This window comes from Gouania willdenowi, chromosome 5 (assembly GCF_900634775.1).
Source record: "Gouania willdenowi chromosome 5, fGouWil2.1, whole genome shotgun sequence".
NCBI lineage: Eukaryota > Metazoa > Chordata > Actinopteri > Blenniiformes > Gobiesocidae > Gouania > Gouania willdenowi.
In genome coordinates, this window is record NC_041048.1 from 35258512 (window position 1) to 35546869 (window position 288358).

The 288358-nt window shown below is 38.2% G+C and overlaps 3 protein-coding genes and 2 pseudogenes across 4 annotated transcripts; 4 read left to right on the forward strand and 1 right to left on the reverse strand.

Moving 5' to 3' along the window:
* Positions 1-6774: 6774 nt before the first annotated feature.
* On the forward strand, positions 6775-86109 carry slc25a26 (solute carrier family 25 member 26). The gene is made up of 11 exons (XM_028446973.1): positions 6775-6926; positions 10420-10576; positions 12583-12701; positions 26591-26695; positions 28227-28274; positions 59961-60005; positions 67830-67899; positions 72931-72963; positions 73050-73123; positions 76107-76189; positions 85710-86109. Exons 1-11 carry the CDS (start codon positions 6894-6896, stop codon positions 85825-85827), a joined length of 885 nt encoding a protein of 294 aa, XP_028302774.1. The 5' UTR covers positions 6775-6893; the 3' UTR covers positions 85828-86109.
* Positions 86110-93652: 7543 nt separating this feature from the next.
* Positions 93653-144577, reverse strand: lrig1 (leucine-rich repeats and immunoglobulin-like domains 1). Of its 2 annotated transcripts, none has more exons than XM_028447281.1 (18): positions 143386-144577; positions 124558-124629; positions 123098-123172; positions 116590-116727; positions 116274-116417; positions 113814-113957; positions 112631-112774; positions 110471-110614; positions 107855-107935; positions 104638-104709; positions 103940-104011; positions 103664-103827; positions 103179-103535; positions 101774-102055; positions 99018-99452; positions 97699-97833; positions 96146-96382; positions 93653-94289 (listed from the first exon to the last, which is right to left on the reverse strand). In XM_028447281.1, exons 1-18 carry the CDS (start codon positions 143586-143588, stop codon positions 94084-94086), a joined length of 3105 nt encoding a protein of 1034 aa, XP_028303082.1. In that variant the 5' UTR covers positions 143589-144577; the 3' UTR covers positions 93653-94083. The 2 variants fall into 2 exon arrangements, with proteins under 2 accessions (XP_028303082.1, XP_028303080.1); XM_028447279.1 differs by having other exon boundaries at positions 96146-96409; positions 143386-143588.
* Positions 144578-227181: 82604 nt separating this feature from the next.
* LOC114463826 (bromodomain-containing protein 2-like) lies at positions 227182-267579 on the forward strand (annotated as a pseudogene).
* On the forward strand, positions 234576-238255 carry LOC114463827 (zinc finger BED domain-containing protein 4). Its single transcript, XM_028447643.1, has 2 exons — positions 234576-237271; positions 237476-238255. Exons 1-2 carry the CDS (start codon positions 236028-236030, stop codon positions 238152-238154), a joined length of 1923 nt encoding a protein of 640 aa, XP_028303444.1. The 5' UTR covers positions 234576-236027; the 3' UTR covers positions 238155-238255.
* Positions 267580-286869: 19290 nt separating the features above from the next.
* Positions 286870-288358, forward strand: part of LOC114463831 (bromodomain-containing protein 3-like) — a 7997-nt pseudogene continuing 6508 nt past the window's right edge.

A 288358-nucleotide genomic window follows, 5' to 3' on the forward strand; every position in this document is an offset into this window, starting at 1 on the left:
TCTCTACTTTTCTCCCTTCTTTCCTGTTGCCACCTCCCTACGCCCTGTCACAGACCCATGTAGCCTTTCATCCCCAAAGCAAGCACAGAGTTACCTGAAAGGTGCTTTGTCATATTTGCTCGCATCTGTGCTGTCCCGGTGATGCTAATGTTGGGCTGGCTAATGAGCAGACCCTCTGTTTCCTGCTGGAGCATGGGGCGCCGTTCAACCACCTTGTCTCATGAATAAAAGCACAGTGTCACAGTCAGAATACGCTCGTCTTTCAGTTTGTGAGTAATCACCATTACAGATGGTGTTTGCTCAAATTACATACAGAAAAATGACAAATGTTGATTTGTAACTGGGCTTAAAGACTCAACGTAGCCTTAAAAATGCAAAACCAGAATTAAGTATTTTGAAAGGATGCAACCTGTTCTAAGACAGAACCAGGATAAAAACTCTGGAGACCCTCTCATCTGTTTATTCTGGGTTCGTTCTGTCATTTCCACGCCTCTGAAGGTGAGAGGAAGCAGGTGCGTCTCACCCATGGGGGATGCAGGGGATGCGACACCCGCACTCTCAAAAAAAAAAAACAATATTCATCCTCTTCACTTTTTACAGAGGGATTCATTGTTGGAAACGTATTGGTCCAGTTAGATTGATTGAATGGTGATTAAGCCAATCACATTTGAAGAAGCCGCCGTTTCCGAGAAGGTAAACAAAGAGTTAACAGCGATAAGTAAAGTGTAAGAAAAGTGACAAAAAATTGTCCAAAAGTGGCAAGAAAAGAGTAACAAGTGACTGAAATGGGCCAAAAGCAGTCGAGTGACAAAAAAAAAATTCAAAAAAAGGGAAACAGGTGGTATGTAATGGCAAAAGGTAGCTTAAATGAGCAAAATGTAGCAAACAATAGTGAAAAAGGGCGAAAATGTGGAACAAAAAGAAGCAAAATTTAGGGAAAAAAGGAAACAAGTGCTTATTGGGCAAAAGGTAGCTTATTTGTATGAAAAGTGGCAAAAAATAGTTAAAGAATCCACAAAAAATGGATAAAAGTGTCAAAAAGAACTTGCAAAAATGGACAAAAATGAAGAAAAAGGGATATTTATTTGCAGAAGGAAGCGAAAATCTGAAAAAAACTAAAATTTTTTGTGGAAAAGAGACAAAATCAGGACAAAGGAAGTTGCAGAATAGCCAAATATTGAGGTAAAAAGGGTTAAAAAGTTTCCCCCTTTCAAGGTTTTCTGGGGAAATAATAATTAAAATGAAGACATAAAGAGCCACATGTTGAATATCACTGACTTAATAGCAGCTTTATCATGGTTTCAGTAAATTAATGTAATAAACTAAATTGGGAGTCGACGGTTGCCCTACCCTTAGAACATCCTCACTTTAAAAATCGCTGTTCCACCCCTGAGAGGAAGCAACCCAGTATTATTATACAATAAAACTCATGGCTGCTGCTTACATTTCGTGGCTTAGTCCGTCTCGCTTTTTGCCCTTCAGTTTTTCAAAGACAGCCTGCAGGCTAGAATTGCCCTTTGCTGACTTGCGGCTGACAGTGAATAAGTTCCTGCTCTCGTCTCCTCCCTTTTATCTCTGAGATCATACTCAGTGAGTGGCTTAAGATCAATGGTGATCCCTGCAAATCTGCCTCGTTCTGGTTGCTTCTCATTGACCTTACACAGGTGTAACAGAGCACTCCAACTCACAGCTTTTTGCCTCTTTTTCACAGGATAAAGTCATCTACACTTAAGGTTTTTATGAATCTATTAAACATGGACAACTGGAGGCACGGGGACCACATGATTGGTCTAATTATGTGCGGACCCCAAACTAAACGCAAAAAAAAATCAAAATTAGAGAAGTGTACTCAAAAAGATAATAAAGTAAAAATACATCAAACAACAAAAACAGTACAGTACAGTACAGTACAATACAAAAAAACACACACAAGACAACTTAAACACACAAAAATAGAGAAATACACGATAGCAGAAATACACAAAAAATAACCAAAACTTGCACAATATGATTAAAAATACACAAAAAGAAAATGTATGGAAGAAAAATTTACAAAATTACAACATAAATACACAAAATGATGCATACAAAGGAAAATACACTGAAGAAAAAGAAAAATAACAGGAGGATTTATTAAAACAGCAACAGAATACACAAAAATAATCAAATATTGTGCCAGATATAAAATACATACAATTTACAAAAAGACATCAAAAAACAACCAAAATGACTCCAAAAGCAAAAATAACAGAGAAATAAACAACAACAAAAATACAAAAAAAAAACAACCAAAAATTGCACAATATGACTAAAAATACACAAATGTGTACGTAAATGTACAAAATTCCAACAAAAAAATACACAAAATGATGCATACAAATATACAGAAAAATACACAAGAACAACAAAAATGACAAGATTTATAAACATGACAAGAGAATACACAAAGTTAACCAAATATTATGCAAGAAATTTAAAACATTTACAAAACAATAACAAAAGTAACCAAAATGACTCCAAAAGCACATGAATTTACTCCAAGAAAACTCAAGACGACTCAAAAAATAACAGAATGATCCCAACATATATACAACCACAACAAAACATTCAAAATTACAGAAGTATACTCAAAATGACAAACACATAAAAATACATCAAACAATAAAAAAGACAACAATTAATATTAAAAAAAAAACACACAAAAACAAAAAAATACACAAAATTAACAGAAAGCTTAACAAAAATGACAATGCAAATCCACAAGAAATTAACCAATATTTGCACATGATTAATAATAGACAAAAATAACAGAAACATTTACAAAATTTCTTGAAAAATACACAAAATTACTTAAGAAAAGCATACAATTATACAGGAAAATACACAAGAACAACAAAAATAATCGGAACATTTATTAAAAAAAATGACGACAGAATACACAAAAGGAACTAAATATTGCGCAAGATATAAAAAGATATACAGAAATGACAAAAAGATCCAAAACATGTAAATTTACTCCAAGAATACTCAAGGACGGCTCGAAAAATAAAAAATAAAACAATCCCAACATACGTACTGTATATGAATAAAACCACAACAAAACAACACAAAAATGACTCCAGAAACAAAAACACACACAAACTCTTTGTTCTTTCCTGCATTAAAGCTCACATTGATCATTATTCTAAATGCTGACACGAATGTTGATAATGTGACCCTTGATTTTTTCTGTATTGTTGTTTTGTCTGTACTTCACATACTTTAAATACATACTTTTTTTTCAACTCATTTATATGTGGAAGTGTATTCTAGGACACAAAAATGGGGCCCTGAACTTGAATGAGTTTTGACACCCCTGGTACAGGCCTATTAATCCTTTATGATACTACAAGTACGGTACACGCATGCAATTACTACATTACCATGACAGTAGTGTCAGATAAGCAATATGGAAGCTTCCTCTTTAACTTTGTGTAAAGTTCACCACAGGATTGAGTGTTAAACTCGTACACATAAACAACCGTGAGTGACACAAGCTTAATAATCATAGGCATGCAGTGACAGAGTGATGAATGGCTTTACATGATGGAACAGACAGGACCTCGGACAGTGCACGGCGTTTGACAACAGTGCATTAAAAACCCAAAAAGAAATCAATTCCAGGACTGGGATAGAATTAATGTTGGTGAGGCAGTGAGGAGAAGATGAAGTCTGCCTATAAGGAGGAGAAGAAGCGATGTATAATCAGTGGCACATCGACAAACCATTAGATGTGTTTGTTGGAGTGGAAAAACAAGCAAACCACACGCAGGAAAGTCTCACAATTATAATAGTTTTTCAAACTCGGGAGTGTAGACAATGGAGAGTATAAATACAGCTGGTTTAATACAGGTGAAGGCGGCTGAGCCCAATCCACCTGGGGCTCTCATCCAACAGGAAATCTTGTGAGACCTCCTTCAATAAGATGGATGACGGGCACCGAGCTTCAAACTGAGCGCGCTCAGCCCAGACATCATTGAGTCCGGGCTGAATAAAGAGGTGGCGGCCCCTCGCCTGCTCTCCCCTAATAGGAGACGCTGCATGGCTGACAGCAGCCCATAAATAACCCAGTCAGATTGTTGCTGGAAAAGTACACACACACTCACCTGTGCACAGTTACTCCTCCAATGCCCTGCAGACTCTGCTGTGCACAAATTCAATAATGCATGTGAAGGTCGGCTAACAAATTAGGCCCTGATATTTACGTCTGATACAAATATACTGTGTATGGCTGTGTTGGAACAGGTGTCCTCTTAACCAGGGGTTCTCAACCTTGGGGTCGCGAGACCCTAGTAGGAGATCACAAGATGCCTTCAAGAAATTAAAAATGTTTTCTGAACAATTGGAGTCCATTTTTAGCTAATTTTTACCCTTTTTCTACAACTACACCAAACGAGCCATATTTTTACTGCTTCTGGTCACTTTTTCATGCCATATTTTTTCTCCTTTTAATGCGTTTTTGCTACATTACTCCCATTTCTGCCACTTCTGATGAAATTTTAATGCCTTTTCTACACATTTTTTCCATTTGCAAGACATTTTAGGCACTTATAACCCATTTCCACCACTTTACCACTTAATGTTACATATGTTGACCCATTATAATCACTTTTAACCCCTTTTCACCGTATTTCATTTTGCCTATTTAACCACATTGATGATTTGTCATGCCTATTATTTATTTGCCAGTTTAAACTAATTGTTCCTACTTTTTAAATGACACTACCCCAATCCTCCTCCCCCAATTTCTGTCATTTTTAAGCCGATATTGACACTTTGAACCCTTTTTACCACTTTTCTCTCCATTTTTGCCCACTCTAATTTGCAACTTTTAACCAATTTTTTTGGTTTTTAAAATCCCTTTTCACCATATTTTCCACCATTTTTTGTCATCTTTAGAATGACTATGTACTATGGTGCATATACATTTTCTTTTAATCAGTAAAAAGTAGAGCCTGAAGGCAGCTTGTCTAATATGCAATGTAATGTGTAATATGCAAATATTACTGTTGGATGCTGTGACAAAAGATGCAGATCAAATATTTATTTAGATAATTACCCTTTAGGTCTTTGTTTGCTTGTGCCAAGCAAATTTGAACTTCAACACTGATCGATATGCTTCATTAGGAAGAATGTGATTAGTTTAAAATAGACACGGGCAACATGCCGCAATCAGCTTCATTTTGTGTGGCCCCCAAAGCAAACCCATAAAATGACTTCAAAAACACAAAATGAAAGAAAAATACAAAAAGGACAGCAAAAAAACACAAAAGGACAACAAAAATACACAAAATGACTTCAAAAATGACAGAGAAATACACAAAAAGACAACACTAATACACAAAAGGACAACAAAAATACACAAACTGACAACACAAAATACACGAAGGACAACTAAAATAGACAAAAATGCCTCCTAAAACAAAAAAGATGACAGAAATACACAAAATGACTCCAAAGACATACACGTTTACAAAAAAATACACTAATAATGACACCAAAAACAAACAAAACAAGAAAAATATGCGGAACGACTCCAAAAACACACGAAATTGAAGAAAAGTTTACAAAACAAAAATATACAAATATTGCAGAACAATGTGCAAAATGACAACAAAAATACACACAACTCTTTTTTTTCTCCTGTTTTAATGCTCAGATTGGTCATTATTCTGAATGCCGACATGAATGTTGATAAATGTGGCACTCGGATCACATGATCACATGTTTGTGTGATAAAAGTCCATCTTTGGTCTAAAGGTTTACAACTGTATTGGATTTAAAGATTAAAAATGTGTTGTCTAGATGACCATAAGGTATAGACGATATTCATGCAGTAGCTGTACATTCTTAATTATAAGGCCAACTGGACACTTTGGCTTATAATCTAGAATTATGTCACTGTATGGTTTATGTAAGGAACTTTATACAATTTCATACACAATTAGATTACAGGGTCCCAACTCATACAAGTGTGTTTACTTTCATAAGAGTTTGTGTCTGCACAGTGTGAAATTTTGATATTTTTTAGGGAATTTTCTAAAACATGCAGGACTGCAGTCCTCCAGGACTGGACATGCATAACCTTGGGTCTGTGCTGTGCAGAAGGTTGGTGTCGTTCTGCAGTTTGAGTAGGAGTCATTGATTCATGTAATTTTTATTCATTTATTTAGTATTAACTGTATAATGCATCACTCTAACCTCACAGCTTGATTGTTGTATATATCTGTATCATATTAGTATATTTGTACACAAATTTGTATATTATTATTATTATCTATCTTACTTTATTTTTTACTACTGTAAATATATATACAATATTTTGGTCAATCATCAGCCCATAAAATGTTGAAGCAAGTACAAATGGGAGGTTTTTACACGCAATTAGCTTTGAACTAATAAATACTCGTAAAGCTAAGTAATTAACGCTTTCTTTCTGTTCATTTCATGCAGATAGTGAAAATATCCAGGAACGATCGTCACCAAATCAGGTTTTTGTGTGATTTTTTTTTTTTTATTTGTTCTTTGTAGTACAGTTTTTAAACAAAAATAAGAACTTTTAAATTATTTTTAAATATATTTTCTTTTAGCGTTAGACTGTCAGGAGATGACATGTACATAAAATCATCGGTACGTAATTGTTAACTTACGTGTAGTGTTGGTTTTGTCTGTCGTGTCTCTTTAAGAGCTTTTCCGGCCAACACCACGTGCACAAACACGCCGTTACGTCACCCGGAAGTCGCTCAGCAAACATGGCTGCGTCCTTGAGCGGCATGTTTTGGTTTCAGTAAAGCGTCGACAGCGTTTTTCTGTCACAGCGGACACACAAACTACACAGAGTGTGAGCTGAAGACATGGAGAGGAGAGAGTTCATGGCGTCTCTGGTGGTGAGAGACGTTTTTAACATGAATTCAATTTAAGCACCGCTATGAATGAGAATTTATGTTGTTCTTCCTTTTTGGATTGCTTTTTTTTTTGGAGCGTATCATTTACGTTTTGGGCTCTGTCATTGTGTTTACCTTTTCGATTATTTAAATTGTAACATTAAAAATAACATTCAAAATCTACTTTTACTGTTAATTGATGAATATTTTAAGCTAATGTTGTATAAAAATAAGTTTTAGCAAAGGAATAAAACTATAAAGTTATGTCTTAAAATATTTCCAACTTTTCTTTATATATATGTGTGTGTGTGTGTGTGTGTGTGTGTGTGTGTGTGTGTTCATTTAAATTGCAATTTTCACTATTGCAAGAACACACTCACATTTTTATTCTGTTATTTGTTATTGTTTATTATAAAAACTACCATTTCAGTTTATTCAACAAAATCCATTCTTAATCCAAGTTGCAAGGCCGTTACAAAAAAACAAATAAATAAAATACACAAAAAAATAAAAAATGCTCAAAAAAATAAACAATTAAACAAACAGAACAGGGAAAATAAACAATAATTTGAAAAAGTAGGGAAAATAATCAGCTTATCCAGAACATTTTTATACACTAGATTCATATTTATTTAATACAATTTACTCTCCCGTCGTTCCATCATAACTGTATGTGAGTCCATATTTCACTTTAAGAACAGTTGTAACCATGTAAAGTAGTGGACTCTTTCAGACCTCTGTAGGTGTGTTTTGGTTTCTCTCACTAAATAATATTAGAAATTAGCAGCAGATCCATAATTTGCTATGAAGTTTGCGTGCTAAGGACTCTACCAAAAACATTTAATGGTTATACTAAGTATATGTTACAAAAGCCAACATTTCTCAGCAGAAATATGCTCAAAGTCAGTGGTTCTCAACCTTTTCTAAAAAATAAAGGTTCCAGAGACCGGGGACCCCCACTGTACCTGAAGGTGGTTGAACACAGGCATGAACATTGAAGAACAGCCATCTATAAGGGGGAATAAAGGGGAGAGCTTATTGGGGTCCATCCATAAAGTCAGCAAAATGATGGTCCATTGTTCTATGAATCTGTGATAACCACATTTATTTATTTATTTGAATAATATCCACTGTTTTACAGGAAGTGTATTATTATTTGAGCCATAATATATAGTCATCTTAAAGATTTATATCCTTGTTTTAATCAGAAATAAAATGGGTTGAAAGTGACAAAAAAATGGTGGAAAAGGTGGGGAACTGGGATGTTGAAAATCACAGAAATTGGTTAAATGTTGCAAATTAGAGTGGGCAAAAACAGACATGAAAAGTGGTAAAAATGGTTCAAAGTGTCAATATTGGCTTAAAAGTGGAAACAATTAGTTTAAACTGGTAAATAATGGGCATGACAAATCGCGAATGTAGTTAAATTGGCAAAAATAAGCATGAAATATGGTGAAAAGAGGTTAAAAGAGAGAATAATCAGTCAACGTATGCAACATTAGGTGGAAAGGGTTTATAAGTAGGGCTGCAAGGTTTATCAATATCGAATCACACTTGAGATTTGACTACTGCAATAATGTAACCTCAAGAGGGTGAAGTTTTTTGTTTTTTTTCTCTGGCGTGACATAAAGCCAAATATTTTTGAAAGTAGATTAATGTGTTTTGTTCTCATGTGGGGCAATTTGAGCAAGAATATGTTGTTTTACAGTCTACAAGTAACATGGCTTCCTTCACTCCTCTTTTTAGCAGTTTAAGCATTTAAATGTATTAAAATTTAAAAATCGCAAATCAAATCGCAACATTGGGCCAAAAAATTTCAATTAGGTTTTTAGTCTAGGGCCGGTACTGATTATTTCAGGGTTATATCAGGGTTAGCCGATGACCGATAGAGATTGCTGATTTTCTTGAGCCGATACTACTTTTGCTCCCTCAATTTACATTATAAAAATTAAACAATAATGATAACAAATGGTACGAGTCTCATTTTTTAACAAAAAGAACATTTATTGAAATTAACAAAGGTGAGGTTGAACAACAACAAGTAAAAACTATTTAACAAATATTAAAAACAGCTGATGTAGAACAAGTAAAAAATATTTCTGCTCTCTGTAAATAATGTGGATTGGCAAACGCATCGGCCGATGCCGATAAAAAAAACGCAAAAAAGACCGATAATATCGGCTGGCCGATGTATCGGTCTATCACTAGTAAAATTCTGATGCTTGTTTTTCCTTGTTTAGAATCTGTCAGGTTCTCTGACCATTTAGGTCCAACAAGCTGTGAACATTCTATCAGAACCACCATTATGGAAGCTAGTCTGTTAAATTGGAGCAGGGAGGGTTGCTTTTGAATCCTGTGCTTCACTAAGCCGTAGTTGCTTATGACCTTGTCACTACTGCCCCATTTTACCATTTACTATTGAGTAGAGATGTAACGATTAATCGTAAGGCAGTTAAAAATCGATTCATAGGTATCAAGGTTCACATCGATGCTGTGAAAATTGAATCGCAGTACTTTTTTTAACCAGCAGAGGGCGCTAACCAGAAGTCATGGCGGCGGGCGAAATCTGCTAATACTTTCTTTCTGGCCACCTTCTACTCTTAAACATATTCATAAATGATTCTTTACAGCTTTAGCACCAAAAGAATGTCTGTAATATTAAGTGAATATCTGTAAAAGTCACGTTTTTCTATTAACTCTGTCTGCTAGCATAGCATCTCTTCTTCACTGCACTTAGCTGCATGCCAACCGACCACTGGGTTAGCATCGCCCTCTGCTGGTTCAAACAAATATCTGACGCAAATATAGTGCAGACTGTTTTTTTTTTTTTTTTTTAAGGTTCAATTGTTAAGTCACAAAATACATTTTCAGTTGCACTTTAAAAAAAAAAAAAACTATTATGCAGTTTTGTATTGTTTACTATGGAACCAGAATTTAAACGAATAGGCTTCTTCATTTGTATTATTCCTGTATTTATTTCATTCAAGATTTATTTTTAGTTAAATTGCATTGTTTGAATAGTTCATCAAGGGATTCTTTTGACAATGAAAAATAAAAGGAAAATAGTAGTATTTTCTAGTTTTTTCCCCCCCAACAAAATAAAGGAATATTTTTCAGTCATTTAAGCACAGTCCCATTTTGTAAAATGAATCGTGAGAGAATCGTATCGTGAACCCAGTATCGTGAATCGAATCGTATCGGGAGTTGAGTGAATCGTTACATCCCTACTATTGAGCCATTATGAAACTAGCTTAATGCTAACTCATTCCCTGTCTGGTACTAGCATCAACGTAGACCATAGCACCAACTATGGTTAAACATATTAAACAGGAGCTTGACAAAAGCTCCAATTTAACTTACCAACTTTTTCTATTTCTGTGCAGACAAAGCTGATAAACTAGCATCAATACACGACATGTGTGAGCAGCTGTGTTATTATCATGTACAGTATGTTGTATGTAGAGCCTTATGTCTCACCTAGTGCTGGTCCCTGCAGGCTGGAGGCTGTGCTGGGATGTGTGTAGATCTGACCCTGTTCCCCCTGGACACCATTAAGACCAGGCTGCAAAGTCAGCAGGGCTTTTACAAGGCTGGGGGCTTCAGGGGCATCTACGCCGGGGTCCCATCTGCTGCTGTCGGCTCCTTCCCCAACGGTAAGTACCGTAGCTCACGGTGATGGCTGGATGTAGGGCTTACTAAGAACTCCCCCTCCCAGAGGTACCTTTTAGTAAGTATAGAACAGAGATGGACATCCTTTATCACAGCGGGGACCATAATCATGTGATTGTCTGCTCCGAGGGCCACATTATCAACGTTGATGTCAGCATTTAGAATAATGACCAATCTGAGCATTAATACAGGAAATGGTTTGTGTGTGTTTCTACAATTATTTTGTGTGTTTTTTTTTTTTGTTGGTGTATTTTTTTATTTTGTGAATTTTGGATTTCTGGAGTCATTTTTGTGCATTGTTGTCTTTTTGTGTATTATTCTGTCATTTTGTGCATTTTTGTTCATACCCCCAAAACGCATTAAGGTCTGCTGACCAGTTTTGCCTTGTCATCCCTTAAACCAGATTAAAAATGAGGGGTGACCGTGCCTTTTCAGTGGTAGCTCTTAAATTATGAAATGAGCAACCCCCCACATCAATAAGGTCCCCAAACTGGAAACTCTTAAATTCCAGCTTAAAGCCCACTTTTACTCCTTAGCTTTACACTCACAATGAGTCAACATGTCAGCCTTTAGAATATTGAAAATCTGAGCAATAATACTATACATGTTTTTGGAGTTATTTTGAATGTGTTTGTTGTCGTTTTGTGTTATTGGAATCCTTTTTGTGTATTTTTATTGTTCTATTGGGTATTTCTTTGTTATTTTGTCTGTTTTTTGAGTCTATTTGTGGATTTTCTTTGGGGGCCACACAAAATGAGGCTCAGGGCTGCCAGTTGCCTTTGTCTTAACCATGCACAATAATGTGACCATGATGGGAAAGTTAACTATAAGCCCCATTCTGTAAGGGGAGAAGAAAAATGCAATGTAGTTTTTAAACAACTGTATAATACTGGGGTTTTCAACCTTGGGGTCATGACCTTATTTGGGGTTGCGAGACACTGGGAGGGGGTTGCCAGATGCCTTCAAAAAACTAAGAATGTTTTTTTTTAACAATTTGAGCCCATTTTTGCTTATTTTTACTCTTTTTCTGCAACTACATCAAACTTGCCGTATTTTAGCTCCTTTTAATGCATTTTTGCTACATTACTCCCATTACTGCCACTCAATGCATTTTCTGTGCAAATTGCTTATTTTTAAGACATTTCAGGCACTTATAAACCCTTTACACCACGTTTCCCACCTAATGTCACATATGTTGACCCATTATAGTCACTTATTTTTGCCAATTTAACCACATTATTTGCCAGTTTCTACAAATTGTTCCAATATTGACTCTTTCAACCCTTTTTACGACTTTTTCTGTCCGTTTTTGGCCACTTTAATTTGCAACATTTAACCAATTTCTATGGTTGGTAAAACCCCATTTCACCAACTTTTCCACCATTTTTGGTCACTTTTAACCCATTTTATTTTAGATTAAAACTAGGATTTACATCTTTGAGATGACTATATATTATGGAGCAAATAATAAACTTCCTGGATGACAGTGGATATTATTCAGATAAATAAATAGATGTGGTTATCACAGATTCATAGAACAATGGACCATCTTTTTGCTGACTTTATGGATGGGCCTCAAAAAGCTCTCCCCTGTATTCCCCTTATAGATGCCCCTGTCTCCACATGACTGTTCTTCAATGTTCAACCACCTTCAGGTACAGTGGGGGTCCCCGGTCTGGAGCCTTTATTTTGGGGGTCGTGGACTGAAAAGGTTAAGAAACACTGGTCTAATAGATTTCTGCTACCTTAAAAAAAGAATAAAGATCTTAAACCAACTTTTAAATCCATTATGATTAGTTTATTCCACACGACTCACCTAACTTTCTTTGCCCATTTTAGAAGTTCAAACACACACACACACACACACACACACACACACACACACACACACACACATGGTCACACCCTGTCACTTCTAGTGAGGGATATTAATCGCTCCATGCTGGTTGACTAATGGGCCTTAAATGCTTGTGGTTCTGCTTGGTTTCAGCCGCTGCTTTCTTCGTCACCTACGACTACACCAAGTCCCTTCTTGGGGCGGGCGGAGCACTGGCAGCACCGCACACAGCGCCCGTCGCCCACATGCTGGCTGCTTCTCTGGGAGAGATAGTGAGTCTGCCCGTTTCCTCCTGTGTGAATGCTGACTCGGGGTTCAGTGTTGTGTTTTTGATTATCTTTAACTGACCATCGTTTGTTCTGACTGTGCAGTGGGACAGGTGCTCAAAGATACAAAGTGCAAGCCCTGGGGGATGCTTGTGAGACACATATTTTTAAAGAATGCTTTGCCAAAGGGCGACGGCTGTGGAGTTCTATGTACAGTGAAACATCATCAGACACAGTTTCATGCAGGTTGAAAAATATTCTGCGTGCCATAATTTATAGAATGCAGCTCTTTGTGAAACAAGGCCTGTGTTATTAACTAACAACTAATACATAGCTTTTTATTACAAATTCAGTGCATTCTGACCGAGCTGTACGAAGTAATCACTAGGGATGTCCCGATACAACTTTTTCATTTCCAATATGAAAACAATATTGCATCCTTGCGTATCGGCCTCTACCGATATTGATCCGATGTGATATCAGCATGAATCATACATACTTTTATTCCTTTTTTTTTAAATAAAAAAAATAATAATTACTTGTTTTGGAATGTGGAACGTTAGAAAAGGCTTGATCAAGTGATGTTACTCAAACAGAGAACAATAGTCAGCAATACTAGGTATGAGAAAAACTGACCTATTTATTATTAACAAATTGGTTACATGCATTTTAACCTTCATCATTATATTTACAGTATTCTACAGTTAAAGAAAATAAATAGAAAATTAGTTTGCAAAAAAAAAAAAAATTTGGAAATTTGAATCCGATATTCGTTTTCAGGCTGATATCGGACCGATATCGATTTCATATTGGGTCACCTCTAGTAATTACACACATAATAAAGGAATAAACACAAAGTCCAAGGCTTCACAAATTTGCTCATGTAGGGCCCTATAAAGCCTGTTTTATTTTTCTCAAATTCTGTTTTTTCCAGTTTAATTTTTAAATTTTGTTTTTCAGAAAATATTAGTTTTTAACTCCTGTGGGGAAACAAAAATAAATAGTAATAAATAAAAAAACCTCATAATTAAACTAAAATGTATGTCAAAAATAAAGTAAGATACAATTAAAAGGTAGATATACCGTAAGTTGTACTGACATGGACTATTCTGACTGCTCCTTTTAATTATTTATATGTCATATAAAGATGTATGAGAACGGCATTGATGTCACCCAATTTCCTCTCAGGGATCAATGGTTTACTGAATCTGAGCAGGTTTATTGATTAAGTTTTGATCAACTTAGTTTAAATGATCCTATCTTCTGTAGCTCTGATGAGATGTTGTTAGAATGTAACATTCTAATAACGTTGCCCCAACCACCGACTTTTATTTTGTTAACAGGAAGTTTCCACTGAAACGGTTGTACTTGATGTAACTTGCTGTCTGTGAATGTGTACCTACGACTCTATGAGGCAAAAGGATGGAATAAAAAGAACTAAAAGACAACATGGACTAAGTTATTCTTAGTTAGCCAGGCACAACAGTTTGAACACTGAGCAGGTGAAGATGATTTAAAGCTGATCACGTTCTCACAGAGCACCGCTGCGCTACACAAAAAATGGGCGGAGCTTCACAGGCACAGCAATGGAGTCAGTGATGATTTGGTTTTTTAAGACGAGTTAAATGCAGCCAGAACAGGAGGGGGGAGAGCGGTGCACCTAACAAGCGCTCCCCGGAAACATTTCTCCATAAAAAAACAGTTTTTTGCCACACGGTGACGGCGTTTCATGCCGATTTTGACAATTTCCACGTTTAACTGTTTTCATTGGTCGATTCCGTTATTCCGTCCGCAATTCTGTTAACGCGGATTTTATAGGGCCCTACTCTTGTTCCATCGTAGAATGAGCTATAGCAGGTGTGTGCGCCTGGGGGCCATATACGGCCCTCGACCTAATTTTTTGCGACCCAAAGTAAATCCAATCCACCTATAAACAAGAATTAACCAAAGTGCTGGACTGAAAATTAAGCATAAAATTAATAAACATAATAAACAATAAAACATTTAAAGGTAGGGTCGGTGATTTTCGAAAGCTAGCATGATTTTGAATGTAGCTTCCCCAACGTTTCCGCCTTTATCCCCCTCCCCCCTCCCCTCTGTGCTCCATCTCACTCACATGCATGTGCACAGCTGCTGCAGAAGAGGAGCTCAGCTCATCACTTGTATTGTGTAGAAACTTAGTTGTCTCATATCTCATTCAGCAGTAAATAAACAATAAACTCTACCATTATATATGTTAAAAAAAAATGACCAAAAACTCTGTTTTAACTCTGTCAGCGGTGACGTGCTTTCAGTGTGAGCTCGTGCATGTGAGGGATGGAGAACGAGCAGGGAGGCAGAGAGACGTGATTGGTTAAAAAAAAAACTAACCATTTTTTTCCCAAGTTTTTACTGGTTTACAGCTGCGACAGTTGACATAATTTTTTTGTTTCTTTTTCAGAACACATAACATCTTAATTTCTGACATGAAGACAATTTCAACCAAAAACTTAAAAAATTTATGTTGAGAAAATCACCTACCCTAGCTTTAAGATGGGATTTAAACATTTCCAGTGGGGAATGGTTTTTTAGTTTAAGAACTACCATTGAAAAGGCGCGGTCGCTCCTAGTTTTTAACCTGGTTTTAAGGATAAAAAGACGTCAATGCTTTATGAGGGCATGAAGAAAAATGCCCGTACAAATGCACCAAAGGACAACAAGAATGCACAAAAATGACTTTACAAACCCAAAACACTGACATAAATACACAAAAATGACTCCAAAAACAAACAAAATGACAATACACAAAAGAACACCTAAATTACACAAATATGACTAAAAAAAAATGCTCAAAAACAAGAGCACTCTGAGAGCACAACTTCCGTCGCGCACCAAATATCCTCAGTGATCCTGATCATTGTACTATGATCATTCACACTTTATCATATTTTTGCATGATCCATTTTATGCTGATGTACAGCTATTGCTGTTGTTTTTGTTTTGGCCAATTCTTCTTCTTTTAGTATTTTTCTTTCTTTTCAGGCAACACAACACTTGATGTTTTCATAAACGCTTATATTCAGTAGGCTGTTTAGTGTTTATCTATACCATCCTAGAAACCACAGGTGCTCTAAAACTCCCCAGCCTTTTTAGAAACCAAATGTTCTTTCCACTGGTTAACAGAAAGTGTTTGACTGAGATCAAAATAAAACCACTTTAGTGGACCAGTTTCGCTCTCTGCCCCAACAGTTGTTTTTATTTGTCTCTTGATCTTCCCGCTCTATCAGTCAAGCGGATTCCTTGGTTCTTTCCCACCAAAGTATATCCCAGATGAGCACCATCGCATGTCTTTTAATATACTTGCTTTTTGAATTTAACGCTTCAAGAGGCCAGCGGAGAAGGATATGAGTGGGGAGGGGGTCGAGTATGTGGTATTGGCTCGAGGCCTCGGGGTCCAGCTGGGTGAGCTACGGAATCTTCCTCAGGAGTTGTCACAGCATTTCCTCACCAGCTGGGTAAATAACATCTCATTACCGCACATTGACTCATCTACTTTCCCAGCACAGACCCCCAGACGCTGCCATCGCACTTCAGGGAGTTTAGCTTGGAAACCAACGAGGAGAAGAACAATTTCCTCATACGTGGTCTCTTCCAGTCCTTTGGAGTGAGCCACGGGGTCCGAACCCTATGGGGTGTAGAGGTATTATTCACATTGGACAGATGGAGAGTAGTAGGGATGCACTCACTGCTACATCCCACCGATGTGTGAGAAATGGTAGACCCTCAGTATTCATGACTTTCTGAATGCTTGTAATTTAGCCAATGTTTACATGTTTATGAAGTAGGATTATTCCACGTGAATGAAGACAGTTCACCTCAGTGTGTGATTATTGTGCTGCGATGGGCTCAGAACCAAACTGTGCTAAAGTGAGAGGAGTCAATATTCGGGGACACTTTACTTGAAGTTTTATACATAAGGCTGACATTAATTTGTCATTATTATGACATGACACCTGTCATTAGCATGAACAAGGTGTAATGAAGGCTGTTATTATTAAGTGATGTTCATTACCCTAACCCCTGCCCTACCTAACCTCAATAGATAACTCCACCTAACCAAAAATTGCCAACATAGCTCCAAAGGTGTCATTTAGCGAATGACACTCAACCTTGGGGTCAGGACCCCATTTGGGTTTGTGAGACACTGGGAGGAAAGAAAACTTCAACAAACTAATAATGTTTTTTGAACAATTTGAGCCCATTTTTGCTCATTCTTACCTTTTTTCTTCAACTACACCAAACTTGCCATATTGTACAGGGTTCTCGCCAGCACTGTTGAGTGTAGGGGCCCCAGACGTTGTAATTTTGCACCTTTTAATGCATTTCTGCCACTTCTCCATCAAATTTCAAGGCCCTTTTAGCAAATTTTTGCCACATTCAAGACATTTTAAGCACTTATTTTTAAGACATTTTAGGCACGTATAAACCCTTTCCACCACTTTTCCCACCTATTGTTGCATGTGTTGACCCATTATTGTCACTTTTTTTTTTACCTCTTTTCACCACATTTCATGCTTATTTTTGCTAATTAAACCACATTCGTGATTTGTCATGCCCATTATTTGCCCGTTTAAACTAATTGTTCTAACACTAACCCTTTTTACTACTTTTTCTATCTGTTTTTGGCCACTCTGCAACTTTTAACCTATTTCTGGGGTTTTTAAAATCCCAAACTGTGCTAAAGTGAGAGGAGTCAAAATTTGGTAACACTTTAAGTTTTATATATTAAGGCTGACATTACGTTGTCATTATTATGACATGACACTTGTGATTAGCATGAATAAGGTGTCATAAAGGCTGTCATTAAGTGTTGTTACCCTAACCATTTGTTACCTTAGCTAAAACCACAGATCCCTCCACCTAACCCACAAAATGCCAACATAGCGCCAAAGGTGTCATACTTTAGCGAACAACATTTAATGGCATCCTCCATGACACCTTATTCATGATAATGACAGCGTAATGTCAGCCTTATGTATAAAACTTAACTGTTACCAAAAATTCAATTGACATCAGGTCTTGTGTCTAACATTTTACAATTCAGACATCAGTTATTGTATCATCAAAGTGCAAAGCGATGCTACATTTTTCAGGCTTTTTAAGGGTCAGGTGGAGGTTGCAGCTACCTTTAACCCCGCTCTGGATTTGAGCACATCAAACGCACAAATCCTGCCGAGTACGGCTGAGCAAAGCAGAGGCGGTATCCCACTGCACTCATGGCAGCCCGAGCCCGTCTTGTTTCCAAAGATGGTAATCTGCAGGCTTAGTGTTGAAAGGCCTACCCCAGCGCTGACCTGGGTTTGTGCCGTGCCTTAGCGTCTGCACCGTGATGCAATCGCTGCTCCATGCACTTCTGAAGCCTCATCAGACATTAACAACTTTTACTGGTTGCACAGTGAGAAAAGCCAAAATGACAGGAGTTAAGTATATATAATATGTAAATTACGTATTGGTAATTTTATGAAAGTAAAAATATTTGAGAGAAATACAACTTGTGGCAGATTTACTAAGAGCTCAAATAAAGTGTGCTAAATCTCGTGCATGTTTAAATACTTTTTCCTTACCTGCTGCGCCTCTTTTACGAGGATTGCAGCGCAAATTGGTGCCTGTGCAGATGTGATTGCGATCGCTCTATTTAATAGAGCATTTTTTACGTTCAACATAGAGGATACAGGAGCACTGGGGGGGGAGGAAGGGCCAACCCGTTGAATTGGAAGTGACAGCCTCAGGTGCATAAACACTCATTTCTTTTAGTGAATACATTGCTTTTGTTAATTTATGAAGGCTACAAAACAAAGATAAGTAAACGGCCCTTTGACTTGAATGGACCAAAAGACGTTCTAATGTTATTTTTTCCACATTTATTGTCCCATTGGCCCTGCACAAATCCATTACTGGTTATCATCCAGGAAGTCTGGTGTTGTCAAAAAGTAGAAAGTAGTGCCACACAGGCTATTTTTTTCTTTATACCGCAGACATAATTTTTGATACGGTTTTATTCCATTATTCTCCATCATCTATTGTTGCTTCTAAAAAAAATGGTTAACCAAAGCGCTAAACATATGTTGTGTTCATTTCCCGTGTATACTCTGCTAGCAAAATCACTGCAGACTTCACTGTGTGTAAAGCTGTGAGAGTTAGCTAAGTTTATGAGCAAAAAAGGCACCAAAAATAGCTGAAGGTTTGATAAATGTGTCTCCCCATACTGCATTAGTGTATATACATTTTATCCTCCATATTACATATTCATAAGTAAATGCATGTGCGCACTCAATCCAGATTATGTGGGGTTTGCACCGTTGATCAGTGCACGTAGTGACGTTTGCACACATTTCTCCAGCTGCAAACCTTTAGTACATCTACCTCATAATGTTTATATGCAGTGTCTAAGTACTTGTACAGTACTGTGAGATCATTCATTCATTCATTCATTTGTTAGACTCCAATTAGACTAGCATACAGACAAAAAAAAAAAACTAGCACAGGTAGAACATGCAAACTCGACAAAGGAAGATCAGACCCAAGGTAACCAACTCACAATCTTGGGATTTGTCTGTGTTTATTTTGTCCTTCTTTATTTTATTTTATTTTAAATTTCTGTTTTTTGTTTATTTATTTGCAAATGTGTTTAGTAGTTTTCCGATATGGGATCAATTACTTTCTATCTAACTCATGTGGCAAAGAAAACTGCAAAAAACTGGCCATAATGCTTTTATTTATTTGATCATTTTAGTGTAGCACTCACCTGTGATCAAACCAAACATGCTCGGTCAATTCAATTTACAGAGAATTGCCATGAAAGCCAAGTGTGTGATGGCTTCCTTTGTTGGATTAATTTAAGCTTGAACTCAGTAACTCTTTATCTGGCTTTTAAAGCTGCAGTCCCTTCCACAGGAGTACATTTAGTGTAACTTTTTCAACTTCAGTTCTAATTTTATCTCCCTGTGTGGATGATGAGCCTCATTGGACTTTAAGTTACAAGAATGAGAACTTCATTGAAAGTCGATTATGGTTCTATGAAGGGGGAGGTGTGGCTACAATAGGAGTCCTCATGCGTAGAGTAAGGGGCAGGGTTTGAAGGCGTTTACACTTAAATCAAAGCTTTAGCGAGTTTGGTTCAACAGATGCTCATTGATGGAAACGATGTCGACGTAAACAGCAAAGCCCATCACAGTAACCCCCCCTCTGAGATACATAATATAGCTCAATTACCATAATTACATTTAAAGAAATAAATTAACCCCCTAGAACTAATTATGTACTTAATTAAACCTCTGGATCACTGCTCTTCAAACCTCCTAACTTAGGGTTTTTCAACCACATTCTCAGGTATGTCGTGGGAAATAATTCACTTTCACCTATTTGGTCTAACTGCCTTTCCATTACTCTTGAAAATGCACAAAATCTAAATAGCGCAATAGAAACACCCACATTTTTACAAAACACTCAAAGTTTTTACGCTGTCATGAGGAGGTATTTCAGACGTTTTGATATTGAAATGTGTCGCAAAAGCGCTATGGAAGCACTTTTTCCACAAATACGCAGGATGTGACATACCTGGTCACATGACCACTTCTTTCTGAGAAAATATGACGTGGTACATGAGGAGACCGGGACATTTCTTAGCATTATACTTGAAAAAATATTACTGCCACATTAGACGTGAAACAACAAAGGAATGCTGTTGTAAGGAGGTTTGGAGCGTCTGTCTTTCTGCGCCGAAGTCTTGCAGGATGAGATTTCACGGTGGTTGCGAGGCTACAGCTCCAAACAACGTTCAATGGAAACACGTTCAAACCGCAATTATACTGTACTTTGTCAACATTTGAAAATATTGCTTTTATTTTGCAAAATTCTCTAATGGAAACCCAGATACTCTTAACGATTTACAACACAGAACAAAAATGTAATTCTAAAATTGTATTATACATTTATTTATTGATTATTATTATTATTATTATTATTATTATTATTATTATTATTATTATTATTATTATTATTATTATTATTATCATTATTATTATTATTATTATTATTAATAATACAATCGTTTTTTTTTTGCTGTTGTTCATTTGATTCCTATTGAGTACACTTGTGCAGATTAATTGCACTTTTTATTAGAAAGTAGAAATCATAAATATAAACATCATAAAAACATCTTTCTTTGTGTTTATTTGATTCCTATTCAACAAACTTTGATTAGAAAGACTGTATCTTGTTAATATGGGCTACAAAGTTTTATTTTTTCACATTTTTGGTTGGTGATGTGCCTTGGGATTTTTTTCAATGAAAAGGCACTTTCCTCAAAAAAGGTTGAAAAAAATCTGTGTACCCTTATTTTTATTTTGATTTGGTTTTTAAATGGAATAACCAGTGTGGTTATTGTGTTTTACTGACTTAAAAACCAAAACAGAACGATAGAAAACTCAAAAACCAGATAAACAGTGTTTTTTCTGTTTTGAAATTAAATCCTTCTTCTGTTTGTGAAATATTTGGATATTTTAGAGAAACTTTGGACGAGAGCTTCTTGATTTAATCTCACCACACAGAGGGGACCCACAGATGGGGGTGGACTTTTACTCTGTAGCATGTTGTCCACCTCACACCGATGACAAAGAGGTGCAATTTGTGTGTCGATGACATTTCGTTAAAGAGTTATTGATGCTTGAAGTCCGAATCTGTGAATATCATGCCACCTTTACGGAACAGTGTTATGGTGCAAATAGTATTCAAAAAAACTGGTGACTGACTATCGACTGTGAGGCTGGTGTGAGGAATATATGTTAGAACTTTTAAGATTTGACACTTTTGCAAAAACAATTCCAGCTTTTTTGAGGGCAGTAAAAACATTTATTTTGCACGTTATAATACCACTAGCTACGAACAGCAGTCGTCAAAACACACGAGGTTGATCACAAGAAACAAGGAGCACCATTGGATTAATTACACCACCTCTGGTACTTTTAGTCACATCATGAGCAAATTTTGTTTTTTTGTTTTGGTTTATTGATGTATTTATAACATTTCAATTCACCATTTCATCAGTAATACGACTCATGTGTTGCTCCTTTTTTGTCCAGGAGTAAAAGTCCACCCCCGTCTGTGGGTCCCCTTTATGTGGTGAGATTAAAACATGAAGCTCTCATCCATAGTTTCCCTGTAAGTATCCAAATATCACAAACGGAACAAGATTCATTTCAAAACAGAAAAACGCTGCTTGTCTGGTTTTTGATTTTTCTGTATTAGTGTTTCGTTTTAAAGTCACTTAAACAAATTAACCACACTTTCTTATTTTGGTTTGGTTTTAAAACGGAATAACCAAAGAACTAAGGTTACACTGATTGAAAAACACTGTTGTAATTAATGTTTCTGTATTGGAGCGACGGCACATCGGGCTTGACACAGATGAGCAAAAGCAGGATAGAGAGAGTCAGGAGTTCTGCAAAGAAAAGATGGGCGATGGGGGGGAGAATGCAAGAAATCCCCAAACTGCCACCCCACGTCCTGCCAGCCACGAGCATCTCTATGTTTGTGCAACTGCATTTGTCTGTCAGGCTCTAGCAGGCTGTTATCCAGCCATTAGATCAGATTTATCTTCATTCCCATTCGCTCGACGTTTGCCCTGAAAGCTCATTTGTCAAGGCCAGGCGGTGGGTTCCCCCCCCCCTCCCTACCGCCACCACCACCACCACCACTATGCCGTCTTTCCTCCCCAGCCCTCACCGCCACACGTTGGAGGGAGGAAGTACTGGAAAATATAGTGTGACATGACGAGTAAGGAGGACAGTGGGGGGGAAATAAGCACAAGGGAGCAGGTTTTTTTTTAATTTTACCAAACTGGCAGCCACTTTTCTTGGCATCAAGGATTAATCCATGCATCGACCTTCAAGTGGCAACACACGCTGTGATTTATTGGCTGTTATTTCAGACTTGGAGGTGTGAATTTCCCTCATCTCTTCCCCCGTTTCTACATGATCTTTTTATTCCCCTTTTTTTGTTCGTCTTCATCCGTTTGTTTGCCAGGTTTCTCTCAGCCAAATGTGACCTGTTAGTTGGTTCTTTGAATTACAATCATCTGATACATGAAACCAACTAAATGACATAACAGCTGTTTGTTTCAAACTGGATGTTGTGCTGCCAAATGGCCCTGATGCACATTGACCACTGTGCCCTTATGTCCAGGCGTACTTAAAGAGGGATTGGGACAAAGGGATGAAGAGGGAAGAGGAATGTAATGACTCCGTCTGTGGATTGATTAAGTGACTTTGCCGATTATGCGCCGTGAGTCTCTGTTAATATCCCATTTCTTCTTGTGATTGAGCGCCGTGTCTTTTTTACCTTGTTATTGTTCGATGACCAAGTGCCAGGAATGAAATGGCGGCTGTTTTACTTTGAGTAGTTGACGAGGAATGTGAAGGGCTTCAATCACAGACAGGCCTCGTCCTAATGAAAGCTGCTACATGATTCCAAGAGCTCGTAAATAAAGATAAATGAATGCAGGAAGTTGGAAGCCAATGGTTTTTAATACGTTTACTATAGCCAGAGGAAAGGGTGGAGGATGAAGGACAAGAAGCAGATGTCTGTTCTTTCTTTCTTTCTTTCTTATTTTCTTCTCTTTTCCTCTTTTTTTTCTTTATTTCCTTCTTGTCTTTTCTCTCTTTTCCTGTGTCCCTTTCTTTCTTTCTTTCTTTCTTTCTTTCTTTCTTGTCTTTTCTTTCTTTCTTTCTTTTTCTTTCTCTCTCTCGCTCTTTCTTTTTTTCTCTCTTCCTCTCTCTTCGATCTCCACTCATCTCTCACCGTTCCCTGATAGTCTCTCCATCCTCTGCAGTAAATGTGAAAGTGCTTCAGAGACTCCACATTAGATCTGTTATCCTCCCTGCATTCTTTCCCCACTGCTCTCGGTGCAAATTACTCTCAAATAAACACTGTCTCTAATTTATTTGGTATAATCTCCGTCTCATTCCGCCATCCCCGCTGCAGTGACAGCAGCGGAAAGGTTGTTTTAACTCCAAGCCTCCCATCCAATTACATCAGTAATTGCTTGTCATAGCCACTTTCTTTCCATTTAGCCGCCTTTTTTTGTTCCTTTGCTGGGCCGCGTAGGGAGTACACATTATGTATGTTGTATTATCAGCGGTAACTTGACCAAAGAGGAGAACAAATGAGAGCTCAGATGCTGATACAGTCAGCTCGGTAGTCATTTGGCTCACTGGTATCTCCACTTGGTGGTAGTGTTGCACCACAAATTCTTAATAGAAGCTTATTGAAGATGGTATATTTGTCTTTTTTTAATTCTACTTTTGACAAGGACAAGAAGAATGGATTTGCAATAATGGTTAGGTACCCTACCCTCCTCTTCAGTCCTCTCAAACTGGACTGTGAGCAGTGGTGGGTTTGTAATTGGAAGGTCTCCGGTTTGAATCCACCACTGTGGGATGTTGAGCAAGTCCCTTAATTCTAACTGCTAGCGTTGTACAGCGCTTTAGTTAAAAGTGTCTGCTGAATGAAGTTGGAGTGTTGTAAAATACAGTAAAAACACAAAAATGTATGACAATACTCAAAATGAAAACCAAAAATAAATGAAAATGGCCAAAAAAAAGTGTCAAAAACACACAAAATGACAATAGAAACACACAAAACAACAGAAATGACAGAATTTAAGAAAAATTACAGCAAAATGACAACAAAAATACCTAAAATGGCTCCAATACTGCACAAAAGGACAACAAAAAACACACAAAACAATGCATCCATAAATACACAAAAAGATCCTAAAAATGCACAGGACAACAAAAACAAAACATACAGAACACACAAAATGAGTGAACAACATACAAAACAAGAACAAAAACACATAAATCATTTGTTTTTGACTAGAAATGGCCTAATGGTTAAGGAAGCAGATCGTAGGGTCGCTTGTTCAAATCCACTGTGGGACCTTGAGCAAGTCCCTCAACCCTTGTTCTTAATAACCTTTCTGGTTAAATAAAGGAAAAAAAAGAGTATTAATGCTTAGAAAATTTAGAAAATGTGACCTGTCGCCTCAGACAATCACATTTTTGTGGCCCTTGCTGTGATAAAAGTCACTGCACTATGGACCTAAAGTCAACAATATGCATAGTTATTTCATGTTGCCATTTTCTCCCACTGGTGCTATTAGGTCCTATTTTGTACAATGTCTACTTCTGTTTCTTTGTTAAATTTAACCAAATCTATCAAATTGTGTGTAAAAATCAGTTGATTACGTAATATTATGTGCATCACAATTAGTAAAGAAAGAAAGTTTTCCCCTGTTTGATGGTTTGATATTATAATATCTAGGGTGTGATATTGAATGAGAGCTGGTGAGACAGCAACAGGCCATCAGACATGTTGGAACACTTTCTACCCCCTCCTAGCTAAGGAGAACAAATGCTAAATTAGCATTGTAAGCAGAACAGGGAAAGGGATGCATTTCTTTTCTCCTGCATTGGCTCCATCCTCTTCTATCTTCTGTCTCTTTGCTTTCCCGGCCGCTCAGCATCACAGTGATGACAGTGGCACTAGCACACTGACATCTGTGTGAGTGAAGGGGGGAGGCGCAGCAGGAGGCGGAGGCTCACCAACCGCTCTGTGTGATTGCTCTCCGTTCGCTGCCGCGATTTCCACTCTGATGCAGGGAAATCAAGTCGCCAGGTGGGCAGCTGTGCCCGCCCCCCTGCCTGCATACCTGCCTGGCTTTATTTATGCAGCATAAATATTCATGCCCATCCTCCTTTTTTAGACTCATGGTGGATGGGTTGGAACACCAGCAGGGTTTGCATGTGCGTATTATGTGTGTGACTATAGCTTGCTTTTTGGACACTGATATGACCTTTTACAGGCAAACTGTAAAAAAAAAAAAAGGCCTTTCTCTTGGTCATCTTTAATGATCTTAAATACATATTTAGTAAGGCAGGCATTGTTCAGCCAGCTTCACATGTTATCCAATAGCTACAGAGCAATACAGACAAAATTACAAAAATACACTAAAGGCCCACAAAACAACACAATATGACTCCAAAAACACATAAAATCAAAGCAAAAACACAACATAAAAGAAACGTTTTAAAACAATAGCACAAAAAACTCATTAAATGGCAGAAGAATACACTAAAGCACAACAAAAATGACACAGAAAACCCAAGACGACAACAAAAAGCATACAAAATAGCCCAAAACATACTAAATGACAGAAAAATGCACATAATTGACTCCAAAAATACACAAAATGACTGAAAAATACACAAAAGGACAATTAATATTCTCAAAACAACAGAAATACCCCAAATACAAATTGAAAGAGAAAATACTGTTAATACAAAATGACACCAAGAACTCACCAAATGACAGAAAATATACAAAAGGGCAACAAAAATTACACCAAAAACCCAAGAGGACAACAAAAAGCACACAAAAATGACTCCAAATACACACAAAATAACCAAAAACATTCTTAATGACAGAAAAATACACATCATTGACTCCAAAAACACACAAAATAACCCCTATAATACACAAAATCACTGAAAAATGCACAAAAGGAAAACTAATATTCTCAAAACAACAGAAATACCCCAAATAACTCTAAAAACATATCAAAATAAGAGCAATTAAAATGACAGCAAAAACACAAAAAGAGTGAAATGTTATGCAGTTTCTGAGTCATAGAGTCATTCTGTTAATTTGTAGAATCCACTTCAATCATACACATCCTAAAGTGAACACGCTGTATCCCTGGATGATTTGATACGATGACTGCAAATGTAGGATTGAGACAAGGACTTTAGTTTGCTTCTTTTTTTTTTAAGCTAAAATGAAGCTTCTTCTTCTCACAGGTGGCATGTTTGATCCGAGTGCCCACAGAGGTCATCAAACAGAGAACTCAAGCGTCTCCTTCATCCAGCACTCGCAGCGTGCTGCTGGCTACACTCAGAGAAGAGGTAAGAAGACTTGTTCTCCAGTCAGGAGTATTGACTTTCACAAAACTGCTTTAACAAAGTATGCAAAGTTTTCATGGTTTTTGAAGTCCTTTTGTGTATTTTTGCTATAGTTACCTCCTCCAAGCGCGAAGTGCAGAGCGGATGGTTATGTTTTACCCTGCGTTTGTCTGTCTGTCTGTCTGTCTGTCTGTCTGTCTGTCTGTCTGTCTGTCTGTCTGTCTGTCTGCCTGCCTGTCTGTCTGTTAGCAAGATAACTTGAAAAGTTATGAACGGATAATGGGACAAGGAACAGGTGATTAAATGTTGGTGATGTTCTGATTACTAAAAATGATAAAATACCACTCGTAGAAATCACATTAAGCGTGGATGTGCCTGCTCCTTTAAGCATGGTGGCTTATGGGTAATGCACAATGGCTTATGGGTAATGTAGTAGAGGTAGGGAAGTGCGTGCTGTACTCTTTAATCACCTACAGCCAATATTTATTTAATCAATGCCTTAAAAGACATGGATATAATGAAAAGAGTGGATGTACACGAAGGCATAAACGTGAGCAGATTCACACGGACTTATTACACACACACACACACACACACACACACACACACACACACACACACACACACACACACACACACACACACACACACACACACGGACGTCAGCAAACGAAACAGGCTTCATCGAGGCATGACATATAAACTCTCTCCGTGTGCTTTTCTAGTTTTGTGTGTTTGTTGTCATTTTGTGTGTTGTTGAATTTAATTTGTATTTATTTTGGGGGCAACACAAAATTAAATTAAGGGCCACATGTGAATGGTGTAGGTGTCTACGAATATGATGCGATCAAGGAAACAAAGCCCGTTATTTTATTGGTTAATTATATCATTGGACAAATTTTACTGCATTCTCTAGATCAGAGAGGGGCAACTTTTAAGAAAGCGGGGGCCACAAATAATGACCGTCTGATCCGAGGGCCACATTATCAGTATTAAAGTGAGCATTTAGATTAATGACCAATCTGAGCAAAAAAAAATTTGTATTTCTATTGTTATGCATGTATTTGAAATCTTTGTGTTTTCTAGCGTTTTGTGTTTTTTTTTTATTTTGCTTGTCCTTTTTTTTTTTTGATATTTTTAGTAATTTCTTATGTTTTTTTTGTGTATTTTTGTCATATTGTACGTCTATGTTGGAGGCTGCACAAAATTAGACCAGGGGCCACATGTGGTCTGTGGGCTGATCGAGACATTATTCAGTCCAGACATTTTTTTTTTAGAGTGAAGCTGTTCATTTGCGCTGTATGAAATGTAATATATGTATATAATAGAAAACAGTTCTCCTGCTGTTAGTGCGTACTGGATGAAAAAGTAGCAAACGATCATTTTTCTTTTATCTTGACCTCAATGTAAATTCTTTTGATCAATGTGTCTTTGATTCAGTTACTTTCTGTTTGTATTTATTTTTATTTTTTTTTTTACTATAAATGAAAATCAATATTGTTCCTGATTAACGTGTGGTGTTTTCTGTGATCAGGGCGTCCGAGGCCTGTACAGAGGATATGGCAGCACAGTTCTTAGAGAGGTAGGTTTCATTCATTCATTCTTTCTCTTTAACTCCCTAACTTTACATACAGCTCTTTGTCATTTCAAGTAGTTACAGTACATTTGCCTTTGGTCACTGCAGTATGTTTATTAAATGGATCTGAGAAATCAGCTCACAGCACAAATGGCTATTTAGCGTAGAGAATGAAAGCTGCTGGGGACAATTAACATTTATTTTATAATACAGATAAAGACATAGTGTAGGGCTCATCGATCAATAAATCAAAAGTAGACTTCATGTTACTGGCATTTCTTGTGTTTCATTCATCAGACAAAGAAGATAGTCATTTGTTTGATGTCTTTTCTGTTCTGGTTTGTTTATGGAGCTCCAAGTAATATGACGTCACTCCGCGACACATACAATTTTGCCGGATTCAGGTGTTTCCGTGGAAACCACACATATCAAAATCTGCCATTGTTTTGGCCCAACTTTCAATCTCTGAAAACACTAGAAATGTCACTTTGTCAGTATGTTTAGGGTGATGTTGGCATCAGTAATGGATAACGACAACCTTTGGGGGAAATACAGGTACATCAAAAAATTAACAAATAAACCAAGTGAAGTTAAAATCAAGTCTTTCCACTAAAGGCTTTTTATTGATCATTTTCTGAAATTGATAATATTGACTTATTTTCTGCTGCCTCTCGTCACACAGCATCTGTTACATGTCCAATATGCACTGTTGATGTTCCACTGATTCTTCAGTGCAGATATATGTGCTGCTAAACATAAACATGAGCTCCAGTTTGCTATCTTTTGAGAGTTGCTCACTTTTTAGATAAAAAAAGACATTTTTAATGATGAAGATGCTTTAGCTCTTCACGATCAGTAGATTCATATACACGCTAAATATTAAGCAGACGAGCTCACCTTCAGTCAACTAATGAATTTCAGAGCTCAAACCTCCACAAAGCACCAACTTTCCTCTTTGTCAGTTATTGGCAGTTATTTAGATGTGATCCTCGTTAATAACCATACAGTACATCAATAATGTATGGGAGCCTCTATTCTTTTGAAAAGTCACGATAAAATGCACAATCCAGATGTGATCTGGATTAAACTTGGTGTGGTAATTGAGGAACTGACTCGACATAACTGAGCCAAATTTCATAAACGTCAGTCAATTACTGTATGAAACGAGATAAGAATGTTTTTCATTTTCACCAATGATAAGGATTTTTTGATTTTGAAGCAATCCAGAAATTATATATATATATATATATATATATATTATATATTGATCTGGATTCCCTCCAAAATTCAATGTAATCTTCCATGGCATAAGGTCTATCTTTGGTTTGGATAAGTCACCCATTAGAAAATGACTTGAGTAAAACAGTTCACCTTTAATGGACTTAAGCATCAAAAGTAAAAGTAAGGTAAAGTTTTTGAAAGTATGGATAAAAAGAAGCAAAATGACAATAAATGTTCTCCCCTTGTTCTCTTTATTTCACCTTTAGCTAAATAAAATAGATGTGGTATGACAAAAGAAACAAAAAAATACCTGAGCAAACACAGTGTCTGTCTGAGATATTGATTGATATTGTCTGTAAAGAGCAACTCTTTAGCTTTCAGAAATTGGTAGTATTTCTCCGATACGGAAAATATTAGCGCAGTTACGGTTTTTTAAATGAATGTGTTCCCGAGATGCGTTCATTGTTCCTGGAAAACCCTGACATTTTGATGAGTTTGTAAAATTTGTTATAAATACCATCTCATTCCCAGCGTTGCCGTCAATCAGCGCCAGAACCAGAAGTTGTTGTTTTCGTGCTCTCGGACATGCCCATTCCAGATTAATTGCTTTCATATTTTTCATTTTGTAACGAGTAATGAGGTAGCAAAAATAAAAGTAATGAAGCAAAACTATGTTTTTTAACTTTAAAATGAGTAAAAGTAAAAGTGCTGATTGAAAAAAAAAAAAAAAAAACAAAAACCCCAAAGTACATTTACTTCATTACTATACATCTCTGCATTAATCCTGCAAAATGAAGAAATTTTAAAGATGCTTTAGTTCCCATGTGTCAAACTCAAGGCCCGGGGCCCAAATCCAACCCTTTTAAACATCCAATCCGGCCCGTGGGGTAAAGTAAAAATGACTGAGAAAACATGAATCATTGTGTAAATTACTAAATAGTTTAGTTGTGGATATCTCAGTAGGTTTGCAAACGGGTGTAAAATATCTGGCAAATTTCCACAGCAACTTAAGCTCATAAATTTTGACAATATAGAAAAAATAGAAACTTTGCATGGGAATTATTTATTAAAGTCAATCTTTTTGATCAATTTTGATACATTTTTATTTTAACTGTGTCCTATCCAAACATAAATATTGGCATCCATGCAATATAATACACTTTAAAAAACCGATTTATTTGGACGTAGAACTTTACAATTATTAAAGTAGAGTTCCAATTCAATGAAACTCACCAGTATTTGCAGAGGTTTCCAGTTTTCCCATGCTTGTGTAACACGATGGAAGTTTAATATCAATCTACTGAACCCTCAGAAAAATTTAAGAACAACAGACTTCATTAATACTATGTATAGCAACTCTCTTTTTCCCCTTATTGTTAAGCCAACCAGAATTACCACGGACACATCAACGTTAATAGATAATATATTTACTAATCAATTAGCAAGTCAAATTACAGCTGGAGTACTTATCAATGATATCACTGACCATCTTCCTATTTTTAGTATTTTTAAACAATTGCAAAATATTACAACCAAAATAAATGATTTCAAATATGTAAGACATCGAACACCTGAAGCTATTGCTGCTCTCAAGGGGGACTTATGTGCCCAAACTTGGGAAGAAGTGTATGCAACTCCTGACCCTGATAAGGCATACAATGCCTTCCTACTTACCCTAATCCAATTGTATGACCAGCACTGTCCTTGTAAGAAATACTATACTAAAAACAAAAACAGCCAGGATAAACCATGGCTAACCAAGGGCATAGCTAAGGCTTGTAAAATAAACTCTATAGAGTACATTTAAAGCAAAGGACTAAACAAACTGAAGAAAGATATAAAATGTATGAAAATAAGTTAACTCAAATAATAAGATACAATAAAAAAGCATACTATCACAAATTGCTGGAGCAGAACAAGAGTGATATCCAGGGTACCTGGAAGGTATTGAATGGCATTATCAGGAATGGAAGAAAAAAGGAAGAATATCCAAATTTCTTCACAATGAATAATTCAATCATCAGTGAAAAAAAGGAAATTGCTAATGCATTTAATAGTTTTTTTTGTCAGTGTTGGGCCGAAGTTAGCCAATGAAATTGTGTCACCAAGCAATGCCATTGAATTTGAAGAAATGAATATTAAAAATAATCTAAACTCACTTTTCATTAAAAGTGTTAGTGAGAGCGAAATCATTGAAATTGTACATTCCTTCAAAACTAAGAGATCAACAGATGGATCTGATATAGATATGGTCCTCGTGAAAGATATCATTGATTTTATTGTTTCTCCTTTCATGTATATATGTAATCAGTCTTTCTCAATGGGTATCTTTCCGAGTAAAATGAAAACTGCCAAAGTAATACCTATTTTTAAAAGTGGAGAAAAGCAACAGTTTACTAATTACAGACCGATCTCAATACTCTCGCAGTTTTCAAAAATACTGGAAAAGCTATTTGTGAAACGACTTGATAGCTTTGTAGACAAGCATAACCTGTTAAGTGAACATCAGTATGGTTTTAGATCCAATAGGTCCACTTCAATGGCAGTTACGGAACTAGTAGAAAATATATCAACATCTATTGAGAACAGTGAGTATGCTGTTGGAGTCTTTATTGACCTTAGCAAGGCCTTTGACACAATAGACCATTCATTGCTTTTAAATAAATTAGAAAGGTATGGTGTCAGGGGCTTAGCACATGATTGGCTAAAAATTTATCTAAGTGACCGAAATCAGTATGTACATATTGATAATATCAACTCAATGGAGGCAAAAATAACCCACGGAGTTCCTCAGGGCTCCGTTTTGGGACCTAAACTATTTATTATGTACATTAATGAAATCGGCGAAGTCCTCAACAAATTACAATGTATTCTATTTGCCGATGATACCAGTTTGTATTGTTCGGGAAAAGATCTTGAGCTGCTTTTGAACACAGTGGGAACTGAACTTAAGATACTTAAAAAGTGGTTTGAAGTAAATAAACTTTCCATAAATCTGCATAAAACTAAATATATTGTATTTGGAAACAAGGAAGTAAACAAACCATGTCGAATCAAAATTGGGGAGGTAGAAATTGAAAGGGTGTATGTTACAAAGTTTTTGGGAATCAATATTGATAATAAATTAAATTGGAAAGCACACATAAATACACTAAAGACAAAAATTTCCAAACTTATTGCCATACTGTATAAAATAAAAACCTCTGTGAATCAAAATGCATTATATATACTGTACAATTCCCTCATCCTTCCATACCTTAGCTATTGTGTGGAAATATGGGGGAATACCTATAAAACTAATATACAACCCATCTTCTTATTACAAAAGAAAGCAATTCAGAATACCTTGCTCCAACAAATCCACTTTTTATTAGATTAAATATCTTAAAATTGCATGATCTTGTTGATGTCTACACAGCAGCTGTGATGTACAAGGCTCACAATCTCATGCTTCCTCACTGTTTACAAAAGATGTTTCAAACTAGAGAATCAAGATATAACCTCAGAGGAACTGATCTGCTACAAAAACCCATGGCGAAGAGTAATACTAAGAGGAGGTGTTTATCAGTCAAAGGAGTTGATCTATGGAACGGTCTACCTATACAACTTAAGGGCTCCAAAACTATTCATGCATTTAAGAAAATGTACAAGTTAAATATTATAGAGAAGTATAGAACACTTGAATGAAACATTAGACAAGAAGTTGATCGAGGATGCTTAATATAATTTTGATTGTTGAAGTTTAAGTTTTGTGCTTACATGTTACCATCGTTGGTATGAGAGAAACTGTATAATTGTGTCATCTTTGGACATACAGTAGTGTTTCAGTTGTAAAAGGGGTTAGGCAAAATAAGTCTAGACTTCAGCTTAAACCCCTTTCGGTCAGGCATCATTTAGCGGTTGACATTCTTAATGTATACATTTTTTTTTTTTTTCCTGTCGTGTAATGTGTGGGATCTTTGAATGACCTTAGATCTGGATGTTCACAATGACCGAAGAAATAAACTAACTAACTAACTAAGTCATTTTTACTCTTGAATTGTTTTTCCAAAATTCTGCACAATCCTCAAATTATTTGACAAATTTCCCCAAATTAAAACAATATTGTCACTACCTGTCACCTATTGATTGAATATTGTCTGTACCTTATATACGCTACATACATGCTTTTATATCATTTACACATGGAAATGCAAAGTAGCACTTATGTTTACATTTTTTGATTCCCAACCTCTGACGCCCACTTGAGATCAAAGTTGTCCGTATTTGGCCCCTGAACTAAAATGAGTTTGTTTTAGCTCTTCATGATCAGTAGTTTTATATGTATACACATGCTAAATATTAGGTGGGCAAACACACCTTCAGTCTACGAATGAGTTTCAGTGGAACTGATGAGGAAAATAAGAAAGGCAGAGCAAAGTGTATGAAGGTGACACTTGTATTTATTCTGTTGGAGGCGAGCTAGGTGAGGCCGTAATCTGGATCCCTCTGCTGTGCGAGCCTGTACTTATTTTCTGCCTCACTAAACTGATGTTATTCACGCAAATTCCATCTGGACAGCCTGAGAAAAGAAAAAGAAGGACAACAAGACAGTGTGATTTCTCCGAGGGCTCTGAATAAATGAATACATTTGGAGTTTGGCACATGGCCCATGTGCATACTAACACCGGCAAATGAAACAGCCACCATGGCAGCGGGACTCTGAGCATGGGATGGCGAAGGAATGTTTGCTGTGGATTGGCTTTGACGCGTGTCAAGAAGGCAATTTATTTTCTTGCAGCTTTTGTCACTATTCGTGCATCGTCTCCTCTTTTGGCCAAGATGCTCTGTCTAGATAAGGTTACTCATACATCCTACTAATTAAAGCTCTTCTGTCCTTCTTTATGCATTAAGGGCTCTATTCTCCCGTCTAGACTTAGCGCTTTTTTACGCACCTGCAGTTATGCGCTTCTCTTTTGCTCGTATTCTCTAGTCCAGGCTCCTGTTACGCCCACCACGCATAAATTAACCAAAAGTGCATAGTCAATGAATGAAGGCTCTCTGAAGCAAAGGAGGCGGACTGAGCCTGGGGCTGTTTAGAAATCATGCAACATGAAGTTTTCCCAATGATTGTAAATGTCATTGAAATCCATGAAAATGATAAAGCTCACTTTTAATTTGAAACGCCTTCGTTGATAAACAATGTAACAGGTTAATTTGATCAGATTATTGCAGTGTGAGGATTGGACACATTTTTCTAACCGAGCCACAGTTAAATTCTATATTAACATTTGTTTGTGTGGAAAGCCTGATTTTATTAACTTTTTACATTCCTGCATTCAGAAATGATCAGCGTGTATTAGTCGTCGTCATCATCATCATCTGCCATCAATGTTTCACTTGTTATTTACTCTTGTAGTGGATCAAACTGTGGCTTTACATTGTACACAGTGTAAAATAGTTAAAAGTCAGTCTGACGTCTGTCAGAGTTTTATTGTAATGAGCTGCAGCAGCCGAGGCGCGCACCGCAGCACACAGCTGATCAGCTGCTCTCACCCCCTTCCAGGACAACTCTATTTTCCCAAATTACTGCAAATTATTCCATGGAAAATCTTTAAATTTAATAAAAAAAATGGTCATAATCAAGGATATTTAATTGAAGATCCAGCAGGGAATGATATCTGTCACTTATTGCTTGGATATCATCATTACCTTACAAACTTTATATTTTATTTATACATGGAGGTGCAAACTAGGCTACATTAATGCTGGGATTATCATACTTTTTTTCCCGCCTAAAATCTGCGACCCACTTGAGATCAAACTGCTCCATGTTTGGTCCCTGAACTAAAAAAAAGCCTGACACCTCTGCTCTCAGGCAGGGGTTCTCAACTTTGGGGTCAGGACCCCATTTGGCGTCGCAAGACCAGATGCTTTCAAGAAACTAACAATATTTTTTTAACAATTGGAGCCCATTTTTTGCAACTACACCAAGCTTGTTATGTTTTACCTATTTTCATCACTTTTTCTTGTCATATTTTTTCTCTTTTTAATGCATTTTTGCTACATTACTTCCATTTCTGTCATTTTTCCTTCAAATTTCAATGTCTCTACTGCACATTTTCAAGACATTTCAGGCACTTATAAGCCCTTTTCACCACATTTTATGTTTTTTTTTTTTTTTAATTCAACCACATTCACGATTTGTCATTCCCATTATTTGCCAGTTTGAACAAATTTTCCCTACATTTTTAAATTCCAATTTTTGTGGTTTTTAAAATCCCATTTCACCACCTTTTCCACCATTTTTGGTCACTTTTAACCCATTTTATCTCTGATTAGAACAATGATTTACATATTTAAGATGACTATATTATCTGGAGCAAATAATAACAAACTTCCTGGATAACAGTGGGTATTATTCAGATGAATAAATAAAGGTGGTTATCACAGATTCATAGAACAATGGACCATAATTTTACTGACTTTATGGATGGGCCTGAAAAATCGATGTTCATGTCTGTGTTCAACCACCTTCATGCACAATGGGGGGTACCCAGTTTCTGCAACCTGTGTTTTGGGGATCGCGGGCTGAAAAGGTTGAGAACCATTACTCTAAGGAATGTGGAAAAAATTAAATGTGAATTCATCGCACAAGGCGGCAACAGCTAAATCAATCTTTCTCAAATACACTATATATGGTTTAAAGTTGAGTAAATACTTTTAATGAGTCAGCAGTAATAAGTGAGACTCATTATTTATTGGGTGAAACCACCTTTGTAAAAAGTCTATTATAGAAGTGAAACAACAGCAAAGGTTTATTAATTAACACAAGCACGATCTGGTTCATGACACTCAGATGCTTGTTGCAGGCCCCACATATTAAACTGTTGACACATTAATTTGTATTCATTGTATGAAAGCAGCCATGGGGTAATTTTCCAAGTCTAATTAAAGCTCTAATTATGTGCCATTATCTTCTGACAGCGTCTTTGTTTTATGATCGTCTCCTCTTTGGCTGGTGCTAGTGTAGACTCTGCCACTAGATGGCGTGGTAAGATCAGCGCTGAGACCACCTCAGCTCTCTCTTCACTCACTCTGTGCTCCACCATCCTTCCAAATCCAGCTTTATGGCACATTATGACACATGGTGTGTCTTTTATTGCAGGGCCTTTTCTTTTTTGCTGCTCTAAACAGCTTTGATATGATCTCAGATTTGATCTAAACTGCTGGAGTAATGAGCCCTAGATGTGTCATTACATAGTCATTTGGTGACGAGGTGGCAGGAGAGCTGTGTAATGATAAGTGTAAGTGAGGATGACAGCGTACGCTCAGACAGCCTGATGATGGTTTAATTGACTAAAACATATAGCCACTCTCCATTTATATCACCCCCCACTTGTGCTACGCATTCAGTCTTAAAAGCTTTAAACTGTGGCCCATTTTTAACTGTTTGTGTTGTGAGGGGAAGACATGGGGGATAAGTGAGCCAATAGATCTGCTTTCTGCTTCTTCCATTCGAGGGTTTGCCTGTCAGGAACAGTTTAAGAACCTGGGTTCAGGTAGACCAAAAACAGGCTAAGATATTCCCACAACTTGTTTTAAAAAGTATGGAAAAAAAGCAGAGAAATTAAAGAGAAAAGAGTGCGATTGCAGAGTAGAAACCTCTGCCAAGCACCAAATCTCCTCTTTGCCAGATATTGGCAGTTTGCTGGATCAGTGATCCTGATCAATCATATTTTAAAGGCTTGGAAGAAATTTATATCACCATTAATAATGATACAGTAGGTTCAAATGTATTTTTTTTTTTGAAAAATTGCAGTTAAATCATAATCTGGATCCGATCCAGATGAAATTGAAGAACTAACCCAACATAACAGCCAAATTTCAGAAAGATTAATCATTTAATAACCGAGATATGAGCTTCTGAAACTTGGCCGATGATGCGATTTTTTTAATTTTTCAAACTGATCCAGAATCAGTGTATTGATCTGGATTGGATCCTCGCCGTAATTTGATGGAATCTTCCATGGTGTAAGGTCTATCTGTGGTTAAAAATGTCTCAAAATCCATTACTTTTGACGTAATCCTGCTAATAGACAAACAAACAAATAAATAAATGCCGATGAAAATATTACCTCTTTGGTGGAAGTATTGAAGCATCTTGCAAAGCTTTTAGGCATTTCATAAACTGTTGTGTTTATTGTTTTCATAATGATGGTTATTGTTGAGGCAACAATTTTCAATTTAGAAATTACGTTAGAAAGTTGACTCATTTCCGCGTGAGTTTACCTTTTTCCGTTTTGTTTTCGTTTCATCGGCTTTCCCGAACCAGATATCATTTACTGGCTTTTAAAACTTCCCGATATCGTTCCAAAAGACTAATATAATAATACAGTAATTAACTGTTGTTATTAATTTCATATCTCATCGTTGTATTTGCACTGAATGCTTTTGCGCTATGTTTTTGTGAGATTTGACGCCTGTTTGTTTGCTAAAGTTGCTTCACATTGGATCCCCTGTATTACAGTGGAAAATTGCATGTAAATGTGTGATATTGTCCCAAAATACGTTGATGAGGGTTTAGCCATTTGTTCTTCAGGAGGTGAACTCTGTCGTGTTACATCAACTTTTGCATGAGAATAGACTTTCAGTCTTTGTCCACCCGTTGCCTCTAAATGCGTGATATTGCCGAAATCATGCATGTTAGGGATTACTCCATGTCATCTTAAAATTTGCCCTTAATTTTGTTTAGAAATAAAAAATAAAAAAAAAGCGTTTTTAAATAATGACAATATTGCCATTTACATTTCAGAAAGTGAATTCCGTTTTTTTTTTTTTTTTGGTCCGTTTTCCACGATCAAGGATAATCAGAGCTCTACTTGTGTTCTGACTGTAAGTTTCTATGTGTTACATTTTAACACCTAATTAAAATGTGTTGTAAACACATTAACATGTTGACAGTTGTATTGTTGTAGTGCAGGGGTGTCAAATAAATTAAGTAGGCCACAGATTTTAGGCAAGAAAATTACTAATTTAATCTTCATTAAATTCAATAAATGATAAAATATGTACAACACTGATAATATCAAAGCAATAAGTGACAGATATGAGTCCCTGCAGGATCTTCACTTTCATGTTATTTAATTTTGTGACTCATTTTAATGTAATTTGGGGAAATTCTGTGGAATATAATTTAAGAAAATTGCAGGATTTTGGAAAAATTGAGTTATTTTAATAATTTGAGATTCCAACCATGTAATATAAGCACGGGAAAATATGAGCTATGAGATATTTACAACTGAATAAGTTTGTAATTTACACAATGATTCATGGTTTCTTGGACTTTTTGCTTGCTACTGTGGGCCAAATTGGATGCTCTAAAGCAGCGATTCTCAAATGGTGGTTCACGTTCCTGGACTGGATGGGTCGTGGACAGCTGGTCAAAAATAAATAACTACTTAATGGCTCTCATGTTGGACTTGTCTTTTATTTTGAAAGAAACTTTTCTTTTGACAGGCATGCTGTGAAATGCATGTTGCACAAGAAAATATATAGATATATGTTTAAAAAAAAAAAAAAAATGACATTTTATGTGTGTTTCTGTGTTGATTTTTGAAAAACTAAATTTGGTTGGTTAAATTCTAAAAGCGAAGTCTCTTATTCCTTTACACTGAAGTTAAAGTTAAACTCATTCGTCCAGGCTTGCAGCAGAGCTCAGTTGACCTTTGCACGGCCCTTTACTTGAAGAAAGCAGCTGCGTTTTCATGCATTTTCACAGTCTGTGCTGCAGGTTCAAACGGGCGAGGTGAGTGGGGATTCACTCTAATATCCTGTCTCGGTACGCACTGATCCTCAGAGGCTCACGTTAGTACAGCCTCATATGACGAATACACAGCAGATGGAGGACAGAGGAGGAGAGGGCAGGGGAAGCAAAGGTTGTTTGTTTATCTCTCCGTACGTAAAGGCAGGATTTATGTGACACGTGTGAAGGAGCGACGGCTTCCTCCTGCCTTGTGTTGTTTAGCTAGACCCCGATAAACCAGCTGGAATTAGTCTTACAGTCCCAGAGAGCAAACTAAATCTTCTAGATGTTTTAAACATCAAACATCCAACAAGCAGGACCAAAAAAAAAAGTAAAACGAGCTGAGAAAGTGCTCTGTTTTGTGAACATGGACACATTTTAACATTTAATATCAGTTATATTTGTTTTTAGGAGGCCAAGAAATAGCGAAATGCTGAGCATTATCAGTCATTGATTTAATGTACTGATAGATTCTGAGGTAATCCGGCATGCTTTCATGAATGTGAGCCACTGCTGTTCCCCTGTGTGCAGCTGAAGATGGATGAGAAAACCTGTTGTCTGTTGACCTCTTGAGATTTGATCCTTGACATGACTTGACCTGGAGAGGTGCATCAGTGCTCTCCAAACAGTAGGCCAGTCAGCAATGTGGGGGCAGGGATTTTCCTGCTCGACTTTGTGTTTAGGCTGACTTACAGTAGACTTGTAACTAATGTTCACTGTCTAAGTATGAGATTTTACTGAAATTATGGGGTGTTTGTGTTTCATACAGATTAATGGCGAGCAAGGGGAAGTACTCAAAAAGTGACAATTTCAGTTACTTGTGCTTAAAGCTGCTCGGGATAATTTTTTTTTTTTATCAGATAAAGACATAGTGTAAGCCTCAAAGGTCAATATATGGAGAATCCTTTGTTTGAAAAAAAAGATCTTATTGGCATTGTGTAATACTTCTGTGCAATATGTTTTATCTTCATCATATTTATAAATATTTATCTTTTTATCCCTATATTGTTAATGAATTTGCACTTTTTTACTAACTGTATTGTATTTGTATTGTATTATTTTAACATGTTCTGCACTGTAAACAGGAGAAGCTCCCAAATCTCATTATACTTTGTGTAATGACAATAAAGAAATTGAATTGTCAGAAAATTTTCGTGCATTGTATTGCAGGATGTGGGCTCCCTAAGAAAGATGCATCAAAGTGTTTTTATTTCATTCTTAACATGTATTCTTGTGATTCTTTGCCAGACGTTCAGGACAGTTATTCAATTTTGGCCGAGTTGAGTTATTTCTGTGTGAGCCCCAAAATAAACATTCGTCAATGATTTGCCACAACTTTCAGTGAAAACACCAGAAATGGGTTGGAAAGTCACTTTCATAGAGTTTTTGGGGGAAAACACAAGAAATCACAGTAAGAATAAAGTGTAAATACTATGCATCCATCTACGGGACTCCACATCCCACAATGCAATGCGTGAACATATTCCAACATCATCTTTAAGAGAGTGTTTACAGTGGAGATCAAAACAGTGTTTCGAATTGCAATTTCAACCTTTTTTTAGCAAATGATCTTAGATTTATTGATTTATGAGGTCTCCACTAAGACATTTCTGTTAAAAAGTTGAAATTGTAGATAGAGGTTAAAGGGCAATCTGACTCTCTTGGAGGTGTCCTTGTAGACGTTTTTGCCTCCAAGAAATGGATGCAAACCTTTTTTGTTTCCGACAGTTATGAGATTTAAAGTCAGACAAACACATCCATTCGGAGCCCAAAGCTTGATATAGCAGTTTAACCTACATTCATCTTTTTCCTTACTGTCAACCTGTGTGAGTTATGCCAAATGCTTTTTAAACGCTGCCCACTCTTGTGGGTCAAGACAACCCTCGTTAGACGAGTGATGACCCTCTTAAGCTACCTCCTGCCATCACTGGATGATTCATATCAGTTTATCGCAGAAGCCACTTTAAGGATTAACAGGTTTACTCCCACTGACAGTGTGGATGACAGACAAATAGATTGTGTCACAGCGACTGGCTGCACCTGTCGTTTACATCAGAATAAACGGGTGGATGTTTTAGCGTTTCTCGAAGTTTTTTTGATGTTATCTACGAACAGCATCCAACGCAGGCATTGTTGTCTGCAAATGTAGGCCTTTCTGATGCTTTCAGTCCCTCTGGGGTTCACATTGGCAACAGGACATCTGCTGTAAATCTGGCTAAACCTCCGTAACCTTCCTTAGATCAACATGTGGTCTCATTGATGAGTTTTACAGTCGGAGTGGCTTAAGGAGCAAGCTGCCAGGCTGTCAGACCCCCACTTTTTCTATGGGCTCCGTGCTTAAGTTTCTCTTGGCTAGTGGACAGCGTGCAGCTTTTTCTGCTTTTCCTAGCTCAGGATGATGCATTTCAAGCTTGTACTTGCGCACTCAACGTAAGGAAGGTTGTCCATATTTTCTAAAAATCCACATTATTAATTGCACCGAATGCTTTGCCCATTGCTTAACATTTTCACTTAAAGGGGGAGTATTGTGAAAAATTCACTTTATAATGGTTTTGTTACAGTGATATACATTCCTTTAGACTCATTCAGAGGGCCAAAGTTGAAAAAAGTTCTCTTTCTTCCATCCCTTGTTATTCCACATTTTGTAAAAAGTCAGCTCCAAACGGCCGAGTTGGATTTTTCTTGCATTGTGACATCACAAGGTGGAAACTCCTCCTCCTGACAATCCTGGCTTCTTCTACCCTAGAATGTGAGATTGTGAGCTCCTTCCTCTCAAACTACCTCATGCTCACAAGTAAAACAAATATAGCGAAGGCCGGTTGATATTACAGTTATTATGACAGTTAATATCTTTATGTTCAGTACAGGCTGCTCAATTTATCAAAATTCAATTACGATTACAATTATTACATCCAACGATTACATAAACAACATAACTGAAAAAAACCGATTATTAAAACATATATATATATATTTTTTTTTTTCTATATATATATATATATATACATATTTTTTTTTTTTTTTTTTTTCACTAAATAAAACAAACCCACTATTTTGGACATCTACAAATAATAAAGCTTGGCACGCATGTTATTAATACTAACTTTGAGTTGTTTAATCCACGCACATGCAAGCTCCTCCCCTCTGCCCCGCCCCTCTCAAAGCCAAAGCAACCCTGCAGGCCAACACAAGGAAAGTTGTTGCTTGTTATTTTGAAACATGGCAGGAGAAATGCAGCAAAAACTCTTAGCAAACAAGCAAGGCAAGTCAAATTCTCTTATATGAGAACACTTTTGGTTTGATGATGAAGACCTCGAGCAAAGACACATCATGTCCAAGAAGTGTTTTGTGCAAAGTGTTTGAAGGATCTTTTTTATGTTTAAAGAATATATTTTAGGTTTTTTTGTCCAAAAAACAAGTAACTTTGGTTGACGAATTATCGTTTGAATAATTATGATTTCAATTATGATGAAAATAATCGTGATGAATATTTTTTCTATAATCGAGCAGCCCTAGTTCAGTATATAGATAAACCAAAGAGCGCTCACAATCAGTTCCACTTTTAGTAGCCGTTATACCACCTGGTATCACCTTCATGGGGTGATCTGACGTGTTTGTGACACAATGCAACGCAGCGGTCGGACAAAACAATGGACTATCATCTTAAATGGACTATCTCTGTGTTCAGAAGATGTAAGGAGGAGAAGGAAGACTGTTAATGATTTTCTGCTGCTGTTGCTGTGATAAACCAGCGTGTGTTTACGCCTACTCATGCATATGCATGAAGCCCCAAAAAACAGCCTGTTTTTAGGAGCGTTCTAAAAGTGACTTTTCAGAGGACAAAAACTCCAAAAAATACTGTGTACTGGACCTTTAAGACTTATTACACTGCCAGAGACGAGGAAGCTTGTACTACTGAGAACTCACACACTCATGATAAGGAAGGTTGTCCTTATTGAACACTTCTAGTCTACTAAAAATCCACATTATTCATTGCACTGACGGCTTTGTTCATTGCTTAACATTTCCACTTAAGTCTTATTACTGCTATCTACTGCCAGAGACTATTGCCTGACAGGGATGGAGAGCTTTCTGACAGCTGTCTTCTTTTTTGCTGCAATGCCTATTTCTGTGTGTACTGCTGACATGACACAATGGCCTCGTCAGCCTGCGTGTCCTCCAAGTCCCAGTCCCATGTTTGTTTCCCACAACTTCATGCGTGTTTGTCTCAATCCAAGCAGAAAACTGTTACTGCACCCCATGTGTTTCTAATAACAATCAGGCCGTCAGCCTGGCAAGGGATCGAGATTGTGTTTGCTTGAAAAGTGAAGTGGGTGTAGAATGAAGGGACGGCTAGGGTGGAGAGGCTATGTTTTGGATGTTATATGAAGGGAAATGAGGAGTCTACTCCCTGGATTTTGTGTCAGTTTGCAGAAAGTTGAAGTAATGCATTAATCTCTGACAGCCATGCAATGAAGATTTAATTTGAATTATTTCTTTGCAAGTTTGGCAGGTATTACTGAAACATAATATCCAAACAACCTAATTATGGAACTTCCACACTACTGTAATCAACAGTGATTAACGTCATGATAAAATTGTGGGTCAATATACTGTATATAGTCTGCATAATGACTATGCTTTTTTTGATAAATATATCCAAGCTTCTCATTCAGGGAGTTACTCACTACTTGAGTAGTTTTACTCTTACTCAAGTACTTAGTTTATGAGTACTTTTACTTCTACTCGAGTAATTAAATTATGAAGTAACAGTACTTTTACTTGAGTATCGTTGTTGTTTACTCCACCCATGCACCACTGGCACTACGCCACCGTGCGCCCAAAATTGGAGCAAAATTAGACAATTCTGGCAAAATATTAAGTGTTAAAATGGACTAGATTTAAATAGAGCTTTTATGACAAAGTAGTTCCAAAGCTCTTTACAATATCAGGTCATTCATACAGGAATATCACTGAATATGTGCAGTAAATACATTTATATTGTTATAAAACAAAAAATTAGATAGAAACAGCAGAAACCGCATTTTAAACTGGATTAGTCACCCTTTGAGGCAAATAAGAGCTTTTAGTTGAAACTTCCAGGACAAAAAAAAGTAATATTTATGCAACATCTTCTGAACATTGGTCACAAAACAGAATTGTTATACAGTCATTTTCAGAAATATGTATTACACAATTACAGTGTAAACACTTGTGAAACAGATATAGCCATGTCATGTTAGCCTTTGTATCTGCATCTATGTTTATTTTGGGTTGTGAGTTTGACAGATACTGTATATACAGTATGTTTAGATTTGAACTATTTCATCCTGTAAGAGTGTGTCTGAAGACGTTTGAGAGACCAAGCATTGCAGTGTAGATCTATCACATGCCCTTTTTTTAATACTCTTAACCAACCAAATGAATTTTTCTCTCAATGTCAGTTCACATGAATGTTTCTTTAAGGCTGGTCATGCATAACTAACCTGCTCTCAACTGGAAATCAATCAGCATTTTCAGTCATTTCCTGCCCTGACAGAATTGCTTTAGTTGGCTGTAGTTAAAACCTGCTGCTCTTCAGCTCTTTGTGTTTTTCTGTTGCATAAAATACTTTTTTTCCCAGTAACTCAAAGTGCTCCAGGAAGCACACACCTGCTGCCGTCACACATTAACCGGCCATATGTCTGTGTGTCCGTCTCACCCCCCACTGTTACCATCATCCTCACCCTTAGAAATACTTACGACCAAAAAGCATCTGGAACAAACCACCTCGATGTTAAGGGTCACACTGTGATGTCACTGCTTAGTGTCTACTGGGGGGAAACGACAAGCATTTACCTCACTCAACCTCAGCAGAGGTTAGAGGTTCAAACCAAGTCATAAGTCAACCCTCACCTACCTTCATTTTCTTCTTCTGCTATTGTCTTTTTGCTTTGCTGTAATTTTAACAAGAATGCCTTGTTTGTGGATTTGGGTAGAGGTTTGTTAGATTAATTTATGACGTATAAATATGAGAACGACGTAAGGATATACAACTTTTACCTTTTTGGACACTTCATATTTTGCTATTTGTGTAACTTCTTTTTAAATCAGTTGAACAGATCAAACAAAATATTATTGGGTTGTAAAGAACTGCATGTATTTATTCGACAGATTTATTTAAATTATTGTCTCAGTGTGAACCTTTGGTGCTTACGTGCCAATTCCATGGCTTAAAACATATTGTACATTTACAGAAAATAAAGAATGTTAAAGTTTTGATGGACGTAAACATTTATTTATTTATGTATTGGTACATTTAACAGGGACAGTGTACATTAATATCAATACAAAAAAGTTTGGATGAACTACAGCAGGGCCCGCGGAATGTCTCCGTGCCGAATAGCACGTACTACATTCCTGAGACTTCAGTCAAATGACTCGGTTTCACCGAGTAAAAACGGTCTCCGATAGGCTCTTGACATCCACTCATAGAATATCCATGTCAAATTACAGCCCTATTCAACGAACATTAACGGAGGAGTCGGCATAGTAGTCAACTGTGGCAATATTTGACCCACAAATTATTGAGAAGATAACTTTAATGGAAATTGACCGAGTCAAATTCCTCGTGTGTACAACATACACTTGGCCAATAAAGATGATTCTGATTCTGATTCTGATTCTGAATTGCCAAAATTGTGAGAGTCATAATCATAATCATAATCTATATTGAATTACTTTTGAAACGATATATCACGCGATTATGTTCCCATAAATTTGCCCCCATTTCATAAAAATGGCTCCGAGCATCTCATCATATTCATTCATAGAGTATTCATACCAAACTGCATTTCGATCTAACAAGAACTAACGGAGGATTATGGGGCCACCTGGTGCCCCCGTGACACATACGGGGTAATGGGCCCCATTTATATATTGGTATTTGCCAATGATTCTGTACTGCCAACCATCGGAATATTTGACTCGCAAATAATTGAGGAATCAACTTTATTTATTTTTTTCTTTTGGAGCCCCAAATTGAAAATCGGGCTCGGAGCGTTGATGCGTACACATCCATAGATGATACTTACCAATTTTCAGCCCGATCCATTCACGAATAACAGAGGAGTAGCGATTTTAACTAGTGTACGCAACAACAAGAACAAGAAGAAGAACAAAGTGAGAGGCGTTTTGACTCCGGTAGCCCAACCTAAAAAATGTACCAGATTTAACCAGAAAGCTAGTTTTCATCTCTAGTCCCTGGACAGAATGTTCAATTGTCACCCTAAAAGAATACAAATGATAGGAATCATACAATAAAATATACAGTGAAAAATGCAACCACATACAGTAATAACATACTGCCATTTACATATTAAAAAACACCAGTATTTGATAAGAGACAGTCATCAGACATTAAAACATGCAAATTCATAAGTAAGTTCTAAATTACTCCAATATATTTAGAAATCAAAGCTGTTTTAGTTAAAACTGATTGATCACGTTTGAACATGTTTCCCCAACTTTTATGATTATGTTTATGAATCTGCATATTTGTACGGTTGGTTTCATATTTTGTTCTGTTTGAGATAAGACTTATTTTTAAACGGATTGATTTGTTTTTGGACATGTCAGGCTTTGGTATCTGATTTGATTTTATGCCAGTTCCAGTTGGGTTGCTGTTCTTCTTGTTTGATTCCCAGTTAATTAGATTCACTTACATCTGTTTGTCAGCACGGAACAAACAAAGCAAACTAAAGGGAAGCATTTCTTTCTGTCTTCAGGCTGTGATTGGTTATCGGTCTGGATTTCTTTGCTTCCCTCAAAGTCAATGTCAGGTTGCACATTGTAAGTGTGTTTGGCAGATCACACATTATAATATAATATTATAAATGATTGATAATCTTTGAAACAAATTAACACGGAAAAATATGATTTTAGTCACAGGCCTGCTTTAACACTGTACGATCTTACAATCCTACATGCACACCCACTCCTTCACCTCTGCACCAGCATGTTTTCACTCCCTCCTCTCTCCTACAGCTAACTCTCAGTTTCAGAGACAAATCCTCGGGCTACCATACATCTCTCTTCCTGTCAACAGCTAATTGCTTGACCCTCAGGGCATCCTGTATCACAGCACATCACCATTCACTGGCTAGTATGCACCCACTGATGTCATCCATCAGGGACTATGACAAATCAAGCCGTCATTGCTTCTTTAACCCAGTGAGAGATTAAGTATTACATTGACTTGCTCTGCAGCAAATAAAATACAGATTAGGCACTTTATTGTTTTTCTTACAGTGATATTTAAGAGTTATTATCTTTTGCCAATATATTTTTATGTCTATATCTATCGACTGGAGGAGCATAGGGCTTCAATTTGAGCATTCTACTTCCTCATTCCAGGATAGTTTGGCCTCCAAGTTTCTTCGACACTTCGTCACATCGTCGCCTTCAGGCAACCACTTCTACTCCAGCCTCATGTGTTTCAACATAGAATTTTCCAAGAGATGTCTTCGGGTGGTTTTCAGAGTGTGGCCAATCCATCTTCAGTGTTGTTGCTTGATGGTGATAGTGATTAGCTCCTTGTTGGCCCTATACAGGTCCTTGTTTGAGATGTTTCCTGGCAACTAACCCCTACGATATTTGCGATTTTGTTAGCCATATTAATATAAGAGTCATTACCTTTAGCCAATATATGTGTATGTGTCTATTTATCGACTAGCAAAGCATAGGGCTGCAACTTGAGCATTCCACTGCCTTGTTCCAGGACAGTTTGGCCTCCTCCAGGTTTTTTTGACACTTCATCACAACGTCACTTTCAGGCAACCACTTCTACCCCAGCAGCCTCATGGGTTTCATCAAGTAACTCTCCAAAAGATGTATTTGGGAGGGTTTCAAAGTGTGGCCAATCCATCTTCAGCATTGTTGCTTTATGGTGATCATGATTGGCTCCTTGTTGGTCTTCTTCTACAGGTCTTCATTTGAGATGTTTCCTGGCATCTAACCCCTATGATATTTGCGATTTTGTTAGCGATATTAATATAAGAGTTATTACCTTTAGCCAATATATCTTTATGTCTATATCTATCTAGTAGAGAAGCATAGGGCTTCAACTTGAGCATTCCACTTCCTCGTTGCCTTGTTCCAGGGCAGTTTGGCCTCTTCCAGGTTTTTCTTTTTGGACACTTTGTCACTATGTCACTATGTCACTATGGCTGCGTTCACATTGCAGGCAAATGTGACCCAAATCTGATTTTTTTGGTGGTCAAGTGACCAGATCGGATTTTTTAAAAGCAGTGTAAACACTCAAATGCGACCCATATCTGACTTTTTCAAATCAAGATTCAGGCCACTTTCATATGTGGTCGTGAATCAGATACAGATTGGATCTTTTTCAATGTGACCTCAGTGTGAACGGTCAAGGAGAATTTAATGCGCATTTGATAAGTTGACGTCATTATTAACGGCTGTGGAGCAGAGAGGGACAGGCACAGACTTGGGACATCCACTGTTGAATCGATCATTTTTCTGTCCAAGAACATGGATTATTTGAATAGATGCACTCATGTGCGCACTGCGCCTGTGTTTGACGTGCGCTGATCTGATGTTGACTTTAACAGCTGTCTGTTAATAAAAGAAGGCTTACCACTAAAAGGAGTGTAAAAAAGGAACAAAATAGGTTTTAACTGTCGGTTTCAGGTGGGGTGCGGGTATAATTATAGTCTGTCGGACCTGTCGGTTTCAGTTTTGCTCTGTCGGGTTTGGGTCAAAGCTTGAAAGTTCATATCATAAGTGGTCTATGTTTAAAAGCAAATTGGCACCACAAAAAGCCAAAACATTATTTGGCTCTCTTTTTCTTTTTCTTTCTCCTCGTCCTCCTCTGCTCCTGCTTATTCATTCTTTGGCTCCACTGCACAAAAACTTTGAGACAAACGCAACAATACGCATGCGGGACAGATTGGAGCCGTATATCCTTTCACACCGGAGTCTGATACAGGTCACATTTTAAATGGTAATGTGAACGAACAAACACAAAATTGGATCTGAGCAAAAGAATCGTAATTGAGCATTAAGTCTTGCAGTGTGAACATAGCCGACGTCACCTTCGGGCAACCACTTCTACTCCAGCCTCATGGGTTTCATCAAAGGTCTTTCCAAGAGATGTCTTCTGGTGGTTCTTAATGTGTGGCCAATCCATCTTCACCGTTATTTATTGATGGTTATCACAATTAGCTTCTCGTTGGTCTTCTTCTACAGGTCTTTATTTGAGATGTTTCCTGGACACTAACCCTCATGATTTTACGCAGCTGGCGTTTGATGAAGGGTTGTAATATTTTTATGTCTTAGTCTATATTGGTTTCACTTATAAAGCTATAGGAGAACATTTTTCACTTAAAATAATATATTTTCTGCACATTTTGCTGCATCATGTGTGCAATATGAACATGCTCTTCATATTGCTCACAGGTGGGAAGAAGAAAAAGTCTGGAGCACAACATAAATATTATGCTGACTTTCTGGGAAGCCCTTCTCTAACGTTGATGGATTTGCCGTGTTGACTTGTTGCCAGCGCACTGTTGCTCTCTCCCACCACCCTCAGGCTTTTCCTTTCCTACTTTGCCCCTTCACCTCCGAAACAAGTCCTAATTCGTTTTGAATGTTACTGCCCTGCCTGCGTATACCCTCTGCAGACGGTGGTGACTAATGGCAATTGGGAGCATGCTCTGGTTTGTATGGCGGCACTGATGGATACCTGCGTTGAGAAATCTTCAGCCACAGAGCCGCACAAACTTCACACGGCCCTCGGCATTCAAAACAATCGGCTGGAATTCTTCAGCGTATGCAGTCACACTCGTGCTGGTTTTTAAAGGTCAAACTGAACTAAAGGTGTTAGGATGAATCTATTCACTGTGTTTTAACAGTAGCTCACTGTAGGCCATTAGGGACATGGAACCACTGATCATAATTCTACATTCCTTAATTTAAGCCACATTCGTTTAGAATTGAGCTGAGTTTTAATGATAGTTATGATTTGTAGGCGGTAAAGGCACTTAACCTGAGGGGGTGTTTGAGGACAGCTAATTGTGTCTGTGTGTGTTTTCTGCTGTTAAGAAGTGGGCTTTACCAACTAAAATGGAAGTAATCCAGACGACCCCTCCCCCCACCAGCCCCGCCTTCTCCTTCAGGCCTCTGTGATGAAGTGAAAGGCCAAGCACAGGCAGATCAGTCTCCTATCGATTGGGTTTTTTTATGTGTTTGTTTATTTATTTAAAAAGACCTGAACCTCTGCGTCCCAGAGGTGTACTTAGTTACTGCCCTCCCACCCCACACACACTCACGTCACACACACACACACACACACACACACACACATATACTGACATTTTACTGGATCGTGCAGACACAAATGATCCTCTATATCCAGTGTTTGTTCAGGGTTTTAGCAAAGCCTGTAGTGTATCATCACCACCATACTGAGGTGTGAAATTTGCACAAATATGTGTAAATCCACAACAGAGGATGTTTGGTTGCTTAGTAAAATGACGTCCAGCCATTTTAACACAAAATAATGCACAACCCTGTTTATTAGGTCGGGAGTGTAACAGAGATGTAGCTGAATCTTTGTGCAGCATTCAGACAAATGTGCCGTGTAAGCACAGGCAGATTTCCACTCCTTCGCGATTACATTCCCAGCATTAGTGAGCCAGCAGTGCAGCTGCAGAAAGAAGAAGCCGCCCAAACACCTGCCTGACCCAGTTACCAAAGATTGCTTCACCCCATCAGCTGTCAATCACAAATTCAGACAATAATTTAAAACATAATTAGAGTAGACAATCATTCACATGTTTTTTGGGGAAAAATAGTGTGTAAATGTGTGATATGGTCCCAAAACATCCATATAACATATTTCTGAGTCATTACAATTACAAGATTACAATTTGATTTTGCAGACTCTTTTATCCAAAGCGACGTAAAACATGAGCAGTTGGGGTTAAGGGACCTGCTCAACAACCCAAATTGATGACCTTGGTTGAATTCAAACCAATGACTCTCAGATTGCAAGCCCACTTCCTTAAAAGTTACGCCACTACCGCCCTAAATATTTATTTCAAACTTAGGCCTAATTTAAAATGAAAACAAAAACATACAGTTCACATAGCTTTTTCCATTTCAGAACATGAATTGCACATTTTCTCAGTCCCTGATTTAGCTTCACTTTGCTGTTTTTACTTTTTATTAGTCCCCTTTGATATGCCAACTGAATAGAGTACTGGCAGTAGAGAATGTGACCTTTTTTGTGGCGATCAACGTCTCTTGGTAGCTTGCCAAGCTGTACTATAATGTCCTCAGAGTTTACTGTAATAGGCTCAGGACAATAAAAATCAAAAAAAAAATATTGACCATTAGTTAAGAGGTGGTTGGTTGACTCTCTGGACATCGCTGTTGTAATTTTACTCTTTTTTTTTCCTTTCTTTTCTTGTTCTCCTGCACAGGTTTAGTTAGGTCATTGTAAGGTGTTTGAGATTTTACTTTACCATAAATTTCTCAACATTTTTGCAGCACATTTATTATTATTATTTATTATTCATTGATATTTATTGTGTATAACCACCTGATGGAGTATATATTTACAGTTGGTCGTAATGTCTAAACGACTTTTCCAAAACAAACACATTTATTTTAACTTCTTGTATTCAGGTGGATCATTTTAGTAATAGTTTCTCCATTCCTTTCATCCTCTGTCCTTGCGTGCGTGTTTTGTTTTCCTATGCCGATTGTCTAACAGGTCTGTCTTCTTCTCGTTCTGTACTGTTCTCGTACTGAAGCGTTGGAGGCTACCTGCGTCTGTGACATGATTGATGACTTGTATGTGCTTACCACATTATAAAATCTGATCAGAGACCGTTTGCTATCACCGTGTCACCACAGTCATTCTTCCATCATATTTCTATGACACATGATGGATGGAATGTGGGTGTGTTTGAGTGTTTGTGTGAGAAAAGTCTGTGCAGGTGTGCGTGTGTACCTTTGGAAAGTGAATCTGGCTCACAGACTAATTATATCAACAGATATTTAATGTAGGCAGAGCTTGAGATTGTTGTCTGGGTGTTTTCTGACCCCGTATTAGCTGTTGTTAAATCTTTAATGTACATAGTATTGTACGTAGTATTCTTTGCCATCTGACACCTATGTGGTATACTGAAAACCTCTCCTCTTCTACAGTCTTTAATTCTTACAATTCATTCTTAGAAATTTAATTTACTTTATTTTGGTGTTTTTAAATTAAATTAAGTTCAAGCTGAATTGAAACAGGGCATATGTTTTAGAGATGTTACCGAACAGATAGGAATTTTCTTTTTAAAAAATCAAGACGACATCCTGACAATCTCATTCTGATCAAGAGTCATTGGGCCTCATCCACCAAGCCATAAAATAGCAAAAACTTGAGAAAAATCTTTTGTATTTGAGATTTTGTTTTTTTCCCAACTTACAAATTTTTTTTTTTTTTTTAAGAGAAAATTCTACAAGTGATTGTGAGCACTTTTACAAAGATAAGGCAAGGCAAATGTATTTGTATAGCGCATTTCATACACAAGGCAACTCAATGTTCTTTACATGATCAAAAAGTGCAACAGAAAACATTCAATAACTTACAATCTATAAGAACATTAAATTTGGCAAAAAAAAAAAAAATATTTATAAATATATGTGATGCTCACTTCAGCTCTGCTGGAAGTTTGTTCCACTTCTTTGCAGCATAACAACTAAAAGCAGCATCACCATGTTTACTGTGAGCTCTGGGCTCCACTATCTGATCTGTGTCCATAGATCTGAGAGACCTGCTGGGTTCATACCTGACTAACATCTCACTCAGGTATTCTGGACCAAACCCATTCACAGATTTATACACCAGCAGCAGAACTTTAAAGTCTATTCTGAGGCTGACTGGGAGCCAGTATAAAGACTTTAAAACTGGAGTAATGTGTTCTGACCTCTTTGTTGTGGTTAAGGCCCGAGCTGCAGCGTTCTGAACCATCTGCAATACTACAATCGTCCAGTCTGCTGGAGATAAAAGCCTGGACCAGTATCTTCTGATCTTTCTGAGTCAGATAAGAGAAAACGTTACAGCCTATATTAGATGATTGTCCACTGCACAATAAGACATTTTGCGTGTGTAATCAAACCAGGAGGAACCAATTGGAGGGTCTGTCACTTGGTGCCAACAACAACTGCTGGTTTACAGCGGTAAAGTCCTGTGTACAGAGACGGCCAATAGAGTGTCCTGGTTCAATGACACCCTCATGTTAATACGGACACACAGATTGGATTACACACAGACACCTTTGTTTACAAATCCTAACTCTACACACATGGATTGAAACACACACACGGATAAAGGTATAGACACACAGATTGGATTACGCACACACAAATAGTTTTGTTACAATAATGGCCCCATACGCTCTTCTCACACACACACCCCACCCCACCCCCATCCCATCATGACATCACTTAACCCCCAGTTTGGGAACCACTGATATAGGGTATGTTGGTATATGATGATATCTATGTTTTGGCACAATAACACTTGCCCTCATATGGTGTTTAGTTTCAACATTCAGCACACCTGGGCAAGAGCAGATTTGGAGGTTAAGAATGTGTGATGGATCCAAAGTTGATCTCTGAAAAACAAAGTAGAGCAAAATATATGAGAGATTTATTAGAATATTGCTTCATGTTACACATCTGTTTGGGCAAAGTATTACAAGTGCTGACTCAGTTAGAAATGAGCAACTGTTTAATAAAGAGACGCTGTGACCCTGCTGAGAGAATTTAATAAAGTGAAATAATTAAAACTTTCTCGCGGGAGTAGCAGTGGCTATTGCACAGTCTGACCCGCCGTCCTTCCTGAGAACCAGCAAAACATTCACTGACACTTGTAAGAGAAGCAGGATGGAGAAGGTGTCAACAAAAAGTTCCTAAGGCGGGATTTAAACCGCCAACTTTTTTGTTATTATAGCACTTCAAAACTGGCACTACAATTGCTATCTTGAATCAAAGTTATATATGTGTTGAACATACCATAGACTGCTAGAGTAAAAACCTAGACTTAAGGTTATATTGTAGCAACAGCGCACAGAATCCATTAAAATCAAAGGAGAGAACTCTTAGATCAGATTAAATATGTGTGTCATCTGTTGCTTGAGACACCTGTGTAATCCTATGCCTGTCTTTTATTTTCCTTCTCCTTTTTTTCCTCTCCTGATGGCTCATCAGCATACCGAGGCTTCCACTATAACCTATTAAAAGTAATTTGTCAAATTGCAGCCAACTGGCCTGCCTGCAATCGGCCTCAATGTGAATATATTTTGACATGTGTTTTTCCTGCCCTCCGCTGAGCTCCTAAGGACCTGTGACAGCCCAAAGCTTTTCTGAATACTAATAAAGTTAGCAGCAATCCTTTTGGCAAGGGACACATATGCACACACACACACACACACGCACACCTACAGACTCGCACAAACAGGGTTGCACTGTCAGCAGAATGACACAGCAGATGAGTTATCCATATTTGAATTTATCCCTGCAGCTGGAAGTGCACGAAGCGCCCTCATCGTTAACGGTTTAAAAAATGGAGAAACCAGGAAACATAAAATGCTTCACACGCACACATGAACTTCAGCAGTGCTTGTGATTATACATGGCTGTATGGGATACGTACAGTATGTGTATGAAAAAGCACCTGTTGGTCTACATGGAGGCCTGTTTTTGTCTCCCCTGTAGTTTAATATGCTGTCATAAAGTAAATACTGCAGATTTGAGGGAATATTGGTTGTCTGTGTGGTTAGAGAAATGACTTAATGTGCCCTCGTGACTTTAAATGCATGCTAAATTCTTTGAAATTGAAATTCTCATTTGAAAAGAAGCAACTAGGGATTTTTACATTTTCCAGTAGTCACTGTGGGGCCTGCGCATTTATCGAGCACTAACACCAAATTAACTTTTTAGATCACCAGCCAGCATGGCTCGTAGAGTCTTAAAGTTTCCAGCCAACCAGATTTTCCATCAGCCACATTTTTTTCCAACCGCAGTGTTTGATTTACCCTGTGAGGTAGTTTGAGAGGGAGGAGCTCACATTCTTGTTGGGTAAGAGGAGCCAGGATTGTCAGGAGGAGGAGTTTCTGTGATGTGACGTCACAACGCAAGAAAAATCCATCTTGCCCGTTTGGAGCTGACTTTTCACAAGATATGAAACAGCAAAGTAGGGAGGAAACAGAACTTTTTCAACTTTGGTCCTCTGAATGAGGCTAAAGGAATGTACAGTATATCACTGTAGCAAAACCATTATAAAGTTAATTTTTCATTATACTGCCACTTTAAGTTGCCTTCATGGGAACGGGCTTAAAGCAGAGCCCTCCTTTTAAAATCTGAACAATGCCTGTGGTAGTTTGATGCTCAGTCGTTTTTAGGATATTTTCTTTCATATATTGTTGCTGGAGGGAAAGCCAAATAACCTAAGCCAGTATGATTAATCAAGCAATGACTAAGGGAAATCTTTAAAGATCCCTTAATACACATTAGATCATTACTCTTTGTTCAACATTTAAATCCCTTGCTTTACACATGCTTTGAGAGGATATGCTGTTTGCGTGTTTAGAAGTTGTTTCCCCAAATAAAATAATCCCGCTTTTTTATGGGTTTTAGTCTTTTGGTCAAGATTATTTTAGTGTACTAATGAGTTCTGTGCTTTCTGACTCGAGCAGGAGCGAAGTACGCTAGTAAAGTTTTATCAGGGTGAGAAGAGCCTCAGTCATTTTTGTAGACATAAACATCGCTGCTGCTTTGCCTTCAGGGAAGAAGAATAGATTCCTCTGCTAACTATAGGTTCACATAAAAGCTACAACCTTTATTATTGAAAAAAAAAAAAACATTATTTTGTATGGTTTTTTTGTTTTGTTTTTTACTAGTTTTATGTAGATCTATGATTTGTTTTGCTAGGGAGGCTAACAATATTTGACATCCTAAAAGGAATTTATGAGGCCCCGTTCTGCCGTTGTTGGTTAACATTACGACCCTGGATTGAATGCCAGCCGCCACACAATTGAGTGTTTCACGAGGCAGGAAGATGGGACTTATTCAGAAGCTTGGATCAATGTGGAGGATATTTTATACCAATGCTGCATGGAACATAGGCTTGGAGTGTAGCTGCTTACATTAATGTATGTGGTGTGACTGTGTTGTCATGTACATAAAAAGTGATCGCTCGTAGGGGTTATGTCTATATATATATATCTATATAGTCATATATCAGACATATCGTCATATAAATCAAATCTAGAGTATTTTGAGTCTCTATAAGGACTCAGGAATGTGTGTTTGTGTGTCGGAACAATGAAATACAATCACTACAATCAGAATCGATCTAGTTCAAATGAAAGCCAAGATATTCAACCACTGTGCTGTAGGAGAGTGGTTCTTAAACGTTTTTGGCTCAAGTACCCCCTTTCTCTTATTTCTGAATTCAAGTACCCCCTCTTTGTCTGACTAACATTTTGCTTTGAACTATTTCAAAACAACTATAGAGCATAATGATGGAATGAACGAGTGATAACACACATTTTAAAGAATCCTATTTTGTAAATAAGTGGAAAGAAACAGTATTTAGTGCAGTGGCTCTGAACCTTTTTTGCATTGTGACCCCATTTTGATATCAAGAATTTCTGGCGACCCCAAAGACATATTTTCCCAGATTTTTTTGTTTAAAAATTATTTCAAAAATCTTTAAACTTTTTAGAAGTTTCAGGCGACCCCATATGGGGTCCCGACCCCAAGCTTGAAAAACAGATTTAGTGGCTCCCGAATAGATTTGTTTCTATATCTTTATGGTCTTATGCTGGGTGGAACCCAGACTGACACTTTCTCTCGTTAATTTTCCACTCTCTCTCTTTCAAGTGCCCCCTTCGTGCCATCACGTACCCCTGGGGTACACCTACCCCCATTTGAGAAACACTGCTGTAGGAGATCGTCAGATATTCCCTGTTAAATTGTACTTGGTTGGGTTAAGGATGTTATTTGAATTGATATTCCAACTATTTAACCAAAGTAAAAGCCTAACCTTGTAGGAGCAGACATTAAATGCTGCTCCGTGTCAGCAGTTTGTACAGTCAGGATGTGGAACACTGTGGAATTAAAAAAAAAAAAAAGATCCTTACACTGATTAACACTCAGCCTGTAATTAATTTCATAGCTCAAATAAATAAACACTCACAGCTGGACGTTGTCATATGTCATGTCCAGGAGCGCTTTCAGATGCCTGGCTGTGTCTGCTCTCAGCCTTGTCTAAGCTATAAATGACTTATCAATTATAATCACATCGCATGCGGTTTTCAGACATTTTATCTGGAGGGCAACACATATGCACACACACACACGCACACACATACAGTATACACACATGGAACGGTACTCACTGTGTGCCAGGGGTGTCAAACACACTCATAAATCACTGGTGGATCATTCTTTCCAGATCCTCTGCTGGGCCCATTTGTCTGTCTCACTCTTTTTCTTTTTTATCTGCACTCAGGACATGCAAATTCAATGTATGAAGCTTTAATTACAGTGGCATAGTCTTTACAAACAGTAGATGTACTATTTGAATGTACAGACAGTCCTCAACTTGTGAACATAGAAAACTAACTCAAACAAAAGATTTCTGACAATATCAACAAACCAAACACTGTAAACCAAGTGTTTACAGTGGAGATCAAAACCGACTTTCGAGCAGCAATGTCAACCTTTGTGAGTAAATGTTCTTTTATGAATGATTTATGGATTCATGAGGCCTACACGATGTCTCCAGCAGCTTTAATCTCTGTGGATTAACTGTGGGATATCACATGGTTGTTAATTAAACCCCAGTTACACTTGAAATGTGCATATTTTAGTGGCATTATGACAATTATTTACTGAGGTGACCTTGTTTTTTATTTAGCTGGGATTAGCCCAGTGTGTTCTGCTCATCTATAAAACCTCGACCCCCCCCCCCATCCTGCTCAGAAAAGCAGAGCTCATCATAGGGGGTAATAAAAGACAGGTGTGCTCATATAACACTGTGTTATGAGGCAGGCTGGATACCAGACTTACAATATGTCAAAGAGCATTTTCAGATAATCTACCTGGCCTAGGAGAATTTGCTGTGTCTGCCTGACACAGCAGCTGGTTGAACACAGCTGCCTTTTTTTAAAGTCTGATTTACACTCACAATACTCACAGTAAGTGTATAAAGTTATAATATATAAGCATACATGAGAAACTGTTACGCAATATATATATATATATATATATATATTAACATGGAGTCACTTGTTTTTTTTTTATTGTGAAACAACCTGAAAAAATAACTTAAACATCCTAAACTTGTTCATTCACATTATTTATTTTTTATTTTGCACATTTTAAAAATCAACCGCATAAAGAAAAACATTGGGAATGCTTCAGAAAGACTCCTAAGTTATAAGAAAATGCTGAATTTCAAATAATAAACAACAGAAAGAATGCTTCATATTTAGATTTTGGTTTATTGAATTAATTTACAGTGAATCAAACAAACATAGTTTTCTTTTGTGTTGAAAAATTAATTTAAATAATTATTTTGTAGGAGCCAGATCATTTTCATTTATTTATTTATTTCCTTTTCTATACAGTTTCTATATAGTTCACCAAGTCAATTCCTCGTGTGTATGACATACATTACTTGGTCAATAAAGTTCCCATAATGTGCAAACATACGTACTTTGCAATAAATAAAAGAAATTTGATGATAAGTCCTCAAACGGGAGATAATCTGTTTGGTTCTGGACGGTGTTTCTACTTTCTCACTCTACCTGCTCATTAGGAGCCATAACAACTGCTTGAGTCGTCTCTGGCGTCAAATAGCTTACATTCAGCATTACATTCATAGGAATATTTTCTGAGCAATTTGAGCTCATTTTTGCTTTTTTTAATTTTTTTAATTTTTTTTCCCTTTTCTGCAACTACACTAAACTTGCCATATTTACCTATCACATTTTTCTTTCCTTTTTGTGCATTTTTGCTCCATTACTCCCATTTCTGCCACTTCTCCATCAAATTTCAATGTCTTTTCTGCCCAATGACATTTTCTTATAAACCCTTTCCACCACTTTTCCCACATAAAGTCACATTTGTTGACCCATTATTGTCACCTTTAACCTATTTCACCATATTTCATGCTTATTTTTGCCAATTTAACTACAATCACGATTTGTCACGTCCATTATTTGCCAGTTTGAACTAATTGTTCCTACTTTTTTGACACCTTGAACCCTTTTTACCACTTTTTCTGTCCGTTTTTGGCCACTCTAGTTTGCAACTTTAACCATTGTCTGTGGTTTTTAAATTTCCATTTTACCACCTTTTCCACCATTTTTTTCCCCACCACATGACTGTTCTTCAATGTTCATGTCTGTGTTCAAACACCTTCAGGTACAGTGGGGGTCCCCGGTCTCTGACACCTTTATTTTGAGTTTCATGGGCTGAAAAGGTTGAGAACCACTGGACTAGATGAGTTAACAGATAGGTGGATAAAGAGAAAAGTTATTGGATTATTAAAGATGACGCTCAACCACTAATATGAACCCTTTTTTGTTGTTGTTGACATTCCTTTTCTTTTTCAGATCCCATTCTCACTGGTCCAGTTTCCGCTTTGGGAATATTTAAAGGTATGTATATCTATCCTCTTTATCTTGCCTGGGTTGTTCTTTCTCCCTGGACTCCTCAGACCATCACTTACAGATGTTTCAGCTCTGTTACACACACTGCATTCAAAGTAACTGGACGTTATGGACTAGTTTTAATGAGTTGCCTTGACTCCCATCAAAACGGCCGTTAATTTATTATAAGCACTAACCATATGTAGCACTCCTTCTCTTTTTAGCATGTTTTGTCGTTCTCTCTGTGTGGCCCAACGCTCAGAAAGTTGTTCTGCTAATAAAGAGCATGTTTTTGTCAGAGTGACATCATGTCTCAAAGGGTGAGAGAGGTGGACAGTGGAGCATTTCGTCAATGCTCGGGAACAATGCGGCGCACAGCTGTGTGTTCATGCATGTACGCACATTTGCAAGAGTTGGATTCTGTCGCTCACAAGTGTGTCTTTGTCTCGGGGTCTAAAGGCCTTTCTCTCTCCAGGCCATCTGGACTCATCCGTTGGTGGAGGTTTTTAAACTGCTGGAATCCAGCCTGTTGCTCTTCCTCGCTTTTCTTTCTCGTCTTCCTCCTCTTTGCTCTCGATTCATGCCATTGCTTTTCATTTAGTGAGTGTGAGCAGCTTAGAAGCACTCTAGAAAAGAAAAGTACTTGTAAGCAAACACTGGTTTTACTACCGTTTGTTCCCAATGGCCACCAGGAGGTTCAGAGGCAAAAATGATGGGATTCGGTTTGGAAAATACCAGAGAGGAGAGATTTGAGAGTGTGTGTGGCATGATCCCCCATCTGTTTTATGATTTGTAATGTACTGCGTTATGATATTTTCTTTTTAATGGTTTGTCGCTCAGAGCCAGCACAGCTGTTGGATGTGGACACGGAATTAAGGGAAGAAGGAAAACCCTCCAAACATTGTTGGGAGAGGTGTCAGCAGCTGAAGCTTTTTACAGAGTAAAGTCAGTTTAGAAGTTGTTTTTGTATTTCTGGCACATCACATATAAAACATGTTGTGAGCACAGAATTGGATTGATTCATATACATCACGGGTTTGTTACATTACATACATACATTTGTTATCACACGTCATTATTTATGAGAATAGTTCATTACATATACACAAGATTGTAGTTTCTTCTTATGCTTATGCCATTTGTTCTGACCTCCCAAAATAATTTGGTTAAGACTGAACACAGACTGAGGTTTTTACATTGGGCTGATTATCTATGATTCCATCTTCTAAATCAGTGGTTCTCAAACTATTTTGGCTCAAGTACCCTTTTTATCTTATTTCTGAATCCAAGTTCCCCCTTTGTCCGACGACAACATTTTGCTTAAAAAACTATTTAAAAACAACCATAGAGTAAAATGGTGGAATTAATAAGTGATAACACGTTTTAAAGAATCTCATTTTGGAAATCAGTGGAAAGAAACAGTATTTAGTGCAGTGGTTTCCAACCTTTTCTGGATTGTGACCACATTTTGATATCAAGAATTTCTGGCGACGCCAAAGACTTATTTCCCAGAATTCTTTTTTATTAGATTTTGATTGTGTTTGAGCTCAGTTTATTTTTTTTCTTTTCTTTTATTTATTTTTTAAACTCCATTTTATTTGAACCAGATTTATATTTCACAAAGTGAAAGTGTAGAAATACAGTTTTTTAAGATTGTGTGTTGTTTTGATTAATAAAATAAAGAACAATACATACAAAAATTCAAAAATCTGTTACAATTTTTCAGAGATTTCAGGCGACGCCACATGGGGTCCTGACCCCAAGGTTGAAAAACCCTGATTTAGTGGCTCCTCAATAGATTTATTCTATAGTTTTTATCGTTTCCGGTCATCTCACGACAAGGGTGGGACCGAGACTGACACTTCATTTGTTAATCCCCCCACATCTCTCTCTCTTTTTCTCTCAGTACCCCCTGTAGTGCCATCATCCCAAGGGGTACACTACCCCCATTTGAGAAACACTGTTCCAAAGAGACCTCTCTTGATCTGGGTTGTGAGGTACTGGACTCCATCCGTGCCTGCACTGGGTGTAAAGGATTTACAAGTAGGAAAGGTTGATAACCGAGCAGCCAAACAAGCCTGAATCATATTAAGTCTCCCAAAGGATTAGCCCCATGAAGCTCAAACTTAGCTTCAAAATTGGGGAAATTTCCCAAAGACATTCATATTATTCCACAAAATCTTCCAAATTAAATAAAAAATTGTTCAAATAAATAAATAAATCAAAGGACATTTAAGTATCTGTCATTTATTGCTTAGATATTGTTGATGCCTTCTGTACTTTGTCTAATTTTGTAACTGGAAGTGCAAACTTGGGCACGTTAATGTTGAAATTGTTAGTTTTCATGCCTAAAACCTGTGGCCCACTTGTGATCGAACTGGTCCGTGTTTGGCTCTTGAACTAAAATGAGTTTGAAACCCCTGTTTTATGAGTTAAAGACATAGTGTAGGCCTCATAGATCAATAAATCAAAGATCATATTTTAAAAAAAAAAAAAGATATAAAAGGTTGAAATTGCTGCTTGAAAGTTTGTTTTGATCTCCATTCTAAACACTCGATTTATTGACATTTTGTAAAGGTTTTGTGAATTGCATTGTGGGATGTGGAGTCCCATAGACAATTGCATAGAAGTCTTTTTACTCATCTTACTGTGATTTTTTGTGTTTTTTCATTAAAAAAAAAAAAAAAAGGCGGACAGTGACTCACTTTACTTCATTTTTGTTCTAGTTTGTTGCCGGCATTCCCCGTGATATCACTCACTCCTCCGTGAGATGTTCAATTTAGGCTGGATTCGGATCTTTCCGTGTAAGCCCTAAAATAAACACCCACCCTTGTTTTGTTCAGTGAGAACAGCAGAAATGTGTTGGGAAGTCACTTTGGGAAAGTTTTTTGGGGCAAACACAATAAATCACAGTAGGAATGAAGTAAAACACTTCTATACACCAGTCCCAAATTCAGGAGAAAGGAATGAAGTAAAAACACTTCTATACACCAGTCTGCAGGATTCCACATGCGCAAAAATTTCCTGAGAATGTCAATAAACAGTGTTTACAGTGAAAATCTAAACAAAAGTTTGAGTGACGGATTTCAATCTTTTTCATCTCTATTTTTTCTAGCAAATGATTTGTTATTTATTGATCTATGAGGCTTGGGCAGGGCAATATATTGAGTAGGGATAGGTCGATATGGATTTTTTTAGGGCCGATGCTGATACCAATTTTTTTTCTTCCATCAGCGTTAGCCGATGACCGATACGGACCGCTGATTTTCTTGAGCCGATATCTGGAGTCGATACTACTTTTACTCCCTCAACTTACATCATAAATATTACACAATGATGATAACAAATGGTACGAGTCTCAATTCTTAAAAAAGGAACATTTATTGAATTTAACAAAGGTGAGGTAGAACGACAAGTAAAAAATGTTTAACAAATATTAAAAACAGCTGATGTAGAACAACAAGAAGTAAAAAATATTTCTGCTCTCTGTAAATAACGCAGATCGGCAAACGCAGCAGCTCACATCGGTCGATGCCGATACACGTAAAAAACGCAAAATATCGGCGGGACGATATATCCGTCTATCACTAATATCGAGATTCAAGATATATCGAGTTTTCTGTTTTGGCGATATAGAAAATTACAACTATCTATCTATATATCTATCTATATATATATATGTCTATATAAGTATATATATGTATGTATTGCTTATTTTGTATTAAAATACTCATTTTAGGAGTCGCTGCTTTTGCTTCTTCTCAGAACAGCATGAAAAGCTCAGTTAGATGGATTTCTGAGTGCGTCCTAAACCACAAATTCCCCTAAACAAGCCACACTACAGAATTCACTCACACATGCTGTCCTCTATTGGAGAAAAAGCCCAAAGTGGCACATATTGTGCAGCTGTTTGTTAATAAATGTGCCTGTGTGACATTTTGAATCAGCTAATTTAACCCTGAATTGTCTTTCTGGTAAGAATTTATTTGAATTTAAAATATCGAGATTTATGTCTTTTATCTCCATGTTTGGTCTATATCGCCCAGCCCTATATGAGGCCTACATTATGTCTTTATCTGTTAAAAATGTTGTATCCAGTAGCTTTAGGGGTTTTTCCAGAGGCTACATAATGTATTTTAAGTTAAGGCTTGAGCACGTACACACACACCACACACACACACACACACACACACACACACACACACACACCACACACACACACACACACACACACACACACACACACACACACACACACACCTCCTTCCTGTTGGAGCCTTCCAGGTGCAAAGTGTGACCCTGACATTTGGGTTCACAGGTCAAATAGTTTTTTTCCCAGGTTTACTCCTTATTATTTATTCATGAAACGGAGACAAAAGGAGGGGGAAGAGAAACCGAGGAATTCCCCAGCGTGGGGTCTTTGATGTGGTGAACAAAATCTCCTTTTTAATCTGCTTCTCTAATAGAATACACACGACCCACTCTGAGCTCATTCACTGTGCAAACTTCTGTATTTTTCTTCATGTTTCTATGTGTGCGTTGACTTGTTTTCCACCGAATACACATGCATGCACACGTTCTTCTGTAGATGTCCATGTGTGTGCAGGGTGGGTGGATAATAAGGCAATAGATAAACGTGCTAGGGGAGCGTCGAGCCAGGCCAAAGGAAAAACTAGTAATTGCTCCAAGCTGTCGCTCAACGACTCTCCCTCAGAGTTTATCATACCTTCCAGTGCCCGAAGCAGGACAGCTGTCCACATGCTCCCTACACTCAGATACTCACACTAACCCTGCATAGTCAGCCTCCTCTCATCTGTGGGTGGAGGAGAGGTGGAGGCTGCAAAGTCATGCAATTAAATCTAACCCAGTAACAGGTTATAGTTTGGAAGGCTGTCCACTACTGCACTGTTTCTCAAATGGGGGTACGCGAGAGAGAAAGAGAGGGTAAAATTAACAAATGAAAGCATTAAAAATGTGGGATTTTATGTTTATTTTTAGTTAAAATTGATAATCACCCTCGAATATTACCAGCAACTCACAAAACGACAACAAAAACTCAAAAAAAGAGAAAAATATACTGAATAATAACAAGAACAGACGAACAACAACAAGATACACAAAATGACACCAGAAACACACACACTAAGAGAGAACAATACTCACTATTACCAGCAACACACAAAACAGCAACAAAGAAGAACAAGAAAATACACAAGATCACTACAAAATACACACAAATAACAGTGAAACGTACAAAATGACAAACAACCAAACGACACCAAAAACACACTAATATGGAATAATTTAATTTATACCAACAACACAAAAAAAGACAACAAAAAACACAAAAACACAAAATTAACACGAAATGATGATAGAAATGATTTTGATTAGAACATATACTGAAAATCCAAAGGTCAGTGTTGGTCCCACATCAGGAGGGAGATGACCATACATTATAAAAACTATAGAAATAAATCTATCCAGGAAGCTATAAATACTGTTTCATTCCACTTATTTACAAAATGAGATTCTTTAAAATGTGTGTTATCACTCATTTATTCCATCATTATGATTTATAGTTGCTTCATAGAATTCTGAGCAAAATGTTGTAGTCAAACAAAGGTACATGGATTCAAAAGTTAGAAAAAGGGGTACTTGAGTCAAAAAAGTTTGAGAACTCAATTGTAACAACCTTATTGACCACACCAGCCATAACATTATGACCACATGACTCAGATTTAGGGATTTGGACGCTTTGAGGCTCCAAACATCAAATTCACACTTTGAAGCTGGTTAACCACAAAACTCACATTTTAAAAAATGTATATCATCTAAATGTTGTTCTTATACATCACACATGTCAAACTCTACTCCCGCTGGTCGAATTTGATCATCTCGTCCAGTCCACAGAAAGATTTAGTTCAAAGTAGAAATTAAGCAAAAATAGGACTTTTTGTAAATGACCATATACTGTAAGTTGTAGATAAAATACATTTGGGGTTGATATTAAAACACAAATATTTTTTAAAAGCTGGAAGATTTTTGCAAATTATCCCACAGAATTCTGACAAATTACATTGCAAATTTTGAGAAAAGTTGTTGTGAAGTCAGTGAAATTTCACTAATTGTTTAACATTCTGAGTGTTGTTTGAATTTGTGCATTTTTCCTTCACAAAAACATGGATTTTTCTGGTCCGGCCCATTTGGGTCAAACATAGTTAATCTGAAATGGATCACAAACGAATGTATAATGTGGAAATGACAAACATCATTTGTGCATTGCATTGTGGGATTTGGAGTCCTGTAAAAGAACGTAAAGACAGTGTTTTTAAGAAAATACTCTTTCCTTACAGATATTTCTTGTGTTTTTTTCACTAGACAAGGAGGACACTGATTTGCGTGCACAATTTTTTGACTCGTTTGTTTCACTGTTTCCTGTGATATGACGTCAGTCCATTTTCAGGTGTTTCAGTGGAAGCCACAGTATCAACATCTGCCATAGTTTTGGCACAACATTCAATCTGTGAAATTGTAAAAGAGTTTTTGGAGCCACATCGGCATCAGCTGTGGATGAGAACAACTTTTGGATGAAACACAGAAACGGTTTTAAAAAATTGTGATTTATGTGGTTATAAGCAGTTTTAGACTGTAACTAGTATTGTTAGGCACACATGGCCTAGTTTTCAGTCCTAATGTATAGAAATGACTCATCACTGTTCAAGAAGGAGCGCTTTACTCGTGATTTTACAGTTTATGATACAGTGATTTGTTTACATTTTGAATTCCCCTTTGTTTTATTTGACAAAACTAAGGACTATGAAGTTAATGGTAGAATGTTGAAAATCATTGTGTTTTTTTCACCTCAAACTCCACAACCTGAGGACAAAATATTCACTGGCTGCCTGAAAGTCTTCATCTGCTCACACGTGTCATGAAAAACAAAGTGAAATACTTTGCAATGGTGATAATGTTATCAAAACTGTACTTTTGTGCTGTTTTGGGGATTTGTACACATAGGCACTGAAAGGACTGGCCAGTAATACAGGGGACGGTGAAACTGTCCCGTAAATTAGTTTATCTACAGTTTGTGTGATTTCCTCAATTTTTTGTGCTGCTCGGAACAAATTTCAAATTGACACATTTTAGCTTGAAACGCTGAATTAAATGGTGTATAAATTAAGGGTAAGAAATGTAATAAAATCAAACCTCTTATTTGCAGTGGCAGATTAAAAAACTCCAAATAAAACTGTTTTAAATGGTAAACAATAGATTATTCAAAATCCCCAACAGAACACGTTGGGCAGGAATCTGCTTTTATTTCATTCTTTTATGGGAACAAAGAATTTTAAAATTAAAATTGAATATTTTTTTAACTTCAAAGAACAGTCTTTCTAAGCTTTTCTCTTAATACCTTTCTGTGTTCTATGCAAATAGCTGAAAAAGTATTTGTGAAAATGTAGTGACCTTTACTTGACGGAATGTGTTCATGTTTTACGTGATTGAGTGGGAAGGTTTTAGCACATATTGTGTTGCCCCTCTTTTCTTGTCCGAATCCTTGGGAAACGAGTAGCATGACATCACTGGGGAAAAAGGCAACACAAAAATAGCTGGACTCGTTCCCAGCTGTACACGGAACCTTCTCAGACCAGATCAGAGTTCACAATGTGCTTTTAATGTGTCCGATATGTGCACGAACTGAAGTATTTTTTTTTTTTCTCTTTGTCTCTTTCCCCTCTTTTTTCCCATATTTTTTTAATTTTATTTTTTCATCATTTTCTTCTGAATCTCTCTCCCTTTCTTTCCGTTTGTCTCTCTCTCTCTCTGTTTCAGACTCTCTGGTTGCGGAGACAAGGTCACACGCTTCACTCTTGGCAGTCTGCAGTGTGCGGAGCTTTTGCAGGTGCAGGGGATTATATGTTGCTTTGGGAAAGAGTCAGCAGGGGGGGGGGGACTGGTGTGTGTGTTTGGGGGGGTGGGGGGGGGGGGGGACAACTGGACGGCTAGCTGGTTAGTTAGTGCAGTGGTTCTAAACCTTGGCCCTTTTTTGCTTATTTTTTACCCTTTTTCTGTAACTGCACCAAACTTGCCATATTTTAACCTATTTTTACCATTTATTCTTGCCATATTTTTGCTCCTTTTAATGTATTTTTGCTACATTATTCACATTTTTGCATTTTCTCTCTCAAATATTAATGCCTATTCTGCACATTTTTTCCACTTTCAAGACATTTTTACTTACTTACTTAAAAACCCCTCCACCACTTCTCCCACCTATTGTTGCATATGTTTGACCCATTATTGTCATTTTCAACCTCTTTTCACCAAATTCATGCTTATTTTTTTGCCAATTTAACCACATTCACGATGGGTCATGCCGAATATTTGCCAGTTTGAACTAAATGTTCTTACTTATTTCCGTCACTTTTAAGTCAATATTGAAACTGAACCATTTTTAACACATTTTCTGTCCATTTTTACCCTCTCTAATTTGCAAAATTAACAAATTTCTGTGGTTTTTAAAATCCCATTTCACCACCTTTTCCACCATTTTTTGGTCACTTTTAACCCATTTTATTTCTGATAAAAAAAAAACAAGGATTTCCATCTAAACTTCCTGGATAACAGTGGATATTTTCAGATAAATAAATGTGGTTATCACAGATTCATAGAACAATGGACCATTATTGTACTGACTTTATGAATGGGCCCCAAAAGCGCTGCCCTTTATTCCCCCTTATAGATGCCCCTGTCTCCACATGACTGTTCTTCAATGTTCAACCACCTTCAGGTACAGTGGGGGTCCCTGGTCTCTGGAACCTTTATTTTGGGGGTCGTGGGCTGAAAAGTTTGAGAACCACTGATCAGATAGGTAATCACTTGATCTAATCTGTTTTTAAATGCCAAACTTCAAAAAAAAAAAAAAAAAAATCATTACAGGACCTGTGGAGGCATTATGGGTTTGGAAAACTTGAAGATCATTTTAACTGGTGGTCCTTTCATAAGAATAAAGATCTTAAACCAACTTTTAAATCCTTGATTAGTTAGTGGACAACATCAAGGGTTAGACTGGTTCCCTCTCAGCCACATTCTGTAAGATTTAAAACAGGGGAAACCAATACAAGTTTTTTTTAACCAGTACAGGACGGCCTGAAACCAGCACCCGTGGGTGCAGTGATCCCACGTTGCTTTCTCGACCGACAGGTCTCATTATCACAGCTCTCAAACCACTCAGCCAGTGAACATCATCCCACCAGCAGACTTTATGGTTCTGTCCTGGCCCGTATGCGTATCCACGGGTAGACAGACAACCGGTGGGAATAAGAGGGGCCTGTTCCTGTGCAGGGGCCCCTGCAGCTGTGCGACCTCCTGGGCACTGGAGCCTGAAGTGGTTTTAAAGGACCAAGGGAAAAGGAAGAAAGAGGATCTCAAACCAATAATATGTAAATGATAAAAACTAAACATGCAATATGTAGAGGAATTCAGATGGAAGCAGCTTATTCAATAGAAGTATAAAAAAACAAAACAATTGGACAGGGTTCTGTGTTGGAATCTAACAGAGAAACATTTAAACCAGATTGGTGAACTCCCAGTTGTTCACCTCCTCTGAAAAATGCTATGAATATGATTCCTTAGGAAAAGAGTGCATGCTAGCTTTTAATAAATAAAGTATTACTGAATCAGGGGTGTCAAACTCATTTTAGCTGAGGGGCCAAACACAAAGCAGTTTGACTTCAAGTGGGCCACAGATTATAGACTGGAAAACGATCAACTTCAACATTACTGTGCTTTATTTCCACTTTAACGTTGAAGTAATATGTAAAATATGTAAGACACCGACAATAACCAAGCATTAAATGACAGAAATCACTCACTGCAGGATCTTTACTTAGATTTCCTTGATTTTGTGATAAATTTTGATTTAATTTGGGGAAATTTTGTGGAATAATTAGAGAAAAACTGCAGGACAATCTGCAATTAAGAATGACAGCCATGGTGTTATATATATGAAAGTAAAAACTGTGTGCTCTGCACATATTGCGACATTTCATTGAATTTGTCTTTTGTAAGGCTGGAAATCTACAACAGATTTTTTATTTTTATTTTTTTTTGGGAAATTTACACAATGAGTCCTGGTTTTTGTCATTTTGACTTTCTGCAAAAGGCAAATTGCTCCAAAGGACCTGAATTGGAACCAGGGCCTTGAGTTTGACACTTGTGCTTTATAAGAACCCCACTTTGCTCTAAACGTTTTTATGCATTCATATAATTGTCCTACGAAAATGTCCAACTAAATCCGTTGAATAACTTTAATCGAAACAACATTGCTTCAAGGTAGTTGTTTAAGTTTTAAATTGTGGATTAAAAATACACACCAACCTTTTAAAGTAGTTGAGAGTTCCCATCAGCTAAGTCAGATATATTCATAATGATGTCTTACAATAAATGCATTAAAATGTTTGTGATAAAAATTAGTGGTGTGCCAAAATATTCATGTTACGATATATCGCGATATTTTGTCTTGCCGTACATTATTGAAACACTGGCGCCAAATATCAATTTATTTTATTTATTTTATTTATTTTATTATTTATTTATTTATTTTTTATTTTTTTATTGTTTTATATTGCAACATACAAGATATGACAAACACTATATGTATATATATGATACAAAGAGATAATGCAGTACATACACAGTACAATGAGACAATAGGAGTGGGTGTGCGAGTGTTGTGTGTCATTTCTGTAAAATGGATTCAGTGCAGTCAATAAATTCTGAATTTGACACAGATTTCGTAATGTATCGTGGATTAAGTTTCTCGCAATATATCGAATATCGCAGAATCACTGTATCATGTATTATTTTTGTGTGTTTTTGGAATTATTTTGTGCAATTCGTTTATCTTCATGTCATGGTTTTTAGTCTTTGTGTATTTTCTGCCATTTTGTGTTTTTGTGTGATTTTTGTGTGTTTTTGTTGTCCTATTGCGTGTGTTTCTGGAGTCATTTTTGTGCCTTTATGTTGTCTTTTGAGGATTTTATAATCATTTCTGTGTATTCTTTTTATCCTCTGTACATTATTTCTGTTATATTTGTGTGTTTTTGTTTTAATTATTTTGTGCATTTTATTTGTCTTTATGTTGGTTTTTTTTAATGTAATTTTGTGTATTTTTCTACCATTATGTGTGTTTTTAGAGTGATTTTTATGTGTTTTTCTGTCATTTTGTGTGTTTTTGTAGTCTTTTTTGTGCATTTATGTTTGTCGTTTGAGGTTTTTGGAGTCATATTTGTCTATTCTTGTTGTCCTCTATATTTTTTGTGTTATTTTTGTGCGTTTGTGTGGTCGTCCTGTGGATGTTTGGAATTAAAACAGTAGTTGTTCTCTGTAGGTTCTCTAGGGAACAAATGGTGGACTGGGATGATAGTCATTGAGCTGCTCACTGTTTGGTGGAGAGGAATCTGCTTTATCTTGGTTTTTCCAGTCTGTTTTTCTTCAAACTTTCAACATGTACAGTGTAATGTATAAGGCCATGGCATTTCCTCTTCATGTACCTGATCAGATCTCCTTGAGAACTTTACTGAGCTTTGTGTGTCAGCATACTGTCTGGATATTTTTATTTTTACACATTAGTGAATGAGCTTCCAGTCAGTGTTTGGCACGTCTGTTGAATAAAATCTGATGAAGACAACAGGTGGTAAAATCTAGGAGGACGTGTTTTATAAAATACTGTGTTTATGTTGTCAAAAGAAGGTTCACACCATGTTAGAAATGTGCAGCAGCTGGCCTGGATTAGTCGTGCAATTCCACTAAATTCTCCCAAACTGGTTGCTCAAATTACTTTGGCTATAGGTGAGTTGGATTTTATTTATTTATTTACCATTTATTTTATGTATGTTTTAGTTGCTTTAAAATAAAATATATATGACGTACCCATTGCGGTGAGGATGCATCAAAAAGTAGGTACACTGCAGTTGTGGAGATGCTCACTTGAGTTTCCGTTGTCAGGATCACAAAAAATCCATGTACGGCACATAATAACATGTAGAACCAGAAACATTTGCTTCTGCTTCTTGTATTTGTCACCTGATAAATACAAGCTGCTCTCTAATACGTCCCACCCTCTAACAGATGCCAATGTAAAGAGATTAGTAACATTTGTTTCAGGGCTCATAAAGTTATGCTGGAATCGAGCCTGAGAAATTGAAGCCAAACATATCACACCAAAAAATGTGCATATGTTTTTTTATAATATAAACTTAAAATAAACTTAATGAGTATCGTATAACAACAAAAAGTGTCAAATATTATTGTTATTATGTTTTTTTTTTTTGTTATATTCAGTTTTTAAAACCTGATTGTTGCCTCGTTTTATTTGCTTATATAAATACAAGCAAATATTGAAACAAAAATTGATATGGGGAGAAGATATTTTCCAATTTGCTCCTAATTTTCTATGCTTTCACTTTATTCAGTTAGTTCAGTTTTTTTTCAACCTTGGGGTCGGGACCCCATGTGGTGGTCGCCTGAAATGTCTCGTACCGTAACTGTAAAAAACGTAAAATTATATTTTTACATTTTTACTTTTTCAAATGAACACATCACACACAATAATGAATCAAATAACTGTATTCTGCACTTTCCCTTTCTCATTTTAAATCTAGTTCAAATAATAATGCAGTTTAAAATGATCTGAGGTAGCGCATCCGGCTACTCTGTATTTGTAACACTTTAATAGACATGATCACAAGCTGGACATTTGTGATATCAAATCTGAGTTAGTTATTGATTGGCAAAGTGTGAAAACTGTGAGATCTTAACGTTCATTTGAAGAATATCCGGATGACTTTACGTTACTCTACTTAAAAACACGTATCTAACACAAGTACAGTCTTAATGCTTTGCTCTAAGCTTCTTCTCTGTGTTGTGGCAGGAGCAGTAAGCAGCGTTGCTAACCACTCCCCTTGACGTGGCCAAGACCAGATCATGCTCGCTAAGGTACACACCGTAAAACCTGCTGCTCTGGCAGAGCCTTTCAAACACTGCTGTCAGGTGATGCCTCGCAGGCCCACAGTGAGCTGAACGGGCCCTCAGCCCGAGCTCATCCCCTCAGAGGCAGCGCAAAGGTAACGCAAGGACAGCAGTGATCAGCGTGTACTCGTCTATCACCTGACGTGGAGCAATGGAGACGTGTTAGTGCACATGGTTAGTGTTAGTCAGTGTAGCTTGTTGCTGCTGCCAGAGAATTTCCATCTCAAGGCTGCTTGTCACAGAGAGGTGAAGCAGCAGGCCAGTGTCCATTTCTGTTCACATCCTCCATAACAAAACCCCCCACTCCTCCCACCTCCCTCCTCTTCTCCTCCTCCAAGCTGCTTCTCCTCTTCCTCCCTCTCTCTCCACCTTTAGCTTCTTGGCTTGTTCACACTGTACGTCTGGATTCCCTCACAGCGTTTTGTGTGTGTATGTGTGTAAAATTGGGGGGATTGAGTTCACTTATCCTATTTGGGCCACAGACACACACACCACAACACGCACGCACGCACGCGCGCACACACCACAGAGGCTGTACTTGGAGAAGACGCAATGTTCTCTCCCTCCTTTTCTAACTAATGAGATACTGGAATTAAACAAAACACCCGACAGTCATTTGGATGTTAGAGTGAGAAGTTGTGTGCTGAAGGTGAACAGCACCAAGACTTCCTGTAAATGCAGCTGCTGCACTGGAACCACCAGCAGAGCACTGGGACTGTGCTGAGGTCCAGTTTAGAGCTTTATAAGGCCCAGTCCTGGATCCCAGTCCTGGATCCAGCTCAGACACCACAACAATGTGAGCAACACACAACGAGTCGCACAACCTTAGTGTGAGTTCAGCTTCCTGATCACATATGTTCTGCTACACCACCTGACTTGGCAGGGAAAACATTTATTAACACTTGGTAACTGTTAGCTACTGTTGGTCGGGGGTCAGGGGCCAATCCCCAGCTTCTATACCTGTCTATACTGATCAGCTCACTGCTGCAGGCCTGAAGGCGATGGTCTAACCGTCAACATTTGTACACTGCAAATGCCCAAAAATGTACCGGAACTCAATATAATTGAGGCAATCGATTGCCTCAATCTTTTTAAAGGTCCAGTATTATGCTATTTTTCACCCATCTCCAATTGTTCTAAGAACCCCAACTACATAGTATTTGAGGTTTATTTTCCCAAACTCGCCTGTTTTTCTGGAGTTTTAGTCCTCTGAAAAGTCCCTTTCAGACCAGGCCTTCATGAATATGCATGAGTGGGCGTAAACACGCATTAACAGTCATTTTCTTCTCCTCTTCAACCTCTTCTGATCACAGAAATAATCAATTTAAGAATTTAGTCCATTGTTTTGTCCAACTGCTGCGTCGCATTGGGTCACAAACAACTCAGATCATCCCACAAAGGCGATACAAGATGATTTAAACGGCTACTAAAATGAAACTGATTGTGAGCACTCACGCTGCTCTTTAGATTATCTTTAAACTGAACATAAGATTGTTATAACTGTGATATTAACTGTAATATCAACCTGCCTTCGCTATGTTTGTTTTACCTGTGAGTTAGTCTGAGTTAGAGGGATCAGCTGACATTCTTATGCAGGGTAGGAGGAGCCAGGATTGTCAGGAGCAGGAGTTTTCAGCCTTATGAGTCATAAGGGAGAAAAATCCAACCCGCCCGTTTGGAGCTGACTTTTTACAAAATGTGGAATATCAAGAGAGGGAGGAAACAGAACTTTTTCAACTTGGCCCTCTGGAATGAGGCTAAAGAAATGTATGTCGCTGTAGCAAAACCATTATAAAGTGATTTTTTTCCCTACAATACCGCCCCTTTAAGCCAATTCACTTAAAAAGTCATTTTTTTTCCAGAACTTAAAACTTGGGATGACTGGGTGCTCGTATTAGTCAATATAACTTAATGTTTTCTGTTAAGGCAACTCAATTATTTTCAGTTATCATGACACAGATGATACACAGAACTAAAAAATGACCACCATAGCACACGTGTAGAGAATGTGTTTTTAAAATGTTTTATTATTATTATAGTTTTTTATTTATTTGCAATACCTTTGTTCTTTGCTAATACATCTACATGTGTATTTATTCACTCATTTTTATTTATTTAACCAGGCAAGGACAGGTTAAAAACACAGTTCCTGTGGCCTGACAAAAGGCAAATCAATAAATAAAGCACAATGAAATATTTGAAGATTTTAATGTAAAATGAATTATTTTGCCTTTTTGTTTAGATTTATATTGATATTTTATATTCATATTCAATGAAGTTTTACAAAAAATCATCATAGAAAGTAAATAAAAATGATTGTAGTATAATTAATATCAATACATGTTGGACAATAGCTATTATTATTCAGTTTAATTTCTTTCTTTTTTTAACTTAATTTTAGAACTTCTGTCTGACTCATTAAAATAATTTTACTAACGCTCTTAAATCTTGTCAGGCCCAAAGCTGTATGAAAATGCAAGTTTAAATCTTTAATATGACAGTTTTTCCTGTTATGTCTCACACATGTAATATGATCTGGTATTAATGTGACAAGTCCAAATGAGCATTTAGACTGTTGAAGTAAGTCAAAGCTGTTCTTTGCTCTCCTTTGGTGGTGTTAGAGTCCACCAGTTCTCAGCCACCAGTATCCAACAGAAAACATTAGGAACCTTGTTTTACAACAAAGCAGAACTCCTGCAGATTTCTGAGTTATAAAACAGTTTCCTTGATTGATCTCCCGTTATTCTTCTATCCTGCAAGTTTCAGGACACCGTCTTGTTATTTCTTCGTTCCTTCACCCTTTTTTTTGCTTCTTTCCCCAATCTCTTCCTCTTCCATTCCTCCCAACATCCATTTAACCCAATGTGGTCCTGCAGCTCTTAACTTCACAGTGATTGATGAAACACCCTGCAGCCTCCGAAACCATATCGTATAATACATGCAGCAGACCAGGAGGGGGCTGGGGGGGTGCACATGGAGTAAGGCGAGGCCGATCAGGATAGGAGGAAGTAGTTAAGTGTGTTTTAGGGTGAACAGATAGTTGGTGGATCAGGATTGTTGGAGAGGCAGTGAGTGCAGGGGGAAGGAAGCCCAGGAGAGGAAGGACTAAAACAGAATGTCAGGTGCTGGTGCGACGTATGGAGGAGTCGAGGCATTACAGGGTTTGTGTGCAATGATGATTAAAACCAAACTATTTATTTGAAATACCTTCTTAGATGATATCATAGGATTTCACTCCGAACCAGTTGTGTATCTCATTTAACAAGCCTGTGGTCGCTGCAGGAAATCACCTCATCGTAAAAAGTAAAAGTACTTTTCTTTAAAAGGTGAGATCTGACGAAAGGGCTGAAAAAGGGCTTTTAGCTCCTTAAACAAACCCTGAGGTACTCCTGCCTGAGCATAAGCTGCCTTATTTAGTACTGCCGGATTGTTTGCTGGAAACGAGGCTAATCACTCTTTAATCTTTGGTACAGAGAAAATAAGATAAAAGAAAATACAAGTCAAGAGAAGCTGCATTTCCATTACCTTTGGAAATGTGTAAAATCTAATAGTTCAATAAAAACTAGTCATGGAAACACCTGACTTTTGAAAAAAAAAAAAAAACACTCAAATATTGCTAAACAGTTTTTGCGCTTTCATGAGGAGGAATTTCAGATGTTTTGATATTCAAATGTATCGCAAAAGCGCCATGGAAGCACTTTTTCCACAAAGGACCTTTCGCAAAAGCCCCACCCCCCCTATTTAATTTTGCTATATCCGTCAACTTCTTGAGTTCGTCCCTTCTGTAATGGCTGGGAGAAGTCTGCCGGTGCATGGTAGTGACTCTTTTGGAGAAATATCTGCACGATATCCTCCAGATCCAGGCAAAAGTGGTTACAATATGCTTTGGATGGATATATTTAACATATTAAATAAACAACAAAGGGGACATTACAACTATCAAAGCAAAAACATACCGGACCAGTCGTGTTCCTGAAATGCTGAATATCTTTCTATCTTTACCGAAGTGACTGCTGGGTAAGTTTTCTATTATATTGTTTCTATCCTCCTTATACTATAAGAGCATTACCACAGCTAATGGTATCTTAATAAAACAAACTGTTAGATTAGCTAGCTAGCTAAACCTATGGGTGACCCAAGGCTAATAAGATAGCAGCTATTAACGCTGCTAAGTGCTAACAAAGCCTGTTAATATAGATTGGGAGACTTGTATGCTTCAGAGGATGTCGACTGAAATATTGATAGTAATATGGTAATATGGTAGTTGCTAATAACTGTAAACACCAGTCGTCTCTGTTGTCGTCGCCCCCCTCCCCCCCATTCACTAGGCATGTTAATGTATAGTTATGTCAAGGCACTGTAATATCTTTCAACACTTTATTTAATCAAAAATCAAATCAAATCAAGCATTATTGTCATTTTGCTGAACATAAACATAGTGCATACAAGATGAGATAACGTTAAAAAACATACACATCTCCCATACCCCCCCCCACACACCACACACACCACACACACACACACACACACACACACACACACACACACACACACACACACACACACACACACACACACACACACACACACACACACACACACACACACACACACGCGCACATTGCTTCAGTTGTGTTTTCGCTTTGGGAACGGAAAGAGCACGACTCCCCCAGCCAAACTCTTGGGGTAACTGGTATCCTACTTGCACAAGCCATGAGCACACCACTTCACCATTGTGCTGCTCATTGTGAAGCACAAGGTCTGAGTCCTGATTGGACATTGACTGTTTGTGGGCGGGGTTTTGCTAAAAGTTCATTGCACATGATCACTTCTCTCCAAGAAAACATGGCGCGGTACGTGTGGAGGCCAAGACATTTCTTTGCACTATACTTAGAAATTATTAGTGCCACATTAGACATGAAACAATAACGGAATGCAGTGTTATAAGGAGGTTTGGAGCGTCTTCCTGCTGCAAAGTCTCATGAGATGAGATTTCACAGGAGTTACAAAGCTAAACAACCTTGAATGGAAACGTGTTCAAAGGACAATTATACTTGGTTGAACCTTTAGAAATATCACTTCTATTTAGGGATGCAACGAATATTCGGTCACCGAACATATTGGGCTGAATATTGCAGAAAAAAAAGCAACATTCGGCCTTTGGTTTAGTGAGCAAGTCCGAATTGTAGCGTGTGACGCAATGACGCAATCAAACAACGTGCAGTGATTTTCAGTCGGAAAAGTGTGTGCGCTTGCTGCAGCAGCAGCTCCTCCTTTACACACAAACACAACCAGACTCTCTCCTTTCTGCTTACCGCTTTCCATCGTTCGTCACTGGATGATTGAGACACATCTTTACTGTCCTGTTAAATGATGATTCTGTCAATGCAACAGTGGTTTGCTCCTATCCAAAGATGGGCAAAATGTGATGTGTCAGATCTGAGGGCCACATTATTAACATTCAGGTCAGCATCTAGAATAATGACCAATCTGAGCATTAACACAGGCAAGATCAAAGGCTTTTGTCAGTATTTCTGTTGTTTTGTGCATCTTTTTTCATATTATTTATCTAATTTTGTGTATTTTTCTGTTATTTTTTGTGTATTTCAGTTGTCATTTTGTATATTGTTCTGTTATTTTTGTACCTTTTAGTAGATATTTTGTGTTTTTGTAATCCTTTTGTGTTTTTCTGTAATTTTGTATGTGTTTCGGAGTCATTTTATTTATTATCCTTGTCTGTTAGTATATTTTGCTGATTTTTTTGTAGCCTTTCTGTGTATTCTTGATAATCCTTTTGTTTACTGTTCAGTCATTTTGTAGTCGTTTTTGTCATTTAGTACGGCCACACAAAATTAGCTCAAGGGCCACACGTGGCCCCTTGCCACCAGTTGCCTATGCCTGCTCTAATCCTACTGGCTGGATAAGTTTGAAACCTGTTTTTGGACTGCAATGAAACCTTTTTTCTACGATATTTATCTGGTCCACTTATCATCCCTGACTTGAATGTATCTTTCAACTGTCTTGTCGAGCCCTGAGAACGTGAACAATGAGTATAACAGCATGACAAACTCACTTTCTCCCTGACACTGGTGTAACTGGAGAAGGTGAGAAAGAAAAGACAGGAGAGGGAAAGACACCTGGCAGGTAACGACACAGGGAGAGCCTAGAAAGTAAAAAAGCTTGTTCCTGCACAGAGCCAAAGGCCTGTAGGTTCTCTGGTGCATACCTCCTACAAATTGCTGGGGCTTTAAAGCTGTAATTATGGTAATAGGCCCAATTGCAGTGTAGTGAAGCTCTAAAGTGCTTCCATGTGTGTGTGATGCCCCAGAGACTCTCAGAGACTCTCGGAGACTTTGGGTGAGCAGGGAGCATCCCCTCTGTGTAACCCAAGGGTTGCACATCATAATGGCATCATGCATTAATCTTTTATCTTTATGTAAACCAACATTCTAGTAAATATAACTGAAAAAACTCCTAAAGTTTGCTCATCTTTGACTGTTTCCATTTTAGAAGTGATTGTTCCTCCATCGGATAAATTGGTAGACAAGTTTTTCCTTTTTCATCATCATCTTCCCTCTCATCTGGATTCTATCGGAGTATTTCAGTTACTGAGGGTATTTCTTAAACACAAACAGTCCTCACTTATGACCAGTAGCCTAACACTATATGTGGGCGCTTTGTCTGCCACCAGCTCTGATCCATTAGAGTTGGGTTTGGTCCGTGATGTGAGTACCCATTAGTTCATGGTTATGTGTGTCATCAGGCTCGTCTAAATGCTTTCCTACGTCTGGTCCAATATCATCCACAGGTTTAAGTCTCATTCTCATCTATTCCTGATGATGAACTTATGTATTTTAAAGAGTTTATTTTCAATGGATGAGGAAAATGTCTGTGTGCATGTAAAATCCATCCATTTTCTGACCGCTTGTTCCTTTTTTCAGGGTCTCAGGGTTCTGCGGTGCCTATCTCCAGCTCTCAATTGGCGTTATCTGCGGGTACAACCCTGCACAGGGCGCCAGTCCATTGCAGGGCAACACACACATGGACAACCATTCATACTCCCATTCCTTACGGGCAATTTTAGAGGCTCCAATCAACCTAAAAGTCAGGTTTTTGGATTGTGGGAGGAAGCCAGAGTACCCGGAGAAAAAACCCATGCAAGCACTGGGAGAACATGCAAACTCCACACAGAAAAGACCCAAGTGTTCACCTCAGGACTTGAACCCAGAACCTTCTTGTTGTGAGGGGGACGTGCTAACCACTAAGCCGTGTAAAATGTGTCCTATAATTTTAGAAATCAAACTGATAAATGTGCTTGTACCTCCTGCGATGTCTTCAGTACCCCTAAGGGTGCCTCTACCCCTGGTTGGGAACCACTGCTACAGTGTATGACTTCATTAGACATCCTAAAGTTACTGGCTCGGCTGTTTTCACACCAGGATAGTCCTGGACTCTGACCAAATGGGCAGAGACATCTAATGATTTATATACAGTTTGCGTTCACAGGAAACTTTCTGATCCACTTGACGTGACAGGAAAAACCCTGTCAGTTACGGAGCTGCTACAGACTTTTCTTCAAACTTTACTTGTGCTGTAGCTGTCAGTCAGCTCTCTGTCACAGAGATGGATTGCATCCACTCCGAGAGCTCCAGACTTCATTTGCCTGTTCACTCCGGCCCAAACGAAGCAGACTTTCCAGGCAAGTGTAAACTCGCCTGTAAGAGCGAGTCTAAATTTGCCTCTAAATATTAGCACTTTAATATTAGCACTCCTGGAAGTTGTGAGATTGAAACCCAGCGCATCCCTCAGATTTTTCTCTTGCATTTCCCAAGTTAAACTCATCGTTGTGTTTCTCAACACAGGCACATTATCCGTCTGAATGAGTTACACTGCCAGCAGGGAACACTTTCCTTGAAAGCCGTGTCTGAGTAGGGTGTGGCAAAGGATTAAAAGCTTTCCAGCAGGAGAATGCCTCAAGCATCAACGCTGCTTTTCACACTTGTCTTCTTCCCAAAGTCTATCCTGGTGCCTTGAGCTTCTTTGATGCTCCACATACATTCCTAAAGGTCTTCTGATAAGGTTTGCTGCTTTAATGTGACCTTACCTTAAAGTGTCAAACTCAAATCCGGCACTTTGGAGCATCCAATTTGGCCCGCAGGAGAAAGTAAAATGAGAAAACGTGAATCATTGTGTAGGTTAAACTCAACAATATTTGCACGGCCCGCAGTTTTCCCGGTGCTTATATCGCATATTTGCAGTCATTTTTGTTGTTAAACTGCTGAAAAGAACTCAAAATGTTTACAAAATCTTAATTTTTTGCAAATTATTACATAACATTTCCCTTGATTAAATAGAAATTGGTCACAAAATCAAGAAAATTTAAAGTGACGATCCTGTTGAGACTGATGTCTGTCACTTATTGCTTTAATATAGTTGGTTTCCTTACATATTTTGTATTTATGTAACGTACAAGTGCAAACTAGAGCACAATAATGTTGAAATTACTCATTTTCACGCAAAAAATCTGTGGTTCACTTGAGATCAAACTGCTCGGTATTTGGCCCCTGAACTAAAATGAGTTTGACACCCCTGCCTTAAAGAAATGGAGCTGTTGGTTACATCTGAATAATATTGAACTAACACAATAACAGAAAGTTGTAAAACATTAATACCACATTCAAGTTCCAGAAATGTAATTACACTTCTATCTGAATTCATGTCTAATCTGTCAAATGGAATTTTTACCGGAATATTCAGCATTAAGTTCACCTGCAAATGCCAAAAATGTCCACAAGAATAAAATAATTTTGCTCAGCAGAACCAGCACAACCACTGCCAAGACAGTTCCCTGAGCCAAATGCATACATACCGTCCTGTCCAGCTTTTGAACTATATTTAGCACCAGTCCCCAGGAGAGTTGCTGGGCCAACATTAAGAGGTTTAAAGCTTCTACTGGCTGGCCCGCGATGTCGTAAGTGGGTGGGAAACATTGAGTAGGGAACATCAGATCTATGGCAGACAGCATGGTACAGGTGGCTCCAAAACCAGACAGGAAAACAGGATGAGTTTAAGAAGAATTCAAGACAAACTCAAGGCAAACAGGCATTTGCAGTATGGAGGAAGATAAATAAAGCCCACCTTTATCTACTTTGCATTTCATGTTCCATAAGCGTAGGTCTTGCTTGAAGCTCCAGTTTCAGACGTTGATGGTATTCATCAGATGGAAAGAGAAACCTCTGACTCACGTCTCTGTGTTTATTTGAAGCATTTACTCAGAGACTCCCACACCTTCTTTTACATTTGTTCATTAAAGGTTCAGATGTTTGGAAGTTTTTTTTTTGCATATGCTGATTTTCCCTTTTGTAAAGCAAGAACAAAAGGAGAAGCTTTAGTTTTTCTGTCATTGATCCTTTGGAATAACTTTGGACAAATTCTCATTCCTTGAGTAATTGGAAGCCTAACTCGATGTACTCTGGCACTGATCAGGAAGTTGGATCTCACTTTCTGGCTGAAACCGTTGGTTTTGAAGTTTCCATTGCAACGTGGGGAAGAGATTGTCTGTGTGCTTGATTAGAAACACAAAGGCCACAGTTACATGCTGTTTTCTTATTCAGAATTACTTAGTCCGAATTAAAGTATTCTGCTTCGTGTTTACATGGAAATAGTAATTCTGAATTGAGGTTTACATGGAAAAACACGTTTATTCTACTTTATTTATTTCCGCTTTGGTTCTGGGGGTTGGGAAGGGCTCTGATTGGACAGGGGGCGAACGTGACGTATCACGTCTATCGGAAAAAAACACACAGCAAACTCTTTCTTTTCAGCTACACATAGAAGACCACATGAGAACTGTTTGCTCTTTTATTTTGATTTTAGTTTTGAAGCAGCAGCTCAACAATAACATACTGTTTTCACTTTCGTCAGCTGAGCAGGAGAAAGGAGCTAGAAGACCGTACTTGGCCAACCAAAGCCAGCTGTTAATGCAACGGTTGCTCTACCTCCACGATACTAGATTTTGAATGGGAGGAGAACTTTATGATGACCCGTGTGTCATTAATGAACCTTGGTGTCATGGTGCGGGGCTTCATGTGCCCGATGAAGCCTGTTTTGTTTGCTGATGTCTGTGAATGTCCGCTTGTTTATGCTTCCGTCCATCCACTCTTTTCATTATACGCATGTCTTTTAAGGCTCTTGTTAAATAAATAGTCTTGGCTTGAGTCTGGGCGGCCATCTTGGATTATGTTGTCACCAGTGCGCCATGCGCAGAACGACTGAAATTAATTTCAAGCGGAATTAGAAGTTTACAAGATCAAGCAATTATTCCATTTGGAATTTTAATCAGAATGAACCAGCCACCTAATATGCATTTAAGTTTAATTCGGAATGGCCATTTTCATTTGGAATTATGTGTTTACAAGGTCAGTTTAAAGAGGATTATTTATTTATTTTTTTTGTATTTAAAGTGGTATTAAAGCTGTCATGTGAACGTGGCTAAAGAAAGACAGTGGTGACTGAAGGACGATCTATCTACGATACTTTGTTTGGACTCGTTAGTCTGCGGTAATCGCAGACGTCAGCAGCTGCAAAGATTTTGCAAAACAAGTCAAACGTTTAAAATTTAGAAGAAAGCAGGTGCGTTTGATTTAACCTGCGAGAATCTGAAACCTGACATATGGGACGCCGCCGCAGCCAACGGCCTTCCTCTGCCGACTCCTTTTCTTCACTTAGTGATGCTTAGTTTGTTTAGTTTGGATCAAACTAAATTTAGTTAATTAGAAATCAAATCAGACACAAGTCCTAACACCCCAACTCTCCTTCCATGATGAATGTGAATGCGTGTGTTTCTCCAGACACACACGCACACACAAGCACGCAGGATTCTCATCCATTACATCTGGACGAGAAGAGGCCCTGGCCACGTGAGCGCGGGGGGCGTTTTTCTGGCCGACAGAAGGTGTTAGTCGGCGAACACACGGCAAGAGTTGGACAGATGAAAGAAGCGGTGGAAAAACATCAAGACACAATCAGTCTGCACATGTGTTGGAGAAGTGGACGATGCAGGAGGAAAAGGAGAAGGTTACCAAGAAATCCCCCAACAAGTGAGCCAGTGAGTGGGCGATGCTGGACCTATAGACACGGATGGATGGATGGATGGATGGATGGATGGATGGATGGATGGATGGATGGAAGGAGGGACATGTGCAAATGTCATCTGGATATCAATCATGCACAGAGACGGGGGGGGGGGGGGGTGAAACCTAATCCTTTAAACAGCTGTGTGGACAGTGGGTTCACATCCTTCTACTCACACGTCAGCAGCTCTGAGATCCCCCCCACAACCCCCACCCCCACCCCACAAGGCCTGAGTTAGACTACAGACTGTTTCTATAAAAACTACACCAATCACTCCCAAACGTGTTGATATGCAGACAACGTTCAGACCTGACCTGAGCTGCTTTTAACAATTTACAAAACACTGAAAAACATTCTATGAGATCAGAGGGAAACATTTGCAATTTTTGCTGAATTTAACAAGATTGATTATGGATTTAAAATATTCAGGTGTTATATACATAAATGCTTCTTGCATTTGTTTCCTCAGGGTTTTTTATTTTTTATTTTATCTTTCTTTCTTCCTTTTTTTTAGGTTGGAAATTAATGTCATATATTTAATTGTATTATTGTATTTAATATGTATTTATTATTCATTATATTTATTTTAATTAGAAATGATGAGTAAAAATGATCAATATAATGATTTCCCTCAATGAGGGTTTTGGGTTAATTAATATAGTTAATATAGTTAAGCAGTTGACGCGCAAGTAATCCACTGTCTATTTCACGCTATAATAAATATATTAAAATTACAAGTTCATATAATTTCAGTCTGTAATGACTAGATTTTCTCTAGTCAGTCCATAGTAATAGTAATACTGCTGTGCTCTACACTAGAGATGGGCAACTTTTATCACACGGGGCACAAAAAATATGACTGTCTGAACCATTATCAACATTAATATTAGGATGTGTTTTTTTTAAGTATTTTTATGCTCTTTTTGTATATTTTTCTGCCATTCTAATATTTTTATTGTTTTGTGTGTCATGAGTATTTATGGCCTTTTTGTGTTTTTCTTTGTGTATTTTTCTGTCATTTTGTGTGTTTTTAGAGTCATTTTGTACATTTACTTTTGGGTCCGTGCAAAATTAGACAGTGAGCCGGCATGTGGCTCCTGGGCCACTAGTTGCCTGTGTCTGCTCCACACACATTAGTCTTGTCATTAATGATCCACTGATCCACAGTTGTAGCACATATGTATAGGTCAGTAGTCCCCAACCCTCGAGCCATGGACAACTTGGTACGAGGACGCAAAGAAAGAATACTTTTTTCTAATGTGAATGTGTTTTATTTTCATAAGTTTCTGGGTTTTTTTTATTTTGAAAAATGGCTATTCCACTTTTGCCTCGCATCACGTCTTCAGACAAATGCCACTTGATAAGACTCGGCGCAGTAGAGTAGTGAGGCATGCAGACGCTGCAGGAGAGAGCACAATTGTATCCTACAGGAAGTTACAACCATAAGCAGGAAGTTGTGGCACAAGGAAGAAAATGTTGACAGAAATGAATCGTATTAAAGTCACTAGATAAGTCCTTAGATTTATCTGTATCTCTTCTTCTCTGCAGACTCTTTGCTGGCAGTATACCTAGAATGACCTTCATCAGCATTGGTGGTTTCATCTTTCTGGGTGCGTACGAGAAGGTCCGACACAACCGTGTTGTTGTCGTAGCGCGGTCCCTCTGAGCTGGGAGTGCAGAAGCAGAGAAGTGAACCAATGTTTCTCAGCGTAGGAGGATGTTTCCTCTGTGATGTCACACCAAAGAAGAAGAAACCAAGAGTGGTGTCACGAGAACCAGAGTGACTGCGTTTCCCAGGATGCAGCATTTCTGCTCGTTCGTTCGTACTCTGCAGATTTGTAACATGAACTTCAGCAGCAGCGTGGTTGTTTAAAATGAAACTGTTTTAATGAATGTGTGAATGAATGAATGTCTTGCGTTCTGTGAGTAAAGATGGTCTTTTTTTAAATGTCTAGCCTTATATGTCATTGTTTTCCTTCGTCTCTCATTGTAATATGATCAGTAACGACCCCACTGGATCTGAACCGACCTCATCCACCAACAATGAAGCACTTGTTGAATGTTTTCACAAGCCACGAGTAGTACTTATTAACACTTTCATTTTATTTATTTATTATTTTTGTTCATCACAGATTCATTGTGAGTATAATATCACATGAAATATATCGGGAAAACTTAATTGCATTAATATTTTTAGTAACATTATGCTTTATCCATACAGAGAATATATATTTCATATATTATTTATTTTGAGTAAATTTTGGGTATGGGCAGGGTCAGTCAATGTGGTCATCCTAACTCGTGTTTAGGTTACTAGTGCAGTGCCCGTAGGATGTATGAATATATTTAGCACTGTAATATAGGCTAGCATACATCTGCAGCTTGCAGAGAGAGAGAGTTAGAATTAAAAATTAACTTTCTTCTATTGATTCTTGTTTTTAATTTTTTCTATTTTGCCATTGAAAGAGGCCATTACGTCTCAAAATAACTTCACTAATCAATCGATCTTTATTTTCATAGCGCCAATCCATAACACGTGTTATTGCAAGACACTTCACAGAAAGCAGGTGAAAGACCTTACTGTTTTCTTATCTAATTACTTCATGACAATTATGCTTTAGACCCACATTACATAATAAATATATATTTTTGTTAAGTATTAGAATATCAAATTTAATGTCCAGCCCTCCTCATTTTTCTGGGCTTGGGACTCTGAGAGCACCTATGACATCATCAACCAAGGAACTTGCTTTATTCAAGAGAACACATTTCTTAACATTGAGCAGTTCTGAGAATGCATTTAAGAAACAAAGTATTAAGGGTGTCATTGCAGTCCAAACAAATCAGACATTGCACACCCTTGAACCAAGCAGCAGCCATGTTGAAACTCTCAGCTCTGTCTGTCCTGAACCGCAGAGATATTTGAGCCACAGACAGACAGAGATTCCTTGCTTTATAGATAGATAAATGCTATGCAAGCTACAGTTGTACACATTTTGTCCTAAAAAAAATAGTGACATAAGAAAAGAAAAACCCAAACAAAGCCTTTTGATTTTTATGAATAAAGAGTTTCTAGACCATAATGTGTCAAACTCGAAGCCCGTCCACCAGAGCAGCTAGCCCAGCCCACAGGAAGATTTTGCTCAAAGTAGAAATTACAGTAAAAACACAACTTTTTGTAAATCCCCTGTGAGTTGCAGATATGCTGTAATACTGAATTACAATTTTTTTTTTAATCTTAAATGTGGAAAATTCTCGCAAATTATCCCACAGAATTCTGGCAAAGTACAATAATTTGTTGCAAATTCAAGTAACTTTGACCAACTGCTTAACATTCAGGATATTACAAGTACATTTTTTACACATGAATGTGCAAACTGTGACTCCACAATTTGAATTCTGTGCTTTTTACACAAAACAGATATTTTTAATCCGGCCCACTTCAGATCAAACAAAATCGTCTGTGCCCTTAAACTCAGTTGAGTTTGACGCCCTTGTTCTCGACTTTCCAGATAGTGGAATGGGGGTTAAGTTGCTTCTTCACGTAATCACCCTGAACGTTTCACCAAAGCCCATTCTGGCTTCATTTTGGCGACGGATCAGAGAAAAACATGCAGCAGGGTGAAGAAAGACAGCAAAAAACAGCCGATTTTTTTAAAAATGTCGGCAGAAATAACTGAGTTTTTAACCTTACAGAATATAGCTACTTATTTACCTGCTGTGATGCATATTTATATTACAACAGAGGTTCTCAACTTGTGGGTTGAGGCCAACAATTGCGACACCATTTTCAGTGGGTCACAGGCAAAAAGCAACAAAAGCCCGACATGGAATGACTATTGGATTTAAGCCTACCTGCAGTAATGAAATAAAGCCTCAAAAACACAACTTGCCAAATGATCACACACTGTATTCAGCTGTAAAATGAGGCGGTGGTGACGTAACGGTTAAGGAAGCAACCTTGTAAATGGAGGGTCACCGGTTCGATTCACACCCGGGCCATCACTGCTCGTGTTGTACGTCACTTTGGACAAACGCGTCTGCTAAATGAAATTGTAATCTTGTAAAATGTTAGCTTGACAATAAGCCACACCTACTTCCTTACTTTTGTGAGAAAGTGGATATGGTAATGCCGCCATTCTTGCTCACGTCCTTGTTTTGAAAGAAACCGAGCTAATCAGAGCCGTACAGAAAGAACGTCATATCTTCTGCGCCAAGCAGTGTCAAAACAAACATGGTGCCGTCACAGAGAAACCGTTTAGAGCTTGGTTTCTGTTTTAAAATACATGCATATTTATCGTTGAAACCACAACAAGAGGCTTTAAAAACCTGTCTGTACTGTACTACACAACATTTTGTCGGCGTTGTTTAGGAAAAATGATCCACACTTGTGCGCTATTGTCGTCACGTCCGCTCTTTGTTTGATTGGTTACTCTGTGCGCGTTTGTTCCGCCCCGCTCTGCCCCAGAGAACTCAAACGCCCAATGAGAACTTCCAGACTAATTGCCTGTATTAAACATTGCATATTCAAGTCGATAAGGATGGATTCCAAGCTAGTAAAATGTAGGATGTTTTGGCCAATAAGAGGCTTGGTATTTGCAGTTTTTCGAGGATTCACAATTTAGCTATAATTTTATAGAAAATGAGAAACAAGCAGAAGTGGCCCTGCAGTGACGTTCCAAAGACTTCTAGTAAAAAGTCCACTTTGTCGGAGAAGCTTTGGCAGAATTAGTGAATTAGTGCCGAACCAACAAACTAAAGCTCTGCTGATATACGGAGCATCCGTCAGAATTAGAATTAGTGCCTTCACCGTGTGACGGATAGCAGCTGAAGATAGATGAGCGCACAGGTGGGACTGAAGTGCTCGTCAGCGTTCGTTCTGCTGTTTTTCACATCATCACTGGACAACAAAGACTAGTGTGTGATTGGTGGAGGCTATGGCTGCGGTCTGTCAGTCAGCCATGACAAACACCCATCTGGAATAGGAATTTAGGTGTGTGTGTGTCTGTGTGTATGAGTGTGTGTTTACGTTTACATTTTTACAGCAAATTTTGATTTTGTTTTAATGACCGTTTTGACTAAAATGCAACTTAATTTTAGTCAAAATTTAGTCATTAGGACAATTTCATTATTAGTCTAGTTTTATTTACCTAAATGATATTAAGATTTTAGTCGATATATAGTCCATAGAATCGGAAATGTTTTATTGGCCGAGTACAGTTTTTAAGACAGCACAAGGAATTTGACATGGTAGTCGGTGCGTGGAACAAAAAACTAAAAAAAACAAGCTGCAACAATAATAATAATAATATTATTAATAATAATAATAGTAAATATAAAGAATGAGGATAAATATAAAATATAGTGCAGCAGGTAATGTTTTCATGGAGGTGGTGAGATACTAAGTAGTAATAATGAAATACTAAGTCATAATTGAGATACTTCTTCATATAATGAGATACTTAATACCGTCCCATATCTATGGAAGCCTATTCAAAAAGTAAAGTAAAAAAAAAATCAAAGGAAAGTAAAATAATAATTAAAAAAAAATGCTCAAGTCATAATTATGAGATATCATATTATAATAAATTACAAAGTAATAATTGTGAAATAGTGTCTTATCTCGTAATCAGTACTTATTATCTGATTATTATGTAATACTATCTCATAATTATAACTTGTGCATTTTTCGTTGTTTTACTTTTGTAAGTTTTTTTTTTTTTTTACTGCCGGAAATGGTCTTTCATAGATATGGGATGGTATTAATTATTGTAAATATGTCATTATTATGACTTAGTCTCTCAATTATGACTTAATATTTAATTGTTATGTGATAGTACCTCATAATTATGACTCAGTATCTCAATTATGACTTAACATTTCATTATTATTTGATTTGACTTAATATCTCGTAATTGGGAGATATTGTGTCATAATAATATAATAATAATAATGCATTGGATTAGGGTATAAGCGCTTTATCATAGACACTCAAAGTACTTTACAGATCAAGGCATTATTCTTTCACTCCACACTTGGTGGTAAGCTACTATGTAGCCACAGCTGCCCTGGTGTGTGATGATGGTATCAATCAATTCTAAGTGTAAATACACTCAGATTTGATGTGATCAATGCTAAGACCACATAATCACAAGATTACGATTGGATTTCGTCCCATTTGACAAAATGATTCATTTTTAATAGTTGACGAAAATATAAATATATATTCTTATATAGATTCATTCATGTGTTTTTATTTTTTAAATGACAACTTTTTAGGGGCTAGTGTGTGTTTCAGTGTGTAGAAAAAAGAAAATCGACAAAGTAAATGATAGCAAAATGTGATTTTATTAGACACTTCACTGGTTTAGCTTCCACACTGGTACACTGGTTTCAGACTGTTGGCTGAACAAATGACTCCCAACAGTTCATCGATAGTTCTACTCAGTAGGTTCTGATTGGTGGAACCAGAGCACCAGGTTCTCACTGTAGCTCCATAAAAACACCAGTTTACACAGCGTAGTTAAGTATGAGAAAAGGAGTGAATTGTGAGCCAGTGTAATTCAGGAGACTGCAACACATGAGCATAACTCACCCAACGACAGCAGTAACACAGCGGCACACCAGTGTTCACTGTCCGGTTCACAGTCCATCAAAATGTGTGTTTTTACGCCAAGTGTTTCAAATGAAAGAAAAGACGTAAAAGGAGGAGATACTCAAACAACATGAAGGTGTCACAGGGAGAAGCACCAAAGCTAACGCCACTTTGATCCAGATGTCAGAGAGCTAGCTTGGGCTAGCTTAAGAGCTAAATCTTTTTTTGAGTTGCACACTTAAGTATTGAGTAACAATCCTACCAAGAGTATTTAGCTTTTATTGTGAAGTCCTGTTCACCAAGCCAATCTTTGGCTCTGCAGTCCAATAGGCTGTGCTAGTGTAGCTGTATGCTAGCTACTAATTAAATAATTAATAATAATTAACAAAAAAAAATAAATCAGCCCATCAAAAATGTAAGCATTACAAAAAAAAAAAAAGAAAAGCTCCCAAAGAAGAATTGTATCTTAGATCAAATTACAGTAAAAGCTAACAGGCTAGTCGAACACAAACCAAGGATATGCTAACGTTTAAGCTAACACGTGCGTAACCCCTGTGACACCCTCTGGAAAAGCCTTAAAGTGTAACTAAACCACAAAGTGACTTTTTTCTGCTTAAAATATCTGTATTTGAGTATGAAATAGTGTTGCTGATTGATCCACAATATTTAAATTTGGCCTATTTTGTTGTAAGAATGTGAGCGTGACTGCCCTCTATGGGTTAAAACGTGGCTTTACAGTCAAACTTTGATGTTAGCTGTAGGGGTGTAGGAAAAAAACGGTATGGCGATATATCGCGATATTTCACAGTGCGATTATCGCATCGATCCAAAAAATGTCCAAATCAATTTTTCTAATCATATTTTTTTATACTATATTTTAAATATTTTTATATTTCCCGGTCACCTTGTTAAACTTCCTCACTCCTCAGTGCATTTTAGTTCGGAAGTTGATTGCACTTTATTTCCATAAAACATACTGAGCACTGAAGCTAGACGAACTAGAATGGTTACTTTAAAAAAGAAAAAGAAAAGAAAGAAAATAATTTAAGAATGTAGACGGACAGAATTAGAATCTGTTATATAAGCAAAACTTTAACTTTTTTGGAAAAAGTAATTTCACGCTTTGATAAACTTACCACTTGTTTTTGATATTGGTACTTGAATCACAGTTTACTTGTTCTTGAAAGTACAAAAAAATGAAAAAAAAATTGTATTTCATACCATTTTGTATTTGTAAAGGCGCAATTTGTAATTATTGATACTGAGATATATCGCAATTTGTATCGTATTGTTTAGTGTTGGGATATATTGCATCTTGACATGCAAATTGTATCGTCAGATTCCTGGCAAAACCATAGCTGGTTAGGAGGCAGTTTTCATCACAAACCACCACTGTTGGCTCCGCCCCTCCCTAAAAATTGAACACCTAGCTACTGTTAGAGAGTGGGCGTGTCTTAATTGTTCCAGGGGTCATTTCTGAATCTCCAGCCTATATTTAAGCCAAAAACTTTGGGTTTAGTTACACTTTAATAGTTCATTCCACTGTGTTTGACATATGTGCGTCCAAACATCATGAAATCAGGGTTCTCACCAGGAATCTTTCATAGCGTAGGCCAGTGGGATCACGAGGTGCACCCAATTTTATGAAGTAAAGCAAAATGTTATTATGTTTTAATCTTTGTTAATGCCTCACTTTCAAATGTAAATCGGGTATTATGTGGGACCCGCAGGAAACATTGGGTCTGTTTAGGCTGTACCGATTAAAAAAAAAAAAAAAAAAAAAAAACAATAGAAAAGTCCCCTACGGTGTGATGTCGCCCCCGAGGCTAGTTGGCCGCTATGCTCAACAACACTGGCGAGAACCCTGGAAATATCTCCTTCCTGCATTCCTATTGGCAGATTGTGTAACCAAACTGCGTGTTTATGAAAAGACAGTCATTAAAAAGTGCTTTAACCACCTGTGAGTCGTCCATCTGTGCCTGTCGTACCACAACCAGCTACGGCTAAGCTCCGCCTCCATACAACTACAATGCATGTGGATCACGTCTGAAAGAAAGGCCGTCACCTTGTCGATAAAAAGGAAAACATTCAAGTGCAATGGCGTGTTTGTTTTGCTTTAAAGTGTACCAGTATGTGTGTGTCATCAGTATGTCACTACAACAACAACAACATGAACAACAACGGCTTTCTTTGATCATGCAATAAGGCACCACAGCTGGAGGATGAAAAACGCTGAAAAATGCGGTTTAAGAAAAATAAAAATACAATCACTCCTTTCTTTAGTCATGCACATAGATTCAGACACTCTGCTGTAAAAGTTATATAATATATAAGAAAACTCTTATTTACAGTCAAATGTCCCACAGTATATTTGTCTCTTCCCCTGCACACACACACACAGTACATACATACACACACACAGTACATACACACACGTACCTTCATACACACACAGTACATACTTACATACACACACACACACGTACCTTCATACACACAGTACATACTTACTGTACATACACACACACACGTACCTTCATACAAACACAGTACATACTTACATACACACACACACGTACCTTCATACACGCACAGTACATACTTGCATACACACACACGTACCTTCATACACACAGTACATACTTATATACACACACACGTACCTTCATACACACAGTACATACTTACATACACACACACACACGTACCTTCATACACACACAGTACATACTTACATACACACACACGTACCCTCATACACACACACACACACAGACACACACACACACACACAAAAACACATACATACATTCAGTATACATACACACACATACACACACACACACAGACACACACACACACACACACACACAAAAACACATACATACATTCAGTATACATACACACTCACACACACACACACACAGACACACACACACACACACAAAAACACATATATACATTCAGTATACATACACACACATACACAGTACACTATACAAAGTCCCTACATTTACATGCTTCAAAGGCAAGTCACATTTTTTGGAGCGATAATTTTAATTGGTCACCTCCCAGAGGAAGGTTTTAAACGTATATACAGCTGATAACGCTCAGATGGGACGCCACCCACTCAAGCTCCGTCTTCACGCTCCGGATGCCCCTCCCCCTGCTTGACCTCCTCCCGCTCCTGGCGGTGCGTGTCAGTCCACATCCAGGAGGCTCGCCGTCGTCCGCCTCGGTTTGAGGTAGCAGAATACTTCCCAGTGCAAAAAAAACAAAAGAAAAGAAGAAGTCCAACGTTTACAGCGTAACGTAACATAGGTCCTGCTAGTCACTGGATCTCCTGAGAGGGGCGCTCTCACTCTCGCTCTCAGCGGCCCTGAGGGCGTGTCCATTGGACAGGAGAGTCTGTCTGAGCTCCGCCTCACAGTGTGATGCGAGGCCACTGGTGGCACTGGTCAGCCTTACTGGTTTGTGGAAGGAGTCTCTGTCTTCCTGTGGTGAGGTGTCCAGCGTGTGTCCCACTCTGCTCCCTGGTCAACATCACAGGAGGCGTGTGAGAATAGTGGCATGTAACGAGGAATGTGTTTATATAAAGCTGTGATGACAGGAGGGGCTAAAAATAATTCACTGGTATCTCCTCCTAAATCATCCCAATTAAACAACGTGTCTGAACGTGCGTCTGCACATTTCTCTGCATCGTTTCACAATCTTCTTGAAGGCGCGTCATCGATTAACACCTTGATTACATTAAAGGCTAACTGTAGTAGAAATGTACACTACCGGTCAAAAGTTTTAGAACACCCTCATTTTTCCAGTTATTTATTGCCAATGAATAGCTTGAAATAATACAAAGGTAAGAACTGAACAAAGGTTAAAAAAATAATGTACATTTGAAATTATACAAATAGGCCTTTTTCAGGGAACACAAAGTGGGTTAACAATTTAAAGCTGTTCTGCAGCAATGAAGGTTGAATCAGCCTTGAAAGCTGGTGCTACTCATTCCTACAGGTGTTCCAACTTTTCTTGATTACTTCCAACCTCCTCTGTCTGCATAAAAGCAGTGTTGGAACACTGTACTTTGATGAGTCAAAAGTTTAGAATACATTTTGTTCTATAAATTGGTTCCATGATTTCTTTTTCAACTCAAATTGCTTATTTGTTCTGTGCTTTCATTTCAGAGTGCAATGACACAATAAACTGAATAGTGTTCAGTAAAAAACTGGAAAAAGTGTGGTGATCTAAAACACATTAAAAAACTACATTTTAGAACAATTTTATCCCTTGGGACATAAACTATGGATAGTCGCAATTTTGGACAGGATATGACGCACTTTCGTTGATCGGTCTGGTCTGTTGTTGTATTAAAAATACCATCCAGGCAGTATGTTACAAAAGGATTAAATATCACCTTTCTCAGCAATTACCTGACAGACAGAGCTGTTGTTACCAGCAGAAACGAGCCATGGCTGAGTAGTTAGGTGTTGAAAGTGCAAAATAATGGCTAGAAACTGCAATGAAAGCTGTGTGAAAGGTTATCTGTTCATGTACTCAGGATGCGCTACAACCTCTGAGGATCATCACCTGATGGTGCCCTAATGAACAGGTGATTGCTCATCATTTAGCCACAAAGGGAACAATCTGGTGGGGACGCAATTAGTGCCATGACAGCCGCCCCATTTAAACGTAGTAGTGCTCTGAACGAGTACGTTTACAATCTGCATTGACACTTACTGTGAAGGAATTCTGTGGGGACCGCATCTGATTTCAGACGGAACTTTGTCCATTAGCTTAGCCCATTAGCTTAGACCACAGAATCCTCTCATAGCAGCCCGGCTTTAAGCGGTCCTCACATTCCACCGAATTTTGTCCAAAAGGAAATGTTTTACGTTTGTATCCCATACTGATATTATGGAGCCAACGTCTGGATAACTCTGACTTAGTGTTGTTTTTTTGGCTTAGAGATGCAAAAACAATGATTCTGTGGGTTTTTCTCTCGTTGTTATAGCAACTAATAGCTTTAAACTCCACCACTGTTCTGAAACTGTAGACCAACAGCTAACAGGAATCAATGAAAGTGCGTCATATCCTGTCCAAAATGGCGCCCCCCCTTAGTTTATGCCCCAAGGTATAAAATCGTTTTAAAAGTCCTTTTAATGTGTTTTTTTAAAATAGGTGCACATATTTTGTATATTTTGTTAATACATTAAACATGTTTTGTTATTTACATTATATACATTTCCACTACAGGTACGCTTTAAAGATCCTGTGGACCAGTATGATTCTGGACTTGTTGGGTTTGAGTTCCCGTCCTACAAACAGGTCTTACTCTGCTATGTTTTGTGGACAAAGACTAAATCTGTTCTTCCTCCCCGATATATTTTCTTACCTTTTCTGTCCTGCTGATTTTGTTGTATCGTGTTGTGGTTTTTCGGAGGCGTGGAGCCCTGAAGGTCCTTCTGGATCCCGCAGGAGCTCCCAATGTAGAGTGCCCCCTCCCCTGGGTGACAGTGAGAGTAGGGGGGAGGGACCTCGTACTGCTGGTACTCCACACCCCCAGCAGGGCCAAACCCGTGGCTGAGGTAGTCGGAGTCTTTGGAGTAGCTGCTGCCATTCTCCATGCAGTCTGTACAGACAACCGTACCATTAAACCCTGCAGAGCACAGGATAAGAAAAGGTCTTTATTACATTTATCAATTAAAATTACGTCTTCAATTACAACTCAAATACAATTATAGTAACTAGCATTTTGTCCAATTACAAATTAAAGTGACAATTATTTTTCCCCTGAAAGTCAATTACAATTACGTTCTCAATTACTAAAGCTAAATTCAATTACTGAGCCTTTTAAAATAAGCCCATAAAACACAACCTTCCTCTTGTGTTAGCTTTCTGTTAGCATCTCTTAATGAGCCAGGTTTGGCCCATGTCTTAAATCAGCTGTAAAATACACTAAAAAAAATTGTCTATCATCAAATTTGTTTTTTCATCTATTAGTTACCTTGTTAGGCGTCCTAATCAATAAAAATATTGGTATTAATGTTTTTGGTGTGTGCATCTGAGCCTTTTTTCTGTCAGTATACGCCTCCATTTCAATGAAGTTTAAATGGTAAAATTATCCTCTAGAGAACTGACAGGTAGTGGGAAACGTTGATATGGAACATATTTTATTAATTTTTAACTATGTATCTTTACACCATAGAACTATAAGTGAACAGGTGGATATAAAGTTTATAAATATGTGATTTAAAATGTGAAAGTTACAGGATAAAATACGTTTGCACCCACTATAGCGCCACCTAGTGGTGCACTTTTTGGTATTGGTGGTCTGTGTGCTCTTCTATATTTATCCTGTAAATTTCACAGCCCTCAACATAATACTTCAGCTGATATAAATGTTGGTTATGTATGTTGTCAATAAGCCACGCCCATTATAACCAATCGCAACTAACTTCAAGATATGACCTTAGGAGCGACCCAGGGTCATATCCACCAACATTATTCATATTTGGCTGATACCCCCACAGCCACATGCCAAACAAGGATCTCAGATTTGGTGGTGGTAGTATTAATTTTGACCAAGATATGCAACAGTTTGTGTTATTATAGCTAGCTAGAAAACTTTACTTAATAATTTGCGCATATTTTGACCAACTGAAGACTCTACGTGCCAAGTTTCACACTGATTGGACAAAACCCCAGTTTTTGCAATATTGCACCAACACGATTATAGGCGGAAATGGGCGTGGCCCAGCCCAGGTGAATCAGTGCTATTCATGAAATCTGTGGATATGAAGTTTTTGAATGTGCGACGTGGTGTGAGAGTTAAAGGCCAAAACGTGTTGACCTTGGTTATAGCGCGAAATTATGTCACAATTGTAATTAATTATCAATTACGCAATTACAATTATAATTGACCCCAACCCTGGTGCTGACAGATACCTGCTGAGTCCATGACGTGTCCGTTAGCCTGAGAGACGCTGCCAGCTTCCACACGGACACAAACGTCCTGCTGCTCAGACAAGGTTCCCTGGGAGGAGAGGTAACTGGGTACGTCTGGAGGAACAATGGTCTCATCTGTCAGAGGAGAGGAAAAACAAAAGTTTATTTTCAAATGAAAAAAACCTACCACAAACACACAATGTTAAAAACAGTGAGATAAAATTGTTCATTTACATCATCAATAAGCCTGTCTGAACATATATGTTTTTAAAAGACTCGTTGGAGTCACAAAAATAGATTGACATGTGTAGGCAGTTCCAGACTTTTGGTGCTAAGGCTTCAAATGCTCGGTCAACACGTGTTATAAAGTTAGTCTTTGGAACTGACAGAAGGTTAAGTGAGTTGGATCTTAGTGAGCGGGTTGGCAGATACGGTGTATGAATTCTATTAAATATTCAGGGGCCTGACCATGAAATGCTGTGGAGGTGAAGGTGAGAGTTTAATCTAATCCGATCCAAGATCTTGTTAGTGGTTTTATATGTGGGTCAAGTGAAAGTGATGGATCAAAGATTAGGGACGCTGGAGTGTACTAATGATGTGAGGGGTCCTATGTAAGACTGCACAATTATGGCCAAAATGATAATCGCAGTTATTTTGATCAATATTTTAATCACCATTATAATCACATTATTTATCATGTTAGGAAAAAAACCTCTTTTTATTACACTACTTTTAAACAAACATGTACAGTTTACAGTGTAAAATTAAGCTTTAAATAAGAATTATACAACAACAATACATAAAATTAACTCAATAATTAAAGGCTAACTTAATAAATATGTTATTATACAGTGCAAAACTCGTATTTTTAAATAAATATATTCAAATATTGCCGACAATAAGGTTAATTTAATCATGGCAACCAAAATTATGATCACGATTAAAATGTGATTAATTGTACTGCCCTAGTCCTACGTGTTGCATGATTGTAGGAACATGTGTGTCTTTGGCTATAATAACTTTTTTACTGTCATTTAGTTAAGGATAGTTGGCTGTGGTCCAGATCGTAATGGCATTAAGGCACTCAAAGTGCCTGGACAACCTAAACGCCTCACTAGGGTTAAAAGCAAAAATGCAGCTGAATATCATCAGCATAAAGATGTTGTAAAATTAAAAGTCTCTATGATTTGTCTTAAGGGAAGCAGACAGATAAAAAAGTAAGGGTCCCAGCCCTGAGCTGGGACGCCACAAAATATTAGAGAAGGGTCAGACAAGTAATCTCCGACAGAAGATCAAAGGTTTCCCTGCCGACTCCTCACCTGTGTTGGTCACGCTACACTCCTCGCTCTTCTTCCTCGTCTGGTAGATGATGCACACCCACACCAGCGACGTCGCTACGATGCTGGTAACCACGGCAATGACTATAATCCCTATGGTGACCGTGCTGGGGCCGGTGGGCGGCGTGCAGGCGTTCCTGCGCTGGGCCACCAGCAGTTCGCTGTGGGCGCGCTCCGTGCCCAGCGTGTTGGACATGAGGCATGTGTAGCGCCCGGCGTCCTCCAGCGACGCTGAGCCAATGACCAGGAGCTCGTTTCCTGGGGTGAAGTGGTGTCTCTGTGAGGGGAGCAGAGGCTGGTCGTTGTGCAGCCAGGTGATGCGGGGGGGCGGGCTGCCCAGGGCTTTGCACTGCAGCGCCACCGTCTCTCCCACCGCCACGCTGTGGTCCTCCAGATCCTGGGCCAGGTGCGGCGTTTCTGAGAAGAGAAGGGCAGCGCTCGGTTACTCTATTGTAATTCCATCAAAGCTTTAAATATCTCTCATCAGGTTTTGGCTTTAGACGTTTATTTACGTTATCAATGGCTTTCAGAATCAGTTACAGACTTTAGGATAAGAAAGATTTAGCTGAGGATAGTTTCAACTACAAGAGAGTTGGAGATGAAGCTGTGGAGGCAGACCACACTGGAACTACGTGAAGCCTCCATCAGCATTAGCGGAGTGCTGTTGCTTATAGTCTACACATACGCACGCACACGTGTGCTTCTGTGTCCACCACCGCCCTGAAACGGGCAGAAGGGTCCGGTATGAAAACGGGAGCGCATTTACTATTGCGCTCCCTTTTAACATGCATTATAAACAAATAAACAAAACAAGCGCGCGCACACATACAAACACACACACATACACTAACAGCAGACGCTGCCCCCGCTTTCAGAGCCAGTAGACTGGGGAAGAAGTCTGGTGCTCTGCTGCTTCGCTCCAACCAGAGACATTTTTGCCGTTCGCTCATAGGTTTTCACATTTGTGCACAATTGCAAGTGAAAATGCTAAATATTGGCCGATCTGATATAGCCGATCAAATTATTATTAGTAGTAGTTTGTAGTATTAATAGCTATAGTAGAAGCACATGTAATCGTCATAGTCTGTGTTAAGAGTCACACAATACACCGATACCATATATTATGTGATATCAGCACAAAAGCAATGATACAGGCTCTCTAATACATTAATTTGATTTAGTTTTAGGGTTATTTTTCAGGGTCTTCTATTTTTATCTATACTCTTAAAATGTAGAAAATGTCTCAGTTTAGGTTAAACCCGTGGTTGTTTTCTGTTGTTGTTTTTATTGAATTTAATGACATTATTTTTCATGGTTGATGGTTAAAATGTCTATTAACCAATTAATTAATTAATAATAAACGGGTCAGTTTTTTTTCCTCATACCTACTGTTGCTGACTATTGTTCTATGAGTAATATCACACAATCAATCCTTTTCTAACATTCTGTGCTGATATCGGAACAGGCTGATAATAGTGTTGGGTAATACTCAAAGCCGCAATATCTGTATCGTATCGGAATTAAAGCTGTTTCGGGACACTCCGAGTGCTTCTGGAAGTTGTGTGTGTGTGTGAGAGTGTGCATGTGTGTGTGTGTTCTCAGACAGAGCACTTCCCCTCTCAGTGGGACAGACGCAGATTAAGAGATCTCACTTAGTCCACTTCACGTTCTCCTCTCATTCACTATCCTTCTCTCCCCCCTTTATTTAAACATAAATCCCTTTATTTTCCCAGAAGCACATGCTCCACTGCTCCTTCTCCTGCCTCCTTTACAGAGGGGGCCCCAAACTATAGCACACTCCATGTCCCTCAAACCCATACTCGGTGTCAGAGTGAACCTATTGTGTCAAAGCTACAAAAAACAACATGCCTGTGTATGTCAGGGCTGGGCGATAAGGACCAAAATTAATTTCTCAATATTTTTTCCCAATATGGCCATATACAATGTAAATCTAGATATTTTTAACTCAATACAATCTTACCAGAAAGACAATTTTGATGATGCAAAATGCCACACAGGCACATTTTTCTCCTATAACGGACATCATGTGTGAGTGAGTTCTGTAGTGTGGGTTATTTAGGGGAAGGTCTGGGTTAGGACGCACTCAGAAATCCATCTATCTGTGCTTTTCATGCTGTTCTGTGAAGTAGCAAAAGCAGTAACATTTAAAAAGAGTATTTGAAATCAAAATAAGATATAAATAAAATAAAAATGTATCGTAATAGATATTGTAATTTTCGCCAAAATAGAAAACTCGATATATCTTGAATCTCGATATATTGCCCAGGTATAGTTGCTCACCTACTGTTTAGATTCCCCCCAAAGCAATGAGCAAAGGTGACCTATGAGCAGAGATGCTAATGCTAAGGGTGAAAACTGTTTTGTTCGATGGTGTAAAACTATTAGTGAAGAAGGAGAGTTGAGGTCTGTAGTGAAGCCATTACTGATGCACCAAATAGAGAGAGTGGAGAAGCTGGGGGGTGGGAATGCCTAACAAACGCCCCTCTGTGAGACCCCCCCCATCCCCATCATGACCCCTAACTGAGACCTCTAACCTCTGACCTGTAGCAAGGCTGCAGCTGCCGGGAAAAGAAAAATATAGAGCTCCTCATTCTGACCAATTCCCAACTGAGCGAACAACAGCTCCTTCTTAAAGACGTGGGAATCCTATCAGCTCCCAACAAGGACTCAAGAATTCCAGTAACCACAGGATTCCCAACAGGAAGTGCATTTCTTACCCAGTACAGTGAGGGTGGCGTTGGCAGAGATGGTGCCCGCCGTGTTCTTGGCAGTGCAGCTGTACACGCCCATGTCCTCGGGCTTCACGTCCATGATGAAGAAAACGTCGTCGTCAGGCATCACGTGCATTCGACGCTCACGTGCAGCAGGAAAATCTGTGCCGCCGTCTTTCTGCCAGGCAATCTGAGGGGCTGGGTGACCTTCTGCGGCGCACTCCAGTCGCGCCGTGTGGCCCGTTCGGATGGTGCTGTCCCGCGGGGTCTTAACAAACGATGGGAGCACTGAGGATAAAAAATCAGAGAGAAATTAGTCACAAAGGCTCTGATTTACTGTCATTAGATTTATGCCGTATCATATTAATAGTACGATGTACTAGGACGGCACCCTGAAGCTTTCCATTTCCTTTCCAAATTCCATTTGGATTAAAAAAAAAAACAGTACTTAGGTGACAGATAGATAAGCTGATGATATCTTGTGATTAACCAAAATTCGGCCCACCGAAAATTTTCTACTGAAAATCGCCCAAAAGTACATTTTCGATTTTAGGTCCAAACACTTTTCTCACCAAAACAGCCCGACCAAAACAGATGTGATGACGCACGCTTATCGAGAAATGGACCAACTTGTTCGCAGACTCACAGAGCAGCTGTATTTAAATATATCTGAGCTGTTTCAGTCTTTATCACAAGCCTGTGCGTCTCTTTGAACTAAATGCACTTTGTGTTTTAATGAGAGAACATACAGTTTTTAATTTGGCTCTCTTTCAGCAGCTCAGTCAGTTACAGGTCTGTACAATAGTAATTAATGTATGAACAGCGTCAAGTTAAACATTTTTTTAAATTATTTTATATTGTGTATTGTTGGAATGTCCTAAATAAATATGTTCATATTTTTTATTGATTTATTCTTTGAAGCATTAAAATTAATTTATAAAAGTGCAATGTTCTAATTTTAATGAGGTTAGTACACATTCAGAGCCATAAATGCACTGGGACTAATAATTTGTATAACAATTTATTTTGGTGTTTCATTTTGGTTATCTCTAATGATTTTCCTTCTTTTGATTTCTTTGTGATATTATTTTTGGACGATATCACGCATTTACATGCTACTATTCACCAGAAAATGGGTGATTGAATGTGTCGAAAGTGTCACAAATATGTCAAATCTCACACTATGATTTCCCTTCTTTTAAATCCTTTGTGTTTCATGAAATATAGAGGGAAGCTTAGCACAGTGTGGCACCAACCAGTTACTGGCCAAAAAGTAACAGGTCCAATAATAATTGTGCATCCCAAGTGATGGTGATAATTATGGTGTTACATTCAATAACATCAATAACCCATAATGGTTAAAATGAGACCCAGCACTGAACTAGGAAAGCACAGAGAAATAAAATCGCACCATTTACGATGATGCGGGCCTTGCTGGAATACGTGGACCCAAAGTGGTTGGTGATGATGCACTGGTAACGCCCCTCGTGGGCGAAACTGACGCGTCGCAGGTGCAGGATGGTGGTGTACTCCATCACTCCCCCGGCTGCGGCCGGCGTGTCCGATTTGTCGCCCTGATGGTGGTGAGCGCGGACGTGGGCGTAGTTCTCCATCTCTGCGTGTCGGAGCAGCTCCGTGTCCTTCCTCCAGGCGAAGGTCATGGGTGAGGAGCTACTGCTGGCCACCGTGCACGTGAGCCGCACGTCGCTGCCCAGGACGGTCACGGTGGTTTCTGGTTGTACGGTGATCTGAGGTTTGGGAAGGTCGTCTGGAGGTCAGAAAAAAAGCATCAATTTAAAATAAATACATTCAAGGCTCCATTTGCAGGTTGGCGTAAAAATGTGGCCCCAGGCTAGTGCCTGGCTATCAGTGTGACCCAAAAACAACTAAACTCACCACACACAAAGCTGGTGGACGGAGCCTGGAAGACGCTGATGCCTTTCACGCTCTCTGGATGAGCACATGTAGCGTTTACACCGGCCTCCAGACCACGACTCTGCACCCAGTCAGGCAACCAGTGGAGCTGACAGTCACAGAGGAAGCTGCTGCTCTGGATGATGCTGTGGGAGATCAGAGAAACTGGGACTGAAGAGGGATTCCTTATCTTAGCTTAGCTTTAGTGCAAGCTTTGAAATGAAAGAGGTTGTGTGTAGTTCCACCCCTCGTACTTACAGGGTTTTCAGGTTCCTCATCTTAGTGAAAGCATCAGGCTGGATGGAGCGAATAGCATTCTCTCCCAGATTCCTGTTGGGAAAATACAGCCTCATCAGCTGGGTAATAATCTGCGCCCCACCAACAGCAGCAAGAGCACACACACATAGGACCTCCGATTTTCCGTGACCGCAGAAAACGTACGAAAGAAACAAAATTCACATTCTGAATCGAAAAAATCAATCTGACATGGTTTTTTTTTTTGTCTCTCTCTCTTTACATAAAATTGGGCCCCAACACAACATGGAAATGTTTCGCATGCATGTTTTTGAACAATATCACATAATCACACTCTAAATACGTGATTGAATGTGCAGAAGTGTGACAAACGGACAAATATGTCCAATGCCGTCAATAATCCTGTTTAAAATCTCACACTACAGGATGTGTTATGGTTGGAGTAGTAGTGGACAAACAGTGATATATGGGCACAGATACTAAGTGTGGCACTGAAATACTTCTATAAAATAAAATAAAACTAAATAGTAAAAAAAGTAGTTTAAAGGTTGTAAATGGCACAAATACAGAATATTATATTCATATTCCTATTCTAATAATTATGTGTAATATAATATATATATAATATGTATTAATATTAACTGCTGCTGACGTCTATGTCAGATGTATTTGGAGCATCCACAGTCTTGGACGATACTTACAGGTGCTCAAGAGACTCCAGGCCAGCGAAGGCTTTCTTGGCCACAGATTTGATCTTGTTTCCAAACAGAATCCTGTTGATTCCAAACATGGGGGGTATGGAAAGATGAAGAGAGCGGACGAGGAGGGGGAGTGGGAGGAGAGAAAGAGAGACAATTAGCTTGGCTGAAACTGATAAGAGTGAAGGGATCGAGGAATTGGAAATCTGAACTGTTCGCCAGAGTTTAGAGATTAGCCACGAGTGAGAGAGAGCGAGAGTGAATGGAGGTTTAAAGGGAGGGGGGGTGTACTCGGTGCAGCTCTTCAAAGGCCACTTTTATCTTTATTAGAATTTAACAGGCATAGGCAGAGCTCTGTGTGTGTGTGTAAGGACATGGGTGCAGTCAGTGGAGCATGTGTCTGTGTCTGGTAGGAAAGGAATAAGTTGCTGGTCCCTGTGATTCGCGATGTTAATCCCTTCCTCCTCCTCCTCCTCTCACTGCTGCCACCTCCTCTCATGGCCTGACTTCACAGGAAGAGGAGACACGCCTGGGTGCTTTAAAATCAAGAACCCTGTGTTTGGAATCCTCCACATAGATATACACACACAGCTGTCCAACCAATGGATGTCATGCTTTAGACCTTCTCACAGCGCTTATTTAGGATTCATGTGCTGGCTTAAGATGGGGGACCTTTCGGGCGCAGCAGGATTTTAATCCATGACGAGGTAGTGTTACTAATAGTAACCTTTGTTACTGTGGTCCCAGCTCTCATCAGGTCATTGACCAGTTACCCCGTGTAGTTCTGGGCTGATTCCTCACCGTATCTCAAGATCATTTGTACCTCACGAGGTGAGATCTTGTATGGAGCCCCAGGTTGAGGGAGATTGTCAGTGATCTTGTATTTCTTCCATTTTTTAATAATAGCTCCAACACTTGTTTGCCTATTGTAGAGTGGCTCATCCCAGTCTTGTATAGGAGTACAATATTGTCAATGGTGTCGTTATACAGTTCTCTGGTCTTGGCCATGATAGAGGTTGGAGTCTGAGGCTGCATCTGAATAGTCCCTCCTATCTCCTTTCTTATCCATTTTTCCTTAACCCCCGTGGATGACGACACAGGGTTACAAAAAGGTGTTAGGAGACTTCCTGAAGGAGTTAGGGGAAAGGCCATCATGTTGTTTTGACAATCAGACGCATTTCCACTAGGTGACATAATAATCCGATGGCGGCAAAGGTTAGCGAAGTCTGCCGTGGTGAAAAAACTACAAGTTTCCAAAAATGGACGACTAAAAGCGCATTTATTCTTTTCCCTGTGCCTCAAACCGCTGATATAATCTCAAATATCACAAGATTGGAATTTAAGTCACAGGAAAAGAGGCTACCTGGCTACGAGGAACAAAAGTGAAACTAAAACAACGTCACATTGAGAATGGTGCCTCACACCATGTTGAATAAACACAATGTGGCTAAAAATGCCTCTAATAAAATGTTTTGTGTCAGTTATAATCTGATAATATGGCTTGTATGTCATAAAATATGGGTTTTAGATTATTTAAAGTTGTTCAAGGCAGTTTCCGTGAACGCTTGGATGAGCGAGTCCCTTTAAGTGTTGTCGCCGCAATAAATTGTGGGGTAGCCTTATCTGGTCTCCTTTGGTAAAGGATGCATCAGTGTTTCCTAAGTTAAAGGAAGTTATAAAAGAAGTCGCCACTTAAACACTTCCGGGGGTTAAGGAAAAGTAGATAGGAGGGACTATACGAGCACACCCTGACTGTTTTGATGGCGTGGATAGGTGTCTTTTATACAGATAACGAGTCATACAATGTGATTTCCTGGTTTTTTGTTTTACATTGGCCACGTTTACATGGGAGCTCCTCTTTAAAGCAAAATAAAAGTTAATTCCTGACCTTAAACTGACCTTGTAAACACTTCATTCCTAATGCAAATTCAATTACGAATTAAACTTAAATCTGAATTAGATGGTTGGTTCATTCAAATGTGCGGATATTCACACGGACACACTGACTTATTACACGCACGCACGCGCGCGCACACACACACACGTTGGCAAAGCACCAGAGCTTTACTAATAATGTGCGGATCATTATAACTTTTTTTCACTCAACGTCCTGTATAGTGGAGGTATAACAGTCGCATTAACTGCTGGTTTTGATTGAATTATTGGTGGTTTTAATTTGGAATAAATAATTCCGAATTAAAAAACATCATGTAACCGTGGCCAATCTGTCTCTCACAGATGAAGGGTACCTTTGATGAAAATTGCAGACCTATCTCATCTTCTGCAGTGGACAACTTGCATAATCGGTGGCTGCCAAATACTTTCTTACCCCAATGTATATTAAAAAACTGAATCTCATCAAGATTCACAGACGATTGATGGAGAGGGATTTCCTTTTTTCCCATGGTTCACTCTGCCAGCTCTGAGAGGCTTCCGCCAATGCAGTGACAAAGGAGGGAAGGGTCAGAGGGCGGGTCTTAGAGGCGTTTGATGTTTGACGACTGAATGCGGCCTTCAATTTCACCCTCTCTCCGTTCGTAACAACAGAGACTGGGAACGTGAGGACGTCACTGAAGACGAATAGAAATCATCCATCGCAGTGAGAACCCCTGCAAGTGGTGAGAAAAGGCTTTTTGTGGAACCCACACTGGGAACCATCTTGGCTGGACATCATCTTTTTTATTCGTCGGGTTGATGATTGCAGCTCACTACCATGTGACTTCATGCCCATTATGGTTTCTAAGGTTGCCAGCTTTCTGACTTTGAACTTTTGTTTTTGGGCCAAAGAGTATATGAAAGATGATATGTGCAACGAGGTGTTTCATCTTTGTTTGACAGAAATATTCAACCCAGAAAAGCTTGTTTGCATTTAAAGCTTCAGGGAAACAATAAAGTTAAAGCCAGCCAGAACCGGGCAGAAAGGATGTAGTCAATAATTCATCTTCAATGTTTCATGAATAAGTAACAAATAGGGAGTCATTGTGCTCATGTCCTCACTCAGTGAACTGCTGCGTCCTGAGAAGATGAATGTCTCTACGGTTCTTAACCTTAACTGAATGAAGTTGGATGAAATAAAGTGGATGTGAGTGAGACATCTCAATGTCTGTCTTTTGGTGGAGGCACTGGGAGTCTCCCAGTGTCAGTTGCAAGTAAAGCAGAGAAATGGGAGAAGTGGGAAAAGATGAAAATAAGGAGGAGGGGTGAAGGGGGAGACACTCACAGTTTGTTGAGGCTGTCCAATCCTGAGAAGGCCCCATTGGTGTCTTCTATTGTGCCTGAAATGTCATTATGGTCCAGCTCCCTGCGGAGAAACAGAGAAAAGATCTGGATAAGAAAGATGGGGGGAGGGAGGCTAGGTGGGACAGAGTTTGCCTGTACTGCAAAATTACTCTGGACCTGACATAGGCAACTGGCGGCCTGGGGGCTACATGCGGCCCTCTGTCTAATTTTGTGTGGCCCCCAAAGTAAACAAAATTACTCCAAAGACACATAAAATTACACAAAAATACACAAAAATGACTACAAAAACCCAAAACGACAACTAAAATGCACAAAGTAACTCTAAACGCACTCAAAATGACATAAAAATAACTCCAAAAACCCCAAATGACAACACTAATGTAAAAACTGACTCTAAAAGCACAAAAAATGACATAAATGCACAAACTTAGTCCAAAAACACAAAAAATTACAACAAAAATATAGAAAACACACAAAAAGACTTCACAATGCTTAAAAGGCTTCAGTACAAGCTTAGTCATACCCAAGACCAAATTGATTGAATCATTTAGGAAATAAAGAAACATAAATTATTGCACACATTCCATTAGCTTAAAGTAGTAGCTGCAGATAAAGTGTAGCTCTACCCTTCCATCATAGCAATAATTAACAACAAGTAAAAACAACAGTTGGAGAACTTTGCTAAACCATTAAAAGACTTTCATCACATTTGGAAAAGTGCCTTTGAAGGTGATGGCTGGCCCCTCCCATTCACACACTCCCTCAACACATTGCTTTCCAAACCCGCTCTTATCTCCCCCTGCTTCTTTCACTCTCTGCTGGCTGCTGTCTTCATTGGAGCTGGACTGTGCTGCCAATTTCCAACTCTTTCTGGCTGGCTGGATGTGAAAGGCCATTGCCTTGTTAAAACAAGCCCTATGGGGGGTGGGTGTAAAAGAGAGAGAGGGAGGGAGAGAGAGACTAGGCACAGGGCGGGGGGCCCCAATGAGCACAACAACCCCTGTGGCTGAATTAAGGGGAAGCCAGACTTGTTTGGAGCTTTCACACCCTGATGTAGTCTCCAGCCCCATGCCAGCCCTACTTGCAGCATAGACCCAATTAAAGCTCCCCAAGCTCCTTTTCAGGGCTCGGCCTCAGCCTTTCCTCTCCTGCACTGATTAGATTAGGTCTGCCTCAAAGACCCAGAGAGCAGGAGTGATACAAAAAAACAGACAGGGGGTGAAACCTGCCAAAATCAGGACTAGCATCAAGTGTATTGATGGCCAAACACTCTCAAGGATGAACCTATCAAGTTGTGTTTTGTCTGGTACATCTTTGACTTGGGTGACTTTCACAGACAACAACAGGACAACAAAAATACACATAAATGACTGAAAAACCTCACTCGACAACAAAAGTGCCGAAAGTGACACCAAAAACACACAAAATGACAGAAAAATACACAAAAGAACAACACAAATACACAAAAATGACAGAAAAATACACAAAAGGGCAACAACAATGACTCGAAAACCCCACTTGACAACAAAAGTGCAGAAAGTGACTCCAAAAACTTAAAAGGACAACACAAATGCACACAAATGACTCAGAAAACCCCGCTTCACAAATAAAGCACAAAGTGACTCAAAAAACACATAAAATTACAGAAAAATACACAAAGGAACAACAAAAATTACTCAAAAACCCCATACGACAATAAAAATGCACAAAATGACTTCTAAAAACACAAAATGACAGAAAATCAGGCCTGGCATCAAGTGTACTGAAGGCCAAACACTCTCAGGTAAAGATGAATCAATCAAGTCATGTTTTGTCTGGTAGATTTGTGACTTGTGTGACTTCCACAGACATTTTGGAAAAAGTTAATTTAAATACCACAAGAAAGACAATTGTGAAACATCTTCTTGTCTGTCTACTTCTGTATTTGCTAGTTACTGTAACTGGTTAGCCAGCAAAGGCAGTTCCCCACTGGCCTGCACATTACTCATGCTATGAGGAAAAAAGCCTGTATAACGAGCCCTGGCACAGGAAAGGCTCTGTCTCTCACTGGCAAATTGTACAGCCAAAATGATCTTGGTTGAGACCCAACACCCCTGTGTCTTTCTAAGGATTTATCCATTTGCCTTCTTTCCCCTTTTTTCTCTTTTCAAGCAGAAGTTGGACAACAATCAAAAGAAACCCATGTCTTTATTCACGGCTTCTTAGAGCAGGGAACGTTCTCAAGGGAAAAGAGGGACATGGAATACTTTTCAATGCAAGTTTGTTGGGAGGCAGTGTTTGAAGAACAAACTCAAACCCCCAAAAACAAAACCAGACAAAAGGGACACAAACAAGAAGGTGCAAAAGAAAGCCTGATGAAAGACACCTCCTAAAGTTGAGCAAAAACAAAGTCAAGAATGAGGCATGTCATGAATACAAATGAGATTTCCTCTTTCAGATGTAAACAACCCTCACTTTCTACAAAACAAAACTGGTTAAAGGGTAAAAGTCAGCCTCTATACACCAATCATCAGGCAGGATAAAACCATTAGGCTAAAATTGGAACGGCTGAGCATTTGGTGGGTGTGTAGAGCGACTAGAAGGTTCATGTACTCACAGAACACGTACAGCCTTCAGGCCCCTGAATGCTCCCTCATTAATGTGGCTGATGGAGTTGTGGCCCAGCCGCAGGTTTTGTAGATCCCCTAGCACAGCCAGGATTCCCTCGTCTAGACGAGTCAGGTTGTTGTAGGACAGGTTCCTGGTGAGACAAAGGAACGGAGCGGCACGTTTAGAACAGAAGTTAGAGACAGACAAAGAACAAGTGAGGAAAACAGGCTTTATCACTAAACTTTAGAAACAATTTTTAAATTTAGTCGAGAAAACCGTTAAATTACTTATTACTCAGTCAAGGAGGTAATATTTCTATCCGTTTATATATCATACTAGTCTCTATGGAGAAAACAGGCACAAAAAGTTCCACAGTGTGCGCGTGCACAAAGGGGTTTGTTCGGGAGGTGAGGGGGAAGCGTGGAGTGCCTCACGATTCTACAAACCCCAGCTTTAAAGAGACATTGGCTTCATTCTGGTCGGGCAGGTTTCTCTAGGGCCGGGTCTTCTTTTTATGGCCTGATTAAAGCTCTACTATGTGCGTGTATGTGTATCCTCCACGTGTGTGCGCGCGCGTCTGCGTCATCCGTGCGCACCCGTGTGTGTGTGTTCCAATATTACTGGAGGTCCCACATAATACCTCATTTAAATTTGAAAAGCGTGTCTTTTGAATAAAATGTTATTTCTTGTCTCTACATTGTTAGTATTTATTAGTGGAGGACCTATAACAAGGATGAGTAACTCTCTCACTAAATGCATCATCACCAATTCAACAAATAACTTTTAGCTTTAAAGTAAGACAGGAACAAAGATAAAAAAAATTAAAAAAAAAAAACTTTAGCTTTACTTTACTAAATTTGGCCCTCAGAGAGTTAAAAATTTCTAAAGTTTCAGTGGTGCTCGCTCGCGCACCACGCGATCCCCCTATGCTGTGAAAAATTCCTGGTGAGAAGCATATGATCAGTGATCCAGATAACGTTGAATATCTGTCAAAGAGGCGATTTGGTGCCTGGCGGAGGTTGGGTCTCTCTGTGCTCTTGTTTTACATAACTTGTGTAAAGTGGTAGTCCTTGTGACTTTTTCTTACTATATTTCTTACCCAGGATTTTAAAATATCCCTCCCCTCTCTCTCCCAATTCTTCAATCATTAATGATACACTTTGTGCACTGTAGTTTGTGAATATGGCAAGCTTTTAAATAATACAAGCACCTAAAAATACCTATTCTCCATTACTACAACCTGGTCATGGTGTGTTTTTAAAATAATCTTTAAGAGAAAATTAAAATTTCAACCATTCTAATGATCCATCCATCATGTAAAGGCTTTTTTGTGTATCTTTAACGTAAGAGCTGTGGTAAAACTTAAATAAAGCCTGGAGTACCTTCAAGCAGTAGTGAAAGGTAGTATTGTGTGTTTTACAGCCCTCTCTGTGGCCCTCTCCATCTGTCTCTGTGTCCAGAGCTCAAGTTTGGTTGATCGGTCATGTGTGCAGAGAGGTCAGCCTGGTGCATCGGGAATGCAATAATAACAGGTTCCTCATAAAGACGAGCCACTCAATTCTATCAGCTGCCACGGTTATCATAACCTCAGATAATAAAGCCATACAACGGTGCTCAGGGCTGGGATCCATCACTTATTCAAGAGACGTACTTACAGGAAGCCGTGGTTAAATACACAGCACAATCAAACAAACATAGGCACCACAGTGGGCCAAAGCTACTGCCGAGTTAGCAACGCCTCAGCTGAGAGGAACTCTTTATGGCAGTCACGCCATCGGCACCAGAAACAGTTTCAAATATTTAGTGGGTAGACAAAAGCAGTGAAGGTTATCCTGCTGTGTAATTACCACAATACAAGCAACGGGGGATTACACATGGGTCCACCAAACCACAGCGCTTTACACAGAAGCACAATAAATGTTGTATGCAGTTAAGCTAATGACTAATTATAGGATAAACAGGCTTACCCTGATAGCTATTAAAGTAAAATGTCATTTGACCTGAGGGAACGTAAGGTTTCTGACATGGAAAGCTTAGAAATCCTTTACCAGACAAAAACTATTTCTATTTGCTTGTCACTTCACTCTCACTGTAGGTTTAGCGACTTAGAACAGTCATTCTTGTACGTTTTTGTCAATGTATATAATGTGTTAATGCTGCTACTCACAATTCTCTCAGCCTCTGGCAGAACTTCCACCCATCAGGGTTGATGTGGGATATAGAGTTGTTACTGAGGAACAGTTGTTGCAGAGAGGTGAGGCCGTACAGAGAGCCACTGTTAACCTCCGTCAGGTTGTTGTGATCCAGGTGGCTGCACGAGACAAAGTAGAGTTATTATGGATCAGATTTGGTCCGTGGAGACAATTTGATGACTCTAATTTACGTACAAACAATTTATGCAACGTTTCTAAGTCAATTACTACTACGTCTTCGTAACTCCGTTATGATTACGGTGACCGGCATTTTTTCCAATTACAATTATTATCCCCCTGAAAGTCAATTACAATTATGTTTTCAATTACTATATTTCAATTACAATTACTGAGAATTTAATAAATAAGCCCATAAAACTTAACCTTCCTCTTGTGTTAGCTTTCAGTTAGCATCTCTTATGATAACAGGCTAGTTTTGACCTAAATCAGCTGTAAAATACACTGAAAAACATTATCTATCATATAAGTTGTTTTTTATCTCTTGGTTACCTTGTTAGGCATCTTTATCTATGAAAACATTGGTATTAACATTTTTGGTGGGATTTCAAACTAAAAAAGAAAATTTATGGGTAAAATGATTGTATTTAATCCCCATTTAATTAAAATTCTTAGAAATGTTAATTTTTCTTTATTTCTATTCTGTTTTAGTGTTTCTTCTTTCCATTTCTAAATATTCTGGGGCATCTGTTAAAAAAAAAAAGAAAAAAGAGCTATTCTTCCCCTGCAAAAAGTATTTCTGATTCTGATTCTGAAGAGAACTGACAGGTAATGAGAAAAGTTGATATGAAACACATTTTAATAATTGTTAACTACGTATGTGTAAGCCATAGAACTGTAACATGGTTGAACAGTTTTCTGTTTAATGAAATTGTAATGAATAGTTTATGTAGAATTTCCATGAAATGCCATAGAGATTTCATTGAATTACAGTTACACAGTCTATTATCTAAAACTAATTACATTTAAATTATGATTACAAGAGCAAGTTTTTTCTATTATAATTATGTCATAATTGGTCATCATGTATGTACTTGCCAAGTACATATTTTAACAAAAACTTTGCATATTGTATAATTTTTGTTAAATTGTCACTATAAACTGATCTGTATTTAAAAATTTAAAAAAATAATTACGTACAGGACTTTCATTTTGGCCAAATCCCAGAAGGCTCCGTCGGTGAGTTTGCTGATGCTGTTCCTTTGCAGTTTGAGGATTTCAAGGCTGGACAAACCCTGAAAGGTTAAACCCTCTACCTGCCGGATCCGGTTCCTGTTCAGCTCACTGCAGAGAGACACAGAAGACATTTTACTCAGGAATGTAATGCCTCCATTCAACAACAACATTAATCACAGCTGGAAAAAGCATTAAAACCCCCAAACTAACTTTAGAATCACTTTTTAGTGTTTTTTTGTTGATGGTGCTGTGAAAAAATACATTTTAATCAAAAGTGTCAAGCTAGATTCCTTACATTTTACTTGCAATGTAAAGCAAAAGACACTTGTGTTGCAAAAAGCTGTAGACGAATTGCGCGCACGTGTGTGTGTGTGTGTGTGTGTGTGTGTGTGTGTGTGTGTGTGTGTGTGTGTTTGTGTGTGTGTGTGTGTGTGTGTGTGTGTGTGTGTGTGTGTGTGCGCGTGTGTGTGCGTGTGGGCTGTAAAAGCCCAGAGGTTGCCAAAGACAAACATCCACAAGGTTCTTTTGTGTTTTATGTGCATCACCATTAGCCCGTGCAGATACAATGTCACCGGGGCCACCTGTCGAACAAAAGGCACCTGGGTGAACGAGCAGGGCCCCGATGGCGGCGCGTAGTAGGACAAGGGGCTCTCGTTACAAAACTCCCTTTTCTTCACAGAAAAGAAGCTGATGAGCTACAAATGGCTCAATGTCGCTGCGGGAAGTTTGACAAAGATAATGGAGCACGGGGACTGAGCTAATACGGTGGAAGGCCATAAATCACTAAAGGTACAGCTCTGGTGTTTACAAAGTCAAGTCATATACAGCCCTGGAGGTAAAGCTAATCACTAATAAACAGACACTAAAAACTCACCTTTATGAAAACCATTAATTAGTTTCAGTTTGTCCAACAGCTCACGCTACTATTATTATTATTATTAAACACGCACGTAGCTTAAGCACCGATGTCAGAAAAGGTGTTTCCATTACAGTTTTTCGCAAAATAAAAGCGATATATCTAATATCCATTGAAGGTTGTTTTGGAGCCTCGTAACTCCGGTGAAATCTTGTCCTGCAAGACTTCGAAGGAGGAAGATGGACGCTCCAAACCTCCTACAGCTTCAGTCAAATTCAATTCAAGACTTTTTAATGCCATTTGAAATTAAATTTAAGACCAACTTCATAGTAAACAATATTGGGCGGAAAAAAACAATTCAAAATCAATTACACAGGGTTAGGGTCAATTGTTTCCAGGGCCTAGAGCAGACTGACGGGCCCCAAAGTAAACACACAAAAAGTCAGTAAAATACTCAAAAAAAACAGACTAAAATAAATAAAAAAAGACTAAAATATTCAAAATCACTCCAAAAGCACACAAGATGACGACAAAAATAGCTAGAATTCTATAAAACAACAACAAAAACACAAAAAATAAAAACCATTAAGAAAAATTCACAAGCATGACGCGTCTCTGCACAGAGTCCCGCTGCAACCACGTCACTGTTTTTGACTAATTACAATCATAAAATCATACTTATGTGTTAACATTTAAAACATTGATTTAAGACATTTTAATGACAATTAAGGCCTTATTTATAGATTCATTAATCAAATGCCTTTTAAGACTTTTAAAAGATCTACGGTAACCCTGCTTATAACACTCAGCATTCCTTTGTTGTTGCTGTTTAATGAGGCAGTAATAATTTAACAAGTATAATGTTTGTCACCAGACTAACTTAACTGATTACTCATCACAATATGCACAACTGCTACATCACATTGCACTCTCACCTTAAAATAGTCGACTCTTCTCCACCCCTTCCATTTCCTACCATGACTCCCTCTTCCCTGTTCCCTTCCCCCTCACCAAGGTGTAACACGGCCCTCTCTTTTGACATTCTCCCTTTAATAAAGTCTTTCTTACCCTTCCTTAGGGAGTGCTGGTGATGGTCACAACTATGCAATAAAATAAATTCATTTATTTAATTGCAATAACAAAACATGCATGTACTGTTGACCTTTGACAGCATGTGCAGGCAAAAACAAGTATAATGCTGATAAATGTCTCAGTCTCCTCTTCTGTCCACATGTACCGCGCCATGTTTTCTCGGCGAGAAGTGGTCATGTGACCAGGTACGTCACATTCTGTGACGTGTAATTGCGGTAAAAGTTTTTCCATGGCACTTTATTGATACATTTCAACATGGAAACATCAGAAAGCATAAAAAACTTTTTAGCATTATTTGAGGGTTTTTTCAAAATTCGGGTGTTTCCATTACCAGTTTTTATTGCATTATTTAGATTTTGCACATTTCCAAGGGTAATAGAAAAGCAGCTTAAAGCTCAACTTGTCACAATGGCAGATAAAAGCTCTCTTGTCAGTGCATTATGCCATAAAAACAGATTAAATCCAGTGGTACTCACAGCTGGGTGAGCTTTGGAAGCTGGAAGGCCCTGACGGGGATCTGGCTGATACGGTTTCTGCTCAGTCTGAGAACCTGCAGTGTCGATCCCAGATGGTCGAAAACTCCAAGTTCAAGATGGCCGATCTTATTATTTCCCAGGTACCTAAACAACAAGAAACCATGATTTAATAATATTAATAAAAAAAACTCAAAGTTAACATCCTGTAATCAGTTTTTGAATTGCGACCAGGCTGCAGAGGTCTGAATAAAACGATTGGAATAAAGAAAAGGCTTAGAGAGCAATATACAATGCAATGCAATGACGTAGTACTCACAGGTCTCTGATTTGAAGGCCTGCAGGGAAGCAGGGCCCTCGCAGCTCGGTGATGTCATTATTGCTCAGATCCAGGGTTTCCACAGAAACCAGCTCTCTGCTCCTCCTGCCATCAATAACCCGGATCCTATTATGATGTCTACAAAAAAACAAAAGAAGAGCAAACATTTGTTTGACAATTCTGTTGAACAGCAGTGCACACTGTGGCCTCGCTAAATGAGGGTCTACAATTCCCCTCGACCAGGGCAGGAGACCACTAGTATCACTTTGTCCACATTAGACCCCGAGCAGGGACGAGTACACAATACAAAGTGGTTTTCATCCACCACAAAGAGAGCTTCAAAACATTGTGGGACCTTTTTCAAACATTTACAAGCACCCAGAGACAGACTTAGATGAAAAACGCAGCTGTGATTAAGCACAGACACTTAAAGGGAGATTTCTGAGTTTTGTTGGGTACTTAACAAGACTGATCATCAATGACAGTCAAAATAAACTATACAAAGAAGGGGCACTATACACAATCTTGAATGAAAGCAACAAGACAAAAGGGGAAAAAAATATTTGCATGCATATTTTTTAGGGCTGGGACTTTAATTGCAATATTACAGAAAAATAACGCACAAAAAAAAATGTATGCAGTTATTCGCTTTTTTTTCACTCCAAACAGTGCAGAACCTTTCTCATTGCACAAGTCCCCAGTATACCAATAATATTGATGCACAGACTACAGAACGAGAGACGCTTTGTGGGTGTTTTGGTTTCTAATAACACCGGATAGAAAACAAAAGCCCAGTTGTGTGCCTCCACTGCCACCTCAATGCTAAACATGTTGCAGCTAGCACGGACACTCGGACAGTGCTAGCTGAAACATTCAGAAAAAACATGAAAATAGCTTACTTAAATTTAAGTTTGTGCTTTGTGAACAATGCAACCATAACATTCTTTATTCATATTGCATATTATGTTAGCACTCAGTGATGAAAATAATGAACACAATGTTGCTGTTTAAGCTCATTTATTGTTTCATTAATTCCATCATATACCAAAATTCCATTCGCATTCCAATTGCATTCGGTACAAATACATATGAAATTAATAAAACAGTCAACTCAAATAGCTATATTAAGCAGGTTTGTCATGATTTGGGAAGTTTAAAAGCTAGTAACGACATCTGATGATATAGAAATCCAAAAAAACAGGAAATGGGTAACTCTCAAATGTAATTGGGGACATTTTGAAATAGAAAATCGAAGCCTGTACACAAGTTAAAAAATAATCTACGCATTAATTGGGCAGATGAAGGCATTGACTTCCACAGTATGAGTGTCAAGGCAAGAGTAACAAGTTCTTAAATTGTTTCTGCTTTAGATGAGATGCTAATTTGCATAGCAACATTTACTGTATCCCATCTTTATCAGTCACCATGGCCGTATTTGAAATGTCATACTGACTGATGTCAAAATGAGTATGTAGTGCATTCACATAATTAGTATGGAAATATTGAGTATGCGAGAAATACCCAAATGTAAACTATATGGGGACATTTCCTAAGTATGCACGGTGGGCACACTTGTCATACTCAACCGCCCCATGATGCATTGCCATCGGAACGTAAAATCGTGAAACCATACTTATAGTAAATAATAGACAGTACTCATTGAGTTTGTAGTGTATAGTATCGTAGTGTGCCATTTTGAACACAGCCCATGATCCTTCAAGTGAACACGTGTTAATTCTGACTTCTGATTGGCTCAGGTAATGTCACGCCCCCTCCCTTTCACAAAAACATTGAAATATAGCCACTGATTGGACAAAACAGCTCTATTGAGCTCTGTCTTTTCTGGAAATGTCATGCATTTACGTTTTCTTTGCATTTGTTATAGGTTTGTATTTAGCCAGTTAAAAAATTATATTATTAGTTCTCAAATAAAAAATAGATAATGATTAGTTGAAGAAATTAACACTGATGTGTGAAAGATAGGCACACACACACACAAACACACACACACACACACTGTTCTGTGTGCGACTCTAACAGTAGCAACCCTAGGAGATTCTTCGGTGCTTGTGTTGTGTGCGTAAGCATGTGTGTGTGTGTGTGTGAGCTTCAAAGTAGGAAGTGAGCAGGTGTAGCAATCCAACTCATCACAACAAGGTCAGTCCCTCCTTCTTTTCCAACCTTTAGCCAGCAGATGAACACACACGCGCACACACACACACACACACACACACACACACACACACACACACACACACACACACACACACACACACACACACACACACACACACACACACACACACACACACACACACACACACACACACACACACACACACACACACACACGTTTATTGGTGTTTGAGTGGAGGAAGAAGAGGAGGTCACACCGCAGGAGCCCACCTGAATAAACAGTGGCCAAAATGGTTAAGGATGGGCACACATGCACAAACACACACACGCAGTCACACACACATACAGAGACACACAGCACCCCCCCCCCCCCACACACACACACACACACACACACACACACACACACACACACACACAGACAACACAAATAGCTGCACACATGGGATGAGGCAGCCGTAAGTAGTTACAGTGAGCAAGCAAAAGAAGAGAGGGAAGGAATGAGGGAGTAGAAAAGGAGGCGGAGTCCTGGGTGAGTTACAGGGTGAGGTGGGGTCAACAGCTGGTGACCTTCGTGGGGAAAAACAGATCCATCTCAAACTGGTGACCTCTCTCTCTCTCTCTCTCTCTGACTCTTTTTCAAGCTCTTCTTCTACCGCTCAAAGCAGATTTCCTCGTACTCCGCCCTGTTGTCCCACAGCTGTGAGAGAGACGGAAAAGCCCTCAGCCTTACTATAGTTTAATGTCCACGTATACAATAGTAACGTTTGTTAAAAGCTTCTCTCACAGGGTGTGGGATTTCTGAAGGAGGAGTGCTCGTTTCCCTCCTGTGCTCTTTGATGTGCAGTCGGCTCTTTTCACTTCTATTCCACTTTATTTCAAATCCCATTGCCCTGGAATTACTGAGCATCTGATTATCATGAGCTGGGGTCATGTTGACACTTCTTTAGAAGTGTGGAAGATATGTTAAAGCTGATGAAAACAATAGTTTTATGAGATAAAAGTGTAGGCCTCATGCATTAATAAATCGAAGATCATTTGCTTGAGAAAAATGTGAAAGGTTAAAATTGCCGCTCGAAAGTTTGGTTTGATCTTCCCTGTAATCACTCTTTAATTGACATTGTCGGAAAGGTTTAGTGCATTGCATCGTGGGATGTGGAGTCCTGTATACGGATGCACAGAAGCGTTTTTACTCCATTCTTACTGTGATTTCTTGTGCTTCTTCGCCACACAAAAAGGTCAGTGATTCGCTACAGGACTCCATATCCCACAATGCAAAGCAGGGATGTGCATTGCATTACCTTTTAAATTACAAATGGTACGAAATACCATTACCATAAAATTTATTCCATTTTTTTACTTGCAAGAACAAGTAAATTGTAAAAAAATAGAAATCACATCTATAAAAGTGCCCTGTATGTTTTATGAAAATAATGTGCAATCAACTTCCAGCTAAAATGTATTGAGGCGTTTACGTGCTATGCATATGTTAGCGCAAATAAATGTTTTTTTTTCATTAAAAAACTTGATTTAAAAAAATGGTTTTGGACATTTTTTTTGGATCGATACGATGCTCGTACAGTGAAATATAGATTTTTTTTGTTCCAAGAGAGTGTTTACATTGGAGATCAGAACACACATTCGAACGGGAATTTCAATATTTTCTATCTTCTTTATTTTTACTTAAAAAAACAACAACAACAACAACAACAAAAAACACTGGCGCCCACTCTCCTGTTTCTAGTTTAATCTTTGAGTATTGATTGTCTGACATGTTCTTCTCAGGTTAAAGCATTTATTGTCTGGATATGGAAAAAAAAAGAAAAAAGATTATCCAGCAGAGTTATATTAGTACAGTGGTTCCCAACTTTTTTTGGAAGAATTTGGCGACCTTAGAGACATTTTTTTTCCTCTCAAATTAGTTTTCGATCACGTTTGTTTTACAAATACAGAGTAGCCACAATTAGTGACAAGTTGTGCTAGCTCAGTTGTTTTTTTTACCTGCATTTTAAATACAACTAAAATTACATTCATATTAGAAAAAAATTTAAGAATATAATACAGATTGTGTTTTAATTCTAAACTCCAGGCAACCCCACAAGGGGTCCCGACCCCAAGGTTGAAAAACACTGTATTAGTAGGTTTTATATTGGATGTCTTTGATCTTGATTAGACAGGATTTTTGGATAATGGGAATGACTGTGCTGCTGTGTGGTCCCGTTGACTGTGTTTTTAGAAACTTTCCAGGGCACAATAAAGGTGGGGCAGACTGGGGGAAGTTCTCACTCGGATGGGTTTTAACAGCCTTGAGATTAGTGGGACCACATCTAAAATGCTCTCAGACATTTGAGTTTGCCATCAGATTAGCGTCTGAAAGCACTTTCTTTCTGCCTCTGTTTGTATGTCTTACACTAACTTGTAGTCAGACTGCATTCCACATGAAAACAACTCTTGCTCTTTATTGTGTTCTTCTCCACTTCCTGTATCCTCCCTCCATCCCTATCCCTATTTCCCGGTAACCACTACAGTTCTGACATGATGTGGTGATGTCACCCTGATCTGGCGTTTTTCATAGCCATCATCCATTGCTCTCCCTCCCTGTGTGTGCTCATCCTTCCTCCCCATTACCCATTTCACTGGAAGCCATGTGACTGACAGCTGCAAGTGCTTCAGCTCGCATGGCTTTGTAAAAATCTGACCCACTGCCCCCCACCGCACTGCATGCCTCCCCCCCAGCAACAGGCCCAGGACGAGGCCAAAAAAAGACACCGCTGTTAGTTTGGAAAGAGAACTCGCTCCACTGTTTTGTCGCAGTAAGCAACAGATTACACCCGACAATACACATACACGCACACACACACACGCACACGCGCACGCACGCGCACACGCGCACACACACACGCGCACACACCACTCCAAATGTAACATGTAAAAATAGATCACACTCCATTTGAAAGGATGAGTTCACCAAAAAGATGCTAAACATAACATCAAACCTCCTACTTCCTGCACTTGCTGACTATAGAAAGCTTTCAGGAACACTCTGACCACACAACTGTGTGATGGTAGTTTCTGAGAAGCAGCCGATGACACACAGGGATGGACAAGCAGTATCTGTTACTTTGCAACTACTTATTAGGCAGCAATTGTGCTTAAGGTGTGTAGAAAAACAGGATGCTGATGAAGCATTCTGATAAAAAACTAAATAATGACAAATTTGACCAATAGTAAAGATTTAGTTGAGTATTGTTTAACTATCAGCATGCTTATCAAATAAATCACACACATTTCTCATCATAAATGATATGTTAATACTTGAATTGTTTTAAGTTTTCTTTTGCTGACGCGTGTCAAACTCAAGGCCCGGGGGCCACATCCGGCCCTTTAGAGCATCCAAATCGGCCCGCGAGAGAAAGTAAAAATCACTGAGAAAACATGAATCATTGTGTAAATGAAACCAAACAATATTTGCAGAGGCTCACAATTTTCCTGGTGCTTATATGACACAATGGCAGTCATTTTTAATGTTAAAATGTCGACAAAAACTCAAACTTCTTACAAAATCTTTAAAATTTCTTCAAATTACTACATAACATTTTCTTTAATTAAATAAAAAATTGTCACAAATATAAGAAATTTAAAATGAAGACTGTTTGGGACTCATATCTGTCACTTATAGCTTAGATATTGTTGGTTTCTTACATATTTTGTATTTTATGTATACATACAAGTGCAAACTAGGGCACAATAATGTTGAAATTACTTGTTTTCCAGCATAAAATCTGTGGCCCACTTGAAATCAAACTGCTCCGTATTTGGCCCCTGAACTAAAATGAATTTGACACCCGTGCTATAAGAGAAGAGCTTAGAAAAAAACCTTTATAGGATATTTTCACTCTTAGATTTCTAAAAATATGAAGAGATTGTTCAACACGATGTGCGTCAGTGCCTTTCCCGATCACACCTGACTGCTGAGCGCACTTTACTGAGCTCCACAAGTGGGCACACGCCCTCTCCATGTACGGCTATGAATCTCCATGAGATGCCAGCGCAGGCACAGTTTTACAAGTTTGAGTCAGAGCAACCCACATGACTACCTTCATCAGGTTAGTCAGACATTCAACCACATTCTAAAAGCCCAAGACATCGCTGCTCCATATCGACAGCAGCTGAACTCGACCCCAGGAGGGGGTTTTGATCTAGTTTTGTTGAGCAGAGTTCATGAATGTAGCCTCGTGGCCATGATGCACAGGCATGCGCATTCTTGATGGACGTCAAGAGACTATTTCAAGAGCGGTGCAAAAAGGCAGTGGATCTAAGAATACAGTGACAGATAGGCCCATCCCTTTAACACAAAGAAAGCAGTACTCACAGGTATAGAGATACAATCTTAGAAGCTGCTTGGCCTAAATCGGGTATGGAGGTCAGGTCATTGTGGTCGAGTCGCCTTAAAAAGAGACAAAGATTGCTCAAGGTCAGAAACAAAATGATAAACATTGTTAAAGGACTTTAAGGAGGCAACATCAATAGGGAAAAAACAAAAGTTTCAGTGGAAATGCTACTTTGGTTACTTCATTTTTCTAGAAATTGTGTGCATGTTAATGCTGCTGGAAGCAATCTTTTTTTTTTTTTATCAGATAAAGGCAGTGTAGGCCTCATAGATCAATAAATCAAAGCTTGTTTTCATGAAATAAAAGACTTAAAAGGCTGAAATTGCCGTTTGAATTTTTGTTTATATCCCTGCTTCGTTTACTGACATTGTCAGGAAAATTTTGCACATGGCATTGTGGGATGTTGAGTCCTGTAGCGTAAATGGATGAATAGAAGTGTTTTTACTTCTTTATTACTGTGATTTCTTGTTTTTGCCTCCAAAATCTCTGCCAAAGGGACTTCCCAACACATTTCATGTGTTTTCACTCACTGAAAGTTGTGGTAAAAACAATGGTGGATATTTTTTTTGGGGCTTACACAAAAAGATCTGAATCCAACCGAGATTGAATGTCTCGTGGAGTGAGGTGATGTCATGGGGAATACCGGAAATAAAAGTGTATCACAGTCTCCCTACGTCTGCAGGACTCCACATCCCACAATACAATGCATGAAACTTATTGTTTTTACTGGAGATCAAAACAAACTTTTGAGCAGCAACTTTAACAATTTTTCTTCAAATAAATTATCTTTGATTTATTAATCTATGAGACCTACAGTATGTCTTTATCAGATAAAAAAGGCTTTAAATACAAAATGCTGATGGTTACCCGTCTAATCCAAGCGCTAATTTAAATTGGTTTGAATCCAAGCTGTCACGTCTACAGCAGAGCGAGTGACAAGTCATGCTTTTAAAAACCAAAAATAACGCGGGGGTAAAACAGATGTCTAGGAGCGTGTGACTGGCCCACCGGCCTGCCAAACATGTCACCAGTGTGTGTATCACCAGTTAGCTGCTGTGTGTGTGTATGTGTCCCATGTCCTGGCGCTGAGTGACACAAAGCCAAGCTCTCTCCTCACCATATAAAATATTTACAAGGCCAGTCAGTGTTGGTCAAAGTATCAGGTGATGGAGGGGGGAAGGCTTAATATAGAAAAACCCACTGCGTAATTCTCAATTGGACTTAAGTCAAGATGACACATTTTAGTGAGATACTTGGAAGTCGAGTAGCAAATTGGTGAGGATTTAGATCGCCTCGTAAAATCCTTTTATAGTAGACCTAACTGACTAACTCATTCTTAAAGAGATAAGCAGTTGATTCAATCAAACAGTGATGCTTGACGATTGATTGCTGACAGTAGAGATCATGTTCATGTGTGAGTGATTAGTAGGTGAATACTTACAGTTCTCTCAGATTAGGAAGGTTGGCGAAGGCTTCAGGGGGGATTGAACTAAGTTTGTTGTGGCCAAGATTTCTGGAATCAGAGAAAAACAAACAGGAGACCTCAGTTCGTCCTCTTAAATGATGTATTTTCCAACAAGCAATTAGCATTCAGATTCTTTATAACCATTCTATTATCCTATAATCCTAATATTTGTAACACATGTTACCCTTGGGGTCAATCTGACACCAGGGACATTTGCCTACGAAAATGATTTTCAGAAAATTATAGACCAAGGTTTTGTGTCAGGCACTTTGTTTATTTGTTGAATACATAAATAACCCCTTAATAATGAAACCATGACCTGTTTTCTAGCGCCACCATCAGGCCAAACCTTTAAATTAGAATTCATTTATCCTGAATAATAAATCTTCTCAAATGTACCGAAAACAATAATGACCATAGGAGTATGAACCCTATTGGTTGTGGTGATGATATGAACTTTCCTGCAGCCCCAGGTTTAGAGTTAGAGTATCTTGAAAACTTTTCATCCAAATCTTTCCTACTTTGCGATGCACATTAATGATTCTCACACAATGAACCACATTGGCTAATGTTAGGAACCCCCCCTTTCCTTTCATAAGCATATTTATGTACTTGTTTTTTTTTTTACATAATTAGGGATATTAACTATAAAGTCCTCTGTCTCAGACACATCATCTTCTACGTCACTTTTACTGTGAAAGAGCTGTTCCATGTCATCTATCAACTTAAAAGTATCAACTGTGCACCTGCAGGTGTGGGGATGTAAGGTCACACATGGGTAGCACACAGACTAGTTTTACACAGCTAAAACAGCTTGGGGTCAAACTGACCCCAAATGAACACCAATACATGCAATATGCGTTCAGCTCATTGAAAAAATATTATCATGACTATTTTATGCTTAATCAATTGTAGCCATCAAATTAAGACAAGTCATGAAATATGAAGCAAAAGGAAAAAAAGACTATAATTTTTTTGAATGATGAACATTGAATGGGGTCAAATTGACCCCAAGGATAATAGGAGGGTTAATCAATTGTGGCAGTTACATTTCTCGTCTGACAAACAGCCTGATCGCACCACATTAGGCTTGGCTAAAAAAAAACTTTGCAGTGCATAAATCCAGACAGCCTTCAAGGAGAGCTCAGATCAATATTATCGATAGAGCGCGGCTCTCTGCAGGCTCGTTTTACCAAACAAACCCCACAGGCAATTCATCTGCTGCAGTCAATTTGCACTCCAGGCTAACAGTGTGTTTAATAGCTGGCACTTGACTTGTACAGAAGCTTATTAGTGGGTGATTTGTCTTGTGATATAGAGATACTACTGTCAGAGTGCAGAGGAGGGGTTGCACCACACACACACAGGCACACACACAGACACAGGCACACAGACACACCCACCTGCATCTTAGCACACACTAGTAATAAGTGTTCTTTTTTATCTGTTGTGCTTGCGTGCACGGATACACACACACCTCAGTGGCATGCAGGCAGTGTGTTGGCAGAGTAGGAGTCTGCAGTGACAGCGCTGTTTGTGTTTGTGTGCTGATGTTAGGCTGGGCGAGACAAAGGCAGCCCACAGCTCTGGGCCGTCATCCCCCCCACCCCCCCACTTTACAGACGTGAGAGAAAACCCAGGAATGTTTCACAGGCCTGCAGAGGGATGGCTGCTTTACACAGACTGGGGACACTGTTACCTGACTTCACACATTCCATGATCTCCTATCCCTCAGTCGCCTTAAACCAGGGGTTTTTAACCTTGGGATCAGACAACTATCAATATTTTTTTTACAATTTGAGCCCATTTATGCTTATTTTTACACTAACTATACCAAACTTGCCATATTCTCTCCTATTTTCATCACATTTTTGCTCCTTTTTATGCATTTTTGCTACATTACTCCCATTTCTGCCACATCTCCATCAAATTTCCACCATTTGTAAACAAGGATTTACATTGTTAAGATGACTATAAATGGTGGCTCAAATAATAATAAACTTCCTGGATATTATTCAGATGAATAAATAAATGTGGTTATCACAAATTCATAGAATAATTGATTTTGATGACTTTATGGATGGTCCCCACAAAGCTCTCCCCTTTATTCCCCCTTATAGATGGCCCTGTCTCCACATGACTGATCTTCAATGTTTATGTCTGTGTCCAACCACCTTCAGGTACAGTGGGGGTCCCCAGTTCTGGAACCTTTTTTGGGGGTCGTGGGCTGAAAAGTTTATCTTAAACAACTGCAACAAGCATGGGAAAGACAGGCTTTGAGAAGCCAATTTTTCAAATTGTGTGTATTAAAAGTATATTAATACGTTTAATATGTTTACTGCATAAAAACCACAACAAAAGTCTGCAATTACATTTGCTACAACTTATACCTATCAATCTCAATTGAGTCTCGCTTGACAGATTTCCCTTTCTTGTCTGGTGTGTTCAGTTGCAGATAATGACAGCCTCCTTTCCCCAGTTCTGTATGACTTTGTCTGTGATGAGATAATAGCAGAGCATGTGTCTGGCCCGCAGGCACAGGCAGGCCTGACAAGGAGGTGTGCATTCATGTCTATGTCATGAGTATTTACAGGGGAACCTCCCATTGTGGCCTCGATAGGTAAATTGTCGTCCCCTGCAACAGGAGGCAATTACCTCGTTACAGCCACTGCCTGGAGGTGCACATAAATGGCCGTCGCAGTCTCTTTTTCTTACGCACACAAATACACATGAAGGAGAAACATTGAGTGCAATAAATTGAAGGAGCAATTTTAGGTCTTTAGCAACCTGGTCAATAACTTTCACACATCAGCCATGTATGACAACCAAGATTCACTTAGAAAATTATCTCCTAGAAATTATATTAGCATGCTAAAGTGGATTAGAGCTGTGTTAGAAATGGCATACTCCGTACTACGCATTACAAACTCAATGAGTGTGTCTACTATCTACTAGAAGTGTGACGTTATCTCGATACGGCAATATATCGCGATATTTTTATGCACAATCGATTATCGATATGCTCCCGCTAAGTATCAATTTTTTTTTTAAAAACTTTTTCTGCTTTTTTACTGAAATGTGCACGTAGCAGATATGTCTTCACAGACATTTTGTCACTGTTTGTTGAAGAAACCAATATATTGTTTACTGGAATATTGCACTATAATGGTGCCACTGGTAAGAAAGACCGTATTTTTTCTTTACAAAAAGCACTATTAGAGATACTTATTCGTTTACATTGGTATGTTGACACTTATTTATAGAAATGTTGCACTAAAATAGCATCACTGTTCATAGGACACTTTTTCAATTTATTGTTTTTCAGAGATATAAAATAAAAATTGTATTTTTTCACTTAAACTTTTTTTTTCTTGTTATGTCACAGATTATTGTAGATTGATTTCTGACCTATATCGATAATCACAGTATTGTCATATCGTGAGATAATCGTTATCGTGAGCTTTGTATCGTGTATCGTATCGTGAGATACCCAGAGGTTCCCACCCCTACTATCTACTATTCCCACTGACATATACTTCTAAGTTTCCCAAAGTGCGTTTTGAACCTACAATGACAAAAACCTAAAGAACACTGAGGCTAAATTTCTACATTGATTCTCCACCTTTACTAGATCTGAAAGCGTTTTAAGTGAGAAAGTGACCAAGTAGAATATCAACATGTGGTCATTTTATTCACAAAACTGGCAAAAACACATTTCATGCTGACATATCAGAGATTTTCCAAGACCCTCCATTGCGCGACGGACAAAACTTCCAGTTAACTTCAAAACAAGAGCCCTATTTACAAAAGCTCTAAAAAACTAATGGAAGACAAAAAGAGATGCTTTTATTTTGAAAATGAGATGTTTGATTTTTAGCTTGAAGCCGGTCCCAGGACGATTTTACATTTCGCTTGCATCATGGGGTCTTTGAGTATGACTTGTGTGCCCACCGTGAATACTTTAAAAAAATGCCCCAATATGGTATACATCCGGGTATTTCTCACATACTCAATCTTTTCATACTATCTAATGTGAACGCACTACATACTCATTTTGACGTTAGACTTAGTATGAGTAGTACGTTAGTATCATTTCGAACACGGCTCAAATCTACATTTTTATAAATAATGAAATTCTTGAAATAGCTGTGAGTTAAAATAAAACACTGATTAAAGACAGGTTGTGGTTGAGAGTCAAACCTGCCATAGCAGTGCTAAAGGCCACAGCAACAAACAATTCCACTGTTTTGTGAGTGAATGAAAGCAGTGTTCAGTGTTTACACAACTCAGTGTTTTTCATTGAGTCCACATTTTCTTCAAAAACATGACTTTTAATTGAGAGCAAACATCTATTATAAGAAGCAGAAGGTCGAGATACGATTTTTGCCCATATGGAAAAAGTGTGCTGAACACTTACGGGTTTCCTGGAACAAACTGCAGTGTAAACCAAGAAGTAAAAAAAGATCAATGGAGTTTTTGACTGCTTTACTGATGTGAGATGTGGGAGAAATATGTATTTTGAGTGTATCAAAGTCACTTAAAACATTCAAATTAGGTAAATCAACTGTTTAGAAAATATAGTTTACAATAGGCATAGCTGTTTGATTTTCAACTGGAACAATAACCAACATAACTACATGGCCAATCATCTCTTTTTTGTTCCACTGAATTCAAGCTGCTGTGCTGCAGCCAAGTGAGGATTTTCTACAGCCAAATGCGATTAAAACGAGACAGCCATATTCAACACGTGTCCTCTAGTCATCTTTTTCTTTTGTTCTGCTGGAGCTGATCATAGTAAGTGCAGATGTCAGCATAACCTGCTTTCTGTCAGCAGGGCTGAAGAAACATGAGGGGCAGCTGGAGAAGCGGTTCATTTGGGACAGAGAGGGATCCAACCCTGCATAGCTACCCTGGAAAAATAACAAAAACAAGGAATGCTACGAAATCTGTTGAATGCAACCTGGTGGGGGAAAAAAAACTACTGAAAGTTATTGAGGCTTTCTGAAGTGTGTATTAGATTTAAAAAAAATAAATAATGGGTAACAATGGGAAATTAATGCCTTAAATCAGGGGTGTTGACCTCATTTTAGTTCAGGGGCCAAATATGGTCTGGTAGAGGTGACAAGTACCAAAGTAGATTACTTTGTACTGGACATAACTAGCTTTTTCTGGTGTCTGTACTTTACTTGAGTATTTCTTTTTTTGGCAAATATCTGTACTTTCTACTCCTTACATTTTAAAAATGAGCTTCTTACTTTTACAACCTTCGAAGATAACGTCACGACATAAAAATACGTAAACCAAGATTTTATTTACAAATTGCATCTACTATGAGTGCTAAATTCTCCAGGTGTTCGTGAAGGGTAACAGATGAAATGTATTTCCATGTACCAGTTTTCTACAAGTTCTTAAAAACGCTAATCTCAAAGCTGCTCTGGCTTTTATTGATCAGTTTTTTTGACACATTTTATTTCCAAATTGCATTCATTATGAGTGCTAAATTCTCCAGATGTTCAAAGGTAACAGATTTAACTTGTTTCCATGCACAAGTATTTTACTAGTTAAAAAAACTTTAAAAAAAAGATATATAATTTGCTGGTTTAAAAGTCCTGTCTTATTATTGAAGCAACATTTGTTTTACTTTTTACTTAAGTACATGTACTTTTTTACTTTTACTCAAGTAAAAGAGCAACTTCAATACTTTTTACTTTTACAGTCATTTTTTATTCAAGCATCTATACTTTTACTTGAGTACTGAAGACTAGTATTTTTGCCACCTCTATGGACTGGTTTGATCTCCAATGGGCCACAGATGTTTGTCAGAAAAAATGAGTAATTTCAACCCTAATGTGCTCCAGTTTGCACTTTCACGTATACATTATGTGTAAAATCTGTAAGACGCCGACGATATCCAAGCAATAAGTGACAGATATTAGTCACTGGAAGATCTTCACTTTTAATTTCCTTGATTATTTGCCCATTTATGTGGAATAACTCAAGGAAAATGGCAGGACTTTAAAAAAAAATATATTAGAGTTTAAAAAATGACTGCCATCATATAATAATCATTGGAAAAATGTGAGCCCTATGGATATTGTAGAGTTGGAGGGACAGAGTTATCTACAACTGAATTAGTTGGAAATTTGCACAATGATTCATGGTTTCTCTATCATTTTTAATTTCTTCAGCGGGCCGAATTGAATGCTCTAAAGGGCCGGATTTTGTCCCCGGGCTTTGAGTTTGACATGTGTGCCTTAAATGCAACAAATCTGGAAGTACTTATTAAAGAATAATGACTCACACTAATGATGATGATGATGATAATGATAGAAAGTGTTTTGGAAATGTTTAGCATTTGTTTATTTCGAAACCTTCCCTAGAGTCTGGAATTTTTATTGAGCGAAAAAAGATTAAAAAATAAATAAATAAGAAAAAGAGAGAGAGATAGAGTCATAATGGCAGGACCATAATGGTATTTAACAAATAATATTTTAAAATTTGTGTTGTGAAAATGGAGGAAAGCTGGGAGTACTGCAGTGATGTCATTGCAAATGATGTCTGTGTGTGGGAGAAGAGGGAACAAGAGAGCATGGGCTTACACATGCACAGATATATCATCATTATCTTCCAAATCTCTATTGCAGATAAATGGAGACTGAACTTTGCTCGCTGCGAGTGTGATGTGATGTCAGTGGAGGACCTTCTGTTGTCCAGCTGTGAGACAAAGAGCTTTAAATATGCTTGCTTTCAGACTATTATAAAAACCACTCCAATAACAACCTGTGTGTCAGACACACAGACATTTCTCTTCCTGTCATAAAGGGCCACTTTATAGCAGTGAGAGTGTACACAAAACTCACACCAGCTCCAGGCCACCATTTTACACAAATGTTAGAAGAAGGGGGGAGTTAGTGCAGCCAGTATCTTACCAACTCTGACAAGGTTAAAAGCATAAGAAGGCCAACAAGATTTGCGATAATAGCGATAAATCAGATTTTCTAAACTCCAAGCGAGGAAGTCTAACATCTTTAGAAGGCAGAGAAAATTTAGGTGCGAGATCAGAGAGATGAAGAGCAGATGGGGTTAGCGTACTTCACCATTTGTAATACATATTCCCACCGCCCTCGCACAGCACAGCGAAGACAGAAAGCAGCCTCAGCCTTTGAAATCAGTTCTGCAGGTTTTTCGGAGGTAGTTTTTTGCAGGCTAGGCTACATCTTGGGGCCATCTGCAGCAGCCCTGATTTTTTTGGGCCAGGGCGAGAGATGGAGGCGGGCACTCCAAACAAACACGGGCAGAGTTTGTACCATCCTGAGGCACCACGTGAACTTTTGGCTAAGTTTGTCAACTGTGGCTTCGTCCCTCCAGAGAAGATGGTTTATTAAGAGCTACAATGTCTATGATGCATGAATGTGTGTTAGGGCAGTTCACAAAATAATTTTCACCAAATTTTGCCAGATCCCTTTTTGCCTTCATCCAATTGACATCGTAGGCATGAAAAATGGAGTCAATTGCTGCACATTTAGGGGTGGCACAATTTTTCACAATGTTAATGTTTTTTTCAATCTTCGGGAACGGTGTTTGAACTGTTCTAATGTTGTTACGGTACTTACAGTATTTAGTATAGATACAGGGTGAAACTATTAATGACCATACTTACCTTTATATTGTTCAAGTTTCTGATATCTGTGAAAGTTACGTATACTTTGGTTAAGCAATAAAAATTGTAAAAAAGTGTGCCACACTTTAATGACATTATATTGGTAAAGTTTTTGGTACAGATGTTCAAAATGTCAATAGGAACAAGGCAAAATGCAATCTGGCAAAATTTGGAAAACTTTTTCTTCAAACTTCAGACATACATATACTGTACATTTGTAGATTTTACTTGTAAATACTGTCTACTTCATGCATATTTTTTCACATATCTAATTTCTTGTGTAACTATAATTTTTGTTTTGATTCTAGGTTTATGTTTTCATCATTGTATGCAGCATCTAGGGCTTCTTATTTCATGTGACTATAAATCTTTTCTTGCTATAATGTCTTCACTGTGGAGCCACTGTAATGAAAGTAATTCCCCACTGGGATTATTCAAGTATTTCTGATTCTGAATCAAATTCATATGCACATGATCCTGCAATGAGCACGGATCTCTTGGGTTGTAACAATTACTTTAAAGTACAAAAACTTTAAATTTTTATCATTTTTTAGAAGGACAAAAGGCAAAGTGCTAGAACCACTTAACTTTGATTTGCACAGAAAAATGCAAAACATTCTCTCAAAACCATTTGAGTACATGTTTTTTTTTGCTCATTTCTGATTCCAATGCAAATCTGGCTGATGAAAGTAGGAAAGGTTCATTGGGATAATCAAGAAAAACACAAAATAATGTGTATTTGCAAATTTAAATTGTCTTTTTCACACTAGGTTGGACACTATCCACTGAATGCGGACTCATCACATGACTGAAGTTGCATTTTCTTTAATCTTAAGCAGTAACAAGTACTTTTGTTTTTGTCTTTTTGTGATTTGATGATTGTATGGTTTGGTCATCAAAGACACATAGCAACAATCACAAAGCTGATAAACCAAAAGTTGACTACAAACCAGGGAGTTATTGAAAGTACTTGAAAAGTCCCTTCAGTGTTTGGAATGATACTCCCTTCAGTGCTCAATGTATCTGGAAGTACAACACAAACATCACAGGTCTGTTTGAACTTTGTTGCACTTCTGACTACAGCTCACCGGCTCTTAACTTCAAAGCAGGAACAAGTTTTTCCCTTTCCTCTGACTTTTTCAAACTGCTGTTTGCTTTAATAGAATAATAATTACCCATGATGATATTAATTGCACATAAAATTGCGGTTGTCTAGACGTTAGAACCCCCGGTTGCTGCTTTCTATAGGAACGAAACCCAAAGGCCAATGAGATGGAGCTGTGATGGTGGGGAGATTGAGAATTAAAAAAAAACGTGTTTAGTCTAAGTTTGCCTTTTCTATCCCCCCTTCATGTCTCCCAGTCCGTTTTCTGGGCAGGAGCTGCCTAACATGCACAGTGCCTCTCACTCTCAGGCCAAGTCACACTCCCCCCCACCCTATCATCTTCTCCAGATTTCCAAACTCTTCCCAGATGTTGCGAATTCACAGATGATTCATTGATCGGGCCCACTTTGTAGACACTGACTTCAGGGGGAAGAGAGAAAAAAGAGAAAAGGAGGAGGGAAAGAAAAGAAAATTGGCGCTCAAAAGTGTCTAAAAGGGACATCTATTCTGCTGACTAAATTCCTGGAGAATGACTTGCGGCAGCAGCTGTTTGAGCGAGGTCGTGAGCTCATTCCATTTCTTTATATTAATGTCAGACTTTGGCTTTAGAGTGAGAGGCTTAACCTTAACAGTTTCTTTCTAACTTGTTGACGTGTGTGTACGAGTGGTCTCAGCTGGTTTGTTGAGGATCATTCACCATAAATAGACACAGGAACAAATTACCAAATCAAGTCTTTATACAAGGAAATTGCTTATCTTTTATGAGCCCTAACTTCAAATAGCCTGATAAGGAAGGAAAAGAAAAAGAAAAGTAGTTGATGGAAATCAGGGCCAACAATAATCATCATGAGGCCTTTCAAATGTTCTGGGACTGTAAAATATCTCCAGAGGATACGCGGAATCACAAGCCTCAGAAAACTATGACAATAAACAAACTTAGTGTAATCACTTCCAATACCACAAGATTACAGGGCTGCGTGGTGAGAAATGCCCTAAAAACCACAAGAGGCTGTGCACTGTAGAGCACTGTAGAGCACCACTGTGGCTGCCCTAATGTTTAAAACATTGGAAATGGGTCAGAGATGGAACGCATTTGTAGCAAAGTCATTCTACTAATGTGTAACCGTAAATCATAATTCACATCTAGTTGACCAACTCTACCGACAATACAGATAGTCATACAGTGTGGGACTGTTTTTGAAGTGAGGTAAAGTTAAACATCAGGCTCTAATGGTCTGGGAGACAGACCTGTAATGCTTCATTTCATTTGGCTTCCTTATGTGGGTTAAAACGTGCAATCGTGGTTGTGGTTTCTGACCACTGACAGGACTAAAACCAGCTTGAAGGCAGCAGCTGTGGCAGCAGACCGTGATTTGAACAACACTCTTCCATTCAGTGGTTGGAAAGCATGCCCCTATACCTTCTATCAGATAGCCTCAAGCTAGGTTAGCTGCAGCCCGAGTCTGCAAGAAGCCAGCTAACACGAATCCCAAATCACCATCAGAAAGTCCCTTAAACTTGTCAAAGGCCTCCGATTTTTTGCGATCGCTAAAAACTTAACCACAAAAACTGAATTAAAGCACTCTTTATTTAAAATTGGGCTCCAACATGACACGAAAATCCCTCACATGCACGTTTTGGGGCAATATTGCACATTTACACGCTATTTATAACCCAAAAACAGGTGAGTGAACATCGAGAAAGTGTAAAAAAAAAGATGAATATGTCCAAATTAGCCTATTAACCTGTTCAAAATCTTGAGTTACGTGTTGACCAGTAATCATGTTATCCTGTGACTGAAAATGAATGCAGAGCTTCATCTGAAATGTGTAAAACTGGTGATCATTTTACCTGGAGACATCTCATGTCAGAAGTATTACACCTTCAATCACACGTCTATGCGGGATTTCGCACAAATCACAAGGGTGATTCACCAGTTGGCTGTAATTAATGGTTTCGCAAATAATGTTTTGGGACTATATTACACATTTCCATAGTATTTTTTTAGTTAAACACATGGCTGAGGAACTAGCCGTGTGGCTAACGAACATGTAAAGCTGTGACAATGTAATTTTGTGGGATTTGAGCGTAACATTCCATTTTCGTAAATCGTCTAAAGCATATGAAATGTAAAATGAATAACCGTAGTTGATTCTATAAACCCTATTAAACATGTTTGGTATGATTTCAGGAAGTTTATTAGTAAAGTCATCAAAACAGCGAAAGACAATGAAACACGGATTTGACGCAGAAATACGAATACCGTGAAACAAAATTCTGGAAGTGTTTTAAACGGAAAATTGTAGGCATTACTTCTTTCCTCAGAGCAAAAGCCAAAGCAAATGTTCTGCTGTTCAGATATTGGGCTTTAACTGTGAATACTAACACTAACTTCGAGAATACAAAATCAAGAAGGATTTTAAAGTCAATACAGCATTTAAAGATAACAACAAACTATAATTTTATGTAGGTTTCTGTACCATAAACATAAATAAAGACCATAAAGCAAAAAAAACACACATAAAACAATATATGATTCAATAACAGCTAGAAGCGTTCCACAATCTCATGTAAAAAAAAGAATGGGAGGAGCTGGCAAACAGACATCCTGTATCTGTTTTATCTCCATCCAACCACACAAACCACTGCCAATATTAGTCTGGTTTACCCTTTTATTCACTCAAAAAGCCCCATTACACCACTGGTACCGATAGCATGCCTTTAATTTGACATTGGTTGTGCTGCAAATGTGATAAGACACCATTCCTGTGAGGTACACACTGTGACGAGAAAGCAAACCCGTTGTGAATGACATCTCATCAATCACAAATATGTGTTGTTTCATATATATATTTTTCAGTCATTTCTTTGTGGTTGTCTTCTGCGGGCCCTAGTTTTAGGACTAATTCTGTGTATTTTTGGTGACTTGTATATATATTTTTCTGTCATTCTGTATATTTTTGTTGCTTTGTGTGTTCTTGTGAGTAATTTTGTGGGATTTTTGTGTTTTTTGGCATAATTTTGTTGTCCTTTTTGTGAATGGATCTAAATTTTGTATGTTTTTGGTGGTCATTTTATGTTTTTGGCAGTTTTTGAAGTAATTTTCTACCATTTTGTGTGTTTTTGCAGTCATTTTATACATTTACTTTGAGATTTACACACATTTAGACTGAGGCCCACATGTGGCCCCCTGACCGCTAGTTGCTTAACTCCACTTTTGTTTCGCTGAGTCCTCAAGTCTACATTTTTACAAAAATCAGGATCCTGAGACAACATTATTTTGACAACTGGAAAGCATTACGAGCTCTTGTCTTCACCATGAACTGCAGCTTTTTTTTTGTTTTTTTGGTACGTGTCTCCATGGCAGTGCAACTGATGGATGATCTGCAGGCCAAAACTCGCCCTCAAGCCACCTTTCCTTCCTGCTCAAATACTCCTTTATTTTCCAAGACCATTCCTTCAAAAAAACATGCAGAATGTGTCTAAACACAAAATAAGAGAAGAATTTCATCCTGCCAATTAAAAACAATAAAAGCTGTATTTCTTTCCCTCTTTGAGTTAAAATGCACATCTTCCCGATGGCCAGACTATCACAGTAATTTCAAAGTCTCAAGCACTAGTTACTATGTAGAGCCTTGTAGAACCCATTTGTATCTTTAAAAACCTGCCGCCACTCACTGTATCTACATTATCCATTGTAAACAACAATTTACCCGGCACTAAATAAGGCAAAAATCAAAACTGCTTATAATAACTTAGTTAATGGCACCCTTCTGAATTTAGTATATTACCGGTAAGTTAAACCTGTTTGTAAAACTATGGCTTGTCTTAAATAAACATGCTTATTTGGGGAAGTAATTATGTACATAATTGTAAATGTACTGTTTGGAGTCTAAACTGCCTTGTACAAGTCTTAATGTTTGCTTTTATATTATGACAATAGTTGTATTTCTGCTATAGCTTAGTTTAAAATCCCATTAAACAAATAAAATACACTTTTATTGATCCCCAGAGGGGAAATTCACATTTGCAGCAACACAGTATAAGCAACATAGGATAATATAGAGTTAGTTAGTAAGTTAGAGAAAACTTATAAATACACTGATGCTGTTTGCAAAGTTTCATATTGACAAAATGCAGTCAGTGAATCAGCAAAACTGAGCAGAACAACAATGACTGTATTATTTTATACAATCATGTCAGTCATCAACACATACATACATGCTATGAAGTGACTGAATGTTAAAGCACTATGTGATGTGTAATTAATTAGGTACTGAACTTTATTAAGTGCTAGGGCTCGGCGGTATACTGGTTCATACCAAATATCGGTATATATTTTCGTTATGATATGAATTTCAAATATATCGCCGTACCGGTGTATTTGATTACACAACTTTCGGGACGCTACACTGCGCCGCCTTTCAAACGTTGCACTTCTAAATAAGAAGGTAAACAGTAGCGCTCTGGTGTTAGTTGTGGTGTAAATCATACATGTAAATGGATAAGAAAGACACAATTAAAAGCTCTGAAGCTGCATGTGAGCATGTGCCTGCGTGCGCATGCCTCTGCTACAGGAGAACAACACTCACGGACACGGAGGTTAGCTTAGCATGTCGGCAGTTCGGCAGTAATATACAAAAAAATAGAGCAAAGGATCACAATTTGTAATTCGTATAATGCTGCAAACAAAACGCTACTTTATTCACCATAAGAAACCACCACACCACTGAGAATGCAGCATTTAAAACTAGAAATCAAGCTAATGCTAAAGCTAAGCTAGCGCAGCAAAGAGCCATTGGGCTGTTGTTGCTTGTATTAATACTAGTGTGGAATTATTCTACAATATTCACTCATCATGACAGTAAAATAGACCATCGTAAGTCATTCTACTGCAGTAATTCCTCTCTCAACCAGGAGAACATGCTGTGTGTGGACACCAGATTATGCATGAAAAAAAAATACCGTCATATACCGTTAAACTGTTTGAATTTTGAAAAATACTGTGATATACATTTTTGGTCATACCGCCCAGCCCTATTATGTGCAACCTTAACTATTAAATCCTGCAGGTGGACTTCAGGTCAACCAATGACCCAAACATTTGAATTAGGAAAGGTATGCAAAGAGCTCACCCACACTTGTTGGCATTGCTTAATACTGTCCTTCACAACAAAAATAATAATACTACTGATGCTGCTGCTGTTGCTGCTAACCCGTCAGGCATAACGGGCAGAGAGCACTGGATGTGATGTGATTATAATGGGTTCCACAGCCAAAAGGCAGAGAGGGACTTCGTTTTGAAAGGCCTCGACATAACGACATTCACAGTCCAGTTTAAAATCCAGCTGGACTACAATTGGTGAACCACTACTCAACCAAAGTAGTTTGTTTGTTTTGTGTGTGGCTCATTGAGCAATGACAAATCAAACTGCCTTAAAACCCACAAAACTAAATATTAGACAATATTATTGAGATTACAATAGTGCAGGGGGTTTCAAAGTCATTTTAGATCAGGGGCAGAACGCGGCCCAGTTTGATCTCAATAGGGCCACACAATATAGGAAGGAAAAATAAGCAATTTCAACATTAATGTGCCCAAGTTGGCACTTTTACGTATAAATTATAAAAAATGCACTGACATTATCCAACATTAAGTGACAGATATCAGTCCCTGCATAAATTTTGATAAAATTTCCTTGATTTTGTGACCAATTTGTACTTTTTAGGGAGATTTTGTGGAATAATTAGTGGAAAATTGCAGGATTTTGGAGAAAATCTTTTGGAAAAAAACATGAATTATTGGGTATATTCCCAAATAATTCCATTGTAGATCTCCCAGCCTTTTTAAATACACAAATACAAAGACTGTCCACAATACTTGGAGGATTGCAATTTTCCCATGCAAAACTCAAATAACTCAATTTTGCTAAAATTATTTCACATAAATACCCCCAAATTTTAAAAAAATGGTAATAAAATCAATAAAATTGAAAAGAGAATATCATGCTGAGACAGATATTTGTCACTTATGTATCATTTTTACATCAAAGTTCAAATTTGGGGGCATTAATATTGAATTTGTGTGTTTTTCAGCCTAAAATGTGTGGCCCACTTGAGATCAAACTGCTCCGTATTTGGCCCCTGAACTAAAATGAGGTTCACACCCCTGCTCTAAAGTCTAAAGGCCCAGATTTGGCTGGCAGGAGTTACGTTTGTCAATGTAATTGCCTCTACTTGTCTTGTTTGGACTGCTATAATCTATTACTTATCTGACTACTACTACCAGAACCGGCTCACTGTGAGTTTCTTGCCAAGTGTGACTATCTCCGGTGGTGTATTAGTGCACAGCCTAGGTGTTTTAAAAGATAATCCAAAGCCATAAAGCTACCCTTTGAAAACAACAAGATTGCGGGTCCTTAAATCTTGACTGATAAGGTTTGCACAAGATAACAGAGGCAGACTCAGAGCTCACGCAGGATCTGTTGTCACATAAAACCCAAAAGCTTCAGAGCAGCTGTTTGAACAGCGGCACTAGCTCAACAAATGACCGCCTTTGTGCTTTAAGGACAGGAGGATCAGTGTGTGTCTGCATGTGTGATCATCAACAGCACTTGATCTTCACCATGTGCTTCTTCAGGACAGCACATTCAGGACTAAAACTACACACGTTTCCTTGTTCATTTCCTGAGAATAGTTTTGCAAAAGGCTGCATTCAGGACCGTACAGGGATCATTGAATTTAATCCCAAGTGGATCACGTGTCAAAATCGTGGCCCGGGGGCCAAATAAAGCCCTTAGGAGCATCCCATTCAGCCCACAAGAGAAAGTTAAAATGACAGAAAAAACATGAATAATTGTGTAAATAAAACTCAACAATATTTGCAGGTGCTTGTAGTTTTTCCAGTGCTTATAATGCATGATTGTAGTCATGCATTATGTGGGCGCCGCAAACGGCTGCTCCGGTGTGTTGATGTGTCTTCTTTCACTGCAACTACCAAGTCAAATTCCTTGTATTGTTCTAAACTGTACCTGGTCAATAAAGCTGATTCTGATTCTGATTCTGATTTTTTATGTTAAACAGCTAAAAATAAAAAATTCCTACAAAATCTTTCAATTTTCCTCAAATTATGACAGTATTTCCATTAATTAAACAGAAATTGGTCACAAAATCTAGGAAATTTAAAGTGAACAACCTGTTGGGCCTGATATTTGTCACTTATTGCTTCGATATGGTCTGTTTCCTACATATTTTATGTGTACGTAGAAGTGCAAACTATAGCACAATAATGTTGAAATTACTTCCTGCATAAAACCTGATGCCCACTTAAGATCAAACTGCTCCGTATTTGGGCCCTGAACTTAAATGAGTTTGACAACCCTGCTTTTGAGCATCAACTTCAGCCCACGTCAGAGAAGAAAAATAACAGTGAACTGAAAACATGAATCATGATGTAAATTACCAACTAATTCAGTTGTAGATGTAATTCTCAGACCCACTAAACACACAAATTCAAAGTTTCCCTGTGCTTATATCACATGATAGCAGTCTTAATAATAATAAATCTTAATTTGTACAAAATTCTGCAATTTTTCTCAAATTATTCCAGAAAATGTCCCTAAATTAAAGGAACGTTGGTCACAAAAACAAAAAATGGAAGTAAAGATTCTGTAGGGATTGATATCTGTCACCTATTGCCTGCATGTTGTCAATGAAATTGCAAATTTGAGCACATTCATGTTGAAATTACTTGTTTTTCCGCCTATAATCTGCAGCCCAGTTGAGATCAAACTGGTTTGTATTTGGCTGCTGAACTAAAATGAGTTTGACACCCCTGGAGCAAGGGGACGCTGTGGCAGTGTTCCAAGCAGACACTTTTACATGCCGTGTTGTCATTGGGTATTAAAAACTGTTCAGTGTAGTTCAGTGCAGTGTTGTCCTATGCACAATGGTGTCATTCATCTTTAAAAGACAAGGAAAATGCTTGATCAAAGTGTTGGGCTTCCTACGTTAGCTTGAGTCGCAGACAGAGTTTCAAAGTTCCTGTAAGAGCTGATTCATTTACAAGAAATTCCATTTATAATCCACAGTGAGAAACGTAAAAACATTTGAAAACGTAACATCCTATAGATCTGAGTGGATATAGTAGAGGTTTAGTTGTTTGGTAAAGCTGATGAAAAACTTGTTAAAAACATTTTAATGCTTCAGAAAACTCAAGGTTTTTTATTAATAATCTAATTTCAGGCATTAAATATCGATGTTTAGATGTAAACCAAGACATGCAAGCGTTACTAAGTTGCTTTGTTGTCTTTTTGTGGACTTGAAAAGATGTGTTTGTCTGAACTTAAAAAAAATGATGCAAAGAATGATTTTTTTTGATCTCTTGATAAGAGTAAAAAGTCAGAGGGACAAAACTTCTAAACAGGTTTGATTCTGCTAAGGCCTTGATTTTACAAATGACTTAGCATGTTCTCCCTGAGCAGGTGGATCTGCCACTTCGAAACCAGGGGTTCTCAACCTTGGGGTCAGGATTTTTACTCCTTTTCTGCAACTACACCAAACTTGCCATATTCTCACCTATTTTCATCACTTTTCTACCTCTCAGAACAGCATGAAAAGCAAAGTTAGATGGATTGCTGACTGCGTCCTAACCCGGAACTTCCCCTAAACACGTGAACTCACACACAAGTGCTGTCCTTTATAGGTTAAAAAAAAGCCAAAAATGAACCATATTGTGCAGCTGTGTGTTAATAAATGAGCCTGTGTGGCATTTTGCTTTAGCAAATCTAACCCAGACATGTTTTGTCTGGTCTGACTTCATTTGAATTAAAAATATCGAAATTTATATTGCGGTGTGAGTTTTGGTCCATATCGTCCAGCCCTAGTTTAAACTCATTGTTCCAACTTTTTAAATGACATTACCCAAACACCCTCTCCCTCCATTTCTGCCACTTTTAAGCCAATATTGTTACTTTGAACCTTTTTGCCACTTTTTATGTCCATTTTTGACCACTAATTTACAACTTTTAAACAATTTCTGTGCTTTTTAAAATCCCTTTTTACCCCCTTTTAGGTCACGTTTAACCCATTTTTTTCTTATTAAAACAAGGTTATACATCTTTAAAATGACTATATACTTATCCACTTATAACAGTGGATATTAATCAGATAAATAAATAAATGTGTTATTACAGATTCATAAAACAATGGTCCATCATTTTGTGACTTTACACTATGGCCTATATCGATAAATATACATATTTTATAGCTCATTTTATATTAAAATACTCGTTTTAGGGGTCACTGCTTTCCTTACTACTCAAAATGGCATGAACAGCACAGTTAGATGAATTGCTGAGTGCGTCGTAACTCAGACCTTCCCCTAAACAAGCCACACTACAGAACTCACTCACACGTGCTGTCCCTTATAAAGAAAAGGCCAAACGTGGCCCATATTGTGCAGCTGTTTGTTAATAAATGAGCCTGTGTGGCGTTTTGCATCAGCAAATTTAACCCAGAATTGTTTTTTTTTTCTGGTTTAACTTCATTTGAATTAAAATATCGAAATGTATATTGTGTATCGCATTTTTTTGAGAAAAAATATCGAGATGTGAGTTCTGGTCCATATCGCTCAGCTCCAGTTGGAAAGATGAAATGTCTGTGCAACAAGTGTTTATATTCTGCACAGAGGGGCTTGGAAAGCTGCCTGTATTATTAGACATCACCTGCAAAGTAAAGTTTCAGCACTTCTTCTTCTGCACACACAAGCCCTGAGAGTAGATTAAAAATAGCCTCAGTGACAGCTGCCCTCAGCCCACTGTTTAACACACTTCATACAAGACAATTATGCGATCTTTATAAGTTGAAAATCTCCTCTGACTGGATTCCTGGGTGGAAATAAGCTTATCTGCACAGCGCTTTTGTCCAGTGTGGGGGGTCTAAAAGTTATAAAGTTAGAGTTGTGATTGTGATTGATAATGGGCTTTATTTTCTATCATCTTCCTGCACAAATATTGGTCAATAAATCAGCTTTACTTACAGAGAGACCGTCCGGACTGGAAGGTCCAGAGGTGCAGACGTCAGCTCCCGGTGGCTACAGTCGACGGAATCCCCCGTACAGGTACAGTTCTGGGCACAGGGTAGCTCTGAACCCAGTCCAAGACTTTTTAATGATTGAAGCGATAGAATTAAATAAAAAATACAAAAAGAAACACGTCCGAATCGTCCCGGGAGCGCCGCCATTTTGTATCCAGTTTTAATAGCGCGGCGGCGGAGGATCACTCAGCTTCACTGATCGCTCCCGGAGTCCAAAACGCTCACTTTAGAGGGGATTCAAAAGCTTCTGTTGTCACATTAAAGCTCCTTTAATGTAGTTTACAAAAACGAGAATCAACATTTAAATAGCATTTGTGTTTTCAGTCACAGAAAAAGTCATTTCTATAACCCCCAAAAAACTTTCTTCCCCGATGTCAGGCGCGGAATAAATCAGGGACCATTCACAAATTAACCTGGATAACCTGACTTAAAACGTCTTAATTCAATACCTACGTAAGTGAGACATGAACACAGGTTTGTTATGTGAAAACTGTGTCGGGAGATATTTGAAAAACGCAGAAACAAAAAAGTGTTGGATTACACTGGCTGTGGGAATTACAGCGAATCCAGGGAAGAACAGCAGCAAGAGCAGGAGCACAACCTGCTTAAACTCGCAATAAAAGTGCACAAAAGTTGTGAAAAGTGTCCATCCAAGAGTCCAAAGTGTGGTGGATGTGGTGGGGATGGTGTCGGTGTCGGTGTCCTCAGAAGAAGAAGAAGCAGAAGCCCAGCGCAGCCGCTGCTCCGTCGGTCCCGGTACGTCCAACTTCACGGTGAATCCCAACCAACCAAATCCTCGCAGCTCCACCAGGTGCTCTCTGTGCTCACAAAGCCTCCAACATGTAATAAATAGCAGAATAAAGTCCCCCTCCTTCTCCGTGCGTTACCCGCCGTGACTTTTTTCACCGTTGCTGTTACTTTTCCTTTCACTGGCCGCTCGAGCGCTGAGGTCCACGTTGGAAACACAACAGCGATGGCACCGGGTCCCGCCCCTTTGCTGCGCTCTAATTGGTTGTTCAAATTTGAGGGCTTGACCTCATTGGTCGCTGCGGGTTCTCCTCGCACCACGGAGCCGGAGAGTGCTTGAGAGTGTGTCACTCAGCGGCTGCTAGCCCCGCCCATGTTCCTCACCCTGGGGTGTGAAACCGCACTGGAGTCTCTCACTCTCACTGCTTCTTAAAGAGACAGTAACACACTTACCGTATTACCCTGTAACAAGCCGGAATAACATAATTAGATTCAAATCCCTCGTGGTTCAATTCAAAGGACTTTTTTTGTCAATATAAAATCAAAGATTAACTTGTGAACAAAAATAGAATAAGAGGAAGTCATACATTTCAGGGCCAAGTAAGGCCAGGCAGGGATTTTAAAGCCAGGGTTACTAAAAATGAAGTGAGATGTCGAAGGAAACTTCTTTCAAAGTCCACTGCTGAGTTTGTCCAGGCTTGTTAGAGACCGATATGTGACAATAATAAAAAATAAAAAAAATTAATAAAACCCCAAAATGTAATAATTGGTCAGTTACGTAATAAAAGTGCTGAGCCTGAAATGTAATTTAAAATTAAAATGAAATAAAACCCCAAATGTTACCACTGATCAATAATGTAACAATGTAACAAGATACTGAGCCCAAAATGTAAACACTTTTTACATTATAGGGCAGGCAATATATTTTTAAAAGTTACCAAAAATGTATACGCATACGCATTTGTGTATGATATACACCAAATCCATAAATAATTGACTCATTCTGTGATGGAATAAAATTATTACATTATAATGGAAAAAAAAATATATTGCCTGTCCCATAATGTAATTTGGGACAAAAAGTTGGGTTTTATTCAAAAATGTTACACTCCATTTCTGGCTCATCACTTTTGTTACATTATTGACCAGTTATTACAGTTCAGGTTTTATTACATTTTTCTCATAAAAATGTGGGTATTGTTACATTTCAGGTCGTTGTTAAATATCGGGCTCTGACGAGGCCCGGTTCCTCTGCTCTCCTGGGGGATTGAACTGGACAATGACAGTTGACCTCATCATTGAAGGTTTTAAAGAACCGACATCTGAAATGCTTTGCGTGATTACTGGGTTTGTTTGGGAATGAGTGGGAATTCTTTGGATTCTCTCTTGTATTTTTGAATGTATATATTATTTAGTTTTTACAACAGCATATTAGGGCCACGTTAGAATAAAAATGCAAATCTCTGCACTACAAGATTAAAGTCATAATATTTTGAGAATTAAGTTGTATCTTAATAACATAGACGTTTTATGAAATTAAAGTCATATTATTTCTAGTTTAAAGTAATATTTTGAGAATAAAGTTGTAATTTTATGAGAATAAACTTGAATTACAAGTCAGATCTTGTCTGCATTTAGAAGATTATACTTCTTTCGGTTTCACAAATAGTGGGCCTTTTGGTCCATCATCGCTAAAGCTGATGAGCCAAAATGGGCATAACTAAAGCGACTCTGAAGATGTACGCGTTTCATAAAATTATGTCTTTATTCTTGAAATATTCCGACCTTAATCTCGTAATGCTTGGATTTCTTTTTATTTTAGAGTGGTTTTATTGTTTATTTTAGTAATAACTTTTTTATTTTATGAAAGAAATATTGCTTGTCCTTAGCTGCTGCAGTCTGAGCACAGCCCCTCACAAAAGCTCTTCTTCTTTTTGGATTCCCATTTCACATTGCATAGGTTTACTGTAATACTCAACCCCTCCAAATACATAAATTCAAAAACTTCACAATCTTTGTCAGGGCAAACATTTTTACCATGGTTATATCAAATAATGCCAGTCATTTTAATCTGAAATTGTTGAAATAACTCTTTATTATTCCATAATCATGCATTTTCCTGCAAATTGTTATGCAAATTCTTCTCAAATTAAAAAGAAATCTAGGGAATTTAAGCCAAGCTCCTGCAGTAAGTGCATCTGTCACTTATTGCTTGGATATTGTCTTACATAGTGCAAACTTAGGCACATTAATGTTGAAAATTTTTCATTTTCTGGAGCCTACTTGGGATCAAACTGGTCAATATTAGCCTCCCGAACTACAATGAATTTGACACCCCTGCTATATTGTAATATAAATCATATTTTACTTGTGATCTTAAGATTATATGGGTTAGTCTTTTGTCTGTCTGTCACAGATTTCAGGTATAAATGTCTGTCTAACGTCTGTTTTAGTCTATTTTCTATAAAGTCCTAGCTGTTAAATGTCTTTATGACAACCTATAATGACAAATCGTTTAGTTTGTCACAGACTGCAAATAATTCACCGTCACTGCATTTTTCATTAAGAAATTTTGTGTGTGCTGCTTTATATTTTTTTATATCTAGTACAGAAGTTACTGAAAAGTGTTATTATCTGTTTATAATGTGATATAGAATACACAAAGCTCTGTGTGTTACCAATAAAAGCTCAAATGAACTTCAGTCTCTTCACGCAAATGCAAACTGTCTTTATAGCCTCCATTATTGTGTTGATGAACCTTTTCTGTAGCTTTGCTCTTTTCCTCTTGCTTGGTAATTAAATACACTTTTTGTTTCTTTTTTAGCAGTAACCTTGTGCAAAGAAAGTCTATAAGGTGTGCATATAAAAACACATTTTGCACAAAGTAGCCATATTCTAACCCTCATAATTTCATTTATGTTTTTATGTTAACTCTAAGAACAAGGTTCTATTTTTGATATGAATGAGCAACTTTTATTACTGAGTAGGGGGGGCCATAAAAGGGTGTTTTTTCTAATGCGAGGGCCCAATTATCAAAGTTCATGTCGGCATTTAGAACAACGACCAGGATCAATGATACATGATAATACATGGTACTACATAGGGTTTAGTATGGCTTTGTTGTAATTGTATTTATTTATTTACTCTCATTTTGTGTTTGTTTCAAGTGTTCTATGAGTCATTTTGTGTAATTGTGTTGTCTTTTTGAGTTTTTGGAGTCAATTTTGTGTGTTGTCGTTTTCAATTTTATTTCCTTGTTATTTTTGTGTGTATTTGTAGTTTTATTGTGCGTTTTTGTCATAAAAGAAAATAAAAAGTAGTTTTGTTTGTTTGTTTTTGCTGTAGCTTTGTGTATTTCTTTGTCATTATGTGTTTGTTTTAGAGCCGACACAAAATTAGACAAGTTTGTTTTATGACATGTGGCCACCAGTTGCTCATTTGTGATATAGAGACTTTTGATCTTATTATGGATGTTGATATTTAAATAAGTCTAGGAATCTGAAATGACACTTCAAATTTATGGTAATATTGATTAAATAACAAAGAAAAACTTGGATTAAAATATTTGTTTTTATTGTATTTCTTCTTTCTTTTTTTCTTTTTATTCTTCTCTTTTTCTTTTTTTTTTGTATGAAAAAGTAAGCTCCTCGCCTTGACGTTATGTACCCCTATAATTGAAAACCAATGCTGCAGGCTTTTAGAGCCTGGACACACAGTTTGTGTGTCAAAGTGCCAACAGACTGTGAAAGACAATCACAGTCAACTTAAAGACTGTTTAGGAAGTAGAAGCAAATCCTGAAAGTATGAATCCTTCTCGTCACGAGGCATTATGACCAAGCTTTGAGACATTTCCTAACTCCTGACTCATAGGAACAAACCAGCAATGACGATTTTGTAAATTTAGCTACAATGAAATGATTAGAAGCATATTAAGACATTATGAAATGTTGATATTGGAATTTCCAAGATTGGAACCATCATTAATCACACCATCCTTTAGCCGTATGCTGTAAAATGGTTACTTGTACTTGACTAAAGTGCAGTTATATCAACAAACAGCCTAACAGAATCAATAATGCACTGAAGTGATTTATCGAGTTGTGAATAATGGGATTGTTTTAGTAATTGGACGAAGGGATCCTGTCCTTTTCTACTTTCTGTGAGAACAACTCTGTGTGCAAAACACTGCAAATGTTTCATGCAGGTGTGTCCGATCATGTGCATCTGCAATTGTGTGTCAACTAGGTGTGTATAATTGCACGCACAATTGTGTGCTGAAAACACACCCACGCATGAGAGCATCTGTGTGTTTTGATCATCCACAATCATTTTCTCACCATTTGCCTGTGACCCCTAAAGACCACATGATCGCACCAAATTCTTCCCAAATGTTGGAAGCAGGTTGTCTAAAAAAAAAAAAAAGTTCCACATCTGTGATGAATCTGCACTTGATCCCGTCCCTCTCCGCCTGCTCGGCTGTGTGTACACTTGTTTTCTCATCACAGTTTTTTTTTCCCCTCTTGGCACTGACGGATCATATTGATTGACTTTGTCAGAGTTATTGTGATGCTTCGGCGTTGGGAGAACTTCCAGGTTTCATTGCCATTAATCACAGTAGTGAGGACACAGATATTCACACCTGCAGCACTGCAGGCAGTGGATGAGCACAGCTTCTTGTTCCCTTCCCAGCAAACAGGCACAAGGTTTCACATTGCATGTGTGTGTTGTGGGTGAGCAGTTGCCTACAGGTGAGGCCTCTAGCTTTCGGAATCAAGAAAAATATGTAAAAAAGACCAGACCCTGTTATAACATGACTTCCCCGATAATGGAAAACTGAATAATGGAAGGCAAATATTATCTTTAGTTTGTTTTATGACTCCTATTATGAGATGACTTGAAGAAATATCATTATCTACGTGACTACTTACCAACAAAGTAAAATGTACAACAGGCAAAAATAGGCAAGTAATGAAGGTATGAAGATAAAACACTATTTATTATAATATTATATCCTAAAGCAGCATATGCATTTATTTTTAATCATGACGGTCCTAATAACACTTAAAATCTCAAAGGTCAGTCTCATTTCTTTAAAATTGGGTGTGTATTAGGTTACATTCAGCAGTGGGTAATTGTGTACTGTTAAATCAAATATACCTTGGAAACGATATCCAACATTTCATATAACCCTGAAAATGATACACTGTAGTGTAAGGTAAGGCAAGGCAAATGTATTTGTATAGCGGATTTCACACACAAGGCAATTCAATGTGATTTACATGATCAAAAAGTTCAACAGAAAACATTCAACAGCTTCAAAATCAATAAAAACATTTAAAATCAGCATTAAAAACATTGAATCAACAATAATATGATAAATAATCTCCCTTTCAATGATACGCAGTAGAGAAAAAGAGTCCCTTTAACTTTGATTTAAAAATGTTCCCATGTGATGCTGACTTCAGCTCTGCTGGCAGTTTGTTCCAATTCTTTACAGCATAACAACTAAAAGCAGCATCACCATGTTTGTTGTGAACTCTGGGCTCCACTATCTGACCTGTGTCCATAGATCTGAGAGACTTGCTGGGTTCATACCTGACTAACATCTCACTGATGTATTCTGGACCAAACCCATTCACAGATTTATACACCAGCAGCAGAACTTTAAAGTCTATTCTGAGGCTGACTGGGAGCCAGTGTAAAGACTTTAAAACTGGAGTAATGTGTTCTGACCTCTTTGTTCTGGTTAAGACCCAAGCTGCAGCGCTCTGAACCATCTGTGAGGTGACAGTTCAAAAGAAAAATTATATTGATTGTATACAGCAGCATTAAGTATTCTACATTATATCCAAGTTCAATTAATTTGTAATAAAGGGTGCATGGATTTACTTTTACATAACACTGTCCTAGAGGATTGATATCAAACTATAGCAGGCTAAAAGCTCCAGTGTTTTGCTATTTTTTACTCATCTCCAAAAAACATAGTGTTTGAGGTTTCTTTTCTCAATTACGCCTGTTTTTCAGAGTTTTAACCTCTGAAAAGTCAGTTTAATGACGCTTCTAAAAACATGCTGTTTTGGGGCCTTCATGCATATGCATGAATGGGCGTGTCTGTAGACTCAGACTCCATGCCACAGCTGATCACTATAGCGATTTGCTTTCACTATACACTCACTCTTGTTATTGTTTTCAGCCAAAAAACTGCACCACAGTGTGTGTTTATCACATCAGCAGCGCAGTCAGTCAGCTGTTTTAGCTGTTTCAAAAACTTATCAGAGCTCATGCATCGTTTTCTTGTCATCCTCTCCTCTGATTACAGGAAGAGTCCATTCAAGAGGAAAAACTACTGTTTTGTCCAACCACTGCATCGCTTTGGGTGACAAACACGTCAGATTATCTCAAAGGCGATACGAGGATATAGTAACGACTACTAAAAATGGAACCTATTGTAATTGCTCCCTGGGCGCTACACCATGGCTGCCCATGGCTCCCCTAGGGAGGGGTTAAATGCAGAGAACACATTTAGTATATGACAATATAGTATAACATATATTAAACCACAGTGTTTGTTTTACCTGTGAGGTAGGAGCTCACATTCTTATAGGAGGTGGATTTTCCACAGTGACGTGCCGTCAGGGTTGGCAAGGTAGGCAGTGCCTACCCAAGGGTGAATTGATGTTTTGATTTTTTGTTTTAATTATAATATAATTATAAATTATTTATTTTTCCATTTCCAATAGCCTACAGTACCTATAAGTTTGAAAGTGTCCGCATTTTGTTCGTTTCATAGCCCAAATTACTAAACAGCGCTATTTCCTGGAACAGCTGCACAGTCCAACTCCGCTGTAAGGCAGAGGGAGGCCACACCCCCTCCCAAAGGCATGTTGCTCCTCTGCCTCCATTCCCATTGCGTGTTTTTACGTGTTTGCGCATGCGCAGTCAGGTCCCCAAGATGACAACCATTTACGTCCAAAGGCAGCGTCGAGAGCTGCCTTTGGACGTAACCTTGCTATGCTAAATGCTATACGTAAGTTCACAGTACATTAGTGAATTGATGCCATGTGACCGCTGCTGCTACATTCTCTAACTAGTGGGCGGGATAACACTACAGTCAGAATGACAGCACCAGAGATGAAAGAGAAACTTTTTTTTTAGGAAAAACGACAGCTTTTAAAAGATAGGAGACCAACACCTGAGTTTTCAGACCTTCAGCACAGGTAAGGTAAGAAAATGTTTCATACTTTCCACAGTGAATGGTACAAAAGGAAGGATTGGCTTTGTGGATGCTCCTCACTGAGGCTGTTCCGAGTTGTTGTTGTCATTTTCTCCATGTTTCTGTGTTTTCAACACAAACAACAGATGTGCTGCCATGTCATGAGATATATCTTATTGGGAGAGTATGGAGGCTATATTAAATAATTGTTTATGTTTCTTTAATGGTGTTTTACGATGTTGATTTTGTTAGATGGCTAAATGCTTATTCATGTGGATCTTGTTGGGTTTTTTCTTTCTTATGAATTTTATATTTTGATAACCACATTGAGATGACTTTGTTGGAAATTGCTTTATACAAATAAAAGTGATTTGAATTGAATTAACACTTGCCAGCAGAAACATATGAAATTGCCATTGGTGGTCTCGATTTGCAACGTGCCAACCCTAGTGGTCACGGCACGTCACTGGTTTTCCGCGATGTGACGTCACATGGCGAGAAAAATCCAACTTGCCCGTTTGGAGCTGACTTTTTACAAAATGTGGAATAACAAGAGAGGGAGGAAACATAACTTTTTTAACTTTGGCCCTCTGAATGAGGCTAAAGGAATGTATATCACTGTAGCAAAAACATTATAAAGTGATTTTTTCATAATACTGCCCCTTTAAAGATAAACCATACACTTTCCATAAGATTTGTGTGGAGGCGTGCGTCAGGTTACGGCATAGGGGTCTGAGTCGATGCAGACTACTATGCGTAGCTATGATGTTGTGATGCAGAATGATGATTTATGCTTTAGACGTCAGCTCTACCCATCATTGTGAAGCAGAATTTACCCATGGATTGTTCACCCACTAAAAGGGAGCGTGAGCACGGTTTAGACCATAGTGAGGCATGTTAGTTTTGCGCTACTGAGGATGTGTTGTTGTGTTATGGCAAGCAGAGACATTTGTGATGCTATCTGTAATAACAAAAGTTAAAAGCCAATATATCAGGCCTTAAATCTTTTTATTTAAATATTCACTGAATTACAAAAGGTAGTTTTGTATTACTTAACTTATGTAACATGAAATATAAAGATACAAATAATCTCTCTATGCTTAAATTCACAGTTTATCTCCTGTAAAGACTTTAGTCGTAACTAATGTTAACACTTTGTATTTAGTTGTGTTCGACAGCTTGCCTTGCTTGCATGCAAGCCTTGAACAAACTGTTGACATTCTAAATAAAGTTAGAATAATATTATTAAAACAAAGACAGTGACTATCATGAGTTTTCTGTCTGACTTAATTGTTAAAATATGGGAAGATTAGGAGAACTTGCCAAAACAAGAAGCTAGTAAGTAAACATTAACACAGCCTCACTATTCCCCCACAGTAAGTACCGTACACGTTCCCATGCACGGTAATCGTTAATTGTTCTTGTCTACTGGCACATTTTGAACATTTAATAGAATTCACAGACATTAAAAATACAATTTGTTTTGGTTCTTCATGACAATACAGTATAAAATAATCTGCATTTACAGTTTATACGTGAAATAAAACAAGTGTTTATCATGTTCACATTTTATTCTGTAGTAAATTCCTAAAAATCACAGATTTGTTTTTCACTCTAATGTCTTTGATCTGTAATTCAAAGCTATGTACACTTCTTTGGGGGTCTACGACCACTGCAGCTATCTGAAGCATGTTCAGCTGTACATTGTGATGTGTCTTCAGCGGATGGGGCATGTGCAACAGGTTCTTTTGGTGTCTATTTTGAGGTGACCCGTTGACACGTCTTTTAATGTGATTTATTTGATGGATGACCTGCTCTGGAAGAGTTAGAGCACAAATAACTTTACTAATGCAAGACGAAAATACCAGGTTGAAGTTTTTGTCTGCTACTTTACACACCTGTGACATACAGTTTATTGTGTTATAGCTGGGAGCAAACCAGTGTGGAATGGAATGTCCTTTTAATCTTTAATCAAAGTGGGATTGTTTTGAATGCCAATTGTAAAGTTGCACATGCTGAAATAAACAGCACATTTAGCAACAAACCCTGTTTAAAAAAATGTAGTGATTTTTTTTACATTAATCTTTACCAGATTTACAGAAATATTTGTGAAATTCTTGTAAAAATATGTCAATGTAAAACCTAATTGTTAAATCTAAATCTAAATGTTAAATATTAGATAGAAATCTATATGTTAAATCTGAATCTAAATGTTAAATATTAGATCTAAATCAAAATATTAAATATTATATCTAAATGTTAAATCTGCATCTAAAAATATCAAATATTAGATCTAAATCTAAATGTTAAATCTGACTCCAAATGTTAAATATTAGATCCTAATGTAAATGTTAAATGTTTAATGTTTAATATTAAATGTTAAATGCTAAATCTGAATCTAAATATTAAATAATAAATCTAAATCTAAATGTTAAATGTAAATCTTAAATGTTGATTCTAAATGTCACGAATGAAACTAAATATTTAGCTAATATGCAAAGTCATCGGAAGTGCCAAAATAAAAGCTAATTGGTGGAATGAGTGCTTTAACATTTAGATTTAGATTTAATGTTTAACGTTTTGCTTTAGATTGAATATTTAACATTGTTTACGAGAAAAGTAAATATCACAAATAATGCTGTAAATCTCAGTTTCACATTAAAAAATTCACATACGTTTTTTAAACATGGTTTGTTGCTAAATGTTGCAAAAAGATGCTGTTTGTTTCAGAATGTGCAACTTTACAATCAGCAACCCATTCAGGAATTGCTACCACCACACATTGTGCCTTCATTCTCTGCTGTGTGAAGTTGTGACTGATGAGAAGAGTGGACGTGAGCCTGTCAGGTGATCACATTGTAAAGAGGATAATGGCTTCACCAGATGAAGCCTTGTCTGTTTTTTTTCCCACGTGCATGTTTTTAACACCGTCCATATTGATGTTTGTACAGCTGGAACAGACTGAAAGCCTCGATGAAGAGTTTGAGAGCTTGGTCAAAAGAAGAAGTGCAAGTAGTGAATCTCAGGGGTGTGGAATCAGTCAGTTATATATTGTTCACGTTTATCAGCCTAGCCGGAAGGGCAACGTGACGTCTGTAGAGGTGTCAGGCATGGAGCGATTCCTCATGCTCGGCTTATTGGAATCTTCAAAGATAACAAACCATCTGCTGCGGATATTCATCAACTATAAAATGGAGTGGCGTGAAAGCCACAGCCAAGTCTTCATACTCCAACTGGATGGTTAACGGGTGTTGCAGGACTGTGGAGATGCTTCGTTAATAGGAAGCAGAAACAGTTTGGGCATATCTGATGATAACGGCCTTCCTGCTATGTGACATGAACGTAGCCTCGTACAAAGTGAAGGAAATGTGTAGAGAGGATGGAAGAATGGACACAGATGTGGATAGTGGAATTATTAAGCAACAATCTGCAGTATTAGACATCCTCATAGACAAGATGAGCTCCAATACTCACAAATAATCTTTTAAAATCGAATCTTTCCTCTAAAATGCCTGAAAGCTCAATGTTTCTCACTCAGTATTGTATTTGAGGACGTCTTAAACATTTTTAAGTTTGTACTTCAAAACAGTATATTCATGTTTTAGATCAAAGTTGAGATATTTGGCTTGAGCATTACTGTATGTTGATGGAGGGGTTAGATAAAGAGATAGTTATTAAATTGATGGACGAAAAAGTAGCTCACAGAATGTATATTTTTTATTTCTTTGTTTGTTTCGTTATTTATTATCGATAAAGAGGTAAGAAAGTTTACTACACATGTAGTACACATATTATTGTATTTGGTAGTTTTGCATTAAATGCACAAAGCCTAATCAGCTTTGTGCTGGTTAGGTGTTAATTTTCTTTTTTTTAAAAGTGTTGAATAGGAAGGTGTATCTGCCTGCTGTCCAATCCTTATAAGGACCCAGTGTCTATTTAACCTAGTTTATGGTGCACCAATCAAACTAATGAGGTTCTATTCTTCTGTTTAAAACTTTCTCTAAATCCAAACTCTTTTCTTCTTTTCTGAATGTGATTAAATACTGTTAACCTCACAATAATCGATCCCTGCTGCCCTGGTTTCATATATTAAACACTGTTTATTTTTGCTACACGTTAGCTTCCTCCAGTTGTTAGCGCAACCTCAAACAGCATAACATATGCCAGGGCTATGAGGGTGGGCTACAAATACAAGCAAAATCTTTTTTTGTGCATTAATTCACTGAACTAGTAATTAAAGACATCACAGATAATGATTATAGAATGGTAACTAGTGCAAACTGGAAGCGTAAACCACATTCACAACTACATACAGGCTTAGATAACAATATATTATCAAAGGTTTTCTAACTATATTTTTTAATAAAGCTCCAAAAGTGCAGTGGTTTCACAATATCATAGTGAAGCAAGACTTCCTTAAGATGACTCAGCTTCTTGGCAGTTTTCTTTTTTTAAATTCTGTACAATTATTTGAATACTTTTACTCTGTGAGTTTCTACAAATAATTTGCCTGTGTTAATGTTTATAATGTTTCACTGTTAACCTACCATCTGATGCCTAAACATAGACCAAAAATGTTGTTTGAGTTGAGTGGACGTTGACACTGTCATGTGACCATAGTGTGTATTTGGAGCTTTTCATGGTGTGCTTGTGGCATCATTTTGTGTTCATCTTTCTTGCTGTGTTTTCTTGTTAAAGTGTAAAAACAAGTTCTGATGAACTACGGCCGGGCCCGCAGAACGTCTCCGTGCCGAATAGCACGTACCACGTTCCCGAGATTTCAGTCAAATGACGCGAGTAAAACAAATTAAATTGTGCGACGTAAATCGTAATCTACGTTTAACTGTCTTTGAAACGATAAATCACACAACTATGTTCAGATAAATTTAGTAATTATCGGAAAAAGGGATCCCCATCCCACCCCCCATTTCAAAAAGGTCTACGAGAGGCTCTTGACATCCACTCATAGAATATCCATGTCAAATTGCAACCCAATTCAACGAGCATTAACAGAGGAGTAGTCATTTGAAAAATGGGGCCCCCGGGGGCCCCCGGGCGCCCCTGTGGCACATACAAAGTAATGGGCCCTGTTCATATATTGGTATGCGTCAATGATTCAAGTACCACCAACTGTTGCAATATTTGACAAATAAATGAGAAAACGACTGGAAATTGCCAAAAAAGGGGGGTTGGTATCAAATTTGATACTAATCGAATTGTGCGAGGCATAATCGTAATCTACATTGAATTACCTTTGAAAAGATATATCACATGACTATGTGCCCCTAAATTTGGAAATTACCGGAAATGGGTGGTTTGCTTTCGGGCTCCATTTTTTTAAAAAAAAAGGGCTTAGAGCGTCTCATCATATTAATTCATAGAGTATTTATACCAAACTGCATTCCGATCTAACGAGAACTAATGCAGGAGTAGTCATTTGAAAAATGGGACCCCCTGGCACCCACCTGACACGTACAGTATAATGGGCCCCATTTATACATTGGTATGTGCCAATGATTGGGTACCACCAACTGTCGTAATATTTGACTTGCAAATAAATGAGAAATCGTCTTTTGTTTTTTGTTTTTTTTTGGGACCCCAAATCGAAAATCAGGCTCTGAGCGTCGATGCGTACACATCCATAGATTATACCTATCAAATTTCAGCCCTATCCGTTCACGAATAACAGAGGAGTAGCTATTCTAACAAGTGTACACAACAACAAGAAGAACAACAAGAAGAACAACAAGAACAACAACAAGAACAACAACAGGAACAAAGTGAGTAGGTGTATTGTCCAGTAGCCCTGCCTAAAAATGTCAATGCAGCGCTGGCCATTGCTGCGTGCTGTTAGCCCAATGATCAACTGGCAATGTGTTCACCACATATCTTTAATTAATCTATCTGTTTTCTGTCTATCAAAAGTAGATCTTCATTTGACAATATTTACCAAAACATCAGTTTTAATCACAGGCAGCAACATCCAATGGAAACGTGCTTTGGATGCCTTTAATATCGTGTATCCTTAGTTTTTTGTTTGAATTTGTAGAGGGGTTGTTTTCTAATTCACAGGTTGTGGGTTTAATCCCAAGCCTACCCCTGTCCATGTGTTGGAATGTGACGTTTTCTTGGGAATGACACTGAACCCGAAGTTGCTCTTAATTGTAAATTTGCACTTTGACACTGGGAGGAACTACTTTTGTAAGCACATTGTACCTATTTTGTGGCCACGAATTAGTGTTTCCTGCGCATGTCATAGCTAATTTATGGCTACAATTTTTTTTTTAACCATGTCAAGTCTGGAGCACTGTAACATGGAAGGAGTTATTGACACTAAATAGAAGTCAAATCAAGCCCAGTCAATTCTATTTATAGAGCACATTTCAAAATAACAGGTGTTGACCAAAGTGCTCTGCTATATAAAAAAAATAGATAAAATAAATAAAAATACAGAACCTGTCTGGTTTAAAAGCCACAGCATATAAATGGGTTTTTAAACAAGTTTTAAAAAGTATCAACTGTAGGAGAGGTTCTGATAAAGAGGGGTAGGCTGTTCCAAAGTCTTGGAGCAACTACAGAGAAGGCCTGATCTCCCCTAGTTTTGATAGACCTTGGAACAACCAACAACAACCTCAATGAACGGAAAGGAGTGTACACGATTAATAGATCAGAAAGATGGATGTCAACCCATGAAATGGCTTGAAGATAGAATAGGACTCGCTCTGGGTTTGGAGATAGTTATCACCTAATTTAGAGCAGAATTATGAAGAAATGAGCAAAAAGAGTGTCTTTATTTGTTTTGTCTCTCCTCAATCTAAGTTACCAGGAACTGAGTCCACTTTGCTACAGCAGTTAATAAGTGCGCATTAAGTGGGTTACATGGCAAAGGAGGCAATAGCTGCATTTCCAATACCAGGGGAAATGTGCAAAATCTAAATAGTGCATTAAAAACTGGTAATGGAAATACCTGAATTTCAGAAAAACACTCAAATATCTCTAAAACGTTTTTACGCTTTCATGAGGAGGAATTTCAGATGTTTCGATAATGAAATGTATCGCAAAAGCTCTATGGAAACACTTTTTCTACAAATACACGTCACAGCACATGACGTATTTGGTCACATGACCACTTTTCTTCGAGTAAATATGGCGCGGTATGTGTAGACAGATGAGGAGACCAAAACATTTCTTCGCATTATACTTTAAATTATTACTACCATATTAAACAGCAAACAACAAAGGAATACAGAGTTTTAAAGGAGGTTTGGATCGTCGAACTTCCTGCAGCAAAGTCATGCGGGATGAGATTTCGCGGGAGCTACAAGGCTCAAAAACAACCTTCAATGGTAATGCGTTCGAAGCACAATTATAATTTGTCGACATTTAGAAATATCGCTTTTATTTTGCGAAAATCTGTAATGGAAACACAGCTACAGACGTCATCGAGCAAGTTCTAGCCACTTTTAGGATGTAGCCAATGGCGGCTTTCCTTACAGGGGAATTTACAATACAAAATGGCTGCCATTCAAACCATGAAATGAACAACAGCGAGCAGATGATAAAAGAGACAAAGAAGATTCAGCTAAGGCGTGGCCGATAGTGTTCAACCCCACCATGTGATCTGCAGGTGTCCAAACACCACGCCTTTGCCTATTCTTCTGTTTTCTCAATCCACATTGAAAGTGTGCTAACATTTACAGTTCTCATCAATGTTTGTTTAATGCCTAATGACAACAGTGAATCAAGCTACTCCGTGCCAAGTTCCTGTCAGAGGTAAAGACTGCCTTGGCAGCCCAATGGCAAGCGATGAGAGACAAACCGTACCACCTCCCTAACCTGTTCCATCAAGAGGTGGGCGTGGCTAAAAGCTCCTGCCTTGTTGGCTGTGCTTACACTTGAAGCCACAGTGTCGTGGAGGTATGCAATGTTGAAATGAGGGCCAAGATGGCAGTTTGTTTCCCCCGTCTTTTCAACAGGTGTTTACTTGTGTCTACATTGCCTCACATCCTCACCCCGCAAAGACAAAGCTGCAGCCACAAGCTTGTTGGTTTACAGCGGCTTTGACAGGCAGGGTGGAGAAAGGTTACTCTCTTGTGTATTCGGGTACGGTTGTTTTAGCAGGCCTTGTCTATAGAATTTTTCAAAAAAGAGGCGATGGCCTGGAACACTTTTTGTTCTCTCCGAGCAATGGAATGTGCTTGTTTCCCTCATGAAAGGTGATTTCTGTGCTGCTGCTGCAAAGTTGATGCGGCCAAACAGCTTTTTGTCTGCCATCACTTTTTGTTTGTATGATTATGTAAGCAGTAAAGGCGATAGCCGTGTTCAAAATTTCTTACTAACGTACTACTCATATTAAGTTTGACATCAAAATTAGTGTGTAGTGCATTCACATTAGATAGTATGTAAAGATTGCGAGAAATAAACTGATGCATATTATATCGGGACATTTTTAAGTATGCACGGTGGGCAAACTAGTCATACTCAACCACCCCATGATTCTTTTCGAGTGGAATGTAATGTCATCCTGGGACCGGCTTCAAGCTAAAAATCAATCCCCTTTTCAAAACAAAAGCATCTCTTCTTGTCTTCCATTAGGTTTTTAACACTTTTCTAAACAGGGCTCTTGTTTTGAAATTAACCAGAAATTTTGTCAGTAGCACAATGACAAGTCTCCGAAAATCTCCATAATATCTGAATGAAATGTGTATACGCAAGTTTCATGGATCAAATGAGCACATGTTGATGTTCTACTTAGTCACTTTCTGGCTGATTTCAAAACTTTCAAATGTGGAGAATCAAGGTTTTTGTCATTGTAGGTTTGAAATGCATCTTGGGAAACTTGGAAGTATACTTGAGTGGAAATGGTCATCATCGGTCATCACCCTAACCATACTTATAGTAGACCAGTGGTTCTCAAACTTTTTTTGCTCAAGTACCTCTTTCTCTTATTTCTGAATCCCAGTACCCCCTTTTTCCAATTACAACATTTTCCTCAGAATACTGTGAAAAAACAACTATAAAGCATAATGATGGAATATTTGAGTGATAACACACATTTTAAAAAATCAGCATTTAGTGCCTCTTGAATTGATTTATTTCTATCTCCCGCCTGTTAGGGAGCATGACTGATTCTTGTAATTTTAGTTTATGTTCTAATCAAGATCATTTCATCATCATCATTTTCATAATTATCATTTTTTTTAGCTATGATAAACATTTTAAACCCCATATTTTTATGCTTTCTTTTGTTAATTTTCCACTCTCTCTATCTCAAGTATCCCCTGTAGTGCCATCACGCACCCCCATTTGAGAAACACTCTAATAAACTGTATATACTCATTGAGTTTGTAGTGTATAGTGTGGAGTGTGCCATTTTGAACACAGCCACTGTATTTATTTACATCCTAAATGTTTAAAACCAAGTCTCTGTTTAATTGGCAATTTCCAGTCAACTCAATAAGCTTTTATTGAGGTTTTATACGTGATGGTTTCCCCTAATCTCTTACTCTTACTGACTTTAGTCAACCTGTGAAATTCAAAATCCCCAGACGTACCTTTGACCTGTCACATTTCATGGTTTGTTACACACAGGCCCAGTGTTTAGGGCTCTGCTGAGTGGTTTAATTAGCTGGCTAAATCAGCACAGTTCCCTGCTTGAAATTAAATTAGGCCTTCAAACATGTTCAATGGCACCACAGGCCAGAGGTGGAAAATTCAATTTATTTGAAGTAACAGGATACCCGGTTACTGGTGAACCATATGGCCTCCCCCGTTGTGTGAGTTGTATATGTTTACGAGCAATTCAATCAACATCATTACATTATCCTAAGTGTATCATTAACTGTGGAGAACCAGCAATTAGACGACGTGTTAACCAATGCTGCAAAGAGTGTGTTCACTCCCAACAAGGAAGGGATTAGAAGAAACATTTTTTTTTGGTTCCTGCGTGGATGTTAAAGTTCCCCCGGTGTGCCATGCAAATGTACGTGATCCTGTAAAACACGGTTCATTGCATTTGCACTTAACATTTAATAAAAATCTCTAATTGCCAAAGTCTCTGTTGAAGTATCTCAAACCAGGCTTCCACAACATGAATGCATTTATGGAGCTTAGCCACCCTGGAGGCTAATGAACACAAGGCCGGCATTCCATCAGTGGAGAGAATGAACCCGCATTAATCAAACCTTTTTCTTCTTTTCCTGTTTTTCTCAGACCAGGTCCTTCTCTCCACTTCAAGACATTATTGTGGCCAACTCATTAGCAGAGGCTTTGGGAAGGCTTGTAAAGCTCTGTGGAGTACAAAGAATAAAAAAGGCTGAGCCCTCTTTTTTTTTTTTTTTTTACCCCTGTGCTCTCTTACTCCTGACAAAGTAGAGCTGCCGTGAATAGCGGGCCCAAAGTGGAATTGAATGGAGCGGGAGGAGTGGAGCTTGCTCATGCAGAGAGCTCCCAGCCTCTTCTATACCTGCTCTGGAGAAAGAGTGGCCAGCTGCTGCTGCTGAGCCTTTTTCCCCCTGACTTCAATAGAGACCTTGTGAAAGGAAGCCTGGACAAGTGAGCTGAATACTGAGGCAGAACGTGAGGAATGGAGGTTTTAGGGGAGTGAAGGAAGGAAGAATAAGACGCGGGGGATGACGGGAAGTTGGTTAGGGGGAGTAATTGCGGGGGCATAGAAAAGGAGAGTGTTTGCATCAAAAAATCCTCATGCCCCCGCTGTGCTCGGAGCTCCCAGAGGTTTGCCCGTGACGTGACGAAGAGCAGCTTGGTTGCATCAATCATAATGGAAATTAGCATGCTATAATGAAGCGGTTGGAGAAGTCTATTATTTAAGCAGTTCAAAGGCAAGGTTGGTTTTGGATTTAAGATCTGCAGTTGGCGGTCAAATAGAGCTTGGCAGGGCTTCTGGTAAACTTCAAAGAGAATATAAGTACATTAAACAGCTTTCATAAAGCATTGCTGGGTACAGTATTAATGATGTGCACACAGCACGTCTTAAGTTCATTCATTGAAGTGATTAATTGGACTCTCGCAGAGATATGGCTCTCTGTTTTACTTTTTAAAAAAATATAATCTGTGCACTAATAGTACAGTCAATTCAGAGACCATGGAAAGGTTTACATGATAGCTTAAATTCAGAATAAAAGTTAAATCCTCTTTAAACTGACCTTGTAAACACATAATTCCATATGGAAATGGTAGTTCCGAATTCAATTTAAAGGGTACCTGTAGTGAAAATGTATATAACAAAAAATGCGTTTAATGTATTACCAATAAACAAAATATGTGTCCATTAGCATAGCTCACAAGATCCCTCTCATAGCAGCTCGGCTTGAAGCAGTCCTCACATATCACCGAATTTCATCCGAACGGAAATGTTTTAAGTGTGTATCCCGTACCGATATTAGCATAGAGCTTCAAGATGACTATTGTAATTTGCGCTATATAAATAAAGTTGAATTAAACTGAATTATGGAGCCAACGTCTGGATAACTTTGACTTAGCGTCATTATTTGATTCAAAATAAAAAAATTTGTTAGTTTTTTTATTTTGTTATTGCAACCATTAGCTTTACACTCCGCCATTGTTCAGAAACTGTAGACCAACGGAATACTGTTGCCTAGCAACAGCTAACAGGAATCAACAAAAGTGCAACTTATCCAGTCCAAAATGGTGGCTTTCCGTAGCTTAAGCCAAAAGGTATAAAATTGTTCTAAAAAGTCTTTTTAATGTGTTTTTTTTTTTTTAATAAAAAGGTGCACATATTTTGTTTATTGGCAATACATTATACACAATTTTTATTTATTAAATACATTTTCACTACAGGTAGCCTTTAAATCTGAATTAGGTGGCTGATTCATTCCGATTTTTAATTTTGAAATAAATAATTCCTCGATCTTGTAAACGCTTATTTCCGCTTTAAGTTAATTCCGGTCGTTCTGAGCATGCTCTTCTATGTGGTCTTTGCATGTGGTCTTCTATGTTGTAGCCGGAAATAAAAGGTTTGGTGTGTTTTTTTTCCAGATAGACGTGATAAGTTATGTTCGCCCCCTATCCAATCAGAACCCTTCCCAAACCCCAGACCTAAAGTGGAATTGAATAAACCAGAATAAACCTTTTTATCCATGTAAACCTCAATTTGGAATTACTATTTCCCTGTAAACACAAAGCAGAACACTTTAATTTGGAATAATTAATTCAGAATTTAAAAAAAACATCATGTAACCATGGCCATTGTGCCACCTTTGCTAAACTCAGAATAGTTCCCATAAGCCTTTAGTTTACAGGAATTTAAGCTTCTCTCTCTCTTTCAATACAAACCTGCATGTACTTCACCTCCTTTCAGTAGCCGTACCCCCTTTTTTGATGCCAGTTCTTTCCTTCCTTTCTTTGCTCCATCCCTCTTGTGTGCCCTCAGGGCCTCTGCTGCTGCTAATAGGATAATGGCTGCCATGTTTTGCACACTTAAGACCCACAAAGCAGAGCTGAGGGTTGTGTGCATACAATTACGTGAATGTGTGTGTCCGCCTATCTTTGCTAAGTGCCAGTGGGGAATGCAGAATGTGTTTACATTGAGTGAAATAATTTCACAGGAATCAGAGAAGATTTAACACTTAGCAAAAAAGGGCCTGAACTCATCGTTTAACCTGGAGTTTCAAATGCCAAACATGTACTCGTTTTACACTCTCATTAACCTAAATGCATATCCCTTTGTTAAAAGTATGATTATTAAAAATATCCATATTAAAGAGGATTTTCATTGGTTCAGTTGATGTAGATCTTGAAGTCTGGCCCAGACCATGTGGACTCCATTAAACTGGTGGCAAGGTCATGGGTGCCCAAGGCTTGCTGATGTACCTGAAGAAAAAAAGAGGGTCACATGTTGTCTGATCTACAAAAAAAGGAACAATGATGAAAGCATAGAGTAGACACAAGTGGTGTTTACAATTGCATTGGGCTGAACAGAGCAGTGAACCAATGCTGGACAGCAGACTAATCAGATTAATCCTGTTCTAAATTAGATCAATGAACAAATGAATGGTTCCATTTATAGATACATATCCACACAGCCAAACTGCTTCACAAAACAGTTTGTTGCAAGCGGAGGGTGTTTGAGGAATGGTGTCTCCAGGGAGGCCACGTTAATTTTCAGTGCCCGGTGGGTGCGATTCCGTCAACTGATTGACAGTGTATTTGGCAGCAATCGCCACCTGCCACGTGGGCTTTGGGGACAAACCGGCGAGTCAGCACCCGCTGGTCTGCCCGTTAAAGAAGACGATGGTTCCACAATGGCATCTGGCGGTGGTTCTGGAGGGACTTAAGGGTCCCCCGTTCGAACCGATGGGTGAGACGGATCTAAAGTTTGTCTCTCTTAAAGCTCTCTTGTTGCTGGCTCTGGCATCAGCCAAGAGGGTCAGTGACATTCATGCACTCTCAGTTCACCCGTCATGCGCTCAGTTTTTCCCAGGTGATGCGAGAATCATTCTGAGGCTTTTGTGCCGAAGGTGGTGTGCTCGTGTTCTCCCATCGACCTGCTGGCCTTTTCTGACTCACAGAGTGAGCAGCGGCCTCATTTGTTGTGCCCTGTTTGTGTGATCCGCACTTAAATGGGCAGGTCAAGGTGCCTCAGGAGGAACGATCAGCTGTTTGTCTCCTGGGCCGATCCCCACAGGGGGAAGCCTGTAACTAAGCAACGCCTGTCACACTGAGTGGTGGAGGCTATTGCTTTGGCTTACTCGAGTCAGGGTCTGCAGCCACCTGCGGGTCTGCGTGCACACTCAACTCGGGGTCTTGCAGCCAAGGATTGGTGTGCATGATGTTTTTTTAATTCTGAATTAATTATTCCAAATTAAATTATTCCAAATTAAAGTGTTCTGCCTCGTGTTTACAGGGAAGTAGTAATTCCAAATTGAGGTTTACATGGAAAAAAGGTTTAATCTGGTTTATTCAATTACACTTTAGCTTGGTTGCATCAAATCAGTTGATTCCTGCCACAGAAGAAGAGAGGTGTTGTAGTGACTAATGCAATAATCATCTCTCCATTTCACAGCAGACGTCAATCAACAGGCTACATTTATTCCTCGTTCGCTCATTACAACCGCTGACAGCCACAAATTGACTTTCACACTTTTCTCAAGTTTTTCCATGCACTTTAACTCCTCCTGCAGATCAGTTTGACGTTTTGAACTCCAGCCATGATGAGGTGGTTGGTTTTGCTAGCAAGGTGCTGCTACGTGTCAAAAACAGAAAAGAAAAAAAAAACCTGTCTGATGTCCACCATTCCTTCTTCATTCCTTTTTACACTCAGTCATGCACACACACACACACACGCACACACACACACATGCACTTCCATTGTCCTGCACAGAATTGGTCGTGCTTATTTAAGGCAGGCAGCGCAGGCTGCTTCTGAGCAGAAGCGTGAAAAGGCAGATGAATCAGAGTCTAGCATGTCTAAGTCTAACCAGACACACACATTCTGCCCATCTCATGCTCTGATATGCCTTTGTTCTATCACAATGATGAGGCTTTTAAACACGCAATAAATCAAAGAGCAACAATTACATCCATATATATATATACTGCACATATACATTTATCACGTAGCAAATGTTTTTATTTGGTTGATTTCATGGACAATAATTTAATGTATTTTAAAGTTATTGAGGAAACTTTCCAAAGCAAAAAAAGTTATTCAAAAACAAGACAGACTGAACTTGCTGGAATTATTACGCGGAAGTCTAGAAAACATCAAAGCGATCAGCAGACGCCTCTGAAGAAGACTAGTAGTTGACATTTAAAACATTTCAGGAGATCAAAGTACATTTCCGGAAAAAAAGTTGTCTGAATAAATGAAACCATAACATATTATTTTAAAAAAAAGACAAAATGAACTTGCTGGAATTATTATATGGAAGTCAAGAAAACATCAAAGCGATCAGCACACGCCTCTAAAGAAGACTGGCAGTTGATATTCCAAACATGTCAGGAGATTAAAGTAGATTTCCTGAAGAAAAAACGTGTCTGAATGAATGAAACCTTAACATATTAGAAATAAAACCAAAGACATTTTTGAAAACCAAATTTTTGTTGGGTGTGATTCAACACCCTGCATCACAGCAAATACAGCAAGAGCATCCACCCAAATTTAATAACAAATACATTTACACATTCTTTCACTCATTTTAACATGGACAACAACTGTGACTCTACATAAACCGTCTTTAATGCAGTAAAGGTGCAACGAAACTACTCAGACAGCAGATCTGTTTGGTAAAAAGCATTAAGCTATGGTCCAATAATGGAATAGTCCAGTTCAATGATATATAAAAGGTCACAAGCTGTAAAAGCAAAGCGATGCACATGAAAACATCTGCTGTTGTGAGACGGAATGTTAAAGCAATTTCAGACCAAGGAAAACACTTGGAGCATCATCATCTTGATATCCCTGCAGCCTCTTTGGTTCAGCTGCACATGTGCAAACACACCCACACACACACACACACACACACACACACACACACACACACACACACACACACACACACACACACACACACACACACACACACACACACACACACACACACACACGCTGTACACTGCTAAAGATATAATTGTGTTTAAATGCAGGTGTTTAGAGATAAATGGGCAATAGCGAGAAATGGTGTCTTACTCCCATCTGTCTTTGCCTCAGAGGAAAAAGTAAATGGCTTTGTGAATGGACATCACTGTTTCTAACACACAGAGCTACTTCAGAGCAACAGTTCATTCATGCCTGTAACAACCATATAAGGTCCAAAATAACGTGAAAACACTAAAATTACATTTAGATTTAAAATGTATTTGCAAGAGAACGTAATGATTTAAAGGATAGATTAAACGGCTGATTTAAAAAAAAAAAAAATGATACACTTTTGTGTCACAGCAATCAGATTGAGTTCAATATGTTAAGGATTCATTTATTCAGACAACTGTTCCTTAGGAAATCCACTTTGATCTCCTGACATGTTTCAACTGTCAACTGTCAGTCTTTGTCACAGGCATCTACTGATCGCTTTGATGTTTTCCTTGAAGTTTCCTTGACTTCCGCATAGTAATTCCTGAAAGATTAATTTTTGTCTTCTTTTTGAATAATTTGCTAAGCTTGAACTTATTCAGACAACTTTCCTTTTGACTGGCAATTGCCAGTCTTTGTCATGGGCATCTGCTAATTGCTTTGATGTTTCCTTTGAAGTTTCCTTGACTTCTGCATAGTAATTCCAGCAAGATTATTTTTGTCTTCTCTTTGAATAATATGCTAAGCTTGAACTTATTCAGACAACTTTCCTTTTGACTGGCAACGGCCAGTCTTTGTCAGAGGCACCTGCTAATTGCTTTGATGTTTCGTTTGAAGTATCCTTGACTTCTGCATAGTAATTCCAGCAAGATTATTTTTCTCTTCTTTTTGAATAACATGCTAAGCTTGAATTTATTCAGACAACTTTTCTTTCGACTGGCAACAGCCAGTCTTCGTCAGAGGCACCTGCTAATTGCTTTGATGTTTCCTTTGAAGTTTCCTTGACTTCCGTGTAGTAATTCCAGCAAGATTATTTTTGTCTTCTTTTTTAATGACATTTTAAAGTTTCATTTATTCAGACAACTTTCCTTTCGACTGGCAACTGCCAGTCTTCGAAGACTGTCAGTTGCCAGTCGAAACATGTCAGTAGATCAAAGTGGATTTCCTTGGGAACAGTTGTCTCAATTAAATCTTAACATATTATTCAAAAAGAAGACAAAAATAATCATGCTGGATTTAGACTGAGTTCAAGCTTCTAGGCTTAGACTGTTTTGGGTCACTTATGCACCTTAACCGTAGTCTATATGTTTACACATTCCATATTGGATTTTTACGAGAAGTTGTTATGAACGATCATCATCTAAACTAATCTAAAGCATCTAAACACCATATATACGTATAATATATCTAAAATGAATGAAAGCGAGGGAGTATAAAGAAAGTTTGTAAACAGGTTTCTGATAATAAAAAGCAGTGATCGAGGCAGAAAAGCTTGGCAGATCTAATTGTTTATATCTATGCTCTGGTCGACTGTAAAACAGTGGTGACAAGTGTTGCAAATTGATCTACTGTATGTGTGTAAATTTCAGCTGCTATTGAATTATCTATGAATAGGTAATGGCAGATGGGCCTCGGATCAAACCAAGTTGCTTTTTTTATTATTTGGATTTTCTCTCTCCGCTCTGATTCACTTCCTCCAAATGTTATATTGAGTATTTCTTTTTGTCGTTTCTCTTTCACACACACGCCAAACTAGTTCATGGCACGCAGGTGTAAAGGCTGTGTAAACAACATATTTCAGATGCACTTTAGATGTCTCTGTGATGACAAATAATGGATTGTATTTCTTCATTCCAGTTGATTACAGCTCATGGTTTCATCCTTTAGTTTTTGAAAAGTCCATCATATGAGCTGGGCAAGTGTTGTTTATTTCATACACTAGTGATTTAAAAAATAAATAGAAAAACTAAACAAGATTGTTCTCCTCTTAGTCCACAAATAATGTTTGTAATGACTGAGGAGCAAGGGGAGAACATGCAAGTCCACACTTTTTTGAGGTGTCCAGTGTCCATCCCAGGTGTTGGACCAGATGTTTGAAGATGTAATTGCCTCTATGACACTACACTGTATAAAAGTAAAATAAAAACATGTTAAAAACTGTTTTCCCAAGTTACTTTACTTGATGAAAAAACATATAATATACTGCAAAAAAGTTGATTTTTTCTTTGATGTTGGTGCTTGTAGATCAGACATGGGTAAATGTCGGTCTGGGGCCCTGATCCGGCCCTTGGTCTAATTTAGTTTGCCCCTTAATGTAAATGTACAAAACTACAATATTTACACAAAACAACAGCAAAAATATATAATATTACTATACAAAAAACAGAAAAAAATAACAGCATACAAATTGATAACCAAATACACAAAATGACTCTAAAAACACACAAAAGTACATGAAAATACACAAAATAATCCAAAAACTCACACTAAATTACATAAAAATACACATGACTCCACAAACGTATAAAAAATACTGCAAGACACACAAAAGGATAACACAAGTCACAAAAAATGACTATAAAAAGCCAACTGAATTTTTTTACAAAAATACACAAAATTACAAAAACACACATAATTATATAAAGTTTCACATAATGAATAATAAAAAAACTACATAAAATACTCACGACTGCAAAAACATACAAAATGACAGAAAGACACACAAAAGGATAACAAAATACACAAAATGACTGCAAAAAACCAACTAAATTACATACAAATAGAAATTCAAAAAAATGACAAAAAATGAAAACGAAAAACTACCAGTACATAAAATACTCATGACTCTAAAAACACTCCAAAAACAAAACAAAAACACACAAAACACACAATCCCTTTGTTCTTTTCTGTATTAATGTTCAAATTGATCATTATTCTGAATGCTGACATAAATGTTGATAACGTGGCTCTCTGTTCAGACACATCACATTTCTGTGACCCCTGCTGTGATGATAAAAGTGTTGTAAATGGTGATTAATACAGCTAATCTAAAACTTAGCTGCACTAAACATTTGCATGCAAACGAGCCAAACGACATTTATTTTCATAAATGAAATATTTGCTCAAGCTTCTCTGCGTTTAGAACAGCATACGACTGTGATTGATCATTTTCTAAAGAGCAATTAGATGGAAGAGATAAGCCTGGCACAGACACAAGGGTTCCTATCTGACAGGTTGTTTTTCCTTTCACATGAGCTCATATAACTGTCAACAGATACAGTTTTCATTAAGCTCTGTGGATTTATGATGGCTAACCAGCAACCTGATGTACACAGTTTAACTAACAGCTCTGCGTAGGGAAGAATATAATAGAATAATTCACAGCAGAAGCTAAACTGTGTGTTAAATCATGTGTTTAAAGATCCATACATCTGGGTAAAGCATATACTGTAATCCTTATTTTGTTAGGTATTTACAGTAAGCAAATGGAGAAAAACTGTTAAAGCCACTTGTTTATTTTATTTTTTTTTTTAACTGGTATCTGGCAGTATTTTCCAATTTCGCTGCAGTACAAAAAAAAAAAAAAAAAAACAGGAATACGACAAAAGAATACAGATTACTTCAGCTTTATTATTTATCTCCTACCATTCACTCCTATGGAGGAGTGAATAGTTATTATTTTTTTAATCCTGACTAATATTCTGCTAAACTATTGCATATTACGCATATGCAGTGCTTCACAAGGCAAACGTCACTAAGCTTTTTTTTTTAAGCAATTTATTTATAAAGGTGGGATGATATATTGTGTGACAAGATTCGAAAACATAAGATGTATCTGTGATGGTTGGACCGTATTTCACAAAATCTACTTTCTTTTAATATTCCTATTGAGTTTTAAATGTCATACCTATAGTAAGTATGTCAGTATGTCCAGTGTTAAAATCAAATAAAAGAATGGCTATTTTTTCAACTGCAAGTATTATAATTTTTTTCCTTTCCAAAAATAATGTATGATATTGTTTCCGCGAGCAAATCATTGTCTTAAATATCGTGTTGTGAACTCAGTGTATCGTCTAATTCAGTGTTTCTCAAATTGGGGTAAGTGTACCTCTCGGGGTACGCGATGGCAATACAGGGGGTACTTGAGAGAGGAAGAGAGTGAAAAATTACCAAATAAAAGCATTCAAAATATGAGGGTTTATAATGTTTATTTTTAGTTAAAAATGATAATCATAATAAAGACGATGTTAATGATCTTGATTAAGACATGAACTAAAAATATAAGGGTCAGTCTTGGTCCTACACCAGGCAGCAGATGACCGGGAATAATAAAACTAAACAAATACATCTTCCAAGGGTAACGGAAACGCAGCTAAAGATTGCAAAAAATGCTGGTCTATATCCATTAGAAGGAGCTCCAACACATAATTGTGGTTCAAACTGCGTAAAACATTTTTACTACGTAACATCCAATTGGATCAGAAAAGTACTTTCGAGGGGTTATTGAATGAATATGCAAGTCTTTTGTTTATTGGTAATACATAAAACATGATTGATGGTGAGTTCATGCATTCTTTAACTAACAAAGTGATCATTTTATCTTGGAATTTCCTTCTTTCCTTGTATCCCTGCGTTGTGCGAATGTGACCCAGAGTTACAGTGGCACCTGCTTTGAAATCATTGATCCAGGGAACATGACGATGGCCTCACTAAACGACTACTTCACCACGGCGACACCTTTCAGAACTGCCAACAAGGCTGCGTAGACCACATGTGTCAAACTCATGGCCTGGGGGCCAAATCCGGCCCTTTGGAGCATCCAATTCGGCCCGCAGGAGAAAGTAAAAATGACAAAGAAAACATGAATCATTGTGTAAATGAAACTCAACAATATTTGCAGTGGCTCACACTTTTGTCAGTGCTTATAACGCATTATTGCAGTCATTTTTAATGTTAAACTGTTGAAAAAACAGATTTTTCTTCCAATTATGACATCATAAATTAATTAATTAAATAGAAATTGGAAATTTAAAGTGAAGATCTGATATCTATCAGTTATTGCTTGGATATTGTTGTTTTCTTACATATTCTGTACTTTATGTATATGAAGAAGGACACAATAATGTTGAAATGACTAGTTTTCCTGCATAAAATCTGTGGCCCACTTGAGACCAAGCTGCTCCATATTTGGCCCCTGAGGAAAAATGCGTTTGACACCCCTGGTGTAGACTATTAACTTCCTTATATTAATTTGCCTGTATAAACATTTCGATTGTTTAGCACAAAGCAGTAAGTTAAACCAACCTCTCCACTCAGTTCTTTATAGTTTACGAGAACACACACAGTCGGGAGGTTTATCTTCTTACATTCTTGTATCACCGTGTTTCTCCAACAGCTGGCAGAGGATTGGCTAATCTCTCCAATCAGGGATGTGTTTCCTGCTGTGAGAAGAAGAGGAGGATGAAAAGCCAGAAACACCAAAAGACGAAACACTGGTGTGGTTACTGCAACAGTCTGCCGCTGTCTGCAGGCACGCACAAACATATTCACACCTGCGAATGAGTCAGTAACTCCCATGTCAAATATTTGTTTGCATGCCTCCATGTTTGCATTCAAGCATGTTGACATATATACACAAACATAACAGACAGGCTGAAACATAATCTGTCACGCATACATCTCTGCAGAAACCTGCAAGACAGCTGAAGAAAATGACACGCTAGCACTCGCTAACGTTCGCACTGTTGTAGCCTAATCAATAGCCTTTAGAATCCCAGATCATTAAGTGGATCTCCAGTTAATATGTAAATGATAACCTGAACGGGAGACCATATTTTATATCCCAACGTTTCAACATGGAAGTTTTGTGTCAAAGACAATCTAGTTTAGCAACTCTGAGTGCCAGACGCGAACAGCTTATCACATTAACTTTGCCTGTGCAAATATCAATTTGTACGTTATTAATTACCCGTGGTCTGTTTGGTTTGGAAGCCCTTCACAAGTGTCACCAAAATTGGTATCGTAGTTCACAAACCGGATATAAAATCTACTGCACACATCCCGTTTAGTTCATTTCTGGGAATTGTAGCTATGTTAGCATTGCCGTTAGCATTACTCCACAGATAGCCCTTATATTACCAAACAAAAGCAGTTCTAATGCTGCGTTCACACCGGACGCATCACAAAATATGCGACCAGATAACATACAAAGTAATGTTTCTTTCATGTTTTTATTGTTATCTTTTATGTTGTTTTTATAGGATTGTTATCTTCTATGTTGTTTAGGATTAGGATTGTTATCTTTTATGTTTTTTTTAATATATATATAGTTTTAGGATTGTTATTTTTTTTGCTGTTTAGGATTACTATCACAGTGTTTCCTCAGATGGGGCCCGCTTTATAAATCAACATTGATTGATTGATGGAAAGATAATGGGATAGACGCGGTGAGAGGCAAATTCTTCTCCTGTTTGGCGGCGCGATTAGATCCACGTCGGCAAAAGTGTTGCCCGAGCCATGCGCGCTCCCAATTTTCCATGAGATTCGTCATTCGCTTGAGTTGAAAATATTGAACCTCAGCAAATGTTTCAGTGAAGCGCAGGCGTGAAAGCCAATCAGAGTCCTTGTTGACAATGACGTCAGCCCGTCAACACGTACACTGGTCTTTTCACTCATTTCAGCATGGAGGAGAGTTTTTTTTTTACCTGGACCGGACCAGGAAGGATTTGGTGAAGAAGAAAACAGTGAAACTCACCAAGTTGGATGTGTTGATGGTCAACCTGGTGAATCCAGGGAATTTTCAGTTCATATTCTAATCAAGATCATTTTGTGTATTTTGTTGTTGTTGGTCTGTTCTTTTTAATATTCAGTATATTTTTTTCTCTTATTTTGAGTGTTTTTGGTTATTTTTGTGTGTTGCTGGTATTATTGTATTGTATTGTATTTGAGTGTGTGTGTTTTTGGTTGTTTCCTATGTTGTTTTGTCTATTTCTCTGTTATTTTCATGTATTTTGTGGTGATCTTGTGTATTTTTCACTCATTTAGTGTGTCTTTGTTGTCGTTTTGGGAGTTGCTCGGGTCCTCCATAGTTGATGGTGAAAAGAAAGGGAGACTGGTTGGAAGCGCTTTTATATTCAATTCAGACGCACATATGAAGCAAATATAAGGAAAATGTTTTTCCATCGTGCGGAAGCTTTTGCAGGGTGCCTGCGTTTCCAAAATGTGTGCCACGTCCAGTGTGAACGCAGCATAAGAGGATTAGAGTCAGTCACTACATTATGTACTGTATTTACTGTATTTTATTTAAAAGGAGTGATCCCCATTCCCCGCATCTATTAAATAAAAACTAATGCTGGGATTTTATCGTGTTAATTATGATTAATTAATTACAGAAAAATAACGCACTAAGAAAAATTACTTTTTTTGCACTCCAAATAAAATGGAACCTTCCCAATTGCACGAGTTCACGTTATAACCCATAATACTGATGCAAAGACCACAACACAAAAAACAGGAAAACCCGAGGTCATTGTTGTGCTTCGTGGTCATTCATTCATCTGGACGGGAAACAAAGGCCCATTGTGTGCAAATTGTGCAAGAAAGAGTTTTCCGATCTTCCAGCCTCCGCAACCACCTCAATGCTAAATATGTAGCAGCTAGCAGGGACAACGGTCCTAGTGGGAGCAGACAGTGTCTTCAATCCACACTGGACAAGATGACGAGGTTCAGAGCCAAAAGTCCATGAGTGACAAAGTCAGTGGATAAATGATTGTAGTGGACAGTCGACCACTCTTGGTGGTAAAGGATGTGGGCGGGGCTAGAAGCGCTGCTACAGATAACATCGACTGACGCAACTTATCAACTGTTATGTAGAAAAACTATTTCAAACTGAATTCATCAGCTTTCGTACTCTGTTTATTTCATGCCACAGATATTCTAACTATTTTGTACTGTTCAGTTTCCACTTCTCGAGAATGTTCTCTAATAAGTGCTGTTTTTTTTAAATATTAATACACACAAACAAATTTGTTTCAGAAAGTTTACAATAAATCTGGAAAAGCGTGAATATAGCTTAATTACATTTAGGTTTGTGCTTTGTGAACAATGCAATCACTCATAATATTATTTATTCATATTACACATTATGTTAGCACTCAGTGATGAAATAAATAAACACACGTCATTTACCAAAATCCATTTAAATTGGAAAAACGTTTCTTCTCGTGTAAAGTCTCTAGTTAATCAGATTATTATTTTTATTTTTTTTAATGAGTCCCACCGCTAGTATTTATGCTTAGTGAGTTTAACCCGGTCAACCTTTATTATCAGGGAAATGTGTGCAATTCATTCATGTATTCATTCTATAGCACACAGTACTATAATAATTAATAAGTTCCCCATTCCATGTAGGCCTACCTATTAAATAAAAACACATTATATAAAAAACCACATGGTTAAAAAAGGAAAGAAAATGTTTATCCCTTCCATACCCTGACAAAGAAAAATGTCTTCAATTTCAATCTTGATTTTATTTTTATTTTAACAACTCGTTTTTTTAATTTATTTTTTTTAATATCCTTTTCTGAATGTAAAATCCAATGACAAAAACATACACTGACCTGTGGGAAAAGGGTTGATAGTGAAATGTGTCATGCAACATGTTCAGTGGGATAAACTTAAATGCAGATGTAGGAGTGGGTGAGAAAGCTGGGTGGGGCTGACTGGTAGTAGTCCACAGGCACTGGGTGCACAGGTGTTCCCCTCAGCCTAAAAAACATCACCTCTGTGTCATGCAAACAAAAACAAGCATTGAGCTGTGCGCTCCCGGTGGCCATGGTTATTCTTTCAAACCCCCCCCCCTCGCTTTGCTCCAACATTTTCCCCCAAAACTACAAAGCAAACAGAACAGCGGGTGGATGAGGGTAAACACAGGTTTGCTGTGACGTGTGTGCTGAGTGACTGACCGTGTGTGGGGAACATTCCTCACGTCGAGCCTGCTGAGGTGTTTTGAGAACCATCCCCCCCACCCCCCCCCCACCCCCCTTCAACCAAGGACTCACCTGTTGAGCCATGACAACTAAACAAATGGCTTCCATCGCTGCTCACGTTGACCTCTGACCTCTGTGCTTTGAGTTGCCCTGCAGAGAGAGACTGTTTGGGAAGCTTCAATAACATCTTTCCTCCGCCCTGAGCAGCTAAAGCGCTTAACTGTTTAACACCTGTGGCTCCGTCGCCCTGAGCTCGTATCTTCCACATATCCTCACACAAAGCACCGTCATTTGTCAAGGCTTGTTTCTCACATGATTTGTCAGAGTTTCCTCAGACTGACAGAGTAATGCACCAGCATTGGGAAACAACTAAAAGCAACACACAAGCAGAGGTGTAAAGCAGTGGTTCCCAAACTTTTTTGTCCGTGTTTTTTTGACAAATCATGTGTACCCCCTCTTCATATCATAAGTACCCTCTCCATATGTTTATATGCTTTTTCATTTTTGGAAAGGTGGACCCTCCTAAACCCCTAACTGTCTTGAACATTGGTTCCATAAGGCTTAATCTACAAATTCAAAACAATAAATGTAATTTAAAGTGGAATTTATAAAAAAAAACCATGCAACTGTTGTTTGATTACTTCAATCATAAGTAAATGGCTAATTATTGTCTCTTATTGTGCAAAATCCTGTTCTAAAGAATTACAAGAAAATATAGTTTTATTGAGTAATAATACTGTTAGTTTGTGGCAAAAAAAAAAAAAGAAAACAGCCTAAAAAAACTAGGAACGAGGAGCATTTCCCGATTATTTCTAAATTAATTGTTAAATCATTCAGCATATCCCCTGCAATGTGCTCCTGTGCCCCTAGGGGTACACATACCCCTGTTTGGGAACCACTGGGGTAAAGAGTACTGATATATCCTCTGCAAAATAGAAGTACTGTTACTTGATCTCAAGTAAAATACTCAAGTACAAGTAAAAAGTAGCTCAATTAAATAGTACTCAAAGTAAAAGTTACTAGTTACTTTCACCCCCCATGTTTATTTCTGGTAATACATCTTTCCATGGTTTCCTTGCATACAGTAAACACGGCACTGTTCACGTAATTAAAAAAAAACAAAAAAAAAAACTGTAATCTGATTACACGTTTTTTAAATATACTGTCACAGATTACAGTTACATGTTTTTTGTATACTGATTACGTAACTTTCTTCTAATTTGTTATGACCCGCCCACAGCTCTTACTTTGACATTGCTTTTACCGACCGCTTGAGTCATGAAGTAAAAGCAATGTCAAAACGCAAATGGAAAAGACAAAAACAAAACAGGAAAAGCAATGATCGAACAGATATTTAGAACTGCTGGTCTGGTTCGGGTCGGACACGGTCACATAGTGTCCTTGCGCGCAGCCTTCTTTCAATTCCTGCAGTAGCAGTGAGTGCAACTGCAGCGCTGCAGGCAGAAGCATGGAGCAGAGGAGGACAGCCTTAAAGTCATCCACCGTTGATGCAATCCTTTTTCTGCACAAAACCATGGATTATCCTTTGTTTTGATACATAAATAGATCCACTGGGTCTTTTGCGTGCACTGCACCCCTGTTTGTGTTGGATGTCCGCTTGTTGCCCCGTGCACTGATCAGTTCTGTTCTCTATCCTGTTTTGTCCTCCTTTGTTCTGCCCACTAACGGCAACCAGTTGAGGCAGATGGCTGCCACCTCTGAGCCTGGTACTAATGGAGATTTATTTCCATTAATAGGGATTAATAGGGAGTTTTTCTCCCCTTACTGTACTTGATGCTTGTTCATGTGGAGTTGTTGGGTTTATTCTTAAGGATTTTATATTTTGTGATGAGTGCTACGCAGTGACGTGCCGTGGGCACTAGGGTTGGGTAGGCAGGGCGTTGCAAATCAAGACCACCAATGTCAAAACCAATGACAATTTCACATTTTTCTGCTGGCAAGTGTTAATCAAACAAAATTGACATTGCCTCCATACTCCCCCAACAAGATATACAATATCTCATGACACGGCAGCGCTTTTTTTGTTTGTGTTGGAAACACAGCAGGTCTGGTAGCTCAGGTGTTGGTCTTCCATCTTTTAAAAGCTGTCATTTTTCCTAAAAAGAAAGTTTCTTCATCGTCTCTAGCGCTGTCATCCTTCCTGTAATGTTATCCCGCTTCTAGCTAGAGAACGTAGCAGCGGCTACGCTGTATAAATTCACTAATGCACTCTGAACGTACGTATAGCATTTAGCATTGCACGATTAAGTCCAAAAGCAGCGTAGCGAGCTTTTTACGTAAATGGTTTTCATATTGGGGAACTGACTGCACATGCGCAAACATAAAAACACGCTATGGGGCCAGAGGCAGAGCTGCAATGTGCTTTTGGGAGGGGGCGTGGCCTCCTCCTGGCTCCTCCTCCTTCCTTATAGCGGAGTGAGACTGTGCAGCATTTCTGCCATACCAGAAAATAGCGATGTTTAGTCATTTGGGTTATGAAAAGCACAACATGCTGACACTTTCAAACTTATAGGTACTGTAGGCTATCATAAATGAAAAAATAAATCATTTATAATTATATTATAATAAAACAAATAATAAAAATATCAATTCACCCTTGGGTCACTGGTGCTCTGAGATGACTATTGTTGCATTTAGTGTCATATAAATAAAGTTGAATTGAACTGAATTAACAGTTGTTTGCTAATAAAAACGGGCTTACATCTAAAACAAATGTAAATATGTCATTTGTATGAAGAAAGAATGAGTTTTAAACTGTAGGGTTTGGGCTCGCCTCGCATATAAATATCTTAATGCCTGTCAGGTTTTAGTCAGGTTCAGTTATTGCTCTGTTAGGTTTGAGTCATTTTCGGACGAAAAAATGCGACCCGATCTGCACTCTACTCCACATATCGATGGTCATGCTACTTGTATTTCCCATTATCCAAATTTTACACTAAACAACATTTGGGTGACCACCACAAAAAGGTAAATGACTGTAATGTGGGTTGAAATCTGTAAAATCTGCTCTTTTCCACCGGTTTCCACTTCAGTTGACTTAGCTCAGCTTGGTTTGCTGCTCCAATTTCAATACAGCAACAGAAAAAAACCTCCAGCTGCTGAACAGAGACTGACAGAAACTGACCTGTAAGAAGTTTGATGGTGTTTGACCAAATCCATCAACTATCCCCAGTCAGCATCAGTGCTGTTTAATTGTTCCCTTCAAGCTGCAAATCTGGCCTGTATTTTGAGAGTGCACGAGGATTACCGCAGGTCAATAAATTTTTGATGACGGTGCCCCTTCTCCTCAGCACTCGAGCCCAAACAGATGATCTCCTGACCTTCAGACACCCAGGGCCAGATGAATTATTAAGTGCTGAGCTGTCAGTCACCAGGGCCAGAGCAGCTCCGGGTGGAATAGAGCGTCAGGGCTATCTGTGGTGGTCACATCTCACCCAGATGTGGATGGGCGGGGCCACCACCCGCTGATTGGACACTCCTATCATTGAAAAATAGACTTTGTTTGTTTTTTTTATGATAAATTAATGGTAAGAGTTAATGACTAAGCCATTGATGTCAGTATGATAGGAAACACTTTCAATGTTTAATTTTCAATAGTCTTTTTAGTCAAAAAACAAAAAAAGGAAATGTGTCTCTATCAGCTGATCTATAAATATGATGCATCCCTACTTTGTTTATTCTTTAAAGTGCCGTTTGATGTTAATAATAAATGATTGCAGTGTGAAGTAGCATTAAAAGGTACAATTTCTTACACTGCAAATCTGAAAACTTAGGTTAGGATACATTCTGTGCAACTGGAAGTGCGCCTTTGCTCTTCAATGTAGTTCCAATAGTTCATTCATAAGTCTCTCTTTTTTTAAAAAAAAAAACCAAACAAACAAACAAACTACACAACGATGATAAGGACAACTAAAGCTCATTCATAGTATTTAGCCTTATGTCATACTGAATCACCACTGAGTTCAACAGAGACCTTACAAGAACCACTAACGGTAAAAATTACGGTAACTGAAGTGAACTGGAATTGTTATTTTTATTGGTTTTGAGGATATTTTTCAGGGTCTTCACATTTATTTGATTTATTCTATTGAATTGCTGAATTTTTTTTACGTTTGATGCTTATATATATTTTGTTTTAATTGGATTTATTCAGGTTATTTTTCAAGGTCCTCTAATTTATTTCTTTTCATTCATTTTATTGAAATGTAGAATATTCTTCTGTTTAATTGTCTGTAACACATTGGTTAATGATAAAAGGGTCAGTTTTTCCTCATACCTACTGTTGCTGTTTATTGTTCTTTGAGTAAAATCACTTGATAATATAATAATAATAATAATAATAATAATAATAATAATAATAATAATAATAATAATAAATTATCAAGCCTTTTCTAACATTCCACACTACACAATAAGTCAAAATTTAGAATCAAATTACTAAAAATATATCAGAAACAATAACTTTTTAGTAAAAACTTGGAAAAACCTCAAAGCATTTCTACTTATGTATGGTACTATTTATCACTGTATATAGTACTGTATTTTTGTACTGTACTACAGCAGCTCTGGGAACCGTCAATATTCCCAAAGCCTGATAAACCACGTGAAGCATGTTTTTGATCATACCAGATGTTTCAATTGTCTCTTAAGAGACTTCTAATCCACATAACTTTCCTGTCCAAATATTTGTCTTCACATAGCCATAATGTTTGATTTGATGGGATTTCAAATATATTGCACGTGTGAGGAGTTCCCATAGCCCTGGCCTGTGATAGACGGCTAACTATTGAACCCAAACTTGACCTGCTAAGCTTTCCTTGGCTGGAGTTCTGCAGAATCGCTGCTGATTGATCAATGGCTGTGTGTGCTGGGGAATGAGAAATGAAGTGCTTGCTTTCATCTTTATGGTACTTGTGTCGCTCTGAGAAGTGTGTGTGAACTTCTAGGTCTAGGTTATCCTCAGACTTGTGATACTGGAGGCTTCCTCAGTAACTTTCTGGTGTCACTTACGATGCTTCCTCAGGTGAGTTGTTGAGTTTGTTGAGTTGACATGTTCTATAAGAGTGCGTTCACACCAAATAATCCTAGAATGATGCTCTAAAATGAATGAAAAACGTTCGAGGATTTGTTTGCTCCTCGTTTTGTTGTTGTGAACACGCCCACAACTTCCAAGTGTGCTGCGCTGGTGAAGCTCCAATTGTCAAGTGTGAGTACACCCTCATTTGACTTTAAGTGTTAATGTTTATGTGAATATGTTCATCTATCCATGTGTGTTGGCCCTTGGACAGACGTGTCCCATCCAGGGTGTAGACTTATACCCACGTACCACATAAAGCAGGAACACACAACAAATAATACTTTAACAGTGAATTTAAATGTCCCACTTTAGTAGTTTAGGGTTAGGCCTGCCAACCCTTCCTTACAAAAACCTAACCCTGGCCATATTAAAACACCTTGCCCTAAATTTTTGTGAAATTCAATATAGACTGTGAATGGAATTATGAAAGGATTTTTAAAAATCAGCTTAATTTCCACATTTCACACCGAACATGTTGGTGGTGCACTTTAAAATACTCTACTTTGGAAAAAATTTATTGTTTTTAAAAATAAAAAACTCTAAAAATATTTTGCTCTTACTTATAATTATCTTTTCAAACATCTAAGTGTAGAAGTTCCAAGGACACTAATAAGAAGATATTTTCATTTTTATTACTTCTCACATAGTTTTTTTAATTATTATTCTAAATTGAACTTTTTGATTAGTTATTTTTTTGAAATTTGGAAAACTGCCTTTTTACTTTTGTTATTGCTGTTTTTGTCATAAATTCAGTAAAATGACTATGGACTGTTATAATCAGTTTTGCTTTTGTGAGTTTCATTATTTTAAGGGAATCACTGTACTAAGGTAGAGTTAGATAAACTAGTACAGTGCCAGCCAGAAGTATGTATTCATATTGACATTAAAAGGAGTTCCACAGTGTGGATGGAATGTATATATATATATATATATATATATATATATATATATATATATATATATTCTTTTGGTAGCCAGAACATCATCAAAATCTGTTCATAACTTTTCAAGTTTTCAAGTTATCATGTATAGACAGACAGCGTCGCACTGCATTAGCTTAGCATTAGCATAGAATAGAACACTGATGATGACGTCACTGTTGATGACATCAGTTTGAACATTCTTGGAACACCGATGACATCACTGTTGATGACATCAGTTAGAACATTCTGATTGGAACGCTGATGACATCACTGTTGATGACATCATCAGTGTTCTAAAACAATGTTTGACTGGAGTTCCACAGTGTGGATTGGTCATTTCAAATTGATTTTAAATTGGTTTTGGAATGACCAAATTACTCCAAAATTAGGGATGCACACACTCGGGGTATGCGCATGCCGTTGACAAAGTTTCAAGTCGATCAGACACTGCGTATCAGGGAGATATTCGCTACACACACACAGACACACACACACGCACACGCACACACACACACACACACACACACACACACACACACACACACACACACACACACACACACACACACGCACACACACACACACACACACACACACACACACACACACACACCTTTCTTGCATTACAGATAGATGAAGTATTTTTTGAGCATTTTTTGACCAACTACTCACTAGGATTTCAGCTAGATTTATTTAGAACAACTTTAGGAACAGCCAGGCGAAAACACTTTACGGAATTTAAATAATAAATGAGTAAAAAAAAAAAAAAGACTGAAACGGGAACGTGACTGCAGCTGACAGTCATGGGACAGCAAATTACTGTACCATCAAGCAAATTACTTTATTGATCTGAGAGCTCGCTGAACATTGAACACCACACGCATTTCAACATTAATCAATAAAGCCAGAACTTATTACACTTGAGGAACATCTCCAGATTGGTGGGTTCCTGTCCTCCTTTGAAGGCTGCTGATAGTGGTTTTAAACCAGCAGAAGCATTAGGATGACATCTGATTTCCTTTATTGGTAAAAACTGACGACTTGCATCTTGTTGGTTCAAAGGTGCACACGAGTGACAGGTGACATTGTTGTGTGCCTCAAAGACATATTCCTGTGAAAAGCATGGATGACACACAGTAGACAAGGCCTACACCTGCTATTGTGTGTGTGTGTGTGTGTGTGTGTGGGCACTAAAGCCTGAGGATGTTGTTCTGTTGGGCCTGACAGGCAGTATTAGGCTGATGTGGATGGATTCTAATGGATTGGATTTCAAAAGAGATGGATTGACATGACAATCAGGAAAAAACGAGGAATTTAGCGACATGATATTGTATTACAATGATTTGCCCTTGGGCAGTGCAGCTCGCCTCAGACGATTTTAACTTTAAATATGCATTTATTATTTCAATGCGGATGTGAAACAAGCTGATTTTGTTCACTTTTTTGATTGTGAAAATGTTCCCAGTATAAATTGTTCAAAAAAGAAACGGGGTTCTTGGTGATATTGCTTCTAATGAATTCATCACGTTTTAGCTTGTGGTACATATTCTTTCCACACAACAAATAGATAAGAAAACATCACACGGTGAGAACGCAGTAGCGTTTGTTCTACCAAGCCCATAATGAGACTTTCACCGAACAATGAAAACGTTAGGGGGATAGCGCTCATTCTTTTATTTGGTCCTAGTTATGACGAAATAAATACGTTTTGTCTTACTGTTACTTTCCTTTTATCGTCAAAAGGTTAGTAAATTTATCTCTGAATCATGCAAAGGTTTAGTGTTTTTTATATTGATAATACATTACTGTACTTGAAGCTCAGTTCACGGTTTCCAAATTCAGATTTTTAAATGATTTAAACCAGAAGAACCTGGAATTCTACTAGTAGCACACTTAAAGGCACACCGCAGACTTTGTGACCTAAAGAGTTGACCCATATGAGTTATTTTAAATGATTCCTCAGGCTAATATACAGCACTTGGCAGTATCAATGCTCCGAGTGGGGCTTCCCTCTTGAAAAACCGCCTATGTAAGTTTGGAGAAGACAGACCGTCTTTGGCCAGGTGATGTCACCTGGAGAATGCCTGGAGAACGTATCACTTTAAGGCAGTCTGACCACAGACTCTGATATACTCATTGGGCTAAGGCTTTTGCTACTATTTTTCCACCTGTTCAACTTTCATGGTCATGGTTGAGGCAAGAAAAAAGTTTAAAACAGCTTCTGAGGAGGATAAAAAGATGCCGCTGAGACCCGGCCCCCTCCGCCGACCAGCTTTCAGGCGGGCGCCAGACACCGCCCCACGCACGCTGGGTCGCCCGTCCCTCGTCCACCCCGACCCCAGCCGCCGTGCTGACCCCTGGCGTAGGAGGCCGATAACGGCGGCGAGGCCAGGGAATGATTTTTTCAGCAGTTCTGCAGGGCTTGGCGTGAAAGTTACAGGTCTAGCGCCCCTAGTGGCTAAAAGTTAAGCAGTGTGCATTTAAATTCATTTCATTTTTTTTCTTTTTTTAAACCTGTTTTTAACCAGGAGAGTGTCATTGAGATTAAGATGATCTTTTTCAAGAGAGTCCTGCAAGCAGTCAGGTTTCAGGGACTTGCTCAAGGTCCCCCAGGGGATTCGTACTGGCAACCCTCCAGTTACAAGCCCAATTCCTCAAGGTCACCACTGTCCACTGACTAAATATATTTAAACAATTTTACATTAACAATTTTTTAACCTTTCACTTTAACAAAATAAGGAACTCTGATTTTCCATTTCAAAATTTTCACAATTCCATTTCGGCTTACCTATTTCCACGACATTTACAATTCAGTTGAACCATTTTGGGTTTTTTTTTTTCCCCATTTTCATCCTCTTTGCCTCTTTAGATGACTTTCATACCGAACATGCTAAATGGAGTAACTGAGTCAGTCAGCTACTGTTATATTGTTATATTGTTTATTCTGTTATCTATATACTTCAGATCACTTATGGAAGCCTGCAGGGTTTTTGCTGAAATCACGTGAGATTGCGTTGTGAGAAAACATCCACCCGTTGTGTGAAAAGATCCCAAAGCATTTATGTGATGTCATATAGCGATTTTCATTTTATTAAATTCTATTTCAAGTTTTGCACAAAATCTCACTCAGCCATGTGATTACATAGCACAATATTTAGATTTTGAATGAGATTTTGAAAAAAGATCTGACATACTGTATAAGATAAGATATCCTTTAATTGTCCAACAAAGTGGAAAATTACAGTGTCAGTAGCAGATAAATAGAAATATACAGTATATATATATATATATATATATATATATATTTATATATATATATATACGGTATATACCTGTGTATATATATATATATATATGGGCCTGTACACAGTACAGATTTTGTCCCAAGACATACATGTGAGGCATTTCCAAATCATATTTTCTTTTTCCAATTTCAGAACACGAATTCCACATTTTCCGTCCATTTCACATTATCACAAAAAAAATCTGAATCTATACACAATATTAAAAAATGTTAATTATCTGTCGGTTTATCCATTTAATTGTTTATTCATTCGACTACATATCAGATCAGCATCAGAGACTCAGTGTTCGCTCTAAACAGCAGCTCCTGGTCTCTGCTGTCTTAGCTATGGGCATCAGGGGAGGCATTGTGATCAGGCTTTGGATTCTTATGGCTTTCTCCTGAGTGCAAAAACAGGCCCTGTAAGAATAACCTTCGTTTTACTGCGATGGCTTTCCCAGTGACTGCCGAGCTCTTTTATGTCAGCACTTCTTCTGGACAAGGCCTCTGTAAAAGCTGGAGCACAACAATCCGTCTGCTTTCTAGATCTTCCTGTATCTGGCAGAGAAGCCTGAGACATATTTCATGTAGCTTGCTATCAGACTTAATGGCCGTTTAATGTTTCAGCAGTTGTGTCTGATGCCTCTGGGAGCCCATTGCTGTATGTACCAAATCAGCAAAAAATAATCAGCCTTATCATTTTACCTACATCAACACCCTGAGGATGAAATATCATAGAGTAAAAACACAGGTGCTTGAAATGACTGATAGGCAAATGTGACATGTGTACAGTTTCATAATCTGTGAGGAAGACATATTGCCGGTATCACTGTCTTTGGCAAAAAGATTGCCCTTATTTCATTTCATGCCACCTTTTCAATTTGAACTTTCACACCCTCTTAGTGTCTCTTAATCATATTCTCCTATTCATTACTTCAGCTTTCATCTGGCATCATTATTTTGAAATTTGCACCTTTTGTTCCTCCTCTGAGAACCATCATCTACCTATTGTTTGCTTTGTCAACACGTCGGAATCAAACAGATTTGTTCTAAAGCACGTCTCACTTTTTCTCCCATTTAATCTCAGGCCATGCAATGCCATCTTTGTGAGGAAAACTAATCCAAAATCAGAGGTGTAAATAGTACTGATATGTCCTCCTCAGGTAGAAGTACTGTTTCTTAATTGAAATTCCACTCAAGTACAAGTAAGTCATACATAAAATACTCAAGTACAAGTAAAAAGTAGCTCAATTAAATAGTACTCAAAGTAAATGTTACTACTGTAGTTACTTTCACCCCCCACGTTTATTTTTGGTAATAAATCTTGCCACGGTTCCCTTGCATATAGTAAACATCTCATGTAGAAACTCAAAAATGAAGAGAGGAACTCTTGCACAATTGGAACTTAATTTATTTTCCACAAAGGCATCTGTATAAAATAAATGTTTGTTAAAATGTACAATAGTTTTTAAATAAAATAACATCAATGACTTCAATTCAATTCAAAAAAAAAAAAAAAAGCATAGCCACATTTATGGACTCTAAAACAGTGCCATGCCAAATGTGCCATGTGGGTAACAACATATAATAGGTATATGTTAAGGTTTTGTTTATTCAGACAAGGTTTTTCAGGAAATTTTATCATCTGACATGTTTTGACTGTCGACTGCCAGTGTTCCTCAGAGGTGATATGCCCTGATGTGTCCCTTTGAGTTTTTTCTGGTAGGCACACATCATGGTATATCACCTCTGAGGAGGACTGGCAGATGAAAGTCGAAACATGTCAGGAGATAAAATTTCCTGAAAAACCTTGTCTGAATAAATGTAACTTTAACATATATTTGTCCCAGACCAAATGAACTTACTGGAATTCTAACACAATAGGTAGAAACCTCAACCTGAACCCAAGAAAGTGACTGGGCGTTGATCAGAAATTGCACGACTATGAACACATGGATTATTTAACTGTTCTCTGGTCATTTCGGTTTTTGGAGTTTCACAATGTCCGTTGATAATTTTAAAACAAAAAAAAAAAAATGATTTTCTCAGTAACGATTGGGTGTAGAAATGTAAAACATTACTTTTCTTCTTTTAAAACCTACTTAAGTACAAGTAAAATTACTGCTTTAGAAATATACCAAAAAAAGTTCAAGTACCCATAAAAGCAACTCAATAACAGTAACGTGAGTACTTGTAATCATTACTTTCACCTTTGTCCAAAGTAGTTCTTTCAATGCAGATGTTTCTAGTGTTTCTAGAATTGGTTCAGCCTTAAGAACTAAGCAGGCTACAACACTACTGGTAAATAACCACCATTTGTAACACCTTTAGTCTTTGGGATCTTATTGTTTGTATGGATATGTCACACAACTTTTTGCATAATCAAGAAAGTAGTTATTCAAATGAAGGCTGCTTCATTTCAAGAAGTTATATAGTGTTTATTTATTTTTTTTATATTTGTTTAATCTTTGTTTTACCATGCAGTCTTATTGAGATCAAGATCAAAAGATACTTGGTATTGGGTCTTAAATGCAATATGATACAATGGCATTGGTTCCCATACACCATAAAGGCAGGGAATTGGGAATGTAAGGGGTAAGTACAAAGACTATCTAGCTCTTGGGTCTAACCTTTTACAAATTTGTAAGACTTTTAAAACCAAATTACTCTCTGGATAATCATGAGAAAACCAGACAAACTCAAGGACAATATGTGAACTTGTATTTCCTTGGGAAGCTCCACAACAAAAGAAGAAAAAAAGAGTGAAGAAAAGTCTGTGGTGTGAACTTTTCCCCAGTTCCACCTGGCTGCAACGGAGAGTTTTCAGCCTCCACGGGCCCCTGGGATCCGGTGCTCAGCGGAGCGGACCTTGCATATGGGCTGTGATCCTGTTTATATGTGTGTCTGGAGAGACAGCTGTCCAGCTCATCTTCCCCCTGTTGCAGGCTGCCTTATTTATAATTAACCCAGATGACCAGGTGGCTATGTCCCTCTGTCCCTGCCAAGGCATGCTTCACTCTGACCTCTGAACTTCTATCAGACATTCCTCGGATCAAGTTTATCACTCATGCACCTCTCGAAACGGCACACTGCGGAAACATCAAAGTTATATAACACTTAGTGAAGATATGGGAATACTTTACCAGCAGTATTATATGGACTGAAAGTCAGACCAACAGGCTATTATTGTGACTTTTAAAAGATGGATGGCACTATCACTTCATTCAGCTGTTAGCAGTTCATAACTCTTATTCTCCTTTATCGTTACTTTCTGAAGAGTGTTGGCTTCTTTGCTGTTTTTGATTATTCTTTCATACCTCTAAGTTTGAACTGGAAGTGCAAAGGTTTGTACGTTCAATGATACATATTGCGACTACTTTAATATTACAATATCTTGTCGAACGATATATCGTCCCACCTTCCCTTGCTTAACTCCCCAACAATCCATCTATGCTGTACGTGTGTTTGGTGTCTGATCAGTGTTATCAGCTTATTAATGCCTTCCACAGATCTGTTGAACATCACATTTTTGATAAGGACACAGAAAGTTTTAGAAGTTGGACATTATATAAGTCAAACTATAATAAAACAAGACCACTGCAGAAAAGTTTTCCACCTTGTGTATCTAGCCAAGATCCTATCACTCTGCTTATTCCCATGGGCAATGTAGTGTCACTTAGCTGAATTTGGGAATTTGAGATAATGATCCTGCTATTTTTGTAAAGGGTGGGCCATTTTATAGTTTTTCTAAGTAGGCCGTAGCCTTCTCAGGTCTGGGAATGGCTGCTTTACGCCTCCGCATATCAGTATCAAAGTTCTAACGCAACGACTTGTCCAGATGTCTCAGACATTTGCTGAACTGGGCAAAATCACCACAACCTTTGTTCCATCCAACAAGTGTGTCCTTGCAGCTGGTGGAGCTGCCCATCAGCGATCCGTTCATGAACAGTTTGAAGCTCACACGTTCTCTGTGCCCTTCTGTCGTCGCCCTCATAATGGTGCGAGGGGGAGCTGAGGGCAGGACAGAGACCCAAGGTTAGCGAACAAGGCGTATCCAGTTTCTGTTGTGTAACAGCAATACCTCTAGGTTTCCTGTGCACATGTTCTGTATAATGCTCATGTCTTGGTGATTGGGTGGGCCATTAGAGGACATGAGACAAGTGAAACTCTACCTGACTCATACTTCCTCCCACTGCTACCGTGGCAAGTTGGAGCTGCACCTTAAAGATGTCTTACAAGGCCATAGATGAAAACTTAATTGCTGTTCATACACTACCTAGAAAAGAAAGCAGAGTCACACAATGCACATTTTGTTTGACATTATTTTATACTGAACTCCTTTCTAAGGTCAGTCATGGCACTCAGAGTCATGATGCAGCACAATGTGACCCTGTGTTCTGAACCTGTAGTATTCAGTTGCCCTCTCCCGTCCCCATGTCTTTAAAGGGCAGGACCATGGCACACTAATCTCCCCCATACCCATTCTACCCTTCTGGCTGCCTCGACCAAACCCCACCTCGTCTCCCTGTGTTTGCTTTGGCACTCCAGAGGACATCCGTCACAGCACCTGCCACTGTGGCCCGCAGCTTGCCTTCACCCAAACCCCCTCAAGCGTGCTAAAGGGTGAGCCACGTGTCCTCAGCACCCTCTAAATGGGTGACAATACCACTGTCCTCGCCCGTCTGGATTGAACACCAGCACAGTGCAGTTTTAAAAGGGAAGGGGAAGCGTTGGGAAGGCATTAAAGGGGTGAAAACAGGTGCATGTTTTTTCTTAGCCATGTTCTGTCCCTGCAAAGTATTGCAGGGGCTTTTAGGAGGGGAACTAACCAAGAGGCTGGTTTTAGACAGGGCTGAAATACATCCGAGCCTAAATGTCACAGGATGAAAGTGGATCAAAAACAAACACTATCAGAACTGAAGCATCATCATTATCATGCTTAAACAGAAATATACACGAGGAAAATAAGTATTTCAACACAACTTCTGATGAAACACCCAGCTTTCTAGTATTTCTATGTGGGCTTCTACCAAGTAAATTATTATCAGTGTGTGTTGTCCATGGTCTGTTTGGTCAGAATTAACCTACAGTGTATCTTTTAATCCTCATACAGAGCAAAACCAAATTAATAGAAACATACAACACATAGCATGGTTGCTTTTTAAAGAAAATGTTTGTTATCAAAGGTATGGACAATAAAATTGACAATCTTCCCAAGGGATCTTTTGAAAGCGAACAGCATGGGACAAACACTACCACCCTTCACTGTTGATGATCTACTGCCAATCATCTAAAAAGGCTGCTTTTGAAGTAAAAATAAGGACATCATTTCAATCAAAACTGAGCTCAGGCCATTCTCACAGAGATTGTGAAGCTGTATATTCTTTAATGTATATTCTTTGCACATGGCAACAGGATTTTTCCATATTTTTTGTGCTGCACGGAAATTTTTTTGACACAAATTTGTATCGAGCTCCGAGAAATTAATCTTACAAGGTTGGGGTTATTTTTGAGGTGATAACTCCCATTAAAATGCATCACTTTGCAATCCCCACCTGGAAGTGCTACAAACATTTTGTGATGCACAGCATGAAAAAGACGTGTAACACCAAGTGTAAACATTACATGCTGCACAGCAAAAATACATATCGTGCCCTCCAGCTTGTAAAATGTGAGAAAATTGTGTTGCCAGTGCCACACACAAAAAAATACACGTCCATTTTGTATCATTATTACAAACTTAGTAAGATGGGTTCCAAACCTATTTTATCGCATGAAACCAGAACTAAGTAACTTGCGCTTAGCGCTCTGCCTATAGGTCCCTTTTGGTTATGTCACTGTCGAAAACACTCGGCACCCCCCACCGCCTGCCCCACCCCACAGCTACATGCGCACCGTTGCTCTCCCAAGATGGTAGCAACCAATCACTGAAAAATCCTAATACAACAGTGACACTAAGGGTGCTTTCACACATATAGTCCCATGTGACCATGTGAACAGTATGAGGAAGAGAGACAAGTAAAATAAATGAATGATGTGGGAGTAATACAGAAGGGAGTGTGGAAATGTGTGTGATGTGTTTGTTTGTGTGCTGACAAAGCAGCTCAGAAAATGGATGGATGGATGGATGGATGGATAGATGGATGGATGTCCGTGTGTGTGCTGCCTGATGGAGCGCTGGGTTATGAGTGTGTGTGTGTTTGTGCGTGCCTGTTGCCGCGACGACAGGGTCTGTGATTGCTGCTGCTGAGCTGTCACTGGATGAAGTTGCTCCGTTCCTCGGACAAAGGTCTTCTCTGCCTTTTTTCACTGGCCCCGCCATGGTTTAAGTTTGAGAAAAGTGAAATTGTAGACAACCGTGTGCATAATCTAGCATTAGTTTGTACTGGGCTGCCGTAAGGCAGTACGTCTTGCCACCGGGTCGGATGCAGGGAAAGTAGCAGGTGCGGTTTTCTGGCCAGAGACAGCAGGGAGAGATGAAAGACCCTCCCAATCACCCCATAAACACAGGGACTACGAGAAGGAGTTATTAACGTGAAAAAGTTACTTAGTTCTGCTTTAACCATAACCCTTATGTTATCGATCTAACAGTAATGTTGAATTTGCACAAAATTACTTCCAATCAAAATACTTAAACTTTTAAGTTGTGTCCAACAGCCCAAAAAAGTGAGGAAAAGTGTGTTAGCACACACTAAATTAGAAACCTTCAATGTTGTGACAGTGTCACATTTCTCCATGAGATTGTATTGGTCTGGTCACCTTTAAACCAATTTCAGTCCCTTTTTGTAAACGCTGTTGTAACACTGTCTCTAATTTTTGTCCAACCTTCAAGTCTCCCACCTTCTTAGTCGTCTCTGTATACCCAAAGCCCCTTCTTCCTGAAAGCCAACATTAAGGAGAGAGTTTGATATACATTTAGTAGCTTTTTATATTTAATAAATCCATGTTTCCCCACTTAAAAACTCCAAAGAGTCTCAGTAATCAATGCTGCAATAGCCTGGCTATGTTTACAGAATCCCAGTTTGGTTGTAACATATTGATGCAATTAGATCTTGGAATAACAGAAGTAGAGAAGAAAATGGTAAGACAGTTCACTTTCTGTTCATCTGTTTGCCTCAGTTGAATCTGATTGTATCCAACAACTAGTCTTTTTCTGAGTAGATTAAGCTCTTACACCCCAGTGTACTCTATGTAACGATTGTTCAGGAGTCATATCTCTATCAGCAATTGGCGTGTATCCAAACGTTTGCGTGTGAGGAAGCTTTGCTGAACTGATCTGCTCAGAACATGAACAAATTTTCAATTCATTGTTTTCATTTGTTGAATCTAGCAGATACATTCACTGCATTTTCATACTTTTGTTTCCAAATATAGAGTATTTGCTTGTTTTAAAGTTGTTCCCCATTGGGCGCTCTTTACTGGCATCCACTGACACCTGCATCAAAGCCTCTTTTATTCAGTTTCCCTTAAATAGAGTAAATGTGGCTCAGTATTGGTGACAGCAAGGCCACACTGAAACATGGAGAAGCTGCTTTTGTTCATGGTTTTGTAATGGACTGATAGCATCATGCTGACCTGCCTCCTTTCTCCACCTGCTGGCTGTTAAAGGCTCCGTCTTGGGTTGCTGATACTCTCAACTTGGGGTGATCGTCAAATTAGGGCCAGGAAAAGGTTCAGGTTGTGTGCTGTGATAGATAAGGGAAGGTAATGGATAGAAAGTACACTGCTACTACACATCCGGTGACAATACATGGTTTCATTCACTGCAGTGATAAAGCAGATGTTTTAAACCTAATGGTTGTGAACCAAATGTGAGTTGTAGACCTACAGTATTTTAGGTGGTTGCAACAACATTTACAGACTTAATTTTATTGATATTTTGAGTTAGTGGAATTAAATTTCTGTCTACTATGAGATCTAGATTTTCACTCTTTGAAAATTTGGATAATACAGCTACTTTAAAGTATATCTTTTATTATCTTAGGCTCAAACTACACAATATATTTGTAGAACTAGCTCACAACCACTGCTTTAGAAAGAACTACAACCCTTTGAAGTTTTCCAATCCAATGTCACATCTTGTTACCTAACATTTGCACTGGACGCGTAGCTGTTGTGTATCTGCTGCTAAACAGCAACAGACCTCATTCTTGTCAATGTGTCAATTTCCTCTGAAGAGCGTATGTGGTCGGTCACGGCTGCGTAATGACTCTGTCAGTCCTGCGCCTTCCGCAACAGATACGTAGCCTTTCTATTTTTGACAAACGCTGGAGCACGACACATAAATTCAGCAAAGACAGGCTCGTGGGGGACAGGAAGTAGTGCAGAGACACAGAAAAAAACATTTGGTTTATTTTTTCAACTATAATACTCAGCGTGGGTCTGCTGGTGCCTATATCCTTCTGTCTTCAGGCGCTGAGCAGGAGTACAGCCCGGACAGGGTGGCAGTGGATTGTATTTCACATAAAAATATTGCACTTCTTCATGAATGAATCACAATAATCTTCACAAAAGCGGAAGACGGCGCGATTACGCATGAATTAGCGAGATCTTCTGAGTCCTCAACGCAACAGTATACGCATCACTGTGGGCGCCGCAATTGGCTGGTCCGGTGTGTTGATGTGTATCTTTTGCTGCAACTACCAAGTCAAATTCCTAGTATTGTTCTAAACTGTACCTGGCCAATAAAGCTGATTTATACAGATAATGACAGATAATGACAGCGTAATGTTAAGTTGTAGAAGTAGAAGATCACAAAGATTTTATAGGTGGCAACCGTGGCTCAGTCGTAGAGTGGGCTGTCCAGTAACCGAAGGGTTGGGGGTTCGAATCCCGCTCTATCCAAGTCCAATCCATTGTCGTTGTGCCCTTGAGCAAGACACATTGCCTCGTATGAATGGGTATGAATTGTGCATGAATGTTGGTGGTGGTCAGAGGGGCTGTAGGTGCGAAATGACTGCCACGCTTCTGTCCGTATGCTCCAGGGCAGCTGTGGCTACATTGTAGCTTACCACTGCTGGTATGACTGATGTGAGTGATTGGTGTGAATGAATAATGGTTTCTGTACGCACTTTGAGTCTCCTTGAAAAAAGCGCTACATAAATCTAAGCCATTATTATTATAAAATGGCTTTGTAACATGATCCTCATCATTGCATTGAACCACTTCTTTTCTTAACATAAAAACAGCTAAGCAGAAAAGGATTGATCTGGAGTCAGATCTCCCTGATTTTGTCCCTTCACAAGTCCACCATCTGGGTTTCGTGCTTCATTCACAATGTTAGAGGATTTTTCTCATGCAAATCAACTCTTGCCATGCCATCTGACAGTCCAATCAACAAGGCCAGCAGTAATATAATACCTGCTCTGACTCTATCTTTACTTCACTTATGCTGTTCTTTGGCTTCTTATTTTCTGACTTTTCCTCTCTGTTGTATCAGAAAGCGACGAAGGTTGGCAGGCCAGGTGTCTGATTTTCATTAGAATTGCAAATATCGGTGAGTGGATGCCTAATCAGATAAGACAGGGAGGCAGGAACAATGAGGAAGGGGAGAGGATGGTGTTGGTGTCTGACTGTGCAGCCTTTGACTCCCTGTGATACACTGAACAGGGCTTATCTAACTCCTTGGTGCCCCTGAGGGACAGGACCTCTTACCACACTCATCCTTCCTTCCTTCCACTCATGTCTTCAAATCCCTCAGGTCAGAGAAAAATAGGAAAGACTGTTGGTGACAAGCAGGAATGTTCAGTGAGGATAGAATCATAACCAGATATTCAGTTGAACAATTGAATGATTACTTGAGTAACTGTACTTTTACATCTTCATGATGATCTTTGTACACATGGGACTGAAAGAAGGTGACAGGACAAAACACCAATGGAAAAAACCAAAAAAGTCACAGTTTTTTGTATAAACATAAAATAACAATAAATTTTTTTGATAACAAAGCTTTACAATGACCGTTACTTTTAGCGCCCTGTCTGGGACAAATGGAAAGCACACTGTGTAAGTTAAAACTTACTGTATGTTTTGGGATCAAATAAAGTAGCTGTGATCATGGGCACTGAAAACCAAAAAGGGTGATTGTGAGGCTACTTTTTTATTCGTTGCAATTGATACCTTGAGTTTTTTTTTTTTTTTACTACAGAAGCAAAAGACATAATATTTTCACAGCAATTATTTTCACAGGTCTTTTAGCAAAATTACATCAAAAGTAGTAGGATTATGACACATTTTTCATCAAAAATAGATAGTATGCATTGGAAGATTCCATTACATTTTGGAGGGAATCCAGATCAATATAATCATTCTAGATACATTTCAAAACTCGAAAAATTCCTATTTGTTATAATTGGCAAAACTTTAAGAATTCCTATCTCAGTTTGTAATTGACTGATCAAATCCAGATTTAAAAGAAATTTAATAACTATTACATTGTTATTAAAGGGGATTGAAATTTCTTTCAAGCCTTTAAAGTGTAAATAATCATAGTACAATGATCAGGATCACTGATCCAGATACTGTAACTACCAATAGCAGAGGTTTTTGATTCTCTGATTGCTGTTGTTTATTTATCTTTTCAGTAGTTTTTGTAAGACTAGTTTGAAATGTAAAGTTCTATTTAAGATTCCTCTAGAACACTGGTTCCCAAACTCATACATGTTCATGATTCTCCAAAAGTAGAACATAACACAACTGAATATTCAATGCAAGTAATTTTATTTCATCTTCATAAATTGAACAATTAATATTCAGGCATTATCTTCTTATTTAACTCAAATTAAACATAAATATATGTTGTCTTCAAGGCAATAAAATTGATAAATATAAGAAATAATATTATAGTAAACATTTGTCTTATTAATACTAATATATTATGATTATATTGTTATTAAAGAAAAATAATATTTGAAATTAGAAAAAAATAAAAAATAAAAATAACAAGTAATAAAGATAAATAGATACAAAACAAATAATTAACCTTCCAGTTATATATAACTTTTATGACATTTACCACAAAACAAGCTTCTCTGAATTTGTCCCCATTTAAACAGGCATATCAATTTTAAAACAAGTCATTGCGCACACACTGTTTTATTGACGGACTTATGAAATGACTGACTTTTTTCCACGTACCCCCTGCAATGTGCTCATGTACCCCTAGGGGTACGCGTACCCCTGGTTGGGAAACCCTGCTTTAGACCATCAAATTCGGCTTGTAGGAGAAAGTTAAAAAGACAGAATTTTTTTTTTTTGTTTTTTGTCCAAATACCAAATAATTCAGTTGTAGATAAATCAGCTAGGATATCTCACATATCTAAATACACAAATTCAGTGTACAGGTATATTCCACAATATTTGGAGAATCGCAATTGTCCCATGACTTCTGTCATTTTAAATTTTAAAATGTTAAAAAAATGGCAATTTTCCTGCAATTATTTAAAACAGTTTCCACTAATTAAATAAAAATTGGTTGCAAAATTTATGAAATTTGAAAGAGAATATCCTGCAGGGACTGATATGTCACTTATTGTTTGGATATTGTTGGTGCCTTACATACTTTATGTATAATTTATATGTCATGTAAAGTACAAACTTGGGAACATTAATCAATGTTTTTTTTTTTTAATTTCTATTCACGTACCCCCAGTGACAATTTGCGTACCCCTGGGGGTACCCGTACCCCACTTTGGGAACCTAGGCTCTAGAATAGATTATCAGATGGAAAACAAAGTGGGTTGATGTGAGTCAACATAGATTTCTGATTCTTTTGTCTCTGGTCATAGAGAGAACGACGGTTTGCTTACTTTACAGTGGATAGTTACTTATTTACTTTCTTTATTATATATTTCTATTACAAGGCTTATTTAAATCAATGTTTAAGTACTTTTTTCAGAGGTCAGGCCAAACATCCTCCAACAAAGCCATGAATCATCAAGCTCCACTTTTTTCTTAAGGGCTTTTCAAAGGCGTTGTACAGTGTGAGCGAACAATTCTGAACTGCGTTGCATTCCGACTACACATTCTGTCACCCTAAATCAAAATGGTTATATCTAAGTCCCTGTCTGAGGCTTTCCTGTAATGCAAGGTTGAAGAGAAAAGTATAACCTGAAATCTGCACACGATTATAAACACTTTCTCTGTCTTTTCAACAAAACATTAAAATAATTTACTGATAAAGTCATAGAACGTTACATCAGCTATTAGTCTATGTGCATTGGGGTTTTACACACACGCACACACACACACACACACACACACACACACACACTGAAGCCAACTGTGCCCTCAAGCTGTCCAGTCTGACAGCTGGACTTCACACTTTTCCTCTCTCAGTGAAATATCACACCGAATCCCAAACGAAAAAAGGGTCTTGGTGATTCAATATTATTCTCAATGCTGTGGTGAATGCTTGCAGCAACAAGGTTGCCCGGTGGCTGCTCTCCCAGCGTTCACCTGGGTGTGTTCGTCAAAGGAAAGGCAGGTTTAAACGAAGGTGCAGCTCTGTCAATAGCAACACAATAGGAAAGATAAACATTTCTTAGAGAAGTGTCATCTGAGCTATTTTCCCTCTGAATAACTTTCCCGCTGTAAAACATGCAGTTCATGTAGTGACGAACCGTTTCCTGTAAATATTTTCATTTTTTGTTTTCACTTTGCTTAGTGGAATTCAAACTCCCAGTCTAGCAGTGGTGTAAAGAGTTCTGATATATTCTACTTACGTAGTAGAAGTACAAGTAAGTCATAAATAAAATACTCAAGTACAAGTAAAAAGTAGCTCAATTACTGTAAATAGTACTCAAAGTCAAAGTTTATAGTTACTTTCGCACCCTACGTTTTTTTTTTGGTAATAAATCTTGCCATGGTTCTCTGGCATACAGTAAACATCTCATGTATAAACTCAAAAAGGAAGAAATCAAATCTACTGTTTGAAATGAAATTTTGTCAAAATGTACATTTAAAAAAATAAAATAAAATAACTCCAATGAATTTATTTCAAAATAAAAATAATTTTCAGGCTCTAAAAGCATAGCTACATTTATTAACTCTTAAACTGTGAAAATAATTGGCATTCAATGTTGTTTGGTGCAGTGCATTACGTTTAATCTGGTTGGTCGGCAATACGGTAGCTGACAAGTGCAAAACACATTTACAAATAAAGAAATTTACATTTTTGAGCAGAACACTAGTACAAATTACGGCAACACTTTTACTAAAGGTCAAAACAAATGAACAAATATGGAAACACTTTTACACTTACAATGTGCCATTGTAAATGTGTTTCAATATTTGTAAAAGTGTTTTGCTATTTGTATTTTTTTTATTTAGCTAATTATGTATTTGACTTTTGTCTGGTCATTTAATATTTGTAGTTTCACAATGTTCATTGATCATTTTAAATTAACAATTTACTCAGTACCGGTTGGTAGAAATGTCATTTATTACTTTACTTGTTTTAAAACATGCTTAAATACAAGTAAAATGACTGATTTCGAAATATACTCAAAAAAGTACAAGTACCCATAAAAGCAACTCAATTACAGAAACGTGAGTAATTATAATCCATTACTTTCACCTCTGAATGTACTGACGAACCATTTCCCTGCTAAATATTTTCATTTTTTGTTTTGACTTTGCTTAGTGGAAGTTAAACTCCCAGTCTAGTACCAGTAGGTGGCGTCTGTTAGGAATCTGTGCTGCGTGGGCGAGCAGGTCCCATGCTGCCCAGTCTGAGATCAGGTTTACTCTGCTGCCTGGTTTAATGGAGCCGACCCCTCCACAGATGAGCCTGGCTGTGGAGCACCTGGTCCTGACCCAGCACAGCAGGCTCTGGGTTCTCACGAGAGCACAGGGACGTTCTGAGCCACCTGTTGGTCAGACCTTGAGCAGCAGATGTTTGAGCTACAGTAAATACCATTGCAGAAAGCATGACTTTTGAATTGGAGCAAATCCCTGTTCAAATCCGTCATGTTTTTGAGTTATGGGAATAGGCCGTGCTGTGCTCTATTTGCTCCTCTTAGAACTCAGGAAACGGGTATGGACTTTGTAAAGACCAGCACGCTGTTTCTGTCTGAGATAAGGACAACAATAAGACGTGTGTAAACTTCTTCATTTAAACATTTTTAATAAATATCATGATAAGAATTAGCCACTAAATATTCATAGTCATAACTGCCACCTGAAATGGCCTGAGTGGCAGTTCTCGCGAGATTAGTGCTGACAGCGGCAACAAACCCGGAAACAACTCAGGAAAGAGATGATGAATGAAGATGTTCTGGTGAAAAAAACTAAGAACTGGTGTAAATACCTTGTAAAATGTAACAGAGAGTTTATCTTCCTAAAGAGCATCAGGATGGGACACAGTTACACGTTCTGTAAGATTAATAACTGAGATTTTAACGTCAACCACAGGGAAAGGAATGACGTAAGTCACCGTGAAAAATCAGCCAATCACAAGCTCCATAAATATACACTGCTTTAAAAAGTGTTAAAGAATGTAAAGTCTGTAATAAATGTGTCTAATAAGTCATTAGTGAATACCAGAGAACCACATGAGTGAGCATGATAAATTACAAGAAAATATGTAATAAAATAAAATGTTAATGTCAAACTTAAAGACAAGCAATGTGAAATTAACAGTAAATATGCAACGTGTTGATTTGCATATAAACTGTAAGTATATTAAATAAACACATGTGCTTCATATACACATTTCTGTTTTTATTTAGGCTGTTTTATAATTTAGGAATTAGGGCTGATATCGAGATTCAAGATGTATCAAGTTTTTTATTTTGGCGATAAAGAAAACTATATTATTTCATATATATATATATATATATTATAGCTTATTATGTATCAAAATACTAGTTTTAGGAGTCGCTGCTTTTACTTCTCAGAACAACATGTAAAGCTCAGTTAGATGATTAATGAGTGTCACACATATTGTGCATCTGTTTGTTAATAAATGTCCCTGTGTGGCGTTCAGCATCAGCAAATTTGACCCAGAATTGTTTTTCTGGTCAGACTTTATTTGATAACATGATCTAGATTTATATCATACATCACTATTTTGAGAAAATATATTGAGATATGAGTTTTGGTTCATATCACCAGCCCTAGTAGGAATGTTCACAGCATTTTAATGTTAATAAAGGTCGACCTACCAGACTCTAATCACATAATTGTATTTAGTAAGTGGTTGATAAGTGGGTATTTTAGATTTTTTGTACACTTGTCTTAAAATATAAGGGATATTGGAGCTTGGTTGGGCGGGTGGGACGGCTGGTAGTGGGTGCCAGGAAATTTCCCTTATTTTCAAATCCAAAACTTGACATCAGTTAAATTGATGTACAGTAAAATTATCCTCATTCAAAACTTTTAAGTTTTTAGTTATTTTAGCCTCTTTTTTAGCATCTGCTTTTTAATGATAAATACCACACTTACATTTGTTTGTAGCTGTGTGCTGTCACCACACCATATGAAGCACTAAAGTAATATTTACGATTGTGTAAAATTAGATAGTGTCTGAAAATCATTTTCCATTGTATATTAGTGTACTACTAAAATGAAAAATATTGACCAATCTGATCATTAATACAGGAAAGAACAAAGAATTTCAGTGTTTTTGGATTCATTTTGTGTAATTTTGTTGTCATTTCTGAGTATTTCAGAATCTAATGGGAGCCTCCCTCTGCATCTCTATCCAAAACCGAAATTATTGAATTGATCAGCTCTTTCAATGCAAGTGAACAAATTATTTTGACAAAAAGAATGGTCAGAAGAGAGTCCGCCTGTCCTGACGGAACGTTTGCAGGACAAGATGTTAATATCCTTTTTGTGCAAGCATGTACAAAAGTTAATGAAAGGGCCCGACCCAGGGAACAGAGAACTTTATCTAATGAGACATTGTGTCAGCACATCCCTACTGCACTAAACATTTTGTGTCAAACTTGTGTCACCGACAGCTGACCAATGGTATTAAGTCTTTACCATTAGAACCTGGTTCCTTATAAAGAGTTCCAGCTCCATTCATTTGAGCAGACTAATCATTTGGCCTCCGACCACACTCATAACTAGTCCTGTTATGTGCACTACGTGGGGTGTTTGTTTTTTGGGTTACAGCTTAGGTGATAAAAAAAAAGACTTCTGTCCTCTAACCGTCCTCTTTCTTGATACACATATGAGGTTGATGAACTTGCCACTCAAGTCTTGAAATTTTTTTGCTATTAAATTTGTACAAGCTGAACATACCAAAGATCTGAACCGTTCCACGGAACAGTCAGACCACAGAGCCTTCAGATGTCGCAAATGAAGTCACATTATTTACTGTAAACCAATACAAGCCTCGCTACGTGCATGAAAGAACGACTCCTTAATGTTCTTGATACATGCACTCCATGAACCAATTGTTTGTTGACACCTTGACAGTTGAATCAGTGAGAAACCTGGATGAGAAGGAGGGGACGAATTGAGAAGTGAACAAATGACAGACTGAAGGGAGTAAAGTGTGCGTGTGACATGGTGGTGACGCAGAGAGCCGTGAGGTGGGAAAGTGAGTGAGAGGTAGAAACAAACCAAAGAAAAGTGCAGCGATATCGAAAGACAGGTAAAGAAAAGAGATGATGGTTTCAAGAGGGAGAAAAAGTGGAAGGAATCTATCGGCACTCAACCCTTCTTCCTACAGTCGTCCATTGAAAACAATGAGCAACAAAGTTTCTGTAGAGGATAGCTGGTGCAGCTGCAAGCTATGAAGTATAAGCTTTGGTATCCTTGTCATTGTGTTCATTTCTTCTAAACCTAGTGTGAAATTCAAGGCACGGGGGCCAAATCCGGCCCTTTAGAGCATCCAATTCGGCTCACAGCAGAAAGTAAGAAAAGTTAGAGAAACCATGAATCGTGTAAATTATCAACTAATTCAGTTATAAATATCTCAACTAGATACAGTATCTCCAAAGAAATATGCAAATTCAATGAAACTCCACAATAATTGCAGGGCTCACATTTACCCCATGCTTATATCACATCATGGCAGTCATTTTTAATCTGAAATTGTTAAAAAAAACTCTTAATTTTTCCAAAATTCTGCAATTTTCCCCAAATGATTGCACAAAATCTCCCTAATTTATGTAAAGATTGGCCAAATCTAATACATTTAAAGTGAAGATCTTGCAGGGACTGAAATCTGTCAATTATTGCTTTGATATTATTGGTGCCTTACATATTTTGATTTATTTATGTGTTAAAGTGCAAACTAGAGCACAATAATGATTAAATGACTAATTTTCCCGGCTAAAATCTCCACCCCACTTAAGATAAATTGCTCTGTATTTGGTCCCTGAACTACAATGAGTTTGATACCCCTGACTTACCAACCATCAGTTGGATTCTGATACCATAAGGCAAAGGAAAACTAAAGAAATTTGCATTGCCAAAACAATGCAAGTGGAATAAAAAAAAAATTGCCAACTCCTTTGGCTGTACATGTTTATTGTCAATGTACACACGTTTGTACACAGTACCAAAACCATAGTGATTGTAGGCAGTGCTCACAGGGTTGTTCTGAACACACTGAGCTAAAGCTGCCCATAGAACTCTTAGGGTAAAACTTCTACTTGTGGAAGCAAAGTAAGGGGTGAATGCTGAGCATTCCCACTGAAAATATAATTTAAAAAAAGTTCAAAGTTCATGAGCAGCAGCTGACACACTAGCAGACATAATCAAGCTCTCTAAAGCTTGCAATAGCAGCCTAAATTGCATAAAACCTTAAAATACCTTAAGAGTAAGAGAGTTAGCATTTTACAAATTAGATTCCATCATTGTCACTAAGCAGCAGAACATTTTGATCTTTTGAATCGGTTAAGGTTTGCATGCAGTTTGACAATAAAAATGTACAGTATATACATTTATTTTGTCGTAGTGCAACCTGCACAAAGTACATCGATTTGTAGATTAGGAAAGTGCTCAATATTCATATTTTTAAAATGTGTCTCTGAGTTAAATATTGACAGATATAGCAGTTTACATTAACAGCATAAAACTGAATATTACAATCAAAGTAAAAGTAATTTACAAATTAGATAGCATTATTGACACTGAACATTTTAGTATTTGTATGGTGTATATTCGTTAAGAATTGGCAGATTAGTGGCAGAAGTAGCCACTAAATCAGACAAAGGCAACTCTAATTTTGAGCGGCCCCCAAATTAAATGCTCAAAATGACTTTAAAAAACTTACAAGACAGCAACAAAACAAACACAAAAAACACAAATTTAGAGAAAAATTACAAAACGGCAACAAAAACGGAAAATTAATATGCAAAATAATTCTCAAAAATCACAAAATGACAACAAAAATTCACAAATTGGCTGATAACACGCGAAACAACAAAAAACAAAAGGAGATGAAAATGAGCAAAATGACTTCAATAACACACAAAACGGCAATAAAACAAAAATAAATAAATAAAAGAAAATTAGAAAAGAAAATTCAAAACGACAACAAAAACAGAAAATTAATACACTAAAGAATGTCTCCAAAAATACAAAATGACAACAAAATTATTAAGAATTGGCATTTGAAACTTAAAAGCAATTCACATGCAACAGTCCAAGGGTTCCACGGACCCTCTGCAGGGGCCCGGGGCCCCTCCAGCTTCGTCTGCAGTTATTGTGTGTGTGTGTGTGTGTGTGTGTGTGTGTGTGTGTGTGTGTGTGTGTGTGTGTGTGTGTGTCTGGCATACAGACCCCATCTGTTTGGTGGCTGGACTCAGTCTGGGAGAGTGTGTACAGGCAAAGAGTTCACACACAACACAAAGGTCCAATTATAAGCCTCAACTCTGAGGAGAGGAAGGGGGTAAAACAGGGGGATAATAGGGACTTGTCTATCTCAGAGGGGGGTACCATGGTTTCCTTGCCTAGCACCTCGCCCTTCTCGCCCCTCCACGCACTAACCACAAACAAATAACCGTCAACAAGGACCGAGCAATGGAGAAAAGCCAATGGAGGAAAACAAGGGCACTGTTTGTTACACAGGTGACAGAGAACATTTTAATGGCGTTTCCTCCTGTTTAATCCTCCTATAGGACAGGAGTCACACCTACTGTGGACCAACACTGATGCTTGGTATGACGTCACTCAGTTTATACAGTCACTGACACTTTGTGAAACAGCTGAAACTTTAACTTTCCCATGCTATAATGAGAGAAACTAGAGAACTTTGGGCTGTTACGTAAACTAATGCCGATCCGGCTCCAGCTGCATCACAATGCATGAGTGTGAAGATTAATTTTACTTATTGTAATAATTTTACTTATTGTAAACACGGGACCAGAAACAACGACTTGATGTCACATCCGGCCGAACAACTGCTCCGCATTCATTTTATTTTCAGGTATAAAATTGTTTAAATGTGTCTTTATTTTAAATAAATGTGCACACATTTTGATTAATTAGTAATACATGAAACACATTTTGAGCCTGTACTATGAAGCTGGATATAAACACGTTCACTTAAGATGGGTGATTTCAGCCTGGCGGCCTGCTCGCTCTCGTAAAATGGGTGGAGATTGCAGTGTTGGACCAATCACAATCATGGAGAAATTGTAGAGCTATTTATGTCACAATTGAGGAATAATTGTTCAAAAATATGAAGAATTAAAATCTATAATTCAGACCAAAAACAACACAGTTGCTGTTAAAAAGCAGAATGAAAAAAACACAGGCAGGAAGTGGCTGACACTGTTAATGCGTAATAGTGTGAGATTATACACTATTAATTAATATTATTATTAATTATGAATGAATTACGTTATCCATCCGCAGGCTTCATCAGCTGACTGTAGATCAGTCCATCACTTGTAAATCGATATATTTCCTAAAGGATGTGGGTAAATGAAAGCATTGCATTTATTCATTAATAATCTTTCTTTCCTAAACACAGAGGAAATCCAGCTTCATAGTACAGGCCTTTTATGTTTTAAACATTTCATATACAACTAATTATTCAAGTAAGTTAATATGTTGCTGCCGATCTGAAAGTTGGTTCATATAATGCCAATGTGTTGCATTTTGACCAAGCTTTTATTTTTCCTAAAACGTAAATGGTTTGTTTCTCGGGGTTGTGTCCAGTTTACTTCTCGTTAGATTTTGGACACAGTGAGCAAAGCGTTTGTGAAATAAGTTCAAGCAATTGCAAAAAAATTTACCCTGATACCCCGCAAGCATGGGGAGAACATGCAAACTCCACACAGAAAGGAAACCTTGTGTTTAACCACCACACCACCATTATAGATTTGACAACAAATGAGAAATGTGAAGTTTGGTAGATTTGTCTGTAACCAGTGGCAGTGGTTAGCTTATGGTTAGTTACTGGTTAGGCAGTGTACTCTGTTATCCTTTTAACGCTAGGATAGGCTCCACCTCCTACACCTTGCTGATGAGGAAAAGAGAAGTTGTAAAGGTTCTTCTTTCCAATGTCCTGAGATGACGCCTAAGGCGGCTCGAGTCTTTGATGTTTTGTGTTCTGCTATGTGTACGGCATCACCTCCAGTATTTCCTATTACAGTAACAGTTGATTAGATTAGTTTGTATTAGCATAAAGTGATAGTAGGCCTGTTAGACCCGACAAAGGCCAACACAACTACTGTATGAACCCTTATCAGTTTAACTGTGGGTGGCAAAGCTCATGTTTTATCTCAGCTAAATGTCAGGTGTTTGACTCCACACCATCCTGTGACAGTGAAGCACTACTAGTCATGAGTCTAGATGGTCTTTGATCTTATTTGATCTGGTGGGGATGACGCGTGAAACCCTTAATGTACTATCAGAGGAAAACAGTTCAGACCTCTACGTTTATGGTGTGTCTCTTTGTAGGTGAAAGAGTAAACATTACAAAGCAAGTTAGGAATGTTCTAAGCTTAGCTGTATGTTTTTTTTTTAATACATATATACATATTAAATATGTAGTCGTCGTACTCTTCGATATACCCTTACCCAGTGGTCCCCAACCTTTTTTTAGATCATGACCCCATTTTGATATCACAAATTTCTGGTGACCCCAAAGACTTTTTTCTCTCTTTAATTTGTTTTTTTTATTATGTTTGTTATACTGTGTAACAAATACATAGTAGCCAGGATTAGTGCACAAAATTACAAAATGCGCCAGCTCAGATATTTTTATAGCTACTGTTTTTTTTTTTTTATTTTTTTTTTTTCCTTCCTTTTTTTCTTTTTCTTTTCTTCAAACTGCATTTATCTATACTATATATATTATTATTATTTTTTTTTAAACGTTTTCTGCTTTTTCACTAAAATGTGAAGGTTGGTCTTCACAGAAATGTTGTCACTGTTTGTCGAATATATATTGTTTACGATAATATTGCACCATACTGGTGTCACTGGTAAGAAAGACCCTATTTTTTGTTTACAGAAAGCACTATTAGAGATACTTATTCGTTTACATTGGTATGTTGACACTTATTTACAGAAATGTTGCATTAAAATAGTGTCACTGTTCATAGGACACTTTTTCAATTTATTGTCTTTCAGAGATATAAAATAAAATTAAAATTTTTTCACTTAATCTTTTTTTTTCTTGTTATGTCAGATTATCGTAGATTGATTTCTGATCAATATATCGATAATTAGTGATAATCGTTATCGTGAGCTTTGTATCGCGTATCGTATCGTGAGGTACCCAGAGGTTCCCACCCCTAATATATATTTAAATACTGTATATATAGGTCTTAAATGTGCTTTACTGACTGTGACTGTACAATGTTATTTTTGAAATATCAAAGAAAACACCAGTTACATTGTTGTGTATTTTGAAATGACCACCTTAGAGAAAAAGCAGCCAACTTAAGCTTTTATTTAGGCAATTTTATTGATTAACAGAAGCTTCATTTTTTTGTATGCCTTAACGTATTCTTATAATCACTGAGAATTAAGACTTACTAAAAAAAGGTTTCTATTTTGAAAAATTACACAAAACACCAATTTGTGTTTATTGTGTGGAGTTTATTTTTGTAACTTCTGGGAGAAAAAGGCAGCTAGCCTAAGCTTTTATTAAGGCAATTTATTTATGAATAGAAGTTCTTTTTTTTTTGTATACCTTGAACTTATACTTGTAGTCACTGAGAGTTGAAACTTACTTACCAACTTACAGCTGGCCTAAGCTTTTATTTAGGCATTTTTATTTATGTAAGTTATTTCTTGTACAGTAAGAAAGTTTTTATTTGTTTAGCATGAATAAATGTTACCTTTTGTCTTAAGTTTGCCTTTGTGTGATTTAATAATTGGAATCAGTTTATTTAGAATTATCTGATACAAACTGTATTGTTTTGATGCCATAATTTGCCTTAACACACATGCATTGTGTCAATTTTGAATCAAGAATCGTTTGATTCGAGAATCAATTTTGAATCAATTTGTGACCCTAAGAATCGGAATCAAAGCGAATTGTGAGACACCCAAAGATCCACATCCCTACTTTTTAGGAGCCTCGTTTAGCCCTTAGATTTCTGTTTACTATAAATGTAGCTCTGTCAAATGTCACTTAATGTAGTGTTTTTAAACCGTAAACTTAAAGGTTTGTTCCTGTATTTAATGATTTTTGTATGTTAGCATGTTTTAAGAATAAAGATAGAGCATTAATAATAACATGGTGCTGATTTCACTGTGCAACCCTCAACCACTAATGTTGATTTTATCTTCTTGCATTAGAGCTTTTTTTTTGCCATGTTACTGTTGGATCCCTTGCCTTGTGCCCAATGTGAGCTGGAGTTAATTAATGAATCAATCAATTCATATATTTGCTGTTACAATTTGTCTCAACATTTTGAAGAAAAGCCAACAAGAGAAACAGCCCAAACATACTGTACATGTATAACACTGCCCCCTATAGGGAGGTACTGGTAACTCTTTTTTTTCTTTACCAATGCTTCATGCTGCTCCTTTAGTCTGAAGGTATTATTATTAAATTTATCTTAGTGAATAAATAAATAAATAAATAACTTTTTTCCGAACAAATTTCAGCATTTAGAGTGTGTGTGTTTTTGTGTGTGTGTGTGTGTGTGTGTGTGTGTGGTGTGTGTGTGTGTGTGTGTGTGTGTGTGTGTGTGTGTGTCACTCAAACAACAGCAGCTGGTGAACTCCTTTCTCACACCAGGTGCAACCTGTAGCTCAGGGCGCTGTGTCAGCACATAGCGACGCAATATGATACTTAAAAGAACCCACATGCAAGAATTTAACACACACATACACAGAGAATAGTCCATACAACAGATGTGACACGTGAGATATGAAATACATGATTTATTTGCATAGAGAGAATTGTAAATGGACTATTGTTGACTGACTACTACTACTACTATCACTACTACTACTACTGACTACTACTATTACTACTGACTACTACTATTACTACTACTACTGACTACTACTACTACTACTGACTACTACTACCACTACCACGACTACTACTACTACTACTACTACTACTGACTACTACTATTACTACTGACTACTACTACCACTACCACGACTACTACTACTACTACTACTACTACTGACTACTACTATTACTACTGACTACTACTATTACTACTACTACTGACTACTACTATTACTACTGACTGCTACTATTACTACTACTACTGACTACTACTATTACTACTGACTGCTACTATTACTACTACTACCACTACCACTACTACTACTACTGACTACTACTATTACTACTGACTGCTACTATTACTACTACTACCACTACCACGACTACTACTACTATCACTACTACTACTACTGACTACTACTATTATTACCACTACCACTACCACTACTACTACTACTGACTACTACTATTACTACTGACTACCACTACCACTACCACACCTACTATTACTATTACTGACTACTACTATTACTACTGACTACTACTACCACTACCACGACTACTACTACTACTACTACTACTGACTACTACTATTACTACTGACTACTACTATTACTACTGACTACTACTACCACTACCACGACTACTACTACTACTACTACTACTACTGACTACTACTATTACTACTGACTACTACTATTACTACTGACTACTACTACCACTACCACTACTACTATTATATACTGACTACTACTATTACTACTGACTACTACTACCACTACCACTACCACTACTACTATTACTACTGACTACTACTATTACTACTGACTACTACTACCACTACCACGACTACTACTACTACTACTACTACTGACTACTACTATTACTACTGACTACTACTACCACTACCACTACCACTACTACTATTACTACTGACTACTACTATTACTACTGACTACTACTATTACTACTGACTACTACTACCACTACCACTACCACTACTACTATTACTACTGACTACTACTATTACTACTGACTACTACTATTACTACTGACTACTACTACCACTACCACGACTACTACTACTACCACTACTACGACAACACTACTACTACTACTACCACCACCACTACCTCTACTACTACTACTACTACTAATTTTGTGCATTTTTCAGCTTTTTTCTTGCTGATTTGTGCATTTTTGGGCTCACTTTCTGTATTTTTCAGTTTGTGTGTGTCCTTGGAGCTACTCTATAATGTGTTGTTGTTTTGTGTGTTTTTGTGGTCATTTTGTTTGTTTAAGTGGTTGTTGTGTCAGTCTTTGTTGTCATTTTATGTTTTATGAGTCATTTTGTGTATTTTTGGATTTCATTTGTTGTGTGTTTTTGTTATTATGTTTGGCCTCATAGTCACAATTTTTGGGGATTTGCTTTGGGGGGGCACAAAAAATGGACTGAGGGCCACATGTGGTCCCCGGGCCACTAGTTTCCCATATCTGGTTTAAAGTGTGTATTCGAGGCAGTCCTTGTGTCGTGTTGACCATGTAGTGATGACTGATGCGATCGGGACACACAAGTGGTAAAGGCAAGCAATAAAAGGCATTTGGTTTCCATCTGTCTCTGCAGCCTTAGTGTTAAACAGTTGCTCATGCCATAGACACACATCCAGAATAACCATTAGTCCGTAAACAGGCGTCTTTATATAAACAAATGGTCACGAGTTTCCATGGTGCTGTCAGAGGTAAGATAAAGACTATAAAACTGTGACATCTATTGCAACTGGTATGAAATGTGAATAGGATAAATAGAGCAAGAATTAAGGCGAAAAATCACATATGTGTCAGAAAATAACTGGGCGACTTATGGGGGATTTAGTTCGTGGCTTGTTCTTTCAGCAAGGAGGGTAAGCCATGGGATCTGATGTCCTGACAGACGGACTCCAAATACCTCATCAATTTAAGGGTCCTTAGCTTGGAGGTCATTGCTTTTTCTACCTGTGATATATTAAATAGTAATGAAAATGCAGGGTTGATTAAGTCATATCTTATAGGCAGGCTCTGTTTTAGCACTTTAAACAGTTTTGTTCCTTTACATGACATTGCTGACCACATCATATTGTCATGTGAACAAAATGATTATGGCCACTTAAGGGTAGTATCCTTCTCATGTCATCTTCTACACCAGGGGTATGCAACCTTTACTCTCAAAGGAGCCATTTTGCCTAATCTTGCCTGGATTAAAGTCCTTCCGGAGCCGCAAAAAAAAACTTTCTCAATGAAGACAATGCAGTGTATAAAATTCTATACAGTTAAAATAATATCAAACACTTTTATGAGTTAATGGATTTGAAGGGCTGCCAAAAATAACTTTGAGAATTTGAGAACACATGATCATGTCGGTGAACACATGCTAATTGCTCATTTCTTGCAACATATCAAGCGTACATATTTCTCCACACAAATACAAACTCTGTTTTCTTCCAGAATATACTTTTTGTTAGTTTAGTTATCTTTAAAACTTAAGGTTAACCTCAGGTGCAGGGAAAGTTGAAGTAGAAAGGTGGCAGAGTAATTGCACAATGTGATTTATTTTTAGCTTAACCAATTGTTTCATCATCATTTTATTTGAAGTTAATGTCATTAATCATCAATACCCTCTGTAAGAAATAACAATTCATTATTTTAACATATTTTTTTAAAGCTACAGGAAGCCATTGCAAAAGAGTCAAAGAGCCACATGAGGCTCCAGAGCCGCTGGTTGCAGACCCCTGTTCTACACCAACGTATGTTGTGCAGGATCACATTGATCAGCTGGAGAATATTTGAGTTCATTTTCCCTCAATGCAGGGTAGATATAACAGAAATAGACTAACGCATACAGGAGACAGAGCGGTTTGAGAAGCCACAACTTTGAGCTGAGAGTCAGTTACACAACCTGTGCAACCCTTAGGTTAAAATGCAGCCCAAACAACCTTTACAGGGTATGAAGTATCGTAACATGTTTGTAAAACCAAGTGGAGGAGAGAATGGGTAGGGATGCACAATATTGGATTTTCGTACGATATCTCATGTGCCAATATTTTACAACTCATTTGGCCGATGTCGACATTGATATTTTTTCCCTTAAACCTAATTGCAGAGATCATTTAGTTTCTGTAATGGTATTAACAAACAGAATTTTTCTGCACACTCTGTCATGTTGACAAACTGGCAAATGCAGACAAAGCTGAAAATGAACATCAGTAATTATTCCTTGTTCACTACCTACTTAAAGTGGTATTTGAGTGGTAAAATCAGCATTTTTACAAGATCCAAGCATTCCGTGTCATAGCTATATATGACAAAACAAATCAAACCATTGTGAAATGGGTAAATTTAAATGAATAATTCTACTTTATAATTGCTGGGTGCCTCTTTCTTTGACAAAAAACTTTTCTCATGGCTGTTCTGATGTTCTGATGGAGGCTGAATCCATGCTCTGCAACGTTTCCTCATCTGCAAGCGCTTGCTTCAGTGGGAGGAAGTCCCACAGCATCACTAATTAAAGTCCCTGTCACCATGTTTTTAACACATTCTTATTTTATGGAGAAATCATGCTGATATCTGGTAATAAAAGTGCCAAACAATATCCGTAGTCTTTAATTAAACATGGGAATTTTCACTTCCACCGAATATCCGAAAATCCCATTGCCCTCATATTGTTGGGCCACAGAGTACTTCACAATACCTCATTTTGAATGCCGTCGTGAGTGGTTGTGACAAATTCTGTGGCTGACAAAATGTTAGCTCCATGTAAATAAGAAAGTTCCATTAAAAAGTCTTCTTAAAATGAGCTGCTACACAGTACGGAGACATCTTTGTAAGTTTGTGTAATAATGTGTCAATAATGATGACGCTGTCTAACACCATAGGCATTGTCAGTGTGAGCTATCAGTGCTGCAGTGATGGAGGCCGTGTAAGAGCGTCCCAGTGCGTCAAAAAGCAGACCGGCAATGCAACATCAAAATTAAATGTTAAAATGGACATAATGTAACACATTCTATGGATGCACTATTTAGATTGTGTTGTTGCATTAAAGCGAGGGTTGGCAATTTTCTCCAGATACACTTTTTAAGTTTTTGGTTGAAATTGTCTTTATGTCCTGACAGAAATGAAGATCTTATGTGCTCTGAAAAAGGAATGAAGAAAATCTGTCAACTGTAGCAGCTGTAAACTTGTAATAACTTCGACCAATGGAAAAAATCACATGCATGTGAGTGAGACGGAGCGAGGGGGGTAAAGGCGGAGCCATCGGGGAGGCTACATTCAAAATCATGCTAGCTTTTGAAAATCGCCTACTCTACCTTTAAGTGTTAATAAAAATGGGATTTTGATTGTTCACTCACCCCCAAGTGGTCAGAGGTGTGAATTGCAATCCATCAGATGACCTGACCTTCACATTTTTACCTCCGCCAAGGAGGTAATGTTTTTCCAGCATCAGTCTGTTCGTCCATTCGTCTGTTAATGTGGATATTTGTTGGTAGGATATCTCAAAACGTTCTGAATGGCTTTAAATGCCATTTGGTAAGCTAATGGACAATGTCAAACAAAAGAACGAGTTTGATTTTGGAGATGATCTGTAAGGTATTGTAGATACAGTATCCAGAATACATTTTGAGGAAGGATATTATAAAAAGTTAGGAACAGATTGAGATAGAATGTGTTGAGCTAATCTAAACTTGGCAGAGGTTTGCGCTCTCTGAGTGCTCTTATTCCTACTGTACTACAAACCAATCAACGACGAAAAATATTTAGTTAGCGCGAGCCCTGTTGGGGACACTAGAATCTTTTATCAAATCAATGTTCTTAATATTTAACCATAATGTCAGGAAAACGCCAATAAATTGATTCAATTCTTATTTGCAGCACACACACACACGTTAGAGTTGGGGTGAATGTGCTGCAACTCATAAAAACTGTATCAAACTAAATATTGATACTTTTTGGTAGTTTTTGATAGTAATACAAACACAAATTTTGAATTTATTAAACGGTAAAATATCAGTGATTATATGGTTTAATCTTAACTTGTCATGCAATAGATTGGATGACCTTTGAATGTTACCGTAGAGCTCTGTCTGCGTGTCCAAATTACAGGCTAACAGTAAGCACTTTATTGTATCTTGATATTCTGAAGAATTAATCTTTTTCTTATGAGGACAACAGATTAGGCGATATGGACCGTGCTGACGGATAGGCTGAGGACATGGACACCGTCACCTCTCACACACAACAGCAGACTTCCCAATCGTCTCCGGCTTCACATAAGCCAGTGGTAGGGATTTAGAGGTTATTACTGTGTGTCGCCTCCTTTGTCTCAGGGGTCATCTCTGCGGGCTGAGGTGAGATCAGGGTGAACGGTGCAACTGGGCAATGCAGTATTGATGTTAAACACACAATCCTGAAAGCTCAACATGTCCAATTATATTCATCTTTGATGGCAAATGTGAGAGTGTGGAGTTACCAAACGTCTGTCAGCGAGAGCCACAATGAAAAGAATGGTTTGGTAGCTTCTGAGGAGGGCACCGCACAACCAAAACGATCCTCATACCCTTGTGAGGCCTTTAGTGTTTGAATTCTGAAGGTCGAAGGGTGACACCTGTTTCCCTCTCATCTCCCAACATCCAGTCCTTGGGTGCAGTGGAGGAAGGGGGGGGGGGGGGGGGGGGGGGGGTGAGCACAAAACCTCTTGTGTTCACTTTATTCCTCCAACAAGTAAAGGTGGAAAAAGTCGTAGACACAGGGATGAAATGTTCAAGTTTGTTCAAACTGGTGAGAAACACAGTTTTATGATGAAGGCAAAGGTGTGAACATTTATGATGAAAAAAGGCAATTCTGTTGCATTATTCAAACTAGGTGGTTTCAACCTTGGGGTCGCAAGACACTGGGAGGGGGTCGAAGATGCCTTCAAGGAACTAAGAATATTTGAGTTTGAGCCCATTTTTGCTTATTTTTACCCTTTTTTTGCAACTACACCAAACTTGCCATATTTTAACCTATTTTCATAACTTTTTCTTGCCATATTTTTGCTGCTTTTAATGCATTTCTGCCATATTCTTCCCATTTCTGAAACTTCTCCATCAAATTTCAATGCATCCTCTGTACATTTTCTCCACTTTTAAGAGATTTTTGGCACTTATAAACCCTTTTCACCACTTCCTCCCCATAATGTCGCATTTTTTACCCAATATTGTCACTTTTAACCTGTTTTCATCATATTTCATGCTTATTTTTTGCCAATTTAACCAGATTCACGATTTGTTATGCCCTTTATTTGCCAGTTTCAACTAAATTTAGTTCTATTAATTGTTCCAATATTGACACTTTGAACCATTTTTACCACTTTTTCTGTCAAATTTCCAATTTCTGTGATTTTTAAAGTCCCATTTCACCACCTTTTCCACCATTTTTGGTCACTTTTAATTTATTACTGATTAAAACAAGAATTTACATCTTTAAGACGACTATAGGCTAGGGCACAAATAATAATAAACTTCCTGGATAACAGTGGATATTATTCAGATAAATAAATGTGGTTATCACTGATTCATAGAATGACAGACGATCATTTTGCTGATTTTTATGGATTAGCCCCAAAAATCTCTCCCCTTTATTCCCCCTTATAGATGGCCCTGTCTCCACATGACTGTTCTTCAATGTATATAACCACCTACAGGTACAGTGGGGGTCCCCGGTCTGTGGAACCTTTATTTTGGGGATTGTGGGCTGAAAAGATTGAGAACCACTTATTCAAACAACAGAATCATTGAATGTCATCAAACCTGAGCTCATCCCATGCTGTTTTAAAAAGTGCAGCCTTTTGTTATACTTTTTTTTTTTTTTTTTTTACTGCAACCTGGCCAAATAATCAACATTCAAATACTGCAGAGAGAGTTCGCCCTCTTGTGGAGGACTGTGGTACTTCAATTCACATCTGTTGAAGCAGTGATGTAAACATTGAGGCACGTCAGCTGTTGTGGTTGCTTTCACAGACTTTGGAAATTGAACAATGAAACATTTTCACACGTTGTCTGGATTTTGTACATGCATAACACACAGTTTGCACCATCATGTAAATACACAAAATCTTATTTTGAATGTCTAAGTCAGGGGTGTCAGAGTCGTTGTTCAGGGGCCAAATACGGAGCAGCTTGACCTCAAGTGGTCTGCAGATTTTATGCGGGAAAACAAATAATTTCAACATTATTGTGGCCTAGTGTACACTTCTCCATATAAATAAAATACAAAATATGACAGAAACCGACAATATCCAAGCAATAAGTGACATATCAGTCCCAACATGAGCTTCACTTTAAACTTCCTAGATTTTGAGACCAATTTCTATTTAATGAAGGGAAATCTTATGTCACAATTTTATTTCAAATTTCAAACATCAATTCGCATAAATATCCTTAAAGCAGATACGCATTTGTGAAGTTAGGGTCAAAATGTGGAATTCCTTACATAGTGATATAAATAGCTGATTAAATGTTTTTCAGCTTAAGAGAATCTACAAAAAGAAATACGTCAATATGAAAATAATAATTAAAGTGTTATATATTTTCCTATTTTGGTGCTGAGAGTAGGCGTGTAAGTCCTTAAAATTGTTAATGTATTATTCATTTCATTTTTGTGTTGTTGAATAATGTAATATCATTATCTCAGTTAATGTAAACTTGGAAAACTTTAAACTATTTTATGTTTCCGATTGAGTCAGGCAATATAAGATTTCCTTCTTCTCCTGCTCCTTTGTGGACATGGAATGTAATGAAGTTGAATAATGAAGGATGGACCGCCATCACGCAATAAAGCACCGGGAATGTTGAGTTTCATTTACACAGAAATTCATGTTTTCTCTGTAATTTTTACTTTCTCCTGCCGGCCTGAGTGGATGCTTCAAAGGGCCGGATTTGGCCCCCGGGCCATGAGTTTGACACAGGTGATCTAAGTGGTCAGGTGATGCTGTAATACAGTTTTATGGTGACAAATGAGCAATTGTATAAATCATTGTTTATGACTAATGTAGATAGTTGAAGGTAGTGCAGATAGGTGCTGTAAATGAGATAAATGGAAGTTGATGCAGTTGTGTGAGTGTGTCTTTAAACCCAGCTGCTCCTCACCTCTTCATTAGCTCTATGTGTCCCAGTGGACGGTGGAGTCTGCAGCTGCGACATGAATCTGACTCCGTGTTATGGCCTGAAAGTCTTTGGACACGCAAACCTCTGTCTGCAGCTGCATCCTGAGCCCTAGACCTGTATAAACCCAGCTGATCCTCCTCTAGCCTTCTTTTCCTTCTTCTTCTCCTCCACGTTTTTCCTCCTAACTAAGCCACCTGTCATATGTGTTTATTCATAAATAACCATGTTTATCCTTTTTCATGAACTTGTTTATTACACAGAGATGCTTACACAATTCTTATCCATCCAAACTTACTGTATTTAACCTCGGGAAAAATATATATATTCAAATAAAAAATTAATTCAAATGAACTCCTTCTTTCCCACTGCCATCAGACTAGCCAACAGCTGATAGAACTGCATAAGATACACCTTCAGCTCTTTTCATACTCCCACTCCACAATACACTATATTTGATTTTTCTATATTTTCTACCTTGTACACACACACACACACACACACACACACACACACACACACACACACACACACACACACACACACACACACACACATATATATATATGTTACTTTTTTAATTATTGTGGCATCCAGTGTGGACAGTAAAGTTGTACAGGGAAACATGTTTCCTTACTTTGCACGTGATAATAAACACACGTTTGATTCTTGAATTTTATTCATCCTTTTGTTCTCATTTTGAATAACTGGGTTGTAGATATTCAGTTTTTTTGTAGACTTTTTATGTTATTTATTTGTATTTTTGCAAAAGAACTAAACTAAAGTTATATTGTCTGTGTTTTTTCTGTTTCTGAGTCTTCCCTGTATAGTTTTAACCAGTCTGGGATATTAAAAGCATTTTTAGGCCGAGCTACTGGACTCAAAACACTACTCACTTTGTTCTTCTTCTTCTTCTTCTTCTTCTTCTTCTTCTTCTTCTTCTTCTTCTTCTTCTTCTTCTTCTTCTTCTTCTTCTTCTTCTTCTTCTTCTTCTAGTTGTTGTCTACATTAGTTAAAATTGCTACACTTCTGATATTTGTGATCGGATCAGCCCGATTTTCAATTAGGAGCCCCCAAATCATTTGAACATACCAAAATATAAATGGGGCCCATTACCCCGTACGTATCACGAGGGCACCATGGGGCCCCTGTGGTCACTACTCCACCATTAGTTCTCGTTAAATCAGAATGCAGTTTGGTATGTAAACTCTATGAATGAATATGATGAGACACTCTGAACCCTTTTTTTTTAAATGGGGCCCCTCCATTTCTGGTCATTTTCAAATTTATGGCTACATAGTCATGTGATATATCGTTTCAAAGGTAATTCAACTTGGATTACGATTATGCCAATTCGATTAGGGGCCCGCGTTTTTCTGCACTTTTCCTTAAAGTAGTTTTCTCATTTATTTGTGAGTCAAATATTGCTACAGTTGGTATACCAAATCATCGACACATACCAATATATGAATAGGGCCCATTACTCCGTCTGTGCCACAGGGGCATTTCAAATGACTACTCCTCCATTCATGCTTGTTAAATTGGGCTGTAATTTGACATGGATATACTGTGAGTGGATGTCAAGACCTTTTTTTTTAACTTGGTGGAGCCGAGTCATTTGACTGAATTCTCTGGAATGGGGTACATGCTTTTCGGTGCGGAGACTTTACGCAAGCCCGGCCGTGGTTCATCCAAACTTGTTCTTAAAGGAAACAGTGAAGCACTGATAAGTTTTAGCACTTTGAGATCATGATCCTGCAGAACCTGTTAAGTATGTCTTAAAAGAAGTGTTTTAAATGGCATGAAAACAGATTTTTTTAAAAACCCAATAAAACCGCTTTTATCTTCTATTGCACAAGAATGATCTAGTACACCTGTTTTTTTTTTTAACTTGTACATACAGTATAGCAATAAACTATATTCTATTATATTCTATTGCTATATAAATCTTAAAGTGCATATTTTCAAGTAAAAAAAGATTGACAATGCAGTAGCGAGTAAAATAAAAGATGAAAATGAATCTAGTGGGGTGTCTTGCCAAATATATGCAGTTTAATGTGTAACAGACAGCAGAGGGCATCAGTGCTGCAATGTGAAGTGAACAACACTGATGCTGTTGCCTTATCTAGAGGAAAGTGAACAGTTTTCATTTTAAAGTCCATATGTTAAAAATATGTGTAAATCAACAGTTTCATTATGATACGATATCGAAACTTGGGACAAATGTGCAATATTTGCCAATATCACAAAGATCAATTTAAGACAATATTAAATACTGTAGCTGTTGAACGCAATTGGTTTAATTTCACTTAAAGTTAGAAAAAATAACCAACAACAAACAATTGTGAAGTTTTTACAATTCTATTGCTGAAATTTTATTTATCAAAAAGAGTTATCCTCAAGAATCTGGTTAAATTGGCAAAAAAAAATAAGCATGAAATATGGTGAAAACAGGTTAAAAGTGACAATATTGGGTCAACATATGCAATATTAGGTGGAGAAAGTGGTGGAAAGGGTTTATAAGTGCCAAAAATCTCTTAAAAGTGGAGAAAATGTACAGTGGATGCATTGAAATTTGATGGAGAAGTTTCCGAAATGGGAAGAATGTAGCAGAAATGCAATAAAAGCAGCAAAAATATGGCAAGAAAAAGTTATGAAAATATATGGCAAGTTTGGTGTAGTTGCAGAAAAGAAGTAAAAAATAAGCAAAAATGGGCTCAAATCAGTGTCTCATGACCTCAAATGAGGTTTTGACCCAAGATTGAGAACCCCTTGTTTAACCAATCAATGTTTTGATCCAGATCAATGGAATGTTACACGCAAGGTTAAAGACAGAGAACTGTGAATGACCTAGTGTGATATAACTAGACAAGTGTGTCTTCCGATGTGCAGAAGCAAAATAGGTGAATATTCATGTAAGCACATCAAAGTAGCGCCGATGTTGAAGTAAAGCCAATGCTGTTTGTGATGGAAATGTGTCTGAACACACAATGCAGATGAGATGAATGCATGTGAGAATGCAGAAGCCAGACCATCACAAAGTTATGTCTGATCTGTGTCGCTACAATATTGCAACACCCAGTATTCAAGGTTATGTTTAAACCATCGTAAAAAAAAGGCTGCTCTCACTGCAGAATGGCTATAACCTGATTTTTATGATCTTGTGATGGTGATGTCAGACTTTTCAGTCGTTTCTACGAGTCGTCGTTAGAACATGATTTTGACACGAGCTGACAGCTGGATGTAAGGAAATTATTCAGCCAATCTGGCAACTCCGCCTCCCACACAGATGGAGAGGTTGGCAACATGGACAACTCATTTAGAATATGTCATCAGTCAAACACGTCTCACCAATAATCCACCCCTTAACAAGAAGAGAGGATGTTTTTTTTCCTATTTCAGAAGAAGATATGCAAGAAAACAAGTAGACACAAGATTTAAGAAGTCCAAACTCAACAGTTTGTCACAGATAAAATCATTTTTTGATGGGCTGCGTTTAGTGGTGTTGATGGTGTCACTTTGCATTTGCCTTTAAAGTACTTTTTTTTTTGTACTTACTAAAGTTATACTGTCTGTAACATGTCTGTGATTCTGAATCCTGCCCTGTATAGTTTTAACTAGTCTGCATTAGCTATTTAAAGCATTTTGCTTCAAGTAAACAGTGAAGCACTGAGGTTTTACCACTTGAGGATCCTGATCCTGCAGAATCTGTTAAGCATATGTCTTAAAAGAAGTGTTATTTATTTGTTTTGAATTGCATGAAATTAGATTTGAAAATTAAAAATAAAACACTTCTATATTTTATTGCAAGATAGATTTTAAAGGAAATATATTTAGCCAAAAAATACATTAAAAATTAAATAAACTTAATATAACTTTTTCTTTTACAAGAAGAAAAAGCACTTCTTATAGTGTTAAACTTAGATGACATATTCAGACTTGGGGGAGAAATTATCATAAAGAATATGAATATGAAACTAATCCAGTCACTTTTTTTATCATTTGCACAAATGTATATATAACTTCATCCTCTTGATACACAGCCAAAATATAATTACTTTGAAATCATTTTTTTAGTAAAAAGATTCAAAGAGTTCAAACCACTGGAAATTGAAAAAAATTATTTTCTGTACATTATTGTGTCTGCTGTTTATAATTCCAAGAAATATCAATTGATTCAAAATGTGCACAATACTACCCCCTACTTGGAGGCACCGGTAATGCATGTTTCTCTTTAATGGCACGTTCACACCAAACGTGTCCAAAGCGTCAATAGCATCAGGTTTACATCAACAATATATGGTAGACACGCTTCTAGGGAATGTCAGAGGTCCCGCGCCTCCTGTGCGACTAGTTTTGAACGCAGTGCGTTTTGAGATTTAATTTCGCCTCCAACACGGTCGACGCAGGAGCGTTCCCAAACCGTGATGAATTCAGAATGACAAGAAAAAAAAAACATTAATCGGAGATAGATGGACAGGCACTCTTCTGCTGGAATAGAGTGCCTGTAGTTGGTGTCCTGGTAGGAGATGCGAGCCGATGCGGGTCGGCAGGTCAAACTGGGCACCGGAGAGATAGAAGTAGCACTGAAAGCGACTCTCGTCCGAGAGCAGCTCTGGTGAATCCAGAAACTGTGTGGATGCACAAATAAAGCCAAGCCACTCTCTCGATAATGTAGAGCTTTATTCAACCATACTTCTCTATAGCCCTCTGACATCACAGTGCACACACTGAGTCACACCAAAATACATCCGGCCGGAAACACAGCCTTCTCAACACAATGTTCCCACCACTTCACAGTCACAGGGTGAATTATGAACGTAACTGATCGCCACAATATCATCCATTGTATGAATTCCATCGGCAACAGAGAAGCCCCTCCCCTAAACTCGCCTCCTTCTTAACTTGTTTGGACACGCGTCACAAGCTTCTTCGATGCTGGTCACAAGCGTCTGATTTAATGAGCACAAGCGTCCAACTATGGGCGTGAGGCACGATTGCGTTTGGTGTGAACGCAGCATTAGACCTGCATTACTTTTGTTCATTACAGATTAATTAGAATAACTTCATTACATACAAACCAAAACATTTTAAAATACTCACTTTTCCTGATGGAACGTGGTCTATAAACTTTAGACCATGTTCAAAGCTTTTGGGTGTTCTGAAATGTTGCCTTAGGTGAACCAAGAAATGGCATTACAATTTATTTTGAACCATTTCAATACACTTTTGCAGCATTTTTTTTTTTTTTTACTTACATTTTATTCATTTTGTTGTGTATATTTATATCAGTGCGTATTCTCTGCTGAAGAATTCAATATAATGAACCAAAAGAGTCTGTTTAACCTGAGCTGCTGTTCAAATGCGTCCCTTTTACTGGAAGTTCTCTGTAAAAGCTTCAGCACTGGAGGTGAATGACATCGGAGTGTTGGAGGATGACTTCAAAGCACCAGCAGCACTCTCTAAATCTGGCTCATCAGAGAGAAAGTATTGATTGGGCCACCAAAGACCTCGTTTGTCTCCTGTTGACTGGAGTCTCAGATGACAAAGCGTGTGCATTTTCACCCTGTGCGAGTGGCAGCCAGCCTCAGAAAGAGAGACAGAGAATTAATCAGCAGCCCCTCCATCTCGCTCCCACCCTCACCTCTGCGGATGCTCCCACAAAAAAGGGGCATCTGTGGCCAACACTGGAAATGAGCCTTGAAAGTGTAATTAATGAGTGCGACGGAGAGATAATTACACAGAACACAATTATCGATCAGGTCAGGGAAAAGTCTGAAGTCTCAAAAGTGCCCACTCTAAAAAAGTCTTACCTCATGCTAGTGTCAGGAATTACAGCTCATGAGGTCATGCATGCAGCACAGAGCGGTGTATTGTGTATGTCTCTGTGTTCAGTGCAGATGATTGGGCCTTGATGTGTGACCTGCTCTTATTCTGGAGGGACGGATACAAAAGCTGTCTCAGAGTGAATGATGTGAGAGCTTAGAGAGGTCAGCGTTTATAGAAGCATGATTTGTCATCCTCAACCATAACAGTCAGCAGTGATCATATCTGCCAATAAAACATAAAGATAAACCCATAAAGAAGTATTTGTCCAATGTAGCTGTGAAGGGCGTTAAGCATGCAATACAGGCATACGTGGAGTTTACGGGGCAAGGGGAGCATTACCCCCCTTAGTGGTCAAAAGTTTTTATTACAGTTTTCCCAAATTCATTTGAAAAAAATAGTTTTCTGCTGCTTTGATTCTAATGTATAACTGTTAGTTTCATGTCTCAGATGTTAGTTCTATCAGGTGTGTAGTTTAAGATTTCAGTGAAATGGTCCCAAACCTTTGAGACTTTAGGTTGGTTCTTCTTCTGTTGCGCAATTCTTCTTCTTCACAATGTAAATGGTGAAGCGACACTGCGCACAGCAGTTCATGTATGGTACTGCAGCAAAAATGAAGCAGAAAGCGTTTGCTGGCTTGATTTTTATCATGAATTTACAACATTAAACAACGCGCACATTTTTGTCGTCAACATTATCAAATATTTTACTCATAATTTTTTCATTATTGCATATGTTACAAACATTGTGGTTTGCTCAAATTTCGAGACGGTCTATATATATGTAATTAGAATTTTTTCTTTTACCCCCCCTGGCAAGAATCTCAGGGACCAAATACGGACTAGTTTGATCTCAAGTGGGCTGCAGATTATCGGCAGGAAAACGAGCAATTTTATCATTCTTGTGCCCTAGTTTGCACTTCCAAGTGTATTAGTATTTAAAGGTCCTATATTATGCTATTTTTCACCTATCTCCATTTGTTCTAAGAACCCCAATAACAGTATTTAAGGTTTATTTTCTCAAACTTGCCTGTTTTCAGGAGTTTGAGCCCTCTGGAAAGTGACTTTCTGAGCAGTTCTAAAAACTGTTTTGGAACCCGCTTATGCATATTCATGAGTAGGCATGTCTGTAGACGCTGACTTCCTACCTCGTTCTTGCAATTTTCTTTTTGCTATTCATACACTGTTGTTATTGTTTTCAACCAAAAAACTGCACATTACAGTAAAACTCATGGCTATTTAAGTGCCTATTGTGATTGTGAGTCCATCTTAGAGCTTCAGACTGTGTGTTTATCACAGCAGCAGGAGCAGCAGCAGCAGCAGCGGAGTAATTCAGCTGCTTCAAACATTCACCGGAGTGTTCATTCACCGTCAAGTCAAAGGCAATACGAGGCAATATAACAGATACTAAAAATGGAACTGTTCCCTTGGTTCTACTCCGTTTCTTCCCACTGCTCCTCAGGGAGAGGTAAATGCAGAGAACACATTTGTGTATGTAGCTCTCTCGCCTTTAGCTCGGAGAGCGTGGGCGTGTATGTTCACTGTGTCACGGCCAATGGCAGGCGCTTCCTGGAGCGGGTGGTTCAGACTTCGCTCGTTTTTCAGAACAGGGCAGAGCAGCAACTCAGAGAGCAGGATTAGTGAGGATTTCTCAGAGATGTAGGAAGGAAGCCCAAAAATACTTTGGGGGGGGTTGATGAGGAATTAACATTGTAACAAGGTTAAAAGCTCAAAAAAGTTGATTTAGCATTATATAGGCCCTTTAAACTATGTAAGGCACTCACAATATCTAATATCTTAAATTTCCTCAATTTTCATCAATTTTTATTCAATTTAGGGACAGTTTGGGGAGTAATTTCAAGAAAATTGTAGGATTTTGGAAAATTTTACAGTACTTACAACAATTTGAGAATAAAATGACTGCCATCATGTGATATAAGTGTGGGAAAACTGTGAGAAAGAAATTGCAGTTTCAGTGAATTTGTGTACTTGGAAGTACTGAGATATCTACAGCTGAATCAGTTGGTGATTTACACAGTGAATCATGATTTCTCAGTCATCTTTACTTGCTCCCAAGGGCTGAAATGGGTGCTATAAACGGCTCGATTTGGCCTCCGGGCCTTGAGTTTGACACTTGGGATGTAATTAATTCACAATACGCAATGCAGATATTTAGGGTCTAAACTGTCTTCTATTGAAGTTTAACCAAATACCCCAACACACCTTCAGAGATATAGAGTCTATATTTTGATTTGTCTGTGCGACTGTGTCCATATAAGGACGACTTCTATATCTATCAATGCACCTGTTGTCGTTTTATGTGGGAAATCTTTGTAAATCACCTGCAACAGCACATGCAATATTTTTGCGTGCGCACCTAAGATAGCACTTTTTTTTTGGGGGGATTATAAAAAAATCTAGTCATGAAACAAAACAATTGTACTATAGTCTCCAGTTTTTTTTAGGCTACCTTGTCTTGCTTAATGTTTTGTTTTCATTCACTGTTATGAAGCTGTTCCAGGGTTGTAAAACTGCTCAATTTAACAAATCATGATACATTTTTGGAGTTATTTTAACAAACAAGAACAATTCTGGAAACATGCAAACAAATGCAAAAAAAAAAAGTAATAATCAAGCAATATTTTTAATACAGTATTTTAACTGTAGTAACTTCTTATTACATCCCAGGTTTTATCATTTATGTATGTATGCCTCCTTATTCACCTCACGCTCTCTCTAACTTACTTATTGGGAATAAAGAAATTGGTGAGCTAACCTCAGTTCCAGATCTTTGTTGATTTCTTCCACAATCATCTACATTTATTTACCCTTAGCTTCACATATGAACAAACGTGTCCACAAACACAAACACTGTTCCTACTATTGGATCCTTTTCAAAAATTACTCTTTAATATCTCCTGATGATGCCTATATCCTAGGTTCCCAAAGTGTGGTACGGGTACCACCAGAGGTACGTAAATTGTCAATGGCGGTATATGAATGAAAATGAAAACAAGGTGACAACATTGGAAACTAGAATACAAATAGAGCAGCAGTCAGGAGCCGCCATGCATTGTAGTGGGGAGAGAGAAACAATCTTATCAAAAACGTGCAAATCTGACGAGAGCTACATTGCTTTGCATTTGCCAAATGTGCTTGATGCCATCTGTGAATCGATGTCTTGTTTTTGTCAAAAATGTTCTTTTAATGCTGGTATTTTACATCATTGTATATCTGGGTTTTATGTTTTATTGTGTAGCATTTTGGTCAAACCTGTTTTTTTTTTGTTAAATGTGATAAATAAATTGGAATGGATTGGGTCTGCCACCACTTACTCTTGTAAAAGTGGATTTTCAACTTTGACAAACATTATAACAAAATATAGAACGTGGATAACGATTTAAAGCCTCAGCCAAACATTGCAGAGTTCTGTTCATCCTCTCAACCTCAGCCTTCTCATTAAAGTTGTAGCGAGTTGGATTTCAGGATGATGAATACGTTGTATTACTGGTATATGTTCAATCATCAAATGTTTGATAGATTTATTTAAAAAGAAAAAGATAGATTGTAGATTGTTTCTCACTGAAAATGTCAGTAGGCTGGTTTATTAAATACATCTAATAAAACAAGATGTTTTATTGGTGTGCTTGCAGATTATTATTATTTTTATTATTATTAGAGACAAATTTTATTGTGGGACTTCATTGTATATGACATTACATTATTAATTTTTCTTTTTTTAAATTTGCTGGAGGTGGGACTGTGAAACATTTGGGAACCACTGATCTACATCATTATGGTGAGAGACAACACATGTAATGGTGTTTGTAATTGAAAAAAAAAAAAAATCCAAAACATTTACTAATATACAGTTCCTCACTCTCTTAAAAAAGTTTCAATCAAAGCAAATCTTTATTGGATTTTCTCTTTCCTTTCCTCCCTTGTCTTCTCTCATCCTCTCCTCCTTGTGCCTAACCTGTGCCATGCAGCTAATGAGGCTGCGAACCGATAGTCCAGATGAAAGATGGTCAGTGAGAGTGACAGGTTTATTTTCGGTTTCCTGAAACTGCAGCGAGCATGAAAAATGATGTGCCAGTTTGAATAATTAAAAGACTTCAGAGCTCCACTGATCCACCTATCCAAGGATCAATGGACAACACTCAGATGGAGCGTACCATATGTTCTAAAACAGCCCACACAGCCATGATATACACTAAGAGAGGAGGCCTTACTTTGGTTCTGCTGAGAAGTTGGAAAATAGTGGTTTTTAAATGAGAATATGACATTTCTAAATCCAAATTCAAAAGCATTTCTTCAAAAAGAGCCTCCTGTTCTTGCTGTGTTAAAAGCTTGGTTTCTTCTAGATGTCTGCAGTGGTGTCGGTCCCGTGGCCCTTGTGTGGTATTACACACCATGTTCCTCTCTCATAGGCCCTTGACCTTCCCGTTTAACACAGAGTGATGTGGCATCATCCACATGATTTTGAAGCGATGTCCGCCACCAGATGATGCAAATTTCACGTCACGACATCAAAGGCTGCAGTGATCAAAGGTCATTCCTCCTTTGTGTAGGTGTTTGATATAAAAATTTCTATTTCATCTTCAGCCGTCAAGAGCTGTTAGTGATGATGTGCATCAGGAGTGATGGCGTGTGGGTGGGAGGGAGAGGATTGAGCAGGGGATAGAATCAGAACCCAGCTCAAATAATTAAACGTGGTTAAACACAAAAACCAGCAATGGGCAATCTGTTTGAGCATAAATTTAATATCAGTGGTATCAAGCATTTTGAAGCTCTAGTGCTTACATTTTGATAACGTGTACTCAATGTTAGTTTATTAGTGCATGAGTTCAGTCCAGTGACGTGCAGTCAGGGTATGCAAGGTAGGCAGTGCCTACCCAAGGGGGAATTGATATTTTGATAATTTGTTTTAATTATAATATAATTATAAGTTATTTATTTTTCAATTTCCGATAGCCTACAGTACCTATAAACATCTCTATTTCCTGGTACGGCAGAGACGCTGCGCAGTCTCACTCCGCTGTAAGGCAGGAGGAGGCCACACCCCCTCCCAAAAGCACATTGCTGCTCTGCCTCTGTTCCCATAGCGTGTTTTTATGTGTTTGTACATGTGCAGTCAGTTCCCCAAGATGAAAACCATTTATTAAAAAGGCAGCTCTTTACACTGCCTTTGGATGTAACCATGCTATGCTAAATGCTATACGTAAGTTCACAGTGCATTAGTGAATTGATAGCACGTGGTCGCTGCTGCTACGTTCTCTAGCTAAGAAGCGGGATATCGCTACAGGCAGGATGACAGCGCTAGAGACTATAAAGAAACTTTCTTCTGAGAAAAAACAACAGCTTTTAAAAGATGGGAGACCAACACCTGAGCTACCAGACCTTCAGCAAATGTAAGATCAGAAAATTATTTGTATTTTCTACAGTGAATGGTAGGATTGGGTTTGTGGATGCTCCTCACTGAGGCTGTTCTGAGTTGTTGTTGTTGTCATTTTCTCTGTTTCCAACACAAACAACGGATGTGCTGTTGTGTCATGAGATATATCTTGTTGGGAGAGTATGGAGGCTATATTAAATAATTGTTTATGTTTCTTTTATGGTGTTTTACAATGTTGATTTTGTTAGATGGCTAAATACATGTTAATGTGGATCTTTTTGGGTTTTTTCTTTCTTATTATGAATTTTATAATTTGATGAGCGCTTTGAGATGACTTTGTTGTAAAATGCGTTATACAAATAAAGTTGAATTGATTTGAATTGAATTAACACTTGCCAGCAGAAACGTATGAAATTGTCATGGTGTTGACATTGGTGGTCTTGATTTGCAACGCCCTGCCTACCCAACCCTAGTGCCCATGGCACGTCACTGGTTCAGTCTACTATTGATATCCTCACATGACTGGAAGGAGTGAAGATGTTGTTTCAGCTAATATTTTACTGAGACACTACCCAACAGGCGTTTGGAAAGTGTTGCTTTGTGTTTTTTAGGACTACCATCTGCCAACTATCATCATGTCGTCTCAAGAAGTATTCCAGAATTTCTGCAAAGCTGCCCTTGAAAACTCAGAATGTGAAAAGATGATGAAGAAGAAAAAATTAGAAGAAAAAAGGAAAAGGGAGAGGGCGCACATGAATACCAGGTAATTAAACACACACACATAGCAGGGGTTCTCAACCTTGAGGTCGCAGGACAGTGGGAGGGGGTTGCCAGATGCCTTCAAGAAATAATTTGAGCCCATTTTTGCTTATTTTTACCCTTTTTTCTGCAACTACACCAAACCTGCTATATTTCAACCTATTTTTTATCACTTGTTCTTGCCATATTTTTGCTCCTTTTAATGCATTTTTCCTACATTACTCCCATTTCTGACACTTTTCCCTCAAATCTCAATGCCTTTTCTGCACATTTTTTACACTTTCGAAACATTTTCAGTGGAGGTGTCCCAATCAAATATTGATATTGGATATTGGCCCGATATCAGCCAGAAAACGAATATCAGATTTTATCCATCTAAAATCACCGATATAAGCTCTCCGATAAAATATTTCTGCTCCAGCACTTCTATCCATAGGTGACTGTGGTTCACACTCCAACAAAGTAACCTACTGTTGCTGACTATTGTTCTTTGTTTTAGTAACATCACTTGGTCAAGCCTTTTCTAACATTCCACGGTACAAAATAAGTACGAGAAGTATGTATGATCTGTACTGATATTGTATCAGATCAATACCGGTATCATATCGAAAGTGAAAAAGTTGTATCAGGACATCCCTAATTCTCAGCACTTATAAACCCTATTAACCAGTTTCTGTGGTTTTTAAAATCCAATTTCACCATTTTTGGTCACTTTTAACCCATTTTTATTTCTGTTTAAAAAAGGATTTATATCTTTAAGGTGACTTCATAATAGGATAATAAACAACTTCCTGGGTAACAGTAACTATATTTAGATGAATAAATAAATGTGGTTATCACAGATTCATAGAACAATGGACTATCATTTTGCTGACTTTATGGATGGGCCACAAAAACGTCTCCCCTTTATTCCCCCTTATAGATGGTCCTGTCTCCACATGACTGTTCTTCAATGTTCATACCTGTGTTCAACCACCTTCGGGTACAGAGGAGGTCCCTTTTCTCTGGAACCTTTATTTTGGGGGTCGTGGGCTGAAAAGGTTGAGAACCACTGACATAGATGAAAATATAACATCCATCACAAGTGTTTGACCTCCATTCTTAATTACACTTTGAATGATAATTAATTGAAAACATATTTCTGCTGTTTATTCAGTTAATAGAAATCAACACATGGTAGAACATAGTGGAAGTACATAAATAAGTCTTTATTGTAAAATTATTTTGTCACATTTTTGTATGTTTCATTGCAACTTTACATAAAAAAATATTTTTTTCATAAAGATGACTTGCTTTCTCATAATTATGAATTTACCAACTAATAATTATGACTTTCCATTGTGATTTTTTTTTTTTTTTTTAGTGGCCAAACCCAAAAATATTAGCAGAGTTACGTCAGTTTAATTAACGTCTTCCCCGAGATGCGTCCAAGGCCGGTTAGAAACCTGGGCATTCTACCGCATTCCGGTTATAAGGAAATTAAAATCCTCAAAAGGTGCATTTCCCAGTTCTTCTAGATATTTTGTTTTACTGACTTAAAACCAAAACAGAAATACAGAAAAAAAAGACAAGCAGCTTTTTTGTGTTTACAGATTGTAAATACTGCTCTTTTTCTAATGTGAATTTATTTACATATACAGTAATATTCCTGCCTGAATGAACTGATATTATAAAGAGCTTTGGAACTACTTTGTCATAGAGGCTCAATTTCAGTCTAGTCCATTTTAACATTTACCATTTTGTCAAAATTGCCTAATTTTGCTAAAATTTTGGGTGCATGGTGGTATTGTGGTTATAATAATAATAATAATAATAATAATAATAATAATAATAATAATAATAATAATAATAATAATAATAATAATAATAATAATAATGAATCACTGTGTTATTCTTGAGCATGTGTGTTTAGATTAGTATTGCATGGATCATAAAATTGGTGAAATCTGAAATAAGCTTAGGTTTGATTAAAGGTTTATTAGCTTTGCTTCTGTGGTGGACTTTATAATTTACTTTACTTTTGATTGATGCTCTCAGGAAAATTGTCTCATCACAGCTGATCACAGGTCTAATTAAAAGCAGAAATACAGATATGGTGAAATTAAGTCATACAATGTGGCCTTTCATTCTTTTTTCTGGTTAATGAATCAGACTTCATCACCATGTCAGATGTGAAAGTCGGTCCATCCGTGCCATCCAGCGCACCTCCGCCTGAGGCCAACAATGGTCATGTGACCATTCAGCTTCAGTATCTGGAGAATGTGGTGATGGAAGCGTTATGGCAGCACCAGTTTTCGTGGCCTTTTTACAAGCCAGTCGATGCAGAGGCTCTGTGTATCCCAGTAAGTAGTGAAATGTTCACCACAAACAAAACATGATGATGTCATGAGTTGGGATCGTCAGGACATTTTCTTGTTTATTGTTTTTTTCAGGATTATTACACAATCATCAAAAGTCCAATGGATCTGGGCACCATAAGGAAGCGTCTGCAGAACGGATACTACTGCACAGCACAGGACTGCATAAAGGACTTTGACACAATGTTGAACAACTGCTACGTCTACAACCAGGTATGAGGTTACGTTAGGCCTTACAATGGTGGAAACTGAGGCCCTGTTTACACCACAACATTTTGCTCTTGTTTTTGTTTCCAAAAGTTACACATTCACACAGCAACGTTTTCAAAACATGAGACCACTGGAAACATCAATAACTATGTAGTATACATGCCAGGCCAATAGATGGAGGTGTGGTTTTACAATGAACTAAAATAAGTTCATGCACAGAGACCTCCCAGTTTTTGCTACTTTTTTTTATCTCTGTCTGCACAAGCTGTCAAAGGTCAACACTGCAAGAAGTGCAATCTTTTTAAGACAGCAATGTATGTTTTGTTATTGCAATTAAATAAATGCATTTATTCTATTGCATAATTGTGACAATCATCAGCCCTCCCTAAGGAAGGATAAGAAACACTTTATCATAGGAGGATATAAAAAGAGAGGGCAGAGTTAGACCGAGGTGAGGAGTAAGAGAACAGGGAGGAGAGACTCAAATTAGAAAAGGAAAGGGTGGAAAAAAGTGATTATTTTAAAGTGAGAGTGAGATGTGATGTTGTAGTATTTGGTGTTTGGGATCAACGTGTCCAAGATTAAGCCCAGTAGGAATTTTATCCCACAACCCAAGGCATGCCAGTGCATCCAAGACCAATGTTTGTGCATGAACAGCTACTGCAAACCCAAGCACTGCCCCGTGGCCGAAGATGCAGCCAGCAGAAAGAGCAGGGGCCAAGGAGCTCCAGGCCACCCCCCCAAGACCGAGCAGCCCCCCAGATTCCCCCAAGATCCCAAGCCGAGAGGCAGCCACCGCCCCCCACATACACACCGGAGAAAGCTTCAAGCAGCCAAGGACTCAGCGCACCCCGCCATCGACCCCAACCCCAAGGCCCCCTGCCCACATCCACCCTCCCACACCCCCTGAGGGGAAGGCCCAAAGAGCCCCCCGCCCGAGACCCCAGCAGACGCCGGCCGGCCACCCCACAAGGCCCCCGCCAGGACCGTCACAGCACATGCATTTGCGCACCCTTGCGCTAGCCGCCCCGGAAGATCCCCGCAAGGACTGGCCAAGCCCACCGGACACTTGTTAATCCATTTCACCAGTTTTCCCACCTGTTGTCGCATGTTGACACATTGTTACTTTTTGCCTCTTTTCACTGTATTTCATGTTTATTTTTGCCTTTTTAACCACATTTACGATTTGTCATGCCAATTATTTACTTTTTAAATTACATTTACTCAAAGGAGTGTGTGCTTTTCATTCTACGCCTCTTTCATGGTGCATTTTTTCTTTTCTCATTTTTTCCACAGCCTGGAGACGATATTGTTGTGATGGCACAGACTCTGCAGAAGGTCTTTTTGCAGAAATTGTCCCAAATGCCGAAGGAAGATGTGGACACAGAACTGGCAGAAGGGGAACCAGTGAGGAAGAAGAAAAAGACACATTCAAGTAATTTAAGAAAAACTTCTTTACAGTTTAAAATGACCAATATAAATTGCAAGCTTTTATTGAATGTTGAAGGATTCCCACCCAAAATGACTTCTTTTCTCATGGTTTGTGTGTCTTCAACAGTCCGTGGTTACTCACTAACTTCAGCTATTGTGACAAGTTAAAAATGATTAAATATAGAAAATGGTCAAATATTGGAATTATTATTCAAATGACTTTAAAAGTATTTTATATATCAGAATCAGAATCAGAATTCCTTTATTAATCCCAGGGGAAAATTGCTTTTGGTACAGCCACAGAAAAAAAATCACAAATAAAAGACTAAAAGAAAGAATAAATGTTAAATAAGTGTATGATTAAGTAAAAGTAAAATACTGTTAAAAATAAGGATCAGATACACACACATTACAGTAGTAGAAAAAATTTTACTACTACTACTACGTCTACTACTACTACTACTAATAATAATAATAATAATAAAAATAGTTATAATACAAATTATATACAAAGATGATACATATATTTACAAAAATATTACACATTTACAAATATGATTTAGATATTTACAACAATCAAGCTGTGAGGTTACAGTGATGAATTATACAGTTTGATTGCCACAGGCAGGAATGATTTCCTGTGGCGTTCTGTGGAGCACCGTGGTTGGATCAGCCTGGTGCTGAAGGTGCTTCTGTGACTGACCAGCACATCATGGAGTGGGTGGGATTCATTGACCAAGATGGCATTCACCTTGGACAGGGTCCTCCTCTCTGTCACCACTGTCAGAGAGTCCAGTTTAATCCCCCACAACGTCACTGGTCATGCAGATGAGTCTGTTGGCATCTGCGACCCTCAGTCTGCTCCCCCAGTAAACAACAGCATAGAGGATCACACTCGCCACCACAGACTTGTAAAACATCCTCAGCATTTTTCTGCAAATGTTGAAGGACCTCAGCCGTCTCAGAAAACAGAGGCAGCTTTGGCCCTTCCTGTAGAAGGAGTCAGTGTTCCTCCCCCAGTCCAGTTTAGTGTCAATCACTACTCCCAGGTATTTGTACTCCTCCACAATGTCCAACGTTACACCATCAGAGCGTGTCAGCGCACTGTTTAAGGGAGAGTAAAGGTCCCTTAGGAGAGCTCTTTTCTGCTTCATTGTCTATTAACAAACCACAGAGTTGGAACTGTCGCCCCATACAGTCACAGATTATTTAGGGGTCAAAACTGGTTTTATGCTCTTTCTGTAAACATAAGATTATTACCCTGACATCTTTAATTTTCCTGATTTTTAGTGCTACCAAAGGCAGCACAAGTTGTTTTTTTGATTGATAAAGCTGCTTAATGATCTAAAAAGTTACAAAAAGATCTAAAAAGCTGATAAAAAGTCATAAAAGTTGCTAAATGATCAAAAGAGCAGGCTGAATTCTTAACCCCAATAGAAAACAATGGGATGTTTACAGGCAGTGGGGCCGTGTGACTACATCAGTCAAGTGATTTCAGGATTGAGGAACACAGGCTCTAAAACTGTAAAGTACTCCCATTTTTAAAAGTTAATGGAATTATACGGTGCATTGGAGGATCCCTTTAAGAACCATTCTTGTAAATGTACCATCACACTTTGAACTTTGAACTAATCTGTACATTTTTTGCATCTATGTGAATGGATTCCAAATGCTCCTTGGACCTCTCTAACTGTATTATTAAAGAACTGCACTGTGCACTGATAGTCTGTTAATGTTCTCTGTTGCAGGTTCTTCTCAGAAATCTCAGGTGTCAGAGTAGTGTTGTATCGTTCGTGAACGATTCGTTCAAAATGAACTAATCTTTTATATGACTCGGGAGTAACGAGTCTTCTCAGGGAGCGATTCGTTCATTTTCATGCAGTACCTTCTCTCGCCACATGGCAGCAGCTGCATGAGCTCAGTCAGCAGCAGACAGGAAACAGAAATGATTCGTTCACCACTCACTCAGCTGGATCCATTCTCAGGTCCCAGTTCTTTAGTCACGTGACAGACAGGCTGTCTGTGAGCAGCAAGCACTGCAGTTCGTTCGGTTCGTTCACGATTCGTTCATACGGATCATGACGGATTGCTCTTTCGTTCATTCGTCACGTGACAGCTGTGGCTCAGACAGCTACGGGGCTGGGGGGCTGTTGACTGAGAGCTGAACAAGGAAATGATTGATGTCTGATATCTACAGTTTATTTGTCATGTGACACCCGATATAGATTATTTATTCACGAAATCATAATTATAGTGGTCTTCAGTCCTTGTTGTGTTATTGTATAGCCTATATAATGAATGTGTTTGTAAATAAATACTTTCGAAAATTATATCAACGTGTTAACTTTGTGTTATTTGCCACACAATAGTAAAATACCACAATACGTTATTCATTCATGAAATCATAACTAATCAGCGGTCTCCGGTTCTTTTAACCTTTTTTATTTGAATAATATAATTTTAATTACGTTAAACATCTAGGCTGCACTTAATAGCTCCGGTTACCCACTCTGCTTTTGCTCATGTTCAAAACTTTCTGCACACGTCTGTGTTCTGTGACATGTCCGGAGAAAAAGTCACAATTTCATGAGATTTTTTTATTTTTTATATAAGTCTACCTGCGCTATATTAATCTGTGTATTGCTCTGCTCGTCTGCTGCTGCAGTATCGCTGTCAGTCTGATAGCCTACATAACGGGTTTGCATCGGATGAGAAAAGGAGGTGGAAACGCACCACAAATTCTCACTAAATGTTAACTTTAGAGCCTCTGATCAGCAGCTCACATAGCCCAAATTTGCATACTGGTTTAAGAGCACTTGAGAGCATAATTAGTCGTACACACTTTCACACAGCGCAACAGGGGGTTCACTCGGTTATAGTCACGGCACATGCCGGTGTCGCATCCACTCCCACTGTGCGAAACTAATTCACGTCACAAGTTGGCGTAATTATTTATACATTTTTCTACTACCTGAGCTAAATGGGGTTTGGCATGAAATTGTGTGCAAAGTGGCAATTGTTTGACTCTAATGATATAGCTTTTTTCACCTCGTCACATTTTAATGTCGCACAGAGTGAACTACTAGGAGTGACGTGATTCTGGGCCACAAATTGAGCGCTACTGTCATTCAAGGCTCCATGATGGGCAGTTACCCATCCCCCCACCCATCACCTACATTTACATTAAGTGCCAGGTAAAATCAGAACACAAACAACAGGGGTCTGAGCAGGTCAGAAAAATGAGTGGAAGGAAAAGGAGTGACATTTGGAACCATTTCAGTGAGGTTTCAGCCACTAAATCCAAATGCAATATTTGCAAAAGGATTTTATCAACCCAAGGAGGAAGCACTTCAAATTTGAGAAGACACCTTAAAACGGCACATCCAACTGTGCAGTTAGCACAAGTGAGGGGGGAGAGTGACGATGGAGCCACTGCAGCAGCTGCAAATATCTCCACCAGTAGCACTTTATCTGGACCTCAAATCACTGCTGCTGCAACACTGGCTACAGCTTCTGCAATATCCAGTACACCAGCAGCACCCACCACCACCACCCAAACAGCAGTTAGACCACGGAGGCCACAACAAACACATATGGGCACTTACATTACAAGGCCAATGGATCCACTCAGGCAGAGCAAACTGGATGAAGCACTGGTTAAAATGATAGCTTCTGACTATCAACCATTCTCCATCGTTGAGGACAAAGGCTTCAAAGAATTCACAAAGACCCTGGACCCTTCATACACTCTGCCAAGCAGGAAAACACTTTCTCAAACTCTACTGCCAAAGATGTATGGAAAGATAAGAGCTGAGTTGTTGGAGAAAATCAAGAATGCTCCTGCTGTATGCCTCACAACTGACTGCTGGACATCTGTAACAACCACAAGCTACATGTCTGTGACCTGCCACTATGTACAGGATTTTGCAATGACATCCCATCTCCTGGACTGTTTTGTCTTGACAGACAGACACACTTCTGCTCACCTGGCAAGTGAGTTGAAGAGAGTTGCAGATGAATGGGGTGTCAGTGACAAAGTTGTAGCTTGTGTCACAGACAATGCCAGCAACATTGTGGCAGCCCTGAGAGACCACCTGCACTGGGACCACATACCATGCTTTGCTCATGTTTTAAATCTTGTTGTGAGAGCTGCACTTAGAGAGGTTCAGGGTACAGTTCATAAAATAAAAGCTGTGGTGGAATACTTCCACAGAAGCACAGTTGCTTCAGACAAGCTGAAGGCCACACAGCAACAGATGGGCCAGGAGCAGCTGCGCTTGAAGCAGGATGTGGTTACAAGGTGGAATTCCACATTTTATATGGTGAAAAGGTTCATTGATGTCAAGGATCCAGTCATCTCCACCCTGGCACTTATCAATGCACCCCTATCCACACTGTCCACAGAGGAATGGGAAATTGCTCAGGAAACAGCGGACATCCTCAAACCTTTTGAGGAGGTCACCGTTGAAGTGAGCGCTGAGAGGTATGTAGTTAAAGTAATTCATTTATATTAAACTAACTCACTTTTAATAAGCACAAACTTCATATTTAAAAATATATATATAGTTAGTGATGGATTTTAACTGTATCCTTACTGTTAACAAAGACACATGACATTGATCTGTGATAGTACACTGTTATAACTGCTTTTGAGAACAAAATATGAATAATTGAACTCTGTCTGTAGGTTTGTGACTGCCTCCAAAGTGATTCTGATGGCAAGAGGTCTTCAGAGGATTGTTGCTCGCCATCAAAGAAGCCCGTCAGTCCATGAACCTATTAAAAAACTGGTGGACAGCCTGATGTCTGAAATGCAGAAGAGGTTCAGCAAGGTGGAGCACATTGAGAAGCTTGCTGATGCAACTTGTTTGGACCCAAGGTTCAAAAAGCAAGCTTTTGTTAACAGCAAGGCTGCAGAGGACACTGTGAAGAGAATCACAGCTGCTGCAGCACACAACCACCCCAGTCACAGTGAGGAGGAGGAGTCTCAAAATCCCTCTGTGGCTGCCAGCACAGGGGCCATGTTTTGGGAAGACTTCGATGAGAGGGTTGCAAGCACCAGGGCTTCCACTTCCTCAGATTCTGCCACATCGAGCACCTCAACTGCTGCCATGATGGAGATGCGGGCCTACTTGGCAGAGCCACTCCTATCCCGCTCATCAGATCCTCTGGCATGGTGGAGGATGTGCTCGCCCGTATTCAAAACTCTGTGTGAGGTGATGAAAACTAGACTGTGCATTGTGGCCACATCTGTGCCCTCTGAGAGAGTTTTCTCAAAGACTGGGCAGATAATCACAGACAGACGGAACAGGCTCAGCCCCTCCAAGGTCCGCCAGCTTGTGTTTCTAAATGCCAACTTGCCTTAAAGCTGGCCTTTAATATACATGTGTCACTTTTAATTGTGCAATATTGTTGGTTTGGTTTGGTTTGGTTTTTATTTAATTTTATTCTTATTTAACTTTTTCTATTTAACTTTATGTCTCTTACTCTTAGATGTGTATGTTGTGTATATAATACACATGTGTCACTTTTAATTGTGCAATATTGTTGGTTTGGTTTTTATTTAATTTTATTCTTTAACTTTTTCTATTTAACTTTATTTTTGTCTCTTAGATGTGTGTAGTGTTGTGTATATAATGTAAAGTGTGTTTTATATATAAGTCTCTTTAAAAATAAATATTTTCGAAAATTATATCAGCATATTTATTGTGTTATACTCTGCCACAAAATAATCAAACATAACAATGATAACAACAAACACAATAAAAATAACAATAATAGTAATAATAATAATGTCACTTTTTGGACACAATAAATGCACCATGTAAACATAGGCAACTCATCAACTATTATTTTTTGTTTTAATTGTATCATTAATTGTCAAAATTAGTTTTACATTCGCTGTCCTCTCCCCAGCTGTCATGTGATCGACTGCTCAGCCGAAAGGGTCTCTGTCTGCTCAGGCTGTGGAGCAGAGCAGTACTTGTTCTCGTTCATCCAACTCGTTCATTTGTCACGAGTCTGACTCGCGGGCTGACCGGGTCTTTCTCGTTCATCGTTCACAGCTCAGTACTTCGTTCTCGTTCGTCCAACTGGTTCCTTTGTCACATGACTCGCGGGCTGACCGGGTCTTTCTCGTTCATCGTTCATCGGTTCACAGCTCTGGCTCAGGCTGAGCTCTGCGCCAGCAGCATTACTTCTCTCTGATTGGTCTGTTTTCACTCACGTGACAGTTACCCAGACTGCCGTGCTGTTAAACAATGATAACAGAGAGGATACAGGACACAAGTTACATTATTGTGGTGTGTGTTAGCTTTCCTGGGTTTTCAAATGGCTTGAATAGCTTATGGCATTTTGTGTGTTATACTTTGTCACCTGAAGCAAACCATCTTGTCTACAGTATTTATAGTTGGAGAAAACACGTCGGCGGTATGAGTTCTGCATTGTGCAGGCTTCAGCGCCATCTGCTGTACAAATGAACGAAATGATTCGTTCGGGACTCGTTCAATTTAATGTTCGAGAGTTAAAGAATCGAATCAGAGGAAAGAACCGGTTTTCCCATCACTATGTCAGAGGTGGTTGTTAAGCAGAGAGTGACGGCCATTCCTCCTGATATTCCTCAGTTTCAAGCACCTATTTGGTCTATCATACAAACTGATGCACCAGAGAGCAGTTTAAAAGTAGGAAATCTGCTGTTAAAATGTCAGATTCTAGTGCTCCTCTATATAGTACTGATATATACAATATGTCATTCTCACTTTACAGATGAGATTGAAAAGGAAGCATGACGACTCAGAAAGTGGAAGACCTATGAAACGGCCAAAAAAAAGACCTGCCCTTCACTGAGACCAAACGAACCAGAGCACTAGATCCTCTCAGGTGCTGCCAGAAACATCCTGAAGGAGCTGCTCTCCATGAAGCACAGTGAATACGCCTGGCCCTTCTACGAGCCAGTCGACACACTAGCTCTGGGTTTGCATGATTATCACAACATCATCAAAGAGCCCATGGACCTCGGCACCATCAAGGTTAGGCCACTCCCCACAGACACACTGATGCATGTCGAGCTGCACGTTTGCTAGGGCTGTACATTGCCATGAATCTGATGATACGATTCATGGTTTGAATGTCGGGATACAATATATCCTGATACTAAACAATACGATATACATCCATTATCATCATTATTAACATAATACCTGGAGTTTGAGATTCTTACGGGGGGTAAATATAAGTAAGTATATTGACTGTCTTGAGATTTGCAGCAATGCTCCCCCTGCTCACCGCAAACTCCACGTATGTATACATCGCAAAATCAATAATTACAAATTCCACCTTTACAAGTATAAAATGATATGAAATACGAGAGAATGTAAATGATAACTAACTGTAATTGAAGCACAAATATAAAAAACAAGTGGTATGTTAATCGAACTGTCAAATTACAAAAAAGGTTTCATGAAGTTTATTCTACAACAGATTCTGATTCTGTTAAGTTCTTAAAACAAAAACATCAATAAAAGTACCCAGTATATTTTATGAAAATAAAGTGCAATCAACCTCCAAACAAAAATGCATTGAGGAGTGAGGTAGTTTAACAACGTCTGATGTGGTTCACTGGCACCTAGTGACCGGGAGTTTATGTGCTATGCATATGTAAGCACAATTAAATGTTTTTTTAAAGTTTGAAAACATGTTTAAAAAAATCAATTTGGACATTTTTTTGGATTGATATGATAATCGTGCAACGAAATATTGCGATATATCGCCAAATCATTTTTATTCTTACACCGCTAACGTTTATTGTGTTTATTTTCCTCAGAAAAAGATGGACCAGCAAGAGTACGCAAACGCCGAAGACTTTTGTGCCGATGTGCGACTAATGTTCTCCAACTGTTACAGATACAACTCACCTTCACATGAGGTGGTCTCCATGGCCATAAAACTTCAGGTGTGGCTTTTCACTCATTTTTCAAAATCTGAATGTACAGTGTAATATAGCTTTTTTTTGGCATGGCCTATAATTGTATGGAGGTAGATTTGTGTCTTTATTGTTCAATCATAAAAAAACAACCTTTTCAAGAAAGGTAAAAATCACTTCAATCAAAAAAAACAATTTCTAATCAAAGAAAAAAAATGGTTTAAATGCAAAAAATAATAATAATTTGTGACCCAAATAATTTGGTTCTTTTGGGCCATTTACTTGTTGTTATAGAGATAATGTTATTTAAGACGTCATTGGTGCATTCAAACATCTCTGACCAATGAGGAAGGCTCCGCCCACTGCAGAATGTTTGTGTCAAAATGACAAATTTGTTTAGGTCTCAATAATTTTTCTTTTTTTTTTTTTTTTCGCATTCAAACACTTTTTTTTTGATTGATGGACTTTTTTTTAAAAAAAATAAAATGATAAAAAAACAAATGTACTACCTGTTACAGACCGGAATAGTTTCACTGATTTACATATCGTGCACCTCGGAATCTGTGTGTTCAGTACGTGTGTTTCCTGTCGGGCACTTCCTGTAAAAACACTCCCGGAATGTTAGTAGTATGCAGCGTGTTACTAATAAGTTGATTAAACGACACTAAAGGAAAACAAGTGTGCGTGCATCCTTACCCTCGGGTTACCACACTTATTGGCGACGAGGATTAAAGTGCCAGTGACGGCGTTAGTTTTTTTTTTGGTGTCGAGGAGGACGTTTCCGTCAACTTTAGTTTGCAACATGGCTACCGTAGGCGCGCTCAGTGAGTTTATCGAGCAGGACGGAGACTGGATTGAGTATGTCGAGAGACTTGAACACTTTTTCCTGGCAAATGACATTGTTGAGGAGGGGAGGAAGAGGTCGATCCTCCTCAGTGTGTCCGGGGCCAAGACGTTTCTGCGGGACCGTTCGCGTCTGTCGCGCGAAACCTTCCGCAGGATTCGCGGGATCAAAAAATGTTTCCTTATTCGCTTCACATTCGCGTCTGAAGCGAAGCTCCGCCCACCAGACTCCCAAACGGCGACAACCAGGCTCTGTTTGTTTCCACCATCAACTATGGAGGACCTCCGTCAATTCACTGCTCCTAACCTCGGAAGGGAAGAAACGTCGGCTTTCCTGGCTTCACCAGGTTAACCAGCGCCATATCCAACTCGGTGAGCTTCACTGACTGCTTCAGAAGCTACACCTGGATGATGACTGCTTCCAGTGGTACCTGTGGATGACCAGCGCCCGATTCGACGACCTGCTGGGTCGGATTGGCACACGGATGTCCCGGCAGGATACCAACTACCGGAGCTCCATCTCTGCAGCCGAACAACTGTCTGTCTGTCTCCGGTAAGTTTCATAAGCAACCGAAGATGCCATGATTCATCAGACACATCTCTTAAATACACAATAAAGATAGATACTATATTAATCACAAGGGAATTTAAAAGCAGAATTATTAAAATTATTGTTTTCTGGAGATACCTATTCTGGGAGAAAAGGCCTGCTTTATTATTGTTTTTATCATAAATATATTACAACTAAAATAAAAGTTAATCATTATAATAAATTATTTACTATTGTTATTTTTTCTCCTCTGGAGACCTATTCTGGAAGATGAGGCTTGTTTCATTAATATTTATTGTTTTTAACTCTTATTAATAAATCATTTATTTACTACTGTTAATTATTGTCATCTGGCAACACATTCTGGGAAATAAGGCCTGTTCTCTCTAATCTCTCCACCTTTTATGCACACGTACACACCCACATTATATATATATCTGATTATCAATGATCTGAGCTTTTCTATGTTGTTCACTGTGCAGGTATCTGGCCACAGGTGACTCCTTCAGGACCACAGCTAACAGCTATGGACGAGAGGTCTTCACATCGTACTTGTCTGCAGGAGCCGTTCCATGGCTAGACATATTGCACCAGCACACCCAAAACGACTATTTTAAGAGCCAACCACATACTTCTATAGAGCAAACTTCCTATTGTATTAACATGTGTATAATAAATATGGAAGAATGGGGAGAGAAACGTCTGTCAGCTTCATTTTTAACCAAAAAGAAATAATCCAAGAAACCTCACCTCGGAAAGTAATTTAAGGCATTAAAGGTCTCACAGAGAATCAATATGAGGAAACTATATATTCTTGTATGAACAAAATATATAACCTTGGTGTGGTGTACACATAGCTGTTAATACGCATTGATAGAAATTAAAAAGAAAGCAAAAGTACACTTCAAAATGTTTTTAATCAACAATTCTGAAAGAACACCATGTACATTAACATAATACCTCAATTTTAAACAAACTATTTACTTCAATATTATAATACTTACATAATAAACAAACTAGTATAAAAAACTATTCACAATGTGGTTCCTGCCATGCAAAGAGTGCCGCCCACCCCAGCCCAATCCAAAACCTAATTTAAAATTTTCCAAATTTAGTGTTACCGGATGATAATCAAGAAGTTTAAAACTTTGAAATTTAACGTTCCCTAAATTCTGGTGGCACTTTTTGCAGGATAGGAAGCAGGTCTCTGAAAAACATCTCATCCTCAGTCAGAGCTGGTGGTGAGGAGGTGGTCTCCTGAAGGTCTGTAGGATAAGCTGCTCCACCTCTCTTGGAGAGCCTTGGCTGGGCCTCTTCTTTGCTCTTTTTCCTTAAAAATAAACAAATTATATATATATATACATAATAGCTTATCAAGTCACTGTTACTTAAATAAGATCATAGATATATTGTAATTAAACATTAAATGAGGTAATGATCAACATTGTCATCACTGATATACCAAGCATTTATAGATACATTTTATTTATAACAGAATGCAAAACAACTTCTGTCATGTTCATATCAGATGGTTTGGCTGCACTTGTTTCTGCAGGAGATGCTGCTGTAGCACCATCATCATCATCTTCTCCTGCTCCCTGAGCACTATCTGTTCCCCCTCCCTGTCCTTCTCCATCACTCATCTGATTGTTTACCTCTGAGTGACAGCAAACAATATATGAAACACATTACTATAGATTTTAAATCACTATACTAGATTTAGATCCCCCACTAGAAGAAGCCCTGTGATGCATAAAGGCCTGAATATTAACCTGGTATATATTTCTATATGTCTGCACTGATAAACAAACCTCCAGTCTCTGATGGTTGACCATACTCTGCGGTCCTGTCTTCCTCAACCCTCTACCCCATGTTGCTGCTTGTCTCTCGCGGTGAAACAAAGGGGTCTATGAAGGACATGACCACAGGGTATTTCCACCGTTTGGATGTTCCTGCAGCTGACCCACTACGGTTCTCCTGACTTTTTTTTCCTCTCATAACCCATAAGTGAAAATAGCTGGTGTTAGCGGCTAATGCTATCATTAGCTAATGCTATCCTCACTCACTGCCGACTTTCAAAGATGAAAACTACAGAGAGAACATTTACCTGCTGCTCCACCTCCTCGCTGATTCTCCTCCACACCAAATCCTTCCTTGTCCAGGTCCCGGTTAAAATAACAGGCCGTGTCATACAGTTCCCGGTGGTCACACACCGCTACGATTAGCTTCTCCTCAATGGTTGAACGGGTGAAAATACTGGTTTCCATGTTGCCTGCCTGACGTCATTGCCAACAAGGACTCTGATTGGCTTTCGCGCCTGCGTGTCACGCGAAACAGCCGCTGGAGTTCAATATTTTCAACTCAAGCGAACGGCGAATAACGCGAAAATCGGGAGCACGCTTGCCGCAGCCTTCGCGTTCAACGCGCGAAACAGTCCGCGCCGCCCCACCGGCGAATAATTCGCCTCCCAGCGCGTCTAAACCATTGACTTTGCATGTAATCTGTTCGCTTGTGCCGCAGAAACCGCGTTTGGTGTGAACGTATCATAAGTCAGTGGAGTGTTACCGGTGTGGGGGCGCACACCTTGCTAACGACTGTGGTTTTAAAGATGCTGTTTGCCATAACTGTAAAAAAAAAAAAGGACACATAGCCAAGAAGTGCAGAGGTCCTAAAAAGCCATGGAAAAAGGAGTGGGGAAAGTCAAATCACAAAATGAAGACTCATCACCTGCAAAGTGAGGGGCCCGAGGAGCAGTGTTCATATAACATGTTTAATATGATTGTCCTCAGTGAACCACGGGCAGACCCGATCTGTGCAACGCTGCAGTTAAATGGGACAGAGCTGGAGATGGAGGTGGACACAGGCGCCTCAGTTTCAGTTATAAGCCAAACTACGTACTCCAAGTTGTGGTGCCCTGGTAAAGCGCCTGCTCTGAGGAAAGCTAACATCAAGCTGAGACAGTACACCGGTGAGTGCATCCTCTACTTGGGGCTATAGATGTGGATGTAGTGTATGAGGGCCAGGAAGCTAAAGTTAAACTGATAGTAGTAGTGGGAGAGGGGCCAAGTCTGCTGGGACGAGACCTCCTACAGAAATAAAATGATAAAAAACAAATGTACTATCCATAATATGGCCCAAATACAAAGACGACTTTTTAATTAAAAGAAAATTACTTCAATCATAAGAAATATTTTAATCAAAGAAAATAGTGTTCAATGGCAAATATTTGGCATTTTAAATTTTTTCGTATTGAATAATAAAGACTCAAATCTATCTCCATACAGTTGTAGTTGTTTTGACATTACTTCTTAATGCTACACCATGCATTTGTTGTGTCAACAGAAAATTTTCGAGGCATGTTATTCAAAGGTTCCCAGACACCCCGAGAGTCGTTTCATGTCCAAGCAGTCGATCAGCAGAAGAACAGGAACCGGAGCTGGAACTCTGTCCACTTCATTAAGTTGTGACGGCGTCCGCTCCTCAAAGAAGAAAAGATCGTGGAAGGACTACGAGCTGGGTGTCATAGAGAAGCAGGTTGGTAACAACCACAGATTCCTTATACTTGATTCTTGATAACCACTTTAGATAACTTCATTATGATGTTCCTGTCTTTTTAGATAAAAGCTATTGCTGATGAGGTGAAAGAATTGTCCAGAAAGCCTCGGCCCAAACCCAAGAAGAGGAAGAGGGAAACAGGAGAAAAGGGTAGCCAATTGAAGATAAAATATTTGAAAATCAAACCGATTCCTGAAAAGTCAGCGACCTCCAGTTCGTCTTTGTAAGCATGCTTCTCTAATAATTCTAATAACATGTTAAAAGGTCCCTGTAGTGAAAATGTATATCACAAAAATTGTGTTTGTGTAACTAATAAACACTGAATTATAGAATTATAGGTTCTATAATTCCCGAAGTTCTGGCGGTCATTCGGGATTCATAGAACATTTGTAACTTTTGCTTTCAAACCCTTTGAGCCAAAAGTTTGATCTCCTTCTGTCCACTGTAGGCCCAGTACAACCAGTACAGAATGCAACAAGCCCAGTGTGACGTCTCCCATGACTTACCAAGAGAAGAAGCAGATCAAACTGGACCTGTACAAGCTGCCTGAGGAAGAACTGAGAAATGTTTTCAACTTCATTTATTCCAGGGAGTTGTATCAACAACAATGCGGTTTGGGGGAGGTCGTAGTGGACTTAGACACCATGAAGGACTCCAAACTGAGAGCTCTGCAGAGATTTTTAGCAGCAACTCTGGAATAAATGCATCAAGAGGGCAAACAGTAAGTGTCATCGTAGCATTACCACTGTTTTATTCAAACACATAAAGGCTAAGCTCTTTACTTTTTCAAAGTAAGGTCAGGATTGGGTTCAATTATACTTGTAATTAAGTAAGTAAGTAATTAATTTTATTTATAAAGCGCTTTTTTAGCATAATAAAACATAGGTGCATATACATCATAGAAGCAACATCATAAAAGGATTATAAAAATTTAACAAAATACACGATGTTTGACTGTGAGCCCCAGTTGGGCCGAGCGGAAGTGCTGTTGTCCATTCTCTCAGCCGCAACAGGCTTGGCACTGACTGGGGGAGAGATGGGGACCTCCTCTGACAGGCTCACCTGGAGCGCCAGCCGTGTTGAAGCCTGCAGTGTTGGGCCTGCTGGGCGTGTTCCAACCTGACGCACTGGGAGCAGACCTGCTGTTGGCGGTCGGCCTTCTTTCATCAGCTGCGGGGGGCTTCGTACCAGTGTCATTCTTGATGGTGGTGGCAAGGAGAACACTGCAGCTTTTAAATTCTTTGGAGGAAAGGATACGACAGCAGCGCCCAGCAGTAGAATCCAGTTGGGGTCCACCTGTGGACAGATGTGCTGCTGCATGAAAGTTTGCTGGGGGAGAAGAGGTGAAAGAATGCCAATGCATTCTCCGCGCACCCCACTTATAGTTGCAGGTGCTACCTGCAACTATAAGAACAAGTAAAAAAATGTCTGCTTTCTGTGAAAAATGCGAATTAGCGAACGCAGCAGCCCACGTCGGCCAATGCGATACACGTAAAAAGTGCAAAAATCTATCACTAATTTTAATCTATTTTCATCACTTTTTCTTGCCATATTTTTTGCTCCTTTTAATACATTTTTGCTACAATACTTCCATTTCTGCCACTTCTTCATCAAATCTTAATGCCTTTTCTGCACATTTTTTATGCTTCTGAGACATTTTCAGCACTTACAGTATAAACCCTATTAACCAATTTTTCTGGTTTTTAAAATCCCATTTCACCACCTTTTCCAACATTTTTGGTCACTTTGAACCCATTTTGTTTCTGATCAAAACAAGGACTTTCATCTTTAAGATGATGATATACTAATGCTCAAATAATAGTAAACTTGGTGGTTATCACAGATTCATAGAACGATGTACCATCATTTTGCTGACTTAATGGATGGTCCCCAAAAAGTTCTCCCCATTTATTCCCCCTTATAGATGGCCCTGTCTACACGTGACTGTTCTTTAATGTTCATGTCTGTGTTAAACCACCCTCAGGTACAGTGGTTGATAACCTTTGATATTGATTAAATATAATGTCCATCACTAGTTTGACCCACAGTTGATTCTAATGTAGTGAAAGTCAAACTAACAACATTGTTCTCCTTCCAGTGACCCAGGACTCTGAATCACAGCCAAAGAACTCTTGGACCCGAGATGATGAGCAGCCAACGTCTCCTCAGTAACAACAGAGCAGCACACTGCCACCCAGTGGCGACTGGCCAATAGAGGGCGCTATGGCACCGCCCCACCACTCACCATGTTAGTTTGAGTAAGACATAAAAAAAACAATAAAAATTTATAATGAATGTTTTTTGATTGTTTTTTATTGAACATTTTCAAAAATACAACCTCTCGATGAGGATAATAACCTCAACTTCTAACTTCCTTAGAAGCAAAGGACAAAAAAAACAACAAAGAAAAAGAGGGTACTATGAAGGAGAACAATAGACAATATACAAATCAGCAAATAAGGTGCATCAGGGCTCCAAAACGAGCTGGGCATACAAAAATATATACTGTACATATGCTTATCCGTATAATACGCACTAATCCTTCTAATCTGATTACAAGTTGTAAATGCTAATTAACTCCTCTTCAATAAAAGCCAATTAGCAAAATGAAGTAAGAGAAATTAAATAATTCTGCTTTCCCTGCCTCTTTTTCTTTTCCTTTAAGTCAGAATCAGACCCAGCATGGATAAAGACAGATATGAGCTGTCACTTTTCAGAAAAGGCAAAGAAAAAGCAATATGAGAACGAAGTCCTCCGCCAAGCAGCTCAAGCTCAGCTAACACGCTCCGGTCATGGTGACAAGGTAAACTCAGGATTTCCAGGACTACCTGTCAAAATTGAGCTGTTGACTGTGAGAGAACCTAAGACATCATCACAAGTCACAAGTTCCACAGTGTGGATGTGAAAATGAAAAGGATATATATATATATCCTATAGCACCCGCCAACGGGCCCAGAGCCAGCAGGGACCGGAACGCAGGCCAGAAGGACCCAGAATAGAAGCAGCACCGGGAACAGCCCGCCCAAGGACAACGATCACACCCCTGGCCGCCATGGGGAACAAGGGGACGCCGCACCGCCAGCCCCCAGGCGTACAGACCCAGTCCCCCAGAGCGCCCCAGGTCACCTTTTTTTTATACCGCCAGCGCGATGCACCTTAGTTATTGCCAAAGTCCCCACCCCCCCAAGGGCCCAGCCAGACCGCCACACCGGCATGCGGCGCGCGCAGACCAGAGGCGGCAATCCCAAGACCCCTGCCTCACCGGGTACCGCCCAAGCAGGGGGGATCCCACGCCACACCCACTGACAGGCAAGAGCGCGGCATGCGCCACCCACCCCGAAAGACCCCTGCCAGGACCGGCCAAGCCAGCCGCCCAAGCCCGCCGGTCCCCAAGAGCACCCCCCCGGGACCCCTCCAGGACCGGGAACCCCCCCACCCCAGCCCACGAACCGGCCACAGTCCAGCAGGACCGCACAGCCCCAGACAGCGCAAGGACAGTAGTCCAGGCCCCGCCGCCTACCGGACAGCGCAAGCCACAAGGCAATGCCATCCACCGGCGCACAAGCGACCGGCGGCGACCACCGCAGGAAGGAGGCACTCCCAACGAAACCCACCCGGTGCGAAACAGCAGCCCCCAACCAAGGGCGCTCTGGACCCACCTACCGTGGCCCAGCCATCAACAGAGGGGCCAGGCCCCCACCTGACAGGCCCAAATATGTGATCCTACCCTATTCCCTGTGTGAATGTATGTGTTTAGTGAATGTATGAGGTGCAATTAAAAGAAAGGGGATGGAGGGCAGCGGTGCTCCCCGTCCAACCTTTATGTATATATGTGTATGTGGTGCAATAGCTCCGGAGGGTGGAAGTGGTTAGAGAGGGACCGGAGAGGGTCCCATTCCTCTTTCTAACACTCCCTCTATGTCTGCTTCTTTCCTTGTGTGTTTGCTCCTGTACTCCTTTTGGCTTTTGTCTTGCAGGTCCGTGGGATCCTCAGTGTGGAGTTACAGAGTCTCAACAACTCTGTCTCCACCCTTTCCTCTGCACACACAGCATAACGTGGATGGCTGTTCATCATAGGAATGGGATCCACACAAGGTTCCTGCTGCTTAACAGAAGGTTTTCCTTGCCGCCATGATGAATTCATGTTGGGTGTGGGTAGTGTTGTGTTCAAGACCGCACTATCCGAGACCAAGACTTGCCCAAGACCAGCATGCACCGAGACCAAGACAAGACCAAGACTTTTGGGAGCCGAGACCGAGTCAAGACCAAGACCGAGACAAGCCGAGACCAAGACCAAGACCAAGACCATAAACATTTTTTTTTCAATTTAAAAAAATATATAAATAAATAAAATTATGACAAGGTTCAACAGTTAAATAACATCTCTCTTTAATTTTAGTTTATTTTAAATACATTTGACGGACAAAAAAGGTGCCTGCAAAAAATTAACTAAAATATTAAAACTACTACTGCTACTGATAAATTCACAATTATTCTACATATTTGAAAACAAGGTTTTTATGTCAGCTGAATGTACAGCAAGTGTTTAAAAGCATTTCTGCCAAGAAATAATGATTCTTGATTCTGATTCTTTCAGTTGTTCAGGTTTAACAGGTCACAGATTTCACAAGATAATTTTTTAGTTTGAAAAAGCCTTTACACAGGTTATTTTTATTAATTCACTTAGTTGATATAGTTTAATTTGGTTGCTGTAATGTAACTAGGATATTCAATTAACAAAGGTTTCCAACTGTAACTGTAAAAGTGAAACTTTCTGAAATAAAACTACAAACAAGTTGTCATCAGTGTAAAAAACATAGAGCTACAGGTAGATGTGAAACTAAATAAAACAAACAAACCCTGGAACAGTCATGTGACAAATTAATCAATTGTTCTTGTTGAGAATTATTATTATTATTCTGGAAACAGAAACTATAAAAATTAATTATATTGTGAACCTGTTTATATTGTGGGGAACATATTGTATACATACATGTAATTGGAGTCTAAAGACACAAAAAATAACACCACTTTAAAGATAATAGACTAATATAAGACCTCTTTACAGTTATTTGACTCATTCTGTGATGCGCGGCGATGACGCGCTGGTGACGACATAATCCAAGATGGCGGCGGCCCGGACTACAGCCGATATTATGTAATAAAGCCTTAAAAGACATGGATATAATGAAAAGAGTGGATGGACAGATGCATAAACATGCAGACTTTCACACGGACACACACGGACTTATTAAACACACACAAACTTATTAAACACACACGGACTTATTAAACACACACGGACCTCAGTAAACACGGTAAAAGGAACAGGCTTCACCGCTCGGCTGGCACTAGGACCCAGAAGCAGAGTAAGTGCGTCACCTATCCAGCCTTCACAGGCTGTAATATCATCAGTTTATCATTTTTACCAGTTGTTAGAGCTACTGTCTTTACCAGGAGATAATATTTATTACTGGTGATTGTTTTCTGGAGTTTTACTGGGATTTTTACCGGTGATTAGTTCATATCTCCCTTGCGCTCTGCGGTCCAAACTGACACCGCAGCCACACACACACACACACACACACACACACACACACACACAGTCACATTAAGGAAGGTTGTGGTCATTATACAGGGTGGATTAAATAATGACTAAAGGATTGTTTTATCCCGTTCTTCTCCGTGTTATTATCACATTATAAAAAAGTTTAAAAATAGCAGGAATTAGTGCTGGTCTCGAACGGTCTTGACGGAAAATCCCGAGTCCGGGCAGCCCGAGTCCAAGACAAGACCGAGTCAAAATGCTTCAGAGACCGAGACGAGACCAAGACCTTTAAAATTTGGTCTCGAGACCGGTCTCGAGACCAAGACCGGTCTTGACCACCCCAACACTAGGTGTGGGATACATATGTGTATATACGTATATAGGCATATGTGTGTATCCATGAAATGAAGAGTTCGTCCTTAAGACTGCTCTACTGTAAAGTGTCTTGAGATACCATTGGTTATGATTTGGTGTTATACAAATAAAAGATTGATTGATTGATTGATTGAGTGGTGGTCGCACCCTCCGGGAGGTGGTGTGTTGAGGTGCGAATAAAATTGGAGGGATTGGTAGGGCAACTTGAGGTAGGAATGCCTCCCCCATGCCACTATTCAGTAGTGGCACAGGGGCGTCGCTACAGGCGGTGGCACCCTCCACCTCCAGCCCCACCATCCAGCCCCCTTCTTCGCTGGATCAACTGGAAGGCTAAGTAGAAAGCTTGCTAGCTACAAGTAGCAAGCTAACTAGCTACAAGTAGCAAGGTAATTAGCAGAAGTACAGGATGGGACAAGCTTTGTCTTGTGAACACAAGAAATATAATTTTAAAAAATTGCATTTCACAAGTTGGGACGAATGAATAGTGACAGTGTTTATGCTAACATTTATGCTAACATTTATTTCACACAACGTGTGACATGTTTAGCTTTTATCCTTTCATACAGGTGTTAAATCTTACCATAAACAAATCTGTTGCACTCTCTGGCTTTATGACAGTAAGACGTGTTCTTTTAATCTTTTTACCTGGTCTATTCCTTACATGGAGTGGTTAGCATTAGTGTTAATATATTGTTAACACATGTAGGTAAATAATTAATATGCTCTCAATTGTATTTTTTACTTTATTTTGTTTGACTCCTGACCCCACCTGTTTGCACTGTGTGATGCGATGTATAACTGCGATGCCTGTTAATAAAAAGTAGTTCCGGTCATGCAACGAGACTGATGGCCACAGTTTTTCTTTCCTCAACAAAGTGAAGACATTCACTCTGACATCAATTAGCTCTAAGCCATGTCTGCATTCAGTGTGTTGGCTTAGCATAATTAGCTTTAGTTGAGTTTCCAGTTCATAATCGTTGCTACAGGTTCATCTCTGTCCCTGTTTGTGGAACTTTGGGTAGATCTGACGGAGGAACTTACATCGGTTTCCTATGTTGGATGGTTATCTGGTCTTAACCAAGTAGTGGTCCATGATGTATTGCAGCATGGCAGCTTCAGGTAGCCGAGACGAGCACCTCACACACACAGTGGCGGTGTGTTCATAATCGCTGGAGATCATCTAAAGAAGTGGGACACCAAAAGCAATGGATTTTTTATAACTTTTACGGTGTTTGCAGGACGGCGCGGTGAATGTTGGGCAAATATATATATATATTTTTTATACATATAAATGTTTTTTTTATTTTTAAATGCGACCATTTGCATATACGAAGAACCAGCTCAATGTGGAAGTATGAAAATTGGCGTGTTAGCACCCCCTACAGAGTGAAAAACAATTTAATGTGGGAAAAAAAAAAAAATCAAAAATGCTTGGAATTTTTCACAAACTTCTGTTTTGGCCTCGAGATCCAAAAATCAATGAGAAGCATGCTTTATTTTTTATCGTGTTATTTTCAATTGAGATTCTCTCCATTTTGTGTTAATAGGAAATTGGCCAAATCTTGAAAAATTTCAGCTCAGATTTTAACACACTCCTGGAGCTACTACTACTACTGCCAGTACTACTCCAGCAATGTTCTTGGATGTGTTGGTACAACAAATATCATAAATATGTCGGTAAGTGTATATCTCAATAGTACATTACTGTCTAAACAAATCAATAATAATGCATTGTTAGTATAAAATTTACTGTTGTATTATGTCTGTATGAACTTGAAGCAGCGCATCAAAGGCAGCACAGCGAAGGCGGCACGGCAAAGTTGGTGCAGACTGCAGAAGGCGGTGCAGTTTGGTAAAGGCGGCGCAGCAAACGTGGCGCGGCAAAGGGTCATGGCAAAGCGGCACGGCGAAGGCGAGGGCCGTTTAAGAAACATGAACAAACTTATTCAAATCAAATAAAATTTTTCATGCACGAGGCAACACAATGTGCTTCACTGTAAAAAACAAGTCACCTCAAAGATGACTTGCAAATAGAGGGTTTTCACTGCGCGTCATCAAATGCGTCATTAACCCGGAAGTCACCATATTGGAGGTACTCAGCAGGTAAACAAAGCACACGCACACAAGCAATCCCTGATTTTTTAGAGGAAATGGTGAACTATTGCCATGTTTTTGGCTGTACCCCAATCAGTCAGACTGTGAAAAACATTTAAAGTTTTATAGACTTCCAAAACTTATAACAAATCAGGGAGAACAATGTCAAAAATGATCAAAGGACAAGAGGCGCTTGTGGCTAGCGAAGTTAAACCTGGACCTACGAGGAAAAAAATCTGGACAACATCCAAATTTGTTTGGCCCATTTCTTGTCAGGTAAGTGAACTGTTGATCGCAGCGGCTCTTAAACTAATTTTCTAGTGTGGTGATAATAATATAATTCATATCAAGCTACTGCATATGGCATTATTGACTTAATATTATTGCATTTAATAGCCTGCTACAGTAGCAACAGTTCTTAAAATGTAGAGCTAAAATGTGCTGTATTTCTCATTGTATTCCAGGTAAAAGGTCTGACTTCATCAAAAGGATGACCCAGATGGTTAAGGGTTAAAAACCAGTAGTTGACTATATCAAGATACGCAATACATAGAAGACTCATCATTGATGCAAGACGAGGGAGCCAACTTGCATGATCTGCACCACCAATAAACCGGAACTTTTTCCAATTATTGTGCCATTTCCTGCAGACCAAGTCCTTCCCTGTATGCCTTTGCATCTATAATGCTTTTTTTTTATCAAGCTTTCTGTGGTTTTCCATGCAGTGTTTACTTCCGAGTGCCACCAACACGGCTGTGCATTAGGGTTACTGCCCCAGAACGTGACGTCGGTGAAAAACCCTCTGCTGAGATTACAACATACAAATTCAGAATAAAAGCTCAACATATACATAAAAATTATCCACAAAGTAGATAGAAACCAGGAACAACTAGGAACAACTGAATTTGAATGTCCATATTTTGTAATTTTGGTCTTAAATTACATTTTGTCAGGCCTTAAACATGCATGTTTGTTTACCTCTCCTTTGTCATCCACGTTTTTTATTAATTACTTGTTAACTAACTTCTGAATCTGAAAAAACAAAATAAACAAAAACAAATAAATGTCAATAAACTACTGTTATAACACCCTGGCCACACAGAACTCACTCCATTGTATATACTACATTTGTTCTAGCTTGTTTATGGGTTCTGTGGCAATACATTTGGTTTAGTTTGAAAGCAGTTCTGCTGACTACAATTTTTTTTACTTATTTGTTCAAAGTTACACAACCCCTGTTTATGGTATACCTGTATGTCTATTTTTTGAGTTGTTGAGACATTTCAGTACTTATAAACCCTTTTAACCAATTTCTGTGGTTTTTAAAATCCCATTTCACCACCTTTTCCACCATTTTTGGTCACTTTGAATCCATTTTTTTTCTGATTAAAACAAGGATTACATCTTTAAGATGACTATATACTAATGCCTGAATAATAATAAACTTCCGGATAACAGTGGTTAATATTCAGATGAAAACATAAATGGGGTTTATCACAGATTCATAAAACAATGGACCATTGTTTTACTTTTATTCCCCCTTATAGATGGCCCTGTCTCCACGACTGTTCTTCAATGTTCATGTCTGCGTTCAACCACCTTCAGGTACAGTGAAGGTCCCAGTCTCTGGAACCTTTATTTTGGGATCGTAGGCTTAAAAGGTTGAGAACCACTGACATTACATCCATTCTTAATTACACTTTCAATAATTTATTCAAAACTAAAAATAATTATGACTTTGTTTCTTATAAATATGAATTTAATCAATCTTAATTATAACTTTCCATTGCAATTTTTCTTTTTTTTAGTTGCAGAAACAGGCTTTCTGTTCTGATCAATTTGTAAAATCGTCCGGACAGTCTACTACAGCACGTGAAAAGAGGACATTTTGTGGATAAAAGGACGTATGGTGACCCTAGTCTTTATTTACCTCCTGTGGGCTTTCATCTGATCAATCTCAGTGTGGGTCCCAGTCTCGTCTCTTCCTGCTGCAATTCAGTTTTAAGGAAACTAGCACAGTGCCCACAGGAAGTATGCATTCATGTGGGAGCATAAGGGGTATAATTGCGGGTGCAAAATGTGGGTTGCAATTTTCCTGGTTTAATTCTATGGGACATGTGCATGATAAATGTGTTTGTTGTTTTGTTTTTTTACTCACTTTAAATGTTTTTTGTTTGGTGTATTTTTCTGTAATGTATATTTTTTGGAGTCATATGTATTTTTGTGTCTTTCTGTTGTATTTTTGTGCATTTTTTGTATATTTATTGTTTTTGTTGCCATTGTAGTGTGATTCTGGAGTCATTTTGTGTATTTTTTGTGTAAATATTTAGTTTTGTGTATTTTTGGTATAAATAAATAGTTTGTGTATTTTCATATTTTTTGTATTTTTCTGTAATGTATGTTTTTTTAAGTCATCATTATGTGTATTTTTTATCTTTCAGTTGTCTTTTTGTGCTTTCTTTTTGGAAAATTCTTGTTTTTTGTTGCCATTGTAGTGTGATTCTGGTGTCATTTTGTGTATAAATATTGTTTAGTTTTTGTTTTATTTTACTCATTTAGTATATTTTTATTATAAATGGTTGTGTGTGTGTGCGTGTGTCTACATCCATCTCCTCTGTGCGTTATCTCTCACACGTCTTGCACATAATCCGTCGCAGGTTGTTAAGAGAGACACGGAAGTGCCACGAAAAATAAATGTTTTGGAACACCAAGTCGCAACTCCCTCTAAATGGCTCTGTGTGAGTTCAGCCATGTGTGTGTGTGTTTACATTGTAGCTGAAGCATCTTTCTTAGCACATAGAATAATATAAGAAGAAATACTCACCCTTGCGCAGAACAAACAATAATCATAGGAGCCGTGTTGTGGACCCATCCACTCACAAAACGTTACATTCCTCTGTCTGAAGCAGCAGAATGTTTGCTATATGGTCGGCTAATGACCGTCAGCACAGCCACCGCCCACAATCATGAGACGAAGAAGGAAGTGAAGTTCGTGACCCGAGATTTAAATAATAATATATATAATAATATATTAAATAACCATGAAATATTAACCTAAATGACTTTTAGCGGTACAAAGACGTTTTTAATATTGACCTTTTTTTTTAACTCAAACAAACTGCGACACGGTGACGTCATGAACCCGGAACGGAAGTTGCGCGCTCCAATACCGCGCTCTTACCGAGGGAGCCTTAATCTTAAAATTAACGTTTTGACCGGTTTTTCTACATCATATTACTCCAAAATAAGAGATGTGGAGTATTTGGAAGCCGTTGACTAAGTTTCAGGTCGAACTCACACCGCGTCTGGGAGATATTTGCTCCACACACACACAGACCTTTCGTCTTCATAGTATAGATTAAAATCCTCAGAATGTATATTTCTCAGTTGTTCTAGTCACTGCGGAGATGTCGGACTTCAGAGGATAGAAGGTTCTAGGCTTTTTAAGTCTGACATGTCCATATCCGTGGGTTTTGCCGGGGAGCTAGCTCGGCTTTGGCTGGGATGCTAGCCCCCAATTTCTACTGGATGCGGCTCCGCTGCATTACGTCACTGCCGCGCCACAGGAGCTGATAGGTTTCCACTTTAGTCTATGTGTTCATTTCCACCGGGTCCGCTGCAGTGCCGTCTGCTCCTTCCCAGATGCGACAGTCCGGTGCCCTCTGCCAGATATACGCAGGGCTTCTATTTATAGCGGACACCGGAGCACAACGCATCAATCAGCACAGAGCAAATGAAGCTAAACAGGAAATTAAGCACATATTGCACAATAAATATCGGATACTTTTCAAAATAAAAAACTTCAGATTATATTTCAAGATACTACATCACCAAAACGTCATAATGTGTAAAAACAAAATCACATTCACTGTATTGTTTCCTCTCATACTGTAACTGCACTGTAAACTGCAGCACCTTTGATTTAGTTTATGTTTTACTGGTGCAGTTTTATCTCTTCTCTGTTGGCCTGTTGCAAAAAATGTGACTGTGACAAATCCAGAGTCCAACCTTCTTGTTCTCCTTCATTACACTGACCTGTTTAACTGTTTATTGCATTTATACACATACTTTAACTGCGTTCTCATGCAATTATATAAATATCGTGAGAACTGCTCTGTCTCATGACGTCACAGTCGTCCAACCGGAGTGCACCGTGGTGCACTCAAAACGCAAACCGGTGGGGATACCGGACGGCGGACAGCGGGACAAAACCGTATCGGTGCCGTGACGCAGCGGAGACGTAATCCAGTGGAAACCCTCATTAAGTCTGACCTATGGAGGTACCCAGACCTGAGGGTGCATTTGGCCTCGGTTAGGCCCATACTGGCCTGGCCGAACTTTATTTTTCTCAGCTGGAAGCTGTGTCACACACGTTAATTAACTAAAGAAAAACAAAACGAACAAAAAGCACTGGAAATAATTATTGCAACATTTAATTTCGCCCAACGAAACACTTCCTACTTCATTTCGGCTCACTAGCGCACTCCCTCCCTCCCAGCAAAATATATTTTTAGACCTGTTGTCCAATAATAATGTGCTCTACGATACGCATTTTGTCACTGAACACAGCTTTGTGGAACAGCTCATATTTACCATGGTCGTCATGGAAACTCAGGGTAAAAGATCAAAGCCGCATTTTTAGAATGAAGGAGTAGATTCAGAATCTACAGGAAACTACTAAAATGGATCTAACCTATAAACAGCCCGTAAAGATGGACCAGCAGATGTCCCCAGTGAGCAACGTTTGTGAAGAAAGGTGAGTTTATATTAATATTGTAAACTGTAATGACTAATTATGTAATATTCCTTAATCAACTTAACTAATAATACTGCGGTCAAGTAAGTGGTTGAAGATATCACGGAGGTATGCGTCTGGATTTCAAAGTAAAGTTGGGTGTATATCTTTAAATTTTATGACATGGACAACTTATAGTAACTTTTTTTTTCTTCTTCTTTCACGTCGTCCTTTACTTTGAAATCCGGACGCATACCTTCGTGATATCTTCAGTTTATTACTGAAAATAATCATAATTATTACGTAAAAGTATCGTAATTTTCATAGGACTGATTGTGAGACTACAGTCTGACCCACAGTCTCTACCAGCAGCTCTTCAGAGCGGTGTCATTAAGGTTACCGTAAGTGTTAGTATAATCGCGCACTAGAAAACAACGTGCGGCTCATTTGACCAGGCAAACGTCAACCACAGCTGGCTTGACTGCAGTAAAAATACTCACTGTTACCGTTTTCTCTTGGTTATAAAACCAAATCCCAATAATAATAATCAGTGCAGGTGTTTTCATTTTACTGACTTAAAACCAAAACAGAAATACAGAAAAACAAAAACCAGACAAGCAGCTTTTTTTCTGTTTATGGATTGTAAATACTGCTTTTTTTTATAATGTTAATTTCTTTACATATGCAGTAATATCCCTGTGTGAATGAGCTGTTATTGTAAAGAGACATAAAGCGCTATTTAAATCTTGTCCATTTATATTTCAGTTTGTAGCAGAAAAAACATCATAATTGTATAAAATGTGTGTTCCTCACCCTCTGTATTGCATATTATATTTTTTAAATCTTTTATCCTACTTGTATATTTATCTGTTTTTATCTTGTTCTGTACTTGTGTCCTTGGGTAAACCTGAAGGCACTTTTAAATTGAATGCAATAATAATAATAATAATAATAATAATAATAATAAATTACTGTGTTATTCTTGAGCATGTGTGTTTAGATTAGTACTGCATGGATCATGAAATTGGTGAAATCTGTGTCGCAAATAAGCTTAGGTTTGATTAAAGGTTTATTAGCTTTGCTTCTGTGGTGGACTTTATAATTTACTTTACTTTGATTGATGCTCTCAGGAAAATTGTGTCATCAGCTGATCACAGGTCTAATTAAAAGCAGAAATACAGATATGGTGAAATGAAGTCATACAATGTGGCCTTTCATTCTTTTTTTGGTTAATGAATCAGACTTCATCACCATGTCAGATGTGAAAGTCGGTCCATCCGTGCCATCCAGCGCACCTCCGCCTGAGGCCAACAATGGTCATGTGACCATTCAGCTTCAGTATCTGGAGAATGTGGTGATGGAAGCGTTATGGCAGCACCAGTTTCGTGGCCTTTTCACAGCCAGTCGATGCAGAGGCTCTGTGTATCCCAGTAAGTAGTGAAATGTTCACCACAAACATAACATGATGATGTCATAGTTGAGATCGTCAGGACATTTTCTTGGTTATTGTTTTTTCAGGATTATTACACAACATGATCAAAAGTCCAATGGATCTGGGCACCATAAGGAAGCGTCTGCAGAACGGATACTACTGCACAGCACAGGACTGCATAAAGGACTTTGACACAATGTTTAACAACTGCTACGTCTACAACCAGGTATGAGGTTACGTTAGGCCTTACAGTGGTGGAAACTGAGGCCCTGTTTACACCACAACATTTTGCTCTTGTTTTTGTTTCCAAAAGTTCCACATTCACACAGCAACTTTTCAAAACATGAGACCACTGGAAACATCAATAACTATGTAGTATACATGCCAGGCCAATAGATGGAGGTGTGGTTTTACAATGAACTAAAATAAGTTCATGCACAGAGACCCCCCAGTTTTTGCTCTTTTTTATCTCTGTCTGCACAAGCTGTCAAAGGTCAACACTACAAGAAGTGCAATCTTTTTAAGACAGCAATGCATGTTTTGTTATTGCAATTAAATAAATGCATTTATTCTATTGCATAATTGTGACCATCATCAGCCCTCCCTAAGGAAGGATAAGAAACACTTTATCATAGGAGGATATAAAAAGAGAGGGCAGAGTTAGACCTAGGTGAGGAGTAAGAGAACAGGGAGGAGAGACTCAAATTAGAAAAGGAAAGGGTGGAGAAAAGTTGATTATTTTAAAGTGAGAGTGAGATGTGATGTTGTAGTATTTGGTATTTGGGATCAACGTGTCTAATATTAAAGGCCCAAAGAGCCCCCCGCCTGAGACCCCAGCAGACCCGGCCGGCCACCCCACAAGGCCCCCGCCAGGACCGTCACAGCACATGCATTTGCGCACCCTCGCGCTAGCCGCCCCGGAAGATCCCCGCCAGGACTGGCCAAGCCCACCGGACACTTGTTAATCCATTTCACCAGTTTTCCCACCTGTTGTCGCATGTTGACACATTGTTACTTTTTACCTTTTTTCACTGTATTTCATGTTTATTTTTGCCATTTTAACCACATTTACGATTTGTCATGCCCATTATTTGCCAGTTGTAATTGTTCCTACTTTTTAAATTACATTTACTCAAAGGAGTGTGTGCTTTTCATTCTACGCCTCTTTCATGGTGCATTTTTTCTTTTCTCATTTTTTCCACAGCCTGGAGATGATATTGTTGTGATGGCACAGACTCTGCAGAAGCTCTTTTTGCATAAATTGTCCCAAATGCCGAAGGAAGATGTGGACACAGAACTGGCAGAAGGGGAACCAGTGAGGAAGAAGAAAAAGACACATTCAAGTAATTTAAGAAAAACTTTTTTACAGTTTAAAATGACCAATATAAATTGCAAGCTTTTATTGAATGTTGAAGGATTCCCACCCAAAATGACTTCTTTTCTCAGGGTTTGTGTGTCTTCAACAGTCCGTGGTTACTCACTAACTTCAGCTATTGTGACAAGTTAAAAATGATTAAATATAGAAAATGGTCAAATATTGGAATTATTATTCAAATGACTTTAAAAGTATTTTATATCAGAATCAGAATCAGAATTCCTTTATTAATCTCAGGGGAAAATTGCTTTTGGTACAGCCACAGAAAAAAAATCACAAATAAAAGAATAAAACGTTTGATAGAAAGAATAAATGTTAAATAAGTGTATGATTAAGTAAAAGTAAAATACTGTTAAAAATAGGGATCAGATACACACACATTACAGTAGTAGAAAATAAAGTAGGATAAAAAAATTTACTACTACTTCTACTACTACTACAATAATAATAATAAAAATAGTTATAATACAAATATACAAATATGATACATATATTATAAAAATAATACACATTTACAAATAGGATTTAGATATTTACAACAATCAAGCTGTGAGGTTACAGTGATGAATTATACAGTTTGATTGCCACAGGCAGGAATGATTTCCTGTGGCGTTCTGTGGAGCACCGTGGTTGGATCAGCCTGGTGCTGAAGGTGCTTCTGTGACTGACCAGCACATCATGGAGTGGGTGGGATTCATTGACCAAGATGGCATTCACCTTGGACAGGGTCCTCCTCTCTGTCACCACTGTCAGAGAGTCCAGTTTAATCCCCCACAACGTCACTGGTCATGCAGATGAGTCTGTTGGCATCTGCGACCCTCAGTCTGCTCCCCCAGTAAACAACAGCATAGAGGATCACACTCGCCACCACAGACTCGTAAAACATCCTCAGCATTTTTCTGCAAATGTTGAAGGACCTCAGCCGTCTCAGAAAACAGAGGCAGCTTTGGCCCTTCCTGTAGAAGGAGTCAGTGTTCCTCCCCCAGTCCAGTTTAGTGTCAATCACTACTCCCAGGTATTTGTACTCCTCCACAATGTCCAACGTTACACCATCAGAGCGTGTCAGCGCACTGTTTAAGGGAGAGTAAAGGTCCCTTAGGAGAGCTCTTTTCTGCTTCATTGTCTATTAACAAACCACAGAGTTGGAACTGTCGCCCCATACAGTCACAGATTATTTAGGCGTCAAAACTGGTTTCATGCTCTTTCTGTAAACATAAGATTATTACCCTGACATCTTTAATTTTCCTGATTTTTAGTGCTACCAAAGGCAGCACAAGTTGTTATTTTGATTGATAAAGCTGCTTAATGATCTAAAAAGTTACAAAAAAATCTAAAAAGCTGATAAAAAGTCATAAAAGTTGTTAAATGATTAAAAGAGCAGGCTGAATTCTTAACTCCAATAGAAAACAATGGGATGTTTACAGGCAGTGGGGCCGTGTGACTACATCAGTCAAGTGATTTCAGGATTGAGGAACACAGGCTCTAAAACTGTAAAGTACTCCCATTTTTAAAAGTTAATGGAATTATACGGTGCATTGGAGGATCCCTTTAAGAACCATTCTTGTAAATGTACCATCACACTTTGAACTTGACCTAATCTGTACATTTTTTGCATCTATGTGAATGGATTCCAAATGCTCCTTGGACCTCTCTAACTGTATTATTAAAGAACTGCACTGTGCACTGATAGTCTGTTAATGTTCTCTGTTGCAGGTTCTTCTCAGAAATCTCAGGTGTCAGAGGTGGTTGTGAAGCAGAGAGTGACGGCTATTCCTCCTGATATTCCTCAGTTTCAAGCACCTATTTGGTCTATCATACAAACTGATGCACCAGAGAGCAGTTTAAAAGTAGGAAATCTGCTGTTAAAATGTCAGATTCTAGTGCTCCTCTATATAGTACTGATATATACAATATGTCATTCTCACTTTACAGATGAGATTGAAAAGGAAGCATGACGACTCAGAAAGTGGAAGACCTATGAAACGGCCAAAAAAAGACCTGCCCTTCACTGAGACCAAACGAACCAGAGCACCAGATCCTCTCAGGTGCTGCCAGAACATCCTGAAGGAGCTGCTCTCCATGAAGCACAGTGAATACGCCTGGCCCTTCTACGAGCCAGTCGACACACTAGCTCTGGGTTTGCATGATTATCACAACATCATCAAAGAGCCCATGGACCTCGGCACCATCAAGGTTAGACCACTCCCCACAGACACACTGATGCATGTCGAGCTGCACGTTTGCTAGGGCTGTACATTGCCATGAATCTGATGATACGATTCATGGTTTAAATGTCGGGATACAATATATCCTGATACTAAACAATACGATATATGTCCATTATCATCATTATTAACATAATACCTGGAGTTTGAGATTCTTACGGGGGTAAATATAAGTAAGTATATTGACTGTCTTGAGATTTGCGGCAATGCTCCCCCTGCTCACCGCAAACTCCACGTATGTATACATCGCAAAATCAATAATTACAAATTCCACCTTTACAAGTATAAAATGATATGAAATACGAGAGAATGTAAATGATAACTAACTGTAATTGAAGCACAAATATAAAAAACAAGTGGTATGTTAATCAAACTGTCAAATTACAAAAAAGGTTTCATGAAGTTTATTCTACAACAGATTCTGATTCTGTTAAGTTCTTAAAACAAAAACATCAATAAAAGTACCCAGTATATTTTATGAAAATAAAGTGCAATCAACCTCCAAACAAAAATGCATTGAGGAGTGAGGTAGTTTAACAACGTCTGATGTGGTTCACTGGCACCTAGTGACCGGGAGTTTATGTGCTATGCATATGTAAGCGCAATTAAATGTTTTTTTTAAGTTTTGAAAACATGTTTAAAAAAAAATGAATTTGGACATTTTTGGATTGATATGATAATCGTGCGACGAAATATTGCGATATATCGCCAAATCATTTTTATTCTTACACCGCTAACGTTTATTGTGTTTATTTTCCTCAGAAAAAGATGGACCAGCGGGAGTACGCAAACGCCGAAGACTTTTGTGCCGATGTGCGACTAATGTTCTCCAAACTGTTACAGATACAACTCACCTTCACATGAGGTGGTCGCCATGGCCATAAAACTTCAGGTGTGGCTTTTCACTCATTTTTCAAAATCTGAATGTACAGTGTAATATAGCTTTTTTTTTGGCATGGCCTATAATTGTATGGAGGTAGATTTGTGTCTTTATTGTTCAATCATAAAAAACAACCTTTTCAAGAAAGGTAAAAATCACTTCAATCAAAAAAACAATTTCTAATCAAAGAAAAAAAATGGTTTAAATGCAAAAATAATAGTAATTTGTGACCCAAATAATTTGTTTTTTTTGGGCCATTTACTTGTTGTTATAGAGATAATATTATTTAAGACGTCATTGGTGCATTCAAACATGTCTGACCAATGAGGAAGGCTCCGCCCACTGCAGAATGTTTGTGTCAAAATGACAAATTTGTTTAGGTCTCAATAACTTTTCATTTTTTTTTTTTCGCATTCAAACACTTTTTTTTTGATTGATGGACTTTTTTTTTAAAATAAAATGATAAAAAACAAATGTACTACCCATAATATGGCCCAAATACAAAGACGACTTTTTAATTAAAAGAAAATTACTTCAATCATAAGAAATATTTTAATCAAAGAAAATAGTGTTCAATGGCAAATATTTGGCATTTTAATTTTTTCGTATTGAATAAAAGACTCAAATCTATCTCCATACAGTTGTAGTTGTTTTGACATTACTTCTTAATGCTACACCATGCATTTGTTGTGTCAACAGAAAATTTTCGAGGCATGTTATTCAAAGGTTCCCAGACACCCCGAGAGTCGTTTCATGTCCAAGCAGTCGATCAGCAGAAGAACAGGAACCGGAGCTGGAACTCTGTCCACTTCATTAAGTTGTGACGGCGTCCGCTCCTCAAAGAAGAAAAGATTGTGGAGGGACTACGAGCTGGGTGTCATAGAGAAGCAGGTTGGTAACAAACAGATTCCTTATACTTGATACTTGATAACCACTTTAGATAACTTCATTATGATGTTCCTGTCTTTTTAGATAAAAGCTATCGGTGATGAGGTGGAAGAATTGTCCAGAAAGCCTCGGCCCAAACCCAAGAAGAGGAAGAGGGAAACAGGAGAAAAGGGTAGCCAATTGAAGATAAAATATTTGAAAATCAAACCGATTCCTGAAAAGTCAGCGACCTCCAGTTCGTCTTTGTAAGCATGCTTCTCTAATAATTCTAATAACATGTTAAAAGGTCCCTGTAGTGAAAATGTATATCACAAAAATTGTGTTTGTGTAACTAATAAACACTAAATTATAGAATTATAGGTTCTATAATTCCCGAAGTTCTGGCGGTCATTCGGGATTCATAGAACATTTGTAACTTTTGTTTTCAAACCCTTTGAGCCAAAAGTTTGATCTCCTTCTGTCCACTGTAGGCCCAGTACAACCAGTACAGAATGCAACAAGCCCAGTGTGACGTCTCCCATGACTTACCAAGAGAAGAAGCAGATCAAACTGGACCTGTACAAGCTGCCTGAGGAAGAACTGAGAAATGTTTTCAACTTCATTTATTCCAGGGAGTTGTATCAACAACAATGCGGTTTGGGGGAGGTCGTAGTGGACTTAGACACCATGAAGGACTCCACACTGAGAGCTCTGCAGAGATTTTTAGCAGCAACTCTGGAAAAAATGAATCAAGAGGGCAAACAGTAAGTGTCATCGTAGCATTACCACTGTTTTATTCAAACACATAAAGGCTAAGCTCTTTACTTTATCAAAGTAAGGTCAGGATTGGGTTCAATTATACTTGTAAGTAAGTAAGTAATTCATTTTATTAATAAAGCGCTTTTTTGCAGATACATTTCTAAAGTGCTGTACAGAGCAGTGGAGAAATAAAACAAGTTCAACATCATAATAACATAATAAAACATAGGTGCATATACATCATAGAAGCAACATCATAAAAGGATTATAAAAATTTAACAAAAAACACGATGTTTGACTGTGATCCCCAATTGGGCCGAGCGGAAGTGCTGTTGTCCATCCTCTCAGCCGCAACAGGCTTGGCGCTGACTGGGGGAGAGATGGGGACCTCCTCTGACAGGCTCACCTGGAGCGCCAGCCGTGTTGAAGCCTGCAGTGTTGGGCCTGCTGGGCGTGTTCCAACCTGACGCACTGGGAGCAGACCTGCTGTTGGCGGTCGGCCTTCTTTCATCACGCTGCGGGGGCTTCGGACCAGTGTCATTCTTGATGGTGGGGGCAAGGAGAACACTGCAGCTTTTAAATTCTTTGGAGGAAAGGATACGGCAGCAGCGCCCGGCAGTAGAATCCAGTTGGGGTCCACCTGTGGACAGATGTGCTGCTGCGTGAAAGTTTGCTGGGGGAGAAGAGGTGAAAGAATGCCAATGCATTCTCCGCGCACCCCACTTATAGTTGCAGGTGCTACCTGCAACTATAAGAACAAGTAAAAAAATGTCTGCTTTCTGTGAAAAATGCGAATTAGCGAACGCAGCAGCCCACGTCGGCCAATACGATACACGTAAAAAGCGCAAAATCTATCACTAATTTTAATCTATTTTCATCACTTTTTCTTGCCATATTTTTTGCTCCTTTTAATACATTTTTGCTACATTACTTCCATTTCTGCCACTTCTTCATCAAATCTTAATGCCTTTTCTGCACATTTTTTATGCTTCTGAGACATTTTCAGCACTTACAGTATAAACCCTATTAACCAATTTTTCTGGTTTTTAAAATCCCATTTCACCACCTTTTCCAACATTTTTGGTCACTTTGAACCCATTTTGTTTCTGATCAAAACAAGGACTTTCATCTTTAAGATGATAATATACTAATGCTCAATAATAGTAAACTTGGTGGTTATCACAGATTCATAGAACGATGTACCATCATTTTGATGACTTAATGGATGGTCCCCAAAAAGTTCTCCCCATTTATTCCCCCTTATAGATGGCCCTGTCTACACGTGACTGTTCTTTAATGTTCATGTCTGTGTTAAACCACCCTCAGGTACAGTGGTTGATAACCTTTGATATAGATTAAATATAATGTCCATCAATAGTTTGACCCACAGTTGATTCTAATGTAGTGAAAGTCAAACTAACAACATTGTTCTCCTTCCAGTGACCCAGGACTCTGAATCACAGCCAAAGAACTCTTGGACCTGAGATGATGAGCAGCCAACGTCTCCTCAGTAACAACAGAGCAGCACACTGCCACCCAGTGGCGACTGGCCAATAGAGGGCGCTATGGCACCGCCCCACCACTCACCACATTAGATTAAGACATAAAAAAACAATAAAAATTTATAATGAATGTTTTTTGATTGTTTTTTATTGAACATTTTCAAAAATACAACCTCTCGATGAGGATAATAACCTCAACTTCTAACTTCCTTAGAAGCAAAGGACAAAAAAACAAAAAAAACAAAAGGGGGTACTATAAAGGAGAACAATAGACAATATACAAATCAGCAAATAAGGTGCATCAGGGCTCCAAAACGAGCTGGAAATACAAAAATATATGCTGTACATATGCTTATCCGTAATATACGCACTAATCCTTCTAATCTGATTACAAGTTGTAAATGCTATTTAACTCCTCTTCAATAAAAGCCAATTAGCAAAATGAAGTAAGAGAAATTGAATAATTTTGCTTTCCCTGCTTCTTTTTTCAAAAGTCAGAATCAGACCCAGCATGGATAAAGACAGATATGAGCTGTCACTTTTCAGAAAAGGCAAAGAAAAAGCACTCAAAGAACGAAGTCCTCCGCCATATATATATATATATATATATATTTATTTATTTTTTTTGGTAGCCAGAACATCACCAAAATTTTATCAAATCAATTTTTCTGAAAATGTCATCCATTAAAAACTTTTCAAGTTATCTTGCTAACAAACAGACAGACAGACAGATGAACTCGAGCTCATTTAGCGCAGATTTTCGAAAGCGCCCAATTTAGTTTTTAGCTGTCTCCATCACTGACAAAATTTGTTATTGTCAACGACCGCGTATGCGCGACTCGGCCCCCAGGTTTTTTGGAACCCATGGAAGTACGTCACAAAGGATGTTATAATTACACCATAATTGTAATGAATTATGAATTACGCAGATACAATTATAATTGACCTCACCCTTGTCTATAGGGCTTCTCTTTGATCCAATCTCCACAGCCAAAGTCTATGAACTGTGGGGGCTTCTCTGTCCAGGGAAACCAGGATGTTTACTCCCTTAATATTGCTATGAAAGACCCTGTTTTAATGCATTTGCATGGTCGCATCTATCAGTTGTTGAAAATGATTTTTGCCTCGTGCTCTGGGATCTGTCCCTCTTTGAATTTATAAAAATCTTGCATGTTCATTTTGCACCTGGATCGCTCCATAACACACTGAAAAAAAATAGAAACGCCACGCTTGCTGAACTGAAAGATCTAAAGCATTTTCTATATACACAAAAGGTGTGCCTTAGGCTGGCCACAATAAAAGGCCACCCTGAAAATGTTCTGTTTTATCACACAGCACAATGTCACAGATGTTGCAAGTTCTGAGGGAGCGTGCAATTGGCATGCTGACTGCAGGAATGTCCACAGAGCTGTTGCCCGTGAATTGAATGTTCATTTATTTAACCATAAGCCGTCTCTAGGCGTTTCAGAGAATTTAGCAGTACATCCAACCGGCCTCACAACCGCAGACTACTTGTAACCACACCAGGCCAGGACCTCCACATCCAGCATGTTCACCTCCATGAACAAACTGAATCTTGAATATGTCCATATTTTAAAAATCAGGTCTTAAATTAAATTTTGTCAGGCCTTAAACTTGTATGTTTATTTACCTCTTCCTTTGTCATCCACGTCTTTATTTAATTATTTGTTAAACTAACTTTAAAAAATTAAAATCTGAAAAACTAAATAAAACAAAAATTAAATGTCATTAAATATAACAACCCTGCCACACAGACTCACTCCATTGTATATACTACTACTACTATTTGTTCTAGCTTGTTTATGGGTTCTGTGGCAATACATTTGGTTAATTTTAAAGCAGTTAAATTTCTTTACTTATTTGTTCAAAGTTACACAACCCCTGTTTATGGTATACCTGTATGTCTATTTTGGACATTTTCAGTACTTATAAATCCTTTTAACCAATTTCTATGGTTTTTAAAATCCCTTTTCACCACTTTTTCCACCATTTTTGCCATTTTGAATCCATTTTATTTCTGATTAAAACAAGGATTTACATCTTTAAGATGATGACTATATACTAATGCCCAAATAATAATAATTCATTCATTCAAAACACATATTTTGGCTGTTTATTCAGTTCTTAGAATTCAATATACAGTGAAGAAAATAAGTATTTGAACATCCTGCTATTTTGCAAGTTCTCCCACTTAGAAATCATGGAGGGGTCTGGAATTTTCATGGAAGGTGCTTGTCCACTGTATGAGAGATAACCTAAAAAGAAAAATCCAGAAATCACAATCTATGATTTTTTTAACAATGTATTCGTGTGATACAGCTGAAAATAAGTATTTGAACACCAACGTTAATATTTGGTAGAGTAGCCTTTGTTTGCAATTACAGAGGTCAAACGTTTCCTGTAGTTCTTCACCAGGTTTGCACAGACTGCAGGAGGGATTTTGGCCCACTCCTCCACACAGATCTTCTCTAGATCAGTCAGCTTTCTGGGCTGTCGCTGAGTAACACGGACTTTCAGCTCCCTCCAAAGATTTTCAATTGGATTTAGGTCTGGAGACTGGCTAGGCCACTCCAGAACCTTGATATGCTTCTTACGAAGCCACTCCTTGGTTTTCCTGGCTGTGTGCTTTGGGTCATTGTCATGTTGGAAGATCCAGCCACGACTCATCTTCAATGATCTGACTGAGGGAAGGAGGTTTTTGGCCAATATCTCACAATACATGGCTGCAGTCATCCTCTCCTTAATAAAGTACAGTCGTCCTGTCCCATGAGCAGAAAAACACCCCCAAACCATGATGCTACCACCCCCATGCTCCACAGTAGGGATGGTGTTCTTGGGATGATACGCATCATTCTTCTTCCTCCAAACACGCATAGTGGAATTATGACCAAAAAGGTCAATCTTGGTCTCATCTGACCACAAAACTTTCTCCCATGACTCCTCTGGATCATCCAAATGGTCATTGGCAAACTTAAGACGGGCCTTAACATGTGCTGGTTTAAGCAGGGGAACCTTCCGTGCCATGCATGATTTCAAACCATGACGTCTTAGTGTATTACCAACAGTGACCATGGAAACAGTGGTCCCAGCTCTTTTCAGGTCATTGACCATGTCCTACCGTGTAGTCCTGGGCTGATTCCTCACCTTTCTTAGCATCATTGAGACCCCACGAGGTGATATCTTGCATGGGGCTCCACTCCGATTGAGATTGTCCATCATGTTTAGCTTTTTCCATTTTCTAATGATTGCTCCAACAGTGGACCTTTTTTCACCAAGCTGCTTTGCAATTTCTCCGTAGCCCTTTCCAGCCTTGTGGAGTTGTACAATTTTGTCTCTGGTGTCTTTGGACAGCTCTTTGCTCTTAGCCATGCTGACTGTTTGGGTCTTACTGATTGTATGGGGTGGACAGGTGTCTTTATGCAGCTAACGACCTCACACAGGTGCATCTGATTCAGGATAATACAGTGGAGTGGAGGAGGACTTTTAAAGGCGGACTAACAGGTCTTTGAGGGTCAGAATTCTAGCTGATAGACAGGTGTTCAAATACTTATTTTCAGCTGTATCACACGAATACATTGTTAAAAAATCATAGATTGTGATTTCTGGATTTTTCTTTTTAGGTTATCTCTCATACAGTGGACATGCACCTTCCATGAAAATTCCAGACCCCTCCATGATTTCTAAGTGGGAGAACTTTCAAAATAGCAGGGTGTTCAAATACTTATTTTCTTCACTGTATGTTAGAAAATAGTGGAAGTACATAAATAAGTCTTTATTGCAAAATGATTCTGTCACATTTTACATGAAAAAAAATATGTTCTCATAATTATAAATTTATTTCTCAAAATTATGAATTTACTAACTCATAATTATGACTTTCTGTTTTTTAATTGTGCCATACCAGCCTGTCATTGCCTGATCTTGTTAGATCTTGGTACCTAAAAAGGTCTGGTCCTGGTTAGTAGTTAGATGGGAGACCACTGAGAACTCCAGGTGCCACATTGGGGGACAGTCGCTCCGTGTTATTTGTCATTGCCTCGTATGAATGTAGTGTGTGAACGAGAGTTGGTGGTGGTCAGAGGGGCCGATGACACACCATAGCAGCCTCACTTCTGTCATTCTGCCCCGTCTTTGAGTTTCCAAAAAAGTGCTATAAAAATGTATGTATTATTAATTATGATTTTCTATCTCATAATTATGAATTGCTCACTCACAATTAGGAATTTTTTTCTTGTAATTATGAATTTACTAAATCTTGATTATGACTTTCCATAGTGATTTTTCATTTTTTTAGTGGCGGAAACAGGCTATTATAAATATTAGCAAAGGTACTTTAATTTTACGGGATTATGTAATTAATTTGTTCCCTTAGAAGTGTTTAAGGTCCCTTGGAAACCCGGACATTCTGATTAATTTGTAAAATCCGTCCAGGCAGTCCAGTATAACACGTGAAAGAGGACAGTCTGCGGATAAAAGAAGGATGTATGGTGACCCTAGTTTTCATTTCCCCCTTGTTGGTTTTCATCTGATCAATTTCAGTGCAGGTCGCAGTCTCGTCTCTTACTGCTGCAGTTCGGTTTTAAGGAAATTAAAATCCTCAGAAGGAGCATTTCTCAGTTCTTCTAGTCACAGTGGAGATGTCGGACTTCAGAGACAGAATGATCTGGGCTTTTAAGTGGGTTTTGCCGTGGAGCTAGCTCGGCTTTGGCTGGATGCTAAGTCCGGCCTACGGTGGTACCCAGGCCCGAGGATAGGTTTGGCCTCGGTTAGGCCCATACTGGCCAAACTTGTATTTTTCACAAGCTGGAAGCTGTGTCACACACGTTAATTAACTTAAAAAAAAAACCTAACAAAAAGCACGAGAAATAATAATTGAAACATTTAATTTTCGCCCGACAAAACACTTCCTACTTCAGTTTGGCTCACTAGCGCACTCCCTCCCGGTAAAATATATTTTTTAGACCTGTTTGTCCAATAATAATGTGCTTTAGTGTGCTTTACAATACACATTAGGTCATGGAACACAGCTTTGTGGAACACCTCAATGTTTACATGGTAGTCATGGTAAATCAGGCGAAGATAAAAGCCGCATTTTCAGAATGAAGTAGATTCAGATTCTACCAGAGTGGATATAAGAGTGTTAGAATCAGAAACTACTAAAATGTATCCAACACCCGATAAACAGCCTGTAAAGATGGACCAGCAGATGTCCTCAGTGAGCAAAGAATGTGAGTTTCTATTAATATTGTAAACTGGAATGAATAATTATGTAATATTCCTCAATCAACTTAACTAATAATACTGTGGTCAAGCCAGCCGTGGTTTACGTTTGCATGGCCAAATCAGCCGCACGTTGTTTTCTAGTGTGCGATTATACTAAATAAATACTAATAAACACTTACGGTAACCATAATGACATCGCTCTGAAGAGCTGCTGTTAGAGACTGTGGGTCAGACTGTAGTCTCACAATCAGTCCTATGAAAATTACAATACTTTTACAGTAATAATATTTATTATCTTCAGTAATAAACTGAAGATATCACAAAGGTATGCGTCCGGATTTCAAAGTAAAGGACGACGTGAGAAAAAAAAAATTCCCATAAGTATCCATGTTTTACTGAAGCCCTAAAGGGCCATGCTTTCATACATTTTTTTTCCTCCGTTTTCCTGTGAACATGACTTAATTTTCTTTAGATCTCGAGATAACGAGACTTTGTTTTCCTGTGATAATGGGATAATTATCTCGAGATGACGAAACAATAGTGTAGTATAATAAATCATTGTAGGAAACATCATTCAGTGTAACAATGTCAGAGGAACAGGAGCATATAGATCACACGCATCAGGACTACAGTAAAGTTGGAAATACCCAAATAATGTCTCATTCTAACTGTTATGAGATAGCCAATGAGCTACAAGCTGCAACGAGCTGATCTTCAGTACAATTATTGATCATTTCAGCAGGGAATATCCCATTGTTTCAGCTGACACTGAGACGTTGCGCAGGGACCGTCAACAAAGTGCAACCACCGACACATTAAATATTGAATATTCAATAATAGAATCATAGCAACGTGACACAATTTACTGCTAAAATACCCTTTTTAATATTCTGAATTATATTCATATTATCTTGATTTTTTTTTTTTTTTAATTTTCAATTACTTTCAAAAATACATTTACAAAATGAGAGTAAAACATTTTGATGATTTTTATTCAAATAAACACAATATTTCACCCAAAAAAACATTTTTCCAAAAGTAGTCTATGATTCATATACCAATCAAATAACATTTTTATTTTACATCAAAGTTTGTTAAATTGTCCTTAAATTTGTGATCTGTACAGGATTTTGACATAGGAGTACCCAAAAAGTACACCGTAAAAGTACTTAATATTATGCATGCAAGTAGTCTAGGAAGTACTAAGTTCAGCAGTATATGAATCATGGACTACTTATAGAAAATTAGTTTATTATTCCACGTCAAAGTTGTGTGAAAAATCCTTACATTTTTATGTGAATCGTGGACAACCTATGGGAACTTTTTTTGTCTCTCACATCGTCCTTTACTTTGAAATCCGGACGCATACCATCGTGAAATCTTCAGTTAATTACTGAAGACACTGTAAAAGTATCGTAATTTTCATAGGACTGATTGTGAGACTACAGTCTGACCCACAGTCTCTACCAGCAGCTCTTCAGAGCGATGTCATTATGGTTACTGTAAGTGTTAGGATAATTGCGCACTAGAAAACAATGTGCTGCTGATTGCAGTCAAATACTCACTGTATCGTTTTTTTTTTTTTGGTTATTTTGTTTTAAAACCAAATTTTGGGTATTTTCATTTTACTGACTTAAAACCAAAACAGAAATACAGAAAAATAAAAACCAGACAAGCAGCTTTTTTCTGTTTATGGATTATATATACTGCTTGTTATATAAGTTGATTTATTTACATATGCAGTAATATTCCTCTGTGAATGAACTGATATTGTAAAGAGCTTTGGAACTACTTTGTCATAAAAGCGTTATTTAAATCTTCTAGTCACAGTGGAGATGTCGGACTTCAGAGACAGAATGATCTGGGCTTTTAAGTGGGTTTTGCCGTGGAGCTAGCTCGGCTTTGGCTGGATGCTAAGTCCGGCCTACGGTGGTACCCAGGCCCGAGGATAGGTTTGGCCTCGGTTAGGCCCATACTAGCCAAACTTGTATTTTTCACAAGCTGGAAGCTGTGTCACACACGTTAATTAACTTAAAAAAAAACCTAACAAAAAGCACGAGAAATAATAATTGAAACATTTAATTTTCGCCTGACAAACACTTCCTACTTCAGTTTGGCTCACTAGCGCACTCCCCTCCCGGTAAAATATATTTTTTAGACCTGTTTGTCCAATAATAATGTGCTTTAGTGTGCTTTACAATACACATTAGGTCATGGAACACAGCTTTGTGGAACACCTCAATGTTTACATGGTAGTCATGGTAAATCAGGCGAAGATAAAAGCCGCATTTTCAGAATGAAGTAGATTCAGATTCTACCAGAGTGGATATAAGAGTGTTAGAATCAGAATACTAAAATGTATCCAACACACCCGATAAACAGCCTGTAAAGATGGACCAGCAGATGTCCTCAGTGAGCAAAGAATGTGAGTTTCTATTAATATTGTAAACTGGAATGAATAATTATGTAATATTCTTCAATCAACTTAACTAATAATACTGTGGTCAAGCCAGCCGTGGTTTACGTTTGCATGGCCAAATCACCCGCACGTTGTTTTCTAGTGTGCGATTATACTAAATAAATACTAATAAACACTTACGGTAACCATAATGACATTGCTCTGAAGAGCTGCTGGTAGAGACTGTGGGTCAGACTGTAGTCTCACAATCAGTCCTATGAAAATTACAATACTTTTACAGTAATAATATTTATTATCTTCAGTAATAAACTGAAGATATCACAAAGGTATGCGTCCGGATTTCAAAGTAAAGGACGACGTGAGAAAAAAAAAAATTCCCATAAGTATCCATGTTTTACTGAAGCCCTAAAGGGCCATGCTTTCATACATTTTTTTTCCTCCGTTTTTCTGTGAACATGACTTAATTTTCTTTAGATCTCGAGATAACGAGACTTTGTTTTCCTGTGATTATGGGATAATTATCTCGAGATGACGAAACAATAGTGTAGTATAATAAATCATTGTAGGAAACATCATTCAGTGTAACAATGTCAGAGGAACAGGAGCATATAGATCACCCCATCAGGACTACAGTAAAGTTGGAAATACCCAAATAATGTCTCATTCTAACTGTTATGAGATAGCCAATGAGCTACAAGCTGCAACGAGCTGATCTTCAGTACAATTATTGATCATTTCAGCAGGGAATATCCCATTGTTTCAGCTGACACTGAGACGTTGCGCAGGGACCGTCAACAAAGTGCAACCACCGACACATTAAATATTGAATATTCAATAATAGAATCATAGCAACGTGACACAATTTACTGCTAAAATACCCTTTTTAATATTCTGAATTATATTCATATTATCTTGATTTTTTTTTTTTTTAATTTTCAATTACTTTCAAAAATACATTTACAAAATGACAGTAAAACATTTTGATGATTTTTATTCAAATAAACACAATATTTCACCCAAAAAAACATTTTTCCAAAAGTAGTCTATGATTCATATACCATCCATCCATCCATCCATCCATTTTCTTACCCGCCTATTTCCCGTTTAACAGGGTCGCGGGGGTCTGCCGGTGCCAATCTCCGGCTCTCATAGGGCGCTTGGCGGGGGTACACCCTGGACAGGGCGCCAGTCCATCACAGGGCAACAGAGACACAGACAACCATTCACTCTCTCATTCACTCCTATGGGCATTTTAGAGACTCCAATCAACCTTACAGTCATGTTTTTTGGATTGTGGGAGGAAGCCGGAGTACCCGGAGGAAACCCACGCAGCACGGGGAGAACATGCAAACTCCACACAGAAAGGACCCAAGTGTCCACCCCAGGGCTTGAACCCAGGACCTTCTTGCTGTGAGGCGGACGTGCTAACCACTAAGCCACCGTGCGCCCTCATATACCAATCAAATAACATTTTTATTTTACATCAAAGTTTGTTAAATTGTCCTTAAATTTGTGATCTGTACAGGATTTTGACATAGGAGTACCCAAAAAGTACACCGTAAAAGTACTTAATATTATGCATGCAAGTAGTCTAGGAAGTACTAAGTTCAGCAGTATATGAATCATGGACTACTTATAGAAAATTAGTTTATATTCCACGTCAAAGTTGTGTGAAAAATCCTTACATTTTTATGTGAATCATGGACAACTTATGGGAACTTTTTTGTCTCTCACATCGTCCTTTACTTTGAAATCCGGACGCATACCTCGTGAAATCTTCAGTTAATTACTGAAGACACTGTAAAAGTATCGTAATTTTCATAGGACTGATTGTGAGACTACAGTCTGACCCACAGTCTCTACCAGCAGCTCTTCAGAGCGATGTCATTATGGTTACTTTAAGTGTTAGGATAATTGCGCACTAGAAAACAATGTGCTGCTGATTGCAGTCAAATACTCACTGTATCGTTTTTTTTTTTTTTGGTTATTTTGTTTTAAAACCAAATTTTGGGTATTTTCATTTTACTGACTTAAAACCAAAACAGAAATACAGAAAAATAAAAAACCAGACAAGCAGCTTTTTTCTGTTTATGGATTATATATACTGCTTGTTATATAATGTTGATTTATTTACATATGCAGTAATATTCCTCTGTGAATGAACTGATATTGTAAAGAGCTTTGGAACTACTTTGTCATAAAAGCGTTATTTAAATCTTCTAGTCACAGTGGAGATGTCGGACTTCAGAGACAGAATGATCTGGGCTTTTAAGTGGGTTTTGCCGTGGAGCTAGCTCGGCTTTGGCTGGATGCTAAGTCCGGCCTACGGTGGTACCCAGGCCCGAGGATAGGTTTGGCCTCGGTTAGGCCCATACTGGCCAAACTTGTATTTTTCACAAGCTGGAAGCTGTGTCACACACGTTAATTAACTTAAAAAAAAACCTAAAACAAAACACGAGAAATAATAATTGAAACATTAATTTTCGCCTGACAAAACACTTCCTACTTCAGTTTGGCTCACTAGCGCACTCCCTCCCGGTAAAATATATTTTTTAGACCTGTTTGTCCAATAATAATGTGCTTTAGTGTGCTTTACAATACACATTAGGTCATGGAACACAGCTTTGTGGAACACCTCAATGTTTACATGGTAGTCATGGTAAATCAGGCGAAGATAAAAGCCGCATTTTCAGAATGAAGTAGATTCAGATTCTACCAGAGTGGATATAAGAGTGTTAGAATCAGAAACTACTAAAATGTATCCAACACCCGATAAACAGCCTGTAAAGATGGACCAGCAGATGTCCTCAGTGAGCAAAGAATGTGAGTTTCTATTAATATTGTAAACTGGAATGAATAATTATGTAATATTCTTCAATCAACTTACTTAATAATACTGTGGTCAAGCCAGCCGTGGTTTACGTTTGCATGGCCAAATCAGCCGCACGTTGTTTTCTAGTGTGCGATTATACTAAATAAATACTAATAAACACTTACGGTAACCATAATGACATCGCTCTGAAGAGCTGCTGGTAGAGACTGTGGGTCAGACTGTAGTCTCACAATCAGTCCTATGAAAATTACAATACTTTTACAGTAATAATATTTATTATCTTCAGTAATAAACTGAAGATATCACAAAGGTATGCGTCCGGATTTCAAAGTAAAGGACGACGTGAAAAAAAAAAAATTCCCATAAGTATCCATGTTTTACTGAAGCCCTAAAGGGCCATGCTTTCATACATTTTTTTCCCTCCGTTATCCCGTAATAACGACTTAATTTTCTTTAGATCTCGAGATAACAAGACCTTGTTTTCCTCTGATAACGGGATAATTATCTCGAGATGTTGAGATAACGAAACATAGTGTGGTATAATAAATCATTGCAGGAAACATAATTTAGTGCAACAATGTCAGAGGAACAGCAGTATATAGATCACTGCATCAGGACTTCAGTAAAGTTGGAAATACCCAAATAATGTCTCATTCTAACTGTTATGAGATAGCCAATGAGCTACAAGCTGCAACGAGCTGATCTTCAGTACAATTATTGATCATTTCAGCAGGGAATATCCCATTGTTTCAGCTGACACTGAGACGTTGCGCAGGGACCGTCAACAAAGTGCAACCACCGACACATTAAATATTGAATATTCAATAATAGAATCATAGCAACGTGACTCAATTTACTGCTAAAATACCCTTTTTAATATTTTGAATTATATTCATATTATCTTGATTTTTTTTTTTTTTAATTTCAATTACTTTCAAAAATACATTTACAAAATGAGAGTAAAACATTTTGATGATTTTTATTCAAATAAACACAATTTTCACCCAAAAAAACATTTTTCCAAAGTAGTCTATGATTCATATACCAATCAAATAACATTTTTATTTTACATCAAAGTTTGTTAAATTGTCCTTAAATTTGTGATCTGTACAGGATTTTGACATAGGAGTACCCAAAAAGTACACCGTAAAAGTACTTAATATTATGCATGCAAGTAGTCTAGGAAGTACTAAGTTCAGCAGTATATGAATCATGGACTACTTATAGAAAATTAGTTTATTATTCCACGTCAAAGTTGTGTGAAAAATCCTTACATTTTTATGTGAATCATGGACAACTTATGGGAACTTTTTTTGTCTCTCACATCGTCCTTTACTTTGAAATCCGGACGCATACCTTCGTGAAATCTTCAGTTAATTACTGAAGACACTGTAAAAGTATCGTAATTTTCATAGGACTGATTGTGAGACTACAGTCTGACCCACAGTCTCTACCAGCAGCTCTTCAGAGCGATGTCATTATGGTTACTGTAAGTGTTCGGATAATTGCGCATTAGAAAACAATGTGCTGCTGATTGCAGTCAAATACTCACTGTATGGTTTTTTTTTTTGGTTATTTTGTTTTTAAAACCAAATTTTGGGTATTTTCATTTTACTGACTTAAAACCAAAACAGAAATACAGAAAAATAAAAATCAGACAAGCAGCTTTTTTCTGTTTATGGATTATATATACTGCTTGTTTTATAATGTTGATTTATTTACATATGCAGTAATATTCCTGTGTGAATGAACTGATATTGTAAAGCGCTTTGGAACTACTTTGTCATAAAAACGTTATTTAAATCTTCTAGTCACAGTGGAGATGTCGGACTTCAGAGACAGAATGATCTGGGCTTTTAAGTGGGTTTTGCCGTGGAGCTAGCTCGGCTTTGGCTGGAAGCTAAGTCCGGCCTACGGTGGTACCCAGGCCCGAGGATAGGTTTGGCCTCGGTTAGGCCCATACTGGCCAAACTTGTATTTTTCTCAAGCTGGAAGCTGTGTCACACACGTTAATTAACTTTAAAAAAAACCTAACAAAAAACACGAGAAATAATAATTGAAACATTTAATTTTCGCCCGACAAAAACACTTCACTTCAGTTTGGCTCACTAGCGCACTCCCTCCCGGTAAAATATATTTTTTAGACCTGTTTGTCCAATAATAATGTGCTTTAGTGTGCTTTACAATACACATTAGGTCATGGAACACAGCTTTGTGGAACACCTCAATGTTTACATGGTAGTCATGGTAAATCAGGCGAAGATGAAAGCCGCATTTTCAGAATGAAGTAGATTCAGGTTCTACCAGAGTGGATATAAGAGTGTTAGAATCAGAAACTACTAAAATGTATCCAACACCCGATAAACAGCCTGTAAAGATGGACCAGCAGATGTCCTCAGTGAGCAAAGAATGTGAGTTTCTATTAATATTGTAAACTGGAATGAATAATTATGTAATATTCTTCAATCAACTTAACTAATAATACTGTGGTCAAGCCAGCCGTGGTTTACGTTTGCATGGCCAAATCAGCCGCTTGTTGTTTTCTAGTGTGCGATTATACTAAATAAATACTAATAAACACTTACGGTAACCATAATGACATCGCTCTGAAGAGCTGCTGGTAGAGACTGTGGGTCAGACTGTAGTCTCACAATCAGTCCTATGAAAATTACAATACTTTTACAGTAATAATATTTATTATCTTCAGTAATAAACTGAAGATATCACAAAGGTATGCGTCCGGATTTCAAAGTAAAGGACGACGTGAGAAAAAAAAAAATTCCCATAAGTATCCATGTTTTACTGAAGCCCTAAAGGGCCATGCTTTCATACATTTTTTTTCCTCCGTTTTCCTGTGAACATGACTTAATTTTCTTTAGATCTCGTGATAACGAGACTTTGTTTTCCTGTGATAATGGGATAATTATCTCGAGATGACAAAACAATAGTGTAGTATAATAAATCATTGTAGGAAACATCATTCAGTGTAACAATGTCAGAGGAACAGGAGCATATAGATCACCGCATCAGGACTACAGTAAAGTTGGAAATACCCAAATAATGTCTCATTCTAACTGTTATGAGATAGCCAATGAGCTACAAGCTGCAACGAGCTGATTTTCAGTACAATTATTGATCATTTCAGCAGGGAATATCCCATTGTTTCAGCTGACACTGAGACGTTGCGCAGGGACCGTCAACAAAGTGCAACCACCGACACATTAAATATTGAATATTCAATAATAGAATCATAGCAACGTGACAAAATTTACTGCGTCCGTTCATGGTCTTCATTTGGTCATACTACAACTCTTATTTAGCTAAAATACCCTTTTTAATATTCTGAATTATATTCATATTATCTTGATTTTTTTTTTTTTTAATTTTCAATTACTTTCAAAAATACATTTACAAAATGAGAGTAAAACATTTTGATGATTTTTATTCAAATAAACACAATATTTCACCCAAAAAAACATTTTTCCATAAGTAGTCTATGATTCATATACCAATCAAATAACATTTTTATTTTACATCAAAGTTTGGTAAATTGTCCTTAAATTTGTGATCTGTACAGGATTTTGACCTAGGAGTACCCAAAAAGTACACCGTAAAAGTACTTAATATTATGCATGCAAGTAGTCTAGGAAGTACTAAGTTCAGCAGTATATGAATCATGGACTACTTATAGAAAATTAGTTTATTATTCCACGTCAAAGTTGGGTGAAAAATCCTTACATTTTTATGTGAATCATGGACAACTTATGGGAACTTTTTTTGTCTCTCACATCGTCCTTTACTTTGAAATCCGGACGCATACCATCGTAAAATCTTCAGTTAATTACTGAAGACACTGTAAAAGTATTGTAATTTTCATAGGACTGATTGTGAGACTACAGTCTGACCCACAGTCTCTACCAGCAGCTCTTCAGAGCGATGTCATTATGGTTACTGTAAGTGTTAGGATAATTGCGCATTAGAAAACAATGTGCTGCTGATTGCAGTCAAATACTCACTGTATCGTTTTTTTTTTTTGGTTATTTTGTTTTAAAACCAAATTTTGGGTATTTTCATTTTACTGACTTAAAACCAAAACAGAAATACAGAAAAATAAAAACCAGACAAGCAACTTTTTTCTGTTTATGGATTATATATACTGCTTGTTTTATAATGTTGATTTATTTACATATGCAGTAATATTCCTGTGTGAATGATCTGACATTGTAAAGAGCTTTGGAACTACTTTGTCATAAAAACGTTATTTAAATCTTCTAGTCACAGTGGAGATGTTGGACTTCAGAGACAGAATGATCTGGGCTTTTAAGTGGGTTTTGCCATGGAGCTAGCTCGGCTTTGGCTGGATGCTAAGTCCGGCCTACGGTGGTACCCAGGCCCGAGGATAGGTTTGGCCTCGGTTAGGCCCATACTGGCCAAACTTTTATTTTTCACAAGCTGGAAGCTGTGTCACACACGTTAATTAACTTAAAAAAAAAAACCTAACAAAAAGCACGAGAATAATAATTGAAACATTTAATTTTCGCCCGACAAAACACTTCCTACTTCAGTTTGGCTCACTAGCGCACTCCCTCCCGGTAAAATATAGTTTTTAGACCTGTTTGTCCAATAATAATGTGCTTTAGTGTGCTTTACAATACACATTAAGTCATGGAACGCAGCTTTGTGGAACACCTCAATGTTTACATGGTAGTCATGGTAAATCAGGCGAAGATAAAAGCCGCATTTTCAGAATGAAGTAGATTCAGATTCTACCAGAGTGGATATAAGAGTGTTAGAATCAGAAACTACTAAAATGTATCCAACACCCGATAAACAGCCTGTAAAGATGGACCAGCAGATGTCCTCAGTGAGCAAAGAATGTGAGTTTCTATTAATATTGTAAACTGGAATGAATAATTATGTATATTCCTCAATCAACTTAACTAATAATACTGTGGTCAAGCCAGCCGTGGTTTACGTTTGCATGGCCAAATCAGCCGCACGTTGTTTTCTAGTGTGCGATTATACTAAATAAATACTAATAAACACTTACAGTAACCATAATGACATCGCTCTGAAGAGCTGCTGGTAGAGACTGTGGGTCAGACTGTAGTCTCACAATCAGTCCTATGAAAATTACAATACTTTTACAGTAATAATATTTATTATCTTCAGTAATAAACTGAAGATATCACAAAGGTATGCGTCCGGATTTCAAAGTAAAGGACGACGTGAGAAAAAAAAAAATTCCCATAAGTATCCATGTTTTACTGAAGCCCTAAAGGGCCATGCTTTCATACATTTTTTTTCCTCCGTTTTCCTGTGAACATGACTTAATTTTCTTTAGATCTCGAGATAACGAGACTTTGTTTTCCTGTGATAATGGGATAATTATCTCGAGATGACAAAACAATAGTGTAGTATAATAAATCATTGTAGGAAGCATCATTCAGTGTAACAATGTCAGAGGAACAGGAGCATATAGATCACCCCATCAGGACTACAGTAAAGTTGGAAATACCCAAATAATGTCTCATTCTAACTGTTATGAGATAGCCAATGAGCTACAAGCTGCAACGAGCTGATTTTCAGTACAATTATTGATCATTTCAGCAGGGAATATCCCATTGTTTCAGCTGACACTGAGACGTTGCGCAGGGACCGTCAACAAAGTGCAACCACCGACACATTAAATATTGAATATTCAATAATAGAATCATAGCAACGTGACTCAATTTACTGCTAAAATACCCTTTTTAATATTTTGAATTATATTCATATTATCTTGATTTTTTTTTTTTTTTAAATTTCAATTACTTTCAAAAATACATTTACAAAATGAGAGTAAAACATTTTGATGATTTTTATTCAAATAAACACAATATTTCACCCAAAAAAACATTTTTCCAAAAGTAGTCTATGATTCATATACCAATCAAATAACATTTTTATTTTACATCAAAGTTTGTTAAATTGTCCTTAAATTTGTGATCTGTACAGGATTTTGACATAGGAGTACCCAAAAAGTACACCGTAAAAGTACTTAATATTATGCATGCAAGTAGTCTAGGAAGTACTAAGTTCAGCAGTATATGAATCATGGACTACTTATAGAAAATTAGTTTATTATTCCACGTCAAAGTTGTGTGAAAAATCCTTACATTTTTATGTGAATCATGGACAACTTATGGGAACTTTTTTTGTCTCTCACATCGTCCTTTACTTTGAAATCCGGACGCATACCTTCGTGAAATCTTCAGTTAATTACTGAAGACACTGTAAAAGTATCGTAATTTTCATAGGACTGATTGTGAGACTACAGTCTGACCCACAGTCTCTACCAGCAGCTCTTCAGAGCGATGTCATTATGGTTACTGTAAGTGTTAGGATAATTGCGCATTAGAAAACAATGTGCTGCTGATTGCAGTCAAATACTCACTGTATGGTTTTTTTTTTTTTGGTTATTTTGTTTTAAAACCAAATTTTGGGTATTTTCATTTTACTGACTTAAAACCAAAACAGAAATACAGAAAAATAAAAAATCAGACAAGCAGCTTTTTTCTGTTTATGGATTATATATACTGCTTGTTTTATAATGTTGATTTATTGACATATGCAGTAATATTCCTGTGTGAATGAACTGATATTGTAAAGCGCTTTGGAACTACTTTGTCATAAAAACGTTATTTAAATCTTCTAGTCACAGTGGAGATGTCGGACTTCAGAGACAGAATGATCTGGGCTTTTAAGTGGGTTTTGCCGTGGAGCTAGCTCGGCTTTGGCTGGATGCTAAGTCCGGCCTACGGTGGTACCCAGGCCCGAGGATAGGTTTGGCCTCGGTTAGGCCCATACTGGCCAAACTTGTATTTTTCTCAAGCTGGAAGCTGTGTCACACACGTTAATTAACTTAAAAAAAAAACCTAACAAAAAGCACGAGAAATAATATCTGAAACATTTAATTTTCGCCCGACAAAACACTTCCTACTTCAGTTTGGCTCACTAGCGCACTCCCTCCCGGTAAAATATATTTTTTAGACCTGTTTGTCCAATAATAATGTGCTTTAGTGTGCTTTACAATACACATTAAGTCATGGAACACAGCTTTGTGGAACACCTCAATGTTTACATGGTAGTCATGGTAAATCAGGCGAAGATGAAAGCCGCATTTTCAGAATGAAGTAGATTCAGATTCTACCAGAGTGGATATAAGAGTGTTAGAATCAGAAACTACTAAAATGTATCCAACACCCGATAAACAGCCTGTAAAGATGTACCAGCAGATGTCCTCAGTGAGCAAAGAATGTGAGTTTCTATTAATATTGTAAACTGGAATGAATAATTATGTAATATCTTCAATCAACTTAACTAATAATACTGTGGTCAAGCCAGCCGTGGTTTACGTTTGCATGGCCAAATCAGCCGCTTGTTGTTTTCTAGTGTGCGATTATACTAAATAAATACTAATAAACACTTACGGTAACCATAATGACATCGCTCTGAAGAGCTGCTGGTAGAGACTGTGGGTCAGACTGTAGTCTCACAATCAGTCCTATGAAAATTACATATCAGTTTTTATCTTGTTCTCTACAGTGTCATTGGGTGGCCTGAAAGGCACTTTTATACTGAATGCATTATTAATAATATAATAATAATAAAATAATAATATCACTGTGTTATTCTTGAGCATGTGTGTTTAGATTAGTATTGCATGGATCATAAAATTGGTCAAATCCGTGTTGCAAATAAGCTTAGGTTTGATTAAAGGTTTATTAGCTTTGCTTCTGTGGTGGACTTTATAATTTACTTTACTTTGATTGATGCTCTCTGGAAAAATTGGTCTCATCACAGCTGATCACAGGTCTAATTAAGGCAGAAAATACAGATATGGTGAATGAAGTCATACAATGTGGCCTTTCATTCTTTTTTTTTGGTAATGAATCAGACTCCACCACCATGTCAGATGTGAAAGTCGGTCCATCCGTGCCATCCAGCGCACCTCCGCCTGAGCCAACAATGGTCATGTGACCATTCCAGCTTCAGTATCTGGAGAATGTGGTGATGAAATCATTAATGGCAGCACCAGTTTTCGTGGCCTTTTCACCAGCCAGTCGATGCAGAGGCTCTGTGTATCCCAGTAAGTAGTGAAATGTTCACCACAAACAAAACATGATGATGTCATAAGTAGAGGGTGGAAAAAAAAATCTATTTTACAATAAAGTGCAATTGTTTGGTGCCGATTTGATTTAAAAAATGTATTTTTTTTGTATTATTTATTTTATTTTCATTTTTTATTTATATTAATTATTATTTCAGTGGTTACAATGCTTTCAATGTGTTGCAATGGTTATGATACACTTGATTTTATGTGATTGTGTAATGCTTGCATATTTATGTATGCACAACATTTTATTTTCAAATAATCTGTTCAGATCAGTGTTTAAAATGACACAATAGGATACATTTAAAATTTTTCTTGTTTTTGTGCTTTATCCTTAATGTTCTCACTTACAGTGTTACCACAATACCGTCTTTGTTGTCATGGTTGTTTTGAGACTCTCCACCAGTTGAAATTGTTATTTATGATGGAAGTGTGTAACACTGCATTTCTTTTTTCAGTGAAAATGTGCAAACAACTAATAATAATAATCACTAGGATTTTGAAGCACATAGTTTTGACTCAATTTGTCCTCTGAATGATCATTATCTCTGATGAACATATAGAGTAACTTAAATTTTCATCTCTACGTATAATTTTAATATTAACTTGGGTCAATATCGTGATATATTGCAGTAGCTATACCTAATCGTATAGCAACATCCTCGCCAATACTCACCCCAAGTCATAAGTTAGGTTACTCAGGACATTTTTCTTGTTTATTGTTTTTTTCAGGATTATTACACATCATCAAAAGTCCAATGGATCTGGGGCACCATAAGGAAGCGTCTGCAGAACGGATACTAATGCACAGCACAGGACTGCATAAAGGACTTTGACACAATGTTTAACAACTGCTACGTCTACAACGAGGTATGAGGTTACGTTAGGCCTTACAGTGGTGGAAACTGAGGCCCTGTTTACACCACAACATTTTGCTTCTGTTTTTGTTTTGTTTCCAAAAGTTACACATTCACACGCAACGTTTTCAAAACATGAGACCACTGGAACATCAATAACTATGTAGTATACATGCCAGGCCAATAGATGGAGGTGTGGTTTTACAATGAACCAAAATAAGTTCATGCACAGAGACCCCCCAGTTTTAGCTCCTTTTTTTATCTCTGTCTGCACAAGCTGTCAAAGGTCAACACTACAAGAAGTGCAATCTTTTTAAGACAGCAATGCATGTTTTGTTATTGCAATTAAATAATGCGTTTATTCTATTGCATAATTGTGACCATCATCAGCCCTCCCTAAGGAAGGATAAGAAACACTTTATCATAGGAGGATATAAAAAGAGAGGGCAGAGTTAGACCAAGGTGAGGAGTAAAGAGAACAGGGAGGAGAGACTCAAGGTAGGAAATGGAAAGGGTGAGGAAAGTTGATTATTTTAAAGTGAGAGGCCACCCCACCACGTCCGAGCAGCCCCCCAGATGCCCCCAAGATCCCAAGGCCGAGAGGCAGCCACCGCCCTCACATACACACCTGAGAAAGCCCCAAGGAGCCACATTCATGCCAATTATTTGCCAGTTTAAACTAATTGTTCCTACTTTTTAAATTACATTTACTCAAAGAAGTGTGTGCATTTTTTCTTTTCTCATTTTTTCCACAGCCTGGAGACGATATTTTTGTGATGGCACAGACTCTGCAGAAGCTCTTTTTGAAGAAATTGTCCCAAATGCCGAAGGAAGATGTGGACACAGGACTGGCAGAAGAGGAACCAGTGAAGACGATGAAAAAGACACATTCAAGTACTTAAAACAAACTTCTTTAAAGTTTAAAATGACCAATATAAATTGCTAGCTTTTATTTAATTTTTTTTCTTGATTTTATTTTTTTTTTTTGTATTGTGATTCAGGTTTTCTTTTCATATAATGTTGTTTATTGTTTTGTTTTTGTACAAATCTTTGAAATATATTTATTAGAATGATGGCTGAAGTTAGTGAGTAAATATTGGACTGTTGAAGGACTCAAAAGAACTTCAACAGTCCGTGGTTACTCACTAACTTTAGCTATCAGAGCATGTCAGCGCACTGTTTAGGAGAGCTCTTATTCTCTGCTTCATTGTCTATTAACAAACCGCAGAGTTGGAACTGTCGCCCCATACAGTCACAGATTATTTTGAGGTCACAACTGTTTTTATGCTCTTTCAATAAACAAAAGAGGTTTACATTGACATCTTTAACTTTTCCTGAATTTTTAGCACTACCAAAGGCAGCACAAGTTGTCATTTTCACTGATGAAGCTGCTTAATGAGC

What these genes read in the sequence shown, in the direction of transcription:
- slc25a26 (XM_028446973.1), top strand. Translation starts at nt 6,894, where the DNA reads ATGGAGAGGAGAGAGTTCATGGCGTCTCTGGTG. An exon ending in CTGCTTCTCTGGGAGAGATA is followed by an intron (nt 12,702 to 26,590) that starts GTGAGTCTGCCC and finishes TTCTTCTCACAG; the next exon opens with GTGGCATGTTTGATCCGAGT. An exon ending in GCAGCACAGTTCTTAGAGAG is followed by an intron (nt 28,275 to 59,960) that starts GTAGGTTTCATT and finishes TTTCTTTTTCAG; the next exon opens with ATCCCATTCTCACTGGTCCA.
- lrig1 (XM_028447279.1), bottom strand. Translation starts at nt 143,588, where the DNA reads ATGGCGGCGCTCCCGGGACGATTCGGACGTGTTTCTTTTTGTATTTTT. An exon ending in CTTCCTAATCTGAGAGAACT is followed by an intron (nt 123,173 to 124,557) that starts GTAAGTATTCAC and finishes TCTCTTTTTAAG; the next exon opens with GCGACTCGACCACAATGACC. An exon ending in ACACGTCATGGACTCAGCAG is followed by an intron (nt 96,410 to 97,698) that starts GTATCTGTCAGC and finishes TGTGCTCTGCAG; the next exon opens with GGTTTAATGGTACGGTTGTC.
- LOC114463827 (XM_028447643.1), top strand. Translation starts at nt 236,028, where the DNA reads ATGAGTGGAAGGAAAAGGAGTGACATTTGGAACCATTTCAGTGAGGTT. An exon ending in GTTGAAGTGAGCGCTGAGAG is followed by an intron (nt 237,272 to 237,475) that starts GTATGTAGTTAA and finishes CTCTGTCTGTAG; the next exon opens with GTTTGTGACTGCCTCCAAAG.